The 288,358-nt window shown below is 44.9% G+C and overlaps 1 protein-coding gene across 1 annotated transcript; it reads right to left on the minus strand.

The window, feature by feature from the left end:
* Positions 1-42,427: 42,427 nt before the first annotated feature.
* Positions 42,428-169,162, minus strand: LOC141133483 (NXPE family member 3-like). Its single transcript, XM_073622876.1, has 6 exons — positions 169,032-169,162; positions 85,328-85,882; positions 62,933-63,153; positions 58,417-58,487; positions 49,170-49,385; positions 42,428-44,527 (listed from the first exon to the last, which is right to left on the minus strand). Exons 1-6 carry the CDS (start codon positions 169,092-169,094, stop codon positions 43,995-43,997), a joined length of 1,659 nt encoding a protein of 552 aa, XP_073478977.1. The 5' UTR covers positions 169,095-169,162; the 3' UTR covers positions 42,428-43,994.
* Between the last annotated feature and the right edge of the window lie 119,196 nt (positions 169,163-288,358).

The raw sequence follows: 288,358 nt of genomic DNA on the forward strand, positions 1-288,358 counted from the left end.
TTGAACTTCATTTTTCTTGGCTCGTCGTATGTCTTGTATGTCACCACGTTCTTGACGTTCGAAATTTACGACAACATTTGTGCGACCGTGTGTATGCAAGACAAGTTTGAGCCAACATCCGTCGGAAAAAAATCCATGGTTTTGTTGTCGGAATATCCGATCGTGTGTACGTGGCATAAGAGCTTTGGAGAGGGGTACGTAAACACTACAGATATATGTGCTTAGCTCAAATTTCATAAATGGGGTTTACAACCACTTTAAGGAAAATACTATAAAATCACCATAAGTCCTTGGGACTCGGCTGATCACAGATCGGAATAAAGGGCCGATCCTGGCCATTTATTACGCGATCAGCTGTCAGCCAATGATAGCTGATCACATGATGTACACAGAAGTAGGTAATTGGCTTTTTTCCCCTCACGCTGACAGTGTGAGGAGAAAAAAATAAGCCGATTACAGGCTTGTGTAAACGGGACATCGAGCCACTGCCGCCTCATCAGTGCCCACTAGTGCCACCTCCCAGTGCCTATCAATACTGCTAAGCAGTGCCCACCAGTGCCACCTATTAGTGCCCATCAGTGCCTCATCATTAGTGCCATCCAGAAGTACTGCCTATCAGTGCACCCTACCGGGCCTATCAGTGCCCATCAGTGCTGCCCACCGGTGCTGCCTGTCAGTGCCCTTCAGTGCCGCCTATCAGTGCCCATCAGTGCCCATCAGTGCTACCTATTGGTGCCACCTATCAGTGCCACCTCATCAGTGCCTCCTGATCAGTGCCCACCAGTGCCACCTCATCAGTGCCCATCAGTGCCAACTTATCAGTGCCTATCAGTGCACCCTATCAGTGCCCATCAGTGCCAACTTATCAGTGCCTATCAATGCACCCGATCAGTGCCCATCAGTGCCAACTTATCAGTGCCTATCAATGCACCCTATTAGTGCCCATCAGTGCCTCATCATTAGTGCCATCCAGAAGTACTGCCTATCAGTGCACCCTACCGGTGCCTATCAGTGCCCATCAGTGCCGCCCATCGGTGCTGCCTGTCAGTGCCCTTCAGTGCCGCCTATCAGTGCCCATCAGTGCTACCTATTGGTGCCACCTATCAGTGCCACCTCATCAGTGCCTCCTGATCAGTGCCCACCAGTGCCACCTCATCAGCGCCCATCAGTGCCAACTTATCAGTGCACCCTATCAGTGCCCATCAGTGCCAACTTATCAGTGCCTATCAATGCACCCTATCAGTGCCCATCAGTGCAGCCTCATCAGCGCACCTCAATGAAGGAGAAAAATTACCCGTTTGCAAAATTTTATAACAAACTATGAAAACTTTTTTTTTTTCAACATTTTCTGTCTTTTTTTGTTTGGTTAGCAAAAAATAAAAAACCCAATAGTGATTAAATACCACCAAAAGAAAGCTCTATTTGTGTAAAAAAATGATACAAATGTCATATGGGTACAGTGTTGCATGTCCATTCAAAGTGTGACAAAATGTGTCATTCAAAATGTGACAGCGCTGAAAGCTGAAAATTGGCCTGGGCAAGAAGAGGGTAAAAGTGCCCTGTAAACAAGTGTTTAATTCATTTTTAGTATTCAAAACAAACTCCCCCATACATCCATGTCTCTTTGCTTTATTTTGTTGGAAAATCACTTTGAAAAACAACCCCCTAGCATTTCTAGCCGTGGCCATCTTGAGTAAGGGCAAATGATTAATGTAGCCTTTACTTCCTAGAATCAATCTGCCCTTAGCTCAAGCATGCATGCAGGAGAATGTGCTTAGCTCCCCTCCCCTCTCCTCCTGAAGATTCCTGGGTTACTTACAGTGGAACTTCAGTCATTTGTTTTCATCTTTCCATCTATTAAATTGTCTGCCCTTGTTGTTTTAACGTTGGATAGTAAAACAATTTTTTCCTGCCAGTAAATACCTTATACAGTCCACTTCCTGTTTCTTGTCTGGTCATTAGTCTAGGCCAGTGATGGCGAACCTTGGCACCCCAGATGTTTTTGAACTACATTTCCCATGATGCTCCTGCACTCTGGAGTGTAGTTGAGAATCATTGGAAATGTAGTTCCAAAACATCTGGGGTGCCAAGGTTAGTAATCACTGGCCTAGGTTTATGACATCATGCACAGCTCTCTCTCGCTCTCTTGAGAGTTTGCCAGGAAGGGGGGGGGAGTCATAAGAGGGCCAATGAGAGCTGCAGAGCTGGATATGTGCCTCTGGTGTGTCTGTGTAAATCCAGAAAGTGAACAGGCAGCAGCTTCAGCTGCCCACAGTTAAAATGGATGAAGCCAGACTCAGTGGAGGGAGATTTCTGCAGCATATTTGGCAAGTACAGAATCACAGTATATATAAAATAATATGCAAAGTGGTTGGAGCTTCAGAATGGTAAAGATGTTTTTATTACAAATTATGTGAGCAGACTGAAGTTCCTCTTTAAAAAGTAACCCAGTTGTTGACCATCCTGAAGACTCCTGGAATGTATGACATCATTGGCCTAGGAAAGAAACCAGGAAGTAGCTGAATAAATGCAACGTTTAAGTTTAAAACAAGTAAATATAATATACTTTCCTATCTGTTTAGCAACTTGAGGATTAAAAATAATCAGCGTTGATTGGGAGAATAAAGTTTCACTTTAATAGTCGTAATGGATTTAAATCCACTTTGTGTGCACCAAATTCCCTCGCAAAATCAGATCTTACCTTATAAAAGTGGCATCATCACTGTGCTGTACATAGCCTGTGCAAAGCTGTGGGAGGGACCTAGAAGGCCCCACCCACTATAGGCTGCCTGCAGAAAAACTACAGGAGGGGGCGGAGACAAGACCAGTCACTGTGCACAAGGAGAGAGAGCAGCAGGGACAGGTCTTTATTACAGAGTGGATTACTGCACAGATCTGGAAGAAATACACAAAGCACACCAAGATTCAATAACCATACACATGATGAATGTATTTGGACGGTATTTAATTATCCCGGAGTTCATACATAAAGTTGCAGTATACGAAAAAAAAAAAAAACATGAATTTTTCTTTTTAAAAGTTGGGTCAACTAGGACATATAATTACACAGCAATATATGTACAACACCAAAATAGAGCAGGATTGAGATCTCTGTTCATAGTATCTTACAATCATAAGTGGTAAGTAAAGCGTAAAAGCCAAAGATGAAGCCTAGTAATACTAGAAATACATTATAGTCTGAGCACAGCCTGCAGAGGATACCAGTCACTCGTATTTATACCTATAAAGTAATTCTGTAAATGCAAGGACTTCTGTGTACCAAGATTGCTGACACTGGAGCTTCTGCACCTAGTATTAGGAATGTTACTCTTTAGCAAACTTGAAATAGTCTTTCCTATTGGATGCAATAGTGTTGTGTTGCCATCTAGTGGTCATTTGTGATATTGCAGCTTTTTAAGAAAATCCTGCGTTCTGCTGTGGGGCTATTAGTGCGTGACAAACAGCATTCTTCTTATATCTGAAGGCATTGACACATCCTCGCTTCCAGCACAAAACCTAAAAACAAGTAGCTTAGTCTCTGCTTATTGGTAAGTTGGTAAAGTCATGCAAATCATTTATTTTTGGTGCATAGATACACTGCATCCGGAAAGTATTCCCAACGCTTCACTTTTTCCACATTTTGTTATGTTACAGACTTATTCCAAAATGGATTAAATTCAATATTTAGTTCTACAGACAATACCCCATAATGACAACAAAAAAGAAGTTTGTTTGAAATCTTTGCAAATTTATTAAAAACAAAAAATGAACAAAAAAAATCACATGCACATACTGTAAGTATTCACAGCCTTTGCCGTGACACTCAAAATTGAGCTCAGGTGCATCCTTTTTCCACTGATCATCCTTGAGATGTTTCTACAACTTGATTGGAGTCCACCTGTTGTAAATTCAGTTGATTGGACATGATTTGGAAAGGCGCACACCTGTCTATTTAAGGTCCCGCAGGTAACAGTGCATGTCAGAGCACAAACCAAGACATGAAGTCCAAGGATTTGTCTGTAGACCTCTGAGACGGGTTTGTATGGAGGCACAGATCTGGGGAAGAAGAAAAATGTCTGCAGCATTGAAGGTCCCAATGAGCACAGTGACCTCCATCATCCGTAAATATAAGAGGTATGGACCTACCAGGACTCTTCCTAGAGCAGACTTCCTGGCCAAACTGAGTGATCAGGGGAGAAGAGTCTTCGTCAGGGAGGTGACCAAGAACCCGATGGTTGCTCTGACAGAGCTCCAGTGTTTCTCTTTGGAGAGAGGAGAACCTTCCAGAAGAACAACCGTCTCTGCAGCACTCCACCAATCAGGCCTGTATCAGTGGCGGCCCGTCCATTAGGGGCGCTGGGAGACGCCCCCTCTCTCCTCGCCACACCCCTATATGCAATGGATAGATTCATGCATAGCACAAATCTATCCATTGCCGCCACAGCCGCCCCCTATTCAGGCGTCCAGCCACTTTCAGGTCACCGGTCGCATGAATTAGAGCGGCCAGGGTTTTTTTTTAAGCACCCGATTAGAGCCAGAGGCTGTAATAGGCTTCAAAATAGAGTGATCAGTGAAAAATGTAGCGCTAAAAATATAAAACAGCAAACATTGAACAATATATCAAGTATTGTGTGTAAATAATAAAAGCTTTGTGATAAAAATCAATCTCAAATATAATGAATATAAAACAGAACATGTATATAATAAGTAGAAACACGGGTGAGAAAGTCCCAAAGGTGAAACAATCCTATGGTAAACATATATGGAGTCCACCACGAAAAGTTGTTGCTCAGAAGTAGGGTACAAAGGCCTCAGCAGGCATGTAGAGCATCAAGGATAGTGTGTCCTCCACCCAAGATAAGGGGTATACACTCTTACTGGAAATAGTGGACTTGAATGTCAGCGACAATGAGTCAATCAAGCGAGGATAGCCCGATCAGCAGATTTCCAAAACGATCCAGGGAATCCAAAGAGCTCCAAGAACGAATCCAGGGAACCGTGCAGGTAACCGTGAGGCTGAAACTCAGATGTTAAGCAGCCAGACTGGAAAGCCAAAAACTCGCATCCGAAGGGATCTGATTACAAGATCACAATCAAAATAGAGTGGGATCGAGTCGCAGAGAGTGCGCTCCGATCCCAGGTGTGTTACTATTATTATTATTATTGTGTATTATTATTATTATTGTGTTACTATGTTATTATCTTATTCATTTACTGTTGCAACACTGATCCTCCTACCAATTGGGTAGCGGGTCTGATACCCATCACCCGATTGGCTAAAAGGACAGGCGCTCCTTTTGAACGCCTGGGAGGAGGGGAGGAGATGGCGGAAGCAAGGAGGAGAAGAGCCGATGGATGGATGCCCGGTCCCCGCCGCTGCTCCTTGGAATGCACGATCCCTGCTGATGCTACTCAGATGCCTTGATGGGGTATGTCAGTGGACCGACCGGCAGACAGCGACAGGGGGGGTTTGGTTGTTTGCCGCCCCCCCCAAACAAAACCCACCAGCCTCCACTGACCTGTATGGTAGAGTGGCCAGAGGGAAGCCACTCCTCAGTAAAAGGCACATGACAGCCCACCTGGAGTTTGCCTAAAGGCACCTGAAGGACTCTCAGACCATGAGAAACAAAATTCTCTGGTCTGATGAAACAAAGATTGAACTCTTTGACCTGAATAGCAAGCGTCATATCTGAAGGAAACCAGACACCACTCATCACCTGGTCAATACCATCCCTACAGTGAAGCATGGTGGTGGCAGCATTATGCTGTGGGGATGTTTTTCAGCGGCAGGAACTGGGAGACGAGACAGGATTGAGGGAAAGATGAATGCAGCAATGTACAGAGACATCCTTGATGAAAACCTCTCCAGAGCGCTCTGGACTGGGGCGAAGGTTCATCTTCCAACAGAACAACCAGCCTAAGCACACAGCCAAGATAACAAATCTGTGAATGTCCTTAAGTGGCCCAGCCAGAACCCAGACTTGAACCGACTGAACATCTCTGGAGAGATCTGAAAATGACTGTGCATCGAAGCTTTCCATCCAACCTGATGGAGCTTGAAAGGTCCTGCAAAGAAGAATGGGAGAAACTGCCCAAAAATAGGTGTGCCAAGCTTGTAGCATCATACTCAAAAAGACTTGAGGCTGTAATTGGTGCCAAAGGTGCTTCAACAAAGTATTGCGCAAAGGCTGTAAATTTTTTTTTTTTTTTTTTTAAATTTGCAAAGATTTCAAACAAACTTTTTTTCACGTTGTCATTATGGGGTATTGTTTTTAGATTTTTGAGGAAAATAATTTATTTATTCCATTTTGGAATATTGCAGCCATTTGCTAAAATCATTTAAGTTCATTTTTTTCCTCATTAATGTACACACAGCACCCCATATTGACAAAAAAACACAGAATTGTTGACATTTTTGCAGATTTATTAAAAAAAAAAAACTGAAATATCACATGGTCCTAAGTATTCAGACCCTTTGCTCAGTATTTAGTAGAAGCCCCCTTTTGATCTAATACAGCCATGAGTCTTTTGGGAAAAGATGCAACAAGTTTTTCACACCTTGATTTGGGGATCCTCTGCCATTCCTCCTTGCAGATCCTCTCCAGTTCTGTCAGGTTGGATGGTAAACGTTTGTGGACAGCCATTTTTAGGTCTCTCCAGAGATGCTCAATTGGGTTTAAGTCAGGGCTCTGGCTCGGCCATTCAAGAACAGTCACAGAGTTGTTGTGAAGCCACTTCTTCGTTATTTTAGCTGTGTGCTTAGGGTCATTGTCTTGTTGGAAGGTAAACCTTTGGCCCAGTCTGAGGTCCTGAGCACTCTGGAGAAGGTTTTCGTCCAGGATATCCCTGTACTTGGCCGCATTCATCTTTCCCTCGATTGCAACCAGTCGTCCTGTCCCTGCAGCTGAAAAACACCCCCACAGCATGATGCTGCCACCACCATGCTTCACTGTTGGGACTGTATTGGACAGGTGATGAGCAGTGCCTGGTTTTCTCCACACATACTGCTTAGAATTAAGGCCAAAAAGTTCTCTCTTGGTCTCATCAGACCAGGGAATCTTATTTCTCACCATCTTGGAGTCCTTCAGGTGTTTTTTTAGCAAACTCCATGCTGGCTTTCATGTGTCTTGCACTGAGGAGAGGCTTCCGTCGGGCCACTCTACCATAAAGAACTGACTGGTGGAGGGCTGCAGTGATGGTTGACTTTCTACAACTTTCTCCCATCTCCTGACTGCATCTTTGGAGCTCAGCCACAGTGATCTTTGGGTTCTTCTTTACCTCTCTCACCAAGGCTCTTCTCCCCCTATAGCTCAGTTTGGCTGGACGGCCAGCTCTAGGAAGGGTTCTGGTCATCCCAAATGTCTTCCATTTAAGGATTATGGAGGCCACTGTGCTCTTAGGAACCTTAAGTGCAGCAGAAATTTTTTGTAACCTTGGCCAGATCTGTGCCCTGACACAATTTTGTCTCTGAGCTCTTCAGGCAGTTCCTTTGACCTCATGATTCTCATTTGCTCTGACATGCACTCTGAGCTGTAAGGTCTTATATAGACAGGTGTGTGGCTTTCCTAATCAACTCCAATCAGTATAATCAAACACAGCTGGACACAAATGAAGGTGTAGAACCATCTCAAGGATGATCAGAAGAAATGGACAGCACCTGAGTTAAATATATGAGTGTCACAGCAAAGGGTCTGAATTCTTAGGACCATGTGATATTTCAGTTTTTCTTTTTTAATAAATCTGCAAAAATGTCAACAATTCTGTGTTTTTCTGTCAATATGGGGTGCTGTGTGTACATTAATGAGGAAATAAATGAACTTAAATGATTTTAGCAAATGGCTGCAATATAACAAAGAGTGAAACATTTAAGGGGGTCTGAATACTTTCCGTCCCCACTGTATATATACAATATATCGTTCCCAATTTCAAAATATGTATAATTGATTAGCTATTGTTGATAAAACTATTTATATCTCAGTCAAAATTTAACCCCTGTGGTTGGTGAGATTTTAATTCATATATCCAACAAGTTTCTCGCCTGGATATTTGGCGTTCTATATTGTCCCCCCTCCAATGTGGTATACCCACTTATATACCTATAACCTTTACTTGGGTAGGATCTTTACAATGTTTTAAAGCAAAATGTCTAGATAAATTGTGTTTTGGAAAGCCGTTTTTAATATTAGCCAGATGTTCCCCTATCCTAACATGTAGGGCTCCTTTCGTTCTACCTACATATTGTTTCTCACAACTACATTCCAATAAATATACTACATTTTTAGTGTTACATGATATAAATTTTTCTATTGGATATGTTTTACCTGTGACTGTGGAAGAAAAAGTGGTAGTTCTAATACAGTTGGGGCCCACACATCTGCATACTGGGCATTTCCGACAGGGGAAAAAAACTTTCAAATTGCTAAAAAAAAAGAAGGTTTTAATGGTGGTTCCACTACATTTAGGGCTATATAATTTCTAAGGCCAGGTGCTTTTCTAAAAATGACTTTGGGATCTTCAGGGAGAGCTGTACCCAGAGTTTCATAATTTTTTAACACCTTCCAATGTTTATTGAGCAATTTATTTATAATCCCGTATTGACTAGAGTATGTCATGTGGAAGGATCATTCCAAATCCCCCCCTATCTTTGGGGACTAACATTCCCTCTCTTTCCATTGAAGCTATTTGTCGAATCGTGACAGCCAGGGTTTCTGGTGGGTAACCATTTTTTTTTTATAAATCTTTAATTGTTTCTGACTGTTTCAGAAATTCATCCTTATCAGAACAATTCCGCCTAATTCTCAAAAATTGACTCCTGGGAATCCCAGAAAGCCACTTGGGATGATGGCAACTGGATAATGGAATGTAACCATTCCTCTCCATTTTTTTTTTAATTCTTTGTTCTGAACCCATTACCCTGTCTCATAATAACTAAATCCAGAAAACTGACTTCTGTATGGCTATACTCATAATTCCATCTAATACCTATATGGTTAACATTAAGTTCCTCCATAAAAACAATCAAAGTATCTTCTGTGCCCTTCCGGATGAATAATGCGCCATCAATATAGCAACACCAAAAAAATTACGAGCAGAGCGTGGAACTGATGTGTATTCCGATATGCCTGTATACTATATGTAACCAAGTGTAGCGCTAAAAAATGAGAAAGAGAATATTGCTATACCACATATAATAGCAAAATGAATTGTGAAAAGATAGTGTTTTGTATACTTTGTGAACATTCATACATATAGAACACTTATGTTATAAAGCCTTAGGGTCACCAAAAGTGATAACAGGATGTAAAAATGGCAATAAAGTCCAAAACTGAATGTGCAGGTACGATGAACATAAATTTTGCAATGGTGATAAATTCCAAAACATATACTCGTGAGAGATTTCTGTATGTAATCCAACATGTGCTGACAGACACTTGTGCGAAACCGCCACCTAGGATGACTGGAGGCTTACCAGAAAGTTGGGACCCACCTAGCATACGCTATATGGGTCAAACAGGCTTGGATTGCTCACTGGCAATGAAGGTAGGGAACCAAGGGCTGGTGAATGGTGAAGTTGTAACGTTGCTATCCCAAAGAGGTCTTCTTCATATGGAAGCTCGGACACCAACGGACATTACCCACATGTAATGAAGAAGGGGCTCATAGCGTAATTCCGTAAACCATAAAAAATGTATTAAAAGGAAAAACACTTACATTTCAGAATAAAAAGCTCTTGCAAGTAAAATGGCGGCAGTGGAGTCCTCCCGACGCGTTTTGTCATACAAGACTTCGTCTGGGGTACTTGCCCACTGCAGCCAGACTCCTTTATATAGGGACAAGGACCCCTCTGATGAGAATCCAGCTCCCAGGCTTGTTTGCATTGGCACTTCCGGGGTCATCCAAAATGGCGGACCCGAGTGCTTTCCAAGCCTCTCTTTCATGTAATTCAATTCCCATAGGTCTAATGGTGTCATGTGTTTCAAGAGAAGACGTGGTGCTGAGTGCCTTCCAAGCCTCTCTTTCACATGATTCCATTCCCATAGGTCTAATGGTGTCATGTGCTTCAGGAGGAGACATGATGCTGAATGCCTTCCAAACCTCTCTTTCAAATAATTCCATTCCCATAGGTCTAATGGTGTCATGTGCTTCAGGAGGAGACATGATGCAGAGTCCATTCCCATAGGTCTAATGGTGTCATGTGCTTCAGGAGGAGACATGATGCTGAGTGCCTTCCAAGCCTCTCTTTCAAATGATTCCATTCCCATAGGTCTAATGGTGTCATGTGCTTCAGGAGGAGACATGATGCTGAGTGCCTTCCAAGCCTCTCTTTCAAATGATTCCATTCCCATAGGTCTAATGGTGTCATGTGCTTCAGGAGGAGACATGATGCAGAGTCCCGGCGTCCAGAACCTCCCACTTCCACTTGTTACTACCCCTTATGACCTCTTAGTGGGTGTATGGAGGGGGAGGCCGTGACTCTGCGTCACCACATCAGTGACATCCCCCCTAACGTATATTACGATAAAAAACCACGCTCGCGCATGCGCGCGGCGTAGTTCAGCGCAGTGACATCAATGAAGGGCGAGGCCGCAACTGTGCGTCTCAACCTCAATCACATCCCCCATAGTCTAATAGAGACCGCGCATGCACGCGGCATGGTCCAGCGCGGTGACGTCATCAAAAAACGACGCATGCGTACATCACCTCCGGTCTCCGTTCGATCACACCAGGAAGTGACCTGCAGAGAGGGGAAAAGGGCCGGAAATGATGTTGTAATCCCCAGACCGGCCTTCAAAGTGTACGCAATGAGTGTGCATTAATGGGTGACCTAAACATGATCAGGACTTCATTCAAAGATGATAGATGAGTCCATGAAAACGAAAAAAATGAAAAAAATATGAAGAAGATGGATTCTCAGCAGGAGAGAGAAGAGATGGACAATTAATTATTCCATCTCTTGACTCACTCTATGTCCCCATATAGCTCATATTGTATTACTTCAAAAACGACAATACTTTAATAATAACTACCCAATTGTCAAAATAAAGTAAATATAATCATAATAATAATAAAATAATGTGTAACAGATGGAAAGGCACATGCATGTAAAAAGTATCAGACATAATAAACACCCTAGGAATTAGTACTCCTAAACGGAAGTTGATGTTTCTTATCTCATGATAAATCTGTCAAGACTCGTTTATAAAGGCATTAACATCTACTTCCACGTTCATTCCTTGAGGAAAAAAGGTCTGTAGTTCATACGCCCAGAACATTTCAAGGCGAGAGACCCCTCTGATTTTGCCCCCCCCCTCCACGGCGGGACGTATTTGTCTATAATGACAAATTGTGAACCAGTGGGGTTACTATTATGATATTGCTTGTAATGTCTGGGTACCGTATGCTTAGAGTCCCTGCCTTTGATTAGAGCAATATGTTCCCCTACCCTTGTTGTAAACGTTCTGGTGGTACGACCAATGTATTGTCTACGACAAGGGCATGTGATAAGATATACTATGTATTTGGTACTACACGTGCAAAAAGATTTCACTGTATATCTTTTCCCCGTGACTGTGGATGTGAATTCTGTGACTTTACGTCCTTCCAGGTTATTGTGCAAACATACCACACATTTTCTACACGGGTAAAAGCCTGTCATGTTATGGAAAAAAGAAGGCCGGGATGGTGGATTTATAACATTGGGGGCTATCTGACCCTGTAGAGATGGTGCTCCCCTAAATATAATCTTGGCCTCTTCTGGCAATGACCCGCCCAGAATGTTATCATGTCTCAAGACATCCCAGTGTTTTTTTACAATGCTTTTAATTTGTTTGTGCTGGGTTGAGAAAGATGTTATCATTGCCCATTTAAACTTTTCATCCGGTTCTTTTTTTGGCTTTACCTCGAGTAAAGTTTTCCTTTCAATATTCATGGCTCTCTGGATCTCAAAATCCAGGTTGACGTTGTCATACCCTTTGTCTATAAATTTTTGTTTAAGGACACCTGCTTGTGTGATAAATAATTCCGTGTCCGTGCAGTTCCTACGGAGCCTGAGAAATTGGCTGCGAGGAACAGCACTTAACCAGGATCTATGATGGCAACTGGTGGTGGGAATAAAACCATTATGGTCAGTGGGCTTAAAGTAGGTGTTAAATTTAAATTTTCTGTCTACTATTTCTATCTCCAAGTCCAGGAAATGTATCTTGGTCCTGCTGGCCTCATATGAAAGGGAGATGCCCCTGTCATTAGAATTCAGACACTCGAAAAATTGTTCGAGTGTCTCAAAAGAGCCATTCCACAGGAGGAGGATGTCGTCTATGTACCTAGCCCACAGAACCAACGAAGTGGTCCCGTGGGCATAGACGACATCCTCCTCCCACTTGGCCATAAACAAGTTTGCAAGGCTAGGTGCGAACTTGGCACCCATTGCCACTCCCCGTTGTTGCAGGTAGTAGTTCTGGTTAAACCAGAAGTAGTTATGTCTGGTTGCGAAGTCCAACAATTCGATTATATAATCACATTGAAAAGTTGCAAGGGACTGTTCACGATGGAGAAAATGTTTGACTGCATCTATACCCTTCTCATGGGCTATACACGTGTACAAGGATGCCACGTCAGCAGTGGCCATAATGAATCCTTCCTGTATATTGACCTCCTCTAGGAGTCTAATAGTGGAACCGGTGTCTTTAAGGTAGGAGGGTGTACGTTTCACTAGCGGTTGAAGGTAAAAGTCGATGTACTTCCCAATTCTTGCCGTAATGGAATTGATACCACTGACAATAGGTCTACCGGGTGGACATGTAGGGTTTTTATGTATTTTGGGTAAATAGTATATGGTAGGGATCCTGGGAGCTGTGGGGACCAGAAATGCCCTTTCTTTTTCATTCAAAATCTTTAAATCATAACCCTTGGTAATAAGCTGTTGAAGTTGTTTTTTGTATGCATTGGTGGGGTTATTGGGGAGTGTTTGATAAGTACCAGGTTCATTCAAAATTCTAAACATCTCCTCCTCATATTGGCTCTTATCCAGAACCACTATGCCCCCTCCTTTGTCCGCGGGACGGACAACCAAATTTTTTTGTGCGCATAATGATTCCAATCCCTCTTTCGACAATGGAGAGTTTCGAATACGCTTAACAGGCAGTTTGGATAAATCACTGAGAACGAGATCCCTGAACATTTTTACTGCCGGTGCGGTGGGTACAGGAGGGGAGAAAAGAGAAGGATTCAATAGTCCTGAATGTACCGTTCCAGATGTGGCAGCCGGAAAATCTGTACGTACAGGGTTAGAAATCAAGTACCTTTGAATGTTGATTTTTCGTATGTACTTATGCACATCGATAAATGTGTGAAATTTATCTATTTTTTTCATTGGGGCGAATTTGAGGCCTTTGTCAAGTACAGATAATTCAGCTTTCGTTAGGATGTGAGAACTTAGATTAAAGACACCCTGGCCACTCAGGTTCTCTTTCTCTTTTCTCCTTTGTAATTTCCTCCCCCCTCTGCAGCCTCTCTTTGGTCTGGACCTCGTTTCCTTGCACGTCGGTCCTCGTGAAAACCCTGATTGTTGTAATGATTAGTGGTATGTGTATATACAGGGTGATCCAAGTTCTCCCTCCTACGTTCAGGGCTGTACTCATCTCTCAAGGGTGTATAACGATTGTATGTGGGGACTGGAGAGGGGTAGCGATAATGTAAGTTATCCCTGTGATAAAAATCAGAGCGTGTCTCTTGTCTCCTTGCTGGAGACTGATAGGACTGATTGTTATAATTATAGTTTTGGGGGTGTGTATTGCTTCTAGGGTTGCCCCTACCCCGCATATTGCCCCTTTGGTTACCTCTCCCTCTCTGGGGGTTTCTAGGGGTCTGTGGATTGTCATAATATACCCTCTGTTGGGAAAGATGAGGAACGTCATCATGTCTATCTCTCCCTCTGAGGGTATTGCGGCCACGAGGGGCGCTTGTTTTAGGGTTGGGTTGTGATATAGTGGTTATCACTGATGTAGCACCTATTGGTATGTTACCATTTGATGGGGCACCCATTGGTATGTTACCTTCGGCTGTATTTGTAACGCCCTCCATAGGTGAACTGGTACTCAGAAGTTTTTGCCACCCAAATACAGCGTTTGCTCTATAATCACCCACATCCCTGGAGTATTTCCTCTGCTTTTTATGTTTTTGGTCCTTCTTCTCTTTCCTTCTCCAGATGGCTCTGGAGATTGGAGGACAGGGTATTATACTCCTTAGTGTTCTTATGGGCAGACAGTTTATCCTTTAACTCTTTGATTTCTCTATCAAGACCGAGAAGTTTATTGTTTTTCTTGGAAATAAGTAAATTTAAAAAACTGATACCTGTGTCATTAAAATAATTAAACCACGACTCCAGGTCCGTTTCTCCCTGTTGTGGTTGTACTTCCCAGCGGAGGCTTCTGGGAACCATTTTCTCTATGATGTATTGTTGTAGGAAGGCTAGATCCCACCGTAAATGAAGTTCGGTGGTCATAACATTCTTTAATCTAAGAAATAACCCCCCAATTTCAGTATCACTCCCTGAGGCAACGAACACTCCTTCAGTATTAACTCTATGGGAGGCACGATAATCAAATATATCCATAATTAGGATTTTGTGAGCAGCAGCAATAGTGTAACTTCTAAACAATGTGCATAAAAAACCTATAAACCATGCGCTTACTCCAAAAAAGTCATAGATGTAAGCAGCTAACACAACAAATAGAAAATTTGTAATAAATCATATGTAACCAAGTGTAGCGCTAAAAAATGAGAAAGAGAATTTTGCTATACCACATATAATAGCAAAATGAATTGTGAAAAGATAGTGTTTTGTATACTTTGTGAACATTCATACATATAGAACACTTATGTTATAAAGCCTTAGGGTCACCAAAAGTGATAACAGGATGTAAAAATGGCAATAAAGTCCAAAACTGAATGTGCAGGTATGATGAACATAAATTTTGCAATGGTGATAAATTCCAAAACATATACTCGTGAGAGATTTCTGTATGTAATCCAACATGTGCTGACAGACACTTGTGCGAAACCGCCACCTAGGATGACTGGAGGCTTACCAGAAAGTTGGGACCCACCTAGCATACGCTATATGGGTCAAACAGGCTTGGATTGCTCACTGGCAATGAAGGTAGGGAACCAAGGGCTGGTGAATGGTGAAGTTGTAATGTTGCTATCCCAAAGAGGTCTTCTTCATATGGAAGCTCAGATACCAACGGACATTACCCACATGTAATGAAGAAGGGGCTCATAGCGTAATTCCGTAAACCATAAAAAATTTATTAAAAGGAAAAACACTTACATTTCAGAATAAAAAGCGCTTGCAAGTAAAATGGCGGCAGTGGAGTCCTCCCGACGCATTTTGTCATACAAGACTTCGTCTGGGGTACTTGCCCACTGCAGCCAGACTCCTTTATATAGGGACAAGGACCCCTCTGATGAGAATCCAGCTCCCAGGCTTGTTTGCATTGGCACTTCCGGGGTCATCCAAAATGGCGGACCCGAGTGCTTTCCAAGCCTCTCTTTCACATGATTCCATTCCCATAGGTCTAATGGTGTCATGTGCTTCAGGAGGAGACATGATGCTGAATGCCTTCCAAACCTCTCTTTCAAATAATTCAATTTGAAAGAGAGGAGGTCAATATACAGGAAGGATTCATTATGGCCACTGCTGACGTGGCATCCTTGTACACGTGTATAGCCCATGAGAAGGGTATAGATGCAGTCAAACATTTTCTCCATCGTGAACAGTCCCTTGCAACTTTTTAATGTGATTATATAATCGAATTGTTGGACTTCGCAACCAGACATAACTACTTCTGGTTTAACCAGAACTACTACCTGCAACAACGGGGAGTGGCAATGGGTGCCAAGTTTGCACCTAGCCTTGCGAACTTGTTTATGGCCAAGTGGGAGGAGGATGTCGTCTATGCCCACGGGACCACTTCGTTGGTTCTGTGGGCTAGGTACATAGACGACATCCTCCTCCTGTGGAATGGCTCTTTTGAGACACTCGAACAATTTTTCGAGTGTCTGAATTCTAATGACAGGGGCATCTCCCTTTCATATGAGGCCAGCAGGACCAAGATACATTTCCTGGACTTGGAGATAGAAATAGTAGACAGAAAATTTAAATTTAACACCTACTTTAAGCCCACTGACCGTAATGGTTTTATTCCCACCACCAGTTGCCATCATAGATCCTGGTTAAGTGCTGTTCCTCGCAGCCAATTTCTCAGGCTCCGTAGGAACTGCACGGACACGGAATTATTTATCACACAAGCAGGTGTCCTTAAACAAAAATTTATAGACAAAGGGTATGACAACGCCAACCTGGATTTTGAGATCCAGAGAGCCATGAATATTGAAAGGAAAACTTTACTCGAGGTAAAGCCAAAAAAAGAACCGGATGAAAAGTTTAAATGGGCAATGATAACATCTTTCTCAACCCAGCACAAACAAATTAAAAGCATTGTAAAAAAACACTGGGATGTCTTGAGACATGATAACATTCTGGGCGGGTCATTGCCAGAAGAGGCCAAGATTATATTTAGGAGAGCACCATCTCTACAGGGTCAGATAGCCCCCAATGTTATAAATCCACCATCCCGTCCTTCTTTTTTCCATAACATGACAGGCTTTTACCCGTGTAGAAAATGTGTGGTATGTTTGCACAATAACCTGGAAGGACGTAAAGTCACAGAATTCACATCCACAGTCACGGGGAAAAGATATACAGTGAAATCTTTTTGCACGTGTAGTACCAAATACATAGTATATCTTATCACATGCCCTTGTCGTAGACAATACATTGGTCGTACCACCAGAACGTTTACAACAAGGGTAGGGGAACATATTGCTCTAATCAAAGGCAGGGACTCTAAGCATACGGTACCCAGACATTACAAGCAATATCATAATAGTAACCCCACTGGTTCACAATTTGTCATTATAGACAAATACGTCCCGCCGTGGAGGGGGGGGGGGCCAAAATCAGAGGGGTCTCTCGCCTTGAAATGTTCTGGGCGTATGAACTACAGACCTTTTTTCCTCAAGGCATGAACGTGGAAGTAGATGTTAATGCCTTTATAAACGAGTCTTGACAGATTTATCATGAGATAAGAAACATCAACTTCCGTTTAGGAGTACTAATACCTAGGGTGTATATTATGTCTGATACTTTTTACATGCATGTGCCTTTCCATCTGATACACATTATTTTATTATTATTATGATTATATTTACTTTATTTTGACAATTGGGTAGTTATTATTAAAGTATTGTCGTTTTTGAAGTAATACAATATGAGCTATATGGGGACATAGCGTGAGTCAAGAGATGGAATAATTAATTGTCCATCTCTTCTCTCTCCTGCTGAGAATCCATCTTCTTCATATTTTTTTCATTTTTTTCGTTTTCATGGACTCATCTATCATCTTTGAATGAAGTCCTGATCGTGTTTAGGTCACCCATTAATGCACACTCATTGCGTACACTTTGAAGGCCGGTCTGGGGATTACAACATCATTTCCGGCCCTTTTCCCCTCTCTGCAGGTCACTTCCTGGTGTGATCGAACGGAGACCGGAGGTGATGTATGCATGCGTCGTTTTTTGATGACGTCACCGCGCTGGACCACGCCGCGCGCATGCACGAGCGCGGTCTCTATTAGACTATGGGGGATGTGATTGAGGTTGAGACGCACAGTTGCGGCCTTGCCCTTCATTGATGTCACCGCGCTGAACTACGCCGCGCGCATGCGCGAGCTTGGTTTTTTATCGTAATATACGTTAGGGGGGATGTCACTGATGTGGTGACGCAGAGTCACGACCTCCCCCTCCATACACCCACTAAGAGGTCATAAGGGGTAGTAACAAGTGGAAGTGGGAGGTTCTGGACGCCGGGACTCTGCATCATGTCTCCTCCTGAAGCACATGACACCATTAGACCTATGGGAATGGAATCATTTGAAAGAGAGGCTTGGAAGGCACTCAGCATCATGTCTCCTCCTGAAGCACATGACACCATTAGACCTATGGGAATGGAATCATTTGAAAGAGAGGCTTGGAAGGCACTCAGTATCATGTCTCCTCCTGAAGCACATGACACCATTAGACCTATGGGAATGGACTCTGCATCATGTCTCCTCCTGAAGCACATGACACCATTAGACCTATGGGAATGGAATTATTTGAAAGAGAGGTTTGGAAGGCATTCAGCATCATGTCTCCTCCTGAAGCACATGACACCATTAGACCTATGGGAATGGAATCATGTGAAAGAGAGGCTTGGAAGGCACTCAGCACCACGTCTACTCTTGAAACACATGACACCATTAGACCTATGGGAATTGAATTACATGAAAGAGAGGCTTGGAAAGCACTCGGGTCCACCATTTTGGATGACCCCGGAAGTGCCAATGCAAACAAGCCTGGGAGCTGGATTCTCATCAGAGGGGTCCTTGTCCCTATATAAAGGAGTCTGGCTGCAGTGGGCAAGTACCCCAGACGAAGTCTTGTATGACGAAACGCGTCGGGAGGACTCCACTGCCACCATTTTACTTGCAAGCGCTTTTTATTCTGAAATGTAAGTGTTTTTCCTTTTAATAAATTTTTTATGGTTTACGGAATTACGCTATGAGCCCCTTCTTCATTACATGTGGGTAATGTCCGTTGGTGTCCGAGCTTCCATATGAAGAAGACCTCTTTGGGATAGCAACGTTACAACTTCACCATTCACCAGCCCTTGGTTCCCTACCTTCATTGCCAGTGAGCAATCCAAGCCTGTTTGACCCATATAGCGTATGCTAGGTGGGTCCCAACTTTCTGGTAAGCCTCCAGTCATCCTAGGTGGCGGTTTCGCACAAGTGTCTGTCAGCACATGTTGGATTACATACAGAAATCTCTCACGAGTATATGTTTTGGAATTTATCACCATTGCAAAATTTATGTTCATCGTACCTGCACATTCAGTTTTGGACTTTATTGCCATTTTTACATCCTGTTATCACTTTTGGTGACCCTAAGGCTTTATAACATAAGTGTTCTATATGTATGAATGTTCACAAAGTATACAAAACACTATCTTTTCACAATTCATTTTGCTATTATATGTGGTATAGCAATATTTTCTTTCTCATTTTTTAGCACTACACTTGGTTACATATGATTTATTACAAATTTTCTATTTGTTGTGTTAGCTGCTTACATCTATGACTTTTTTGGAGTAAGCGCATGGTTTATAGGTTTTTTATGCCTGTATACTAATCCTTGTTGTAGTTTTAATAACATTCTTGTGCTTTTAACTGTATGTTGCGCAATGAGGTGTGTTTCCTCTTCTTTCTGACATATGGCTCAACTGGATCTGAGGCCTGTGGGAGATCGATAGACACAATATTGGCATTCCCTGTAACAGGTGGAAAAGCTGAGCTGGATATACCTGTAGTGAGGGGTAACAACTCACTGATGCACATATCGGTCTTGAAAGGTCGTGATATCTGGTAAGGGGATATCTTTAATTACTTTGAGGTTTTTTTGTGTTTTGGATCTTCTTTTTCACTTCAATTATTAAAAGTTTTCAATTATTACTACGTTTTGTGGATCACATGAATGGACTTTTATTGTTTACAAATATTTGTTTATTTGTATGTATGTATATATATATATATATATACATATATATATATATATATATATATATATATATATATATATATATATATATATATATACACACATACATAGGTGGGGAGAGCAGCACAACTGTTGTCAAACAGTGCAAAGCAATGAGGATTGCTGCACATAAAATTAATTGAACAAAATGTTCATACATTTCAAAATTATTCCATAATTACCGTTTAGGGCTTACAAGCTCACGCCCTTCTTCTCTTCTTCTTCAGATCTGAACACATCTAAATCACTGAACATACGCAGATGAATTTGAATTTAAATGCTTCAAAGCACATTTGGAATTAATTATACAATTAATCACTAATTATAGCAACTTCCATCAAACTTTCATTTATTTTCAATACTGAAGAAATGGTTAACAGAACAGGTGCCTCCCTGACATTTCATCAGATGTTTCCGATTAACAGCCTATTAGAAAGATATATACAAATGCATCACAACCTGATATCTATAAGGAATCCCATAAGATCGGTATAATACATGTACTGCACAATTAATCATTAAAAAAAATCTCAATCTCAATTCAGCCCTGCTCACGATCTTAATCCAGCATTTCCTCGATTCAGTGCAGAAAGTTCTCTGCTCACAGCTGACAGCTGTCAAAAAACAAAAAAAAACAGGCAGCCTGCCAAGTTTATCACAATGTCAGAACTATTGGGGTTTAAATGGATTAATTTAGAAGGCCAAAATCATATTATTTTACATATGTGTTTGTGGATATGAGAGGAGCCATTTTGTTCCTATATAGTGTTTCTTAAGAGGTTATATTGAGTTCATACTGGTGGACAGAGATTTTTCTTAAGAGACTTGAAGGCCCCATGCACATTATTCCAGATCGTAAAATAAGTGCCTGAGACACTTAAAGATAAGGGTCATGGGCTAATGTGTATTGTCATAAGGCTAATGTTTGTGTTAAGAAGAATGTGACTCAGGTTTCAAGATAAACAGAAAAACGTATATATTTTTTTTTCTTTTCATGACTGTCTAAAGGATAGAGGCTCATTTAGAACTATATTATGAACCATACGGAAATAGAAAGTGGACTTGGGACTTTAGATGAAGCATGTCATTGTGGATAATATATATAAATAACTCAGTGTATGAATAGATCTAATTGATTTTAATTTGATAACATTTACCCTTGAGGGTGGTCCATGATTGTTTAAAGAGCATAATTAATAAAATACAAATATAATCATAGAGGGTTCACAACATTAGTTATAATAATAATGATAAATTTATTGCAATTTGTTACAATCGATGAACATGATTAATACACTGACTGCTAAAAAATATATAGAATAATATAATTAAAAAATAATTACATATTGAACATACATGAATCACATAAAAAATGACAAACAAAGGATAATGATATTATTGAACTTCATGATTAATATAGGCTGAGCTGGGCATCCTTTGACAACCCAACGCGTTTCATGGCTTCTTGCCAATCATCAGGGTTAGGATGCACATGTACACTGAAAATCGTGTAAATAAAATGACCATTAATGTTTATAATCTTCTAATAAGAAGGAAATGCCAAAGACAACCACGAGGTGAAAATACTTACAGAGTCGACCGTAAGTTCAAGTCCAATTCCAGCAATGGGCTTATAGGGTGGTCTGGAATGAACTGTTTCACCCGGGGTTGAGGCAGGGTAACACCCGCCCATCCAAAAAATTGGGGAAAGGGCCAAGGAAAGCAGCAGCCAAGGACAGACCCAGACAGTCACGCCACCTAACTGATGCATGTGTGTGCATATTTTAAGCCAAAATCTGTGAAGAAATAATAATAATACAATATTATGAACCAGAAATTGTGCATTGCAAATAATTATATTAGCAATAATTCTCAATATATTAGTAAATTATATTTGAGTAATTATATGCATAATTAATTGAACAATGTTACCTATTTTTTTTGGTTCATATTTTTCTTTTATATTTTTTTATATTAATCATAATATATTGTTTGGATATATTCATAAAAATATATTGGTATATCTTTATCTTAACATAAGCTGAGCGTGCTTATAATATATATATATATATTTTTTTTAAATGGATAAGAATCCTGTTGTGCTTTTTAAGGATAGTTTTCCCGCACAGTATTTATTATTGAGTAATTTTTAACGAGGATATTTGTAAGATACAAAATCAATCTATATGACACCATCTATGCATGTGGAACTTATTCACAGAGACATGTGATCATACGAAAAGTTACATTTATTGGTTGACAAAAAACAAATATTTACATGAAATTAAAATACCGATTGCGTTACATGAACGTCTTGAAAATCAATAAAAACATTTGCAAAATGGGCGCGCAGTCCCTTTGACATAATATCATCATGATAAGTTCTCGGTAGAATCAATAACCTTGTGAAAATGACAATTAAACAGAACATCTGTATTTCACACGTCCAACCGTTACTATATTGCAGGTAAGTAAGTGGTTAACAATGTGAAATAAATTAGACGTTTGTTTTGTCAATAAGAGTGGCAACTATGCAAAAAGAAAAAGAAAATAAAAAATTAAGTCTTTAGAGAAAAATCTACAAAGGAGGTTGTTTATTCTCACGATTATCAATTGTATAACATTCAATAGCTCAATATTTTAGAGAACATACAATATAAAATCACCATGGCATAATTACCCATTCCAAAATGGCTATTATTCCTAATGGCTGATTACCAGAGTTAAGATGGCTGCCGTAGCTTTCAAGAATGGAAACTCTTAAAGAGGATTTACTTCTTGCGACCTCCGAGTTCCAAGGATCAGGGTTCAGGAATCTTCATGAATGTCAAAATATGTATTCATGCATGGTGCATGTATATCTCAGTATCTGAGAGTGTCAGTCTGTCTGGGAGTGTGTGTATCTCCCAGTGTCCCCCCTCAGGGTGTGTCCCTGAGTGTGTTCATCAGGGTGGGTCCCTGTGCTTTCTCCTTCATGGTATCTTACTTGCTTCTAAATACCATCTCAGACAATGAGATCATAAAAATTATAATAAGCTCTGCCCAAAAGGTATGGCATCTTTTCTATTGGTTAAGCAAAACCTAATCATTTACCTCCCAGGGAGTTCCGTGAGTTTTAGGTAATATCACCTTCAACCACTAGGTGTGTCTGAGAGCAGAAAATGTGTTCTGAACTATCATTTAGATGAAATGTTCAATTTTCATAATATGTATAATGGTGAGAAGAATATATACCTTTAAATATTCTGGTAATCAGTGTACTATAAAATACACTCAGTATAATTTTGATTAATCACTATTACATAAACTGGTTATATAGATGTATATCTATAAATGTATATCTATAAAAACTGGTCTATCTATGAAAGACACATGTTGTTATATATATTAATCAATATCACATAAAATGATTATCTATATGGATAAATGTATAATTCTGGTATATCCAATGAATATTTGTTTATCTAAACATAGGCTACAGTCTTATATAGTTATAATCATAATTATATGTTTTTCATAATACTAAGTTGTTTCTTAAAACACTTCTACTTATAAAATCACACTTTCATATATATTTTCTTTATAACCAAGTTCTTAGATCATCAGTAGGGATGAGCTTCGTGTTCGAGTCGAACCCATGTTCGACTCGAACATCGGCTGTTCGATCGTTCGCCGAATTGCGAACGTTATGGGCCGTTCGCGCTAAATTCGTGTGGCGCGTCACGGCCCATAATTCACTGCGGCATCGCAGTGCATTGCTGGCTGATGATTGGCCAAGCATGCACTATGACCCGCATGCTTGGCCAATCACAGCGCCGTCAGTAGAGAGAGCTGTAATTGGCCAAAGCCAGGGTGGCTTTGGCCAATTATGGCTCAGGGGATTTAGTACACACCCCACACTATATAAGGCCGCCTGCACGGCGGCCCTGTGTAGTGTGTGTTCCGGTGTGCTGAGAGATAGAGAGAGAGAGAGAGACAGTGTCATTTGATTTGAGTTAGATAGATTAGGCAGAACAGTCAGTCAGTTAGCTGCACTTACAGTGTATTGTGTATATATATGCATCCCAGGTGTTGCATATATATATATACACTGTATTCAGTTTAGCTAGATCCGTTCCTGTTATCTTCTATCTAGACTATTTACATTTAATGCAGTGCGTCCTGCTCACAGTGTTCAGCTAGATCCGTTCCTGTTATCTTCTAGACTATTTACATTTAGTGCAGTGCGTCCTGCTCACAGTGTTCAGCTAGATCCGTTCCTGTTATCTTCTAGACTATTTACATTTAGTGCAGTGCGTCCTGCTCACAGTGTTCAGCTAGATCCGTTCCTGTTAAATTCCTACTGACAGGCAGGCTTGTCTGGTTACAGTATATAAAGCTACCTGAAGAAAATTACAGGTGTTCTATTTGATCCTATTAGTACCACGGTCAGGCAGCTAGACTATTTACATTTAGTACAGTGCGTCCTGCTCACAGTGTTCAGCTAGATCCGTTCCTGTTATCTTCCTACTGACAGGCAGGCTTGTCTGGTTACAGTATATAAAGCTACTTGAAGAAAATTACAGGTGTTCTATTTGATCCTATTAGTACCACGGTCAGGCAGCTAGACTATTTACATTTAGTACAGTGCGTCCTGCTCACAGTGTTCAGCTAGATCCGTTCCTGTTATCTTCCTACTGACAGGCAGGCTTGTCTGGTTACAGTATATAAAGCTACCTGAAGAAAATTACAGGTGTTCTATTTGATCCTATTAGTACCACGGTCAGGCAGCTAGACTATTTACATTTAGTACAGTGCGTCCTGCTCACAGTGTTCAGCTAGATCCGTTCCTGTTATCTTCCTACTGACAGGCAGGCTTGTCTGGTTACAGTATATAAAGCTACTTGAAGAAAATTACAGGTGTTCTATTTGATCCTATTAGTACCACGGTCAGGCAGCTAGACTATTTACATTTAGTACAGTGCGTCCTGCTCACAGTGTTCAGCTAGATCCGTTCCTGTTATCTTCCTACTGACAGGCAGGCTTGTCTGGTTACAGTATATAAAGCTACCTGAAGAAAATTACAGGTGTTCTATTTGATCCTATTAGTACCACGGTCAGGCAGCTAGACTATTTACATTTAGTACAGTGCGTCCTGCTCACAGTGTTCAGCTAGATCCGTTCCTGTTATCTTCCTACTGACAGGCAGGCTTGTCTGGTTACAGTATATAAAGCTACTTGAAGAAAATTACAGGTGTTCTATCCCAGCTTAGTGCAGCTACAGGCCATTAGTATGTCTGGAAGGCCAAGAAGGAGAGGCAGACAGTCACAAGCCAATAAGAGAGGGCAAGCAGGCTCTGTGTCTAGTGCTGGTCGTGGAGACGGTGCATCCTCATCAGCACGTGGCCATGGGACACGCTTGGCCTTTTTTTCGGCAGCTGGCCGTGTTGAGCCGCAACATGCGGAAGACTTGGTCGAGTGGATGACCAAGCCGTCCTCATCCTCCTCATCCTCTCTCACCCATGCCCAGGGTGCTTTGTCTGGCAAAGCAGCGGCCTCTTCCCTCAGCTCAATGTCATCAGTGACTCCTTCCCTAGCTCCACCATGTCCTCATGAGGATTCCCTCGAACTGTTTGACCACAGTGTTGGGTACATGCTCCAGGAGGATGCCCAGCGTTTGGAAGGCTCTGATGACGATACTGAGCTCGATGAAGGCAGTAACATGAGCACGGACAGAGGGGGTGCCCAAGAAGGACAGCAATCTGGCAGTCATGCTCCCCCTGCTGCAGCATACTGCCAGGTTTGCTCCAGTGATGAGGAGGGAGGGGATGATGAGGTCACTGACTCAACGTGGGTGCCTGATAGGAGAGAGGAGGAGGAGGAGGAGGAGGAGGAGGAGGCGGCGGCACATCACCAACGAGGCAGGATGCCCTCCAGGGGCCAGCCTAAGGGCAGCACATTGACTGCATCACACCCCAAAGCTCCACATGTGCAGGGCACTGCAGTCTCTGCGCGTTATTCAAAAAGTTCTTTGGTGTGGGCCTTTTTTGAGACGAGTGCATCAGATCGCACCGCTGCTATTTGCAACATATGTCTCAAGCGTATCTCGCGTGGCCAAAACATCTCCCGCTTGGGTACCACATGCTTGACCAGACATATGTTGACCTGCCATGCAGTTCGTTGGCAAGCGTATCTAAAAGACCCACACCAAAGAACAAAGAGGATCTCTCCTTGCTCCTCATCAGCTGAGATTTCCAACCCCACTAGACCTTCAGTCCTCTCTGAGACCTGCAGTGAGAGGAATGAAGGTGTAGAATTAGGTGTGTCACAGCCAAGTACTTGTGGGCAATCTGCTTTTGGTACACCGACGTCAGATTGTACCAGGCAAATTTCCCTGCCCCAGCTGCTGCACCGCCGAAAGAAGTTTGCTCCCAGCCATCCACATGCCCAGCGGTTGAATGCTAGCTTGGCAAAATTGCTAGCACTTCAACTGCTGCCTTTTCAGTTGGTAGACTCTGCCCCCTTCCGTGAGTTTGTGGAATGTGCGGTTCCTCAGTGGCAGGTACCCAAACGCCACTTTTTCTCACGGAAGGCGATTCCGGCTCTCTACCGGCATGTGGAAGGCAATGTCCATGCCTCGCTGGACAGGGCGGTCAGCGGTAAGGTGCATATTACCGCTGACTCATGGTCCAGCAGGCATGGACAGGGACGTTACCTAAGTTTCACGGCGCATTGGGTGACTCTGCTGGCAGCTGGGAAGGATGCAGGACAAGGTGCAGTAGTGTTGGAGGTTGTTCCGCCACCACGCCTCCAAAATGCTGATTGTGACACACCTCTCTCCTCCACCCCCTCCTCTTCTTCTTCCTCCATGGCCTCTTCCTCGGAACCAGCGGTGCTCCGTAGGCGTTCAAGGGCCTACGCAAGTACGCAGGCCAAAAGATGCCATGCGGTGCTTGAGCTGGTGTGCTTGGGGGACAGGAGCCACACTGGGGCAGAGGTTTTGTCAGCTCTGCAGGGGCAGGTTCAGAGGTTGACGCCACGCCAACTTAAGGCAGAAATGGTGGTTTGCGACAATGGCACCAACCTCCTCTCTGCCCTCCGACAGGGACAAATGACCCATGTGCCCTGTTTGGCTCACGTCCTTAACTTGGTGGTGCAGCGGTTCTTGGGCAGGTACCCGGGCTTACAGGATGTCCTGAGGCAGGCCAGGAAAGTCTGTGTGCATTTCCGCCGGTCATATAATGCCAGTGCTCGGCTGACGGACCTCCAAAAGGAGTTTAACCTGCCCAAGAACCGCCTAATCTGTGACATGCCCACCAGGTGGAACTCAACGTTGGCCATGCTGCAGCGGCTGCACACGCAGCAGAGGGCCATCAATGAGTACCTGTGCGACTATGGCACCAGGACAGGGTCAGGGGAGCTTGGTTTTTTTTCCCCACGCCAGTGGGCCATGATCAGGGATGCATGCACTGTCCTGTCACCATTCGAGGAGGCCACGAGGATGGTGAGCAGTGACAGTGCATGCATCAGTGACACTGTCCCACTTGTCCACCTGTTGGAGCACACGCTGCGTGGAATAATGGACAGGGCACTTGAGGCAGAACAGAGGCAGGAAGAGGAGGACTTCCTTAGCTCTCAAGGCCCCCTTTATCCAGACAGTGTTCCTGCGTGCCCGCCGATCACACAGGAAGAGGACGAGGAGGAAGAGGAGGAGGAGGAAGATTGTGTCAGTATGGAGGTGGAGCCTGGCACTCAGCATCAGCAGCAGTCTTTAAGGGATCAGTCCCAAGAAACACATGGACTTGTACGTGGCTGGGAGGAGGTGGCTGCGGACCATGTCGTTCTTAGTGACCCAGAGGACTCCGGACCGAATGCCTCAGCAAACCTACGCTGCATGGCCTCCCTGATCCTGCAAAGCCTGCGTAAGGATCCTCGTATTCGTGGTATCAAGGAGAAGGACCAATACTGGCTGGCAACCCTCCTTGATCCACGTTACAAGGGTAAGGTTGCGGACCTTATCTTGCCATCGCAGAGGGAGCAGAGGATGAAACATCTTCGGGAGGCCTTGCAGAAAGGTCTGTGCAACGCGTTCCCAGAGACTGGGAGGTTACAAACTCCTGTTTCTGGACAACGTGTTGCTGAGGCTTCGGTCAGTCAAAGAAGGAGCGGTGGAGAAGGTGGCCGTCTGACCGATGCGTTCAGACAATTTTTTGGTCCGCAGCCCCAAGGTATGATCGGTTCCAGCAACCATCGCCAGCGTCTGTTTTACATGGTGCAGGAATACCTAGGGGCAAGATCAGACTTGGACACCTTTCCCACCGAAAATCCTCTGGGTTACTGGGTCTTGAGGATGGATCACTGGCCAGAGCTTGCACAGTATGCAATTGAGCTACTGGCCTGTCCTGCATCCAGCGTTCTTTCGGAACGCACATTCAGTGCTGCTGGAGGCGTGGTAACCGATCACAGGGTGCGTCTGTCCACCGACTCGGTCGATCGGCTGACCTTCATAAAAATGAATGAGTCTTGGATCACCACCAGCTACCAAGCACCTGATGCTGATGTAACCGAATAATTTTTTTTGAAATCTCAGATCCCTTCAAAGACTGCCTATGCTGATGCTGAGTGACTATCCCTGAGTAATTATCCTCTTCCTCCTCAATCATCACGCTGATAGCTTGTAAGAACATTTTTGGTTCTGGGCGCCACCACCAGTGCCTAAGGCACAATTTTTCAGCCCCTGTTTAACAGGGGCGTGTAATTACAATTTTTGATGTAATACTTTGCAGCAGGGCTTGTTCCTGCATTCCAACTAGAGTGTCTGTGAGGGGTTGCAGTGTTGTGGCACCAGCACCAGTGCCTAAGGCCCAATTTTTCTGCCCCTGTCTAACAGGGGCGTGTAATTACAATTTTTGATGCAATACTTTGCAGCAGGGCTCGTTCCTGCGTTCCAACTAGAGTGTTTGTGAGGGGTTGCAGTGTTGTGGCACCAGCACCAGTGCCTAAGGCCCAATTTTTCTGCCCCTGTCTAACAGGGGCGTGTAATTACAATTTTTGATGCAATACTTTGCAGCAGGGCTCGTTCCTGCGTTCCAACTAGAGTGTCTGTGAGGGGTTGCAGTGTTGTGGCACCAGCACCAGTGCCTAAGGCCCAATTTTTCTGCCCCTGTCTAACAGGGGCGTGTAATTACAATTTTTGATGCAATACTTTGCAGCAGGGCTCGTTCCTGCGTTCCAACTAGAGTGTCTGTGAGGGGTTGCAGTGTTGTGGCACCAGCACCAGTGCCTAAGGCCCAATTTTTCTGCCCCTGTCTAACAGGGGCGTGTAATTACAATTTTTGAAGCAATACTTTGCAGCAGGGCTCGTTCCTGCGTTCCAACTAGAGTGTCTGTGAGGGGTTGCAGTGTTGTGGCACCAGCACCAGTGCCTAAGGCCTAATTTTTCAGCTCCTGTTCAACAGGGGCATGTAATTACAATTCTTGATCTAATATTTCACAGCAGGGCCCTGTGAGGGCTTACAGTGTTGTGGCCACAGCAACACCTAAGGCCCAAATTTCTGCTGAGTATATAGGGCAGGACCCTACTTTCAAACATCTAACTTACAAACGACTCCTACTTGCAAACGGAAGGAGACAACAGGAAGTGAGATGAAATCTACCCCTAGGAAGGGAAATTCTTTCCTGTAAGAGTTAATATGGGAAAACAATTTCTCCTTTCCACTGATGCTTTCCAATCCTTGTTCCACAAAAAAACCCAAATTTTCAAAAAACATTTTTCATTGGGACAAAAAAGTGAGGTGAAATCTTCTGAAGAGGAGGAAAGACAGCAAAACAAATGTCACAGGGGTGATAACCCTTCCCTATGTTTTCCAAAAAGCTTAGAAAAGATTTTTTGGCTGGAGCTAAACACGTTAAAAATGTTCAAAATTACAAACAGATTCTACTTAACAACAAACCTACAGTCCCTGTCTTGTTTGCACCGCCTGTATACTGCTGTTCAGAGTATATAGGGCCTGGTGGCCCCACACCTTTCCTTATTTTAATTTGGGTGCGGGGTTCCCCTTAATATCCATACAAGACCCAAAGGACCTGGTAATGGACTGGGGGGTACCCATGCCGTTTGTCTCACTGATTTTCATCCATATTGCCATGACCCGACATGACATTAAACCCGCAAGCAGTTTTAAATGAGATTTTTTCCTTTAAAAATGACATTTGGTGCAGGGACTGTTCTAAACATGGGAAACACGCGTCACTTTACAGGCATACTATAGACACCCCCCAGGTACGATATTTAAAGGAATATTTCACTTTTTTTTTTTTACTTTAAGCATCATTAAAATCACTGCTCCCGAAAAAACGGCCGTTTTTAAAAGTTTTTTTTGCATTGATACATGTCCCCTGGGGTAGGACCCGGGTCCCCAAACCCTTTTTAGGACAATACCATGCAAATTAGCCTTTAAAATGAGCACTTTTGATTTCGAACGTTCGAGTCCCATAGACGTCAATGGGGTTCTAACGTTCGTGCGAACTTTCGGTCCGTTCGCGGGTTCTGGTGCGAACCGAACCGGGGGGTGTTCGGCTCATCCCTAATCATCAGATACTACAACTATAATTATCTTTTGTGACCTACAGATGTCATAGATAATTCAACTGTCTTATAATAACATGTAGGTATTTTAAAATATTTCTGACTTGCATAACCATTCACATCTTTCTAACACCATGTGTTAGGATGGACTTAGTTTCAATGGATGTTTAGATAGTTTAGCTGTGTACACAATTCCTAAAATCTACACAATGAGTTGTGTTCGCCCAGGTGTTAGCTATTTAAACAGTTCCTCACTCAAACACAATAGGTTTTGTTGGATGTGATAACAGTCTGTATAGCCTTTTTCCTATGGCTATGTTTGTCATGTTTATTTACAAACCACAGACAGGTACACATCTTCTTTGTTTTGTGAAATGAGACCTTATTGTCTCAGCGAGTCTCTCTCATACAAGGCTTGTATAACCTGAAAAGATGGTTGATGCATTAAGCTTTGTAAAGCGTATGAGTTCACCTATTTTGCATTAAATGGTTCCAAGAGGGGAACAGTTCAACTATTGCAAAATCACCGTTCATCTACTTTTTGAGACCTAAGCAACTCTCACATTTCTACCAGTAAATATAAAATGTATTTCTTTATGAATCCACAACAATCCTTAGAGTGAACTTTTGTGTTAAATAATTATTGCATTTTGAGAAACCAATGACCTAATTCTCAAGGTATTTAGAACAAGTTAATTGTGTGGGTTAGATTCACTTAGAGGCCTTATATTTCATGTAGAGACAAAAGTCTGGAGAAGTATGACATATGTTTGACAATTCATTGTACTTTATAGCTTTTCTTTAAGACTAATGCCGCGTACACACGGTCAGACTCTTCGTCTACAAAAGTCCGACGGACGCCGACGGACAAAATACGGATGACAATTCGATCGTGTGTGGGCTTCCCCGGACTTTCAGCGGACTTTTCCAGCCGCAAATCTGACGGACTTTAGATTTGAAACATGCTTCAAATCTTTACGTCGTAACTACGCCGGACCCAGAAATCTGCTCGTCTGTGTGCTAGTCCGACGGACAAAAACCCACGCTAGGGCAGCTATTGGCTACTGGCTATCAACTTCCTTATTTTAGTCCGGTGTACGTCATCACGTACGAATCCGTCGGACTTTTGTGTGCTCGTATGTAGGCAAGTCAGTTTGTTAGAAAGTCTGCCGCAAGTCCGCCAAAAGTCCGCCAAAAGTCCGTCGAAAGTCTGTCGGACAGGCTGTCGACTTTTGTAGCCGAAAAGTCCGACCGTGTGTACGCGGCATAAGTCAAAGGTTAGGGGCTTCCTGATGACGCATGATTGTATGCGAAATATGTAGAGGCTTCTGGGTAAACGCTGACGTCACTTCCTGACCTAACCCGCACCAGATCGAGGCTTTGACTGCACGCCGATCCTGGGAGACGGAACGGCAGTAGTTAGCCCCAAAAATACACTGCTAGAAAGACTTAGTGCCGGTCTAAAGGCACTGGATTAGTGAGTGCACATTTTATATATTTACCTTATTGATTTAATACATTTTAATACATGTTGCGCAATGATGGATGTCTACTTTTTATGCAATAAAAAGTAGATGCTTGCCCCCGCGGGCGCGCGGCAGCTGTTATCCTGCTGGATGTCTTATGACGCCCAGTGAGGATAATTGAACCACCGCCCAGTCGTCAATCTGCTATAGGTCGGGCGGGAAGTGGTTAAACATAAAATTCATTAGAGAATTATCTTTACTATAAATAAGTCTGGATTAAATTATCAAGCTATGTGCACAGTATAACATTTTGTCCGTGCATTTTTAAAGTGTAAGCTTGAAGGTCTATTTGTTTGAGAAGAAATCACATGTGTTGAATCAACACCTAGTTTGTTTTCATAGTCTGTAATGCCACAAAAAGCTATTTACTAAGCCGTGATGAAGTGTTGAGACATGGTATTTTTGTAACAAGAGCTTGTGGTAAAATTTCTCATTATTTGTATCACCCATATAATTGATATTTGAAGTTATATTCTTTGTATCATCACCAATTATATTTGATATTATTTTGCACTGAATTTTAGTTAATAAATATATTTATTTTAGCACATCACTGTATTCATTTTTGTCTTCAAACTAGCATGGATAAATTAATTTGAATTATTTGGTTGATTTGTGGAAAAACATGAAAATCTCATTAATCATAGATTTTTGCATATTTCCATAAATATAATACTGTTAATATTTCAGTATAAACATCTGACAACAACATTGTTAGCACTGGGAGATAACTATAAACAAATTATCATTTAGTTCTTTAAGATCAGGGGTAGGCAACCCCCGGCACTGGTGCCACAAGTGGCACACAAAGCCTCTTTTGCTGGCACTCGACTCCCTCCCCATCAGCAGAGCAGCACAGGGAAGTCTAAGTGAGACACTAATGCATTCCAGTTTCAGAATTCCCCATCCCGCACCTCCACTGAAGGGGAGGAACTGTGCCCTCACACATTGTAAAAGATGGGAAACATTGTTTGGTTCTCTAACTTTGCTGTAGCTGCGATCGTCAACTTTTGTGATGGGGAAGAGATTGGGCGCAGTTCTGCTAGGGGGTCGGTCCCTGTTTCCAGGAGGAGGAGGACTGTCTTGGCCACTGATAAAGCCAATCACAGTCCTGATAGCCCCGCCCACCATCTGAAGAAAGATGACTTGCTTGGTTGCCACTACCAATCTCAGAAAGAAGGGATTTCCCTGTGATTGAGAAAACCACAATCAGGTGACAGTATTTGTAGGATTTATTGTTGAGCTTCTGGGAACTTTGTTGAAATTATTCCTGAACCTTTGCCTTACTTAGTACTGAACCCCTGCACTCTCTTTAAGCCAAAGCCAATATTCAGCGCAATGAAAATCACACCCAACCACTTTTTTTCAGCTGCAGGGGCCCAAATTATGATTCTGAGCACAGGCCCACTGCTTTCAGAAAATACCCCCTGACCTGGGCTGGATGCGAGAGGTGGATCAGCAGGATGAGTGTGCCAGGACAGGTAGATGTGTCTCATCTCTGCTTCCTTTCACCACTCTGCATATCACGCATATCATAGATGAGAAGAGGGTACAGCGGTGGGGAAAATGAGCAGGGGGGGTTCAGAAGTGGAACAGAAGAGCAGGAGGGTACAGCGGTAGGTCAGATGTGCAAGGAGGTACAGTGGTGGAAGAGATGAGAAGGGGGTTCAGCAGTGGGACAGAAGAGCAGGGGGGTTCAGTGTTGGGCCAGATGAGCAGGGGGGTACAGTGTTGGGGCAGATGAGCAGGGGGGGGGGTACAGTGTTGGGCCAGATGAGCAGAGGGGTACAGTGTTGGGCCAGAAGAGCAGGGGGGTTCAGTATTGGGCCAGATGAGCAGGGGGGTTCAGTGTTGGGCCAGATGAGCAGGGGGTTCAGTGTTGATCCAAATGAGCAGGAGGTTCAGTGTTGGGCCAGATGAGCAGGGGGGTAGAACAGTGCAGCAGATGTGAAAGGAGGTGTATTGGTGGGGCAGATAAGCAGGGGGTTGCAGTGGTGGGGCAGGAGAGCAGAGGGAACAGTGGTGAGGCAGAAGAGCAGGGGGGTACAGAGCTGAGACAGATGTGCAGGAGGTAGGTTGATGGGGCAGATGAGAAATCAGGTTACAGTGGTACAGCAGATGGGTTCAGTGTTAGGACAGATGATAAGGTGATTCAGTAGTGAGACAGAAGAGCATGGGGATACGGCGGCGGAGCAGATATGCAGGGAGGTACAGTGGTGGGGCAGTTGAGAAAAGGGGTACATTTATGGGGCAGATGAGCAGGGGGTTTACAATGGTGGGACAGAAGAGCACGGGGGTACAGTGGTGGGACAGATGTGCAGGTGGTACAGTGGTGGGAGGGATGAGAAGGGGGTTCAGCAGTGGGACAGAAAAGCAGGGGGGTACACTGATGGGGCAAATGAGCAAGGGGTTACAGATGAGCGGGGGGTTCAGTGTTGGACCAGATGAGAAGGGGGTTACAGTGGTGGGAAAGATGAGCAGGGGGGTTTCAGTGTTGGAGCAGAGGAGAAAGGAGGTAGATTGGTGGGACAGATGAACAGGGGGTACAGAGGTGGGACAGATGAGCAGGGGGTACAGAGGTGGGACAGATGTGCAGGAGGTACAGTTGTGGGGCAGATGAAAAAGGGGGTTACAGTGGTGGGGCAGATGAGCAGATAAGTTCAGTGTTAGGACAGATGAGAAGATGGTTCAGTGATAGAGCAGATGTGCATGGAACTACAGTGGTGGGGCAGATGAGAAAGGGGGAACATTGGTGGTGCAGATGTACAGGGGGCTGATCGGATGTGGAAGAGATGAGACAATAGCTGAAAGAAAGAAAGGAATTGTTTTGATTCTTTCTGACTCATGTATGAGGTGAGCAGGTATAACGGCTGGTGAAGGTGTGCACATTAGCTGCTGAAGACACGATTTGCACAGTGGTGGATGATATATGAATTGAGAAGTCACAATAATTCAATGCAGAAAAGTTTCAGCACATGAACTTTAATTGAACACATTATTATATAGATTTATTTATTTATTTGAATACAATTTGATATCACTGGATTTTTCGCTGGAAGTGTACAGCAGCTGTGGAGTACTAATTAGTATACTTTATATTTAGCACATAACGCTTTAGGTAGGTGGCTCTAATTGTCTTTTATACACTGTATAGGTGATCATCTAGTTTTCCTTTTGCGAGTAATGGTTTATTATTGTGAATTGTGCATCTATCACCCTGGAACTTAACTATGAGACCGTTGTTTGCAAGACTTTTCACTGATAGAAGGCTGCCTTCTAGTTCTGGAACATGCAGCACTTTCTTTACAAGGATACTCTGCTTGCCTCCTTGTGGTGTAATGCAGTTCAGGAAGCCTTGACCTTTACCTTGGGAAGTAATGCTATTCCTGTGTGCTAGGAAAACTTTGTCTTTTGCACTGTAATCAGTGTTTGTGAAGAAGGTCCCATCGCTAGTAATTTGGCTTGTCACACTTGAGTCTATGCACCAGCTGTTCGGCTAGCCACTCTGTGTCACTTTAAAGGTGCCATTCCATGATGTGTCTGCAGTTTCATTTGTGGCTGCTTTGACTCTTTCTTTTGTGGATAGCTCTAGCTTGCGCTGCTCGGTTTTCCAGATATAACAGTCCTTTTTTATGTAACCAGTCTTTTTACAACAAAAACAGGCTCTGCTTTCTTTGTTGTGCTTTATACCTCTATACATCTTGAAAGCTTTGTCATTATGGTGCGTATTTTCTTTCCTTCTTGTCAGGAACCTTAAATCAGACTGACACAGAGGTATAATTAAATCACACTTGTTTATTACTAATAATAAAAAGGTAAACAGAGTAAGCGCGGTCAAAACAAGCCAGAGTTCAGTAACTGGATTGGGTAGTCAGCCAAGCCAATGTCACAGAGCCAGAGGTAAATGTAGTAGTACAGCAAGCAGGATCAAGAGCCAGAAGGGACGTCAGCCGAGCAAGATTTCAACAGGAAAGCAGGAGAAAGTCTCTGTGATGTTGACAAAGGAGAAGGCAGAGATCAAGTGAGCTGGACGGCTTTAAGTAGGCAGGACTGAGGAGCAGAATCAACAATAGCTGGGTAACTGTGGAGAGATATGGGAGCTGGCAATTAGCTGACAGCTAAGCAGCCAGCTCAGAGAAGGAAGGGCTGAGCCCAGCCCTGACAGTACCCCCTCAACGACCCCTCCCCCTCGGAGGACCACCAGGCTTGAGGGGAAAACATCTATGGAAATCACGGAGGAGGACAGGAGCATGTACGTCCGAGGATGAGACCCAAGAGCGTTCCTCTGGACTGTATCCTTTCCAATGCACCAGTTACTGTATGTGCCTACGGGAGTCAACAATGGACTGTACTTCATACTCCTCATGGTTCTCAACCTGTACAGGGTGAGGATGTGGCACCGAGGTGGTAAAATGGTTGCAGACCAAAGGTTTTAATAAGGAGACATGAAATACATTCGAAATACGCATATTAGAAAGAAGGTCTAATGCGTAAGCCACTGGGTTAATCCTGTGAAGGGCCCAATAAACCGAGGTGCGAACTTCAGTGAGGAAACACGAAGTAGGAGGTTGCGAGATGACAGCCAGACCCTGTCCCCAACCTGGTAGGAAGGCGCAGGCAGGCATCTGCGGTCAGCATGGAGTCTGTACCTATCACTAGCATGACGCAAACCTCCTGGACTTGTGCCCAAGTGGAACGAAGACCACGGAGATGCTCCTCTAACACAGGAATACTCTGCGGAACAAACGAGTCAGCCAACATGGAAGGTTGGAAACCATAATTCGCTATAAACGGGGACAATCAGGAAGCAGAATTCATAGTTACATAGTTACATAGTAGGTGAGGTTGAAAAAGGACACAAGTCCATCAAGTCCAACCTATGTGTGTGATTATATGTCAGTATTACATTGTATATCCCTGTATGTTGTGGTCATTCAGGTGCTTATCTAATAGTTTCTTGAAACTATCGATGCTCCCCTCTGAGACCACAGCCTGTGGAAGGGAATTCCACATCCTTACCACTCTTACAGTAAAAAACCCTCTACGTATTTTAAGGTTAAACCTCTTTTCTTCTAATTTTAATGAGTGGCCTCGAGTCTTGTTAAACTCTCTTCTGCCAAAAAATTTTTATTCCTATTGTGGGGTCACCAGTACGGTATTTGTATGTTGAAATTATATCCCCTCTCAAGCGTCTCTTCTCCAGAGAGAATAAGTTCAGTGCTCACAACCTTTCCTCATAACTAATATCCTCCAGACCCTTTATTAGCTTTGTTGCCCTTCTTTGTACTCGCTTCAATTCCAGTACACCCTTCCTGAGGACTGGTGCCCAGAACTGGACAGCATACTCTAGGTGCGGCCGGACCAAAGTCTTGTAGAGCGGGAGAATTATCGTTTTATCTCTGGAGTTGATCCCCATTTTAATGCATGCCAATATTCTGTTTGCTTTGTTAGCAGCAGCTTGGCATTGCATGCCATTGCTGAGCCTATCATCTACTAGGACCCCCAGGTCCCTTTCCATCCTAGATTCCCCCAGAGGTTCTCCCCCCCAGTGTATAGATTGCATTCAAATTTTTTCCACCCAAATGCATTATTTTACATTTTTCTACATTGAACCTTATTTGCCATGTAGTTGCCCACCCCATTAATTTGTTCAGATCTTTTTGCAAGGTTTCCACATCCTGCGGAGAAGTTATTGCCCTGCTTAGCTTAGTATCGTCTGCAAATACAGAGATTGAATTGTCCTCCAGGTCATTTATGAACAAATTAAACAGTATTGGTCCCAGCACAGAACCCTGGGGGACCCCACTACCCACCCCTGACCATTCCGAGTACTCCCCATTTATCACCACCCTCTGAACTCGCCCTTGTAGCCAGTTTTCAATCCATGTACTCACCCTATGGTCCATGCCAACGGACCTTATTTTGTACAGTAAACGTTTATGGGGAACTGTGTCAAATGCTTTTGCAAAATCCAGATACACCACATCTACGGGCCTTCCTTTATCTAGCTGGCAACTCACCTCCTCATAGAAGGTTAGTAGATTGGTTTGGCAAATATGATTCTTCATGAATCCATGCTGATTACTGCTAATGATACCGTTCTCATTACTAAAATCTTGTATATAGTCCCTTATCATCCCCTCCAAGAGTTTACATACTATTGATGTTAGGCTAACTGGTCTGTAATTCCCAGGGATGTATTTTGGGCACTTTTTAAATATTGGTGCTACATTGGTTTTTCTCCAATCAGCTGGTACCATTCCAGTCAGTAGACTGTCTGTAAAAATTAGGAACAACGGTCTGGCAATCACTTGACTGAGTTCCCTAAGCACCCTAAGGGTACAAGCCATCTGGTCCTGGTGAATTATTAATGTTAAGTTTCTCAAGTCTAATTTTAATTCTGTACTCTGTTAGCCATGGAGGTGCATCCTGTGATGTGTCATGAGGATAAATACTGCAGTTTTGGTTACTGAAGCCCCCCGATTCCCTCGTGAAGACTGAGGAGAAGAATAAATTCAATACCTTTGCCGTCTCCTTTGTAACCAGAAGGCCTTCCTCATTCTTTATGAAGCCAATATGGTCTGTCCTCCCTTTTTTACTGTTTACATACTTAAAGAATTTCTTGGGATGTTTTTTGCTCTCCTCCGCTAAGTGTCTTTTTTTGATGTTCTATCTTAGTCACCCTTATTGCACCCTTACATTTCTTGTTGCATTCTTTATAGAGTCTGAATGCTGATGATGATCCCTCAACCTTGTATTTTTTGAAGGCCTTCTCCTTTGCTTTTATATGCATTTTTACATTGGAGTTAAGCCATCCACTTTTTGTTTTGTTGTTGACTTTTGTTTGCTCTTTTAAATTTATTACCCAATGGGATGCATTGGCTAATGCCCTTATTTAATATGCTCTTAAAGCAAACCCATCTCTCCTCCGTGTTCTTTGTTCCTAAGATTTTATCCCAATTTATGCCTTCTAGCAAGATTCGTAGTTTAGGGAAGTTGGCTCTTTTGAAATTCAGTGTCTTTGTATTCCCTTTATGTTTCCTATTTGTGTGATTTACACTGAAACGAATTGACCTGTGATCGATGTTACCTAGATTGCCCCGTAATTCGACATCTGTAATCAGGTCTGTATTGTTGGTAATCAATAGATCCAGTAATGCTTTATTTCTAGTTGGTGCGTCTAACATCTGACCCATAAAATTGTCCTGCAAGACATTAAGGAACTGGCGAGCCTTAGATGAATGCGCGGTTCCCTCTGCCCAGTCTATGTCTGGATAATTAAAATCCCCCATTATGATAACACTTCCCATCCTTGCTGCTAATCCAAATTTTGATAGGAGATCTGTCTCCACTTCCTCCCTCAGGTTAGGGGGCGTCTAGCATACTCCCAATGTTATTTTCCCCTTTGCTTCATCCCTTTGGAGCTCTACCCAAAGGGATTCCACCTCCCCTCTAGCTCCCTTAGTGATGTCATCTCTCACATTCACTTGTACATTATTCTTGATATATAGGCATACCCCTCCTCCTTTTTTACCCTCTCTATCCTTGCGATAAAGGGTATACCCTTGAATGTTTGCCAGCCCATCATGAGAGCTGTTGAACCAGGTCTCTGAAATTCCCACAAAATCCAAATCCTCCTCGTACAACAGTATCTCTAGTTCACCCGTCTTGTCCACCAGGCTCCTGGCATTGGTGAACATGCCATGTAGTTTAGACCAGTCGAATATTATCCTCATATTGGGTGTTCCGAGATTGCAACTAGGACTTGCTACTATACTTACCTTGGGTTTTTGTGCCTCTAATGCCCCCAATACTGCCCTCTGGAATATGTTCCGCGCTGACTATCTCTACCTCTTGACCCTCCCCCCATCATCTAGTTTAAAAACCCCTCTAACTTTTTGGCCATCTTCATTTCCAGCTGATCTGCACCCTCCTCATTTAGGTGCAGTCTGTCCCTTCTATAGTACCGGTTATTGACTGAGAAGTCAGCCCAGTCCTCCAGGAACCTAAACCCCTCCTTACTACACCAGCTCTTCAGCCACTTGTTTACTTCCCTAAGCTCCCTCTGCCTTTCTGGTGTGGTTCCATGTACTGGTAGTATTTCTGAGATTATTACCTTGGAGGTCCACCAGATCTGTGATGTGCCGAACCCGAGCACCCGGTAGACAACATACTGTTCGGCGCTTCAGGTCTTTGTTACAGATTGCCCTCTCTGTCCTTCTAAGAATTGAGTCCCCTGCCACCAGAATCTGTTTTTCCTTTCCCTTCGCTCCCCCCCCCCCCCCACTCTCACTGGAAGAGTTCTTCCCCTGGCAGCTAGGTAAGTCCCTCAGCTCCAGCAGTGCTGGTTCCTGACTGGTTTCACCAATGTCACTCAATGGAGCGTACTTATTGGGATGCTCCAGCCCTGGCACTACCCCCTCTACCCTTCCTGACTGTCACCCATCTACTCTTTGCTAGTGCCTGCACCTCTTTGTCTCCACCCGCTTCTGTGCTGGCCCCTGCCAGCACCTGCCATGTACATTCCTGGCTCTCCTTTAGTATGGAGGGACTTCTCAGTGCTGACAGTTGCTTCCCCAGATTCAGAACCTGGGCTTCCAGGGAAACAATGCACTTACATTTTGCACAGCAGTATTCACCCTTGATCGGATGATCAAGGAACGCATACATGCCGCAAGATTTACAAAGAGTCACTTCTCCACACCCGCCGGGCATCGTATCTATTAAATTTAATGAGGATTAGGGATTATATCTTGTCCAAATTACCTAACAACTAGCTTCCTGACGCTAATACTCAAGACAATACACAGGTACTCGCAGACCTACGCGCACTCGCAGACCACTCACAGACCTACGCGCACTCGCAGACCACTCACAGACATACGTGCACTCGCAGACCTACGTGCACTCGCAAAACAGAAGTATACAGTACACAATACACAAATACTAATGATCCACACACACTACTCAGAAAACACTCAGTTACTCACATTACACAGGTACTATGACCCCTGTTATAACCTCCTGTTTTAAACTCGGGTTTTAACTTACCACTTAGACTAGTTCCACTCGGACAGAGTTCCAGCAGACTCACAAATGAGCAGGCTCAATATGAGTTCTACACAAGGTTATATAGGCCTCAGGCACCTGTGAGCAATTAACCACTCCCCTTAATTAGTAGGCTGAAGGAAGCAAAGAAAAAAAAACCTAGCTGTTTAAAAAGTGTCAGAAAAAGGTGTTAAAAAGCTACAAGGAAAAGCCCCAAAAAGAACCTAAAAATGCAACCCAGCAATCAAAAAGCAAGACTTGTTCATGCTCCACTCAAGGTACCCACTCTGGTTCTAATTTACCACTTAGACTATTTCCACTTGGACAGAGTTCCAGCAGACTCACAAATGAGCAGGTACTGTTGTGAGCAAACTCTGCCCATGGTAATAGGTCTGACCAATTGCTATGATGGTCAGAAATATAGCTACGTAGGAATTGCTCCAAGGACTGATTGGCTCATTCTGCAGCCCCATTAGACTGTAGGCGATATGCAGAGGAGAAAGCAAGCTGAATTCCCAACTGTGCACAAAAGACAAGCCAAAACTGGGAGACAAACTGACTACCACTGTTCAAGATAATCACCTTGGGTAGCCTATGTAAGCGAAAGATCTCCCGAGCAAAAATGGAAGCCAGTTCCTTAGAAGTGGGCAACTTGTGGAATACAATGACACATCTTTGAGAACCAGTCAACCACCATAAGAATAACAGTGTTGCCTTGGGAGTTGGCACTCCACAATGAAATCCATAGACAAGTGGGTCCAGGGCCTCTCTCCATTGGGTATGGGCTGTAGGAGGCCCACTGGAAGGTGTCGTGGAGTCTTACTCTGAGCACACACGGAACAGGCAGCTACGAAGGCAGTTACATCAGCCCGTAGACTAGGCCACCAGAATTGTTGGGAAATGGCCCAAATGAGTTGATTCTTCCCAGGGTGGCCAGCTGCCTTGGGAGTGATGGGTGGGACTGCAAAGCTCGGAGGCAAACGTACAGGAGGCTTCCGCAAGTGCTCCTTAAAAGAGAGTCTCCCCCTGAGTCTGGAGTCAATGAGGATGGCAAACGTGATCAACTTCTCCAGCTCAGTGGGTATATCTCGGGCTGCTATCTCATCCTTGATGGAATCCGAGAGACCATGAGAAAAGGCAGCCACGAGGGCCTTATTGTTCCAAGAAACCTCTGCTGCCAGAGTACGGAATTCAATGGCGTAGTCGGCAACAGTTCTGGTACTCTGTTTGATGGACACGAGGCACTTAGCAGCAGAAGCGGAGCATGCAGGAACGTCAAATACCCTTTTAAAGGTGGCCACAAACACAGGGTAACTCAAGACAACAGGTTTTTGCGTCTCCTATAGAGGGTTTGCCCAGGCCAAGGCTCTCTCTGAAAGCAAAGATATCAAGAAACCTACTTTGCTTCTGTCAGTGGGAAACGCCTGGGGCAGCAGCTCAAAGTATATCTCAACCTGGTTGAGAAACCCTCTGCATTGAACTGGATTGCCCTAAAATCGCTGGGGAAGCGGAGCGGAACCAGTCATACCTCTTATAGGGGTACCTCTTATTCGCCTACTGTCAGGAACCATGAATCAGACCGAGACAGAAGTATAGTTAAATCACACTTGTTTAATAATAATAATAAAAAGGTAAACAGAGTAAGCGTGGTCAAAACAAGCCAGAGTTCAGTAACTGGATTGGGTAGTCAGCCAAGCCAATGTCAGAGAGACAGAGGTAAACATAGTAGTACAGCAAGCAGGATCAGGAGCCAGAAGGGACGTCAGCCGAGCAAGTCTTCAACAGGAACGCAGGAGAAAGTCTCTGTGATGTTGACAAAGGCGAAGGCAGAGATTAAGTGAGCTGGACGGCTTTAAGTAGGCAGGACTGACGAGCAGAATCAACAACAGCTGGGTAACTGTGGAGAGAGATGGGAGCTGGCAATTAGCCAACAGCTGAGCTGCCAGCTCAGAAAAGGAAGGACTGAGCCCAGCCCTGACACTTCTGTCATATTCATCAATTAATTTGCCTTTGACATAATCTAGGGTTAGTTCTTGCTCGGGTATGGTTTCTAAGCATTAATAAGAGCAGTATATGTCTCTGGAAGGCTGCAGAGGAGCAGGGAAACAATATGGTCATCTTTTATGTCCTCTCGGACGGCATGTAGCTGCTCTATGATCTCTAGCTTAGCATTCACGTGGTTACACATTTGCTGGCCTTCTTCTAGTCTCATCTTATACAATTTTCTTAGTAGAAACAGCTAAATGTTGAGGTTTGAATGCTCATGCAGTTTTTGTAATGAAGTCCACATACCTTTAGCTGTTTTCTCTGTTCTTATGTGTATAAGCTGGTCATCTTCCACTGGTAAGCTTATAATTGCTTTTGCCTGCCTATCTTACCTATCCCAGTCCTCCTTCTCTCCATCTGTGGGTCTGTCTGTATTTAGCAATTGCCACAAGTCATCCTTGTTCAAAAGCATTTCTAGCTTAAACTTCCACAGCTGGTAATTGGCATTATTCAGCTTTGCAATTGCAAACTTCACATCTGAATTGCTTGCTTTCTTCCAGTAGCTTGTATACAGAACTCACTGAGTTGCAGAGTTCTCTTTCCAGTGCCTGGGTGCTGCTGGGTGCCTACTGGGTACGCTGGGCCCATAACCTATTGTGCAGAGTATTGATATAAGTGCTGGAAGCTTCTTGGATACAGCAATACGGCTTTACTTTTAAATATCAAAACATGTCTCTAAATACATTACCATAGATACACACTACAGTGCCACCTGCTGGATAGATAGGTATAATGCATACACTATATATAGTTCACATTACTTTACATTACATGTTGTTGTTCTTCGAACATGTTCTACTTTATGAAGAATCTATGCAGAATGCAGGTTTGGTTATGGCAATGCCAGTTGGACAGAACATGAAATTCTGGTGGGGATATCTCACCACAAAAGTCTCCAAAAGCTACTTGTAAGCCAGTCTGTAATTTAACTTGCCAGCAACCATGCAAAAGTGAAATACAAACTAAAAGTGAAATACAAACTAAATACAAACTAAACCAATACATGGAAACTGCCTGAATGCCAGGATTTATATAAAATTCTTCAGTTTTCAACTAAAGTTTAACAGATATCCAAACAAGGAATAGAGAACATGAGGACATAATCTTATCAATCACGTAGGGCATATATAGGACAACATAAGGTCCACCACATTCCTGATGACCGGCGGACCTGGGTGGATGTTGTCGGGGAGGTAGTGACAAGACGTCATGTCCCAGGCATCTATAATAGTGACATCCATTCCTTTAAAGGCAGCCCGCAGTAGAATGTCTAGCTGAAGAGACAACCAGTCACTGCCAAAAACTGACTTATAACCCGTGTTGGCCGATTTAATGAGCACTGTTGTCTTGGGGCTACGGAAAAGCAGAGATGAAATGGCTTGACGAACTCTTTCCAGCCTCTCCAAATAAACTCTGATGGGGTAAGTGGTAAAGTGAGCCCACAGGGTCAATACAATAACAGTATGAGGTCCGCCACTGATCCCAGCCAAGTGGGCTGCCTCGTAGTGCAGGTCAGCCATCATGGTCTTTGTGGTCCTCAAGGGAAGTCCATGAGCTCGCCATCGTAAAGCCAATTCAGCGTTAGCATCTACTGCAAGTAGTGGACCCGATTGGTAGTTGATGTGCAAATCGATCGTCTTGAGACCTAGGTGAAAGACAAAAATATGATAATTTAAGAATCCTAGAGCCTTATTTCAGTTTAAACATATTATTCCTAATTTCAACCATTACCTTCTATGACACCTGCCTGTTCAACCCCCTGAGGACCACCATACCGTAACCTATGACTACCCGTAACATGACTATGACATGACCATGACTATGCCATACCAAAACTCAAGGGAGTTCAGCACAATATCTGAAACGCTTTGCAAAGTCAAGAGCAATTTATTGAATTATTACACATAATCATGTACACCCTAACCAAAAAAAGGATATTTTAATTTTTAAATCCCACACAGTATAATAGATGTAACTACTAACTACACTGTGTCAGTTGTCCCCAACTGATTGTTGAACAGGGAAAAGACTCGGGGCTAAATAGTGCTGTATCCATAAAATCACAAATTAATGACATGCAGGGGTCAGGAGGGGGTATTAAACAGGAAACAGGGGCCAAGAGTTCATAAGGCAGAAAATGCAGGGGTCTGAAGTGGTTATTACTCAGATTACAGGGGTCAGGAGTGGTTATTGCACAGAGTACAGGACTCAGCAGTACATAACACAGAAAGTGCAGCACTCAACAATACGGAACACAGACTTAGGAGTGTATAATGCACAGATTTCAGGAGTGTGTAAGGCTGAATGCAGGTGTCATGAATGGGTATCTGCAGAAAGTGCAGGGGTAAGGAAGGGGTATCACACAGGGAACAGGGGCCAAGAGTGCATAATGCAGAAGATGAGGGAGCCAGGACTGGTTACTGCTCAGAGTACAGGGGTCAGGAGTGGTAATCCCACACAGTACAAGAGTCATGGGTATATAACACACAGTGGACAAGGATCAGAAATAATTAATGCATAGATTACAGGGCTCAGGGGTGATTATTACACAGAGCACAGGGGTAAGGAGTGCAAAACACATAGAATGCAGGGGCCAAGAGTGGTTATCATACAGAGTACAGCGGTTAGGAGTACTTTACACCAAAAGGGCCAGTAGAACATAACACAGAGTGTAGGAAGGCTCAAAGGGGTTGTAAACTGCTGGTTGTTTTTTTTTTTTTTTTGGACCTGCAAAGTAAAGGCATCATGTTAAAATCAGAATATAGGGGATGGCGCTCTGTAAAAAAACAAAAGAGTGTAGAAGTGAGTGTTTTAAAGTGACAAGTGCTTTGGTGCGTGGTACAATCCTACATAAAAAGGTAAAATATCAAATATAAAAAATAAATAAAATAAAAAATGTGATTTGACCAAAACTTAATAAATATAAAGTGATAAATCCTTATTGGAATTGCAAACAATTATATTCATAACACATTAATATTATATATATTGAGCAACCTCAATCCTTGTATTATCTAAATTATAAGGCATGTGTTAGCAAAATCCACTAAAAATGCAAAGTGACAAGTGTCAAATCTAAAAAAGTTGAGTTGTCAGACCCCAGTGCAACACACACACTGCAATTATGTGCAAAAACCGTTGGAAATTAAAACCAATCTATAAAAACAAGTGTATCAAAAAAATGTGTATCAGAAAATATGTATCAGAAAAATTAAAAAAAATTCTAGCCTAGAACGTGCTGGTGGCAGGAGGTTGTGTTGTATGTTTGCAGCTGACTGTCATCCACCCAGAATTGAAAACGGAAAAGTTGTTGTTTTCCCTAGTCTAAATTGCTAAGTGGATGCCTGGCCCGAGCCGCGATGACATCACTCCCACGCATGCACAGGGGAGCCGTCATTCATGGCACAGGATTCTGAAGGAATGGCATGGGTGGCCGTTCCTTCAGAGCGCATGCACCGATGACGTCATTGGCTGCATATATACTGTAGTAAATATCTCCTAAACGGTGCACATTTAGGAGATATTTACAGTACCTAATAGGTAAGCCTTATTATAGGCTTACCTATACGTATAAACTATGCATGGGACTTGCAAGTGCTATACACTGTATGTGCTCCAATTTGGGAGACTCTCAAAATTATAGAGTTACGGTATAGGCAAGTCCCATGATCGTTGTGACATATATACTGTATATAGACCATATACAGCAGTGGTGGCCCGTCCATTAGGGGCGCACGGGCGCCACCCCCCCTATCCATGCGTCCAGCCCCCTGATTTACATGCAGGGCGCTGGATGCATTGATTCTAATGATGGGGGGTTTAAAGTACGTGATTAGAGCCAGAGGCTCTAATAAGCTTCAAAAAAAGGGTGGGCTCGGGGGGGCACCACATCCAGTTGTGTGACAATAGTAAATGAATATTCGCTATTCACTATTGTAACACTGATTCTCCTCCTGGCCAATCAGGAAGCGGGTCATGAGACTTGTCACCCAATTGACTGACAGGAGATCAGATTGGCCACCAGGAGGAGGAGGGAGGAGACGCTGGGGAACCAAGACAGCAGCCGCCCGCAGCCCGGAGAGAGAAGAGGCCGTGGCCCAGAGCGCTGCCCGTGAGATGGGGTAAATGCGGGGCCCTGACTGACCGACAGAGGGGGGGTGCCGCCCATGACCCCCGCAGCCTGACTGGCCGACCGGGGGGCTTCTGTGCCATCCATGACCCGACCGGGGGGGTGTCAGCTGGTGGATTGTGGATTGTTTGCCGCCCCCCCCAAAAAAAAACACCAGCCGCCACTGATATACAGTATGTGCATAATAACTATCTATTCATGTGCAAGTATCCATTTAGTCCCTAGGAGTCCAAACCACCTAAATCCATATTGAGTTATCCTCATTACCAAAAGCAATGCTAATAAAAGAGAGATTACAATTCTAGGGAATTAACTTTACAAGACCTCCCCAACCCTAATAAAATATATACCCTGAATCTTTCCCTTCTTGAAAATATATGTCAAAAGTCTAAAATCTAAAATGAAGTAATAATGTGGGCAAGAGGGTAGATCCAGTGCTGATCCTGACCTCCCCGGGAACCCTAAGCAAAATTCTGCTAAGGGGCCCTCTACCTGACCCGTGATGCTGTGAGCTATGCAAACCATTTGCCATTGCCACACAGTCACACCTGACATGTATATAATATACGTCTGTGTATATATCGTTACATATCTGACTGCGGATCCCCCACTTACATCAGGGTCCCCATAGATCCCCCACTTACATTAGGGCCCCAGAGAGCCCCTCCTTACATCAGGGTCCCCAGAGAGCCCCTCCTTACATCAGGGTCCCCAGAGAGCCTCCCCTTACATCAGGGTCCTCAGAGAGCCCCCCTTACATCAGGGTCCCCAGAGAGCCTCCCCCTACATTAGGGTACCCAGAGAGCCTCCCCTTACATCAGGGTCCCCAGAGAGTCTCCCTCACTGTGCCCGTCAATGCAGTCTCACTGTGCCCATCCATGCAGCCTCACTGTGCCCATCCATGCAGCCTCACTGTGCTCATCATTGCCACCCTACCGTGCCAATCATTGCCGCCTCACCATGCCCATCATTGCAGCCTTACTATGCCCATCATTGCCGCCTCACCATGCCCATCATTGCAGCCCTACTATGCCCATCATTGCCACCTCACCATGCCCATCATTGCAGCCTTACTGTGCCCCTCATTGCCACCTCACCGTGCCAATCAATGTAGCCTCACTGTGCCAATCATTGCCGCCTCACCGTGCCAATCAATGTAGCCTTACTGTGCCCATCATTGCCGCCTTACCGTGCCAATCATTTCTGCCTCACTGTGCCAATCAATGTAGCCTTACTGTGCCCATCATTGCTGTCTTACCGTGCCAATCATTGCCGCTTCACCAGTTAGTGCCAGTGGATTACGTACAGGCACAGCGCGCATCCCACGCTGTGTCACGGAGCTCAGTGTGAAAGGTTCAGTCGCACTGTGACAAAAGTCCCGCCCTCCTCCTAGACCAGCTTGTGTATTAGACAGAACACTGCATCTATCACACGAGCTGGTCTAGGAGGAGGGCACGACCTTTGTCACAGCGCGACTTCACACTGAGCTCCATGACACAGCGGGACTCTGCTTTGAGCTATGCTGTAGCCACAGCATAGCTCAAAGCGGCCCCAGGGCAGGCAGCCTACCGGAAAATGTCCTGGTATCCTGGTAGGCCAGTCTGGCCCTGAGCAGAGCTGATCCGCCCTTGGGGCCCCCCCCCACAGCGGCGGGGTCCTACGCAGCTTATGTAGTGAGCGTATAGGGCAGATCGGCTCTGGGTAGATCAAAAGGACCCCAAGGAAAAGGGGAGCAACATACAGTATATCAACAAGGAGGTGAAAAATATACTTATTAGAAAAGAAAATTGTGAAAAAACTATGACAATAAAAATGAGCATGTCTGTTTGAGAGGTAGGTACGGGTATTCTTATTTATGGGCAACCAATACGAGGGGAGTTATCATTCATTATAGTGTGTTATATTCCACTCAAAATTCACCCCCTTGGTGATGAGGGTGTCTAATTAAAATATCCAATAGACCTCCCTCCTACTCAAGAGTGAACAACCTCACCCCCATTGGACAAGACAGTCTGCTTCAAAATTTCCAACTATCCCTTTGTCATTTACAAAAAAAAACACATCTATGGCCTGATATAAACCACCCCGATGAAAACTAAGAAATTATCACGTTTGTAAAAGGGTAAAATGAAAATGTAAAAAAATAAATAAATCATACTTGGTATGAAGTTTACCAGGTACTCGAACCACTGGCGTAGAGTTGAATCTCCAAACATGTAGATGTCTTTCCCTTTAAGGCACTCTAATGCCTCATTTGGCTTTGGAAAATGTCTTGACTTGCATATCAGGGACGTCCAGATGTCATTGTAGTAAAACCCAGAATATTGTGGAGATTCCTGGCCAGGTCTACATCCTGGGAGTGTAGAGGTGAGGTCTGTAAGAGGGTGATGGGTGAGAGATCATACTGTTTGGTGGTTGTCCATAAGCTGGGCTTTTAAAGTGGTTTACTCTTTTTTTTGATAACACAAATAAATAACTGAAAATGCATAAAAATATTAATTCTATTAGCAACATCCAGGAACTTCTCCTGGACCAACACAACCATTTGAGCTACTTGGCCTTTTTAAAGAAATTCCCTAGCTAAATTAAATGTATGTTGCTAAATCAATGTATATCATAAGCCCTTGCCATTTTTAAATAAAATACAACTATTCATTAAAAAACAGTTAAAAGTGTCTCGGAGTCTCAGTGCTGCTCATCTCTTGCATCTTCTTTGCTATCTCTTCCTATCTATAAGCTCTAAACATGTGCAATTTGTTTAATTCCGAATTAGTTTTTAACCAAATTTTGACAAATTCGTTAATTCCGAACTTCCCGAATTTCTGAATTTTTTAATTTCTGAAACTTCGAATTTCTGAAATTTAGAATCTCTGAAATTTAGAATTTCTGAATTTCAAATGTCCAAATTTTCGAATTTCCGGAAATTCGGAAATTCAGAAATTGGAATTTTCATAAATTGGAAATTTCGGAAATTGGAAATTTCGGAAATTGGAACATTTTGGAAATTGGAACATTTTGGAAATTGGAACATTTTGGAAATTCGAATTTTCGGCAATCCGGAAGTTCAGAAGTTCGGAAATTCAAAATTTCGGAAATTTGAAAATTCTAAAATTTGGAAATTTGAAAATCCAAAAATAAGACTGAAAATCAGAAAATTCAAAAGAATGAAAATCAGAAAATTAGAAAACCCGAAAATCTGAAATAATAACTAACTAATAATAACTATTAAATTATAGGTATTGGGATTTCCTTTCAAATTTGGCTGTTAGTGAACGTACCGAGTATGAATTTATCCGAAGTTACGAATTATCTGAAATAACGAATGCCGTATCTAAAAGAATGGAATGTAATGATCTAATAATAATAAATAACATTAGAAAAGCTACAATTTTTGGGGAAATTGTGAAAAGTGTTCTTGCCTCTACAACTGGAGTGGGCGGAGTAACTGGGTGGAGCGGCTTGAGTAACTGTGAAAAGTGTTAAAAAGCTTAATATTTTAAAAAGTATAAATAGTAGTAAAAAAGTTGAAGTCCCATCATTAGCTGAAAGAGCTGAACATTTTTTTCAAAAGTTTTTTTTTTTAAAAATGAATTATTTTTTTTCAAAAATGTTTTTTTTTTTTTAAATGAATTTTTTTTTTCAAAAATTTTTTTTTTTTTCAAAAATATTTTTTTTTTTTCAAAAATAAATTTTTTTTTTCAAAAATGATTTTTTTTTTTTAATTATTTTTTTTTTTCAAAAATGATTTTTTTTTTTTCAAAAATGATTTTTTTTTTTTTTCAAAAATGATTTTTTTTTCATGGGGCGGTCATAATGTTTTGGCTCATCATGGGGTTGTCAGCTTTTGTCACCTCCCACTCTAGTTTTTAACATTTCACCATTCATTCCTATGGGACCAATTTCGCCGCAAAAACGACAATATTTCGTGAACCATTCAGCGAAACGTTCCATAAAATAATTTTTTTTTTCATGGGGCGGTCATAATGTTTTGGCTGATTATGGGGTGGTCATAATGTTTTGGCTGATTATGGGGTGGTCATAATGTTTTGGCTGATCATGGGGTTGTCAGCTTTTGTCACCTCCCACTCTAGTTTTGAACATTTCGCCATTCATTCCTATGGGACCAATTTCACCGCAAAAACGACGATATTTCGTGAACCATTCGGCAAAACGTTCCACAAAGTAATAGCACACCAATTAAATGACATTGAACATTTCGCCATTCATTCCTATGGGACCAATTTCGCCGCAAAAATGACGATATTTCGTGGACCATCCGGCGAAACGTTCCACAAAGTAATAGCACACCAATCGGGAACAATCTTGCACGTTTCGATATATTACTTGTCTCTGTAGTGTAAAAACTGTGGGAGGAGTCTACAAGCATTATCAAGTCTAGCAGATGAAGGTATGACCACATGCATTTGGGGGGTCTCAGCATCTTGTGTTTACAACCACTGTTTCCTAGCAACGCTCATGTCCTGTTTATGCTTCACAAATACTGCTCAATACACAATACACAGGACCATGATAGCAGTAGTAACTGTGCAGTAATTCAAACGGCCGTATTTTAAAAACTATAAATCCTACAGCGAAGATCTTTATATTGTGAGAATCACAAGACCCAGACCTAGATTTTGATACATAGTATGTCTCTGAAATATTAAAATTGAAGGCACGGTCACAGTTTAGAAATTGCCCTTCAAATTTGAAGGGGATAGAGTGTAGTTATAATGAATGTCAATGGACAACGTGAGTTGCAAACAAATGGTCATATTGTGAAAACTATCAGGACTATGGCTTAGCCGTGGACATGTTTAGTGGCAGCAGGGATAGCTGAACGCTTTGATATAAGATTTGTGTAGGTGGGCTTGAAAATGAGGGAATGGCGGCAGTTTAGAAATCATGTTCTGATTTTTCAGCTTTTGTCACCTCCCACTTTAGTTTCCCCATTCATTCCTATGGGACCAATTTCGCCGCAAAAATGACGATATTTCGTGAACCAATATGGCAAAACGTTCCACAAAGTAATAGCACACCATTCAGGAACAATCCGCACGTTTCGGTATATTACTTGTCTATGTAGTGTAAAAACTGTGGGAGGAGTTAGGGTGGTAAATTTGGCTATAATAATAACTAGAAAATGCATTTCCTGGGGAAAATGCGTGGGAATGCTGAATAGCTAAATTGCTAAAACGGGCGCCATCAAAACTGCCCCATCATACTGCCATCAAAATTGCCCCATCAGAATTGCCCCATCAAAATTGTCCCCATTAAAACTGCCCCATCATATTGCCACCATAAAAACTGCCCCATCAGAATTTCTCCATCAAAATTGTCCCATCATATTGCCACCATCAGAATTGCCCCATCAAAACTGCCCCATCATATTGCCACCATCAAAACTGCCCCATTAGAATTGCCCCATCATATTACCACCATCAAAACTGCCCCATCATATTGCCACCATCAAAACTGCCCCCATCATATTGCCATCAAAACTGCCCCATCAAAATTGTCCCCATCAAAATTGTCCCCATCATACTGCCACCATCAAAACTGCCCCATCAGAATTGCCCCATCATATTACCACCATCAAAACTGCCCCATCATATTGCCACCATCAAAACTGCCCCCATCATATTGCCATCAAAACTGCCCCATTAGAATTGCCCCATCAAAATTGTCCCCATCAAAATTGTCCCCATCAAAACTGCCCCATCATATTGCCACCATCAAAACTGCCCCATCAGAATTGCCCCATCAAAACTGCCCCATCATATTGCCACCATCAAAACTGCCCCATCAGAATTGCCCTATCAAAACTGCCCCATCATATTGCCACCATCAAAACTGCCCCATCATAATTGCCCCATCAAAACTGCCCCATCAGAATTGCCCTATCAAAACTGCCCCATCATATTCCTCTATTATAAATCAGTACATGGTGTGTCTGTCCCCTCCCCCGGGCTCTGTAATCAGAGCTGAGATGCTTCAGCCACCTCCCCCCTTGTGTATAACAGAAGCTTTGGTAACCATGGCAACAAAACAAACACAGTACACTCTGATTAATGGCTAAAATTTCCTGAAATGATCTCTAAAGAAAAAGCTTTTTCTCAAAAACTGTAAAAGATATCAAACTGAAAAGATATAGCCAGATAGCTGAATATTTTGTGAACATTTTAAAGTTTGTTTGGGTTCTGTAGGTGAAAGTATGAAGGAGCTGAAACTTTTGGGAGCGGAAGAAGATTTTAAGGATCTGAAGCATGCTCCCATTGACTTCAATGTTAAAAAAAAGTGTTAAAAAGCTTAATATTTTAAAAAGTATAAATGGTAGAAAAAAAGTTGAAAAAGAGCACACATCAGCTAAAAGAGACGGACATTTTAATAGTTGAATGGTTTTAATAGCTGAAAGTATGCAGAAGTTACGCAGAACCAAAAAACGTACGGAATAAAATTAAAATTAAAAAAATTAAAAATAAATAAAATCGAATAACAATAGTGGGACTGCTAAAGCAGTCCCACTAATAATATATATGTGATATAACAGTAAGTGGTCTTGCTATGCAAGAACACTTAAATAATAATAATAAAACCTTTTAATTATTATTTATTATTAATTTGTTCCATTCCATTTGTTTAGATGCGGCATTCGTTATTTCGGATAATTTGTAACTTCAGATAAATTTGTATTCATTACGTTCACAAACAGCCAAATTTTAAAGGAAATTCCAATACCTATAATTTAATAGTTAGTTATTATTAGTTATTTATTATTTCAAATTTTACTGATTTTCTGTTTGTTTCAGATTTTCGAATTTTCGGAATTTTGAATTTTTGAATTTTGAAATTTGAAAATTCGAATATTCGGAAATTCGAGAATTTGAAAATTTGAAAATCCGAAATTAGGAAATTTGAAAATCCAAATTTTCAGATTTCCAAATTTCCGAATTTCCAAATTCTGAATTTTCGAATTTCCGAAAAAGCAAAAAACAAATGAAACGAAAACTAAAACGAACATTTTTTTTGTCAGTGCACATGTCTAATATGCACTATAGTGATGGCTACATGGCTTTTCTCAGTGTGGTTCTCCCTAGGGTGACCACAGGGGACCATATCTAAGTAATTCTCAATGCTAGATATAGAGGGTGCATTATAATATTTTATTTGGTGACATCTAATTGCTGTGTGACCAGAGTGGTGTACTATATCATTTACTCTGTTGCCAGCCTGTAAATTTTAGTCCGTGCCATCTGGTCCTGCTCGCAGGCTGGGGGAGATGGGCTTTTCTCCCCTAAACATCTGTGCATGTTTAGATTTTTGGGCTTCTTGTACCTAACAAATACGTAGTGAGGACGTTGTGTGTTTTTTTTCCCAGCAGTATAGACTATATGTATATATTATTTAGTTTTGTTTTATATTGTTTCTTGAGTTTTTTTGTGGTGTTTATTATATTTATTTATTTTGTGGATTATTTTTGATGGATTAATGGAGGAACTACAAATTATGCCAGAGTCCTGAAATAGCGACTCTCGTAAAATGTGCTGACACTTCACTATCCTTTCTTTGGGAGGCACTGTACTGGCCTTTTTACCCCAGTTTTATCATTTTTGTTATAGAATAAAGACATGTTTGTGATTTTATATAATTATATATGAAAGCACTGTAGAAATCCCATGCTTTCTACAGTTCTTTCCTATCTGAGTAATTTGTGATGAACCAGCCACTATAGTCTCCATCGGAAGCCCGTGTGCAGGGTGACAACACAGGAGCATAATTGGTAGACAGGGACAGGGCATGGTCACCCTTTATAAATGCTTGATGGCAGGATCACCAGTTATTGTTTAAATGAAAATTACACTTGAAATTATGTTAAAGTTAAAGTTTAGCTAAAAGAATATTTTTCTACAGTTTTAGTTACATTGCTTACCTGCAATGAAGTATGTCCCATGATGTGCAGGCTGATGGATTCTGTAGAAAATTTGTCAATGCAGGGTTGCCCTGTCCTCTTCTTGCTCCTGGACTGGAGTAGAGGACAGGAGGGGGTGCGTGTCCCTGTTGGATCATCTTTAGAAACCCAAAAGCTAGTAACCCCCACAGTGCCAGAATTTCAGCAGGAAGAGGACAGGGCAGCCCTGTGGTGAAGATTTCTACAGAATCCAGCAGCCTGAACACCATGGGGCATACTTCATTACAGGTGCGCAATATAACTAAAGCTGTAGAGAACAAACAATGTTTTTAATGAATTTTCAACTTCTTTAAATCTCAGATACATTTTTTAGCAATTGGGTTTACATACAAGTACTTTAAAAGGCCAATCAATTCTAGTCATAATGGTGGGGCTGTGGTTAGAATTACTGGTGGCTTCTAAGGCAGGCAATAGATGGTGCAATATTTTTTTCCTGCAAACAGGTAGTGTTGATGGGGAAATCTTGTGTTCTCCTGGTGCAGGAAGCCATTCCTGCTGGAAGAACACAATGATTATTGTTAGCGGCTGCAGCCGCTGGCAATAAACACATGCCAAAAATCTGACATGCTGGTTGTACCCAATTCGATTAGTGGATCGACTTGAGTACATTATGCCTGCTCATAGATGGTTCAAATCTCGGTCGGTTCCTGCTGAACAGACTGACATGCAATCCAACTATGACCGTTTTAAGATTACAGACAAACCCCACCAGTGTCAACGTTTCCCCTAGTGGCTCAATTATTTGCCCATCAAGAGGACTTTAATGAAGATGGAAGAGATTGACACTATAGTGAGGGAAAAAAGTATCTGATCCCCTGTTGATTTTGTACGTTCGCCCATTGACAAAGAAATAATCAGTCTATAATATTAATGATAGGTTTATTTTAACAGTGAGAAACAGAACAACAACAAAGAAATCCAGAAAAATGCATTTCAAAATTATAGTTATACAGTTATAAATTGATTTGCATTGTAATTAATGGAATAAGTATTTGATCCACTATCAATCGGCAAGATTTCTGGCTCCCAGGTGTTTTCTATACAGGTAACAAGCTGAGATTAGGAGCACTCTCTTAAAGGAAATGCTCTAATCTCAGCTTGTTACTTGTAAAAAAGACACCTGTCCATAGAAGCAATCAATTAATTAGATTCCAATCTCTCCACCATGGCCTAGACAAAAGAGCTGTCCAAGGATGTTGGGGACAAGATTGTAGACCTACATAAGGCTGGAATGGGCTACAAGACCATCGTCAAGCAGCTTGGCGAGAGGGTGACAACAGTTGGTGCAATTATTCGCAAATGGAAGAAACACAAAATAACTGTCAATCTCCCTCAGTCTGAGGCTCCATGCAAGATCTCACCTTGTGGCGTCTTAGTGATAATGAGAGTGGTGAGGAATTAGCCCAGAACTACACGGGAGAATCTTGTCAATGATCTCAAGGTAGCTCGGACCCATTAGTCCCCAAGAAAACAATTGGTAACATCACCCGTTAACGTAACCGGGTGACCCCGCCCCCTCTGACAACATGGGAAAAGCCATAGGGAGGTCTCCGTGAACTCCCCGTGCGTCAGAGGAGGACGGGGTCACCGGGTGGCCCCGCCCTCCATTATATAAGAAGTGTCAGAAGAACCGAAGCGTCATACGGCGGAAGACTCCCACTGAGGCGGATCGTGTGGACGGAGCGGAGAAGAAGCCGGAGGAAGATGCGGGACAAAAAGAGTGGAGGAAGAAGAAGATGGAGAAGAGGAAGATGGAGGAAGAAGAACACCAAAGAAAGACCAGAAGAAAGAAGATCGAAGAAGAAGCAGAAAGAAGAAGAAATTAATAAAGGACTTGTCAAAAAACGTCTCTTGTGTTTTTTAACCTTTTTGACACTGTTTTGTGAAATGGTAGGGGTACATTTATACCCCATTACCAATTCACACGGGGGGGCGGGATCTGGGGGTCACCTTGTTAAAGGGGGCTTCCAGATTCCGATAAGCCCCCTGCCTGCAGACCCCCACAACCACCAGGCAAGGGTTGTGGGGATGAGGCCCTTCTCCCCATTAACATGGGGACAAGGTGCTTTGGGGGGCTACCCCAAAGCACCCTCCCAATGTTGAGGGCATGTGGCCAGGTACAGTTCAGGAGGGGGGGAGCTCTCTCGTCCCCCCTCTTTTCCTGCGGCCTGCCAGGTTGCGAGCTCGGATAAGGGTCTAGTATGGATTTTTGGGGGGACCCCACTCCATTTTTTAAAAAACTTTTTGGCGCGGGGTTCCCCTTAAAATCCATACCAGACCTGAAGGGCCTGGTATGGGTTTTGAGGGGAACCCCCACAACATTTTTTTTTTAATTTTGGCGCGGGGTTCCCGTTAATATCCATACCAGACCTGAAGGGCCTGGTATGGAATTTAGGGGGACCCCCACACATTTTTTTTAATATGTTGGTTCGGGGTTCCCCTGTGGGGGAATCCCATGCCATTTTTATCAATGAACTTCTATGTGTATTGCCTGACCGACAATTCATTATAGCCAGCGCTAGCAATAGTAGTTTTACAGTAGTTAGTAGTGATAGTAGCGATAGTAGTTTTACATGACTTTTTTTCCTTTAGAAATGTCATTTTGCTGTCAGACTGTTCTAAACACAGGAAACATGCGCCCCTTTACAAGCATATGACACCCCCCCAGGTACGAAATTTAAAGGAATATTACACTTTTATTGTTTCACTTTAAGCATTATTAAAATCACTGCTCCCGAAAAAACGTCAGTTTTTAAAACTTCTTTTTGCATTGATACATGTCCCCTGGGGCAGGACCCAGGTCCCCAAAACACTTTTTATGACAATAACTTGCATATAAGCCTTTAAATGAGCACTTTTGATTATTCATGTTCATGTCCCATAGACTTTAACGGTGTTTGGATGCGAACTGAACCTGGTGGCCAACTACAAGAAACGTCTGACCTCTGTACTTGGTGTTAAAATCCTTGTTGGCAATCACAAAGTCATGTTTTGCGAAAGGGTAAAATACTTATTTTACTCATTAAAACGCAAATAAATTTATAACTTTTTTGAAATGCGTTTTTCTGGATTTTTTTGTTATTCTGTCTCTCACTGTTAAAATAAACCTACTATTACAATTATAGACTGATCATTTGTCAGTGGGCAAATGTACAAAAAATCAGCAGCGGATCAAATACTTTTTTCCCTCACTGTATAACTTGACTTTATAATAGCGGTGAAGGTTGAATGAGGGAATATCTTGCAGATAGAAGCCTCAGTAGATACAAAAAAAAACAAAACAGTGCAAGTGTTGAATGTTCCCATTCTGGAACCTTGGGCATTAATATGGAGTTTTACTTTTATTACTTAGCTCTTTTGCATTAATGTCTGATACATTGTGTTAGCCTATGCTAACAAGAAAAAGTCTTTAAATCAAATACAATGGAAGGATTACCTATAAAAGAATTAGTTGTCATGGCGTTGATTGGAGGAACTGAACCCGATATTGTCTTGTCAGTCACAGAGCTGTGGAGAGCAAACATTTTGTTAGAAACCTTAGTTGTGCCAACAAGCAAACTGAAAGTATCTGAATACAATTACTGGCATCATCAGGGAAACTGTTTTCTGTTTGGTTTAAAATATGATAGCTAACTGAAAACCTAAAGTGACACTAAACAACATCCTTATTCCCCAAAAATGATCCATACACATCCACCACTTAATGGTCCTGTAATCAATTTTTTATGAAATAGTTTCTTTTTTGTGTTTTTCTGCCTTCTTGTAACATCCTCCACAAGCTTTCGAACCTACCATTTTCCCCACCACTTTCATTTGTTTGGAACAAGCAGTGCACATTAGTTGCGGTCTTGTATACTCCTCTATGGTCCATACACATCCCATAGTCCATAGTACTTCTTGGGAGTGAGCAAGAGAGAGTGGCTACATTATTACATACAGTGGGATCATTGAGAACAAACATAGCCAACTTCTAATACAACTTTTTTCAACCTTTTAAAATATGGAGAAACCCTTGAACTTTTCGTTCTTAGGGAGCCACCTGCTAATAATTGCTACATCTAAGGCTTCATGTACACGGAACATTTTTACAAACTCTCCTGAACGATTTAACTTGACAGATAGTAACCCACGTTTAAGCATCTGTTTTGCCGCGTTTACATGCCGCATTTGCGTTTAGAAGTGTTTTTAAAAAAATATATAAAATTATTTTTTTTTTTTGTTTCAAAAATTAAAAAACGCCTGTAAACAAAAAGACACTTAGAATCGTTTGGCGCTTGAAATGCCTCTAAACTCATCTTCTGAACCCATTTTTTTGCGTTCCATAAAAAGCTTCTAAACTCAACTGCCTAGAAACGACTGTAAACGACCCTGTGTACATGTACTGATAAGATAACATAGAGGAGAGTTCAGGAGCAGTTGAAAAAAATGCCCAACTGCTCCTAAACGTCCGTTTACCAGCAGCAGTGCACATGAGGCCTTAAGCTCATGGTACATTAGCGTGATGGTCACAGGGCAGAATGCTCCTTACATTTTTGGCCATTGGGAAGAATCCCTATTATGGGTAGCTAAAAAGATTATTGTTGTCAGTGGTTACTTATCTGAGAGTCAGAAAGTGCTCATTGCTCAAGAAACTCCTATCTTCTCAATGATTTGTAGCTTTCAGAGGGTTCACTCAGGTGTGAGATATGCATACTTCCATTGGTTCAATACCCGTCCCTGCTGGCCACTGGATTCTGCAGAGGGGGTGGTATGCTTGGCTTTGGCACAATTCACTGAATGGCTGGTATTTAATAAATAAAAATCATTCTCTGATTGGATAAGATGGAGATCATGACATCACTGCCCCACCGCTCCACTATATGCAACCAGAAATTGCCTTGTATTCATAAAAATACAAGGCATTCTGTGAAGGGTGGCAGAGACAAGTGTGCAACCTGACTCTGATTACAAGGAAAGCTGCTCAGCACTGGACCGGGAAGACTGCTGCTATCACTGAAGTAGCAGAGATTACTACAATGATTTGCAGCTTCCACAGGGATCACTCAGGTATGAGATATAAATACTTACATGATTCCAAGTTGGACCAGTGTACCTTTGCTATACAAATTACATCTAAATGTAACCCTTAAGTCCGCAGAATCTGGTGTCAAGCAGAGAGGCATGCACATTTAAATGAATGCCAAGGATGTGATGCTTCACACTCTTTAAAGGACATCCAATGTAAGGTGCTTTTAAAGTGTTACTAGACCCGGGGCCCTGTATTCACTATATCTGGTCTCCCACAGTACACAGAACATGGAAATACAAATATTTTTGTAAATATAAACTGATTACTAACTTTTCTCATCAGCAGTATGTAGCAGACTTCTGTCAGTGTCTGGTTAAAGCTTGTAGGAGGATTTTTCATTCTACTCTGACTGTCCTATGAGGCTACATGACCCCTGACCCCCTGTCTGGGCAGTGCTGATTGGCCCTGTGCCGATCAAATGCACCCTCCCAGGAAAAAAAATTCTCTAGCAATACACACCAAACCGAGCATGTGCAGAGTGACTCCAAAGGCTCTGTCATATCAGGAGATAGATTGGGGACAGTGGGAGAAGAAGAGGATCAGAGAAGATAGGATCAAACAGCCCTATTGCACAATGCGGAGGATTAACCCCTTAGGTTCCACAGTGAGTATATCAAGCATGCTTTGCTGCATATACAGTACAGACTGATTTCACGGTTGTGGGTTTAGTAACACTTTAAGTCTGCAGAATCCAATGGCAGGCTGAGAGGAGCATGCACATCTAAATGGATGCCAGGAATGTGATCTTTCACACCCTTGAAAGGAGATCCAATGTAGGGTGATTTTAAGTCTGCAGAATCCAGTAGCAAGCAGAGAGGAGCATGCACGTTTTTTTTTTTTTAATTTAATAACTTTTTATTGCTATTTCAAAATAGAAAAACAATACAGCATATTCTATATCAAAACACCCAAATAGTATCAAAACAGTGTGAGTTCACATCTCTCTATAACTCATGTATCTATATCCCAATTCAAATGTAGTTAAACACTCTTAAAAGGAGATCCAATGTAGGGTGCTTTTAAGTCTGCAGAATCCAGTAGCAAGCATAGGGGATCATGCACATCTAAAAAGATGCCAAGGATGTGATCTTTCACACTCTTGAAAGGAGATCCAATGTAGGCTGCTGTTAAGCTGGCCATAAACTAGTATAATATCTTTTGATTTTTTTCTATTTTAAGAATGTTATATTATGTTATATATATGTTTTTTAATCATTATGGAAGTCAAACTGATGTTTGTTTTCGAAGAGAAAATTCAGAGTAGGGTGGACTTTTTTTTCTGAGACGAGCACATTTCTAACCTTAAATGTGATTTTAATGAGGAAAATTACAATAATTCCAAAAATCAAATGTTAAAGCAAACAAAAAGTTTTTTTGAACAATATGTGTCAAGTCAGAGAATCTACTGAATATTTACGCAATCAATGTTTATATGAACGATCATTTGGAAATTTACTGCTTACTTACTGTTTATGGCTACCTTAACAGGAGTTGCCAGCCCCTCCCACCGAACCGTTTGCTTTTGGGTTTTATAGTGCTTTAAACATTACCAATTGAGGCAAGGTGTGCAGCTGGAGCATGTCTACACTAGAAATGAGCCGAACACCCTCGTTTCGATTCACACCAGAACTCCCGAACAGGGAAAAAGTTTTGCCCTGAACCGCAAACTTTATTGAAGTCTATGGGACCCGAACATGAAAAATCAAAAGTCCCCATCTTGAAGGCTTATAAATAAGTAATTGGCCATAAAAAGGGCCCGGGTACTGCCCTGGGGGACACGTATCAATGCAAACATTATTTTTAAAAACAATTGTTTTTTAATGGAGCAGTGGATTTAATGATGATTGAAGTGAAACAAAACAAGTGAAAAATTACTTTAAATATAGTGCCTGGGGTGCCCTTAGTCTGTCTACAAAGTGGCACATCTGTAGCATGTATAGAACATGCTGCAGCAAAAATGACATTTCTCAAGCAAAAAATGAGTCAAATCACATTTGTCGGCCGCCAATATATAAAAAAGAAAAAACTGGCGTGGGGTCCCCCCAAGATCCATACCAAACCTTTATCTGAGCACGCAGCCTGGCAGGCCAGGAAAGGTGAGGGACGAGCAAGCGCCCCCCCTCCTGAACCATACCAGGCCACATGCCCTCAACATTGGGGGTTGGTGCTTTGGGGCAGGGGGGTTCTGCCCCCCCACCCCAAAGCACCTTGTCCCCATGAACATGGGGACAAGGGCCTCTTCCTGACAACCCTGGGAGGTGGTTGTGGGAAAAGGGCTTATCAGAATTTGGAATCCCCCTTTAACATGGGAGGCCCCCAGATCTCAAACCCGTCCTATGTGAATGAGCATGGGGTACACAGCTGGACATGGAAAAAAAAGCTCCGCCCGTGACGAAGGCTGACCACCGAATGCCTCCTCCGCCGGGTCTCAGTTCTTAAATATGTAGGGTCGGGGTCACCAGGGGACATCACCAGTGGCCCACCCCTTACCTATTTAAGAACTTTCACCCAGCAAGGAAACATTTGTCGCAGGCGAAGCTTTTTTTTTTTTCCGGGTCCAGCAGTGGACATCATGATTGACGATGGATCTACATCCGGGGGACATTATTTTTTTATTTTTTTAAAAACGAACAGGTCGAAGTTCAGGCCAAAATTTTGCTCAGCCCGAACCGTTTGCCCAGCAGTAGTCTACACTGTAGTGTAAATAATGTCTAGAAGGGGGAAGGGGCAAGTATCAAGACATAGTAGGTTATAAAGATTATGAAGACTACCATAGACTGATCAGTCCATTTAGCTGACCCTTTCACAGCCAGCCAAGACAAATACTACATCAGCATTTTCTTACATGAAGCACCCTCTAATGTTTATAGACTGATTTACTCACCCACTTAACAAAGAGTCCTCCAGGCCGTTGGTCACTTTGCGGTATCCACCCATGGAGTGATAAATCAAGGAATCACAGGGGAGTTTCTGTGGCTTAACACACTGCCATATCTCACCGGTATAAGGGTCTTTGTACTCACAAATTTTTGGGCCTGCCACCTCCAAGTTACATTCCACCACTTCGCTGCTCCCATTAAAGTGAAAATAGCCACTGAAATATACCTATGAAGAAGAAGTGTAGACAAAAAAATGACAGACATTACAAAAAAATAGACAAAAAAATAGATAAGTTATCTTGTCACTACCTCCGACAGCATCCATCCAGGCCTCTCAGTCATCCGGAATGAGGACAGGCCCTACGTTGTCCTACATAAGCTGATCAGTCATAACATTATGATCTCTGACATGTAAAGTGAATAACATTTATTATCTTGTGACAGTGGCATCTGGAAGTCGGTGGCATATATTAGGCAGCAAGTGAAGATGTTGTCCGTAAAGGCGATGTATTGAAAGCTGAAAAAAATGGGCAAGCCTTAAGGATTTGAGTGACTTTGTTGAAGGGCAGATTGCAATGATTAGACAACTGGGTCTGAGCAACTCCAAAACTGCAGCTCTTGTGGGATGTTCCTGGTCTGCAGCGGTCAGGCCGTACCAAAAGTGGTCCATGGAAGAAAAACCAGTGAACTGGTGAGAGGGTCATGGGAGGTGAAGGCTCATTCATACATGTGGGGAGGGAAGGCAGGCCTGCGTAGTCTGATCCAATAGAAGAGCTACTGCAGCTCAATTTGCTGACAAAGTTAATGCTGATTCCAATAGAAAGGTGTCAGAACACACACAGTGCATCACAGTTTGTTGTGTATGGGGCTGCGTAGCTGTAGACCAGTCAGGGTGCCCAGGCTGACCTGTGCCCACAGCCAAAAGTGCCTACAATGGCAGGTGAGCACCAGAACTGGACCACAGAACTGGAAGAAGGTGGCCTGGTCTGATGAATCATGTCTTCTTTTACATCATGTGGACGGCCGGGTGGGTGTGCGTCTCTGACCTGGGGAAAAGATGGCACCAGGATGCACTATGGGAAGAAGGCAAGCTGGTGATGGCAGTGTGATGCTTTGTCTAGTGGAGTCCGTGCCTCAAAGGGTCAGGGCTGTTTTGGTGTCAAAAGAGGAACCTACTCAAAAATAGATGGGAAGTCTTAATGTTATGGAACGTGGTCCTAATTTTATGGCTATTAATACTATTGGAGATCAGGGAAGATTATGTGCTAAAGTCCCTTTCAAAGAAACGGATAGAAATAGACATTAGCCAATGGCTGCCACCATCCCGCATTGGCTAAAAAATATTCCTACAGGACAGTTAAAGGTGTTGTAAAGGTAAGTGTTTTTTCATCTTAATGCATCCAATGCATTAAGGTGAAAAAACACCTGGCAGTGACCAGCCCCCAGCCCCCCCTTGTTTTACTTACCTGAACATTCAAACTTGTCCCACAGGGACGCGCCATCTCTCGGCTAGGGGGTTCTTGGCTGTTGATTGGATAGATTGATAGAAGTGCAGCCATTGGCTCCCACTGCTGTCAATCAAATCCAATGACGCGGCCGCCAGAGGGCGGGTGGAGTCCTGCATTCGGCGTCTATGGACGCCGAATGCTGGACTCGGGAGCGCGCCCTCAAGGTAACCCCCCGGGAGAGCGCTTCTCCCAGGGGGTTATCTAATGTGGGGAGGAGCTGAGAGAGCTGCCAAGGGACCCCAGAAGAGCAGATTCGGGGCCACTCTGTGCAAAATGAGCTGCACAGTGGAGGTAAGTATGACATGTTTGTTATTTAAAAGAAAACAAAAAGGAACCTGTAGTATCACTTTAAAAAGTGTGAGAAGAAATTGTACTAAAGAATGGGTTTTTCAAGTACAAGCAAAATGTATTTAAAATAGATTTGTAGAAAACGGATATAGTATAAGGAGGAAGCATTAGATAAAGAGATTGCAAGAATACATGGACGATAGAAAGAAAGGATCCACAGGAATAATAATCGTTGTAAAAAGATATTGATGGGAAGCTTGAAGAAGAGAAAACAGACAGAAACTACATCTATGTATGATTTTCATTTTCAATAAAGAATATAGCGTCTACAAAATAGGGGATAGATTTATAGCATTTTTATTATTCATTTTTTTAAATTAGTAATGGCGGCGATCTGCGATTTTTATCGTGACTGCGACATTATGGCGGACCACATTTGACACCATTTTGGGACCATTTTCATTTATACAGCGACCAGTGCTATAAAAATGCACTGATTACTGTGTAAATGACAATGGCAGGGAAGGGGTTAAACACTAGGGGGCGATCAAGGGGTTAAGTGTGTCCTAGGGATTGATTCTAACTGTGGGGGGGATGGGCTTCCACTGACATGACAGCGATCACTGCTCTCGATGACAGGGAACAGTAGATCCCTGTCATGTCACTAGGCAGAACGGGGAAATGCCTTGTTTGCCCCGTTCTACCTCTTCGCACCTCAATCGCGGGCTGCCGGCGAGCATCGAGTTCCCGGGACCCGCGGGCACGCTCCCGCGGTGTGCAGCACGCGTGCCCCATACGCAGAAAATTTGAAGGGACATACAGGTACGCCCATTTGCCTGCCTGTGCCATTCATCTGTGTGCGGTGTTCGGCAAGCGGTTAAAAAATATGATTTAAATCAAGGTTTGTTACAGAACCTTAGTGAACAAACAGCATCATGAAGGTTAAGGAACACACCAGACAGGTCGGGGATAAAGTTGTGGAGAAGTTTAAAGCAGGGTTAGGTTATAAAAAAATATCCCAAGCTTTGAACATCTCATGGAGCACTGTTCAATCCATCCTCCGAAAATGGAAAGAGTATGGCACAACTGCAAACCTACCAAGACATGGCCGTCCACCTAAGCTGACAGGCCGGACAAGGAGAACATTAATCAGAGAAGCAGCCAAGAGGCCCATAGTAACTCTGGAGGAGCTGTAGAGATCCACAGCTCAGGTGGGAGAATCTGTCCACAGGACAACTATTAGTCATGAACTCCACAACTCTGGCCTTTATGGAAGAGTGGTAAGAAGAAAGCCATTGTTGAGAAAAAGCCATAAGAAGTCCTGTTTGCAGTTTACAAGAAGCCATGTGGGGGACACAGCAAACATGTGGAAGAAGGTGCTCTGGTCAGATGAGACCAAAATTGAACTTTTTGGCCTAAAAACAAAATGATACACGTGGCGGAAAACTAACACTACACATCACCCTGAACACACCATCCTCACCGTGAAACATGTTGGTGGCAGCATCATGTTTCAGAGATACTTTTTTCAGCAGGGACAGGGAAGCTGGTCAGAAGCTGTGGAGTGCACGACTAATAGTTTTCCTGTGGACAGATTCTCCCACCTGAGCTGTGGATCTCTGCAGCTTCTCCAGAGATACCATGGGCCTCTTGGCTGCTTCTCTGATTAATGCTCTCCTTGCCCGGCTTGTCAGTTTAGGTGGACGGCCATGTCTTTGTAGGTTTGCAGTTGTGCCGAACTCTTTCCATTTTCAGACCATGGATTGAACAGTGCTCCATAAGATGTTCAAAGCTTGGGATATTGTTTTTATAACCTAACCCTGCTTTAAACTTCTCCACAACTTTATCCCTGACCTGTCTGGTGTGTTCCTTGGCCTTCGTGATGCTGTTTGTTCACTAAGGTTCTCTAACAAACCTCTGAGGGATTCACAGAACAGCTGTATTTATACTAAGAATAAATTACACACAGGTGGACTCCATATACCAATTAGGTGACTTCTGAAGGCAATTGGTTCCACTAGAATTTAGTTAGAGGTATCTGAGTAAAGGGGGCTGAATACAAATGCACACCACACTTTTCACATATTTATTTGTAAAAAATGTTGAAAACCATTTATAATTTTCCTTCCACTTCACAATTATGTGCCACTTTGTGTTGGTCTATCACATAAAATCCCAATAAAATACATTTACATTTTTGGGTGTAACATAACAAAATGTGGAAAATTTAAAGGGGTATGAATACATTTTCGAGGTACTGTATGAAGAGGATGGTGGCCAGACACTGACAGCAAGGAAATTAGAGCTTGGTAAATAGTTCTTAGGGTAAACTTTCTACCAGAGAAAGTGATGATACCGTCCACATGCCAATGCCTCACGTTCTCAGCTGGGGAAAGAACTTGAAAGGCAAAAGTGACAGAATATTTCTTTTCCTGGTGAATTTGTGATTAAACTGCACCTAAAGCAACAGTGGAAACATCACAAAAGACAAACGTGAAAAATGGGCAAGTGTTGGTGCAGATGCTAAACAGTGTTTCAAGGCACTTACAGCCTCTGAGCAGGCTTATGTCCATTGCCATTCTGCATCCTTTTTGAGTAAGGCAAACAAAAGTGTAATTTCAGCATAGTCAGCTACAAACTTTAAACGATAGTTTTGAATCTTAGAAATTAAGCAAGCTCTGCTTTATTCCTTAGCTCTGGTAATTCAAGTATAGCATCAATGTTGGATTGTAAGGGTTGTAAACCCAGTGATGAGAGTCTCCAGCCTACAATGTCAACCTCTGTTTTGCGCAAAGTAAAAAAAAATTTTTTTCTTCATTTAGGGTTAGGTTGTACTTCATTAGTCTGTTAAAAACGTGAGTAAGGATTGAATGGTGTTCATCCAAAGAAGGTGCATAGGTAAGGATATTATCCTAGCAATTAGTTACTCCAGATATTACTGCAAAAACAGTGACCATTATATTTTTGGAAACAGCTCGGAGCCAAGCACAGTCCAATAGGCATACGCTTAAAGCAGAAAAGTCTCAGATGTGTAATGAAAGCCTTTAGGTTCCATGGGTTTTGACCCATGGCATTGGGAAATGAAATCCTCTGTGGTAGGTAGTGGGTAACAGTCTATGAGTGGTGTATGGCTGATGTAAAGTCTTACCACCTACTGCTACCACCCCTTTTCTTGGCCCCAGCAATACCATTTGAAAGAAACACGCGACACTCTCTGGATTTTAAATGGCCATAGCGGCCCCTTTATTAACAACCATAACAATTTTTCTATAAAACATATTCAATTTTATAACCCAACATTTTTACCCAACTTAACTGACTGACTATGTTTCAGGTTGATGAAGGAAGGTATCTCTATCGCATAGGCTGTACCACCACCACCTCAGCATCCTGGCCCCTAGCCGCAGTTCCACCAGCTCAGGGACATACTTTGACCATTTTTTCACCCGATGCAGCACGATGACTGATAGCCCTATATTTCCATGGTAGGGAAGGTACCCTTACCGGGATGGGCCCAACCCGTTCCACACCACATACTGTATTCCTTGCACCATTCCGACCTTCAAGAACCCAGGACCCCTGCCACAGATGCCCACCAGTGAAGCCTCATGCGTGGATGGCCTGCCACAGCCTCAAGGCCCACTGAAGCCCCTCCTGGAGGCCCAGGAACCACATGTCTATGTCCACCGCTGACAGGTGTACCCCGTCACCCCTCAAATACAGCCCATTGTTTCCCTCCAACTCCTCATGGCGAACAACCAGCCCACAAATTTGGCCACTGCTTTATTGACCTTGATTCTGGCCTTGTTAATCTGATCTACTGACTGGGCCCCCCTCCAAGCTGCCCTGCCAATGATATCTGACCAGACTAGGACATTGTCCAAAAAGGCCGGCCGCAAGCGGAGAAAATTCCACTTGACGTCGCGAATAAGCTCTCTGGAAACCCTAATACTTAGGTTGTTTCCGCTGGCATGCAGTAGCAGCACATCGGAAGGCTTGTCCATACTGGTGTACTGCTGAATTTCCAGTAACACCCGGGACCACAGCATACCAGGGATCCCTATCCAGCGAACCACTGCCTTTGAAGGACTAACCAATCCACCCACTCACTCCAAAAAAGGCCAAGACAAAAGCAGCCCTGAACAATTGAACCTCAAAGGGTGTAAAACAGACACTGAGGAGAACTCCTGCCAACACTCCCAGCATACCCAATGACACAGGACACCGGGAATCCGACCTACCCCTACCCTTCCTGTAACACCTCAGAGACATACGCACTGTAAAAGCTTTCGTAACATCCTCCATACCCGCCATTTTAAACAAAAAAGCCAGGCCTGCCATCTTCCGGTTAACCGAATCGACAGACACACCCTCCTCGCAGTTCTTACCCAGAAAACACAGCAGCACATGTAACCTATTCTCGTCATTAAAACGACCCCCAACGTTACTTACCAGGTCATGCTACTCTCGCCAAACCCGCTCATAGGCCTGCCACGTGGAATCAGCTACTGACTTCCAAATCAGTCCAGTTATGGTGGCAAAACAAGGTCCCACAAACGACTGGGGCACGGGATTCCAGGCTGCTCTGCCCCTGGGGCCAACCGACGGAATCTGTCCCACTGTAGGCGAGAAAGCGCATCAGCCACCTCATTCTCAACCCCTGGGACATGAACAGCAAACACCAAAACATTCAATTGCAAACACAACACCAAATGACGCAGGAAGCAAACCACAGGCAAAGAGGAAGCCGACAATGAGTTAATGGCATGCACCACACCCAAATTGTCACAGTGAAAGCGGACCCGCCGATTCCTAAATTCCGACCTGGCCAGCACTATTGGAAACAATTCCAAAAGTGCCAGGTTATGAATGAGATCAGACTCCTTCAACCCCTCAGGCCATGAGCCTGCGCTCCCCGTCCGTGAAAGTAAGCCTCATAACCCACTGACCCTGACGCATCTGTGTATAGATCCAATTCCGCGGCCGGGGCCGCTGGCCCCATCCAGAAGGACCTACCTTTGTACTGTTCCAAAAACATATCCCACACCCACAAGTCCTCCTGGTGCTCCCGTTGAAAATTATGTGGTGCCTTGACCCCAGCAGTGGCAGCCACCAGTCGTCGGCAAAACACCCGCCCATGGGCATAATTCCACACGCAAAATTGAGTTTACCCAACAAGGACTGCAACTCCTGCAACTGCACCTTGGAACGATGAACAACCCCCACTGAACCCCGAAGGTCCTTGAGTTTATCACTCGGCAACCAACATTCCATCAGGTTGGTATCAATGATGATCCCTAAGAACTTCAACTCCGTAGTAGGACCCTCCATCTTACCTTGCGCCAATGTAACCCCAAAAACTTGAAAAACATGTCTTGTATTCCTCTTCACCATATCCACTTAACATTATCCCACTTTCCCACAATTCTCTTTGGTTTCTAATATCTTTTAATTTTCCCCTTGCACCCTTTTATCCTTATTGTTTTGTATTATGTAACCCTCCACATCAGTCCTCACACCTCCACCACTTACTATTCCCTTATCATCTAATCTAATGTGTCACTTGTTCACTTGTTTTATATTGGCAACCTAGTATACCCAACCACTTTATAATTTTCATCTTTATTATCCCCGCTATCTCTGCAGCTCCCCTGAGTCGCCGTGGGAGATCAGCCCATGGTGGTGGAGCCCTGCGCTTGGGGTCTGTTGGGACATGGGTAAGAAGACTTGTCCCTTTCCCCCTGTAATCTCCTTTACATTTCTTTAATTATGATGCTGCAATATTAGTGTTATTGTTTACGTCTTTTTGGCAAACTTCATTGTACTTTTTCCTATTTTGTTAGGTTCAGACTGTTTAGTCAGAATAAACCATCCTCAGACTCCCTCCTGATGAAGCGGTTATGTCCGCGAAACTAGTTGAGGAATATGATTTCTGAGATTAATTGTCTTATTGTATAATAATGACCCTATTGGTGCTATATATTTAATTCTATCATGCTGTATTGTATTACCAATGATTTGTTTTTTGCATCAATAAAATCTACTATATATTTTTATATCACTGGTATATTCTCTATATTATTACCAATATTCACTGTACCGCAATAGTCCAACATGCCCCCATTTCCTTTGGTCGCCTGACTGGGGATCAGGCTCCCAATTTTGCTAGTTATTGAAAAACATGTTGTTACGTGGCCAACAATATGAGACAGGACCGATCCTTGGGAGGGCCCAACACCAAGAAATCGTCCAAATAGTGTAAAATAGATCCAAGGCCTGACAAGTCCTTGATGACCCATTCGAGAAAAGAACTGAACATCTCAAAATATGAACAGGAAATGGTTGCCAAACACTGGTCAACAAAATAATCCCCTTCCCAAGGGCAGCCCAACAGGTGAACACTGTCCGGGTGGACCGGCAATACGTGAAAAGCTGATTCAATATCAGTTTTTGCCATCAGCTCCCCCCGACCAAACTTTTGTACCCACCGAACCTCTTCATCAAATAATGCATATGAGACAGTACACAGGGAGGGATCTATCGCATCATTCATCTACCCCACTCTCTTGTGGGAAAGGTGGTGGATAAGGCAAAACTGATTCGGCTCCCTCTTGGGGACTACCCCAATGGTACAACCACCAGGGCCCACCATCCTTCCCAACGCCACCTCCTTCCGTAGTTTCTGAGAAACCACATCAGGGAGAGCATAAGCTGACTTCAAGTTAGCCGAAACAGGAGGGAAATTGGCCAACGAACTCGGAATCTGAAAGTCCTCCCTAAAACCCATCCACAAAGTTCTTGCAGCCGCCCTATGCGGATACCTACTTAGGTATGGTGCCATTTTTTCCACCCTCACTGGTGTCTAACCTCTTTCCAGCATCGGCCGTCCTCTTTCCTTTTTTGAAGCACTTGGCCAAGGAATGGGAACCTCCGCACCCAGAGCACTCCTGTCGGAAACAGCAGGACCCCCCAAATCTGCAGACGCCCTAATTAAACTGCCAGCAGAACCCCTTGCGCTTTGTGGCCAATGGTGAAGAGGTATTAGCACCCCCCGGCCCCACCGGGAAAGGCGATCCTAGCCTGTGTCATGAACTTCATCCACAAGCCAATGTCTTTGTGATCCTGCCGATGTTGGGGATTCCTCCCAGCCCCTGCCAAGGTAGGAGGAGGAGTAGGTCTCTTTGCCCTGGGGGCTGGAGGGTCCAAAATTGGGCTTCCTGTGTGGCGGCTCACTCTAGGGGTAGAATCTGGGCAGAAGCGCGCAGGAGGCCGGGACCTCCTCGCACGTGGAGAAGTAAGGGCAGGAGTGAAAGGGCCCTGACCCGCCCATGTAGCACAGCAGCAAGCTGTGAATTAAGCCACTGAGGGCCATTTGCCAGGGCTGCTGAGCGCAGCTGCCCAGAAGTTTTTCAATGTCCTCCATCATAAGCAGCTAAAAAGAGGGGGGCTGCACCTGCTGCCTTCTTCTGTCCTGCCAGTCCCCTTACTGACCTATGCGTATGCCCCCCCTTGACCAACCCAGTCTGCAGGCCGAACCCCTGCCCTTCCACTGACCAATCCGTAAGACCCTCTTATTTTAAGCTAACTACCAATAACCCCAGTCCAGACTGCCCAGCACCCCCAGTCATGTGGGCCCTCCTTCTAATTTACCTTTTTGCTCCGGGCCTATTCTGTATTATTGTTTTATTCACCAGGAAAATGTTCAAGAAAGGTTCCTCAAAAATGGAATTTTAAATGGACGCCAGGCAGTGATGATATAAAAATTACAAAATTTATTATGCGGTACAATAACATACAACATGAAAAACATGAAAAACCAATGATAAAAACATATATGTGGGAGACAGGTGTGGAAACCAGCTGAAGGGAGAAGGAGGCCCGCAGACTATTGTCCGACACGTTTAAGGTAAATAAAGCAATAATACAGAATAGGCCCGGAGCAAAAAGGCAACTTAGGAGGAGGGCCCACATGACTGGGGGTGCTGGGCAGTCTGGACTGGGGTTATTGGTAGTTAGCTTAAAATAAGAGGGTCTTATGGATTGGTCAGTGGAAGCGCAGGGGTTCAGCCTGCAGACTGGGTTGGTCAAGGGAGGTGCACGCATAATCAACCTTTCTTGAACATTTGCATTCGGGATGGGACGTACAGGCAGTCTTGTAGATGAGGCAAATCCCCTTTCATATTTACCAGGCAAAGGGCAACACATACAATATATTACCAAAAGTATTGGACTTTACACGCACACGAACTTTAATGGCATCCCAGTCTTAGACCCTATACACACTATTAGATTTTCTGCAGATTTGTGTCTTCAGATTTACCAAAACCATATAATATGGGGTCAAACCTTAAGAGTTTCAATTTGTATGCAATCAGGCGGGCCCTTGTACTACATGGTTTTGGTAAATCTGAAGACAAAAATCTGCAGAAAATCTAATGGTGTGTATGGGGCCTTAGTCTGTAGGGTTCAATGTTGAGTTGGCCCACCTTTTGCAGCTATACTAGTTTCAACTGTTCTATGAAGGCTGTCCACAAGGTTTAGGAGTGTGTCAATGGGAGTGTTTGACCATTCTTCCAGAAGCGCATTTGTGAGATCAGGCACTGATGTTGGACGAGAAGGCCTGGCTCTCAGTCGATCATTTTTTTTATGCTCTGCCTCACCTGCCTTCCCTGACTGCACATCCCTGCTTCATACCCCCAATGTGTTTAACTGACCTGACTGTAGACTGTGTGGCCATTACTTGCATTAAACCCCTTGAGTAACTTCAGACTAGACAAAGTTTCAAAAACCTAAGTGGAAATGTTCAGCATACATAACAAAGTGAACATTCTCTCCCTAACATCCCTAATCCCTAACTCAGGCTTGATGGCTGTCCCAGCAGACCTGCATAGGTTAAAGTCCATTATGGCAGAGCTCCAGATCTGGTGTCTTTGGGGTATTTGTAGACCTCGGTGGTCCAGTACTCTGTAGAAGGCTCTTTATCCATAGGTGCTCCAGCTTCAGCAGTAGGCTGTGAGGATGGACTCTGTTAATGGCAACATTGTATTATGCACACCCCCTCGCTCTCTTCCTCTCTCCTTTGACCAGAACCCTGTCCCCTTTTCATATAGAACAGGATCAGTGGGTCAGACCCAAGAAAGCCCACCAAAAAAATGCCCATGATCATTACTATTTTTTATCATTCAGCTCCCATTGAATTGGGTTCAGTTATGTCAGCTGAACTTTAGTCATGTTCTGTGAACCTGCCATAAATCACACCCTGGTGAATTCAGCTTATCTCTACACTGCAGTATGAGAACTCACAGGAAAATGAGCAGAAAAGATCAGCTTTAAACCTTGACGATGAAGTAACGCAAATATGTGGCCTTCGGCTTTAAGGGGTTGTGCCCGAATGGTGCCTGGCTTTCTTGTAATAACAACCGATGCAGCTAAGCAGATGTCCCCCCACCCTCCTGCCGCTTTCCGTGGCTCACCCCGGCCTCTCCCGTCCCACTGGGAGGCCCGAGCCACCAGCCGGGCACATTGGCCAGCTGGCCGGAGGCCCAAACAATGCTAGAATCGGCTTTGATCGGGTCTCAGACCTAGTAACCCAGAAACTAAGCGATGTCTTGGCATCACTTCCGGTTTACTGAAGACTGAAAGGCGCCAGATTTTAAAAAGAATTGCAGCATTCAAAACAGCCAAACTTGGCGTTTTGAATGCTTTTAAGTGCAATGGAGGGATCTGGGGTCTTATAGACCCCAGATCTCTCCATAAAGAGTACCTGTCACACGGAATGTTTACATTCCTTCTGACAGCAATAAAAGTGATCAAAAATAAAAATTTTAAATGGGACAGTGTAATAATAAAAACACACAATAAAATAAGTAAAAAAAAGTCAAAGTGCTCCATTCCTTCGTGCTTGCGCGCAGAAGAGAACGCATACGTAAGTTACGCCCGTAAATGTAAACAGTGTTCAAACCACGCATGTGAGGTATCGCCGCGATCGTTACAGCGAGAGCAATAATTCTCGTGCAAGCCCTACTCTGTAACGCTAAACAAGTAACCTGTAGAAATGTTTAAAGCGTCACCTATGGGGATTTTTAAGTATCATAGTTTGTCGCCATTTCACGAGTGTGCGCAGTTTTAAAGCTTGATATGTTAGGTATCTATTTACTCGGCGTAACAACTAGGGATGGGCCGAATGGACCCCTGTTCGGTTCGGACCAGAAGGTCCGAACCCTGCGAAAGTTCGGACGCGAATAACGAACCCCATTAAAGTCAATGGGACCCGAACGTCAAATATCAAAAGTGCCCATTTTGAAGGCTTAAATGCAAGTAATTAGGCAAACAATGGTTATAGGGGTCCGGGTCCTGCCCTGAGGGACATGGATCAATAAAAAAAAAAAGTTTGTGAAAAATGTCATTTTTAAATGAGCAATGATTTTTTGATTTTTAAAGTGAAAGCCTAAAAATGAAAAATTCCTTCCAATATAGTGCCTGGGGGGTCCCCTAAGTCTAACTGTAAAGTGGCAGATCTGTACCATGTCTAGAATCTGCTGCAGCAATAATTTCATTTATAAAGCCAAAAAAAAAAAGACATTTTTCCTGCAAGCTGCCTTTATTTTGCTTAACAACAGCTGGGGAGCCAGTGTGTATGATGAGGCCAATGTAGTGCACTGGGAACAAGATTAGAGATTTTTTGGATACATTTTGGTGTCACTTTGACTTTGGATAGAAGTAATGGGTGCGTTAAAATTGGTCTTTGGGTGTCGGTGGCGCCTTCCCACCGTAACCCTATAGAGATAATCTTGGTGAAAGCAAGAATTTGCCTTGCTGTAAAAAAATTGCAATGATATGCACCTGTCAAACAGGTGCAGAAAAATTAGTCTTTGGGTGTCGGTGGTGCCTTCCCACCGTAACACTATAGAGGTACTCTTGATGTAAGCAAGAATTTGCCTTGCTGTAAAAAATTGCAATGATATGCACCTGTCAGACAGGTACAGAAAAATTGGTCTTTGGGTGTTAATTGTGCCCATGAAACCTTACTAAAAACATTTTTTCAGATGAAATGATTGAACACCCTCAAAGCTAGGCAGCCTCAAAGTCCTGCACAGATTCCACATCGCAAAAAGACTTAATCAGTGACATCGGCATCAGGGGCTTCATAGCTGGTAATCCAGGACTGATTCACTTTTATAAAAGTCAAACGATCCACAGAGTCTGTGGACAGACGCATTCTATGATCAGTAACGAAACCTCCTGCAGCACTGAATGCCCATTCTGAAAGTACACTGGATGCAGGGCAGCCCAACAACTCAATAGCATACTGGGCAAGTTCTGGCCAGTAGTATATTCTCAAGACCCAGTAAGACAGTGGATCGTCAGCTGGAAAGCTCTCTGTCTCTGTTTTGGCCCCCGAGGTAATCGTCCACCATGTGATGCAGACGCTACCGATGGGATGTGGAAGCTGACAGCCCTGGGCGGCGAGGACTAAAAAAATTCCGAAATGCCTCACTTAGGTGGATGCCTTCTCCAACGCTCCTTTCTTGACCAACGGAAGACTAAAAACGACGTTTTCCACCACATTGTTAACTACTAGAGTCAGGAAAAACGCTCAGTAAAATCCTCTTTAATGTGTCCTCAAGAGATTTTATCCTCTGCAATCTGTGGGGACGGGATGAGTTCAGAGACCTTCCCCTTATAACAGTGGTCAAGGAGGGTTGCCAACCAGTAATCATCCTTCTCCTTCATGCCACGTATTCTTGGATCCTTTCGCAGGCTTTGAAGCATGAGGTTGCCCATGCTCCTCATATTTGCAGAGGCTTGAGAAGGAGACTCCTTGGGGTCACTCAGGATGACAGCATCTGGAACTTCCTCCTCCCAGCCACGTACTACTCCCATGAGTCCTGGGGTTGGAAAGCCATCGCTTACAGATTGATGCATGTCTTCCTCTTCTTCAAAGCCTATGAAAGTGCCAGAATCCTCCTCCCCTCTCTCCTCCTGTGTGTTCTGTGACATAGGAATGATGGTGTCTTCATAAAGTGGGTCTTGAGAGGAAAGGAAGTCCTCCTCTTCCTCCTGCTGCTCTGCCTCCAGTGCTCTGTCCATAATACCACGCAGAGTCTGCTCCAGCAGGAACACAACAGGAATTGTGTCACTGATGCATGCACTGACACTGCTCACCATCCTTGTGGCCTCCTCAAATGGTGACAATACAGTGCATGCATCCTTAATGATCAGCCATTGGCGTGGGAAGAAAAAGCCGAGGCGGCCTGAGCCTGTCGTCGTGCCGTACTGACACAAGTACTCTTTGACGGCCCTCTGCTGCATGTATAGCCACTGCAGCATTCCCAAAGTTGAGTTCCACCTGGTGGGCATGTCACAAATCAGGCGGGTTTACGGGCAGGTGGAATTCCCGCTGAATTTCAGCCAACCGAGCATTGGCTGTGCATGACCACCTGAAATGGCTACAAACTCTTCTGGCCTGCTTTAGTACATCTTGCAACCCTGTGTACGTACTTAGGAAACGCTGCACCACCAAATTGAGGACACGTGCCAGGCATGGCACATGTGTCAACTTTCCCTGTCTAAGGGTGGACAGGAGATTTGAGCCATTATCGGACACCACCATTCCTGGCTCCAGCTGGCGTGGTGTGAACCACCTCTGGGCCTGTCCTTGCAGAGCTGCAAGAATCTCTGCTCCTGTGTGGGTCCTGTTACACCAGCTGAAACATTGCATGGCATCTTTTAGCCTGGCTCTGGGAAAAGCCCTTTGAACGCTTAGGGGGTACCTGATGTTCATAGGACAAGTCTGCAGAGGAGGGCACGGAGGTGGCGGAGGAGGAGGAGGGGGTAGAACTCACAGGTCTGGCATCATCACCACCAGCTGTATGGAGACGTGGGGGCACAACAAGCTGCAGCACTGAGTCCTGTCCTGCATCCTTTCGAGTTGCAAGCAGCGTTACCCAGTGTGCTGTGAATGAAATATATCGTCCCTGCCCATGCTTGCTGGACCAAATGTCAGCAGTAAGGTGGATTTTACGGCTGACTGGCTTGCCCAGAACATTCCCTTCCACATGATGGTAGAGAGGTGGAACGGCCTTACATGAAAAATAGTATCGACTGGGCGCCTGCCATTGCGGTACAGCACATTGTGCGAATTCACGGAAGGGGGCAGAATCCACCAGGCTGAAAGGCAGAAGTTGGAGAGCCAACAGCTTTGTCAAGCTTGCATTCAGTCGCTGGGCATGTGGGTGGCAGGGACTTTTTTTTTTTCCGCTGCAGAAGATGGGGCAGAGAAATTTGCCGGCTACAGTCTACAACTGGTGGTGTACTGCTGGTAGATGATCTGCTAGGACCTTGCACTCCCTGTGCTATACCATCATCCCTGTGAGTGGAGGCTGCTAAAAGGTAATGCCTCGGTATCACAGGGGCAGACTGAAGTGGGTAAGGAGGAGGGACAGATTTGTGCCCCTTTTGTTTTGGCTTTTAGGTGCTCTTGCCAACGGGCTGAGTGGTTGGACGTTAAATGCCTTGTTAGGCATGTAATACCCAAATGGTTGGTGTTTTTGCCACGTTTGATGTGCCTGTGACACAGTTTGCATATAGCAACAGTGCGATCTGCTGCAGATGTGCTGAAAAAGGCCCAGACAGCTGAGCTGTGGGGAGTGGGCTGGGAGATAACAGCTGCAGAATGTGATGGAATAGGGTGGCTGCTTTCTGCTTTTTTGATGCCGACCTCCTTGGGTTTGTGCCGCCTCACCTTCAGTTTCCTCCTCTGCTCTATCTGGCACCCAAGTTGCATCAGTGACCTCATCATCATCATCTCCATCTTTATCATTACCACTGGAGACAGCTTGGCAATACGCTGCGGCTTAGGGAACATGAATGCCAATTTGTCTACCAGTGTTCCTCCCTCCCTCTAGGCTCATGTTCCTGTTATCCTCAACCTCAGAACCAGCATCTGAATCCAGTAATGGCTGGGCATCATCAAGGAGCAAGTGGCTGACGCTGTGGTCAAATAACTCAGCTGACTCCTCAATGGCTTATGTTAGGGCTATGGCAGGAATAGATGTGGACAAGGAGGCAGGTTTATACACTCTGGCAACTGCAGGGGGCTGCACACTTGTCTCTGCTTGTGTGACAGAGGATGAGGAGGATGAGGAAGGTTTAGTAAGCCAGTCCACCACCTCCTCTGCATGCTGTGGCTGGACAGCACGGGCAAACTCACTAAAGAGAGGAAATGATGCCCTGCCTGAGGACTGACCACCACGCCCACCTTTGCCTGTGGACACATTTGTTGTTGGCCCCCTAACAGTGCCAAGGGAACGTCTGCCTCTCCTTGTTGTTCTCCCAGACATTATTGGGAGGGAGGGGGCGGTGCTTATAAGCAAGTGTAAAGGAGAAGTTGAAATCTGTACGTAGATGCACTTTAATCAATGTAAAGAGGCGTTTGGCCCTTTAATTTGAGTACTCACACTACACAGACACACTCTTCGGATACAATATAATATACTGCAATATAATGCGCCAAACGTACAGTGGCGTACTGAACTGTATGGAGTTAAACTGGCAGTAACGCATGCAAAACTATATGGCGTTAAACTTGTAGTAACGCACACAGAACTATATGGCGTTAAATTGGCAGTAATGCACACAAAACGATATGGCATTAAACTGGCAGTAACGCACGCAAAACTATAGGGCGTTAAATTGGCAGTATCGCACGCAATACGATATGCCATTAAACTGGCAGTAACGCAATCAAATAGACGGTGTTCAACTGTCACTACACTGAAGCTATATGAACTGCTACTACTCTAGCTATATACTAATGTCAAGATTACTGACACGGTCTCACTACACTACACTGAAACTATCTGAGCTGTCCCTACTCTAGCTGCACACTATGAAAAGCTGAATGATGGTCCTCCTCACTACACTCACACTATCCCTAGACTGACACTAAACTAATATTCTCCACTGACAATTAAAGCAAAATAGCACAGTATAGCACACTAACTAATAGCACTGAACAGAGCCCTGTTCTATCTCTCTCCACGCCAAAATCACACTGAAAATGGCTGCCATTGAAAGAATACTATTATACTATGGGGCGGGAACGAGCCATAATTTTATAAAGTCATGATAACAGTGTCCAATCATGACTCTGACAGTGCTCTGTGCCCTGATTGGCTGAAGCTTTCACTGCTTCAGCCAATCACGGCTTGCAATGCACTGTTCAGTGCCGCAATGCCTTGTGGTCAGTTCGGGGGGGCCGAACAAATGGTCGAATGACCCGTTTGTTTGGCTATTAGCTGAACGTCCGAACAACGAAAGTTCGGCCCGAACTTATGCTCGGGCCGAACCGTTCGCCCCTCCCTAGTGACATCATCTTTCACATTATACAAAAAAAATAGGGCTAACTTTACTGTTTTGTTTTTCTTTAATTCATGAATATGTATTTCTTCCTAAAATATTGCATTTGAAAGATCGCTGCGTAAACACAGTGTGGCATAAAATATTTCAATGGTCACCATTTTATTCTCTAGGGTCTCTGCTAAAAAAATTGTATATATATATATATATATATATATATATATATATATATATATTTATTTATATATATATAGGGTATTGATGGGACAGACGCCATGTTTTAGGGTCCTTTTCGTTCCACCTGCTGGCCCTCCTGGCCGACAGGTATGTGTTAAGAGTACTACCGCGTGGTCCTCCAACCGTGAGGACCAAGTTGCTGCAGCGTGTGGGTGGGCCCAGAAATTTGTCTGTGGCCTACCACAGCAGGGAGGGAATGGTCCTGTGCTGTCTGTCCTGCGGGAAGAAGCTGGACAACTGAGAAGATCCCAGGGGAGGACCCGTCATGGAAAGATCATGCAGAGTGCTGGTCTGGAGAGGGGCCTGGTGACTCAGTTGGAGGACGCATCCTAAAGTTAACCTACCGCATAGTACTGCCGGGTCGGCTTAAAGGTTCTAGTGCTGTGTTTGCTGTCCATCGTAAACCATTGCATCCTGTGGCAGAGGATCATACGTGTTTTGATGCCATTCAAGTCTGTGGCAGAGACTTTTGTTCGTGCTGTGTGCCGGTTGCTAGGTTAGTGAGAGAAACCTATCCGGGCGGGCAAAGATTCAACTCTAAAAGGAGAGTACATTTATCTACAAGATTCCAATTCCTAATATTACATCAAGAAAAGGTATTTGAACTTCCCTGCAACTTGCCTTCTACCTCTTTCCTGCTACTTCCTTCAGTTACTCTTTATTAAAGCATTGGAAAAGATACTCAAGTGTCTACACTGTCTGGTGTTAAACTCAACGGGATCCTAGACCCGGTTCCGGTGAAATTGAGGTAACAAAGGTGACGGTAACAACCCGCTTTAAACCAGCAACTCCACCGTGAGTTAGTGCTACATATACATATATATATATATATATATATATATATATATATATATATATATATATACACATACACACACACACACACGTGTAGCACTTACCTAGGGAGGAGCTGCTGATAATTGTTTTGGGCCTGCACTCTGCCTCTCAACCCCAGAAATGGACTCGACCCCCTTGGCACAACTGTATAGTAATGTTAGTGTAAGACCCAATGGTAAAGAGAAACACAGTAATAACACCCTGTACTGTATTAAAAAGAAAAAAACGCGCTAGATCTAAATTAACATTAATGATTAAAAAAGCAAGTGAATAAAATGACAAGTGAAAAATAAAAAGTTCAAAGAGCAGCAGCTTATTGCGGGATACGCAAAAAACAGAATAAAAAAAGAGAGAAGCTGCGCTGTGTGAAGGTTCAATCCAACAATAGCTTGTAGATAGCAAGATATGGATGAGTGACAGTTCAGACAATTCCAAATAAACACCCAAGTGAAACAGATACACAAATAAGTGCCACCACCTTATAAAAAACCTGCTTACCAGATGGCAAGCAAAACCCAGCAAACGGCTATAGCCCAACCAAGGCCTTTACTTGTATGGAAAGTACGTCTGGACAGGTGTAAATGAGGAATTGGTCTCCAAACGCCTTAATGCCGTGGAACTCCGATGGGTCTCAGTAACTAAACTGTGGACACATTCTCACTGGAACCTCAGAAGCTCCTGTCCCGGACTGTACTGTATATTTACCGTCACCTTGGTACTCGTCACTTCACCAGCTGTAGCAATAGATAGAGTCTCACACAAATTGTAAGTTAACCATTTAAGCAGTTTACTGAAAGACTTGTCTAACACAATAGACACAGTGGTAATTCAGATATAAAGGATGAAAGCAAACAACAATCAATGTGTACATAAATCCCAGAACTCAATGGTCACCTGAGGAGTATATGCAGACAGGCAAGAAGTGGGACTACTGTCCAACATGATAAAGCACTTATATTGAGCGCCTTCCCACTCCAACCTCAGAGCATACACACAGACCAAATTGTGGTGAAGTATTAAGTACAATGCAGCAGTGCAATACAATACATTCATCTATATCATGTACTCAAGGGCTCCCCCTAGGTTGCAATACACTGTTAACTGTGCAAACTGAAGTTGTGCTGCTTTATAGAAAATGGCAAAGTCTCTTGTCCTCTTCTTTCTTCAGCTAGCTCCAGGTATTAGACTGCAGTATTTGTAAATCCAGGTAAGAAACAAGTAGATATCAAATTACAGTGGAACCTCGGATTACGAGCATAATCCGTTCCAGGAGTATGTTCGCAATCCAAAGTACTCGCGTATCAAAGCGAGTTTTCCCATTGAAGTCAATGGAAACGAAAATAATTAGTTCCGCATTGACTTCAATGGGATGCAATGCCGCATGCGGCCAGAGGCGGGGGGCCCCGGAGAGCCTCGGAAATGGCCAAAAAGGTCCGAGGACTCTTCGGCGGACCTTGGCAAATCTCGGGTAAGAAGTCTTTCCGAGGTTTGCCGAGGTCAGCCGTGCTGTACTCGGGCCTTTCCGTGCATTTCCGAACGTGACGTTCGCTCTGCTCGGCTCCGGCGCCCCCCACCTCAGGCCGAAAGCGGTACTGCACACAGCTTTGGCCTGAATCGTGCTTGTTTTGCGAAGCAACACTCGCAAACCGAGTTATAATTTTTAAAAATACAGTGCTCGTATTGCGAAACACTCAATATCCGCGTTACTCGCAATCCGAGGTTCCATTGTATAGTAGAAATGGCATGTTGGCAACCAAGTGCGTGCACATGTAAGACTACTATAGAACGTCTTCCTCCTCATGGGGGATGGAACTCAGCATTAACTTTGCAGTACAGGGAAGGCAAACCCTGAAGTTCCACTATACACAGTCTATGGATAAATAAGATCACTTCTGTGGGACTACAGATCCCACTATCAGCCTGGAACTAATTAAAACAGTCACAGTGCACTATATCAATCTAGGCAGGTGCCCGCTCACCACATCAGTCCCAGATGCTTGTTAGACTCCTTTCCTGGTATCTCAGTCCCGATTCAAGCTTGGGTCGTCACACCGCACCGCTCCTTCGGATAGCCAGCGACTGTAAAAGCAGATGGCTTCAGATGCTCTGGCGTCCGGAGAGAGAGAAAACATGCCACGCCTGTCCCTGTTATTTGCTTACCCAGCAGGCTGTTCTGTGGCTTGGCCTTGTGGGTAAGTGAATTGGGCATTGTGGGTAAGTAGTTCCCAGAGAGAGTTAAACACATGAGTCACTTGAACATTGAACTACATTTCCCTTAATGCTTTGCAGCGCTGTTTCTCAAGAATTGTAAGAAAAGTCCTAACAGCATTAACATCAAATGGACACTAGAGGAAGCCAAACTCTTACTTAAAGAAGATCACATTACTTAGCATGATAACTGGGTCACAACCCCTGCGCTACATATATATATATATATATATATATATTAGGGGTGCGCATCTTCACTGGTCTCACGATTCAATTCGATTACGATTATCTGGTCAACGATTTGATTCGATTCGATTCCGCGATGCATCACGATGCATCACGATTGCCGACGAGCTCCCATTTCCACTTGGGCCGCCTAGGCGGCCCTTCCACCCTGCAATCTTCTGGGACACATCACAGTTCCCAAAAGATTGCCCGGCTATGCAGGACAGCGCAGTGAGACATGCGCACCCGGCTGTGAAGCTGCAAGCTGTCACAGCTGGATGCCCACAGTAGTACTGCCAGCGCTGTGGACAGGCGGGGGAGAGAATGGAGGGTTTGGGTGGCCACATCGCTGGATTGTGGGACAGGTGAGTGTCTATTTATTAAAAGTCCAATTTCGCCGGTATATGATCATGTGACTCCCGGCCCGTCCCGCCCCTCTCCGCTCTCCTCTTCGCTCTCCTCTTCCGTCTCCTGAGTCCTGACGTCAGAGAGGATTTCTCAGTCCCGCCCGCCTCTCTTCTGATACAATAACTATAGTCAGCGGGCAGGACTGAGAATTCCTCACTGACGTCAGGACTCAGGAGACACGTGAGAGGAGAGCGGAGAGGAGAGAGGAGAGCGGAGAGGGGCAGGACGAGTCGGGAGTCACATGATCGTATACCGGTGTCTTGCCGAGAAAGTTCCCTCGGCGAATAAGTTCCCCCCCTGTACTGCGCAGGCGCAGCGCCTGTGCAGTACCAACTACTAGCAGCCGCCGGAGATAGCCGAACGACAAAATCTACAATCAGCTGTACACGGCGCCTGCGCCCTGGGTCCAGGTTCCTTCCCCACCATCCAAGTGGACCTAGAGGGGGAATCTAAAAGAGCCGAGCAAAGCGAGGCCGTGCCCGAAGTGTGGTGAGCGAAGCGAGCCCTCGAGGGGCCCTCTTACAGGCGCCGTGTACAGCTGATTTTCCCCTATTTATCTTCGGCTATTTCCGCCGGATCCTACTGTGCAGGCGCCGAGCGGAACTTTCTCGGCAGAACACCGGCGAAATTTGGTATGAAGTGACATAGTTTTTTAAAAGCACATACAGCGGGGGCACAGCATTCATTGTAATACATTTATTAAAAGAAAGTAATTGTGGGGGGTTAGTGATGGCTGCATTTAATGGGCACAGATGGCTGTGTTTGGGCACAGGTGGCTGCGTTTGGGCACAAGTGGCTGCGTTTGGGCACAGGTGGCTGAGTTTGGGCACAGGTGGCTGAGTTTGGCGGGCACAAGTGGCTGAGTTTGGGCACAGGTGGCTGAGTTTGACGGGCACAAGTGGCTGCGTTTGGGCACAGGTGGCTACGTTTGGGCACAAGTGGCTGCGTTTAGGTCCAATTTGGACATATTCACTTAGGGGTGTACTCACTTTTGTTGCCAGCGGTTTAGACATTAATGGCTGTGTGTTGAGTTATTTTGAGAGGACAGCAAATTTACACTGTTTTACAAGCTGTACACTCACTACTTTACATTGTATCAAAGTGTAATTTCTTCAGTGTTGTCACATGAAAAGATGTAATAAACTATTTACAAAAATGTGAGGGGTATACTCAATTTTGTGAGATACTGTATATATATAAAATGTTTGGTGGTTCTAAATAATTTTATAGCAAAAAATACTGATTTTAACGTGTAAGCAACAAGTGTCAGAAAAAGGCTTAGGCATGAAGGGGTTGCAAATATTTAGAATCACCAGTTTAATAAATTACCTTTCCAGGGTCACTTTCTCTTTTCTTCCTCAGAACATCTACAGCCTCACTGGAGTGGATGAGTCGGATATGGACCCGGGCTTCCCCTGGCCAAGGGAGTAAGAAGGTGGCCAGGTAGCTTCCATTGCCAAAGTCCTTTACATGTCCGGTGACTCCAGCCTTTAATGCTTTAGAGTGCAGCTTAGCCTGGAAAAAGTCTCCGCCATACTCCTTTCGTTTGCCATTGTGATCACGGGCTGTGATGACCACCTCCAAAGTCTCTCCAACCCTGTAAGTTTCCCGTGGATTCCACAGTTGGTAGTCACAATTCTTGGCACTGGTAGACAATGAAAAATTCTGCAAAGACACTGGAGGTTCCGGCCAACTAATATATTTTAAAAGCTCTGTCAGTTTTGGTTCCGTGGGAGGAACTGAAGTGGGAGGAACTGAAGTGGGAAGAATTGAAGTGGAAGGAACTGAAGTGGGTGGGATAATCTTAGCGGGAAGTCTGAATATCTTGAGGGTAAGAAGTGTGCGTTTATCCAAAATATCCATAGATAGAAATCTATAGGAGAACTAAAATAAAAATGGACTTTAAAAACTTAGACAAGGCAATTGTGTGAAAGAGACAGTAAAAAGTCAACATTTAACAAAGAAACTCAAAATTGTTTCTGTTGTACCAATTAAGCAGAGATATGAATATTGTTGAACTTGGAGGCAATATCAATAAGGTGGGACTTTTGCATTTAAAGGAAACCTGTGGTTTGTCAATGCAGGCCAAATCAACAACAACAAATACTCACATTTCCTTCACTTCCCGACCTCTTAGCCCAGCAATGGGAACAAATAAAATACTGTATCCAGTACTTTGAGTAATGGAGGCACGTATGACTGACCCCACTTCCTTTCATATGCTAGGGCTGGTGCTTGGTGATTGACCCAGCACTGTTACATATGTGTAGTAAGGCCTCAATTACATGGGTGAAGGGGTAGTAAAGGTACATGGTTGAGCTGAGGATTTACCGCCCCTGCCCGTCTGCCAATCTGCACATTAATATGCCAGTGGCCGCGGTCAGCAAATGGTTACTGCAGCTAACACTATTTTATTACATTGTATCTAAAGCCATATTTTTGGATGGAAAAGCACAGGGTTAGCACCCAGCAGCTTTTGTTGTTAAAAAAATGAAAACCTTTTCTGTACTTTGGACTGATAGGGCTGAATTACCATTTAATGTGCGTTGCAGTCCATTTATTTGAATGGGCTGCCAATGTGCCACAACAGACCGAAAACCGGAGGTACTAGAAATGATAAAAGGAGCCTAATTGCTCTACCTGTTGGCTGGACATGAGAATACATTATAATCTTACATCATATGTTTTATATTTCCAATTTAAGTCCAGCCAAAAAATGTATTTTATTTTTGAATAGAGTGGAGAAGAATTGGAACTCTGTTTTGGTTTTAAAGGAAATAAATGATCGTGCTTACGGATCTGTCTCGGTATGCTGCCTCCCCTAATATAGTCCCCCACAGGGGTCTATAACCACAGATTGTATGAATAAAACAAGGGGTGGTGGCGCTTCCTAGTTTGGGTAAGGGTGCCAGATGTGAGAAAAAGAAAATTGATTTATAATATTAGTACTTAGTGACCTATGAATACGTGACTGGTAAGCAGGCTACTATTCACTTAACAAAGTGATCCTGCCAGAAACATGACTCATCTTAAAATTAGTGAGTGTCTTCTATTGGTAAATATGTTTTAATGTGCAAATCTCCAAATATATACTGAATAACTAGCTCCAAAGTGTCCGTGCTATATATTAGTTCTGGTATATACCAAAATAGGACCTATACCCTTAATTATAAAAAAGGAAATATATATATACATTGAGCATATGTGCAGAAAAATAATAATATAAACAAACATATAATTGTACATAAAAGCTTAGTAGTGGTCCATAATTAAATAAATAAATTAAATGTAGAACCCCCCACGGGGTTAAAATCCCAAATTAGTAAGTGCAATTATTCCAACAAATCTTGATGCGCGTAGCTAATAGTTCATCAGGTAGAATGAATCTCCATTCATAACCATTGACGTAAACACAGTGACTGTGAATGTTCAAAAAATTCAAAAAATTCCGTGACTGTAGGTGTTCAGACAATTCCACTTGTGACTTCGTGCTCCCCCTCAAGTGTCCCCACTCACCAGATCCCCTCACCCCCACAGGGGCACTGCGCTTATCTTTAGGCCCACCAAGGTTGCTCCACCGAACTCATCCAATGGTCTGGGGTAATTCACCTTCCTGCAGGTATTATCTCTATGGTTGGCTCCTCACAGAGGGAAAGAAGAGATATAGGCTCCCATAGTGTAGTAAAAACGCTGAGTTTTATTTAAGACACAACAACTTGATCCAAAGCAATAGCAGTTTTTAAAATAAAATATATAAAATAAAATATAAAAAATTCTGTATATATTAAAAAATCCTGGATAGCCTAAGCGTAGCTCACAAATTGCACATAGTGCCACTATGGTTTGATGGGCAATCAGTGCAGAGTGTATCGGCTAAACGGCAAAAAACGCTAAGGAAAGGTTTGTGGAATCAGCAAAGGCTCGCTGCGTTCCACCTGCGTTCCAGCTGCCTCTACCAGGAAGTGACGTAGCGTGCGTGGCGCCGTCGTACGCGTTTCGTCATAGACGTCCTCAGACGTCCCATCGCTGAGGACGTCTATGACGAAACGCGTACGACGGTGCCACGCACGCTACGTCACTTCCTGGTAGAGGCAGCTGGAACGCAGGTGGAACGCAGCGAGCCTTTGCTGATTCCACAAACCTTTCCTTAGCGTTTTTTGCCGTTTAGCCGATACACTCTGCACTGATTGCCCATCAAACCATAGTGGCACTATGTGCAATTTGTGAGCTACGCTTAGGCTATCCAGGATTTTTTAATATATACAGAATTTTTTATATTTTATTTTATATATTTTATTTTAAAAACTGCTATTGCTTTGGATCAAGTTGTTGTGTCTTAAATAAAACTCAGCGTTTTTACTACACTATGGGAGCCTATATCTCTTCTTTCCCTCTGTGAGGAGCCAACCATAGAGATAATACCTGCAGGAAGGTGAATTACCCCAGACCATTGGATGAGTTCGGTGGAGCAACCTTGGTGGGCCTAAAGATAAGCGCAGTGCCCCTGTGGGGGCGAGGGGATCTGGTGAGTGGGGACACTTGAGGGGGAGCACGAAGTCACAAGTGGAATTGTCTGAACACCTACAGTCACGGAATTTTTTGAATTTTTTGAACATTCACAGTCACTGTGTTTACGTCAATGGTTATGAATGGAGATTCATTCTACCTGATGAACTATTAGCTACACGCATCAAGATTTGTTGGAATAATTGCACTTACTAATTTGGGATTTTAACCCCGTGGGGGGTTCTACATTTAATTTATTTATTTATTTAATTATGGACCACTACTAAGCTTTTATGTACAATTATATGTTTGTTTATATTATTATTTTTCTGCACATATGCTCAATGTATATATATATTTCCTTTTTTATAATTAAGGGTATAGGTCCTATTTTGGTATATACCAGAACTAATATATAGCACAGACACTTTGGAGCTAGTTATTCAGTATATATTTGGAGATTTGCACATTAAAACATATTTACCAATAGAAGACACTCACTAATTTTAAGATGAGTCATGTTTCTAGCAGGATCACTTTGTTAAGTGAATAGTACCCTGCTTACCAGTCACGTATTCATAGGTCACTAAGTACTAATATTATAAATCAATTTTCTTTTTCTCACATCTGGCACCCTTACCCAAACTAGGAAGCGCCACCACCCCTTGTTTTATTCATACAATCTGTTTTGGTTTTAACCTTTGTCCAGGGTGGGCAGGGGAGTGCCTTGCCATCCTGGACTACAGGACTGTGTATTTCTATTGATGCACAAAGTATAAGGAGACACAACTCTAGTGTCTGCATACAAGGGTGTCTCCATAGGACGCTGCCAAAGAAAGGAGACACCCTGAAACTGGAAACCTTGGGCAGTGATTTTGGCCCCAGCAAAATCTGGAACATCACTGAGAAAATCAAGCACATGGGACTTGTGGGACTATATGCCTCCAATAGTAAATACACATCAGGTAATGTCATACATTTTTATTGTATACAAATTTTAAAAACATAAATTATACATATAATTGTATAAAAACAACCCATTAGTAACACATGAGGTCAAAATGACAACAACAACCTACCGTATTTATCGGCGTATAACACGCACCCCAATTTAGGAGGGAATTTTAAGGAAAAAAAACTTTTAGGAGGGAAGTTGAAGGGAAAAAAACTTACATTTAAATGCCCATCATTGCAGCCTTGTCAGTGCAGCCTTCCCTAGTGCAGCCTTGTCAGTGCAGCCATGTCAGTGCATCCATGTCAGTGCATCCATGTCAGTGCAGCCTTGTCAGTGCAGCCTTGTCAGTGCAGCCATGTCAGTGCAGCCATGTCAGTGCAGCCTTGTCAGTGCAGCCTTGTCAGTGCAGCCATGTCAGTGCAGCCTTCCCCAGTGCAGCCTTGCCCAGTGCAGCCTTCTCCAGTGCAGCCTTGCCCAGTGCAGCCTTCCCCAGTGCAGCCTTCGATCCCCTGTCTTCAAAACCGCCAACTGCGACTTGAAAATGGCACCGCCGGCGCCGAAATACACAGAGCCGGTCCTCGGCTCTTTCCGGCGGCTCTCGTTCACTTTCGGCTCCACTCGTAGTTCCGAGCGGAGCTATCCGAACCTAGCCGAGTAGGTTCGGATAGCTCCGCTCGGGACTACGAGTGGAGCCGAAAGTGAACGAGAGCCGCCGGAAAGAGCCGAGGACCGGCTCTGTGTATTTCGGCGCTGGCGGCGCCATTTTCAAATCGCGGTCGGCGATTTTGAAGTTGTGCAGCTCGGGATCGGCGTATAACACGCACCTGCGACTTTCCCCTGATTTTAAGGGGAAAAAAGTGCGTGTTATATGCCGATAAATATTTCCACTACATCCCACTTGATCCACATTTTGCGGGAATCCCTGCTTCTTCAGGGCCACACAGACCCCACTCATGTCCACATGTGATAACAATACAATGTTTAAAACTGAAAATAAACAAGACATCAAATAATTATCAAAGACCAAAAACAATATATGTGTGTATATATATATATATATATATATATATATATATATATATATATATATATATATATATATTTATTTACAGACCCCCTTGAATTTTTCATTTTTTGTTATATTGCAGCCATTTGCTAAAATCATTTAAGTTCATTTTTTTTCCTCATTAATGTACACACAGCACCCCATATTGACAGAAAAACACAGAATTGTTGACATTTTTGCAGACTTATTAAAAAAGAAAAACTGAAATATCACATGGTCCTAAGTATTCAGACCCTTTGCTGTGACACTCATATATGTAACTCAGGTGCTGTCCATTTCTTCTGATCATCCTTGAGATGATTCTACACCTTCATTTGAGTCCAGCTGTGTTTGATTATACTGATTGGACTTGATTAGGAAAGCTACACACCTGTCTATATAAGACCTTACAGCTCACAGTGCATGTCAGGGCAAATGAGAATCATGAGGTCAAAGGAACTGCCTGAAGAGCTCAGAGACAGAATTGTGGCAAGGCACAGATCTGGCCAAGGTTACAAAAAAATTTCTGCTGCACTTAAGGTTCCTAAGAGCACAATGGCCTCCATAATTCTTAAATGGAAGACGTTTGGGACGACCAGAACCCTTCCTAGAGCTGGCTGTCCGGCCAAACTGAGCTATCGGGGGAGAAGAGCCTTGGTGAGAGAGGTAAAGAAGAACCCAAAGATTACTGTGGCTGAGCTCCAGAGATGCAGTCAGGAGATGGGAGAAAGTTGTAGAAAGTCAACCATCACTGCAGCCCTCCACCAGTTGGGGATGTTATATATATTTATATTTATATTACAAAAGGTATCTACCCTACAAGGAAAAAAGGAAAAGAAATATGCACAAACCCCTAGACCAAAAACGAAAAAACAACTGACCTTGCGTAGGTGGGTGGCATTTTTGCCTGATACTCTGGAACCTCTACAGGTTATTTAGTCCTTGATTAGGTTCTTAATGGGCTGATTTGAGCCCTTGAGAAAGTCACGTGATTTATGACGCAATGCTTGGGGAGGAGTGGGGTGATATCACTTCCGGGGCGCGGCGGAGACGGAAGTTCTGAATTTATCGATGCTTTTACTGCAGATGTAGTTACTACTGTTCAATAAATCATTGTTTTTATGGAATTGCTGCACTATATTTCCTTTGTCTGGTATGGTCCGTGAATGGAGGAGAGGAGGAGGAGGATTATAACAGAACACTGGGAGAGTTTTTAACCATCCCTAATTACTGCCCCACATATCTCATCCCTGGCTTTGTGCTCTGAGGAGAGGGGATTGTGATCTGCCATTAAGGATTTGTATACCAAAGCGCTGTCAGACCCGCTGTGGTCTTTGCTTAAGGTGAGCTGCCACGGCACACTCCTGGTGGATTTTGGATGGTGGAAGCAAGTGTGACTACAACGTTTTATTTTCACCTGATATTCTCACATTCTTCTATCAAATATCGCACTATTGTTTTTTGCACATGCACTTTAATGTTTTCTGATTTTTTGGCATGTTATTTCATACAGTTCATACATGTTATTTAATACAGTTTATGGACACTGCTTTATACTCATCAAGTGTATTATTTTATATATTAATATACACTATATTACCAAAAGTATTAGGACGCCCGCCTTTACACACACATGAACCTTAATGCCATCTCAGTTTTAGTCTATAGGGTTCAATATTGAGTTGGCCCACCCTTGGCAACTATAACAGTAGGGATGAGCCGAACACCCCCCGGTTCGGTTCGCACCAGAACCTGCGAACGGACCGAAAGTTCGCACGAACGTTAGAACCCCATTGACGTCTATGGGACTCGAACGTTCGAAATCAAAAGTGCTCATTTTAAAGGCTAATTTGCATGGTATTGTCCTAAAAAGGGTTTGGGGACCCGGGTCCTACCCCAGGGGACATGTATCAATGCAAAAAAAACTTTTAAAAACGGCCGTTTTTTCGGGAGCAGTGATTTTAATGATGCTTAAAGTAAAAAAAAAAAAAGTGAAATATTCATTTAAATATCGTACCTGAGGGGTGTCTATAGTATGCCTGTAAAGTGACGTGTGTTTCCCGTGTTTAGAACAGTCCCTGCACCAAATGTCATTTTTAAAGGAAAAAATCTCATTTAAAACTGCTTGCGGGTTTAATGTAATGTCGGGTCCTGGCAATATGGATGAAAATCAGTGAGACAAACGGCATGGGTACCCCCCAGTCCATTACCAGGCCCTTTGGGTCTTGTATGGATATTAAGGGGAACCCCGCACCCAAATTAAAATAAGGAAAGGTGTGGGGCCACCAGGCCCTATATACTCTGAACAGCAGTATACAGGCTGTAGGTTTGTTGTTAAGTAGAATCTCTTTGTAATTTTGAACGGGTACATTTTTAACGTGTTTAGCTCCAGCCAAAAAATCTTTTTTAAGCTTTTTGGAAAACATAGGGAAGGGTTATCACCCCTGTGACATTTGTTTTGCTGTCTTTCCTCCTCTTCAGAAGATTTCACCTCACTTTTTGTCCCAATGGATTGGAAAGCATCAGTGGAAAGGAGAAATGTTTTTCCCATATTAACTCTTACAGGAGAGAATTTCCCTTCCTAGGGGTAGATTTCACTTCCTGTTGTCTCCTTCCGTTTGCAAGTAGAAGTCGTTTGTAAGTTAGTTGTTTGAAAGTAGGGTCCTGCCCTATATACTCAGCAGAAATTTGGGCCTTAGGTGTTGCTGTGGCCACAACACTGTAAGCCCTCACAGGGCTCTGCTGTGAAATATTAGATCAAGAATTGTAATTACATGCCCCTGTTGAACAGGAGCTGAAAAATTAGGCCTTAGGCACTGGTGCTGGTGCCACAACACTGCAACCCCTCACAGACACTCTAGTTGGAATGCAGGAACGAGCCCTGCTGCAAAGTATTGCATCAAAAATTGTAATTACACGCCCCTGTTAAACAAGGGCTGAAAAATTGGGCCTTAGGCACTGGTGCTGGTGCCACAACACTGCAACCCCTCACAGACACTCTAGTTGGAATGCAGGAACGAGCCCTGCTGCAAAGTATTACATCAAAAATCGTAATTACACGCCCCTGTTAAACAGGGGCTGAAAAATTGTGCCTTAGGCACTGGTGGTGGCACCCAGAACCAAAAATGTTCTTACAAGCTATCAGTGTGATGATTGAGGAGGAAGAGGATAATTACTCAGGGATAGTCACTCAGCATCAGCATAGGCAGTCTTTGAAGGGATCTGAGATTTCAAAAAAAATTATTCGGTTACATCAGCATCAGGTGCTTGGTAGCTGGTGGTGATCCAAGACTCATTCATTTTTATGAAGGTCAGTCGATCGACCGAGTCAGTGGACAGACGCACTCTGTGATCGGTTACCACACCTCCAGCAGCACTGAATGTGCGTTCCGAAAGAACGCTGGATGCAGGACAGGCCAGTAGCTCAATTGCATACTGTGCAAGCTCTGGCCAGTGATCCATCCTCAAGACCCAGTAACCCAGAGGATTTTCGGTGGGAAAGGTGTCCAAGTCTGATCTTGCCCCTAGGTATTCCTGCACCATGTAAAACAGACGCTGGCGATGGTTGCTGGAACCAATCATACCTTGGGGCTGCGGACCAAAAAATTGTCTGAACGCATCGGTCAGACGGCCACCTTCTCCACCGCTCCTTTTTTGAAAGACCGAAGCCTCAGCAACACGTTGTCCAGAAACAGGAGTTTGTAACCTCCCAGTCTCTGGGAACGCGTTGCACAGACCTTTCTGCAAGGCCTCCCGAAGATGTTTCATCCTCTGCTCCCTCTGCGATGGCAAGATAAGGTCCGCAACCTTACCCTTGTAACGTGGATCAAGGAGGGTTGCCAGCCAGTATTGGCCCTTCTCCTTGATACCACGAATACGAGGATCCTTACGCAGGCTTTGCAGGATCAGGGAGGCCATGCAGCGTAGGTTTGCTGAGGCATTCGGTCCGGAGTCCTCTGGGTCACTAAGGACGACATGGTCCGCAGCCACCTCCTCCCAGCCACGTACAAGTCCATGTGTTTCTTGGGACTGATCCCTTAAAGACTGCTGCTGATGCTGAGTGCCAGGCTCCACCTCCATACTGACACAATCTTCCTCCTCCTCCTCCTCCTCTTCCTCCTCTTCCTGTGTGATCGGCGGGCACGCAGGAACACTGTCTGGATAAAGGGGGCCTTGAGAGCTAAGGAAGTCCTCCTCTTCCTGCCTCTGTTCTGCCTCAAGTGCCCTGTCCATTATTCCACGCAGCGTGTGCTCCAACAGGTGGACAAGGGGGACAGTGTCACTGATGCATGCACTGTCACTGCTCACCATCCTCGTGGCCTCCTCAAATGGTGACAGGACAGTGCATGCATCCCTGATCATGGCCCACTGGCGTGGGGAAAAAAAACCAAGCTCCCCTGACCCTGTCCTGGTGCCATAGTCGCACAGGTACTCATTGATGGCCCTCTGCTGCGTGTGCAGCCGCTGCAGCATGGCCAACGTTGAGTTACACCTGGTGGGCATGTCACAGATTAGGCAGTTCTTGGGCAGGTTAAACTCCTTTTGGAGGTCCGTCAGCCGAGCACTGGCATTATATGACCGGCGGAAATGCACACAGACTTTCCTGGCCTGCCTCAGGACATCCTGTAAGCCCGGGTACCTGCCCAAGAACCGCTGCACCACCAAGTTAAGGACGTGAGCCAAACAGGGCACATGGGTCATTTGTCCCTGTCGGAGGGCAGAGAGGAGGTTGGTGCCATTGTCGCAAACCACCATTCCTGCCTTAAGTTGGCGTGGCGTCAACCACCTCTGAACCTGCCCCTGCAGAGCTGACAGAACCTCTGCCCCAGTGTGGCTCCTGTCCCCCAAGCACACCAGCTCAAGCACCGCATGGCATCTTTTGGCCTGCGTACTTGCGTAGCCCCTTGAACGACTACGGAGCACCGCTGGTTCCGAGGAAGAGGCCATGGAGGAAGAAGAAGAGGAGGGGGTGGAGGAGAGAGGTGTGTCACAATCATTAGCATTTTGGAGGCGTGGTGGCGGAACAACCTCCAACACTACTGCACCTTGTCCTGCATCCTTCCCAGCTGCCAGCAGAGTCACCCAATGCGCCGTGAAACTTAGGTAACGTCCCTGTCCATGCCTGCTGGACCATGAGTCAGCGGTAATATGTACCTTAAAGGCTGACCGCCCTGTCCAGCGAGGCATGGACATTGCCTTCCACATGCTGGTAGAGAGCCGGAATTGCCTTCCGTGAGAAAAAGTGGCGTTTGGGTACCTGCCACTGAGGAACCGCACATTCCACAAACTCACGGAAGGGGGCAGAGTCTACCAACTGAAAAGGCAGCAGTTGAAGTGCTAGCAATTTTGCCAAGCTAGCATTCAACCGTTGGGCATGTGGATGGCTGGGAGCAAACTTCTTTCGGCGGTGCAGCAGCTGGGGCAGGGAAATTTGCCTGGTACAATCTGACGTCGGTGTACCAAAATCAGATTGCCCACAAGTACGTGGCTGTGACACACCTAATTCTACACCTTCATTCCTCTCAGTGCAGGTCTCAGAGAGGACTGAAGGTCTAGTGGGGTTGGAAATCTCAGCTGATGAGGAGCAAGCAGAGGTCCTCTTTGTTCTTTGGTGTGGGTCTTTTAGATACACTTGCCAACGAACTGCATGGCAGGTCAACATATGTCTGGTCAAGCATGTGGTACCCAAGCGGGAGATGTTTTGGCCACGCGAGATACGCTTGAGACATATGTTGCAAATAGCAGCGGTGCGATCTGATGCACTCGTCTCAAAAAAGGCCCACACCAAAGAACTTTTTGAATAACGCGCAGAGACTGCAGCGCCCTGCACATGTGGAGCTTTGGGGTGTGATGCAGTCAATGTGCTGCCCTTAGGCTGGCCCCTGGAGGGCATCCTGCCTCGTTGGTGATGTGCCGCCTCCTCCTCCTCCTCCTCCTCCTCCTCTCTCCTATCAGGCACCCACGCTGAGTCAGTGACCTCATCATCCCCTCCCTCCTCATCACTGGAGCAAACCTGGCAGTATGCTGCAGCAGGGGGAGCATGACTGCCAGATTGCTGTCCTTCTTGGGCACCCCCTCTGTCCGTGCTCGTGTTACTGCCTTCATCGAGCTCAGTATCATCATCAGAGCCTTCCAAACGCTGGGCATCCTCCTGGAGCATGTACCCAACACTGTGGTCAAACAGTTCGAGGGACTCCTCAGGAGGACATGGTGGGGCTAGGGAAGGAGTCACTGATGACATTGAGCCAAGGGAAGAGGCCGCTGCTTTGCCAGACAAAGTACCCTGGGCATGGGTGAGAGAGGATGAGGAGGATGAGGACGGCTTGGTCATCCACTCGACCAAGTCTTCCGCATGTTGCGGCTCAACATGGCCAGCTGCCGAAAAAAAGGCCAAGCGTGTCCCATGTCCACGTGCTGATGAGGATGCACCGTCTCCACGACCAGCACTAGACACAGAGCCTGCTTGCCCTCTCTTATTGGCTTGTGACTGTCTGCCTCTCCTTCTTGGCCTTCCAGACATACTAATGGCCTGTAGCTGCACTAAGCTGGGATATATATATATATATATATATATATATATATATATATATATGTACTGATACTGCAGCTAGCAAAATCAACTGCCTGCCTGTAGTATGAGAACACCACCAACCTTCTACAGGTAGCTTTAGCTGAACACTGTGAGGTGGACGCACCCCACTAACTTGTAGGTTTAGCTGAACACTGTGAGCAGGGCGCACCCCACTAACTTGTAGGTTTAGCAGAACACTGTGAGCAGGACGCACTGCACTAACTGTAAATAGTCTAGCTGCCTGACTGTGGTACTAATAGGATCAAAAGAACACCAGCAATTTTCTTTAAAATACTGTAACAAGACAAGCCTGCCTGTCAGTAAGAAGATAACAGGAACGGATCTAGCTGAACACTGTGAGCAGGACGCACCCCACTAGCTTGTAGGTTTAGCTGAACACTGTGAGGTGGACGCACCCCACTAACTTGTAGGTTTAGCTGAACACTGTGAGCAGGACGCACCCCACTAACTTGTAGGTTTAGCAGAACACTGTGAGCAGGACGCACTGCACTAACTGTAAATAGTCTAGCTGCCTGACTGTGGTACTAATAGGATCAAAAGAACACCAGCAATTTTCTTCAGGTAGCTGTATTTACTGTAACAAGACAAGCCTGCCTGTCAGTAAGAAGATAACAGGAACGGATCTAGCTGAACACTGTGAGCAGGACGCACCCCACTAGCTTGTAGGTTTAGCTGAACACTGTGAGGTGGACGCACCCCACTAACTTGTAGGTTTAGCTGAACACTGTGAGCAGGACGCACCCCACTAACTTGTAGGTTTAGCAGAACACTGTGAGCAGGACGCACTGCACTAACTGTAAATAGTCTAGCTGCCTGACTGTGGTACTAATAGGATCAAAAGAACACCAGCAATTTTCTTCAGGTAGCTGTATTTACTGTAACAAGACAAGCCTGCCTGTCAGTAAGAAGATAACAGAAACGGATCTAGCTGAACACTGTGAGCAGGACGCACCCCACTAGCTTGTAGGTTTAGCTGAACACTGTGAGGTGGACGCACCCCACTAACTTGTAGGTTTAGCTGAACACTGTGAGAAGGACGCACCCCACTAACTTGTAGGTTTAGCAGAACACTGTGAGCAGGACGCACTGCACTAACTGTAAATAGTCTAGCTGCCTGACTGTGGTACTAATAGGATCAAAAGAACACCAGCAATTTTCTTCAGGTAGCTGTATTTACTGTAACAAGACAAGCCTGCCTGTTAGTAAGAAGATAACAGAAACGGATCTAGCTGAACACTGTGAGCAGGACGCACCCCACTAGCTTGTAGGTTTAGCTGAACACTGTGAGGTGGACGCACCCCACTAACTTGTAGGTTTAGCTGAACACTGTGAGCAGGACGCACCCCACTTACTTGTAGGTTTAGCAGAACACTGTGGGCAGGACGCACTGCACTAACTGTAAATAGTCTAGCTGCCTGACTGTGGTACTAATAGGATCAAAAGAACACCAGTAATTTTCTTTAAAATACTGTAACAAGACAAGCCTGCCTGTCAGTAAGAAGATAACAGGAACGGATCTAGCTGAACACTGTGAGCAGGACGCACTGCACTAAATGTAAATAGTCTAGCTGCCTGACTGTGGTACTAATAGGATCAAAAGAACACCAGTAATTTTCTTCAAAATACTGTAACAAGACAAGCCTGCCTGTCAGTAAGAAGATAACAGGAACGGATCTAGCTGAACACTGTGAGCAGGACGCACTGCACTAAATGTAAATAGTCTAGAAGATAACAGGAATGGATCTAGCTAAACTGAATACAGTGTATATATATATATATATATGCAACACCTGGGATGCATATATATATACACAATACACTTTAAGTGCAGCTAACTGACTGACTGTCCTGCCTAATCTAGCTAACTCAAATGAAATGACACTGTCTCTCTCTCTCTCTCTAAGCACACCGGAACACACTGCACAGGGCCGCCGTGAAGGCGGCCTTATATAGTGTGGGGCGTGTACTAAATCCCCTGAGCCATAATTGGCCAAAGCCTCCTTGGCTTTGGCCAATTATGGCTCTCTGTTAAGGCGGCGCTGTGATTGGCCAAGCATGCGGGTCATAGTGCATGCTTGGCCAATCATCAGCAAGCAATGCACTGCAATGCCGCAGTGAATTATGGGCCGTGACGCGCCACACGAATTTGGCGCGAACGGCCCATATCGTTCACAATTCGGCGAACGATCGAACAGCCGATGTTCGAGTCGAACATGGGTTTGACTCGAACACGAAGCTCATCCCTATATAACAGCTTCAACTCCAGGTCTTAGTCCGTAGGGTACAAATATATGGTTGGCCAACCCTTTGCAGCTAAAGGCCTGGCTCGCAGTTTCCGCTCTAATTTATCCCAAAGGTGTTCTATTGGGTTGAGGTCAGGACTCTGTGCAAGCCAGTCAAGTGCCTCCACCCCAAACTAGCTCATCCATGTCTTTATGGACCTTGCTTTGTGCATTGGTGGAACAGGAAGGGACCATCCTCAAATGGTTCCCACAAAATTGGGAGCATGAAATTGTCCAAAATGTCTTGGTATGCTGACGCCTTAAGAGTTCCCTTCACTGGAACTAAGGGGCCAAACCCAACCCCTGAAAAACAATCCCACATCATAATCCCCCCTCCACCAAATGATTTGGACCAGTGCACAAAGCAAGATCCATAAAGACATGGATGAGCATGTTAGAGGTGTCCTGACCTCAACCCAATCTAATTCATCCCAAAGGTGTTCTATCAGGTTGAGGTCAGGACTCTGTGCAGGCCAGTCAAGTTCCTCCACCCCAAACTCGCTCATCCATGTCTTTATGGACCAATTTCATGCTCCCAATTTTGTGGGAACAGTTTGGGGATGGCCCCTTCCTATTCCAACATGACTGCGCACCAGTGCACAAAGCAAGGTCCATAAAGACATGGATGTGCGAGTTTGGGGTGAAGGAACTTGACTTGCTTGCACAGAGTCCTAACCTAAACCCGATAGAACACCTTTGGGATGAATTAGAGTGGAGACTGTGAGCCAGGCCTTCTCGTCCAACATCATTGCCTGACCTCACAAATGCGCTTCTGGAAGAATAGTCAAACATTTCCATAGACACACTTCTAAACCTTGTGGACAGCCTTCCCAGAAGAGTTGAAGCTGTTATAGCTGCAAAGGGTGGGCCAACTCAATATTGAACCCTATAGACTAAGACTGGGATGGCATTAAAGTTCATGTGTCTGTAAAGGCAGGTGGTGTCCCAATACTTTTGGTACTATAGTGTATGTGTGCTCATTTATATTAACCTTTCGCAGCTCTATCGATTTGGAATCACTGTCCAGAGGCTTCACATGATTTGTTATATATGTTTTCAAATCCTTTGCTGTGTTCACTTATTTTGTAGCACTATAATTAGCACTTAGAAGGTAGTGCCACATTTATATCTTTTTATCTTTTGGTGGTATTTGATCATCACTGGGTTATTTTTTGCTAAAAAAAAAAGTTTTCTTCATTTCTGTTATAAAATTTTGTAAATAAGTAAGTTTACTCCTTCACTGATGGGCACTGATGAGGTGGCACTGATGAGGAATCATTGACAGGCATTACTGATGGGCATCCCAGGTGGGCACTGATTTGCATCCCAGGTGGGATTCACTCACTATTCTCTACCCTCTCCAAAATAAAACAAAAAGGTTTTCGGTTTTAGATGTATTTTAAGAGAACCTTTCACTAAACTTTTTAAGTCTCTTTTATTTCCTCCCTCTTACATAGTTGGTTAATTTTTTTATATTACCTTTTATCTTTCATGTCTTTATCTTTCACAGATGTGCAACAATTAAGAAAAGCCTGGAGCAACAGCATGCAATGTTGTATGCAAAGGGCGAACATAACAGTGGTAGCAGTGAAAGGGTTAATGATAAGGAGTTATTGTGGAGCCGAGGGGGAGGGAGGATCAAGGGAGGGGCTATTTAAAAAGAAGTTCCCGCTCTGGGAGGGTTAACAGAAGATTAGGAAAGTTGATTAGGAAAGTTGTTTGGAAGCATCATGTCTGAGCTGGAGGTTCTGATGGCCCAGTTGCGGGATGAAGCGGCGGTGCGGGGAGCGGAGTGGCTGCAGGAGACCATCGCAGCCGCACTACAGGGCTCAACACTGCAGGCAAGTGGGGGAGAGAGAAGCGGTACCAGAGCGCGCCGCTCTCGTCCGCCTGAGCGGTTTTCCCCGGACCGCGTGACGTCACAGCGGCACTCGGGTAGTCTGTCTGCGAGACTCCTGGGGGGCCCACCAGCCAAACGAGCGGCAGGAGGCGAGCGGGTCAGCGGGAGTGCGGCCCCGGCGGGACAAGAGAGGAGCCAGGCTGGGGAATCGTCCAGAGTGAGGCCTACCCTCAGGAGACATGCGGAGAGCGCGAGCCCCGCCCCCAGGATGACGGCGGGGAGCTCCACCGTCGTTGCCACGGTACCGCCTGGAAGGGTCCCTGGGCCTGCTAGTTCCTCGGCAGGGGACAGACTGCATGATGAGTGAAGAGGGACTGGCCGACTACATGCAAGAGCGGAGGCTGGCAGGACTGCGGTAGCCCACACCGGTCCTGGAAAGGCTGTCCGAAAGTCCACGGGAGGATTCGCTGCGCGGAGGAAGGGAAGGATAGCGAACAATGCGGCAGCCGCGGTCCACATCCCGGGCGGGCCTCCATCAGATGCAAGTGAGGAGTCGGGTCGGAGAGTGAGAGATGAGGAGCCCGGATCGGAGGAGGATGCGGCCCCCCTGCCCAGGAGGATGGGGCCAGAAGAGAGAAGACGGTCGGCTGATGGGGCGACACCTATGCAGCCAGGTGAGTTAACACATGTTATTGAAAATGCTAGCTTGTATAATGCAGCGAGTGTAGGAATTAGGGCTGGGGGGTCAGAAAACACCATGGTAGGAATGGGTACAGGGCTGGGGGCTCCGGGTTTCTTGGAGTTCTTAACAGGGATTAAGGAGCTGGTGCAGAGGTTGGAGGCTGCAGAGAGGCCGGTGGAGGGCCCGAGAGCCGCATGGGTACAGCAGACAGGGAAAGGCCTGGAAAGTACAGGGGGGACCCCGGCGCCAGAGGTTTCAGCTGTGGTTGCGTTGCCGACTCCAGGGGCCACGGGGAGCGGAGTTACGCAGGGGAAGGAAAAGGCAGCGCCATCAGGGGAGGCGGCGGCGAGGAAGGACATCATTAGGCTGGCGGACTCAGCTCGCTGCGAAGTGTATGTGTGTTACGAAGGGCCGTTAGGAGCTCACCTAAAACAAGAGGTTCGGGAGAAATTATGGAAGGGTGAGTATGTGGAAATTTTTTCGTTACTGCCCTTGGAAAAGTTCAACCTTGATAGAGTCAAGCCGGACGATTCCAAAAAAGAAGATGAGGAGAAGCGGAGGTATAGGCTGATACCCAGGACATTTACGAATTGGTTGCAAGCATTTGCAATTATGGCGAGTGTTATAGGGGAGAAGCAACCGGAGCACTGTTCGGCGCTTTTCTGCTATCAGGACGCGATAGGGGAAGCGTATAGAGTATATGGAGGCACAGCATGGTTGCGGTACGACGAACAGTTTAGGCAGCGGAGAGCGGTTCGCCCGGAGCTACGTTGGGACCATAAAGACATCAGGCTGTGGATGCGTTTGATGACGACAGCGAGGACGCCGAACCAGTTTTTTCAGGGGGAGCCGGTGGACCGTCGACCGAGGGACATTCGGCTGGAAACAAAAAAGGGGTTTGTTGGCAGTATAACTCAGGGTCCTGTAAGTTCGGAGGAACATGTAAGTATAAGCACGAGTGCTCGGGCTGTGGGGGAACGCATCCATCCTCCAGATGTTTTAGGCAAGGGAAAGGTCGACATGGTGAGGTTGGGAATAAAAGGGAAGACTCCGGTGATAGTGGAAAGGATGCGGCCGTTTCTCGGTAAGTACCCGGACAGGAAAGCGGCATTGCTTTTAGAAGAGGGATTTACGGTGGGTTTTCGGATTCCATGCACTCTATCGGCGACTCCCCCAGTGCCCAAAAATTTAAAGTCAGCCCTGCAGCATCCGGAAGTGGTTTCGGAGAAACTACAGAAGGAAGTGGCATTGGGTAGAATGAGCGGCCCTTTTTCAGTAGCACCAATAGCCGATTTGGTGGTGTCCCCGCTGGGCGTTGTGCTCAAAAAAGAGCCCAACAAATTCAGGCTCATTCACCACTTATCCTTCCCGAAAGGGGGATCAGTGAATGATGCAATAGATCAAGAAGCATGCTCAGTGACTTATATGTAATTTGATGCTGCGGTGAGGTGGGTGCGATACTATGGAAAAGGGGCCTTGATGGCAAAGGCGGACGTGGAATCTGCTTTTCGACTGCTGCCAGTTCACCCGGATAGTTTCCGGTTGCTCGGGTGCCATTGGAATGGGGGATTTTATGTTGATCAATGCTTACCAATGGGTTGTTCAGTATCGTGTGCGTTATTTGAACAATTCAGCTCCTTCGTGGAATGGGTGGTAAGGGATGTATCCAGGGTGAATTCGATAATTCACTACTTGGATGATTTCTTATGCATAGGCCCGGCCTCTTCTAGAGTCTGCGCGGTGTTGCTGGCTTCATTGCAGCATATAGCAGGAAGATTTGGCATTCCATTGGCAGATGAAAAGACGGAGGGACCCTGTGCGGTCATCACGTTTTTAGGCATTGTGCTAGATTCTGAGGCGATGGAATGTAGATTACCTGCGGAAAAATTGGAGGATTTGAAAACAGAAGTAGCAGGTTTGATAGGAATGAAAAAGGTACAGCTGCGAAAGTTGCAATCGGTGTTGGGCAAGCTGAATTTTGCTTGTCGCATTCTACCGATGGGGAGAGTGTTTAGTCGCCGGCTGGCGGCTAGCACGAGTGGGGTAAAATCGCCCAAACATTTTGTGCGTTTATTAAAAACGCATAGGGAGGACCTAAGGGTATGGCATACCTTTCTGGAATCCTTTAACGGCAGGGCAATGTGGATGTCGGGACCAGTCAGCAATTTTGACTTAGAACTGTTTACCGATGCCGCAGGATCCACCGGTTTTGGGGCGTTTTTTCAAGGAAAATGGAGCACGGGTCCATGGCCACAATCTTGGGTAAAGGAGGGCTTCACGAAGAACTTGATTTTGCTGGAACTGTTTCCAGTAGTTCTGGCAGTGGAACTATGGGGTGCATCGTTCAGGGATCTGAAGGTGCGCTTTCATGGTGACAATCTGGGGGTGGTGCAAGTGATAAATAGGGTCACGGCGTCATCTCCGCCGGTGATTAGGCTGCTGCAACACTTAGTGTTAAGATGTTTACAACTGAATGTTTTCATTCATGCTGTTCACTTACCGGGGGTGGAAAATGTAATTGCTGATGTGCTGTCTCGCTTCCAGTGGGACAGGTTCCGAGAGTTGGCGCCGGAAGCGGAGCAACAGGGGGTACCTTGTCCAGACTGGCTGTGGGAGATTGCGCTGACGTCGTCGCGGGATGGATTAAGCGGTCGGTAAGTGGGAATACTTGGGCAGCATACACTAAGGTATGGCAGGAGTGGATGTCGTTTGTACAAGTTTTGGGGGAGGAGCCTATTGGGCAAGGAGTACGTTCTTTATTGCTGTACTATGTGGCACGAAAATTGGACGAGGGTGTCTCAGTGTCAGGGATGAATACACAGTTGACAGGTTTGGCTTTCCTCTTCAAGTTACAAGGGCAGCCCGACGTTACCAAGGATTTTTGGGTGAGACAAGCGTTAAAGGGTTATCGGAGGGCGGTGGTCAAGCGTGATTCTAGGAGACCGGTAACTTTTGAAATTTTGAGGGGTATTGTTGATCAACTGGAGTTGGATTGTTCTTCTGCATACGAAGTTACTTTGTTTAAGGTAGCTTTTGTGTTAGCATTTTTTGAGGCATTCAGGATAGGAGAACTGGTTAGTCCTTCCAAAAAAGTGCAAGGGGGAATTGGGTTACAGGAGGTACAATTGGAAGAGAAGGGGGTATCGATATTATTGAGGAAGTCTAAGACGGATCAAGGGGGTAGGGGCAGGATGGTGCGAGTTTATCCCATTCATGGTTCCCCACAGTGCCCAGTGGGCGCAGTCAGGGAATTCTTGAAGGTTAGGCCAGATTTTCAGGGCCCTTTGTTCGTGCATTTAAATGGAAATATGTTATCACGTTTTCAGTTTGTTGCTGTTTTTAAAAAATGTTTGCATGGTTTGGGGCTGGAGGAGAAGGATTTTTCATCACACTCATTTAGGATAGGAGCAGCGACAGAAGCGGCCAGATTGGGGATGGATGTGGAGGTAATAAAAAGGATTGGGCGGTGGGAATCTAACAGATTCCAATCTTATGTACGGCCGGAACTGGTAATACAACTGTAAGTTACAGGGGTGTTTCTTTTGGTGGATATGGGGTATGTATTAGAGGTAGCTGTTATGGCCAGGAATATAGTTTGGCATAGTCAATGTTGAGAATAGTGTTTGTTTTCTTCTAATTTCAGGTGCAGTGCCAAGAATGGTCTGGATTATGGGCCATTCTTATGTATGTTGGGGGGCTCGGAGGGGAGACACTCGGCCTGAGGGAAGGCAGTTAAGTTTTGATAGACGGGAAGTGTATATCAAGTGGTTGGGTATACCAGGGATGTTGTGGGGTAGATTGGTTCAGGAGGTACAGCGTTATGCGAACAGGGAGGGACCTCCGGACGTTCTGGTGATACATGTTGGCGGGAATGACTTGGGCATTCGCTCGATGATAGACATCACGCGAGACATAAAAGTTGACGTTTGGAGATTAATGAAGGAATTTCCCCAGATGATCATTGTCTGGTCGGACATGGTTGCCAGGATGTCTTGGAGAATGGCCAGGTCAGTGGAGGGTGTGAATAGGGCAAGGAGGAAGATCAACAGGGAAGTTAGTAAATTTATGGTCAATAATGGGGGGTTGGCAATTCGGCATAGTGAACTGGAATTCAAGACATGGAGGTATTTAAGACGGGATGGGGTACATCTCAATGAGGTGGGTACAGATTTGTGGGCTTTAGGCTTGCAAGATGGCATACAGCGAGCTATTCGGGTGTGGAGGGGCACCCAAGAGTAAGGTGTTACTATTGGGATGCTGTGACGGGCGTTGGTCTGGGCAAGGGAAGAAAGATGGCTAAAAAAGTAAGAGTGGGGATCCAACGTTGATTTGGGTCCGGAGGTTTTTTGGTTCCCGGTTAACGGAGGTTAGCCGGGAAGTGATAATGGGGCACTGCGGCCGGCAGTCTCTGAGCCAGCTTGTCGGCTTGAGGCCTATGGGAGATTTTTTGGATTAGGGCTGCAGTGCTATATTTGTTATGGCCATCAAATTGTTTTTTGCTAAGCGATTGCTCAGACCAACGCTCTTTTGAATTAACAGGTTGTATAACAAATGTTTTTTGGTTATTGTTTTTTCTGATGACAGAATTTTATAATTTTATAGTAAAATAGATATGTTTAAAATAAAGTAGGCTGCTACGGCCTTTTTTATTACTCCAAGAAAGCTGGTGTGGTCTTATTTATTTGGAGTAGAAGTATAAGGGTTTTTGAGTTTGGTTAATAGACATCTGTTATCCAATAGTCATGTCTGTATCACATGATGGTCATCTTATGGCCCCGTTACATTTGGGAAACTCTTGACATTTGAATCATTTATTGACAAGAGATTTAATGCTTTGTTAAAGCCCAATTTCACAAATTTTAACTTCCACCGAGTGGAGAAGAATGAAAAGGGCTGCCCTGAGCACATAGGAGAAAGGGCACATGACAGGGTGGGCTGGAAGACAGGAGAAGGGTTAAGAATGGGCGGAGAATGGTTTAAGGATATGATGTAGGGAGCAGGGACGAAGTGGTTTATATCTTTACGTGGGGACACATTTGAATGTTTGCTGCTGCTCATACCTTCTTTTTATATTTTTTGTGAGGACTGTGGTTTGCTCATTACTTTCGATTTTTTTTTACTATGCTCCTTGTGTTGCTTCTTCCGCTCCCACCCCAGCCCTGCTGTACAATAAATTTGTGCCTCTTCACCCTGGGGGCTTCACTATTTTTTGTTGCCTTGTTCTTGCCTTGCAGGTTATGTGTAAATGCTGGATTGCCGATGCTGGAAGTTTCATTGCTCCTACTCCTGTCCTGAGAAGCTGTTTTAAAACTCCAGCTAAATTGATTAATTCTTGGGAGGATTCATTGTATCTGTTGGAGAGTGACACCTATACTTCCATGGAATAATGATAGGATGCTCGCCTTTAATTGTCATCTGGTAAGCAGATTTGACACACGTGGGTGTTGTGTTCTTCTCTCTTCACATACTGGAAGCGGTGAAAGGCTCTTCTTACTATATTACTGTCTTTCGGCTATGGCTCGATCGGCAAGTGGTTAATTTGTGGGAGGTTTTTTTATACCTGCCTGGAGTTCAGATTTAAGAATGTGATATATACACACAGAATGTTAAATTATTAATGAGGAAGACAATCTAGGCATAACAATGTCAGGATTATCCATAATGACTGACATGTCATGCAACAGATTAGTAGGTTATATAGATTTGTGTGTTGTTTGGGCACCAATTAGAGATAAAAAGTCATATATCATTTATTTCTGGTCTCCATAGACTTTAGGAGATTTCGGTGTATAAGGCATATGCAACAAATATAGATCTTAAAGCAGACCTAGTATAATTTATCAATATTGCATGCATGCCAAGTAATTTATTACAGGTACTTGATATAGTGCTGTCAATTTACAAAGCGCTTGACATTCACAGGTATATTGTACATTCACATCAGTTCCTGTCCTTCAAGGAGGCTACAATCTAAAGTCCCTCTAACTCGCATTTATACATACATATACCAGGGCAGGGGCGGCCCGTCCATTAAGGGCACATGGGCGCCACCACCCCTGTCCATCGCGGCCTCCCCTATCCAGGTGTCCGACCCCTTTAAGGACACCGGCGCATGAATTCCAATGCGGAGGGGCTGTTTTTTTTTTGAATCACTGATTAAAGCCAGAGCCTCTAATAGGCTTCAATATAGGGTGGGCTTGGATCGCAGACAGTGTGCTCCGATATTTGCTGTTGTAACACTGATCCCTCTCCCGGCCAATCAAGAAGCTGGTTTTGACACCGGTCACCCGATTGGCTGAAAGGACAGATGATCCTACTGGATGTCTAGTAGGAGGAAGGACACAGGAGCGCTGCCCGCCTGCCCACCCACCTGCCTGCATGCAACCGATGGGGTGAATGAATGAATGACTTGTATAGCTCTGCAAATGCGAACTGAATTGCCTCAAGGTGCTTGGTCCCTCCTGTGGGTCCAGCTTGTTAGAAGAGGTAGGTCTTGAGTTTTTTCCTGAAGGCCTGATGGTTTTCTTCCATACGGATGTTGGCAGGGCCAGATTAAGAGCAACATGGGCCTGGTGCTAAGGATTTTGGTGGGCCTTTTTATGGAAATAAATAAAATTTTTTGTTAAATTTAAATTAAAGAGAGAGAGGGGTGTGAGAGAGTGGTTGAGAGAGAGAGGGGGGGGGTGATAGCGAGATGGGGGGTTGAAAGAGAGGGGATGAGAGGGAGGGGGAAAGAGAGAGAAAGGGGGTGAATGAGAGAGAGAGAGAAAGGGGGTGAGAGAGAGGGGATGAGAGAGAGGGGACGAGAGAGAGAGAGAGGGGACGAGAGAGAGGGGACGAGAGAGGGGACGAGAGAGAGAGAGGGGACGAGAGAGGGGACGAGAGAGAGGGGACAAGAGAGAGGGGACGAGAGAGAGAGAGAGGGGACTAGAGAGAGGGGACAAGAGAGAGAGAGTGGGGGTGAGAGAGAGGGGACGAGAGAGAGGGGACGAGAGAGAGAGAGTGGGGGAGAGAGAGGGGGTGAGAGAGAGGGGACGAGAGAGAGGGGACGAGAGAGAAGGGACGAGAGAGAGAGAGTGTGGGGGGGGGGGACGAGAGAGAGGGGACGAGAGAGAGAGAGAGAGTGGGGGTGAGAGAGAGGGGGTGAGAGAGAGGAGACGAGAGAGAGGGGACGAGAGAGAGAGAGGGGACGAGAGAGAGGGGACGAGAGAGGGGACGAGAAAGAGAGAGGGGACGAGAGAGAGGGGACGAGAGAGAGGGGACGAGAGAGAGGGGACGAGAGAGGGGACGAGAGAGAGGGGACGAGAGAGAGGGGACGAGAGAGAGGGGACGAGAGAAAGAGAGAGGGGACGAGAGAGAGGGGACAAGAGAGAGAGAGTGGGGGTGAGAGAGAGGGGACGAGAGAGAGGGGACGAGAGAGAGGGGACGAGAGAGTGGGGGTGAGAGAGAGGGGACGAGAGAGAGGGGACGAGAGAGAGGGGACGAGAGAGAGGGGACGAGAGAGAGAGAGAGGGGACGAGAGAGAGGGGACGAGAGAGAGGGGATGAGAGAGAGAGAGTGGGGGTGAGAGAGAGGGGACGAGAGAGAGGGGACGAGAGAGAGGGGACGAGAGAGAGAGAGAGGGGACAAGAGAGAGGGGACGAGAGAGAGGGGACGAGAGAGAGAGAGAGTGGGGGTGAGAGAGAGGGGACGAGAGTGAGGGGACGAGAGAGAGGGGGCGAGAGAGAGTGGGGGTGAGAGAGAGGGGACGAGAGAGAGGGGACGAGAGAGAGGGGGGAGAGAGAGGGGACGAGAGAGAGGGGGCGAGAGAGAGGGGACGAGACAGAAGGGGCGAGAGAGAGGGGACGAGAGAGAGGGGGCGAGAGAGAGGGGGCGAAAGAGAGGGGGCGAAAGAGAGGGGAAGAGAGAGAGAGGGGGCGAAAGAGAGGGGAAGAGAGAGAGAGGGGGCGAGAGAGAGGGGGTGAGAGAGAGGGGACGAGAGAGAGGGGGCGAGAGAGAGGGGACGAGAGAGAAGGGGCGAAAGAGAGGGGACGAGAGAGAGGGGGCGAAAAAGAGGGGACGAGAGAGAGGGGGGCGAAAGAGAGGGGGCGAAAGAGAGGGGGCGAAAGAGAGAGGAAGAGAGAGAGGGGGCGAGAGAGAGGGGGCGAGAGAGAGGGGACGAGAGAGAGGGGGTGAGAGAGAGGGGAATAGAGAGAGAGGGGAATAGTGAGAGGGGAATAGAGAGAGGGTGAAAGAGAGAGAGGGTGGTAGGGGGTGAGAGAGAGAACAGGGTGAAAGAGAGGGGGTGAGAGAGAGGGGACGAGAGAGGGGACGAGAGAGGAGACGAGAGAGAGGGGAATAGAGAGAGGGTGAAAGAGAGAGAGGGTGGTAGGGGGTGAAGGGGGTGAGAGAGAGAACAGGGTGAAAGAGAGGGGGTGAGGGGGTGAAAGAGAGAGGGGGATGGGAGTGAGGGGGTGAGTCTGTGGGAGGCACAGCATAGTACATAACACGGGGGGGGGGGGGGAATAGCACAGTACATTACATGGTTGGCACAACACATTACATGGTGGATACATGGATACAGCACATTTAATGGCGGGCACAGCACAGTACATTACATGGTGGGCACAGCACATTACACGGTTGGCACTGCCCAATACAGCACATTACAAGGTGGGCACAGTTCATTATATGGTGGGCACAGCACATGACATGGTTGGTACTGCACAACACAGCACATTGCATGGTGGGCACAACACAGCACATGCACACGGTGGGCACAGGACCTTATATGATGGGCACAGCACATGACATGGCGGGCACAGCTGAGCACATTACATGGTGGGCACTGCACAGCACATTATATGGTGGGCACAGCATATTATATGGTGGGTACTGCACATGGCATAGTGGGCACTGCACAGCACATGACAAGGTGGGCACTGCATGACACCACATGACATGGTGGGCACTGCACGACACAGCACATTAAATGGTGGACACCGCACATGACATAGTGAGCCTTGCACACCACATTCCATTGGGCACATTGGTGGGCACTGCGCGACACAGCACATTACATTGTGAGCACAGCCCATTAAATGGTGGACACAGCACATGACATGGTGAGCCCTGCACAGCACATTCCATTGTGGGTACTGCACGGCACATGCCATGGTGGACAATGTACAGCACATTACATGGTGAGTACAGCACATTAGATGGTAGGCACTGCATGGTGCAGCACATGACATGGTGGGTACAACACAGCACATGACATGGTGGGCACTGCACAGCAATTTACATGGTGGGCACTGCACATGACTTGGTGAGCACTGCATGGCACAGCACATTACATGGTGGGTAAAGCGCATTACATGGTGGGCACTACATGGCACAGCACATGACGTGGTGGGCACAGCGCATTACATGGTGGGCACTGAATGGCACAGCACATGACATGGTGGGCACAACACATTACATGGTGGGCACTGCATGGCATAGCACATTTCATGGTGGGAAATGCAAATGCACATTACATGTTAGGAACTGCACATGACATGGTGGGCACTGCTGAACAGCACAGCACATTACACAGTGGGCAAAACACACTACATGCTGGGCACAACACATGGCAGGGTGGGCACAGCACATGACATGGTGGGAACTGCACTTGACATGGTGGGCACTGCATGGCACAGCGCATTACATGGTGGACACTGCAAATTACATAGCGGGCATTGCAAGGCACAGCACATGACATGGTGGGCACTGCACATTACATGGCGGGCACTGAATGACACAGCCCATGACATGGTGGGCATTGCACATGACATGGTGGGCACTGCACATTACATGGTGGGATCACTGCATGGCACAGCACATGACATGGTGGACACTGCAAATTACATAGCAGGCATTGCAAGGCACAGCACATGACATGGTGGGCACTGCACATTACATGGCGGGCACTGAATGGCACAGCCCATGACATGGTGGGCATTGCACATGATATGATGGGCACTGGATGGCACATCACATGACATGGTGGGCACTGCACATTACATGGCGGGCACAGTGCATGACATGGCGGGCACTGCATGGCACATCACATGACATGGTGGGCACTGCACATTACATGCTGGGCACTGCAAGGGACAGCACATAACATGGTGGGCACTGCACATTACATGGTGGGCACTGTAAGGCACAGCACATGACATGGTGGGCACTTCACATTACATGGTGGGCACTGCAAGGCACAGCACGACACAGGGGGCACTGCACATCACATGAAGGGCAATGCAATGCACAGCACATGACATGGTCGGCACAGCACATTACATAGTGAGCACTGCAATGCACAGCAAATTACATACTGGACACAGCACATTACATGGGGGGCACTGCAATGCACAGCACATGACATAGTGGGCACAGCAGCACATTACATAGTGGGCACTGCAAGGCACAGCACATGACATAGTGGGCACTGCACATTGCATGGGGCACTGCAAGGCACAGCACATGACATAGTGGTCACAGCAGCACATTACATAGTGGGCACTGCAATGCACAGCACATGACATAGTGGGCACAGCAGCACATTACATAGTGGGCACTGCAATGCACAGCACATGACATAGTGGGCACAGCAGCACATTACATAGTGGGCACTGCAATGCACAGCACATGACATAGTGGGCATTGCACATTACATGGGGGCACTACAAGGCACAGCACATGACATAGTGGGCACAGCAGCACATTACATAATGGGCACTGCAAGGCACAGCACATGACATAGTGGGCACTGGGCACAAGAGAGCACATTACATGGGGGAAGCAGGCAGTCTGTCCCCTAGCACAATAATTACACAACACCTCCCTAACAAATGTACTAACCTTATCTCAACAGCATGGGAGATGTCCTTCCTCCCGGGCTCCTGCTGGTTAGGACAACATCTGCGCCCCTCCCCAATACAGCTCCCAGACACTGAGGAGGATCTGTGTGAGTGTAACAGATCCTGTGATAAGAGTCAGGCATTGACAGAGACAGGACTCGGCTGCACTGACTAACACTTGTCTCCTCCATGTGTGCACAGAGGGCTCCTCTTCCTTCAGGAAGGCACCCAGATATTGATAAGCCACTGGCATGGGCCTATATTGAGGGAGAGGCCTGGAGCTGTAGCTCCACCAGCCCCTATGTTAATCCGGCCCTGGATGTTGGTCGGTAGAGTGTTCCATAGCCGTGGTCCTTGGACTGCGAATCTTCGTTCTCCCTTTGATTAGTAGCGGAATTTGGGAACGTGGTAAGTGCCGGGATAGGGCGGGGTGCCGCCAACCAAAAGACAGACCAATGGGGGGTGGTTGTTTGCCACCCCCCTCCCAAAAAAAAAAACCCTGGCCGCCAATTTACCTACCAGCATGTCTTTGGAGTGTGGGAGGAAACCCATGCAGGCACAGGGAAAACATGCAATTAGTGCCATTGTTGGGATTTGAATCGACAACCCTCGTGCTACTAGGTGGAAGTGCTAACCACTTAGCCACAGTGCTACTCCCCAATGCAAGGTTCATGTGTAACACTTCCAGGTATTTATTACATCTCACAAAGTACATAACACCCCTCTTACAAATTCATCTGCTTTTCTCTCCAGAATGACGGAGCCATCCTTGTTCAGGGATCATCCACGATCAGCATCTGTTGAAATGCCACCTGAGCATTGACACAATTATATACATTTTCACGCTTATGCAGGTTTTGGCGGCGTTTACAAATGCCTGACAAACATCAGCCCCTACTGCGGAGTCTAAGCTTCTGACTTGTTACAACGATCAAATCACTAAAGTGGTTGTAAGGGCTGAAAGTTTTTTATCTTCATGCATTCTATGCATGAAGATAAAAAACCTTCTGTGTGCTGCTACAGCCCCCCTAATACGTCCCTGAGCCCCCTCTCGATCCAGCAATGTTGCACGAGTGCCTCAGCTTTCCCAGGACTCGCTCTCCTCATTGACTCCCACTGCTGTCAATCACAGCCAGTGAGCCGATGAAGAGAGAGCGGGGAGTGGGGCTGAGCCGCGGCTCCGCTTGTCTTTTGGATGCATAGAGAGTGGCCAGACGGAAGCCTCTCCTCAGTAAAAGGCACATGACAGCCCGCCTGGAGTTTGCCAAAAGGCACCTGAAGGACTCTCAGACCATGAGAAACAAAATTCTCTGGTCTGATGAAACAAAGATTGAACACTTTGGCTTGAATAACAAGCGTCATGTCTGGAGGAAACCAGGCACCGCTCATCACCTGGCAAATACCATCCCTACAGTGAAGCATGGTGGTGGCAGCATCATGCTGTGGGGATGTTTTTCAGTGGCAGGAACTGGAGGGAAAGATGAATGCAGCAATTTACAGAGACATCCTTGATGAAAACTTGCTCCAGAGCGCCCTGGACCTCAGACTGGGGAGAAGGTTCATCTTCCACAAGGACCCTAAGCACACAGCTAATATAACAAAGGAGTGGCTACGGGACAACTCTGTGAATGTCCTTGAGTGGCCCAGCCAGAGCCCAGACTTGAACCCGATAGAACATCTCTGGAGACATCTGAAAATGTCTGTGCACCGACGTTCCCCATCCAACCTGATGGATCTTGAGAGGTCCTGCAAAGAAGAATGGGAGAAACTGCCCACAAATAGGTGTGCCAAGCTTGTAGCATCATACTCAAAAAGACTTGAGGCTGTAATTGGTGCCAAAGGTGCTTCAAAAAAGTATTGAGCAAAGGCTGTGAATACTTATGGGATTGTTTTGTTTTTATTTTTTTTTAATTGTTAAATTGGCAATGATTTGAAACAAACTTCTTTCACGTTGTCATTATGGGGTATTGTTTGTAGAGTTTTGAGTAAAATAATGCATTTAATCCATTTTGGAATAAGGCTGTAACATAACAAAACGTGGAAAAAGTGAAGCGCTGTGAATACTTACCGGATGCACTGTATATATAGATATAGATATACACAGTATATCTATATCTATATAGATATAGATATAGATATATCTATATACAGTATATCTATAGCAATATACAGTATATGCTTATCTATATAACATTTCTCCAGAGCAAATAAAGACAAGTAATTAGTTGCAGCTATTGTCTCGCAAACAATTATTTTGCACACTTTTTTCTACTTTAAGAGTTTGTTAGATTTCCTTTTTTTTGAATAGTGCTGCTGTGGATAATTATAGAATAAAATATAAATTTTGCAAGAAGTTGTTAAAAAATAGCAAAAAAAAAGGGGGAGGGGGCACTGCCCCGGGGAACATGTACCAGAGCAAAAAGGAACCATTGACAAGAGGAAGCTGTCATATACAGAAGTGGTAGAAATACTGCATTTATGTGTGACGCTCGGCTCCTACCGATAAAAAACACTAAAATATTATGATGTTACATGTTTTATTATTTTTTTATTATTATAATTTTTTTTTGTTCATTATATACTTTATCTTTGCATTGAAACATTGTTTCTAGCACACCCCATTATATGGAGATTTAATACAAAAAAAATGATTGGTTAAACTTCAAGCATCAAGAAGTTCTGAAGCCTGCTAGCAACTTTTTCAAAGTGGGAATCAGCACTCCCATTAGGATCTGTGTTCAACATTTACAAACTGGAGCTGAATGGAACTTTAAAAGCATCAGCAAAGCTTGCTGAAAGCTCTGCAAATGGTTTGTAAAAGCTTGCTGTTCACACCGCTCATATGCAAGCTATAGCCTGTGTGAAACAGGTGTAATTTACTATATGTTGCTTAATTCATGTAGCGGGTGTCTCACTCTATAACCCGTAATCCCGCCAAGCTGGCCGTAACAATGTACACAGGCTTTCCAGCTTGAGTTTCACACTGGGGCAGTACGGGCGCCGGCGGTAAAATATTTTTAGAGCCGCTTTACCGTTGTTTTAGCGCCGGTATTCGGCCAAGAAAGGATTTAAATCACCGCAAAGCGCTGTTGCAGCAGCGCTTTGCCAGTGGTATAGCCACGCTGCCCCATTAATTTCAATGGGCAGGAGTGGTGAAGTAGCGGTATACACACTGCTCCATCACCGCTCCAAAGATGCTGCTAGCAGGACTTTTTTTAGTGTCCTGCCAGCGCACCGCTCCAGTGTGAAAGCCCTCGGGCTTTCACACTGGAGTGTGAGGGGCGGCTCTTTCAGAGCACTTTGCAGGCACTATTATTAGCGCTTTAGAGCATGCAAAGTGCCCCAGTGTGAAAGGGGTCTTAGGGAGAGCTGCCTGCTAGCAGTAGTAAAGGTGATTTTTTCACCCCCTCCCCTCCTTCCTGTTTTCACTGACTGAGTAATGTAATGTGAGCTGACACACAGAGCTCTACATTCAGTAGGCTCTCTTGTGCCCCTATTGGCCAGAAGATCAAGACCAATTAAAGGCACAGTTACAACAGCCAATGGTAGAGATTGTACTGAACTGCAGGGAGAGCAGCAATGGATTCTGGGACATGCAGTTCCCACATAAAACGACCCCATAGACTGGTATACAGGGAGAAATACAGATCCCAGCAGGCTTTGCTGACAGGAAAGTAAAAGACTCCATTTTGTGTCTTGAGGTAAATTTCAGTCAGCGACGAGGGAGGGAAGAGATCAAACCTGAGGGTGAGATGCTGTCACTCAGATGATCTCCCTGTGCGATTGAGGCCTCCACCGCAAGTTGGGACATTCAGCATGTGAGGGGACTGGTCGGGTTGCCATGAAAGCCTGCCTGTTCCAGGACGTTCGTTTGGGCCTTGATCGCAGGATTGGATGAGAGGGCATTTCTGCCCATCTGCAGGGAACAGAGACACTGCACTGCAGAAAGAGTTATTTGAACACTGTATGCAGACATCATTGCTGGTAGTTATCCTGCTGACACTACAGGGATAAAGGATAAGGCTATCCATTTCTGGGACACTGTATACAGACACCATTGTCCTCTCACCTTGTTGAGCAAAATCCTGTCTGTTTTACTTGATAATCTGGGCCAGTTATGTTGTTTGCCCTGATATCTAGGAGGTTTAAGTGCACCAACGAAAGTGGCTAGCTGAAGACACCAAATCTTAACTTTTCTTCAAACAGAACTGAAGCTGTTAGGGCCATACGTATCCGCACACACATGTTCAGGGCTCTGCATGTGTATTGGGTGTGTGGGACAGTTAATCTATAAAGTTAAGCCATTACTTGCTGACTTGAATAGGTGTGCAAAGTTGGGCCTGTGGTGTCAGGGGACAGTAGAGAGAGGCCTGACACAAAGGGAGTCATTCCTCTGCTCTCCTCCTGCCTGGACTCGTAGAGCCAATCTGAGTAAAGCTAACCAATCCTATGTAATGTGTCATATTGTGCTTTATTTACCATTAAAGTGTGCGTCTGCTCTTGGGGACATTCTTAGGTTTGGAATCCCCTGAAAGCAGCTTGAACATAGGATTGGGAGCTATATTGCTCTTACATCTCAGTTATTGATCTCTAGTTGATTACTTGATTATATATTGTTAGTGTCTGTTATTCTTCCACTGAAATATTGCAGTAAAGACAAGTTCTGTGTTTTTTTTATAACATGTGTGTTGGTCATTGCACTTACACTATTGCCAGGTGTGCCAGAGGGGGCTGAGACTGTTATTAGGGTTGAGAGGCAGAGTAACAGACTGAACAAACTTAAAGTGATTGTAAAGGATCGTTTTTTTTTTTTTAAATAACAAACATGTCATACTTACCTCCACTGTGCAACTCGTTTAGCACAGAGTGGCCCTGAACATCCTCTTCTGGGGTCCCCGGCAGCTCTCACGGCTCCTCCCCGCATCAGATGACCCCCTAGCAGAAGCGCTCTCCCGAGGGGGTTACCTTGCGGGCGCGCTCCTGAGTCCAGCATTTGCGTCCATAGACACGAATGCCGGACTCGGCCCCGCCCCCTGTTGTTTGATAGCAGCGGGAGCCAATGGCTGCGCTGTTATCAATCTATCCAATTAAGAGCGGGGACACCGTGGAGAGAGAGACAGAGCATCCTCGCCGAAGAGATGAAGGGGCTCAGGTAAGTAAAACGGGAGGGCTGGGGGGCCGGTGACTGCCAGGTGTTTTTTCACCTTAATGCATAGGTGAAAAAACACAAGGGTTTACTATCCCTTTAAGCAGCTCCTAGGGGGGGGGGGTAACGCTACATTTGGATGAATGTGAATATTGCCATCAGTTAGGCAAGGAACTAATTAGTGTACAATTACTGGAATATATTTGTGTGGCTCATTCTCTTGTTGATCAAATCTGCTCTAGGCTGACTTTGCTTGTTGTCAATAGTAGTGATTATTTTATTCTTGTATTTGGTGTGGCTATTAGAAGATGATAAAACCTTTTTTTAATGAACATTATTCAGTATATTCACAAGGGGCTCTGCTGGATTGTATTAAAGAATATGTAAACCTAACATTTCATATTCCTAATATGTACCATGTACTTGTATGAAAAAGTACCCTGTTCTCTTTGTATTGCTTCCTTCGTGTGAAATCCCTGGGGTTCCTGCCAGTCCCCCTGCTTTCCTATTAGAAACTGACCACACTAGACACAAGAGCACGTGATCAGGCTTGTGCTGACAAGCCCCCCCACCCCACACAGCCATTCACTGGGAAGATCAGTGTGCTTGCTGTTTCTCCTCCCTCAACTCCTGCCGCAGCTGAGAACAGAGGAAGATTTGTTTTGTTTCAGCAAGATTTTTTATGTTACTAATTTCGTTTTGATGATTCGTTTCGGAATTTGTTTAGTTTCAATTAGTTTAGTTTAATTTCATTTAGTTTATTCCTTTTGTTAACGATCGTAACGTTTCGAATTTAGATCGGTCGAAAAAATGATCGACTGATTGGAATTCTGTGTGAAGAATAGCTGGTTGTTAAGGAACGTCCAAAGAGTGAACCCTAATGGGGTGTACACACGGTCGGACTTTTCGTCTACAAAAGTCCGACAGCCTGTCCGACAGACTTGCGGCGGACTTGCGGCGGACTTGCGGCGGACTTGCGGCAGACTTTCTAACGAACGGACTTGCCTACACACGACCACACAAAAGTCCGACGGAATCGTACGTGATGACTAGGGATGAGCCGAACACCCCCCTGTTCGGTTCGCACCAGAACATGCGAACAGGAAAAAAGTTCGTTCGAAAATGCGGACACCGTTAAAGTCTATGGGACACGAACATGAATAATCAAAAGTGCTAATTTTAAAGGCTTATATGCAAGTTATTGTCATAAAAAGTGTTTGGGGACCTGGGTCCTGCCCCAGGGGACATGGATCAATGCAAAAAAAAGTTTTAAAAACGGCAGTTTTTTCAGGAGCAGTGATTTTAATAATGCTTAAAGTCAAACAATAAAAGTGTAATATCCCTTTAAATTTCGTACCTGGGGGGTGTCTATAGTATGCCTGTAAAGGGGCGCATGTTTCCTGTGTTTAGAACAGTCTGACAGCAAAATTACATTTTGAAGGAAAAAATTCATTTAAAACTACCCGCGGCTATTGCATTGCCGACAATACACATAGAAGTGCATTGATAAAAACGGCATGGGAATTCCCCAAAGGGGAACCCCGAACCAAAATTTAAAAAAAAATATGACGTGGGAGTCCTCCTAAATTCCATACCAGGCCCTTCAGGTCTGGTATGGATATTAAGGGGAACCCCGGCCAAAATTAAAAAAAAAAAATGACGTGGGGTTCCCCCTAAATTCCATACCAGACCCTTCAGGTCTGGTATGGATTTTAAGGGGAACCCCGCGCCAAAAAAAAAAAAAAAACGGCGTGGGGTCCCCCCAAAAATCCATACCAGACCCTTATCCGAGCACGCAACCTGGCAGGCCGCAGGAAAAGAGGGGGGGACGAGAGTGCGGCCCCCCCTCCCTCCTGAACCGTACCAGGCCACATGCCCTCAACATTGGGAGGGTGCTTTGGGGTAGCCCCCCAAAACACCTTGTCCCCATGTTGATGAGGACAAGGGCCTCATCCCCACAACCCTGGCCGGTGGTTGTGGGGGTCTGCGGGCGGGGGGCTTATCGGAATCTGGAAGCCCCCTTTAACAAGGTGACCCCCAGATCCCGGCCCCCCCCTGTGTGAAATGGTAAGGGGGTACATAAGTACCCCTACCATTTCACGAAAAAAGTGTCAAAAATGTTAAAAATGACAAGAGACAGTTTTTGACAATTCCTTTATTTAAATGCTTCTTCTTTCTTCTATCTTCCTTCATCTTCTGGTTCTTCTGGTTCTTCTGGCTCTTCTGGTTCTTCCTCCGGCGTTCTCGTCCAGCATCTCCTCCGCGGCGTCTTCTATCTTCTTCTCCTCGGGCCGCTCCGCACCCATGGCATAGGGGGGAGGCTCCCGCTCTTCTCTTCTTCTTTTCTTCTCTTCTGTTCTTCTTCATTTTCTTCTCCGGGCCGCTCCGCAATCCATGCTGGCATGGAGGGAGGCTCCCGCTGTGTGACGGCGCTCCTCGTCTGACAGTTCTTAAATAACCGGGTGGGCGGGGCCACCCGGTGAACCCCGCCCCCCTCTGACGCACGGTGACTTGACGGGACTTCCCTGTGACGTCACGGGGAATGCCACAGGGAAGTCCCGTCAAGTCACCGTGCGTCAGAGGGGGGCGGGGTCACCGGGTGGCCCCGCCCTCCGTTATTTAAGAACTGTCAGACGAGGAGCGCCGTCACACAGCGGGAGCCTCCCTCCATGCCAGCATGGATTGCGGAGCGGCCCGGAGAAGAAAATGAAGAAGAACAGAAGAGAAGAAAAGAAGAAGAGAAGAGCGGGAGCCTCCCCCCTATGCCATGGGTGCGGAGCGGCCCGAGGAGAAGAAGATAGAAGACGCCGCGGAGGAGATGCTGGACGAGAACGCCGGAGGAAGAACCAGAAGAGCCAGAAGAACCAGAAGAACCAGAAGATGAAGGAAGATAGAAGAAAGAAGAAGCATTTAAATAAAGGAATTGTCAAAAACTGTCTCTTGTCATTTTTAACATTTTTGACACTTTCTTCGTGAAATGGTAGGGGTACTTATGTACCCCCTTACCATTTCACACAGGGGGGGGGGGGCCGGGATCTGGGGGTCACCTTGTTAAAGGGGGCTTCCAGATTCCGATAAGACCCCCACAACCACCGGCCAGGGTTGTGGGGATGAGGCCCTTGTCCTCATCAACATGGGGACAAGGTGTTTTGGGGGGCTACCCCAAAGCACCCTCCCAATGTTGAGGGCATGTGGCCTGGTACGGTTCAGGAGGGAGGGGGGGCCGCACTCTCGTCCCCCCCTCTTTTCCTGCGGCCTGCCAGGTTGCGTGCTCGGATAAGGATCTGGTATGGATTTTTGGGGGGACCCCACGCCGTTTTTTTTTTTTTTTTGGCGCGGGGTTCCCCTTAAAATCCATACCAGACCTGAAGGGTCTGGTATGGAATTTAGGGGGAACCCCACGTCATTTTTTTTTTTTAATTTTGGCTGGGGTTCCCCTTAATATTCATACCAGACCTGAAGGGCCTGGTATGGAATTTAGGGGGACTCCCACGTCATTTTTTTTTTTAAATTTTGGTTCGGGGTTCCCCTTTGGGGAATTCCCATGCCGTTTTTATCAATGAACTTCTATGTGTATTGTCGGCAATGCAATAGCCGCGGGTAGTTTTAAATGAGTTTTTTCCTTCAAAATGTCATTTTGCTGTCAGACTGTTCTAAACACAGGAAACATGCGCCCCTTTACAGACACACTATAGACACCCTCCAGGTACGAAATTTAAAGGGATATTACACTTTTATTGATTGACTTTAAGCATTATTAAAATCACTGCTCCTGAAAAAACGGCCGTTTTTAAAACTTTTTTTTGCATTGATCCATGTCCCCTGGGGCAGGACCCAGGTCCCCAAACACTTTTTATGACAATAACTTGCATATTAGCCTTTAAAATTAGCACTTTTGATTTCTCCCATAGACTTTTAAAGGGTGTTCCGCGGCATTCGAATTTGCCGCGAACACCCCAAATTGTTCGCTGTTCGGTGAACTTGCGAACAGCCAATGTTCGAGTCGAACATGAGTTCGACTCGAACTCGAAGCTCATCCCTAGTGATGACATACACCGGACAAAAATAAGGAAGTTCATAGCCAGTAGCCAATAGCTGCCCTAGCGTGGGTTTTTGTCCGTCGGACTAGCACACAGACGAGCGGATTTCGGGGTCCGTCGTAGTTACGACGTAAAGATTTGAAGCATGTTTCAAATCTAAAGTCCGTCGGATTTGAGGCTGAAAAAGTCCGCTGAAAGTCCGGAGAAGCCCACACACGATCGAATTACCAGCCAGCTTTAGTCCGTCGGCGTCCGTTGGACTTTTGTAGACGAAAAGTCTGACCGTGTGTATGCCCCATAAGACCCCTTTCACACTGAAGTGCTGCCAAAACAGCCACTAAAGTGCCGGTCGTTTTTGTTATTTTTTTGTTATTGTAATTATTAATCTCCTGAATTTTTTGGTACTGCAATTATTAATCTTTTTAGATATGGACCATGTAAGGAATTTAGCCATATTATAAAATGGTATAGTATTTAGGTAATACAGATGAGATCCACAGATCCGACCTACCAGTGGGATGTTTGTTAGTGGAAAAAGATTTCATCTGTTTCTGTGATATTGATCATTCCTGCGCAAAATAGGTATCAGTTTTAACTTAGTTTATTCATTTTCAGTCGCTAGTCCAGTAATGTTTTTTAAATTACAGTGTCCATTTTAATTTTGATAAGCATTTGGAAACATGGAGTTATGGGATACGATTACTAAGTTTCCATATGCCTTAGAATGATATTATCTGCAATACAGTGGGGATGGAAAGTATTCAGACCCCCTTATATTTTTCACTCTTTGTTATTTTGCAGCCATTTGCTAAAATCATTTAAAGTGGTGTTCCGGCTGAAATTATACTTTTTAAATAAAAATACCCCTATAATACACAAGCTTAATGTATTCTAGTAAAGTTAGTCTGTAAACTAAGGCCTGTTTTGTTAGTTTATAGCAGTAGTTTGTTATTTTATAAACTTACAGCAGGCCGTGGCCATCTTAAGTGTGGGCATCTGAAGCCAGACTGTATTTCTTCCTGGATCTCATCCTTGCAGATCTCGCACATGCTCAGTGCAGCACAAGCAGTGTAATAGGTTTGAGGTCAGGTTTCCATAGCAACGGCAGTGTCAGAGGAAGTTTCCGCCACTTCCCAGAAGGCAATGCAAACAGGAAATGATGCGATGGGCCACGGCCAGGGAGGAGGAAGTGAAAAATGAATACAGCAGATATACAGTAGGTGCTGAGAAAAAAAATAAAAAGATATCCAATTCGTTTACAGTGCACAGTTTAGTGAGGGATGCTAAAGAGTTGTAAAAGTGGGCGGAACTCCACTTTAAGTTCATTTTTTTCCTCATTAATGTACACACAGCACCCCATATTGACAGAAAAACACAGAATTGTTGACATTTTTGCAGATTTATTAAAAAAGAAAAACTGAAATATCACATGGTCCTAAGTATTCAGACCCTTTGCTCAGTATTTAGTAGAAGCACCCTTTTGATCTAATACAGCCATGAGTCTTTTTGGGAAAGATGCAACAAGTTTTTCACACCTGGATTTGGGGATCCTCTGCCATTCCTCCTTGCAGATCCTCTCCAGTTCTGTCAGGTTGGATGGTAAACGTTGGTGGACAGCCATTTTTAGGTCTCTCCAGAGATGCTCAACTGGGTTTAAGTCAGGGCTCTGGCTGGGCCATTCAAGAACAGTCACGGAGTTGTTGTGAAGCCACTCCTTCGTTATTTTAGCTGTGTGCTTAGGGTCATTGTCTTGTTGGAATGTAAACGGCTTGTTGGAAGGGAATGTAAGGTTTTCGTCCAGGATATCCCTGTACTTGGCCGCATTCATCTTTCCCTCGATTGCAACCAGTCGTCCTGTCCCTGCAGCTGAAAAACACCCCCACAGCATGATGCTGCCACCACCATGCTTCACTGTTGTTACTGTATTGGACAGGTGATGAGCAGTGCCTGTTTTTCTCCACACATACCGCTTAGAAGGCCAAAAAGTTTTGTCTCATCAGACCAGAGAATCTTATTTCTCACCATCTTGGAGTCCTTCAGGTGTTTTTTACCAAACTCCATGTGGGCTTTCATGTGTCTTGCACTGAGGAGAGGCTTCCGTCGGGCCACTCTGCCATAAAGCCCCAACTGGTGGAGGGCTGCAGTGATGGTTGACTTTCTACAACTTTCTCCCATCTCCCGACTGCATCTCTGGAACTCAGCCACAGTGATCTTTGGGTTCTTCTTTACCTCTCTCACCAAAGCTCTTCTCCCCCGATAGCTCAGTTTGGCCAGACGGCCAACTCCAGGAAGGGTTCTGGTCGTCCCAAACGTCTTCCATTTAAGGATTATGGAGGCCACTGTGCTCTTAGGAACTTTAAGGGCAGCAGAAATTTTTTCATTTTTTTGTAACCTTGGCCAGATCTGTGCCTTGCCACAATTCTGTCTCTGAGCTCTTCAGGCAGTTCCTGTGACCTCATGATTCTCATTTGCTCTGACATGCACTGTGAGCTGTAAGGTCTTATATAGACAGGTCTGTGGCTTTCCTAATCAAGTCCAATCAGTATAATAAAACACAGCTGGACTCAAATGAAGGTGTAGAACCATCTCAAGGATGGTTAGAAGAAATGGACAGCACCTGAGTTAAATATATGAGTGTCACAGCAAAGGGTCTGAATACTTAGGACCATGTGATAATTCAGTTTTTCTTTTTTAATAAATCTGCTAAAATGTCAACAATTCTGTATTTTTCTGTCAATATGGGGTGCTGTGTGTACATTAATGAGGAAAAAAAATTAACTTAAATGATTTTACCAAATGGCTGCAATATAACAATGAAAAATTTAAGGGGGTCTGAATACTTTCCGTCCCCACTGTACATGATAGGTAAGGAGAATCAGCCTGCATTTGTGTTATATCTGTTTATAATGTTGTTCTTATTGATTATAATTAGCCTAGAAATTGGGGCATTGCGAGCGCGGGGACACGAGGTGAGCATATGCGCAGTCTACACGCTTATGCCCGTAACTGGCGTGGATGGTATAAGAGGAGTGGTTGCCGAGCCGTACAGCCAATCCCATGATTAAATCGGTGTGACGAAACATGTTGGAGTGTGGCTATACGGCAATCATTAGAGCTAGCGTGTGACGTGTGATGCGTTAAGCCGAACCAGTAAGCGGAGATCCAGGTCTGAGGAGCGAGTGGGGGTGAGATAACATCTGCACACCTCGGGTCCGCCATGACCGCAATACACCATTTTTTGGGCACCTATTGGAGTGTCTTGCTGTGTCATTTCTGGCTTGCTTTTAAAGGAAATTAATGTGAGTGTAATGGTTAAAGTTAGTGTTTATTAAACTGGTTTTACGTTATCACACTATCAGTGCACTCTTTATTATTTAAATGTGGAGAGATCCGGTACATACACGGCTAGATTTTGGAGAGTCTTTTAAAGCCTTTCTGTGACATTTACACATCTTTTTTCCAAGCACGAGACTGTAAGTCATATCAAGTTGGTGAGTGTGTTATCTGATGGGAGAGGAATCACTGGCACACTGGTGTGGTGGATGAATACAAAAATTACTACACTAAATCAACTTTACTGGATCAAGTTTATGGACTTTTTGCTATTAGATTTTTTTTTTCACATCTGTCACAGGGTGAGTTAATTACACTAATCATTTTTGTTTATTTTTTCACGTCTGTTTAGATAGACATTTATTATATCACCTGAGCATTGTGATTTAAGAGCCGCTTATTTTTTGCTGATAATGATTTTGTTAGACTTTTAAAAATACTATTCACAGACTCAATTGACTATTTGGTCTTTTTCTGCTGTCATTTTTCAATGTTTCTATCTATGGAGAAGCAATGTTGTCACCCTAGGCTGCTCTTCTGATTTGGAAAACAAACATTTCTCCCCCTCCTAAAAGGTATTTATAATTGTAGCGGGTGCTCTGCATCTGCTCGCCGCTCCATGCCAAGCTGCATTCTTTATGTAGAACCATGGAGTTTAGTCAGGGAGCTCCTCACAAACTTACTTGCCAAGAGTAGTTATCTTGGTCAATTGATAGGGATCTATTGATTTCTCTCTGAACTTGGCCTTGTTGCACTTTTCTCTTCTACCACTAGGTGGCCGGGAACTTGATGGTACTAGATATGAGGAGGGCAACCCAAGATCAGGTTATGGGTATGTGGGTGTCCCAGCCAATGGGCAGGGATTTTCTTGAATCCCTTGGCCTGCTGGGAGAACCTATATATTCGGGAGAGGTCAGGTGATTTGTGTTCTGTGCCACCCAGACTGCCATCTGGGTGGACATGTGTTGTCTGCCCTGGGCTGCTAGGCTGGAGTTTGGGCCTATCCCGGGGGCATCTAGCTGCCAGGCTGTGTGAGAGCCTATCCAGAAGTAAGAGGGCAGCGCAGGGTTGGGACAGCGGCTTGCAGTCCAACCAAAAGTGACGGTTCTGTCGGCCAGAGAACCTGTCAGTGGTCGGAGGTACAAGGGAAGCTGTTGCCACAAAGGGACCAATCGCCTTTACCAGGGACCACCATGAGTAACTGAAGCAAGTACCGGAATCATATTCTCACCGAACGGGTATGGTGGAGAATCGGGAAGCGGTGATCAAGTCAGGGACCCAACCAGAGGAGGAGACGCTTGCAGAGCAGCTTTGTGTGTCAAGCTAGGGACCGAGCCGGTCAGCAGGGGTGAAGTTTGAGAAGTATCTGGAGTGCCAAGCTAGGGACCCAGCAGAGAAGCGGGGATGACGCTTGAGGGGATACCACCACCAACCTTGGAGGAGCTTAAAGTGGATGTAAACCCAATGTCATCCTTTCTAAACTACTGCCATAGGGGTTATCTATAAGGATATACATGCCTCCTGCATGCATCTTTACCTGTCAAATGTCTCCGTTCTGTCTGTTATTAGACCCGAAAAAAAGGAGATTCTGTGGGTGGGTCCGTTTTCTGGAGCTCGGTGGGTGGAGTCGTGATGTCAGTAGACTCCCCGCCCACCTCTACACTCCTTGTCAATATGCATTTTCTCCTGTTTATTTCTAACACTGAACTTCTGATGAACTTCTGCTATGATCTCTAACATCCATGTCAGGAATGGTGTCATGTCCGGTTTCTCCTGCTGGTGGCACTATTACATTCAGCACCAAAAGGGTGTAATTCCAGTGACCACCAGCGGGTGTCTCCCTGCCTGGACTGCAGACTTGTCATCAAGCACACCTGTCATGGTTTTGCTGGACTATATAAACCCGCCCTGAACTAAGCCTCAGTGCTTCAGAATTCCTCTGCTAGCCCTTGTCCCTGCCAGTACCTGCTCTTGTTCCAGCCTGTTCCAGCCTGTTCCAGCCTGTTCCAGCCTGTTCCAGCCTGTTCCAGCCTGTTCCAGCCTGTTCCAGCCTGTTCCAGCCTGTTCCAGCCTGTTCCTGAACCCCGTTTGTGTATCCTGACTTTGAGTCCTGTTTCCTGTTCCCTGCTCCTTGTTCTGCTTTATTATTCCTGGTTTCTGTTCCCTTGTCGCCTTGGCCCATGCCTTAGTTTTTATTTCATGTTTGTTTCCTTGCTTGTGTATTATATTAGATAGATAGTTTGATTTCACGTGTGTCTTTATCATTAATAATAAACATACTTTTTTTTTTAATTCAGTTTCTCGTTTGTCCCTGATTCCTTGGTGCAGCCCAGCGATCTGATCACCTGCATTGGATGTTGTGTATAACATCCCCTGACAATCCAGTGAAAAGACAGGAAAGTAACCACAGGACTTCAGCATGCCAAATCATGCTGAGGTGTGGAACAGCCAATCCTTGCAGAGCTGCTGAAGAAAGGAGTGGGGGAGGGAATTAAAAAATAATGCATGTGATGCATGTGTCTTAGGCTGTCACTCACAGCAACGGGGAGTATTTGACAAAGTTTTTCTCAGTTTGTCAAGATTTTTCTCACTGAACAATAAAAGAGGATTGCTCAGAGATGGATTAACTCTGTGTGGCAAGACTGGGCTCAAATGATAGGAAATCTTATACTCTACAGCAGGGGTCTTCAAACTATGGCCCTCCAGTTGTTCAGGAACTACAATTCCCATCATGCCTAGTCATGTCTGTGAATGTCAGTGTTTTACAATGCCTCATGGGATGTGTAGTTCCGCAGCAGCTGGAGGGCCGTAGTTTGAGGATCCCTGCTCTACAGTATGATATAAAAAAAATAAATTAAAAAATTGTTAAAGGAGACAGCAATACTGCACGTGCAGAAGTGACACCTTGCTGGGGCCTTTCCCTGTATGGCTGTTCTCCTATTGAAGTCTGAGTCTGCCAATTGAGTTTGCAACTATCTAAGGGTGTTCTGGCCCTAACCCTCTTTCCCACAAAATATATAAAAGGACTGTCAAAAGAAATAAAACCTCTTTTACATCCAAGAAGTGTCTGGGGCCAATGACTTTGACCATCTTTGCACCCATTATGCCTCACAACCCACCACATATTGAAGGATGTCAGCGGTCTGTGGCCTCAAAGACTCTCATTAGGCTGGAAGAGGTAAGAGATTCTGCTACATTTACTTAATAATCTGGGCCAGTTGTGTTGTTTGGCCTTGCTATTCAGGAGTTTAAGTGCACCAACGGGAGTGGCTAGCTGAAGACCCAAGGCCTACTCCTTCTTCAAAGGAACTGAAGTTAATGGTGCCATACGGGCATTCAGACACATGTCCAGGGCTCTGGGTGTGCGGGATAGTCTACCTTGTGAACTGATTTATTGAATGTTGATTTGGGTACAGTGTTGGTAGTTGGGCCTGTGGTGTCAGGGGATAGGAGAGAGAGGTCTGACATAAGAGAGGGTCATTCCTCTGATCTCCTCTGTCCTGGACTCATATACACACGACCGTTCTTTCCAGTAGAAAAAGTCAGACGGAATAATTTCACCGGATATTCCGATCGTTTGTGAGCTTCATCAGACTTTTTCTTTCGAAAATTCTGACGGACCTAGAAATAGAACAGTTTTAAATCTTTAAAACCATTTGTCTGTATACTATTCCGACAGACCAAAAATGACGCAAGGGCAGCTATTGGCTACTGGCTATTTAACTTCCTTTTTCTAGTCCCGTCGTACGTCACCATGTTCTAAACGATCGGACTTTGGTGCGATCGTGTGTACGCAAGTCCGTTTCAGCGGAACTCAATCGGAACTCCGTCAGAAAAAACGCAGAGGTAACTAACCTGATTTAAAGTTGTTATCGTTGAAGTGTTTGCCTCTGCTCTTGGGGTTTTTCTCAGGTTTGGAATCCCCTGAAAGGAGCCTGAATTTAGGATTGAGCTATGTGGCTCTTAACCGCTTCAGCCCCGGAAGATTTTACCCCCTTGATGACCAGAGCACTTTTTGCGATTCGGCACTGCGTCCCTTTAACTAACAATTACGCGGTCGTGCTACGTTGGCTCTCAAACAAAATTGACATCTTTTTTTCCACCACAAATAGAGCTTTTTTTCGGTGGTATTTGATCATCTCTGAAGTTTTTATTTTTTGTGCTATAAACAAAATAAGAGCGACAATTTTGAAAAAAAACGCATTATTTTTTACATTTGGCTATAATAAATATCCCCCAAAAATACATAAAAAAAAAAAAAAATGTTCCCTCAGTTTAGGCCGATCGTATTCTTCTACATATTTTTGGTTTAAAAAAAATCGCAATAAGCGTTTATTGATTGGTTTGCGCAAAAGTTATAGCGTTTACAAAATAGGGGATAGTATTATGGCATTTTTATTAATTTTTTTTTTTTTACTAGTAATGGCGGCGATCATCGATTTTTATTGTGACTGCGACATTATGGCAGACACATCGGACATTTTTGACACATTTTTGGGACCATTATCATTTATACAGCGATCAGTGCGAATAAAAATGCACTGATTCCTGTGTAAATGACACTGGCAGTGAAGGGGTTAACCACTAGGGGGTGGGGAGGGGTTAAATCAGTACTAGGGATGTGTTCTAACTGTAGGGGGGATGGGCTAGCTGTGTCACTACACTGATCACTGCTCCCGATGACAGGGAGCAGTGATCAGTGACACTTGTCACTAGGCAGAACGGGGAGATGCTGTTTACATCAGCATCTCCCCATTCGTCCTCTCCGTGAGGCGATCGCGGGTAGATCGAGTCCGCGGGACCCACGAGCCGACTCACGGAGCTCCCGGCCGGCGCGCGCCCCGCTGTCGGCGCGCACGCAATGGCACGGCGGGAAATTCAAATGGACGTACCTGTAAGTCCATTTGCCCAGCCGTGCCATTCTGCCGACGTACATCGGCGTGCGCCGGTCGGGAAGGGGTTAATCTCTCCAATTGCATTACTTAAATCTACTGTATATATTGTTACTGTCTGTCACTCTTCTCCACAGAAATATTGCAGTAAAGACAATTTCTGTGTTTTATCATAATGTGTGTGTTTCTCATTGGTCGTTGAACTTACACTATTGCCAGAGGGGGCTGAGACTGTTCTTAGGGTTGAGCGGCAGAGTATGGAACCAAACATACTTAAGGGGCTCCTCCGGGGGTAGCGCTACATAATGTTTTTTTATATGTTTTGCCTTTCATTTACTGAATGGGTTGTTTTACAAGGTGAGAGTTCACATATATAGTACTTTACTTTGTATTCTATGGCTGTCACCACCAGTAAATTATATATTCTTACAGAATGTTACATCAATAATGAGCAAGTCAATCCAGGCAAAATAATGTCAGCAGTACCCATAATGAATGACATGTCATCTAACAGATTAGTAGGTTATAGAGATTTGTGTTCTTCAGACGTCAGAAGCAAGGAGTCATAAAAAATGTATATCTTTATTATCTGGTCTCCATAGAGTATTGGTGCCATACGTGGCATACCTGTAAATTAGATAAACATCTACAAATCTATTGGGCTGTGCAGCACTAGAATAGCACAACTCAAACATGATTTCTTCATATTAAAATGATGTATATGTATATTAAAATGTAATTATGTATATTAAAATGTAGTCCAGCGATGTCGGCATCGCAGCTGATGTTTCCACCAGCTGTCGGGTGCTGCCGCCTCCATTGCAAGTGAGGGAACCTGGCAGATGTAGCCTTTAGGCTTCACGCCGGGAACCCTACTGCGCATGCGTGAGGCTCTGCTCCTCCCTCCTACTGGCCCGGCGACAGGGGGAGGAGGAGGGAGCCCAAGCTGTGACGTCTATACCCGCGGCTGAGGCTCCTGGAAGTGGGGAAAGCATACCTGTGAAGGACAGGTATGCTGCCCCCCCCCCTGAAAGGTGCCAAATGTAGCACCGGAGGGGGGGAGGAGTACAATGAGCGGAAGTTCCACTTTTGGGTGGAACTCCGCTTTAAAGTGGTATTAAGTCCAAAAGCAAACATTTGTTCTTTTGCAGCCTACCAATTCTTAGATGTGGTGGCTGTATTCGTTTTCTTTTTCTAGGCTTTCTTTCCTTTATTTTCACTTGATGATCCTGTCAGTAAGTCTGTTGTTTTTTAAAAGCACCAGCTCTCCTGCAGATGTAGCAGTTACAGGGATGAGATAATCCATTCAAGAAAGACAGGTGTGCTTTCAATGATCAGCTTTTATTTATTCCTGCAAAATCTTTACCTCAAAAGGAAAAACGTTGCTGTAACTGCATATAAAGTGTTAGCTGGAGTTTGGCTTCAATTTGTTAAAGTGGTAGTAAACTGCAGTTAAATAAAAAAAAAAAAAACAAGCTAGGATCAGGTAGGAAGTTACAAGTTGGGGCTGGGAAGGGAAGGAAGGTTGGCTGTTTGTGTACAGATTTGTGCTTGTGTGGCTGCCATATATAGAGGTGTGTGTGTGTGTGGGGGGGGCTGACATACCTGTATATACAGGTGTGTGTGTGTGGGGGGGGGGGGGCACTGACATATATACAGTTGCGTGGGGGGCGCTGACATACCTGAACATACAGGTGTGTGTGTGTGGGGGGCGCTGACATATATACAGTTGTGTGGGGTGGCGCTGACATATATACAGGTGTGTAGGGGGGTGCTGACATATATACAGGTGTGTGTGGGGGGGCACTGACATATATACAGTTGTGTGGGGTGGCGCTGACATATATACAGGTGTGTAGGGGGGTGCTGACATATATACAGGTGTGTGTGGGGGGCACTGACATATATACAGTTGTGTGGGGTGGCGCTGACATATATACAGGTGTGTAGGGGGGTGCTGACATATATACAGGTGTGTGTGGGGGGGCACTGACATATATACAGTTGTGTGGGGGGGCGCTGACATATATACAGTTGTGTGGGGGGGTGGCTGACATATATACAGGTGTGTGGGGGGGGGGGGGCGCTGACATACCTGTATATACAGGTGTGTGTGGGGGGGCACTGACATATAAACAGTTGTGTGGGGGGGGCGCTGACATACCTGTACATACAGGTGTGTGTGGGGGGGCGCTGACATATATACAGTTGTGTGGGGCGATGCTGACATATATACAGGTGTGTGTGTGTGGGGGGGGGTTGCTGACATATATACAGGTGTGTGTGTGTGTGTGTGTGTGTGTGTGTGTGTGTGTGTGTGTGTTGGGGGGCTGACATATATACAGGTGTGTGTGTTGGGGGGCTGACATATATACAGGTGTGTGTGTGGGGGGGCGCTGACATATATACAGGTGTGTGTGTGTGTGTGTGTGTGTGTGTGTGTGTGTGTGTGTTGGGGGGCTGACATATATACAGGTGTGTGGGGGGGCGCTGACATATATGTGTGTGTGTGGGGGGGCGCTGACATATATACAGGTGTGTGTGTGGGGGGCTGACATATATACAGGTGTGTGTGTGTGTGGGGGGGGGGGGGCTGACATATATACAGATGTGTCTGACATATATACAGGTGTGTGTGGGGGGGCACTGACATATATACAGGTGTGTCTGACATATATACAGGTGTGTGTGTGGGGGGCGCTGACATATATACAGGTGTGTGTGGGGGTGCTGACATATATACAGGTGTGTGTGTGTAGGGGGGTGCTGACATATATACAGGTGTGTAGAGGGGTGGCTGACATACAGTATCTCACAAAAGTGAGTACACCCCTCATATTTTTGTAAATATTTTTTTACATCTTTTCATGTGACAACACTGAGGCTCGGTTCACACTGGGGCGACTTGGGATCCGACTTGTACGCCCTCAAGTCGCCCCAAGTCGCCCCAGAAATAGTTTCAATGGGAGTGAACGCTAGCGTCTTAATAGACGCTACTGAAGTCGCTCCGACTTCAGAGCGTACTCCCTGTACTACTTTAATCCGACTTGGTAGGCGACCTGTACCATAGAAATCAATGGAAGTCGCCTCCAAGTCGGATCTCTCTGTAAAGTCAAGCGACTTTGCAGGGAAAACCCCTCCCTCCCCCCCTCCCTCCCAGAGAGCTGATTGGCCACAGGCGAAGTCGCCTGTCATGGAGGCGACTTCAAGTCGCCTTGTAATTTGCTGAAGTCGCGCTGAAGGGCGCTGACATACCTGTATATACAGGTGTGTGTGGGGGGGGGCACTGACATATATACAGTTGCGTGGGGGGCGCTGACATACCTGAACATACAGGTGTGTGTGTGTGGGGGGCGCTGACATATATACAGTTGTGTGGGGTGGCGCTGACATATATACAGGTGTGTAGGGGGGTGCTGACATATATACAGGTGTGTGTGGGGGGGCACTGACATATATACAGTTGTGTGGGGTGGCGCTGACATATATACAGGTGTGTAGGGGGGTGCTGACATATATACAGGTGTGTGTGGGGGGCACTGACATATATACAGGTGTGTAGGGGGGTGCTGACATATATACAGGTGTGTGTGGGGGGGCACTGACATATATACAGTTGTGTGGGGTGGCGCTGACATATATACAGGTGTGTAGGGGGGTGCTGACATATATACAGGTGTGTGTGGGGGGGCACTGACATATATACAGTTGTGTGGGGGGGCGCTGACATATATACAGTTGTGTGGGGGGGTGGCTGACATATATACAGGTGTGTGTGGGGGGGGGGGGGGCGCTGACATACCTGTATATACAGGTGTGTGTGGGGGGGCACTGACATATAAACAGTTGTGTGGGGGGGCGCTGACATACCTGTACATACAGGTGTGTGTGGGGGGGCGCTGACATATATACAGTTGTGTGGGGCGATGCTGACATATATACAGGTGTGTGTGGGGGGGGGTTGCTGACATATATACAGGTGTGTGTGTGTGTGTGTGTGTGTGTTGGGGGGCTGACATATATACAGGTGTGTGTGTTGGGGGGCTGACATATATACAGGTGTGTGTGTGGGGGGGCGCTGACATATATACAGGTGTGTGTGTGTGTGTGTGTGTGTGTGTGTTGGGGGGCTGACATATATACAGGTGTGTGTGGGGGGGCGCTGACATATATACAGGTGTGTGGGGGGGCGCTGACATATATACAGGTGTGTGGGGGGGCGCTGACATATATACAGGTGTGTGTGTGTGGGGGGGCGCTGACATATATACAGGTGTGTGTGTGGGGGGCTGACATATATACAGGTGTGTGTGTGTGTGTGTGGGGGGGGGGGGGGGGGGCTGACATATATACAGATGTGTCTGACATATATACAGGTGTGTGTGGGGGGGCACTGACATATATACAGGTGTGTCTGACATATATACAGGTGTGTGTGTGGGGGGCGCTGACATATATACAGGTGTGTGTGGGGGTGCTGACATATATACAGGTGTGTGTGTGTAGGGGGGTGCTGACATATATACAGGTGTGTAGAGGGGTGGCTGACATACAGTATCTCACAAAAGTGAGTACACCCCTCATATTTTTGTAAATATTTTTTTACATCTTTTCATGTGACAACACTGAGGCTCGGTTCACACTGGGGCGACTTGGGATCCGACTTGTACGCCCTCAAGTCGCCCCAAGTCGCCCCAGAAATAGTTTCAATGGGAGTGAACGCTAGCGTCTTAATAGACGCTACTGAAGTCGCTCCGACTTCAGAGCGTACTCCCTGTACTACTTTAATTCGACTTGGTAGGCGACCTGTACCATAGAAATCAATGGAAGTCGCCTCCAAGTCGGATCTCTCTGTAAAGTCAAGCGACTTTGCAGGGAAAACCCCTCCCTCCCCCCCTCCCTCCCAGAGAGCTGATTGGCCACAGGCGAAGTCGCCTGTCATGGAGGCGACTTCAAGTCGCCTTGTAATTTGCTGAAGTCGCGCTGAAGTCGCGCTGAAGTCACGTTGAAGTCGCGGTACAAAGTCGCGCTGAAGTCGTGTTGCCCCAGTGTGAACCGACCCTTAAGAAATGACACTTTGCTACAATGTAAAGTAGTGAGTGTACAGCTTGTATAACAGTGTAAATTTGCTGTCCCCTCAAAAAAACTCAACACACAACCATTAATGTCTAAACCACTGGAAACAAAAGTGAGTACACCCCTAAGTGAAAATGTCCAAATGGGCCCAATTAGACATTTTCCCTCCCCGGTGTCATGTGACTCGTTAGTGTTACAAGGTCTCAGGTGTGAATGGGGAGCAGGTGTGTTAAATTTGGTGTTATTGCTCTCACTCACTCATACTGGTCACTGGAAGTTCAACATGGCATCTCATGGCAAAGAACTCTCTGAGAATCTGAAAAAAGAATTGTTGCTCTGCATAAAGATGGCCTAGGCTATAAGAAGATTGCCAAGACCCTGAAACTGAGCTGCAGCATGGTGGCCAAGACCATACAATGGTTTAACAGGACAGGTTCCACTCAGCACAGGCCTCGCCATGGTCGAACAAAGAAGTTGAGTGCACGTGCTCAGCGTCATATCCAGAGGTTGTCTTTGGGAAATAGACGTATGAGTGCTGCCAGCATTGCTGCAGAGGTTGAAGGGGTGGGGGGTCAGCCTGTCAGTGCTCAGACCATACACCACACACTGCATCGAATTGGTCTGCATGGCTGTCGTCCCAGAAGGAAGCCTCTTCTAAAGATGATGCACAAGAAAGCCTGCAAACTGTTTGCTGAAGACAAGCAGACTAAGGACATGGATTACTGGAACCATGTCCATTTTTTAAAACAGCTTACCTGTAAAATCCTTTTCTTGGGAATACATTACGGGACACAGAGCCTTTGATAATTACTTAGTGGGTTAGGTAGTCACCATCAGGTGATTAGACACTGGCAACCCTAATTACAAGACGACGATTTTACAGGTAAGCTGTTTTAAAATATCCTATTTTTGTGTGGCCATCATTATTTTCCAGCTCTGCCTTAACCCTCCTGTGCATGGAGTTCACCAGAGCTTCACAGGTTGCCACTGGAGTCCTCTTCCACTGACGACATCACGGAGCTGGTGGATGTTAGAGACCTTGCGCTCCTCCACGGGACACAGAGCCTTTGATAATTACTTAGTGGGATGTCCCAGAGCAATGCCCAAATTGAGGGGAGGAAGACACAGATCACAAAACACAGACTGCCAACGGACAAGAGGACTTATACTGCTGCCTGCAGCACACTGCGTCCAAAGGCGGCATCCTCATGCCCTCTCACATCCACTTGTTAGAATCTAGTGAATGTATGGACCGAAAGACCAAGTTGCAGCCTTGCAGATCTGAGCCATGGAGGCCTGGTGATGCACTGCCCATGAAGCACTAACTGCCCTAGTCGAGTGTGCTTTAACCGGAAAAGGAGGAATTTTCTTCTTTACACCATAAGCCTGAACAATAACCTGTCAAATCTATCTAGAGATAGTGGATTTTGATGCTGCCTGGCCCTTCTTGGGGCCTTCTGGCAAAATAAATAGACAATCAGTCTTTCGTATCTGAGCCGTTGCCTGCAGATAGATTTTGACTGCTCTTACAACATCTAGAGAGTGTAACAACTCCTTCGCGGACTGTAGATCTGGAAAAAAGCATGGTAGGACCACATCCTGATTCAGATGGAATCCTGAAACCACTTTAGGCAAAAAAGTCGGGTGAGGACGCAACACCACCCTGTCTTTGTGAATAATCAAATATGGCTCTTTACAAGAAAGAGCTGCTAATTCTGCTACCCTCCTAGCTGAGGATATTGCTATCAGAAAAAACAATATCTTTGTCAAAAGAACTAAAGAAGCATGGTGCAATGGTTCAAAAGGTTGTTTCTGTAAAACAAACAAAACCAACTTTAAATCTCATGGGCACACTGGAGGCTCAACTGGGGGATTCAAGCGCAGTGCCCCCTGAACAAAGGCCCGGATCGGGGAATGAGAGGCAAGCGGCCTTTGAAAGAATACCGACAAGGCCGAGATCTGGCCCTTGATAGTGCTCATGGTCAGCTTCATTTCTACGCCTAATTGTAGAAAAGCAAGAATCCTCCTAATGGCATACTTTCTAGGATGCCACCCCCTGGATGCATATGCCTTCCAGATTCTGCAGTAGATGAGCCTGGAGGCCGGCTTCCTAGCATTAACCAGAGTGGATAGGACTGGCCCCGAAAGTCCATGGCTCTTCAGAATGTGGGTCTCAACAGCCAAACTGTCAAATTCAGACTTCGTAAGGCAGGATGGAATATTGGACCCTGTGAGAGTAGATCTGGGCGTAGCGGAAGAACCCAAGGTCTTCCTTCTCCATCTTTACGATCTCCGCATACCAAGATCGTCTGGGCCAAACCGGGGGGCCACCGGAATTATCAGCTTCCCTTCCCTTCTGACCCTCCGAAGGAATCGTGGGAGAAGCGGAACTGGAGGGAACGCATAGATCAGAGAGTACTGATCCCATGGAATCGTTAAGGCATCTGACCCTTGTGCTAGTGGATCCTTTGCTCTTGACACAAAGCTGTCCAGTTTTCTGTTGAATCTGGAAGCCAACAGGTCCACATCTGGGGTACCCCATTTTCGACATATGGCCTGAAATATGTTGGGGTGTAGAGACATTCTCCTGGACACAGCTGCTGGCGGCTTAGGAAATCCACCTGCCAACTTTCTACCCCTGGATTAAAGACCGCAGACAGGCAAGGAACATGCCTTTCTGCCCAAGAAAAAATGTGATTCACCTCTTTTTGGGCCGTCCCTCCGGCAGAAGACAATGATTATCGCTAGCGGTTGATCGATCAGCTTGGTACTTTCAGTTTGCCCATTAATAATTCAAACCGGCCAAGATTTGAACCGTGTATGGCCGGCCTTAGGCACAGTCAATGGATGTATGTTCCTTCCCCCAGGATAGCCCCTATAGTCCATAGGTTGACCTGTTCTGGTTCCCTCTAAGCAAACTTATGAGCGTTACCTTCAGCATCCACTTTACCTCTTTGTAGCACACAGTGAACACCAGGTGCATCAATCTTCGCTGCTTGAACAGAGCCCTCTCAGATGCTAAGCATCTCTCTTTATTATCCCAGCAAACAAAGAATATCTAGTCAAGCAGCAAACAATAAATAATGTCCACTCGAGTTCAGATAAATAAAACTCAGTCTTTACTTCAAAAATGTGGCAATTAGCATTAGGTTAAATAAAAAAATAACATTTATTATTTTCTCCAACAAAGTGGAAAACATTCCGTTCCAAATGCAAGGAAGATCTGTCCATTTTCAAATGTAATACCTCCCATTTAGGTAAGCGTGACTTATGATGCAGCATAATTTGTGCCCAAAGTGACAAGAGATACTCAACCACACACAGTATGGGTCCCACACCAGATTCTCTGAGCCAGACATTCTCAACCAGGGTTTTGTGAACCCCTAAGGTTCCTCTAGAAGTTGTTAGGGGTTCCTTGAGCTGTAGCTAATCGATATCCCATTTGATAATGCCTGCAGTGGTCCAGAGCCAGCAGGATGACACCAATCATCCTTTAGGCTGGGTTCACACCATTGCAAACCTGCATCCAATTCGCAATAGCAGGAGATTTTGACCGGCTCTCTATGGAGCCAGTTCACATATCTCTACAGCGGCTCTGGTGTGATTTGCACAAAAATGCTGTGCATCTTTTGGTCTGTTTCAGGTCCAAATTCAGCCCAAAATTTGGTCTGAAATTGGACCTGAAATGGTGAACCATGATGCACCGAACCCCTGCTGTGAGCCGAATGCGGCTAATATGTGAAAACAGCCTTAAACTGACTTTAATGGTGGCATTGTGACCACCGTTGTAAGGTGGCATTCTTACCACTGACCACCAATTTGAGGGGCATATTCCCAATGACAATCAATGCATTAATCTTAACAGGGGTTTCCTAGAACCTGAACATTTTATCAAGGTTTTCTCTGGGATAACAAAAAATGAGAAAAGTTGCTCCTAGGCTACCTAGCTCCACCCACCCGTCATTATAGAAGCTTTAATGAGGGGCATAGTCTTAAGGGGTCTAAAGTCCTGTACCAAGGTCAGTATCTTCCTCTGTAATGATGTGTGTTACTGGGGCTGAACTACAGATTGTGGGGCCCTATAACAACATTTTGATTAGGACACGCAGTGACCTGTCATTTATTCTAACATAAAGTATGCCTTTATAAGGAACAGGTAGCAGGAGGGCTATCAGCATAGTCAGTATTACAAGGGACCATTGCTATGGATAGAAGTTTTCAGGAAAGAGGAGCACCAGTGCAGAGAATGAACTCTTATCCTTCACTTTCGAGATACCAGCTCTGTCCTCAGTAGCTCACCAATCTATTAAAACAGGGTTTCTCAACCCGTGTTCCATGGAACCCTAGGGTTCCTCCAGTGGTTGCTAGGGGTTCCTCAAGCAATGAACAATTTCTGCCTCTCAGATAAGTTCCCACTGACACCATTGATCTTTTTTGCTATCTTTAAGGGGATAATTCTTCCCAAACACCACAATTGTAAGAAGCATTCTTCTCATTGACCATCGCACTAATGTATCATGAGTTGTGGATATAATAATATTTAGCACGGGTTCCCTGAGAGCAGAACATTATTTCAAGGGTTCCTCTGTGCTGAAAAGTTTGGGAAACACTGTATTATAACATATCAGATTTCAGGGCTCAATGCATATTCTATGTCCTCCTACCCCTACCCCTATGTCCTCCTACCCCTACCAAACAAGTGGTGAAAGAGGTGGTGTATTATTCAAAATAATGAATAATAAAAATAATAACAATATTAATGACTAGGGATGCACCAATACCAGTTTTTTAAGACCGAGTACGAGTACTGATAATGATTTTATCAAGTACTTGCCGATACCAATTACCAATACCTATTTTTAGTGTCATGTGACAGTTTTTTTAGGGCTTGTGCAATTTTCTAATTTCATACGCTATAATTTGCATTGGAATCACCTGAACCACTGAACGAAATTGCACTGGACCGGGCTTTGAAATCGCACTGCAAACCGGCCCGCACATATGTGAACCGAATCTTAAGTTATCAGTTTGAGTATCGGAGCATTTGCATGAGTGCAAGTACTCGTGCAAATGCTTAGTATCGGCACCAATGCCGACACCGGTATCCATATTGGTGCAACGCTAATAATGACAAACACAATATTTTATATGATACAGTATATTTTTTAGTACTCCTATCACACAACTACTCCATAACCCTGATACAAACAGCGTTAATCTTTTTTTTTTTGCAAAACTAAAAAAAAAAAAAAAAAACTGTAATAAGTTTGACCCTGTACAAATCATTAGTAAGACCTAATCTGGAATATGCAGTTCAGTTTTGGGCACCAGTTCTCAAAAAGGATATTGGGGAACTGGAGAAAGTGCCGAGAAGGGCAACCAAACTGATAAGAGGCATGGAGGAGCTCAGCTTTGAGGAAAGATTAGAGGAACTGAATTTATTCTCTCTTGAGAAGAGGAGATTAAGGGGGATATGATCAACATATACAAATACATGAGGGGTTCATATAGTGAACTTGGTGTTGAGTTATTTACTTTAAGGTCATCACAGATGACAAGGGGGAACTCTTAATGTCTAAAGGAAAAAAGTTTTTATCTCCAAATACGGAAAGGTTTCTTTACAGTAAGAGCTGTGAACATGTGGAATAGACTCCCTCAAGAGCTGGTTCTGGCCAGCTCAGTAGATTGCTTTCAAAAAGCCCTGGATTCTTTCCTATGTGTACATAATATAACTGGATACTAACATTTATAGGTAAAGCTGATCCAGGGAATATCCGATTGCCTTTCGGGGGATCAGGATGGAATTTTTTCTCCTGCTGTAGCAAATTGGATCATGCTTTGCTGCGTTTTTTTTGTCTTCCTCTGGATAAACTATGGGTAACGAATTGTGTATATGGGACTCTTTGTACATCTTGCGGCATGTATGCGTTCCTTGATCATCCGATCGAGGGCGAATACTGCTGTGCAAAATGTAAGCACATTGTTTCACTGGAAGACCAGGTTCTGAATCTGAGGAAGCAACTGTCAGCACTGAGAAGTCCCTCCATACTAAAGGAGGGCCAGGAACGTACATGGCAGGTGCCGGCAGGGGCCAGCACAGAAGCGGGTGGAGACAAAGAGGTGCAGGCACTAGCAAAGAGTAGATGGGTGACAGTCAGGAAGGGTAGAGGGGGAAGTGCTAGGGAGGCCGTTCCAGGGCTGGAGCATCCCAATAAGTATGCTCCATTGAGTGACATTGGTGAAACCAGTCAGGGACCAGCACTGCTGGAGCTGAGGGACTCTCCTAGTTGCCAGGGGAAGAACTCCTCCAGTGAGAGTGGGGGGAAGTGAAGGGAAAGGAAAGACAGATTCTGGTGGTAGGGGACTCAATTCTTAGAAGGACAGAGAGGGCAATTTGTAACAAAGACCTGAAGCGCCAAACAGTATGTTTTCTACCGGGCGCTCGGGTTCGGCACATCACGGATCTGGTGGACAGATTACTGGGAGGGGCTGGGGAAGACCCAGCTGTCATGGTGCACGTTGGCACCAATGACAAAGTCAGAGGCAGATGGAGTGTCCTAAAGAACGATTTTAGGGACTTAGGAGTAGGGATGAGCTTCGAGTTCGAGTCGAAATCATGTTCGACTCGAACATCGGCTGTTCGCCAGTTCGCCGAACAGCGAACAAATTCGAATGCAGCGGAACACCCTTTAAAAGTCTATGGGAGAAATCAAAAGTGCTAATTTTAAAGGCTTATATGCATGGTATTGTCATAAAAAGTGTTTGGGGACCCGGGTCCTGCCCCAGGGGACATGTATCAATGCAAAAAAAAGTTTTAAAAATGTCCGTTTTTTCGGGAGCAGTGATTTTAATAATGCTTAAAGTCAAACAATAAAAGTGTAATATCCCTTCAAATTTCGTACCTGGGGGGTGTCTATAGTATGCCTGTAAAGGGGCGCATGTTTCCCGTGTTTAGAACAGGCTGACAGCAAAATGACATTTCAAAGGAAAAAAAGTCATTTAAACTACTCGCGGCTATACTGAATTGCCAGCCCGACAATACACATAAAAGTTCATTGATAAAAACGGCATGGGAATTCCCCACAGGGGAACCCTGAACCAAAATTTAAAAAAAAAATGACGTGGGTGTCCCCCTAAATTCCATACCAGGCCCTTCAGGTCTGGTATGGATATTAAGGGGAACCCCGGCCAAATTAAAAATAAAAAATTGGCGTGGGGTCCCCCTCAAAATCTATAGCAGACCCTTCAGGTCTGGTATGGATTTTAAGGGGAACCCCGTGCCAAAATTTAAGAAAAAAATGGCTTGGGGTACCCCCAGAAATCCATACCAGACCCTTATCCGAGCATGCAACCTGTCAGGCCGCAGGAAAAGAGGGGGGGACGAGAGAGCGCCCCCCTCCCCCCTGAACTGTACCAGGCCACATGTCCTCAACATTGGGAGGGTGCTTTGGGGGTAGCCCCCCAAAACACCTTGTCCCCATGTTGATGGGGACAAGGCCCTCATCCCCACAACCCTTGCCTGGTGGTTGTGGGAGTTTGCAGGCAGGGGGCTTATCGGAATCTGGAAGCCCCCTTTAACAAGGGGACCCCCAGATCCTGGCCCTCCCCCTGTGTGAAATGGTAAGGGGGTACAAAAGTACCCCTACCATTTCACAAAAAAATTTCAAAAATGTTAAAAATGACAAGAGACAGTTTTTGACCATTCCTTTATTTAAATGCTTCTTCTTCTATTTTCTATCTTCTTTCATCTATCTTCTTTCTTCTATCCTTTATCTTCCTTCAGTTTCTTCCTCCATCTTCTTGTTCTTCTGGTTCTTGTTCTTCTGGTTCTTCTTGTTCTTCTGGTTCTTCATCCGGTCTTCTCGTCCGGCATCTTCCTCAGCGGCGCCGTCTTCACTTCATCTTCTTTCCTCGGGCCGCTCCGCATCCACGATTGGATGGGAGGCTCCCGCTGTGTGACGCTTCTCCTCTTCTAACAGTTCTTAAATAACGGAGGGCGGGTGACCCCGCCCCCGTCTGACGCAGGGCGGGTGACCCCGCACCCCTCTGACGCACGGGGACTTCCCTGTGGCATTCCGTCACACAGCAGGAGCCTCCCATCCAATCGTGGATGCGGAGCGGCCCGAGGAAAGAAGATGAAGTGAAGATGGTGCCGCTGAGGAAGATGCCGGACGAGAAGACTGGATGAAGAACCAGAAGAACAAGAAGAACCGGAAGAACAAGAACCAGAAGAAGAAGAAGATGGAGGAAGAAACCGAAGGAAGATAGAAGAAAGAAGATAGAAAATAGAAGAAAGCAGAAGCATTTAAATAAAGGAATTGTCAAAAACTGTCTCTTGTCCTTTTTAACATTTTTGACATTTTTTTTGTGAAATGGTAGGGGTACTTTTGTACCCCCTTACCATTTCACACAGGGGGAGGGCTGGGATCTGGGGGTCCCCTTGTTAAAGGGGGCTTCCAGATTCCGATAAGCCCCCTGCCCGCAGACCCCCACAACCACCGGGCCAGGGTTGTGGGGATGAGGCCCTTGTCCTCATCAACATGGGGACAAGGTGCTTTGGGGGGCTACCCCCAAAGCACCCTCCCAATGTTGAGGGCATGTGGCCTGGTACGGTTCAGGGGGGAGGGGGGCGCTCTCTCGTCCCCCCGTCTTTTCCTGCGGCCTGACAGGTTGCATGTTCGGATAAGGGTCTGGTATGGATTTTTGGGGGTACCCCACGCCATTTTTTAAAAAAATTTTGGCGCGGGGTTCCCCTTAAAATCCATACCAGACCTGAAGGGTCTGCTATAAATTTTGAGGGGGCCCCCGCGCCAATTTTTTTTTTTTTCATTTTGGCCGGGATTCCCCTTAATATCCATACCAGACCTGAAGGGCCTGGTATGGAATTTAGGGGGACCCCCTACGTCATTTTTTTTTTAAATTTTGGTTCGGGGTTCCCCTGTGGGGAATTCCCATGCCGTTTTTATCAATGAACTTTTATGTGTATTGTCGGGCCGGCAATTCAGTATAGCCGCGAGTAGTTTTAAATTACTTTTTTCCTTTGAAATGTCATTTTGCTGTCAGACTGTTCTAAACACGGGAAACATGCGCCCCTTTACAGGCATACTATAGACACCCCCCAGGTACGAAATTTAAAGGAATATTACACTTTTATTGTTTGACTTTAAGCATTATTAAAATCACTGCTCCTGAAAAAACGGCTGTTTTAAAAACTTTTTTTTGCATTGATTCATGTCCCCTGGGGCAGGACCCGGGTCCCCAAACACTTTTTAGGACAATACCATGCAAATTAGCCTTTAAAATTAGCACTTTTGATTTAGAACGTTCGAGTCCCATAGACTTCAATGGGGTTCTAAAGTTCGTGCGAAGTTTTGGTCTGTTCGCAAGTTCTGGTGCGAACCGAACCGGGGGGTGTTCGGCTCTTCCTTACTTAGGAGCTAAATTGAGGAAAAGGACCTCCAAGGTAGTATTCTCAAGAAAGTAATCTCCTTCTTTACCCGGAATGGTTTCTTCCCTTGCAAAAGGTGCTTTGCATGTTTGAGAACTAGGCGCCCCAATGAGAAGAAGTCCCACTTTACGTCGACTAGTACAAGGGAGACATATGAAATAAAAGAATTTATCTGTTGTAACACGGAAGGAGCGGTATACGTCCTAGAATGCAGTTGCGGCCTACAGTATATAGGCCGCACAAAAAGACCCCTTCGAGTTAGGATCAAAGAACACGTGAAGAATATTTTGAATGGGTATGACAAACAGTGTTTCTAAACACTTCCTGCTGTGTCACAACAAAGACCCCACACAATTAAAATTTTGGGGAATTGAACCATATGTCAGACACTGGCGGGGGGGACATGAGGTTAGGACCCTCAGCCAGCTCGAATCTAAGTGGATTTTCACCCTAGATGCTTTTGCACCCAGAGGTTTAAACATCGAATTTGATTTGAACTGCTTTTTAAGCGATTTTTAATAGGAGTGTACATTACCAGCTCTCTTTTTTCTCTCACCAGTATTTTAAGAATATGTTTTGGCCCTCCCTCTCCCTCTTCTTATGCCCTTGGATACTGTTATTATTAGTACATGTTGTGATTTATCATTATAGATTTATTCGCTACCCCCCCCGCCCCCCCCCCCCCACTTCCATTACCTCCTTATGTCTCCCCCCTTCTTTTCCCCCTCCCTTCCCCCCTCTCCCTTTCCCCTCTCCCCCCACCACCTCTTCCCCCCCCCCCCCGGTTTGCCTTCCCTCCTTTTCCTTATTATTGCACTGTAGTTGAGATTGTAGGTATTCCATGTGATATTTATACAAGTATACATGATATGAAATAGCCCATTCCATCATCCCTCCGCAGCTATTTTAATTTGAATTTTACTGGATATTCCAGCTATTTGCACCTTAACCCCGCATATATTTTAATCATATTTTATTAAATAATTTAATTTTAGCCTTTTTATTACCTTTCAATATATTTTACGAATTAAAATTTCCATGTATGCACTTTTAGTGGTAGCCTCCGACCATTTGGCATTTTTTAGCTTCCAATACAGCGGGATCTCTCTCTTTTTTAATATATGCCCACCTATGCGTCCGTCTCTGGCCAATTAGCCCCTCTGTATATCATTAAGCCATATTTATGAGCAACGCAATATATCGTTACATAGACATACAGCCAATTCGGTATCTATTTGCCTTGGTATGAGTATAAAGTCTTCTCTAACCTATAAAATGGCCGAGCCCATCAGACACCTAGTTATTAGCTTTGTTAAGATCAGGTAGTCGTTTCTAACCTACAAAATGGCCACGCCCATGTGAGACCCATGTGTCGTTTCTAACCTACAAAATGGCCGCGCCAATGTGAGACCCAGTAATGGCCGGCGTGGCTATGAATAAATGGCCGCCCATTAATCACTATGGGAGAGACTATTTAAGACCACAATAAGCCTATTTTGCTCATCCCCTGAAGAAGTCACGTGATCGCTGATGACACGCGTGGGGACGGAATAGGCTACATCTACTTAAAGATTTTTAATAAAGCATTACCTGGTTAAGACATACTTCACTATCAAGTACCTTTGTCCTGCATATTCCTGTACATACATACCTGAGATGTGGAGGCTGAGCTAGGATCCGCGCTGGTCCAGGACCCCTGATAGGAACATAGCCACTTGTAATCAGCTGCCATTAGGATAACCTAACACCGGCAAGCGTGGATATAGGGACGCGATGGAGGCTCAGGACCTGGCGTTTTAGCTACAATTCATGCGGTTGACCTAGCCCTGCTAGGTAAGGGGCCACTGCTTACATTAGTGTTTTATACACGAAGAGGACACTGAGTGAATTGCATCCCAGACACCCCACTGTTGTTTTGTTGAATACACCAGAACTTGCTTTTGCACCTTCAATGACTTTTACACTGGCACTTTAAGTTTGCTGCACTTACTGGCATGTCATTGGTCATTTGTTTCGCAGGCCAGCACAATATATTTTATATCACTATTATTGGGACATTTATTTATATTATTTATTATCCATATTGCGTTGGATTGATGTGTTTTATTTGCGATATCTAGATCACCTTTAAGCACTGGCACTTTGTACGTTTTGCACCATTTATAAGGATATGTTTTTGATGGTTATTTCTGATTTATTCTATGTATTTTTATTTAGAATTATTCACATGAAGTAGTGTTTATGTCCCTTTGTGCGCCTACACATGATTATCTAGATTTATATGTTTTTAGTGTCAACACTTATTTATGCGATTTTACATGCGATTTTTTTGTCATTTAGTATATACCAACTGAAAAGGATTTTTTATGCACTTTCTTTCACATACACATGATGCTGATTATTAAGACTTGAATGTTTTTAGTGTCAACACTTATTTATGCGATTTATGCAATTTATTATGCGATTTTATGTCATTTTTTGACCACAGACAGAGATTTACAGCTTTCTTATGGTTAGCGCAGCACCTCCCCCCCATACCTCAGAGGGAGATTAGGGAAGTAAACAAGTGGCTGAAGAGCTGGTGTAGTAAGGAGGGGTTTGGGTTCCTGGAGGACTGGGCCGACTTCTCAGTCGATAACCGGTACTATAGAAGGGACGGACTGCACCTAAATGAGGAGGGTGCAGATCAGCTGGGAATGAAGATGGCCAAAAAGTTAGAGGGGTTTTTAAACTAGGTGATGGGGGGGGGTCCAGAGGTAGAGATAGTCAGCACGGAACATATTCCAGAGGGCAGTATTGGGGGCATTAGTGGTAGGTTGACCAAAGCACAAAAACCCAAGCTAAGTATAGTAGCAAGTCCTAGTTGCAATCTCGGAACACCCAATACGAGAACAATATGCGACCGGTCTAAACTATGTGGCATGTTCACCAATGCCAGGAGCCTGGCGGACAAGATGGGTGTACTAGAGATACTGTTGTACGAGAAGGATTTGGATTTTGTGGGAATTTCAGAGACCTGGTTCAACAGCTCTCATGATTGGCTGGCAAACATTCAAGGGTATACCCTTTACCGCAAGGATAGAGAGGGTAAAAAAGGGGGAGGTGTATGCCTATATATCAAGAATAATGTACAAGTGAATGTGAGAGATGACATCACTAAAGGGAGCTAGGGAGGAGGTGGAATCCTTATGGGTAGAGCTCCAAAGGGATGAAGCTAAGGGGAAAATAATACTGGGAGTATGCTATAGGCCCCCTAACCTGAGGGAGGAAGTGAAGACAGGTCTCCTATCACAATTTGGATTAGCACAAAGATGGGAAGTGTTATCATAATGGGGGATTTTAATTATCCAGACATAGACTGGGCGGAGGGAACCGCGCATTCATTTACGGCTCGCCAGTTCCTTAATGTCTTGCAGGACAATTTTATGGGTCAGATGGTAGACGCACCAACTAGAAATAAAGCGTTACTGGATCTACTGATTACCAACAATACAGACCTGATCACAGATGTGGAAATACGGGGCAATTTGGGTAACAGCGATCACAGATCAATTAGTTTCAGTATAAATCACACAAATAGGAAACATAAAGGGAATACAAAGACACTGAATTTCAAAAGAGCCAACTTCCCTAAACTACAAACCTTGCTAAAAGGCATACATTAGGATAAAATATTAAGAACAAAGAACACGGAGGAGAGATGGGTTTGCCTTAAGAGCATATTAAATAAGGGCATTAGCCAATGCATCCCATTGGGTAATAAATTTAAAAGAGCGAACAAAAGTCCTGGATGGCTTAACTCCAACGTAAAAATGCATATAAAAGCGAAGGAGAAGGCCTTCAAAAAATACAAGGTTGAGGGATCAGCATTCAGACTTTATAAAGAATGCAACAAGAAATGTAAGGGTGCAATTAGAACATGAAAGACACATAGCGGAGGAGAGCAAAAAAAATCCCAAGAAATTCTTTGAGTATGTAAACAGTAAAAAAGGGAGGACAGACCATATTGGCCCCATAAAGAATGAGGAAGGACATCTGGTTACAAAGGATGGGGAGATGGCGAAGGTATTGAATTTATTCTTCTCCTCATTCTTCACGAGGGAATCAAGGGGCTTCAGTAACCAAAATTGCAGTGTTTATCTTCATGACACATCACAGGAAGCACCTCCATGGTTAACAGAGGACAGAATTAAAATTAGACTTGAGAAACTTAAAGCGGAGGTTCACACAAAAATTGAACCTCGCTTTTCGGAACCCTCCCCCCCTCCGGTGTCACATTTGGCACCTTTCAGGGGGGAGGGGTGTGCAGATACCTGTCTAAGACAGGTATTTGCACCCACTTCCGGAATAGACTCCCACGGTTGTGTCTATGCCTCTTCCCGTCCCCACCGCGCAATCTGCTGGGACACACACAGGTCCCAGAGACAGCGGGGACCAGTTAGGAAGCGCAGCGCGACTCGCGCATGCGCAGTAGGGAACCGGGAAGTGAAGCCACAGTGCTTCACTTCCTGATTCCCTTACAGAGAATGGCAGTGGCAGCACCCGAGGACCGAGGGAAGATTCGGTCTCGGGTGCCGACATGAGTGAGTGTCCTTATTTTAAAAGTCAGCAGCTGCAGTATTTGTAGCTGCTGACTTTTAAAAAAAAAAAATTTCACGGGACTCCCTCTTTAACATTAATAAATCACCGGGACCAGATGGCTTGCATCCGAGGGTACTTAGGGAACTCAGTCAAGTGATTGCCAGACCGTTGTTCCTAATTTTTACAGACAGTCTACTGACTGGAATGGTACCAGCTGATTGGAGAAAAGCCAATGTAGCACCAATATTTAAAAAGGGCCCAAAATACATCCCTGGGAATTACAGACCAGATAGCGTAACATCAATAGTATGTAAACTCTTGGAGGGGATGATAAGGGACTATATACAAGATTTTAGTAATGAGAACGGTATCATTAGCAGTAATCAGCATGGATTCATGAAGAATCGTTCTTGCCAAACCAATCTATTAACCTTCTATGAGGAGGTGAGTTGCCATCTAGATAAAGGAAGGCCCGTAGACGTGGTGTATCTGGATTTTGCAAAAGCATTTGACACAGTTCCCCATAAACGTTTACTGTACAAAGTAAGGTCTGTTGGCATGGACCATAGGGTGAGTACATGGATTGAAAACTGGCTACAAGGGCGAGTTCAGAGGGTGGTGATAAATGGAGAGTACTCGGAATGGTCAGGGGTGGGTAGTGGGGTTCGACAGGGTTCTGTGCTGGGACCAATCCTATTTAATTTGTTCATAAACAACCTGGAGGATGGGATAAACAGTTCAATCTCTGTATTTGCAGACGATACTAAGCTAAGCAGGGCAATAACTTCTCCGCAGGATGTGGAAACCTTGCAAAAAGATCTGAACAAATTAATGGGGTGGGCGACTACATGGCAAATGAGGTTCAATGTAGAAAAATGTAAAATAATGCATTTGGGTGGCAAAAATATGAATGCAATCTAAACACTGGGGGGAGAACCTCTGGGGGAATCTAGGATGGAAAAGGACCTAGATGATAGGCTCAGCAATGGCTTGCAATGCCAAGCTGCTGCTAACAAAGCAAACAGAATATTGGCATGTATTAAAAAGGGGATCAACTCCAGAGATAAAACGATAATTCTCCCACTCTACAAGACTCTGGTCCGGCCGCACCTGGAGTATGCTGTCGTGTTCTGGGCACCAGTCCTCAGGAAGGAAGGACTGGAAATGGAATGAGTACAAAGAAGGGCAACAAAGCTAATAAAGGGTCTGGAGGATCTTAGTTATGAGGAAAGGTTGCGAGCACTGAACTTATTCTCTCTGGAGAAGAGACGCTTGAGAGGGAATATGATTTCAATATACAAATACCGTACTGGGGACCCCACAATAGGAATAAAACTTTTTTGCAGTAGAGAGTTTAAGAAGACTCGTGGCCACTCATTAAAATTAGAAGAAAAGAGGTTTAACCTTAAACTACGTAGAGTGTTATTTACTGTAAGAGCGGCAAGGATGTGGAATTCCCTTCCACAGGCGGTGGTCTCAGCGGGGAGCATCGATAGCTTCAAGAAACTATTAGATATGCAACTGAATGACCACATATATGCAACATATAGGGATATACAATGTAATACTGACATATAATCACACACATAGGTTGGACTTGATGGACTTGTGTCTTTTTTCAACCTCACCTACTATATAACTATGTAACTATGATTGTATGGTTGTGGTTTTTTTTTTTTTTTGTACTGGTTGAACTAGATGGACTTGTGTCTTTTTTCAGCCTGACTAACTATGTAACGAAGTGCTGCGCTACCAAAAAATTTTTACTGTGTATATCTTACAAGGTCAACAAAGTAATAAATTAATAAAATACAAAAGTGTGCAAACACTAAATCTCGCGTATCTTGCAAATCCAGCAGAATTGAATGACACATAAATGCCTTAAAAGTAAATATTATACAATGTGCAAATCCACAAAAGGGAAAAAACAAAAAGGAAAGTAATTGCTATAGTGCTTATTACTAAAATAAATACAAATCTATTCAAATGGTGCAGTATAATATTCAGGGTGATTACCTGTCCTTTTTGTAAATAATGGTAGTGTATCTCTACACCATTGGCTGTGAATGTCAATAGAAATGTGTAATCTTCCCTTTCTTCCACCATGTTGTCACCTCTGTGCTCACTAGCCTCTCACCTTGGTACAGCTTAGGGTAAGCATGTAATGACATTTCAAATCTGGTGATGCTTTAGCATCCGCTTGCTTCTAGGGGTCCTCTGTTTATTCTCCCAGTCAAATGCTCTCTATGGTGGATCAGGGTTTTATGGTGCTCCTGGGGGTCCTCTCACCATGTCATCCACAGTTAGATACAGTACCTTGAAAAAGTATTCATACCCCTTTGTAACAACCAAAAATGTAAAAGTACTTTTTGGGATTTTATGTGATAGACCAACACAAAGTGGCACATATTTGTGAAGTAGAAGGAAAATTATAAATGGTTTTTAAATGTTTTTAAAAATAAATATCTGAAAAGTGCGGTGTACGTTTGTATTCAGTCCCCTTTACTCTGACACCGCTAACTAAATTCTAGTGGAACCAATTGCCTTCAGAAGTCACCTAATTAATAAATAGAGTCCACCTGTGTGTAATTTAATCTCAGTATAAATACAGCTGTTCTGTGAAGCCCTCAGAGGTTTTTTAGAGAACCTTAGTGAACAAACAGCATCATGAAGGCCAAGGAACACACCAGACAGGTCAGTGATAAAGTTGTGGAGAAGTTAAAAGCAGGGTTAGGTTTTGCCAAAAATATCCCAAGCTTTGAACATCTCATGGAGCACTGTTCAATCCATCATCTGAAAATCGAAAGAGTATGGCACAACTGCAAACCTACCAAGACATGGCTGTCCACCTAAACTGACAGGCCGGGCAAGGAGAGCATTCATCAGAGAAGCAGCCAAGAGGCCCATGGTAACTCTGGAGGAGCTGCAGAGATCCTCAGCTCAGGTGGGAGAATCTGTCCACAGGACAACTATTGGTCGTGCTCTCCACAAATCTGGCCTTTATGGATGAGTGGCAAGAAGAAAGCCATTGTTGAAAGAAAGCCATTTTGCAGTTTGCGAGAAGTCATGTGGGGGACACAGCAAACATGTGGAAGAAGGTGCTCTGGTCAGATGAGACCAAAATTGAACTTTTTGGGCTAAAAACAAAACGCTATGTGTGGCAGAAAACTAACACTGCACATCACCCTGCACACACCATCCCCACCGTGAAACATGACGGTGGCAGCATCATGTTGTGGGGATGCTTTTCTTCAGCAGGGACAGGGAAGCTGGTCAGAGTTGATGGGAAGATGGATGGAACCTAATACAGGACAATCTTAGAAGAAAACCTGTTAGAGTCTGTAAAAGACTTGAGGCTGGGGCGGAGGTTCACCTTCCAGCAGGACAACGACCCTAAACATACAGCCAGAGCTACAATGGAATGGTTTAGATCAAAGCATATTCATGTGTTAGAATGGCCCAGTCAAAGTCCAGACCTAAATCCAATTGAGAATCTGTGGCAAGACTTGAAAATTGTTGTTCACAGACACTCTCCATCCAATCTGACAAAGATTGAGCTATTTTGCAAAAAAAGAATGTGCAAAAATGTATGTCATTCTCTAGATGTACAAAGCTGGTAGAGACATACTCAAAAAAGACTTGCAGCTGTAATTGCAGTGAAAGGTGGTTCTATAAAGTATTGACTCAGGGGGGCTGAATACAAATGCATGCCACACTTTTCACATATTTATTTGTAAAAAAAATTGAAAACCATGTAACATGACAAAATGTGGAAAATTTCAAGGGGTATGAATATTATTTAAAGGCATTGTATATATGAAAGAACCCCTGAAGAAGTCACGTAGGGATGACATAACACGTAGGGCGTGAGCGGAGGCATACCAGAAGTGATGCCAGCATGGATATGAGTTCGGCACTCGTGGATTTTCGTGCATTTTTGTGTTTTAAAATGTGAGTAATAGCTGTTTGGTTTAAATAAACTTTGCAAATGATATCACACTATGGGAGTGTCTGTCACACACATATATATATATATATATATATATATATATATATATATATATATATATATATATATATATATATATATATATATATATATTAGAGGCGAGCGGATGCCAAGGTGAGAGGCTAGTGAGCACAGTTGCAATAGACACTTTATGTTTATAGTAAACCATGATCACCCATTTTATACTGCACCATTTGAATAGATTTGTATTTATTTTAGTAATAAGCACTATAGGAATTACTTTCCTTTTTTTTTTTTTCCTTTTGTAGATTTGCACATTGTATAATAATCACTTTAAGGCATTTATGTGTCTAAATTCTGCTGGAGTTACGCCAGGCCGAGTGTTTGCACACTATTGTATGTTAATAATTAATTACTTTGTTGACCTTGTAAGATGCACACAGTAACAGCACAGTTTTTTTGATAGCGCAGCACTTATTTACTTGACTATTGTATACCAGATGTATCTAGTTTCCCTTTAATATCACACCCTTTAAACCTGCTACGTACCCCCATCCCTATTTACCCCAAATAATTGAGACCACACCCATCTGTAGTAAAATATTGGCCGTAGCAGCCAATTATCTTTATTAATAATAACCAATAAAATTAATTTCAATATCAACTTAACGTAACTGTATAAAAACACCTGACATATCAGTTAAATACTCCCGTTGGTCTTTGCAGGGAAAAACCCACCAATCTTAAACTCGATCCAATCAGGCACTGCGGTACCTTAACTAAAATAGGCCTCCAGCTGACATGCTAGCTCGGAGACAACAAACCAATTGACCGCAGTGCACCCAATAACCAATTCCAGCTAAAACCTCCGTTAGCTGGAATACCACCAACGGGCCTCATACTACTGATGGGTCCCAAACTTTACCATAACTCGGGTTTAATCCTTCACCCGCAAAGACCAACATCACGCCACTGCCACGACATTCCAACATTTGAAATTGTACCAACAAAATCCATATAGACCATACTTACCAATTTTAGGGAGGGAGGGTGGGAAGCTCTCTCTTCCAGACCAACTGAGCTGGGAAGGGACCTTGCCCCCTGTTCAGTTAATTTTTGCTCCACCCCTTCCTAATAACCTACCAATCCCAATTGTTCTAACATAAACATCCCTCAAACTATGTTCCACTGTTAACTCTGTCATGCCCGCCCTTTGCTTATTATTTTTATTTCTTTGCTCCGGGCTTTCTTGACTATTGTATACCAGATGTATCTAGTTTTTAATCCTTCACCCGCAAAGACCAACATCACGCCACAGCACACACCAGGGTAAAGCCTTACCCTTGTGTGCCCTGCCAAACCCTCAATGTTCGCTTTATCCCATCCTGTATTCCCAAAGCCCACATCGTTCAGGTGTACCCCATCTCTCCGCAAGTAACGCCATGTATCCACCTCTAACACCATGTGCCTGATAGCCAACCCACCATTCCTGACCACGAAACCACTGACTTCCTTGTTAACCATCTTACGGGCCCCGTTAACCTTGTCCACCGACCTCGCCAACCTCCATGTAGTACGTGCCACTATGTCCGACCACACAATCAACATGTGTGGAAAAGCCATCCTAAGTTGCCAAAATCAAACTTGATGTCTCGCACCAAATCTAACATTGACCTGAGCCCCAGATCATTGCTGCCAACATGTAACACCCACCCGTCAAGAGGCCTATCCATACGTGCAAATCTACACACCTACGACACCGTTCTACCCCATAGCATACCAGGCCCCCCAACCACCGGAGACAGGCTTCCTGTCTGGAAAAACCCCAACTGTCTCCCATCCCTTCTGGCATCACCTCTCCTCGCCCCCCAACACATATAGGGGTGGCCCACTGTCCAGACCAGGCACTGCATTTGACCTGAAAGAAAAGAAAAAACAAAAAAAAAAAAACAAACCCCCCAATAAATCAGATAGACACCCCAACACATATAATCTTTTCAATGTACTCGTAGCCACCCTTATCCTAAAGGAATGGGATGAAAACTTTTTTTTTTTTTTTTTTTTTGATCCCCCAAACCAAGTGCTTTAAACATTTATTGAAAATTTCAATGAATTGAAAAATGCGATAACGACAACCCATCCTGATGTACCAAAAGGGGGGACCACCCCACCCCCCCGGGCGTATGGCAAGAAACCCCCCGCACCAATTGTACTGGGCACAAGGGAGAACCTGGCAGTGAAAAAAAAAAAAAAAAACCTGCACCGTTATTCCCTTGCCCCGCTGATTCGTTTTAGATTTTGTAACCAATATGGACAATCTGTCCTCCCCACAACTGACATCCATTACACCCAATCCCCCATTTTTCTTTTTAGAGGGGCTGACTAATTCGCTAATTCGAAACGCCCCGAAAAACGCCAAGGCGAATGCCACCTTAAACAAAACTACCTCATAACCTGACGAACAAGTAACGTCTAACTGCGCCACTGTCCTACCTAATAGCTCGAACGAAACCGGGCGCCTAGCGTCCCTCCCCAACTTAGAACGCCAGTAAACCTTCAATGCCTGCCCAACCCAAAATTCCTTAGTAAAGTCAGATAAACCTTGAAGTTTTAACCAAAACGCCAGGCCTGCCAACTTCTTTTTCAACCCAGACACCGACACCCCCTCCTCCAGATTCCGGGAAACAAAATACAAAAAACCAACAACCAGAAATCTTGTTCCTCATGGCCTTCCACCACCTGTTGCAGCATTGATACCCAATCCTGCCATACACTGTTGTAAGCTGACCACGTCGCCTCGCTCACTGACTGTCTAATCCATACCGCTACTCTTCCAAGGCCATCCTCCACAGCCGCTCGGGACAAGGGACCCCGTTCTGCTCCGCCCCTGGTACCAACTCCCGCAATCTGTCGCACTGAAAGCGAGATAGTGCATCAGCAATGACATTTTCCACACCAGAGAGGTGCACAGCATAGATGCACACATTCCGCTGCCAGACAGCGCAATACAAGGTGTCTGAGCAACCTTACCACCGGCGGTGATGCAGCTGAAACCTTGTTAATTACCTGTACCACCCCCAGGTTGTCCCCGTGAAATCTAACTTTCAAATTCCTGAAAGATTCCCCCCACAACTCCACTGCTAATACCACAGGGAACCGTTCAAACAGTAACATGTTCTTTACTAAACCTGCCTCCTTCCACGACTGAGGCCAAGGCCCTGCACTCCACTTACCTTGGAAGAAGGCTCCAAAAAAAAAAACGCAGAAACCACCGCATCTGTGTACAGCTCCCGATCCAAATTGCTAACTGGCCCTGACATCCACAACGCACTGCCATTAAAATTAGCCAGGAGCGTGTGCCGTACCTACAGGTCTTCTCTATGAGCCTTCACCAAGCGCACATAGTGCTTGGGGGACGTAACCCCTGCCGTACTTGCCGACAGCCGCCTGCAAAATACCCTTGCCATGGGCAAAATGCGACACGCCAAATGTAACTTACCTAATAAGGATTGCAGGGTGCGCAGCCATACTTTGCGAAATCCCATTATTCCCTGAATCTCTGCTTGCAAAGCCGTCAGCTTATCTTCCGGCAGCCTGCACTCCATGTCTAACATGATGCCTAAGAAACTCAACACCGTCCGTGGACCTTCAGTCTTCTCTGGGGCCAATGGAATACCAAACTTATCTGCAACATGTTCCAGCGTAGCCAACAGGACCGCACAAAACTTCTGACTTGGGAGGGCCCACGCAAAGGAAATCGTCCAAATAGTGAATGATTGAATTTATTCCCGCGACGTCACTCACCACCTACTCTAGGAAGGAACTAAACTGTTCACACAACGCGCAGGATATAGAACACCCCATAGGTAGCCAGCAATCTACGTAGTGTTCCTACTGCCAACAACAAACGAAAAACTCTCCGGGTGAACCGGTAGCAAACGAAAAGCCGACGCTATGTCAGCTATCGCCCTAAGTGCCCTCCGCCCATACACCCGAACTACCGCTGCATCAAACGACGTATATGAGACCACGCAGACCTCTGGGTCGATGGCATCATTCCCCGAACCCCCTTTAGGGTAGGAAAAATTCTGAATAAGCCTAAATTTGTTAGGCTCTTTCTTCGGCACAACGCCTAGCGGTGCCATTACCAAATCCGATATTGGCAACGAAGGAAGGCCTAACAAAATTTTCTTCCCCAGTTTCTCCTAAACCATGTCAGCATGTTGTAAGGCTGACCGCAAATTGCATGACAGCGGGGGAGTATCCATTAAACGTGAAGGGATTCTAAAACCCTCCGCAAATCCCCGACCAAGTAACCGCGCTGCCTCCCTGTCTGGGTATCTATCTAGGAAAGGTTGCATCTTTGCCACTTTCACCGGCGTTCTCCCCTTTTTCCCCCAGGGTCGCCGGTACGGCCCTTTCCTTGTTTAAAAACCCCGGGACACCGTGTGTCCCCCTCCACAACCTGAACCTTCGTGCTTGTACTTGCACGACCCCCCAAATCTACAGGAACCCTTATTAAACTGCCACCCCTTGAAACAACAGAGCCGTCGGCCTAGCCGAGGTCATAAGGCGCATCCATAAGCTGATGTCCTTATGATCCCACTTCAAGGACAGGAGTATAGCCCTCTGCTGCCTAAAAACTGCTCGTCATACCGCAGCCAAGCTGTTCCCCTGTAACTCTGAATGCCACACCTATAGCGTCCAAATAGCCCAAACAATGACGAGCATTGCTCTGGGTTCTTTTCCCCAATAACACTTGCCAATACTGCAACGGCCTGCAGCCAATTCGCAAAAGTCCTGGGGATAAGCCTCTACCTCCTTTTCTCCTTGTCCTCCTTCTTGTTATCCTCCGGCTTAACCCTATCTAAGTTACATTTTACCAGCGGTAGGAGCGCCAAAATCTCCACGTATTCCCCTTTCCTAATTTTTCTCGAACTTCAGGTTTTAGGTGCGCTCCGATGGGCCCCTCAAAACCCACCTAAACCTCACATTTTTCTGCATCTGCCAGTCTCACCAAATCTTGTTTTTTCGCCCCTTCCCCTGTCCCCCCCCCCCCCCCGGCGGCTTAGGCACCACCTCCTGCACTGCCACCCCAGCGACCTCCGTCGCGGGCGCCGCTTGTTCCGTAGCAGGCACGGGGGGAGTCCCCGAGCCCGTTGACCACCCGACCCTTGCCCCCCGACCCCAGGATCCACCCACCGCCGCAGGAAACTGAATCCCAATTGTCCCCAGCTCAAATTTTTTACTAAATCCTTCAAACCTGCTCAGAATTCCTGCAACCCCAATTCCGCCGTAGCGCGGCCAACCGCCCACGCGGCCGAGTGGGAGGCACAGTCGCATCCGACTGCCCCGCTGCTCCCTGACCCCCACTGTTAATCTCGCCCCCCTCCCCCACAAGATTACCAACAACACGTGAAGGAATAAACATGGACTTCCCGAGATGCCTGGGAAGGGTCCCACCAGCCGAAAGTCCCGTCTCCACTGCAGCATGACGTCCCTGCTGCCCATCGTCATCCGACTGCGACAGCTCTCCTTCTGACCGGTCTTCTCCTATCTCCGCTTCAGTGGCCGACAGTCCTCCAGCAGACACCTCCCTGTCCGCCGGGGATCCGCGGTCCTACAGAGCTCCTCCTCCGAGCGCCGGATTCACCCACTGATTTGTGGGTCGCTTTTTTATGGGCCCAATGACATCTATCCCACAGTGCCGCAACAGGCCACTGCCCGCTTTTGTCCTCTCTCCCTCCCCTCTTACGTGCCCCCCAGCCCCAGCTTTGGGGTGCCTGGGTGCCGTTGCTGCCATTCTCCCATGCTGAAGCCCCGCCCCTGCTGTGGAAACGCCAGGGGCCTGTCTCCCTGCTCCATCTTCGCTAGGCCCAGCATCCGCCTTGGAACTGCTGGCGCTACTCCTGGATGCTCCACGGACTGATGGCCTCTGCCCCCCCTTCTCCCCACCTCATGTGCCGCCGCGCGCTTCGCGGGAGGCCCAGAAACCGGCCTCCCTGCCCGAACCTGCTGTCTCTGCTCTCTGGGAGGGAGGGGGATAGAGGGATCTGGCTGGGAGCGAACCCCCCCTTTCCTGCGCCACCGCGCGCTTCGCGGGCGGCCCAGAAACCGGCCGACCCGCACGGAGCTTCTGACTCTGCACCCTGGGAGGGAGGAGTAGAGGGGGATCCGGGGAGAAACGAGCCTGGCGGCCTGGACCACCGCGCTCGGACCGACTCACCCACCGCTGAAATGGCCGCTGAGGCACTGTCACCCAGCGCCGCATCCAGGCTGCTCTCAAGCCATCCAGGTCCCCTGGACGCAGTCCCGGCCTTCAATCTTGCAAACAGGGATTCACAGCGGCCATGCTGCAAGCTCTCTCTTCCAGACCAACTGAGCTGGGAAGGGACCTTGCCCCCTGTTCAGTTAATTTTTGCTCCACCCCTTCCTAATAACCTACCAATCCCAATTGTTCTAACATAAACATCCCTCAAACTATGTTCCACTGTTAACTCTGTCATGCCCGCCCTTTGCTTATTATTTTTATTTCTTTGCTCCGGGCTTTCTTTACTTTTGCTTTTGGTCACATCTATCTCAATACAGGCGGTCCCCGGGTTACAAACAAGATAGGGACTGTAGGTTTGTTCTTAAGTTGAATCTGTTTGTAAGTCGGAACGGGTCCATTTTTTAAGAGTAGCTCCAGCCAAAAAATTTATTTTTAAGCTTTTTGGATAGCATAGGGAAGGTTTATCACCCCTGTAACATTTGTTTTGCTGTCTGTGCCCCTGTTCAGAAGATTTCACCTCACTTTCTGTCCCAATGACTTTGAAAAATTTGGGCTGTTAGGGAAACATGGACTGCTGATAAAGCATCAGTGGAGGCACCTTTTTCCCATATTAACTCTTACAGGAGAGAATTTCCCTTCCTATGGATAGATTTTCTCTCACTTCCTGTTGTTTCTCTCCGTTTGTAAGTCAGATGTTTGTAAGTAGGGGACCGCCTGTATCTACGGATGAGCTATAGAGTGCTGGAAGCAGCCTGGAACATCTTTCACTTACACTGAATTTACTCTCTCTTGAGAAGAGGAGATTAAAGGGGGATATGATCAACATATACAAATACATAAGGGGTCCATATAGTGAACTTGGTGTTGCGTTATTTACTTTAAGGTCATCACAGAGGTCAAGGGGGGCACTCTTTCCGTCTTAAGGAAAAGAGCTTTCATCTCCAAATACGGAAAGGTTTCTTTACAGTAATGCCGCGTACACACAATCGGAATTTCGGCCCGCAAAAGACCGATGAGATCTTTCTGTCGGAAAATGCGACCGTGTGTATGCTCGAAAAATTAAGAACTTTTGAAGAACTGGGACTTTTGCTGGCCAGCAAAAAATTGAGAGCATGTTCTTAATTTTTCGGTCAGAAAAAGTTCCTATCCAAAAATGCGATAGTCTGTGGCACGTCTGTGGCAATTCCGACATGCAAAATTCCTACGCATGCTTGGAAACAATTCGACGCATGCTCGGAAGCATTGAACTTCATTTTCTCGGCTCGTCGTAGTGTTGTATGTCACCGCGTTCTTGACGGTCGTAATTTCAGCGAACTTTTGCGTGACCGTGTGTATGCAAGGCAAACTTGAGCTGAATTCCGTCGGAAAAGCCGTCATATCTGTTTCCGACGAGAAGTCCGACCGTGTGTACGGATAAGAGCTGTGAACATGTGGAATAGACTCCCTCCAGAGGTGGTTCTGGCCAGCTCAGTAGATTGCTTTCCAAAAGTCCTGGATTCTTTCCTAGGTCTACATAATATAACTGGATACTAACATTTACAGGTAAAGTTGATCCGGGGAATTTCCGATTGCCTCTCGGGGGATCAGGAAGGAATTTTTTTACCCTGCTGGAGCAAATTGGATCATGCTTTGCTGGGGTTTTTCGCTTTCCTCTGGATTAGCTGTGGGTATAGGATTGGGTATATGGGATTGTATGATTTTTATTTATTTATTTATTTTTGTTATTGGTTGAACTAGATGGACTTGTGTCTTTTATCAACCTGACTAACTATGTACACATTGCTTTTTACAACCTGGGAAGTCTGTGTTGGGCTTACGGGGTTAACTTCAGTGCTGGCCAGGATGACCAGAAGCTTGGAGGGAATAAATCTTCACTCCTAATGCTGGCCATGCATGTACAGTATAGATTTTTGAATGAGAATATTCTCATGGAAATTCTTTGTACATTTCATTTTGTACATTACATTTCATTTCATAAACACATTTTGTTGTTTGAAAATTTCACATGGTTTTACGAATCAATTTTTAAATGAATATAAAAGGAAAACCACATACACTGTCCGAAAATTTGTTTGATCGAGAAAAGTTTTCTGATCTGCTCCTTCAAATTTTCCTATTACTGTGGTTGAAAATGAATGTCGATCTGACCCCGCTAACAATTAGAAAATAAAAGGAAAGTTCTTAAAATGAAAATTTTCTAACAAAACTCTACACTATATTGTCAAAAGTATTGGGACGCCTGCCTTTACACGCACATGAACTTTATTAGTATCCCAGTCTTAGTCCGTAGGGTTCAATATTGTGTTGGCCCACCCTTTGTAGCTAAAACAGCTTCAACTCATCTGGGAAGGCTGTCCACAAAGTTGGGAGCATGAAATTGTCCAAAATGTCTTGGTATGCTGACACCCTAAGAGTTCCCTTCACTGGAACTAAGGAGCCAAGCCTGACCCCTGAAAAACAACCCCTCACCATAATCCCCCCTCCACCAAATGATTTGGACCAGTGCACAAAGCAAGGTCCATAAAGACATGGATGACGAGTTTGGAGTGGAGGAAATGATATCATACATCCAAGAGTCTTTCTGGGCATTTTTTTTCTTTCATCTGGAGGAGGGGAGGAGGGTTTTTCTCAGCTAAGCACACCCTCCTGTCTGCATGCCCAAGCTAAGGGCAGATGGATCCCAGGAAGTAAACACTACATGAATCATCTGGTGCTGGAAATGCTAGGGGGTTGATTTTGCAACAAAATAGCATGTAGACGTAGATGAATGGGGGAGTTTGCTTTGGATTGTGCTACCAAAACCACAAGCCGCGTGCGGGGGGGTGGGAGTCTGGGAGTCATGCTACCAGAGATGCAAACCCCGCTAGTGGGGGGGAGGGTCGGTGGGCACAGTGGATGCATTTGATGGGCTTAGTGGCTGCATATACTGGGCAAAAATGGCTGCACTTGATGGGCAAGTGGCTGCATATGATGGGCACAGTGGCTGCATTTGATGGGCACAAGTGGCTGCATTTGATGGGCACAGTGGCTGCATATGATGGGCACAAGTGGCTGCATATGATGGGCACAGTGGCTGTGTTTGATGGGTACAATGGCTGCATATGATGGGCACAAGTGGCTGCATATGATGGGCACAGTGGCTGCATTTGATGGGCACAAGTGGCTGCATTTGATGGGCACAGTGGCTGCATATGATGGGCACAAGTGGCTGCATATGATGGGCACAGTGGCTGCGTTTGATGGGCACAATGACTGCATATACTGGGCACAAGTGGCTGCATATGATGGGCACAGTGGCTTCATATAATGGGCACACGTGGCTGCATATGATGGGCACAGTGGCTTCATATAATGGGCACACGTGGCTGCATATGATGGGCACACGTGGCTGCATATGATGGGCACAAGTGGCTGCATATGATGGGCACAGTGGCTGCGTTTGATGGGCACAATGACTGCATATACTGGGCACAAGTGGCTGCATATGATGGGCACAGTGGCTTCATATAATGGGCACACGTGGCTGCATATGATGGGCACAGTGGCTTCATAAAATGGGCACACGTGGCTGCATATGATGGGCACACGTGGCTGCATATGATGGGCACAAGTGGCTGCATTTGATGGGTACAGTGGCTGCGTTTGATGGGCACAATGGCTGCATATGATGGGCACAAGTGGCTGCGTTTGATGGGCACAGTGGCTGCGTTTGATGGGCACAGTGGGGCTGCAATTAATGGGGGGGTTTCAGTATTTTTCAGTTTGTTTGCTCCGCCCGAAAAATTTTTGAACACCAGCCGCCACTGGCGCTTGCAGGAGGGTAAAAATAAGTCCTGGAAGCAGCATCTCAGGGGCGGTGCGGGAGCACTGTATACACCGCTCCCAAAACACCCTGCCCATTGAAATGAATGGGCAGCGCTGCCGAAGCGCCTGCAAAGCGCTTCGGCAATGCCACAACAGGGCTCTTTTAACCCTTTCTTTGGTCGCTAGGGGGGGTTAAAAGCGCCCTGCTAGTGGCCCAAAAGCACTGCTATAATAGTGGAAAAGCGCTGCTAAAACTAGTGGCGCTTTACCACTAATGCCAGGTGCTAGGCAGTGTGAAAGTATCATATGTCTCATGGACGCATAGAGCGGGGCTCAGGAGCGAGTATGCACCTCCATAGCAAGGGGCTTGCTATTGGGGGCACTGATGAAGGGGGCCAGAAGCACCTGCTCTGTGCAAAACCATTACACAGAGCAGGTAAGAAAGACGTGTTTATTTTTATTAAACAAACCTTTAAATATCATTTTAATTCATCTCAAGATTCCCCCTAATGGGGCCTTTTCCACCCCTTGGCCTTTCTACAGTCACTAAGAAATTAACGTTTTTTAAAGCCTAAACTTTTAGCTTTTGGATGGAGTATGGAAGTAAAGTTTTTATTGCTGTGTCCTTGCTGGGTAGATTCCCCCCCTCATTTGTCTTGGTGAACATTGTTGCTGGGACTGAAAGAGATCGGAAAATGTAGAGATTTCACAGGAACATGTGACGGAAAATCTTGCAATGGGAACACCAGTTCTGATAACAACTGAATTTCATCTTTCATCTTGACAGAAAATTCCATTCCTGGAGAGGAGTCCCTGCGAATACACAAGCAAAACTAAGTATCGGAACTTGGCTCCAATCACTTGCAGGCAGAGGCACGGCTAGTGTGGGCACCAGTGTCACCTACCCCGCAGCTTGTGCAAGGTGTTTGGTGTCCCACACAGCGCGATCTCTGCTCTGCAGTCTGCCATCTCTCACCATTCATCACCCACCAGCCGCGTCTTACACTATAGTGTTGCCTGGGCCCGCCCCCTCCTCCTCGACTGTGATCTATTCCTGTATACATACAGGAGGAAACCGGGAGGAGAGACGTCACTGAGCATGCTCTGCGCTGATCTGAGGTCTGTGATTATTACGCTATTAACAACTTGCCGACCGCTGCACGCCGATATACGTCGGCACAATGGCAGCGGTGGGCAAATGGGAGTACTTGTACGTCCCCTTTAATTGGCGTAAATCGTGACCGTGCCCGCGGGTCCCACAGACTCGATGTCCGCCGGTGTCCCGCGATCGTGTCACGGAGAGGCAGAACGGGGAGATGCAATGTAAACAAGGCATTTCCCTGTTCTGCCTAGTGACATGATGGGGATCTACTGCTCCCTGTCATCAGGGGGCAGTGATCACTGTCATGTTAGTGGTATCCCCCCTATCACCCCCCACAGTTAGAATCACTCCCTAGGACACACTTAACCCCTTGATCGCCCCCTAGTGTTTAACCCCTTCCCTGCCAGTGTCATTTACACAGTAATCAGTGCATTTTTATAGCACTGATTGCTGTATAAATGACAATGGTCCCAAAATAGTGTCAAGGGTGTTCAATCTGTCTGTCATAATGTCGCAGTCACGATAAAAATTGCAGATCGCCGCCATTACTCATAAAAAAAAAATAACAATCAAAATGCCATAAATCTATCCTCAATTTTGTAGACGCTATAATTTTTGCGCAAACCAATCAATATACGCTTATTGCGATTTTTTTTTTACCAAAAATATGTAGAAGAATACATGTCGGCATAAACTGAGGAAAAAAAATTGTTTTTTTATAAATTTTTGGGGGATATTTATTATAGCAAAAAGTAAAAAAATATTGCTTTTTTTCCAAAATTGTCTCTCTTTTTTTGTTTATTGTGCAAAGAATAAAAAACGCAGAGGTGATCAAATACCACCAAAAGAAAGCTCTATTTGTGGTGAAAAAAGGATTATTATTATTAAACAGGATTTATATAGCGCCAACAGTTTGCGCAGCGCTTTACAACATGAGGGCAGACAGTACACTTACAATACAAATCAATACAGGAGGAACCAGAGGGCCCTGCTCGTTAGAGTTTACAATCTGGGATGTCAATTTTGTTTGGGTGCATCGTCGCACGACTGCGCAATTGTGTGCCATGGTCACATGGAACAGTATGCTTAAAAGAGGGCATACTCTGAGTATGAAATATGCAGTATAAGGAGTATGGGTGGGAGGGAACCAGAAAAACGCTAGCCGACGAGTGTGTAGGGAAGGAGGGGGGATTATAAGCCCTAGACTCCTACAAACTCAGGTAAGCCAATGGCTAGCCTTTTCTGCGTCCTACCCCAACTAAGGCAACCTGAGGTGTGCCATGGTCGCGTGTAACAGTATACTTAAAAGAGGGCAAAAATACAAGAACTAGGTGTAGCAAAGTGAAGTTTAATGGAAAACATGTGCAGTCAAGCAGAGTAGCAAAAGCTTGTTTAACTTCCTCATGAGGATCAAGAATATATCGATTGTAACAGGATGATTTCCAACATCCCATGTTTTTAATAACATGGGACGGGACCCCTTGCTTGGATGTTGAGGAAGCCGCCCCATCCTAAAGGAATGACCCAAAAACAGTTTCAGATTTAATCCCAAACTAACGAGCAAAATTCTAACATGTGAGATGAACTGTCTGGAAGCCAGAGGTTACGTAGGGAAAGGGAGTGTCATGGTTATGCAATAGAGCTTGTCTGTCAGCTTACCTGTCTCCATGTGTTCATCTCTAGAGACCAGCTGACCCTCACCTGACTGCTTTTGTAAATTCTCCTCTAGCATGGCTCCACCCCAGCTCCTATCAGGGAACCCTATATTAACCTGTGCACTGCAAGCCAGCAGTGCTGATCAACCATTGTGTGTTAGCTTTCGTGTGTACTTGCTGTGTTTCCTACGTCTGATTCCAGTTACCGACTGTTCTTAACCATTCCTGTCTGCTCGTGACCCTGACCTTTGGCGTGTCCCCGACCATCCCTGTTTGCCTGTGACCCTGAACCTTGGCGTGAACTCTGTTGTCCTTGTCTGCTTGTGGCCCCGACCTTGGCTTGTCCCTTACTTTCCTTGTTGTTCCAGCCTGCTGCCTCCTTCCTCTTCTCCTGTAGTCTACCGTGAGCGTGAGCTGTGAGACCCTGGGGGCCGCGACCTGGAGCCAGACTGCAGCGCAGTCCATCCTCACCACTAGAGGCTCTGGTGAACACCTGCTGGCTCTTAGACTCCGCGCCCTGGGGAATCTATGCTCTAGCTCCCAGTGGGATCTGTGTCAGTGATCCAGTAGACCTGCTTCCTGAACCTCGCAGGATTCAATCCGCAGTAGTCAGTCCTAGGGTCCACTACCTAGCGGTGCACTTCTGACTCCTACAGAGTGCATCTGTCACCTAGCCTCAAGGTGACCTGACAGAGAGTAATGGGCTATCAAGAGGAGCCGCTGCGAACATGGAGAAGAGCTGGTCCAAGACATCAACTGGACACCAGATAGTGTTAGTTTTGTAATAACTGATAATGAAACCCTGACCCATCTGCTGTTTTTTGTTGTTGGGTAGTTGAAGAGAAAAGTGATCAGGACATCTGGTGAGACTACCCGTAAGGAGCACCGGTGCATTGTGACTGTCTTGGGATACCTCAGAGGAAACCGAAGTAACCGAAGTAACTAGGAAGACAGCAGCCTTGAGGACAAGGCTGGGACCTGAGCCAAACAGGGAAAGAGACAACAAATCTGATAGCCCATGGAACATCTGGCCGATGATTGGCAGACGTGTCAAACGTGACTGACCCTGATCTTTCTGTATACCTTTCAAAATGGCTTTAATGGGATGAGCCGCAAAAAAGGATGGTCTATCAAGATCCTGAAGTGACATAAAGTGCTGAATACCTGAGAAGTACAACTTGATGTTATTGAATGAAAGGGACAACTCGCCATGACAATAGGCAGCAAAAGCCAACATGTGTTTGACATCCCCGACCAAATTGCAGGGATAGCGGGTTATGGAACTACAAAAACACCTCCAAGGTATCTTGTAAGCCTTGAGAGTATTTGTTGACAATGAAGAATTTACCATGTTGGCAGCCTGAACCCTGAGTGCGGCTAATCCATTGTCAGTGTGGAAAAAGGAGGAACCGGCTTGCCCACACCTGTTTCCGGATGCTGTAGGAAGAGATGCCGGAAATCAAAACGGGATAAGGCGTCAGCAGCCACATTATAGACACCACTGATAAATTGCATGAGGCCTAAAATGAAAATTGTGCATGAGGCCCAACTATGTCAACCTGCGTATGAAGGACATTATAATGAGCGACCTTTATTGATAATTTCGGCTGTAGCTGAATTATCGGCAAATAAAATAACTGTGTGGCCAGACCAAGTGGGACCCCAAGTGACAGCTATTGGATAAATCTCAAACAGAGCAGAAGTCTGAGCAAAATGTTGAAAACCTCAGGGGGGCCATAGAGCGGCCAACCACTGACATCCACAAATTGCTGCAAAACCCACTGAGGCTGCGGCATCTGAAAAAATTCTGCGGGACACGGCAGTAGGAAGATGGATAAACATCCGAGTGTGTAGGGAAGGAGGGGGGATTTTAAGCCCCAGACTCCTCCTACAAACTCAGGCTAGCCAATGGCCAGCCTTCTAAAATATAAAACCCGAACAGTAACATTTTGACTTCACATACAGTACTCTTTATTGATAATAGAAAAAAAAACACATTAATTGTATCATACCTCTTTTTAACACCATACTGCCATATGCCCAGCAGACAGAAATTGCTTCTTTGTTGTTTTAGGGCAAGAACATGCAAAATACACTAGATTACCAAAAATATTGGGACACCTGCCTTTACACACACATTAACTTTAATGGCATCCCAGTCTTAGTCTGTAGGGTTCAATATTTAGTTGGCCCACCCTTTGCAGCTAATAACAGCTTCACCTCTTCTGGAAAGGCTGTCCACAAGGTTTAGGAGTGTGTCTATGGGAATGTTTGACCATTCTTCCAGAAGCACATTTGTGAGGTCAGGCACTGATGTTGGACGAGAAGGCATGGCTCGCAGTCTCCGATCTAATTCATCCCAAAGGTGTTCTATCGGGTTGAGGTCAGGACTCTGTGCAGGCCAGTCAAGTTCCTCCACCCCAAACTCGCTCATCTATGTCTTTATGAACCTTGCTTTGTACACTGGTCCAAATCATTTGGTGGAGGGGGGGTTATGGTGTGGGGTTGTTTTTCAGAGGTTGGACTTGGCCCCTTAGTTCCAGTGAAAGGAACTCAGCATGCCAACACATTTTGGACAATTTCATGCCCTCAACCCAGGCCCAACTTCATGCCTAAAATGTCTAGAATGATTGCAGAAGATGACTTTGGCTGGCTTGACTTATCGGACATGCTCTCAAATTTTGAAAATTGGTAGAAATTATGTGATGACAAGCGGGAAAACTTTTCGGAATCCTGAAACGAGCATTGCAATGTGACCAATGTGACCCTTTTACATATAGGGGTTTACTGGTTGGTTTAAAGCCCTTCCCTACTAATGACCACTGATAATTTGTTTTAAAGAAAAATTGTCTCTTTGCCCCCCTTATCCCTCAAATGCATTCGCTATTAAGAACCCTTCTAAAAGTCCCCAATTGGGTAATCTTACTCACCCCGACAAGGCAGACAAGACTGCAGAAGATGAATGAGCATTTTCTCCAAGTCACCATCCTCATGGTTAATGTCACCTGCTGTTCTCTCTTAGACTATGCTGTGTACTGACACACCTGAGCTCCACCTGTGTACTGCATCTCACTCCCAGCTCTTGTTAAAAATGTAGCAACCTCCCACTGAGCATTTAAAGGGAATATACTGTACAGTATGTTCTGTTGAAGGGTTTTTCTTTTAGATAAAAATGTGAGATTGGCTTAATATAATCAATATTATAAATAAAGGCTTACTGAGTACTCCCAAGTTCTCTTACATCCCCTCCTTCTTGAAGTCCCCTTTCATTTTTTTTATGCATACATGCCATTTTCAACTGTCATCTAGCCATTAACATGATGTCTTATATCTTCTTGCTCTTCTGGTCTTCTCCGGTGGTAGGCAGGTCCAGAGTTTACTCTGGACTGAATTGTAATATTGATCCATGCAGAATTCTCCTGCAAGCCCAGGACAGCCCCCTATCTGTGTGAGCTGGGATGCATTTTTCACTCTTTGTGGACTGAGGTTCTATGGCCCACAGGCCTATTTGATTTACAAGTGAGTACTTGCTCATTAGATAAATGTTGTTGTTCTCTTCTTTTTTTCTTTCATTTTCTTCTTGGATGTAGAAAGTCATATATGATTGCTATGATTATTATATTATATTTGTAGTGACACACTGACACTTGGGGGTCTAGAACAATGACACACTGACACTTGGGGGTCCCAGATCAATGACACACTGACACTTGGGCAGAGGCGGCTCTCTAATATGGCAAATTAGGTGGTCGCCTAAGGCCTCGCAACTCATAGGGGCCCCACGGGCTCCTAATTTGCCTAATTGAAGAGCCGGCTCTGTAGAAGAGCTCCCTGCTCTATCACACTGGCTGCTATGTTTTGCATGCCCTGTCCTTGGCCAGCTCCTCCGGGTTCCTCTCTCCTTCTTAATGCAGCGCCGCCCAGCTCAGTGTCCTCTCCAGCCAGAGTCCCACCCCCCCAAGTCGGCTGCAGCCATTCCTTTCTGCAGTGCTCTGCACACTTCCCCCACGCTAAGGAAGTTTAAGGACACATGTGCAGCAGCCCTATGAGAGCCAGAGGACACTGCAGGCTCTCACTACTTGTCCCCCCCCCATCATACACAGATCTCTCTTGCCTTGTAGATATGCTGATCGCCCTGTCTGTGCTGCTGCTGGAGGGAGCCCAGCCAGGCAACCATGGATGAGTGCCCTGCAGCTTGGATATGGTAAGTGAGATGACCCTATATCCCCTCAAACCATCCCATACCCCACCCCATAGGGCCCCCCCATCATCTCCCCTGGGGACAGGGTCCCCCATCATCTCCCCTGGGGACAGGGCCCCCATCATCTCCCCTGGGGACAGGGCCCTCCATCATCTCTCCCAGGGACAGGGACCCCCCATCATCTCCCCTGGGGACAGGGGGCCCCCCATCATCACCCCTGGGGACAGGGACCCCATCTTCCTTGAGGACAGGGCCCCATCATCTCCCCTGGGGACAAGGCCCCCACCATCTTCTCTGGGGATGGGAACCCCTTATTCTCTGGGGACAGGGCCCCCACCATCTTCTCTGGGGACGGGAACCCCATCTCCCCTGTGGTTAGGGACCCCTTCTCACTTGGGGACAGGGCCCCCACCATCTCACTTGAGGACAGGGACCCTCTTCTCACTTGAGGACAGGGACCCTCTTCTCACTTGAGGACAGGGACCCCCTTCTCACTTGAGAACAGGGACCCCCTTCTCACTCTGGGACAGGGACCCCCCATCTTTTCTCCTGGCAACAGAGACCCCTTCTTCCCTGGGGACAGGGCCCCCACCATCTTCCCTGGGGCCAGGAACCCCTTCTCCCTTGTGGACAGGCACCCCCTTCTCACTTGGGGACAGGGGCCCCTTCTCACTTAGGGACAGGGACCCCTTCTCACTCTGGGACAGGGCCCCATCATCTCCCCTGGGGACAGGGACCCCCTTCTCACTTGGGGATAGGGCCCCCATCATCTCCCCTGGGGACAGGGCCCACATCATCTCCCCTGGGGATGGGGACCTCATCTCCCCTGGGGATGGGGACCTCATCTCCCTTGGGGACCTCATCTCCCCTGCGGATGGGGACCTCATCTCCCTTGGGGCAACTCCCTTGGGGACAGGGCCCCCCGTCATCTCCCCTGGCAACTGGGACCCCTTATTCTCTGGGGACAGGGCCCCCACCATCTTCTCTGGGGACGGGAACCCCATCTCCCCTGCGTTCAGGGACCCCCTCTCACTTGGGGACAGGGCCCCCACCCTCTTTCCTGGGGATGGGACACCCTTTTCACTTGAGGACAGGGACCCCCTTTTCACTTGACGACAGGGACCCCCTTTTCACTTGATGACAGGGACCCCCTTTTCACTTGATGACAGGGACCCCTTCTCACTTGAGGACAGGGACCCCCTTCTCACTTGAGGGCAGGGACCCCCTTCTCACTTGAGGACAGGGACCCCCTTCTCACTTGAGGACAGGGACCCCCTTCTCAATTGAGGACAGGGACCCCCTTCTCACTCTGGAACAGGGGCCCCCATCATCTCCCCTGGGGATGGGAACCCCATCTCACTTGAGGACAGGGACCCTCTTCTCACTTAAAGACAGGGACCCCCTTCTCACTTGGGGACAGGGCCCCCACTATCTTTCCTGGGGATGGGAACCCCATCTCACTTGAGGACAGGCAACCTCTTCTCACTTGAGGACAGGGACCCCCTTCTCACTTGAGGACAGGGACCCCCTTCTCACTCTGGGACAGGGACCCCTTCTTCCCTGGGGACAGGGCCCCCACCATCTTCCCTGGGGCTGGGAACCCCATCTCCCTTGTGGACATGCACCCCCTTCTCACTTGGGGACAGGGATCCCCTTCTCACTTGGGGACAGGGACCCCTTCTCACTCTGGGACAGGGCCCCATCATCTCCCTTGGGGACAGGGCCCCTGTCATCTCTCTTGGGGACAGGGCCCCCGTCATCTCCCTTGGGGACAGGGCTCCCGTCATCTCCCTTGGGGACAGGGCCCCCATCATCTCCCTTGGGGACAGGGCCCCCGTCATCTCCCCTGGGGATAGGGCCCCCGTCAACTCCCCTGGGGACAAGGCCCCCATCATCTCCCCTGGCAACTGGGACCCCTTATTCTCTGGGGACAGGGCCCCCACCATCTTCTCTGGGGACGGGAACCCCATCTCCCCTGCGTTCAGGGACCCCCTCTCACTTGGGGACAGGGCCCCCACCCTCTTTCCTGGGGATGGGACACCCTTTTCACTTGAGGACAGGGACCCCCTTTCACTTGACGACAGGGACCCCCTTTTCACTTGATGACAGGGACCCCCTTTTCACTTGATGACAGGGACCCCTTCTCACTTGAGGACAGGGACCCCCTTCTCACTTGAGGGCAGGGACCCCCTTCTCACTTGAGGACAGGGACCCCCTTCTCACTTGAGGACAGGGACCCCCTTCTCAATTGAGGACAGGGACCCCCTTCTCACTCTGGAACAGGGGCCCCCATCATCTCCCCTGGGGATGGGAACCCCATCTCACTTGAGGACAGGGACCCTCTTCTCACTTAAAGACAGGGACCCCCTTCTCACTTGGGGACAGGGCCCCCACCATCTTTCCTGGGGATGGGAACCCCATCTCACTTGAGGACAGGCAACCTCTTCTCACTTGAGGACAGGGACCCCCTTCTCACTTGAGGACAGGGACCCCCTTCTCACTCTGGGACAGGGACCCCTTCTTCCCTGGGGACAGGGCCCCCACCATCTTCCCTGGGGCTGGGAACCCCATCTCCCTTGTGGACATGCACCCCCTTCTCACTTGGGGACAGGGATCCCCTTCTCACTTGGGGACAGGGACCCCTTCTCACTCTGGGACAGGGCCCCATCATCTCCCTTGGGGACAGGGCCCCTGTCATCTCCCTTGGGGACAGGGCCCCCGTCATCTCCCTTGGGGACAGGGCTCCCGTCATCTCCCTTGGGGACAGGGCCCCCATCATCTCCCTTGGGGACAGGGCCCCCATCATCTCCCTTGGGGACAGGGCCCCCGTCATCTCCCCTGGGGATAGGGCCCCCGTCAACTCCCCTGGGGACAAGGCCCCCATCATCTCCCCTGGCAACTGGGACCCCTTATTCTCTGGGGACAGGGCCCCCACCATCTTCTCTGGGGACGGGAACCCCATCTCCCCTGCGTTCAGAGACCCCCTCTCACTTGGGGACAGGGCCCCCACCCTCTTTCCTGGGGACGGGACACCCTTCTCACTTGAGGACAGGGACCCCCTTTTCACTTGAGGACAGGGACCCTCTTTTCACTTGAGGGCAGGGACCCCCTTTTCACTTGAGGGCAGGGACCCCCCTTTCACTTGAGGGCAGGGACCCCCTTCTCACTTGAGGGCAGGGACCCCCTTCTCACTTGAGGACAGGGACCCCTTCTCACTTGAGGACAGGGAACCCTTCTCACTTGGGGCCAGGGACCCCTTCTCACTCTGAGACAGGGCCCCATCATCTCCCTTAGGGACAGGGACCCCCTTCTCACTTGGGGAAAAGGCCCCCATCATCTCCCTTAGGGACAGGGCCCCCATCATCTCCCTTGGGGACAGGGCCCCCATCATCTCCCTTGGGGACAGTGCCCCCATCATCTCCCCCGGGGGAAGGGGCCCCATCATCTCCCCTGGGGACAGGGCCCCCATCATCTCTCCTGGCTACAGGGACCCCTTCTTCCCTGGGGTCAGGGCCCCCACCATCTTCCCTGGGGATGGGGACACCTCCTCATATGGGGACAGGGACCCCCTTCTCACTTGGAGACAAGGTCCCCATCATCTCCCCTGGGCACAGGGCCCCTATCATCTCCCCTGGCAATGCCAACAGGGACCCCTTCTTCTCTGGGGACAGGGACCCCTTCTCACTTGAAGACAGGGCCCCCATCATCTCCCCTGGTAACAGGGACCCCTTCTTCTCTGGAGGCAGGGCCCCCACCATCTTCCCTGGGAATGGGAAACCCAATCCCCCCCTGTGGAGAGGGACTGCTTTTTACTTGGGGACAGGGCCCCCATCATCTCCCATGGCAACTGGGACCCCTTCTTCTCTGGGGACAGGGCCCCCACCATCTTCCCTGAGGACAGGAACCCCATCTTCCCTGCGGTCAGGGACCCCTTCTCACTTGGGGACAGGGCCCCCACCATCTTTCCTAGGGACAGGAACCCCTTCTCACTCGAGGACAGGGACCCCCTTCTCACTTGGGGACAGAGTCCCCCATCATCTGCCCTGGCGACAGGGACCCCTTGTTCTCTGGGGACAGGGCCCCATCATCTCCCTTGGGGACAGGGCCCCCATCATCTCACCTGGGGACAGCGCCCCTATCTCCCTTGAGGACAGTGCCCCCATCATCTCTCCTGGCTACAGGGACTCCTTCTTCCCTGGGGACAGGGCCCCCACCATCTTCCCTGGGGATGGGAACCTCGTCTTTCCTGGGGAAGGGACACCTTCTCATGTGGGGACAGCGACCCCCTTCTCACTTGGAGACAAGGCCCCCATCATCTCCCCTGGAAACAGGGACCCCTTCTTCTCTGGAGGCAGGGCCCCCACCATCTTCCCTGGGAATGGGAAACCCCATATCCCCTGCGGACAGGGACCCCTTCTTACTTGGGGACAGGGACCCCATCTCACCTGGGGACAGTGACCCAATCGCACTGAGAAAGAGTGCCATGACACCAGCACTGAGATAGAGAACACTGACACCAGCACTGAGAGCATCCCAGCACTGACACCAGCGTTGAGATAGAGGTCACTGACTCCAGCATCAAGACAGAGTGCACTAAGAAAGAGTGCCATGACACTCTGAGGACAGAGGACACGGAGATAGAGCACCCTGACACCAGCGTGAGATAGAGGACACTGATACCAGCTCCAAGACACACTGTACTGAGATAGAGTTCCCCAACACCAGCACTGAGAGCACACGGATGCCAGTGCTGAGAAGGTACACTGATGCCAGCGTTGAGATAGAGAAAACTGACACCAGCACTTTAAGGTTCTTGATACATGCAGTTTATACAGTTAGTTTGTATCGCTTGAATTTTTTTTTCCATTACCTGCGTGAGTGGGGCCTCATGTCTAAGTTTTGTCTAAGGCCTCACAAAGCCTAGAGCTGCCTCTGCACTTGGGGGTCCCAAAACAATGACACACTGACACTTGGGGGTCCCAGAACAATGACACACTGATGCTTGGGGGTCCCAGAACAACGACACACCGACACTTGGGGTCCCAGAACAATGACACACTGGCACTTGGGTCCCAGAACAATGACACACTGACACCTAGGGGTTCCAGAACAATGACACACTGACACTTGGGGGTCCAGAACAATGACACACTGACACTTGGGGGTCCCAGAACAATGACACACTGATACTTGGGGGGTCCAGAACAATGACACACTGACACTTGGGGATCCCAGAATAATGACACACTGACACTTGAGGGTCCAGAACAATGACACACTCACACTTGAGGGTCTAGAACAATGACACACTGACACTTGGGGGTCCCAGAACAATGACACACTGACACTTGGGGTCCAGAACAATGACACACTGACACTTGGGGGTCTAGAACAATGACACACTGACACTTGAGGGTCTAGAACAATGACACACTGACACTTGGGGGTCCTGAACAACGACACACTGACACTTGGGGGTCCCAGAACAATGACACACTGATGCTTGGGGGTCCCAGAACAACGACACACTGATGCTTGGGGGTCCCAGAACAACGACACACCGACACTTGGGGTCCCAGAACAATAACACACTGACACTTGGGGTCCCAGAACAATGACACACTGGCACTTGGGTCCCAGAACAATGCCACACTGACACCTAGGGGTTCCAGAACAATGACACACTGACACTTGGGGGTCCAGAACAATGACACACTGACACTTGGGGGTCCCAGAACAATGACACACTGATACTTGGGGATCCCAGAACAATAGCACACTGACACTTCGGGATCCAAGAACAATGGCACACTGACACTTTGAGGGTCCAGAACAATGACATGCTGACACTTGAGGGTCTAGAACAATGACGCACTCACACTTGGGGGGTCCCAGAACAATGACAAACTGACACTTGGGGGTCCCAGAACAATGACACACTGACACTTGGGGTTCAGAACAATGACACACTGACACTTGGGGGTCTAAAACAATGACACACTGACACTTGAGGGTCTAGAACAATGACACACTGACACTTGGGGGTCCTGAACAACGACACACTGACACTTGGGGGTCCCAGAACAATGACACACTGACGCTTGGGGGTCCCAAAACAATGACACACTGATGCTTGGGGGTCCCAGAACAACGACACACCGACACTTGGGGTCCCAGAACAATAACACACTGACACTTGGGGTCCCAGAACAATGATGCACTGGCACTTGGGTCCCAGAACAATGCCACGCTGACACCTAGGGGTTCCAGAACAATGACACACTGACACTTGGGGGTCCAGAACAATGACACACTGATATTTGGGGATCCCAGAACAATGGCACACTGACACTTGGGGGTCCCAGAACAATGACACACTGATATTTGGGGATCCCAGAACAATGGCACACTGACACTTCGGTATCCCAGAACAATGGCACACTGACACTTTGAGGGTCCAGAACAATGACATGCTGACACTTGAGGGTCTAGAACAATGATGCACTCACACTTGGGGGTCCCAAAACAATGACAAACTGACACTTGGGGGTCCCAGAACAATGACACACTGACATTTGAGGGTCCAGGACAATGACATACGCACACTTGAGGGTCTAGAACAATGACACACTGACACTTGGGGGTCCCAGAACAATGACACACTGACACTTGGGGTCCCAGAACAATGACACACTGATACTTGGGGGTCCAGAACAATGACACACTGACACTTGAGGGTCTAGAGCAATGACACACTGACACTTGAGGGTCCAGAACAATGACAAACTGACACTTGGGGGTCCCAGAACAATGACACACTGACACTTGGGGGTCCCAGAACAATGACACACTGATACTTGGGGATCCCAGAACAATAGCACACTGACACTTCGGGATCCAAGAACAATGGCACACTGACACTTTGAGGGTCCAGAACAATGACATGCTGACACTTGAGGGTCTAGAACAATGACGCACTCACACTTGGGGGTCCCAGAACAATGACAAACTGACACTTGGGGGTCCCAGAACAATGACACACTGACACTTGGGGTTCAGAACAATGACACACTGACACTTGGGGGTCTAAAACAATGACACACTGACACTTGAGGGTCTAGAACAATGACACACTGACACTTGGGGGTCCTGAACAACGACACACTGACACTTGGGGGTCCCAGAACAATGACACACTGACGCTTGGGGGTCCCAAAACAATGACACACTGATGCTTGGGGGTCCCAGAACAACGACACACCGACACTTGGGGTCCCAGAACAATAACACACTGACACTTGGGGTCCCAGAACAATGATGCACTGGCACTTGGGTCCCAGAACAATGCCACGCTGACACCTAGGGGTTCCAGAACAATGACACACTGACACTTGGGGATCCAGAACAATGACACACTGATATTTGGGGATCCCAGAACAATGGCACACTGACACTTGGGGGTCCCAGAACAATGACACACTGATATTTGGGGATCCCAGAACAATGGCACACTGACACTTCGGGATCCCAGAACAATGGCACACTGACACTTTGAGGGTCCAGAACAATGACATGCTGACACTTGAGGGTCTAGAACAATGATGCACTCACACTTGGGGGTCCCAAAACAATGACAAACTGACACTTGGGGGTCCCAGAACAATGACACACTGACATTTGAGGGTCCAGGACAATGACATACGCACACTTGAGGGTCTAGAACAATGACACACTGACACTTGGGGGTCCCAGAACAATGACACACTGACACTTGGGGTCCCAGAACAATGACACACTGATACTTGGGGGTCCAGAACAATGACACACTGACACTTGAGGGTCTAGAGCAATGACACACTGACACTTGAGGGTCCAGAACAATGACACACTGACACTTGGGGTCCAGAACAACGACACACTGTACTGAGATAGAGTTCCCCAACACCAGCACTTAGAGCACACGGATGCCAGTGCTGAGAAGGTACACTGATGCCAGCGTTGAGATAGAGAAAACTGACACCAGCACTTTAAGGTTCTTAATACATGCAGTTTATACAGTTAGTTTGTATCGCTTGAATTTTTTTTTCCATTACCTGCGTGAGTGGGGCCTCATGTCTAAGTTTTGTCTAAGGCCTCACAAAGCCTAGAGCTGCCTCTGCACTTGGGGGTCCCAAAACAATGACACACTGACACTTGGGGGTCCCAGAACAATGACACACTAATGCTTGGGGGTCCCAGAACAACGACACACCGACACTTGGGGTCCCAGAACAATGACACACTGGCACCTAGGGGTTCCAAAACAATGACACACCGACACTTGGGGTCCCAGAACAATGCCACACTGACACCTAGGGGTTCCAAAACAATGACACACTGACACTTGGGGGTCCAGAACAATGCCACACTGACACCTAGGGGTTCCAAAACAATGACACACTGACACTTGGGGGTCCCAGAACAATGACACACTGATGCTTGGGGGTCCCAGAACAACGACACACCGACACTTGGGGTCCCAGAACAATGACACACTGGCACTTGGGTCCCAGAACAATGCCACACTGACACCTAGGGGTTCCAAAACAATGACACGCTGACACTTGGGGGTCCAGAACAATGACACACTGACACTTGGGGGTCCCAGAACAATGACACACTGATACTTGGGGATCCCAGAACAATAGCACACTGACACTTAGGGATCCAAGAACAATGACATGCTGACACTTGAGGGTCTAGAACAATGACGCACTCACACTTGGGGGTCCCAGAACAATGACAAACTGACACTTGGGGGTCCCAGAACAATGACACACTGACACTTGGGGTTCAGAACAATGACACACTGACACTTGGGGGTCTAAAACAATGACACACTGACACTTGAGGGTCTAGAACAACGACACACTGACACTTGGGGGTCCCAGAACAATGACACACTGACGCTTGGGGGTCCCAGAACAATGACACACTGATGCTTGGGGGTTCCAGAACAACGACACACCGACACTTGGGGTCCCAGAACAATAACACACTGACACTTGGGGTCCCAGAACAATGATGCACTGGCACTTGGGTCCCAGAACAATGCCACGCTGACACCTAGGGGTTCCAGAACAATGACACACTGACACTTGGGGGTCCAGAACAATGACACACTGACACTTGGGGGTCCCAGAACAATGACACACTGATATTTGGGGATCCCAGAACAATGGCACACTGACACTTCGGGATCCCAGAAAATTTGGCACACTGACACTTTGAGGGTCCAGAACAATGACATGCTGACACTTGAGGGTCTAGAACAATGATGCACTCACACTTGGGGGTCCCAGAACAATGACAAACTGACACTTCGGGGTCCCAGAACAATGACACACTGACACTTGAGGGTCCAGGACAATGACATACGCACACTTGAGGGTCTAGAACAATGACACACTGACACTTGGGGGTCCCAGAACAATGACACACTGACACTTGGGGTCCCAGAACAATGACACACTGATACTTGGGGGTCCAGAACAATGACACACTGACACTTGAGGGTCTAGAGCAATGACACACTGACACTTGAGGGTCCAGAACAATGACAAACTGACACTTGGGGGTCCCAGAACAATGACACACTGACACTTGGGGTCCAGAACAATGACACACTGTACTGAGATAGAGTTCCCCAACACCAGCACTGAGAGCACACGGATGCCAGTGCTGAGAAGGTACACTGATGCCAGCGTTGAGATAGAGAAAACTGACACCAGCACTTTAAGGTTCTTAATACATGCAGTTTATACAGTTAGTTTGTATCGCTTGAATTTTTTTTTCCATTACCTGCGTGAGTGGGGCCTCATGTCTGTTTTGTCTAAGGCCTCACAAAGCCTAGAGCTGCCTCTGCACTTGGGGGTCCCAAAACAATGACACACTGATGCTTGGGGGTCCCAGAACAACGACACACCGACACTTGGGGTCCCAGAACAATGACACACTGGCACCTAGGGGTTCCAAAACAATGACACACCGACACTTGGGGTCCCAGAACAATGCCACACTGACACCTAGGGGTTCCAAAACAATGACACACTGACACTTGGGGGTCCAGAACAATGCCACACTGACACCTAGGGGTTCCAAAACAATGACACACTGACACTTGGGGTCCCAGAACAATGACACACTGGCACTTGGGTCCCAGAACAATGCCACACTGACACCTAGGGGTTCCAAAACAATGACACACCGACACTTGGGGTCCCAGAACAATGACACACTGGCACTTGGGTCCCAGAACAATGACACACTGACACCTAGGGGTTCCAGAACAATGACACACTGACACTTGGGGGTCCCAGAACAATGACACACTGACACTTGGGGGTCCCAGAACAATGACACACTGATACTTGGGGGTTCCAGAACAATGACACACTGACACTTGGGGATCCCAGAATAATGACACACTGATACTTGAGGGTCCAGAACAATGACACACTCACACTTGAGGGTCTAGAACAATGACACACTGACACTTGGGGGTCCCAGAACAATGACACACTGACACTTGGGGTCCAGAACAATGACACACTGACACTTGGGGGTCTAGAACAATGACACACTGACACTTGAGGGTCTAGAACAATGACACACTGACACTTGGGGGTCCTGAACAACGACACACTGACACTTGGGGGTCCCAGAACAATGACACACTGATGCTTGGGGGTCCCAGAACAACGACACACCGACACTTGGGGTCCCAGAACAATAACACACTGACACTTGGGGTCCCAGAACAATGACGCACTGGCACTTGGGTCCCAGAACAATGCCACACTGACACCTAGGGGTTCCAGAACAATGACACACTGACACTTGGGGGTCCAGAACAATGACACACTGACACTTGGGGGTCCCAGAACAATGACACACTGATACTTGGGGATCCCAGAACAATAGCACACTGACACTTCGGGATCCAAGAACAATGGCACACTGACACTTTGAGGGTCCAGAACAATGACATGCTGACACTTGAGGGTCTAGAACAATGACGCACTCACACTTGGGGGTCCCAGAACAATGACAAACTGACACTTGGGGGTCCCAGAACAATGACACACTGACACTTGGGGTTCAGAACAATGACACACTGACACTTGGGGGTCTAAAACAATGACACACTGACACTTGAGGGTCTAGAACAATGACACACTGACACTTGGGGGTCCTGAACAATGACACACTGACACTTGGGGGTCCCAGAACAATGACACACTGACGCTTGGGGGTCCCAGAACAACGACACACTGATGCTTGGGGGTCCCAGAACAACGACACACCGACCCTTTGGGTCCCAGAACAATAACACACTGACACTTGGGGTCACAGAACAATGATGCACTGGCACTTGGGTCCCAGAACAATGCCACGCTGACACCTAGGGGTTCCAGAACAATGACACACTGACACTTGGGGGTCCAGAACAATGACACACTGACACTTGGGGGTCCAGAACAATGACACACTGATATTTGGGGATCCCAGAACAATGGCACACTGACACTTCGGGATCCCAGAACAATGGCACACTGACACTTTGAGGGTCCAGAACAATGACATGCTGACACTTGAGGGTCTAGAACAATGACGCACTCACACTTGGGGGTCCCAGAACAATGACAAACTGACACTTGGGGGTCCCAGAACAATGACACACTGGCACTTGAGGGTCCAGAACAATGACATACGCACACTTGAGGGTCTAGAACAATGACACACTGACACTTGGGGGTCCCAGAACAATGACACACTGACACTTGGGGTCCTAGAACAATGACACACTGATACTTGGGGGTCGAGAACAATGACACACTGACACTTGAGGGTCTAGAGCAATGACACACTGACACTTGAGGGTCCAGAACAATGACAAACTGACACTTGGGGGTCCCAGAACAATGACACACTGACACTTGGGGTCCAGAACAACGACACACTGACACTTGGGGGTCTAAAACAATGACACACTGACACTTGAGGGTCTAGAACAATGACACACTGACACTTGGGGGTCCTGAACAACGACACACTGACACTTGGGGGTCCCAGAACAATAACACACTGACGCTTGGGGGTCCCAGAACAACGACACACTGACGCTTGGGGGTCCCAGAACAACGACACACCGACACTTGGGGTCCCAGAACAATAACACACTGACACTTGGGGTCCCAGAACAATGAGGCACTGGCACTTGGGTCCCAGAACAATGCCACGCTGACACCTAGGGGTTCCAGAACAATGACACACCAACACTTGGGGGTCCAGAACAATGACACACTGACACTTCGGGATCCAAGAACAATGGCACACTGACACTTTGAGGGTCCAGAACAATGACATGCTGACACTTGAGGGTCTAGAACAATGACACACTCACACTTGGGGGTCCCAGAACAATGACAAACTGACACTTGGGGGTCCCAGAACAATGACACACTGACAGTTGAGGGTCCAGAATAGGGATGAGCTTCGAGTTCGAGTCGAACTCATGTTCGACTCGAACATTAGCTGTTCGCAAGTTCGCCGAACACCGAACAATTTGGGGTGTTCGCGGCAAATTCGAATGCCGCGGAACACCCTTTAAAAGTCTATGGGAGAAATCAAAAGTGCTAATTTTAAAGGCTTATATGCAAGTTATTGTCATAAAAAGTGTTTGGGGACCCGGGTCCTGCCCCAGGGGACATGTATCAATGCAAAAAAAAGTTTTAAAAACGGACGTTTTTTCAGGAGCAGTGATTTTAATAATGCTTAAAGTCAAACAATAAAAGTGTAATATCCCTTTAAATTTCGTACCTGGGGGGTGTCTATAGTATGCCTGTAAAGGGGCGCATGTTTCCCGTGTTTAGAACAGTCTGACAGCAAAATGACATTTGGAAGGAAAAAACACATTTAAAACTACCCGCGGCTATTGCATTGCCGACAATACACATAGAAGTTCATTGATAAAAAACGGCATGGGAATTCCCCCCAGGGAAACCCCGAACCAAAATTAAAAAAAAAAAAAATGACGTGGGGGGTCCCCCTAAATTCCATACCAGGCCCTTCAGGTCTGGTATGGATATTAAGGGGAACCCCGGCCAAAATTAAAAAAAAAAAATGACGTGGGGTTCCCCCTAAATTCCATACCAGACCCTTCAGGTCTGGTATGGATTTTAAGGGGAACCCCGCGCCAAAAAAAAAAAAAAAAAACGGCGTGGGGTTCCCCCAAAAATCCATACCAGACCCTTATCCGAGCACGCAACCTGGCAGGCCGCAGGAAAAGAGGGGGGGACGAGAGTGCGGCCCCCCCCCCTCCTGAACCGTACCAGGCCACATGCCCTCAACATTGGGAGGGTGCTTTGGGGTAGCCCCCCAAAACACCTTGTCCCCATGTTGATGAGGACAAGGGCCTCATCCCCACAACCGTGGCCGGTGGTTGTGGGGGTCTGCGGGCGGGGGGCTTATCGGAATCTGGAAGCCCCCTTTAACAAGGGGACCCCCAGATCCCGGCCCCCCCCCTGTGTGAAATGGTAAGGGGGTACTTACCCCTACCATTTCACTAAAAAACTGTCAAAATAGTTAAAAATGACAAGAGACAGTTTTTGACAATTCCTTTATTTAAATGCTTCTTCTATCTTCCTTCATCTTCTTCTGGTTCTTCTGGCTCTTCTGGTTCTTCCTCCGGCGTTCTCGTCCAGCATCTTCTCCGCGGCGTCTTCTATCTTCTTCTCCTCGGGCCGCTCCGCACCCATGGCATGAGGGGAGGCTCCCGCTCTTCTCTTCATCTTCTTCTTCATCCTCTTCTCTTCTTCATCTTCTTCATCTTCATCTTCTCTTCTTTTCTTCTGCGGGCCGCTCCGCATACATGCATGGAGGGAGGCTCCCGCTGTGTGACGGCGTCTCCTCGTCTGACGGTTCTTAAATAACGGGGGGCGGGGCCACCCGGTGACCCCGCCCCCCTCTGACGCACGGGACATGACGGGACTTCCCTGTGGCATTCCCCGTGACGTCACAGGGAAGTCCCGTCAAGTCACCGTGCGTCAGAGGGGGGCGGGGTCACCGGGTGGCCCCGCCCCCCGTTATTTAAGAACCGTCAGACGAGGAGACGCCGTCACACAGCGGGAGCCTCCCTCCATGCATGGATGCGGAGCGGCCCGCAGAAGAAAAGAAGAGAAGATGAAGATGAAGAAGATGAAGAAGAGAAGAGGATGAAGAAGAAGATGAAGAGAAGAGCGGGAGCCTCCCCTCATGCCATGGGTGCGGAGCGGCCCGAGGAGAAGAAGATAGAAGACGCCGCGGAGAAGATGCTGGACGAGAACGCCGGAGGAAGAACCAGAAGAGTCAGAAGAACCAGAAGAAGAAGAAGATGAAGGAAGATAGAAGAAGCATTTAAATAAAGGAATTGTCAAAAACTGTCTCTTGTCATTTTTAACTATTTTGACAGTTTTTTAGTGAAATGGTAGGGGTAAGTACCCCCTTACCATTTCACACAGGGGGGGGGCCGGGATCTGGGGGTCCCCTTGTTAAAGGGGGCTTCCAGATTCCGATAAGCCCCCCGCCCGCAGACCCCCACAACCACCGGCCACGGTTGTGGGGATGAGGCCCTTGTCCTCATCAACATGGGGACAAGGTGTTTTGGGGGGCTACCCCAAAGCACCCTCCCAATGTTGAGGGCATGTGGCCTGGTACGGTTCAGGAGGGGGGGGGGGCCGCACTCTCGTCCCCCCCCTCTTTTCCTGCGGCCTGCCAGGTTGCGTGCTCGGATAAGGGTCTGATATGGATTTTTGGGGGAACCCCACGCCGTTTTTTTTTTTTTTTTGGCGCGGGGTTCCCCTTAAAATCCATACCAGACCTGAAGGGTCTGGTATGGAATTTAGGGGGAACCCCACGTCATTTTTTTTTTAAATTTTGGCCGGGGTTCCCCTTAATATCCATACCAGACCTGAAGGGCCTGGTATGGAATTTAGGGGGACCCCCCCACGTCATTTTTTTTTTTTTTTAATTTTGGTTCGGGGTTTCCCTGGGGGGAATTCCCATGCCGTTTTTATCAATGAACTTCTATGTGTATTGTCGGCAATGCAAAAGCCGCGGGTAGTTTTAAATGTGTTTTTTCCTTCCAAATGTCATTTTGCTGTCAGACTGTTCTAAACACAGGAAACATGCGCCCCTTTACAGGCATACTATAGACACCCCCCAGGTACGAAATTTAAAGGGATATTACACTTTTATTGTTTGACTTTAAGCATTATTAAAATCACTGCTCCTGAAAAAACGGCCGTTTTTAAAACTTTTTTTTGCATTGATCCATGTCCCCTGGGGCAGGACCCAGGTCCCCAAACACTTTTTATGACAATAACTTGCATATAAGCCTTTAAAATTAGCACTTTTGATTATTCATGTTCGTGTCCCATAGACTTTAATGGTGTTCGCGTGTTCGAGCGAACTTTTTTCCTGTTCGCATGTTCTGGTGCGAACCGAACAGGGGGGTGTTCGGCTCATCCCTAGTCCAGAACAATGACATACTCACACTTGAGGGTCTAGAACAATGACACACTGACACTTGGGGGTCCCAGAACAATGACACACTGACACTTGGGGTCCCAGAACAATGACACACTGATACTTGGGGGTCCAGAACAATGACACACTGACACTTGAGGGTCTAGAGCGATGACACACTGACACTTGGGGGTCCAGAACAATGACACACTGACACTTGGGGGTCCAGAACAATGACATACTGACACTTGAGGGTTTAGAACAATGACGCACTCACACTTGGGGGTCCCAGAACAATGACTAACTGACACTTTGGGGTTCCAGATGAATGGCACACTGACACTTGGGGATCCCAGAACAATGGCACACTGACACTTGAGGGCCCAGAACAATGACATACTGACACTTGAGGGTCTAAAACAATGACACACTCACACTTGGGGGTCCCAGAACAATGACAAACTGACACTTTGGGGTTCCAGATCAATGAATCAGTGACACTTGGGGGTTCCAGAACAATGACACACTGACACTTTAGGATCCCAGAACAATGACACATTGACACTTGATGGTCCAGAACAATGACACACTCACACTTGAGGGTCTAGAACAATGACACACTGACACTTGGGGGTCACAGAACAATGACACACTGACACTTGGAGTCCCAGAACAATGACACACTCACACTTGAGGGTCTATAACAATGACACACTGACTCTTAGGGGTCCTGAACAACGACACACTGACACTTGGGGGTCCTGAACAACGACACACTGACACTTGGGGGTCCAGAACAATGACACACTGATACTTGGGGGTCAGAGTCAGGATACTGGAGGAGACGTAACCCCAACTATGGCGACCTGAGGTGTGCCATGGTCACGCGTGAGAGTAAGCTTAAAGGAGGGCATACCCTGAGTATGAAATATGGAAAAAATGGGGAATGGGCGGGAGGGAACCCGGAAATGCTAGCCGACGAGAACATAGGGGAGGAGGGGGGATTATATGGCCCCGACTCCTCCTACAAATACAGGCTAGACAATAGCCAGCCTTCTAACTTGTAGTCAGAGTCAGGATACTGGAGGAGACGTAATCCCAACTATGGCGACCTGAGGTGTGCCATGGTCGCCTGTGAGAGTAAGCTTAAAAGAGGGCAAAAGAGATACCAACTAGGTACAGTAAGTGAAATTTAATGAAAAACATGACATAATTAATCCAACAAAGTAGCAAAAGCACATTTGACCTCCATATGGGGATCAGGAATGTATCGACTATAGCAAGATGATTGCCAGCATCCCATGTATTTGATGACATGGCATAGGACCCCCTGCTTGGATTCCGCAGATGCTGCCCCAATCCTGAAAGAATGGCCCATGAACTGTTTCGGGTTCAACCCCAAGTTCGCAATCAGAATCCTAATATGTGAGATAAACTGACTTGAAGTAAGAGCCTGTATAGGGAAGGGAAGCAATGGGCTATCGAGAGGGTCTACTGAAAACATGGCGGCAAGCTGATCCAAGATGTCCACTGGACACCAGACAGCATTGGTTCTGTAATAATTGATCACAAAACCCTGACCTGTCTGCCAGTTCTTGTTGATGGGGAGTTGAAGTGCATGATGATCAGGAGACCAGGTAAGACTACCCTTGAGGAGTACTGGTGCGTTAAGACCAGCTCGGGATAACTCCCCAGGCCTGAGAAAACCAATGTAACTAAGGAAGACCGCTGCTTTGAGGACCAAACTGGGACCCAACCCAAAGGGTGAAAGGGACAACAAATCTGCTAGAATACAAAACATCTGACCGGAGATAGACAAGCGGGTCACCTCTGGCTTCCCCTGCATTTTCTGGATACCTTTAAGCATAGCTTTATTAGGATGAGCTGCAAAAAAAGACGGTCTGTCAGGATGGAGAACTGAAAAAAAGTGCTGAATGCCTGAAAGGTATAGCTTAATGGTGTTAAATGACAGTGACAACTTGTCATGACAATAGGCCATAAAAGTAATCATGTGCTTAACATCCCCCACCCATTTGCAGGGATAGAGGGACGTGAAGCCACAGAAACACCTCCACGCTGTCTGGTACACCCTGAGCATGTTCCTTCACAGTGACGCATTCACCAGGATGGATGCCTGCACCCTGAGTGCGTCTAATCCAAGGTCAGCAGGGCAAACGGTGGAACCGGTCTGCCCATCCGATCCACTTCTGGATGCTGTTGGAAGAAATGCCGGAAATCAGCATGAGATAACGCATCAGTAGCCACATTATAGACCCCACTTATGAACACCCCTTGGAAACGAAAATTATATCTGAGGCCCAACCATGTCAACCTGTGCATGAACGACATTATCAGAAGGGACCCGGATCTACCCTTATTGATAATCTCAGCAGTGGCCAAGTTATCGGTGAAGAAAACCACTGTGTCCAGACCAACATTTTAAAAAATGCTGATGTCTGGGCAAACCTGGGAATGTCCGCCACCTCCGGAGGCCAAGGGCCTGCTAGCCACTGACACCCAAAAACAGCTGAAAAACCTACTGAGGCGGCATCCGAGAAAACTCTAGGAGAAAATGTCGTAGGTGGATGTATGAACATGGAGATCCCATTCCACTCACACAAGAACTGATCCCGCATCAGCATATCCGCCCGACCATCGGCCTGCAATTGCATTGCCAAAAGCCTGGACACAAATTACCTACCCTGAGGAATAATCCTCATAGCAAAGTTGAACATGCCTAATAGAGACTGCAAGTCTTTCTTAGAGCACACGAGGGACCTGACCAAACTGTGTACGATACCCCAGATCCTGACCAGCTTGTCCTGAGGCAGACTGGTGATCATGCGGACAGTATCTAAGGTGATACCTAAAAAGGTAATCACAGAGGAAGGCCCATCAATCTTATGGGCAACTAGGGATGAGCCGAACACCCCCCCCGGTTCGGTTCGCACCAGAACCTGCGAACGGACCGAAAATTCGCACGAACGTTAGTACCCCATTGACGTCTATGGGACTCGAACGTTCAAAATCAAAAGTGCTCATTTTAAAGGCTAATTTTCATGGTATTGTCCTAAAAAGGGTTTGGGGATCCGGGTCCTGCCCCAGGGGACATGTATCAATGTAAAAAAAAGTTGTAAAAACAGCCGTTTTTTCGGGAGCAGTGATTTTAATGATGCTTAAAGTAAAAAAAAAAAAAAAAAAGTGAAATATTCCTTTAAATATCCCAGCTGGGGGGTGTCTATAGTATGCCTGTAAAGTGGCGCGTTTTTCCTGTGCTTAGAACAGTCCCTGCACAAAATGTCTTTTTTAAAGGAAAAAAAGTCATTTAAAACTGCTTGCGGCTTTAATGTAATGTCGGGTCCTGGCAATATGGATGAAAATCAGTGAGACAAACGGCATGGGTACCCCCCAGTCCATTACCAGGCCCTTTGGGTCTTGTATGGATATTAAGGGGAACCCCGCACCCAAATTAAAAAAAGGAAAGGTGTGAACTCTGAACAGCAGTATACAGGCGGTGCAAACAAGACAGGGACTGTAGGTTTGTTGTTAAGTAGAATCTGTTTGTAATTTTGAACGGGTACATTATTAACGTGTTTAGCTCCAGCCAAAAAAGCTTTTTTAAGCTTTTTGGAAAACATAGGGAAGGGTTATCACCCCTGTGACATTTGTTTTGCTGTCTGTGCTCCTCTTCAGAAGATTGAACCTCACTTTTTGTCCCAATGACAAATTGTTTTTGAAAATTTGTTTTTTTTGTGAAACAAGGATTGGTGATAAAGCATCAGTGGAAAGGAGAAATGTTTTTCCCATATTAACTCTTACAGGAGAGAATTTCCCTTCCTAGGGGTAGATTTCATCTCACTTCCTGTTGTCTCCTTGTAGGAGTAGGAGTCGTTTGTAAGTTGGATGTTTGAAAGTAGGGGCTTGCCCTATATACTCAGCAGAAATTTGGGCCTTAGGTGTTGTTGTGGCCACAACACGGTAAGCCCTCACAGGGCCCTGCTGTGAAATATTAGATCAAGAATTGTAATTACATGCCCCTGTTGAACAGGGGCAGAAAAATTGGGCCTTTGGTGGTGGTTGCGGTGCTGGTGCCACAACACTGTAAGTCCTCACTTGCTCTTGGTGGGCGCAGAAACAGGCCCTGCTGTGAAATATAAGATCAAGAATTGTAATTACATGCCCCTGTTGAACAGGGGCTGAAAAATTGGGCCTTTGGGGGTGGTGGTGGTGCTGGTGCCACAACACTGTAAGTCCTCACTCGCTCCTGGTGGGCGCAGAAACTGGCCCTGCTGTGAAATATTAGATCAAGAATTGTAATTACATGCCCCTGTTGAACAGGGGCTGGAAAATTGGGCCTTAGGCACTGGTGCTGGTGCCACAACACTGCAACCCCTCACAGATACTCTAGTTGGAACGCAGGAACAAGCCCTGCTGCAAAGTATTGCATCAAAAATTGTAATTACATGCCCCTGTTAAACAGGGGCTGAAAAATTAGGCCTTAGGCACTGGTGCTGGTGCCACAACACTGCAACCCCTCACAGATACTCTAGTTGGAACGCAGGAACGAGCCCTGCTGCAAAGTATTGCATCAAAAATTGTAATTACACGCCCCTGTTAAACAGGGGCTGAAAAATTGGGCCTTAGGCACTGGTGGCGGCACCCAGAACCAAAAATGTTCTTACAAGCTATCAGCATGATCATTGAGGAGGAAGAGGATAATTACTCAGGATAGTCACTCAGCATCAGCATAGGCAGTCTTTGAAGGGATCTGAGATTTCAAAAAAAAATATTCGGTTACATCAGCATCAGGTGCTTGGTAGCTGGTGGTGATCCAAGACTGATTCATTTTTATGAAGGTCAGTCGATCGACCGAGTCGGTGGATCGGTTACAAAGCCTCCAGCAGCACTGAATGTGCGTTCCAAAAGAACGCTGCATACAGGACAGGCCAGTAGCTCAATTGCATACTGTGCAAGCTCTGGCCAGTGATCCATCCCCAAGACCCAGTAACCCAGAGGATTTTTGGTGGGAAAGGTGTCCAAGTCAGATCTTGCTCCTAGGTATTCCTGCAGCATGTAAAACAGACGCTGGAGATGGTTGCTGGAACCGATCATACCTGGGGCTGCGGACTAAAAAATTGTCTGAACGCATCGGTCAGACGGCCACCTTCTCCACCGCTCCTTCTTTGACTGACCGAAGCCTCAGCAACACGTTGTCCAGAAACAGGAGTTTGTAACCTCCCAGTCTCTGGGAACGCGTTGCACAGACCTTTCTGCAAGGCCTCCCGAAGATGTTTCATCCTCTGCTCCCTCTGCGACTGCAAGATCAGGTCCGCCACCTTACCCTTGTAACGTGGATCAAGGAGGGTTGCCAGCCAGTATTGGTCCTTCTCCTTGATACCACGAATACGAGGATCCTTCCGCAGGCTTTGCAGGATCAGGGAGGCCACGCAGCGTAGGTTTGCTGAGGCATTCGGTCCGGAGTCCTCTGGGTCACTAAGGACGACATGGTCCGCAGCCACCTGCTCCCAGCCACGTACAAGTCCATGTGTTTCTTGGGACTGATCCCTTAAAGACTGCTGTTGATGCTGAGTGCCAGGCTCCGCCTCCATACTGACACAATCCTCCTCCTCCTCTTCCTGTGTGATCGGCGGGCACGCATGAACACTGTCTGGATAAAGGGGGCCTTGAGAGCTAAGGAAGTCCTCCTCTTCTTGCCTCTGTTCTGCCTCATGTGCCCTGTCCATTATTCCACGCAGTGTGTGCTCCAACAGGTGGACAAGGGGGACAGTGTCACTGATGCATGCACTGTCACTGCTCACATCCTCATGGCCTCCTCAAATGGTGACAGGACAGTGCATGCATCCCTAATCATGGCCCACTGGTGTGGGGAAAAAAAACCAAGCTCCCCTGACCCTGTCCTGGTGCCATAGTCACACAGGTACTCATTGATGGCCCTCTGCTGCGTGTGCAGCCGCTGCAGCATGGCCAACGTTGAGTTCTACCTGGTGGGCATGTCACAGATTAGGCGGTTCTTGGGCAGGTTAAACTCCTTTTGGAGGTCCGCCAGCCGAGCACTGGCATTATATGACCGGCAGAAATGCACACAGACTTTCCTGGCCTGCCTCAGGACATCCTGTAAGCCCAGGTACCTGCCCAAGAACCGCTGCACCACCAAGGATGTGAGTCAAACAGGGCACATGGGTCATTTGTCCCTGTCGGAGGGCAGAGAGGAGGTTGGTGCCATTGTCGCAAACCACCATTTCTGCCTTAAGTTGGCCTGGCGTCAACCACCTCTGAACCTGCCACTGCAGAGCTGACAGAAACTCTGCCCCAGTGTGGCTCCTGTCCCCCAAGCACACCAGCTCAAGCACCGCATGGCATCTTTTGGCCTGAGTACTTGCGTAGCCCTTTGAACGCCTACGGAGCACCGCTGGTTCCGAGGACAAAGCACAGGAAGAGGCCATGTAGTAAGAAGAAGAGGAGGGGTTTAGGAGAGAGGTGTGTCACAATCATTAGTAGTGGCATTTTGGAAGCGTGGTGGCGGAACAACCTCCAACACTACTGCACCTTGTCCTGCATCCTTCCCAGCTGCCAGCAGAGTCACCCAATGCGCGGTGAAACTTAGGTAACATCCCTGTCCATGCCTGCTGGACCATGAGTCAGCGGTAATATGCACCTTACAGCTGACCGCCCTGTCCAGCGAGGCATGGACATTGCCTTCCACATGCCGGTAGAGAGCCGGAATCGTCTTCCGTGAGAAAAAGTGGCGTTTGGGTACCTGCCACTGACGAACCACACATTCCACAAACTCACGGAAGGGAGCAGAGTCTACCAACTGAAAAGGCAGCAGTTGAAGTGCTAGCAATTTTGCCAAGATAGCATTCAACCGCTGGGCATGTGGATGGCTGGGAGCGAACTTCTTTTTGCGGTGCAGCAGCTGGGGCAGGAAAATTTGCCTGGTACAATCTGACGTCGGTGTACCGAAAGCAGATTGCCCACAAGTACTTGGCTGTGACACACCTAATTCAGCACCTTCATTCCTCTCAGTGCAGGTCTCAGAGAGGACTGAAGGTATAGTGGGGTTGGAGATCTCAGCTGATGAGGAGCAAGGAGAGGTCCTCTTTGTTCTTTGGTGTGGGTCTTTTAGATACACTTGCCAACGAACTGCATGGCAGGTCAACATATGTCTGGTCAAGCATGTGGTGCCCAAGCGGAAGATGTTTTGGCCACGCGAGATACGCTTGAGACATATGTTGCAAATAGCAGCAGTGCGATCTGATGCACTCGTCGCAAAAAAGGCCCACACCAAAGAACTTTTTGAATACCGCGCAGAGACTGCAGCGCCCTGCACATGCGGAGCTTTGGGGTGTGATGCAGTCAGTGTGCTGCCCTTAGGCTGGCCCCTGGAGGGCATCCTGCCTCATTGGTGATGTGCCTCCTCCTCCTCTCTCCTATCAGTGACCTCATCATCCCCTCCCTCCTCATCACTGGAGCAAACCTGGCAGTATGCTGCAGCAGGGGGAGCATGACTGCCAGATTGCTGTCCTTCTTGGGCACCCCCTCTGTCCGTGCTCATGGTACTGCCTTCACTTAGCTCAGTATCATCATCAGAGCCTTCCAAACGCTATGCATCCTCCTGGAGCATGTACCCAACACTGTGGTCAAACAGTTCGAGGGACTCCTCAGGAGGACATATATATATGTACACCAACTTGTAGCTTTAGCTGAACACTGTGAGGAGGACGCACTACCCTAACTTGTAGCTTTAGCTGAACACTGTGCAGAGGTCACACTAAACTAACTTGTAGCTTTAGCTGAACACTGTGAGGAGGACGCACTACACTAACTTGTAGCTTTAGCTGAACACTGTGCAGAGGTCTCACTACACTAACTTGTAGTTTTAGCTGAACACTGTGAGGAGGACGCACTACACTAACTTGTAGCTTTAGCTGAACACTGTGCAGAGGTCACACTACACTAACTTGTAGTTTTAGCTGAACACTGTGAGGAAGATGCACTACCCTAACTTGTAGCTTTAGCTGAACACTGTGCAGAGGCCACACTAAACTAACTTGTAGCTTTAGCTGAACACTGTGAGGAGGACACACTACCCTAACTTGTAGCTTTAGCTGAACACTGTGCACTACACTAACTTGTAGTTTTAGCTGAACACTGTGCAGAGGTCACACTAAACTAACTTGTAGCTTTAACTGAGCACTGTGAGGAGGAAGCACTACACTAACTGTAAATAGTCTAGCTGCCTGACTGTGGTACTAATAGGATCAAAAGAACACCAGCAATTTTCTTCAGGTAGCTGTAAATACTGTAACAAGACAAGCCTGCCTGTCAGTAGGAAGATAACAGGAACGGATCTAGCTAAACTGAATACAGTGTATATATATATATATATATATATATATATATATATATATACATATACATACACACACAACACCTGGGATGCATATATATATACACAATACACTGTAAGTGCAGCTAACTCACTGACTGTCCTGCCTAATCTAGCTAACTCAAATGAAATGACACTGTCTCTCTCTCTCTAAGCACGTCGGAACACACTACACAGGGCCGCCGTGCATGCGGCCTTATATAGTGTGGGGCATGTTCTAAACCCCCTGAGCCATAATTGGCCAAAGCCACCCTGGCTTTGGCCAATTACAGCTCTCTCTACTGACGGCGCTGTGATTGGCCAAGCATGCGGGTCATAGTGCATGCTTGGCCAATCATCAGCCAGCAATGCACTGCGATGCTGCAGTGAATTATGGGCTGTGACGCGCCACACAAATTTAGCGCGAACGGCCCATATCGTTCGCAATTCGACGAACGAATGAACAGCCGATGTTCGAGTCAAACACGAAGCTCATCCCTATGGGCAACTAAGGGGATGTTCAGATCCATGAACAATTCAGTGAGTGCTGCAAGGTCTTTGGGTGGCTGTGCTGGGCTTTCTAATATCAAGAAGTCATCCAAGTAATGAATGACCTTGCCACACCCCATCTGAGAGGACAAAACCCAATTGAAGAGACAAGTTCTGCTCTTGGAGCCAAACGTTAACTTGGTAGGAAAGTAATAACGCTCCTGTCATTTGAACCCATGCCATTGCCAGAGAGACGGTTTGATGGGGAGCAGTTTGAACCGAAATGTCAGCTTTAGACAACCATGTGCCCTGACCCGTCTGTAAAATATGCTGGATGGCTAAGTCTACAGATGAATATTGCAATGAAAATTCCTCTGAAGGAATAAGACAATTTAAACTAGGTATGGGTGATGAATGAGGAGCCAACAGATCATAGATTAAACAAAATTTATTAGAAAATTTACCTCTTACCACACTAATGGGGCTAACCCTCCACATGGTAAACGGTGAAGACACAAAAGGCCCAATGACGAACCCCTTGGCTAACTTATTCTGCAATAAATCATCTACTACCCGGGTGTTGGCGGCAACAGATAACAAATTGGCACATTCAAATGACTGCAAAGGTAGGGTGATAAGGCCTGTATAAAACCCCTCAGAAAAGCCTTCAACCAAAAACTGCCTCAGAGCCGGGTATGGGTCGTGAATCAACCAGAAATCTAACTTGGGAATATTAACTCGGCTCAGTCATGAGGAGCTGGACGCCTTGATGGGACAGGCAGACTTGGGCTGTGCCCTGAAACAATTGGCACAAATATGGAGGAGTCTGCACTGGTTGTAATTGCAGATTGTGTAGTTATTATTGTTACACAGCTGAGCCTTGCCTAACAAATGAATGGGTCTGCCCAGTTTATCAAACTGCCCAGAAGGCCCTGTGGAAGAACCACTGTACCCTGGCCTGTTGGATCCTGAAGCAACCGAATGATCCAGGTTAGGACACCAGTTGGCAGTGTGGGCAGTTGACTGACAGTTGGCACAAGTTGGAGACTTTTGACTAGCAAAATGCCTACAAAACAGCTCAGTGTCAATGGTGCTCCAACATGTGACCAACTGAAATTGTGCCCAAGTGGCAGCAACTTTAGCCGATAAAGATTGGTGATAATCGTTGAAGGTGGAACCACCATATTTGTGGGCCAGATCTACCACCTTGTGGAGATAAAGGTCCAGCTCCTCTCATCTACTGGGACTGACTGCACAAATAACATCCCTGTAAATACTGAAAGAAAGGACAAATTCGGCAATGCTCAGCTTGCGGTTAAGCCTAGGATCACAGGTTTTGAGGACCACCAAGACTTCCCCGCAAGCACAAGTTCTCCACAAAGTCCTGTGACGCTATGAGCAGGGATGCCAAATTGACATCTTTCCCCTTCAAAATGTCCTTTTTAAGATTAGCAGGAATAAAATGGGCAGGAGAAACAGATGGAAATACAGTTAATGGAGAAAGAACAGCCAGAGGTAGTGGCACACTGGTGTTATCTACGGAGGACCTGGATGGCCCAGGATCTGCGGAAGCCACTGCAACTACCACGCTGGCTGGACGGGCCTCCATCATAGTTACATAGTTGCATAGTAGGTGAGGTTGAAAAAAGACACAAGTCCATCAAGTCCAACCTATGTGTGTGTGATTATGTGTCAGTATTGCATCACATCCATCCTGTCCTGTAACTGATGGACAGAAGTGGAGAGTATGTTTAACACTGTGTGGATCTGAGTTAGCGAAGTAATTAAAAACACATGCTCCGCACTGGTAGATGGCTGTGGCTGAGATGGGTTTGAAAAGAGAAGTCTGAACAACTCAGCTTTCCTGGCCGTGGCCGTGAATTGAATGCCTCTGCATTGGAGCTCAGCAATAAGTTTAGGAATAGTCCAGCTCCTCAGGGATGGAGTGCTTCCGTGCTCTGAGCCCCTGGCTGGAGTAGGAGGGATGAAGGCAAATTTGTCGCTCTTTGACATATGTGACATTTTCCAATCTGTGGAAAAACCAACTGGATATAGTCAGCCCAACCACCAATCATGCCCTAAGCCTCAAATATACTAAAGGTGAATGGTGCTGAAAGAAAAAAAACAGCGCTTAAGTAAAACTAATGACCGTGACCCCCTACGTGAGTGTGGCGTCAGCCCGAGTAACCTGTTGCGCAGAGACAGGCAATTAAAAACGAACACTCAGGGCTTGGCACCTACAAACCGTGGTAGGCAGGAATAGGAATACAAAGTATGACGTATGATGTACAGGCAAGAAGATTGCAAATGTTACAATCATTAAAAACAAAACCTCAGCCCACACAGATCTGTAGACATGTAGATCCTGGTATATATTGCCCTTAGCTATGACCCCTGAACGAAAAGACATACAGAACACACCTTGCAGTTCCCGATTGAAAAGTGTAGAATCCACCCGTAACAACACCATGACGTATGTACTGAATTAAATGATGGAAAATACAAGCTGAAAAAAGCAACCTAACAATGACATGCTGACCAAAAGGAAAACCATCTTACCAGAGTGAACGTGAGCTCTCTGGTGGGAGAACGAAAGGTACCCTGTGGTGAAAAGCAACCGTGAACGATTGTTTTTTTTTTTTGTTTTTTTAAAAAGAAAAAACGGGGGGTAGGATGATCCAGGCTGAGCGTCCCCTGATCCATCTGTGACATGTGACATGGTGCCAAATGTACAGGATAGTGGCAGCCCAAGTGGGCTAACGTGGCCACCACGCTGTGGATCTAACAGACTCAGCAGCCTGCCTGAGCAATGCTAGTGAGATGCCCTGAACTGAGGATCCTGGTGCAAGTGAGGCTGGCAACTGACCCAGAGCAACCCCATGACATACCAAACCACTGGATTGTAAGAAAAGCAATGAAGGAGTTTCATAAAATGCTGACAGGACTATGGTGACTGGATAAACAGTAATCAACACTGAGCATGCTTGACCAGGCTGTGACATGTGACATGCACTAACTGTGCGTGATAGTGGCAGCCCGTGAGGCTGCATGAGGCCCCTAGCTGTAGAACTAAAAGCCTCAGCAGGCAGGCTCTGGTGCAGCAGAACCTGACACAGCCACCCATACCAATCCTAGTGACACAGCGATCATGACCCCCTGAGAAAGCGCTCGTGAACCCCTGCTCCTGCCATCCTGGCCCTAAACCTACCTTGACCAGACACTGCCTCCTTTGCAGAAATACCTGCAGTGGTACTTGTGCTGACAGCTGAGCCACCAAGCCATGCCACCACCTGAGGCTGGAGATGAGTGGAGTGTCCCCACCGAAAAGCACCCGCAGTCCGATACCCAGAAATGTTGTTACCTGTATGGTCCGGGATAAAGCATTGATTATGCTTGTGCTACCCTAGCTGACAACCCGCCTGACTGCATACAGACCCAGAGAAACGCTTGATGGAAGGCAGATCGTACACGCTGCCTGAGAGAGACACTGCACTGAGCCTGAACCAGAACCGGAAGTGAGACGATGACGACTGCTATCCTAACCCGGAAATGCTAGCCAAAGAGAACGTAGGGGAGGAGGGGGGATTATATGGCCCCGACTCCTCCTACAAATACAGGCTAGCCAATGGCCAGCCTTCTAACATGTACATGCATATCCAAAATTTGATTAATTGGAGTACTGTTGTATCAATAAACTTTGTTAATTTTATATACACAAGTACTCCTTTTTCTTCCTACTTTAGGATTAGGGGCGGCATCCATTAAAGTCTGATTATTTTGTTCTTTTCTTTTTTGTATATATACATGAATGTGGTGCCACAATTACAGGTTATGTCTCTAAAATTTATCTCAACATAGAGGTATCGCCAGCACAGTGGCGGCTGATGTTTTTTTTTTTTTTTTTAGAGAGGATGGCAAACAACCCCGCCGTCGGACAGTTGGTTATCCAGCCCCACAGTTACCCCATCTAGGGGATTTTTTTGGTCAAAGCTAATCACATGGTACAGATGGGCTGTGATTGGCCCTGTCTATACCATTTGAGCAAATTGACCAATTACAGCAAGCAACACAATTGTACACATTGGATGACATGAAAGGAAGCCATCCATTATGTGCAACTGTAATGTGACCTACTGTGATTCGTCATGGTGGTCACATGGTGACGGCAGCGAGCCGGTACTCTGTTCAGTCATCAGCACATCCTGAAAGGACATCATATGACGTCCACTCAAGATAACAAAGCCACCTATAGACAAATGACGGCTGGGTGGAAAGTGGTTAAAGCATGTGTTGTTTTTTTAACCACGTCCCACAAAATCACGTACCTGTATGTATATTATTTTGCTGAAGTGGTTGTATAAGGATTGCCACCTCATCTCTTTAAAACCAAACACATATTAGTTACACAGGTTCTGTGGCTGATTAAGGTGGTAATTAAACTCACTTAGTGCCTTATCTGCATTCAATTATCCCAAAAACCTGTATAATTGATGTGTGTTCTGGATTAAAAGGATGAGTTGGCAAACCTAGGCTGTACGGTGGTGCCAGTACCGTTTTTTAGAGCTGACGGTCGGCTTTCTTGTAATAATAACCGCTGCGGCTAAGCTCCTTCCGCCGCTCCTCCCAGGTCTCTCATTCCACCTGGAGACCCGAGCCACCAGCCACCCAGATTCGGCTTCAATCGGGTCTCTGATGTAGTAACCCAGAAGCGACGTCACAACCTCACTTCTGGTTTACTCGGCAGCCAACTGCGCCAATTAAAAAAAAAATGTCAGTATTCAAAACACCAATCTTGGCGTTTTGAATACTTTCTTAGACCCCTCATCCCTCCATTAAGAGTACCTGTCACTGCCTAATACTGTCACAAGGTATGTTTACATTCCTTGTGACAGCAATAAAAGTTTTTTTTTTTTTTTAAGGGACAGTGTAAAAAAATAAATAAATAAATAAGAAAAAAAATACAAATTTTTTTAAGCACCCCATCCCTCCGTGCTCACGTGCCACAAAAACACATACATAAGTCTTAGCGCAAGAGCAATAATTCTTGCATAAGAACTCCTCTGTAACTCTAAACAGGTAACCGTTAACATTTTAAAAAATTGTTGCCTATGGAGATTTTTAAGTACCGTAGTGTGTCGCAATTTTAAAGCATGACATGTTGGTATCTGTTTACTCGGCGTGACATCATCTTTCACATTATACAAAAAAATTGTGCTAACTTTACAGTTTAGTTTTTTTTTTGAATTCATTGTATTTTTAAAAAAAAAAATAATGTTAGCAAAACCACTGTGCAAATACAATGGGACATAAAATATTGTAACAACCGACATTTTATTCTTGAAGACAATGAAAAAAGAAGAACAACCCACTAGGTCAGACTTTAAATTTGTTTCGACACATAATGACTTTCTTTTAATGAGATCCACTTACTCCAGGTGCAGGGCATAGCAATGGGGACTACTCCCCTTCTATGCTAATTTGTACCAGTGGCGAATGGGTGTGAGCGTTATCTTTTTTAATGCGATGAAGCTATGATTTTGTGGAACAGGTATATTGATGACATCCTCATATTCTGATCTGGTACAATTGATCTATAACATTCCTAAATGCCAATTCTCATTCCTAAACTTTTTCATTTTAAAAAATGCTAATAATACACTTTGTACATCTCAAAAAAAGAATCCTTCGGTAGTCAACACAATTCTTCATCTGCTTAGTTTTTATCCTAAACGATTAGTAACAGGATCCCTTCCTGAGTGCGATAAATCCTCAACTTATGCGAAACCTCGACGCGTCACTTCCGGTGAGGCTACGTCGTTAACAGCTGTTTGCGCGGCTTTACCGCGCATGCACAGATGGTGATTTTTACTAATGTATGTTGTCAGATGTCCCCCAGTGTCAGTTTTGTTGTAATACCCTCCTGCGAGCGTATTCGCACATACAGACGTTGGTGGAAGACCATTGGCTGAGGAAACCTTCCCGTGCACACAGCAGATCTGTTTGCTCTTTTAGGGATGATCGTTTATGCCTCACCAAGAGACTTGCTACCTCATGGCGATTGCATTAACGCTCCTAGCAAACGGATCTGCGTACATGGGAACAATAGCATAACCATACAAAAATCATGGCCCACTGAGCCATGATAGAGTACGGCTCACGTTATGGTAGCAGTGGGAATGTGCACTTGATCGAGTTCAGAGCCATGTAAGTAGTGTTCAAATTGTGAGACACTTTGAGTCTCACAAGATGCTGGCCCCATGGCTCTGCACACGACCATCTGCACAGGTCACTACTGGAATTCTATTTGAATATATACATGTGTGTGTGTGATTGGTTCTTTTGAAAGAATACACGTGTCTGAATCTGGTTGATTCTGAAGCCACCACCTTCCTTTGTTATTCATATTTACAGTATAAATAAAAGCAGCTGATCATCCTAGGGAGGATTTTGTTAAGTTCAACGTGATACCAGCATCTGTCTGTGTTACTTGGAGATAAACAAGCGCGCTTTCCCGGCATTATACAAGAGAGCTATGATTGTGCTTATTAGCGCATGGAATTATTTGCTTATAGGAGAAGCTTTATTTAATCTGATGGCGGGCCAGGAATTTCGGAGCCAACAGAACTTTCTTATCCAGTGGACCTCGAGGGGGAATTAGGATCTAGAACCAGATCAGCAAAGACCGGCCTATGGTAAGACAACCATACTTCAATTTTTTTGAACATTTTTGCTGTTCTGTGTTCGGGATCTTGATTTCTCTGTCCGCTGTATAGGGCAAGTTCTGCTTGGCAAAAGAACCTTTTGTTTTTTGTCTCTTTCTGTATAATGGCGGGACTTTAATTGTAGGTTATATTTTTGTCATTGTAAGTAGGTCTATTAATTGGGAGGGCACCTATATTTAAATCCTTTATAGGCCCCATTTAATATATACCTAAAGTGAATGCTGTGTATGACTGAGCAGGCTGATAAGAAACTGTATGCTGTGTGTATGACTGAGCAGGCTGATAAGTAACTGTATGTTGTGTAATAAGTTTGTGATGTATATGAGAAATAGAAATGTATGAATTGTGATTATTACCTATGTATGGGACCAACACGTAGATTGCATCAGCTGAGTATATTGTTTAACTGATGCACGGCACATGTCCCCATAAATGTAATAATATTTTCACCTACAAATGGTTTAGTGAACTTTGATGTCATTTAAAAAGGTTTGGTTTGAAGTTGTTTTAAAAAAAAAAATGGCTGCCGCATATTCAAGTGGCTGAGGGGGGAAGGGTGGCCATGTGTTTCTGGGACATCACTTACAATAGGAGCTGTTTGTTGAAAGGACTACGCCCTGTGGGTGGTCTCAGGTTTTTGGACAATAGCATGGGGGAGCTCTATTGTTTTGAGATGAAAAGATCATGCATGCAACTATCGCTGTTTGTATTTCTCAATGTCTTGTTCCTGTGGAAGCTGATACCAGAGTTAAGTATGTAACTTTGGTGTTTTTGGATGTGTTGTTTGGTTGGCTAGCCTGTGTTTTAGTCCTCATATTGGCCCTAACTGTTGTAGCCTAAAGTGTTTGTCTATGGTTAAGTGATCATTTGGTGTCTCAATTGCGTAGTCAGTTTTGGTTTTCTGGTGAAGAAATCTCTGTTTGTACGGGTTTTGGCGGGATCCGGATTTCATCCACCATTTTGTCGTGGCTTGATTTTCGTTTGTTGCAACTGCCATTTCGTGTCTGTTGTGTTTTGGTTTTGGGTGGAATTGCTCTGCTTTTGGGCCAGTTTTCAGAGTTTAGTGAGGTTGAGTCATCTTTTTGCAAGAGTTTTAGTGGTCTGACTGCCCAGGGGATATGGGAGTGGAGGGGGATTCCCTCCCATTTGCAATATCCACCCTTTCCCGGACAAAAGTTTTTCTAAAGATTTTGAAGTTTCCTATATGATGTTATAAAGTCTGGAGGGGGTAGCCATAGCTATTTTTTTGTGTAATAGACATAATATGAAGTTCAGGGGAGCCAGGCTCCCCCACCCCCTCCCCCTTCCGGTCCATTGCTATGTAAATAAAACCAGTTATATGGGTTTTTAGAGATCAACAGAGAACAGGAAGTTCTTTGCAGGATGTGATGTATGCAACAAGAAGTTCTTTGCAGTATGTGAATCAACAGGAAGTTTTTTTGCAGGATGTGTTGTTTCAACAGGAAGTTGGTGGGAGGGGCTTGGGGTTTTTGAAACAAGCATGTGGACAAAGGGACTTGGATTTGTAAGGACGATGGAAATCGCTTTGGTTTTAAATGTATTTCTAGTTGTTTTGCAAAGTTGTATACTATAATACAGTTTTGGGTAGAGAGTAAGCGGAAGGCATCCACGTTATTGTTGTAACATCTACTGTAGGTACAGATAGAAGCCATAATATTGTTTTGAATAGTGGAGGATTTCATGGTTCTTTGTAGTTTGTCTGATGATCACGTTTAGAGGGCTGTATATCGTGAGATCGGTCGGGCCGTGTATAATGATAAAAGGAATAATCAGCGCTCACAAAAAATAACCAGAAAAATTTGCAAGCTGAACACCAAAAGGAGCAAATCACAACACCTATATACAAATGTGGAAAAATATGGAACGGTACAGCGCAATAAAATAAAGTCCATAGACTTAGCAATAAAGGATGTAATATAGCGATGAAAGGTAAAGCCACCACGTCAAAAGGATCTTCAGCTGATTCTTTGCATTCAAAGTGACAAATCCTCCATCGTCAAAAGTATGCACTCTTACCAGCTCTGGTGGAGCACTGAGTGAACAGATGGTCAAACACGCTTGTTACCACACATGGGGTAAGAACGATGGAACAATCCAGCAGCGTAGTAGACGGGATACATTCAGATGAATGAAGATGTATGCAAAAAAATGGAAAAATGGACACGATCTAAGTGCACACTTGCAAGATTGTTTATTGTAATAAAAAATGGTAGCTTGTTACAGGTAAGAAAGCCGAATAAATGGCATAAAACATGAACCCGAAAATCAGATAAAAACAACGTAAATAAGCCGCCGATGGACACACAGATGGACTGCAGGTGACGTCAGCAAAGGATAGCTCCTCCCCCCGTATGGTATCTTGTACAGACAATGCGCTACCTTCTCCAATGGGGACACAGGCTAGACCCAGCACAATAAAATAATATAACAATATTTCAATTTAATAATGGTAAAACCCATTGATACATCTCTGATAACATTCAGAAAATGAAAAATGGAAAATTAGAGGGATAATCCCTATAAAACACCATAATTAAGAATGCATAAGATACATTAAAATAGATGCAATAAAAAGGAGACGTATACCCACAACCATCTGTGATATGCTGAACTAATATATAAAAAATAAATGTACAATACTGCTAATAAAAAAGCCTATTTATCTGAAATGAAGCAGTTGAGGTCAAAGTCAATGTTTAACCCTCCTGGCACCAGAGCCTGGGTTTCGTGTATCCAGGATTGAAGTTGACGAATAAAATTACCCCCTCTCCAGTGTTTGTTGACCCTTTCCAAACCCCAAAACTTGAGACAACGAGGGTCTCTGTTATGGAAGTTTCTAAAGTGCTTAGAGACGTTGTGGGTCCTTAAACCTTTTTTAATGTTGTTAACGTGCTCGGCGATGCGGATGCTTAAAGGTCTAGAATTTCTCCCTATATATTGCAATCCGCAATAGCACTCGAGTGCGTACACAACGCCAGTGGTATTACAAGTGATAAGATATTTAATGGGGTAAGTCCTTCCAGTAGTAGGGGCAGTAAATGTTTTATGTCTCTTGATGTTATGTTTACACTGTCTACACGGGGGGCATTTACCGCATGCATAAAACCCTTTAGGAAGGAGAATATCCTGTTCTCCTTAATAACTGGAGGGTCCACCACACTAGGGGCTAAAACATTTCTCAAAGTGGGAGCTCTTTTATAAATGAACCTCGGACGCGGCGGTAATGCTGAACTCAAAATGCGATCTTTCCGTAAAATGTCCCAGTGCTTCATGATAATTTTTTTCAAATTTTTTATATTGTATGTTATGGTCAAGGATGATTTTATATTCATTATCCTGCTTGATTTTTTTATTATTAGAATCAGCCACCATAACTTGATCGGTCCAAGTTCCCAATATTTTGGATTTCGCTGGTGATCACTTCTATTTTATACCCTTTCTGGAGAAATCTTTCAGCTGATATATTTGACTGTGCATAATAATCTATATCGCGGGTGCAGTTGCGCCTTAAGCGTATAAACTGACCTCTTGGTATGTTAAATAGCCAAGACTGATGATGGCAACTGTCTAACGGTATATAACCATTTCTATCAGTTGGCTTAAAAAAAATCTTTGTTTTAAAACACTGGCCTTCTTTAAAAATTTCTAGATCTAGGAACGTCATGCAGTGAGCATCGGCATTCCAAGTTAGCCTAATATTTTTGGTGTTCTCATTGAGTTTGGACATGAACATCTGCAGGCTGACCATGTCACCCTCCCAGATAATTATCAGGTTGTCTATGTACCTTTAGTAGCACTTCAGTTGTATGGGCCTATTATTAAAAATGGTTTCCTCCCATAGTGCAATAAAAATATTTGCTACACTTGGTGCAAAACAAGCACCCATAGCAACCCCAAGAATTTGTAAGAAGAATTTATGGTTGTACCAAAAATAATTGTTGGCCAAACAAAATTCTAATGCATCCAAAAGAAAATGCTTATGTAAAACATGGAGGTCAGATCCATAGAGGGCCCACTTGACAGACTTAATTGCATCCTGATGACTGATTATGATATATAATGAGCCAACATCTGCCGAGACCAAAAGATTATTGTCACTGGCAGGAGTTGATTCGATAATCTGAATATCATGCTTGGTATCCTTCAAGTAAGCGTTAGTAGTGGATACCAGCGGTTTAAGAAATTAGTCAATGTATTGACCAAGTCGTGCAGTTACTGAGTCAATACCATTGACTATGGGTCTTCCTGGCGGGTTCTGGGCATTGTAACGACTTTAGGTAAAAAATATATAATGGGTCTCCTGCATGCACTAGGGTCCAAATATAAAGATTCCTTCTTATTAAGTACTCCGCTATTTTTACCCTGCTGTATAAGAACCTGCAGTTCTTTCTTGTATTCAAATACTGGGTCGTTAGCACTTGGTAAGTGGATCGATCAGCCAATAATCTGTCCATTTCTTCTTTGTAGAAGGCTTTACTCATGACAATGAACCCCCGCCCTTATCTGCAGGACGAACTACTACACTCTTATTCTTTTATAAGGTTGCAATGCATGATTTAAGGTAATGGGGATCTCTTACCTTTTTAACTTCCATAGCTTCCAAATCACTAGAGACCATATTTTATAAAACTTCTATATGCCTATGATCATTCTTGGGTGGGTTATAAACAGACTTGTTAGCTAGGTTGGAATGAACAACTACAGAGACTTCATGAACAGGTGCTGGGAAAGATTCCCCTGGTTTAGACAGGAAATACCGTTTGATGTTCAAAGTTCGAACAAATTTTTGTAGACAAATATAGGTTTGGAACTTATTAAAGTTCCGAACTGGAGCAAATTTTAGTCCTTTATCAAGGACTTTTAGTTCATCCACAGATGGGGTCTAATGTTGTAAATGCCAGTTCCTATTACAGTCTTTGTCTTTTGAATTCTTCTCCTGGCTCTTCTTCCTCTCTTCTTCTTTTGCCCCACTGCTTGCTGCCTGTAGGTGTCTGTCCCCATGGGTCTTGCCAATGTGACTGGCGCGGCCCTAAAAAATCTTCACCCTGTGTAATATCCTCATGAAATAATGGTGTAAATCGATTCTGAACCGGTATACTTACTCGGTCAGAATATTGTTTATTACCCCTAAAATGTTCATTCCCCCTACCATACTGACCTTGACCATTATAGTAAGAATTATCTCCTTGGGGGGACCATTAGGATTACGGCCTCTAGGCTTGGTGGTACCCCTATGTTCCTGCCAATACCCCTGTTCCTAGGGAGGTAGATGCATATATGGGCCTTGTATAATAGTCAAATTCCGGTGCGCGATTGTATTAGCATAAACGTGAGGAGTAATATTCTAGCAGCCGTGTATAATAATTGGAAATCCGGGGGACAGTTATAGTGTTAAAGGCGCAAACAATAACTGCTCCGAAAGTAAAGCGCAGGGTTCTCTGGACGTAGATGGACTGGGCTGTCCATGCAGGGGTGGGAACCAGGCACCCCAGTCAGACAGCTGCATAGTACATGAAATCTGGGTATGGGGCTAAGGCCATTAGACCCCTTGAATATTGCCGTATATGGTGAGAGGTTACAGTAAGGTGTATTCCTTTGGAAGATGCTTTTGATGTCTGGAGGTACGAGACTCCAGAATAAAAATACCTTGGAAGTAACTCAGCTGTGGCTTCAGAAATCTGTAATGATGAGTGGGTTGATGGATATGTAGTACACGTTTGTTTGGTTAAAATTCTCATGCCTGTTTTTGAACTTTGTATGACTGGTCCATGCAAGGTTTGGAGCTGCTCTTGTGTTTTTCCCATTGTATTTTTTTTATTATTGCTAAAAGAGTGAAGGCAGCATTCCGTCTGGTTGTTTTTTTTTTATTTTTGTTTTGGAAACTGTGAAATATCTCTCTCACATTTGTATCTAAATGTTTGTCTCATGTTTTAGTCTTCTAATTGTTTGTATGTAGCAATATGTTAGAACCCAATGTGGCGGTCCTCCTATGTGTTGCGGCAGTTGTATTTTTGTAGGAACGTGAAACTTATGCCGTGTACACAATGAGCAGAATTTCCGACAGAAAAAGTCCGACGGGAGCTTTTCATTGTATATTCCGATCATGTGTATGCCCCATCAGACTTTTTACGTCAAAAATTCTGACGGACCTAGAAAGAGAACATGTTCTAAATTTTTCCGACAGAACCAATTCCTATCAGGAAAACTGCTCGTCTGTATGCTGTTCCGATGTACCAAAAACGACGCATGCTCTAAAGCATTTACGAGACGGAAGCTATTGGCTACTGGCTATTGAACTTCCTTTTTCTAGTCCCGTCATAAGTGTTGTACGTCACCACGTTCTTGACGGTCGGACTTTGGTGTGACCATGTGTATGCAAGACAGTGTGAGCGGAATTCTGTCGGAGAAAACTTCAGAGTTTATTCCGACGGAAAAACCGCTCATGTGTACACGGCATAAGGGTTACAGAGGGTTTCGTTGTTGTCGGTTTTGGGGAATGTCAGTGATGATTTACCAATGTACAGGAATATTGTATTGGTTGTCTTTCTTTGCAGGTTGAAGATGAAGGATAGAGTAATAACTTTTATTTCATAAACATCTTTTTCAGGCCCAGTGAGTTTCTGAAGGTGTATGTAGATAGCTATACACATGCATAAATACACACGACTAAAAGAGGGTAAAAGTATAATAGGCTGTTTCATTGTTTCATTGTTTTTTTTTTCTGCACCATTTTAAACCCTGCGTCACTTCCTCCAGTTTGTAAAGATGAAGAAAATAGGGGAATAATGGTAAGAATGACCATTTTCAAACCAACAGTACTAACTTTTCTAATTCTAACCAAGTTTGTGACCTAGTAGGACGACATGTTCTACAACTGTCTTTCTTTGATGGAATTTGAATCAGCAACCAGCAGTCCGGTGAAGGAGGCTCCCAGATGGTAAACCACACACGGGTTCAGTGACCACAGTTGGTGAAAAGTGTCTGGGTTATCCCCATAAGAGGTTTGTTTGGAGGTCTACCAAAAACAGGGTTGTACTTTTCTCAGCAGCTGTCAACATTCTCAGCTGATGGGATAGGTGCAGGCACTGTAAATTGAACTTCAAAAGGTCCACCACAGGGTTCATGAGTCCCTCCTGGATCCTGACACAATAACCGGTTTACATTCTTTCCAACCAGGTGACTGGGTCGTTAGCTTGAATGACGAGACAACTGGATCCACTCCAGTCAATGCATGAAGCTGCTCAACCACACCAAAGAATAAGGAGTATCTTTGTTTATTTATATTTTTTAGTTTAGTATATTTTAGCAAGGGTAACAATGAAAAGCATCCCAACTTATTGTTTTAAGTGTATTCTCCAACTAGCGAACAGGACCAATTGCTGGGTCTACTCTGAATCTCCACCGAGCTTTAGTACCCCAGCGATGACAGCGGTACATGCTATATATGATGTTCAGATTGGTATGAGGAATTTAAAAAAAAACAAGTAAAAAACTCCAGACACTTGTCAATGGAACTTAACGATACATTTCTAGAGGGTAAAATTAGTTATAGTTTTAACAAAGCAATGGTTCTTGCCAGTTTGGGTATTGGGACAACTTTAGTTTGGTACTTATGCGGGTCTACACTAGGGATGGGCGAATGGTTCGGCCTGAGCATAAGTTCGAGCCGAACTTTTGTTGTTTGGATGTTCTGCGAACACCGAACAATATGCGGTGTTCGGGGCAAATTCGAAAGCCGCCAGAACACTGTTAAAGTCTATGGGACACTAAGTTATTGTCATAAAAAGTGTTTGGGGACCTGGGTCCTGCCCCAGGGGACATGTATCAATGCAAATTTTTTTTTAAAAACGGCTGTTTTTTCAGGAGCAGTGGTTTTTTAATGCTTAATGTGAAACAATAAAAATGAAATATTCCTTTAAATATCGTGCCAGGGGGGTGTCTATAGTATGCCTGTAAAGTGGCACATTTTTCCCATGTTTAGAACAGTACCACAGCAAAATGACATTTCTAAAGGAAAAATTGTCATTTAAAACTGATCACGGATGTAATGAATTGTCGGGTCTCGGCAATATAGATAAAACTCATTAAAAAAAGAGCATGGGATCCCCCCCAGTCCATTACCAGGCCCTTTGGGTCTGGTATGAATATTAAGGGGAACCCCGAACCAAATTTAAAAAAAAAATTGTGTGCGGGTCCCCCTAAAATCCATACCAGGCCCTTCGGGTCTGATATGGAAATTAAGGGGAACCCTGTGCCAATTTTTTTTTTAAAATGGCGTAGGGGGGGCGTGGCTAGGAGCGGCATGGAATAGGACGCTGAGACGCTGAGCTCCGCCGGACATTTATCCTTTCCTGCATATCCTGCCGGTATTATTGCTTCCAGATGCCCCAAAACATCACCCTACATAAGGCAATCGTTGGCACCATGTCTCCGCCCAAAAAAACGGCCATCACGACAACTAAGCTCGATCAGTATCGCCGCCAGGAGCGGGACTCCCCAGACCAAGATGGCGGCGCCACGAGGAAAGAGGAGACGGCGGCAAATACAGACACCGCTAAGGTACTAGAAGCGATTACTGCTTGTCAGGAAGCTATTGCTGCGTGTCAATCCACCCTCACAGCCAGAATAGAGGAGGTTAAAGTGGATATTTCACTCGTGAGGCAGGACTTCCAGAAGCTTAGGGAGAGGGTCACTGAAACTGAAACTAGAATCAGCATGATGGAGGACTCCCTCCCCCCTCTTCAACATTCTAGCGAGGCCATGCAGGCACAGGTGAACCAGCTCCTACAAAAGCAAGATGACCTGGAAAATAGAATTCGGAGGTGCAACCTCAGATTCATAGGCCTCCCAGAGGGGGTGGAGGGAAGGGACCCCCCGGAGTTCCTGGAAACTTTATTATGTGACACATATGGCAGAGCAGCATTCTCCTCTACATTTATAGTAGAACGCGCACACCGCATGTCGGACAGACCCCCTCCGGTGGGTGCACCGCCTCGCACCTTTATCGCCAAATTCCTTAATTACAGGGACAGGGATGCCATACTACGCCTCAGCCGTGAAAAAGGCAATATCCCCTTCGGTAATAAAATGATAGCCGTCTTCCCAGATTTTTCTGCGGAGGTACAAAGAAAGCGCAAAACCTTCATGGAAGCGAAGAGACGCCTACGCATAAAGAATATCAAATATGCAATACTTTTCCCAGCCCGCCTGCGAGTGGAAGGAGAAGACAGAGCACACTTCTTTGAGGATCTGGAGGCGGCCATTGCGTGACTGGAGCGGAGCGATGCATAGAGATAAGTGTTTCAACCTTTTAATGCCAAGCTCAAACTCCCACATTCTTCTTTTTATTAATTTTTTTTGTTACGGTTTTTGTTTATCCTTTATTGGCGGATGACGCACACTAATGCCCCGTACACACGATCGGACATTGATCGGACATTCCGACAACAAAATCCTAGGATTTTTTCCGACGGATGTTGGCTCCAACTTGTTTTGCGTACACACGGGTGCACAAAGTTGTTGGAATTTCCGATCGCCAAGAACGCGGTGACATCAACCACGTACGACGAGACTAGAAAAGGCCAGTTCAGAACCAAGCTCGGCACCCTTTGGGCTCCTTTTGCTAATCTCGTGTTAGTAAAAGTTTGGTGAGAGACGATTTGCACTTTTTCAGACTCGTGGTTTTCAGATCGTTTTCTGCCGTTCAGTTTGTGCTTGTGGGTTTGTATCTGCTCTTCAGTGCGTGCAAGCAAGTTCTGCGTGACTTAGTCATTGTGTTCTTGTGCGTTCGTTACTGTTTTTCAGGTCGCTCTTCACAGGCCTTGCTGTTCTTCAGTGCGTTCTGTTACTTCGCTCTGAGCAGCCGATCGTTTTCTAGCCATGTTGCGTATACGTACTCCTCGTAGAGTTCGTGCTGTGCGGGGGCTTGGTGTTGGGGTCCTGACTTTGACACAAGTCCAGTCCATGAACAGGGTGGGGAGGAGTTCATGGACCAAGAATTGGTTGCTTCAGCATGACCAGTTCTCTCATATGCCTTTGCTCCGTGAGATCCGTGAGAATAATCCTGATGATTTCAGGAACTTTCTCAGGATGACGGACCCCGTGTTTCACCGTTTGTTGGCTTTGCTGACCCCTTATATTAGCAGGCAGGATACTTGCATGAGGCAAGCTATCACTCCGGAGCAGAGGCTCGTCGCTACCCTGCGACAGGGAGAATTCTGCAGGACTTGAAGTTCTCGACAGGCATCTTCCCCCAGGCTCTGGGGATCATTATCCCAGAGACCTGTTCTGCCATCATCCAGGTCCTGCAGAAGGAGTATATGAAGGTAAGATTTTTATCCTTTAATATCACATTTTATTGTATTTAATGTTTGCTAATATCTTGTATTTCTTTCCTCATTCCCTAATTACCATGATTGTAATATGCTGTGAATGTCCCCTTTGTCCTCATGCATGCTGGATTTTTATGTAATTAATTTTTTAGGTCGTTCATACAGATTGTCCTTCACTAACCTCCCCAGCATGCTCTACGGGCCTTATATTCACCGCATGTAGTCACTTAAAACAATGTATTTTATCAGCTTCATAGTAGTGCTTTACCCCAAACACCCCCTAAAATGTTTGAAAATTTTATTTTACCTTTAAATTCAGGCAGAGTGGCAGAGGCTTTTTTTTGGTGGTGTCCCCAAATCATTTTTAGTAACCCTCCCTCCCCCCAACTGCTAAGTCAGCTGATACCAATTCTCTATCTATCCTCAATCATCTATCTGCTGACTTTGCCAAACCCATGCACACTATACCCATCTCTTTTGTGGTCAGATTTATGGATGAATTCCCCAAAGCATGTAGTGCAAGGGCCTGCCTGTATACTTTCAAATGGTACTGTTTGAATTTTTAAGATCCTATTATTATCTTGAGTCAGGTAATAGCAGAATGTTCAAATGTGCTCAAATGTGTACAGTGTGTATTTATATCTTTGTATTATGACACTTCTTACCTGTCCAGTGGGCTGCCAATAGTGTAACTAAGGAGGGGCTGTTCCAAGTAATACCCTGTATTTAGGCATTCATCTCTCAATGAAGTGAAGAGGGTTACCTGTCCAAGATTTCCACACCCCCCATAATGTTAGAAATGGCCCATGAGTTTGGTGTTGTTAAATTCCCCTTAATAAATGCTATCTGGAGGTTGCCCCAGAATGTTTGTGCCTAATCTGCTTGCCATGTTTCTGAGCAAAAATATTAATTGTTTTATTTTTTCCTCAACAGTTTCCTTTCACGCCACAGGAATGGCAGACTGTGGCCTCCCACTTTGCCGAGCGGTGGGACTTTCCTAACTGCGGAGGGGCAATTGATGGGAAACATGTCCACATCATCCCACCACCCAACTCGGGGTCGTACTATTTCAACTATAAGGGGTTCAATAGTATTGTGATGTTGGCGGTGGTGTCGGCTAATTACGACTTCTTGTATGTGAACGTGGGGAAGAATGGCCGGATGTCTGATGGTGGAGTCATCACCCAGACGGAGTTCTACAGGCATCTCCAGAATGGCAGCTTGGACTTGCCAGCTCCAGAGGACAATGTGGAAGGACTCCCATTCATGTTCCTTGCTGATGAAGCATTTGCGCTGGGGGACCACCTTATGCGGCCATTCCTGATGAGGACCCTCACCCCGGAACAGAGGGTTTTTAATTACCGGCTGGCCAGAGCCCGAAGAGTGGTGGAGAACACATTTGGAATCCTGGCCAGCCGGTTCCGCCTATTTCTGACACCTATCCATATGGCGGAGTATAAACTTAATCATATAATCATGGCGTGCTGTATTCTCCATAACGTTGTACGGAAACATTCGGCCAACTATGCTGGCTCAGTTGAGCCTGAGGCCGGAGTGATACCTCAAACAACAATGACGGCGCTTGAAAGTGGCCGTCCTGGCTTGCCCTCCCTGAGTGCCCGTGATGTCCGGTTATGATACCTGGAGTTCTTTGTGGGTAGGGGGGCCATCAATATGTCTTCAAATTTGTGAAGCCTTTTTCAAATAAAAAAGCAAAAAAACGAAATTCTTTGTGGACATTTACTGCTTGTGTTTGTTTTAGCTGACCCTGACAGAAATGTGTTGAGTCCAGAAAATGGCGTGATTGTGTAACCTTATACAAAGCACTGTTGGGTGTTATTTACTAAAGGCAAAGACACTTTTCACTACAAGTGCACTTGCAACTGGACTAAAACTGCACTTGTAGTGCAACGAGGATTTGCCCTTAGGAAATAACCCCCATTTTCATAGAAATCACCAATTACATCACCAACAAAGTGTTTTATTAGCGTTGACACAATAATCCACACATTCTTGATTAACAATCTCTTTAATACCTGCACAATCACATGTGCATTTCGAAAAGGTTTTTCTAACAAACCCACAGGTTTGTTGTTTATAAATTTTTGGGGTAGCATTATAAACCAGATGAAGGTCCATTTATTTAAGATAAAACAGGCATGTGTAAAACCAACAAGAAAGACACAAATCTTGAACTTACAAAGTTCACATTTGGTAGAACTTGAAGGCAATATCAGACATGAGTATTTAAGAACTGTGTTTGATATTGCGTTCAGATGGGGTGAAGTCACCCCAGACAAAGGCAAATTTGGAAGATGCACACAAATTTACCAATGTCAACATGTGCTACCTGCCATCACGGGGGATCAAGGGACATATTTTGGGGGAGAAACCCCTTCCTCTCAGATACTTTATTATAGAGGAAGGGGTTGCAACCCCAAAACGCATCCATTGATCTCCCGTGATGGCAGATAGCACATGTTGGCACACTGTGTGCATCCTACAAATTAGGCTTTTCTACAAATCTTGCAAACATTTTGATAATTGGAGCACACCAAAAAACCAAGGTATTGGGAGGGGTTTTAAACTCGCCCCAAAACATCAATGATGTTCTTATTTTTTTGGATAACATCATTGATGTTTTTCTTTAGGTTTTCCAATTGTAAATTACACCCCATGATCTCCCCGATCAGGATCTGGGCACTTTCTGATGTGAAAGGATCTGGATCCCCAACATCACGATCACCTAAAAAGAGATAAACAAAAGAAAAACAGGTATCAAAAATATGCCAGCGTACATCTCTTACCTGACCCTGTGGTTGCAGACACTCACCTGTTGTGGTGACTAGTTCCACCACGTCGTCTTCATCCTCCTGCACTTCTTGGTTTGGGGGAATTTCCCCTTCTTCCAGAGGTGGGGGGTCTCTGGTCTCCTCGGATGAGGGGTGTCCTCCGAGTCTTTTTTCCCCTATGTAAAACACAAATGCTATACTTAGCACACAGTGATTTGATGGCAGAACTATAACTAGGAAACATTGCTTGGAAGTGGGGAACAATTGTCTCTTTTGGCCGAGTGCAAAAATGTAGCGTTTTCAGTGTCCTTTGTCAAGCTGCAAAACTTTACCTGTTTGGTACAAGCTTCACAGATGGAGTCACCCCTATAGTATACACTGGAGCACCTGTGTGGCCCCCTAATAAAAATGGTGTTCTTGTGTCCCACACTAGTGCTCCAGTGTCCAGATGTGAACGCAGCTGCTGAGTGTCCTCTCCTTACACAGAATCTAGTTTGCATTTCATTCTAGTAACCAAGCCATCTACACAACAAAATTAGTTTATGACAAGTAGGGCATAAAAAATGTGTCCAAATGCATATGGCCTAAACAATGGTGTTTTAGAGGCCGAAAGAAAAATGTTTGATACGAACGAATAATGGGCCCATGAACATGAAAGTTGCCATTTAAAAATGTACACTTGTAAGAAAAGCACATGGAGCAGCACGAACGTAAGAAACCTAAAGCATAGGAACACAGGACAACTACTTACTTTTTTGCAGCACTCTCCGGATCTTTCTGTACTGCTCAGGTTCTCGTAATTTGAGGTCCGACAACCGCTTCCTGAGCTGATCTTTCGATCGTCGTACCCCGAATTTCCGGTGCAGACTTTTCACCACTTTCGCAATTATCTTGGCCTTTCTGACATTGGGGTTGGGGTAAGGTCCATACTTCCCGTCATAGTCGGCCTTCTTCAGGATGTCCACCATCTCCAACATCTCCCCAAAGGACATATTTGAGGCCTTAAATCTCCTTCTGGACGTTTCCAGCTCCGGGCTTTCCTCCTCCTCCTCCTCCTCGTTCCTGTAATTAGCACACACCTGCTGTGTATCCGCCATGTGCTCTTCCCCCACTGCGCAGAACGAAAAGGGGCGGGAAATAGACTCGAAAGAACGTCAGGGGCGGGCGGAGTTACACGCATGCGCAGTGTGTATAAAGCGTAACACGCATGCGTATTACGTACGATCTGTGAGCGGAGGAAGGAGCATCGAAAGCGCCGATTGTGATAACGAAGGTAAGATCTAAACTTGGGCCTATACTGCTTTGAAATAGAAGCCTAGATTTTAACAAGATTAGGAGAGTTTGGCCTGACATTAGGGTTTGTCTTGTGTTGTGTCTTGCAGAGAAAATGGATGGCTTCAATGACCACAACTTCCTCCCCCTGTTCATAGACAAGTACAGGGAGCTGCCCTCTCTGTGGCAGGTGAGACATCCTCATTACAATAATAAACAAAAGGCAGCGCTGGAGAAACTGCTGGAGTTGCTGGAGTTGGTGAAGCCGGTGGTCCCCACAGCAACCATCTCCTATTTAAAAACCAAAATTGGTGGCCTGAGGAGCACTTATCTTAGGGAGCGCAAGAAGGTCACAGATTCCCAGAGGTCCGGAGCTGCAGCAGATGACGTTTATGTCCCCAGGCTGTGGTACTATGAGAGACTGCGATTTCTGTCAGACCACACTGAAGTCAGGGAATCACTCTCCACTCTTCCTTCCACTCTTCCTTCCACTCTTCCTTCCACCCCAGCTGAGGCTTCTGATGCCAACCTGGGCCTTCCAGCCAGGAAAAAGTGGAGGAGCCCAGCTGGAGCCAGGTATAGCATTCTTCTACAGATTTCTGGTCAATAAATAAATGATGTTTACTAGATGTTATTATTGATCACTAATTGCTGATTGAAAACAGTTTTTGACATATCAATAGACAGTAGTGGGCAAAAATAATTGGGACAAGAATGAAAAATGCTGGGCTCGGAATGATAGTCTGTTATATTTGTGAATATTCAATTTGCAACAGTCAGAAGGTGAAAATTGTATGTGATTGATGAATAAAAAACTAAAACTATGTCCCTTTTTCATACACAGGAAGACCTCAGCCAGAAGGAGGCTGTGGAATGTGGCAGTCAGGAGGAGGCGGGGATTAGTGGCAGCCAGGAGGAGGCGGGGCTAAGTGTCAGCCAAGAGAAGCCTGGGTCAAGTCGCAGCCTGACTGAATCGCAGGTTCCTCCCCTCCGCCTTCCTTACAAAAGAGCGAGGAAGACGACTCCCATGCAGGATTCAGCGCTCAGGCTCATTCAGGAGGCTTCTGCGTCCCTCCGAGCCTTACCCACTCCTGAAGAGGCCTTTGCCTGCATGGCTGCCACAAAACTGCAGGGCATGCAGGAGGGTCAACGCAAACTATGTGAGGACCTGCTTTATAAAGTCCTAAGTAAGGGGGTGAGTGGGGAACTAACACCCAAGACCGACGTGATTGAGTTGGACCATCCTCCTCCTCCTCCTCCTCCTCCTCCTGCTGCCACAACTCCACCACCACAGCCACAGCATGGAAGGAAGCGTGGAAAGAAGGCCAGAGAGTGATGACCTGGGTTCAGTCTGGTCTGACAAAAGCTGCAGTCTCTTGGATGACCACAGCCTGGGGACATAGATGTCATCTGCTGCTTTCCGGATCTCTGGGACTTCTGGACCAGACTGCCCTCCCTTAGATAAGGACTCCTCAGGCCACCAATTTTGCATGCAAATTATTGATGTCTGCCCTGGGGGTCCCAGGCTTCGCCAATTTCTGCAGTTTCTCCAGCGTTGCCTCCCTCTTTGTTTAGTTGTGACCCCTTGATAAAAGTTTTTTATTTTGGAAATTCTACTCTCCTGTGTGTGTTTTCATCCAAAAAGGACAGTTTGTTGGTGACGATTCAGGTACATTTCTAACATAAAATGTGCAATTAATAACAAGGGACAACAACACCAAACAATCTCCTACAGATTAAATACAACAACATATTAATGGTGTTGTGGTAACTTGACACAAAAAACACACACAAAAATTTTCACGAGTACAAATAAAAATCCCAAAAATAAAAAATACGCCTTGAAAAAAAATACAAACCCTAAAAAAATTAATCGGCCTTAAAAACCAAAAAAAAAAAAATGATGTCAGATGTGACAAATCAAAATATATTGAGGGAATCCAGAAAAATAGTAAAGAAATTAGTTTGTGAGAAGTGTGTGTGAATATGGGCAGCAAAACTACTTAATTATTGTCCCATTATAAAGAAGAAGAAGAAGAGAGTGCGCTGTATTAAACCATTTTTAACATTGCAGCGTGACGAAAGTGCTGTATCCATTGCGAACGCTCATTTTACCAGACCGAGCTGTTCCGTGTCGGAATTTCTTCTGAGCATGCGTGGCACTTTGTGCGTTGGAACAGGCCACACACAGTCGGAATTGATGCAATCGGATTTTGTTGTCGGAAAATTTTATCTCCTGCTCTCAAACTTTGTGTGTCGGAAAATCCGATGGAAAATGTTCGATGGAGCCCACACACGGTCGGAATTTCCGACAACACGCTCCGATCGGACATTTTCCATTGGAAAATCCGACCGTGTGTACGGGGCATTACTCTTGTCAGCGCGACGGGGAAATTGACTGCATATAGACATTGCTCTCTGTTATGCTTGCCCCTGAGCGGTAAAAACTTGGTGCACACGACTTATAAATATAAGATGTCGGTAAGACCTTCCGTGTGTGTGTGACGCTTGGATGGATGTCGGTGCGACCTGGGACAGTTAAGCCTACATGCGATCCCCCTCTTTGTGGAGACATAACTGGGAAGAAAGTATGTAGGGTGCTATGACCCACATAAAGTACGTCTGGAGGGAAAACCTGATACTACACATTTTTCAGCTATACTTTTCCGGCGGAGGGAAGTAATTGGCTAATGGGCTCACTAGAGAACGTGGGCCCAGTTCTACACTATGCTTTGTTATGCAGCGAAGTTTCGCCCTACTATATAAGATATCCAACCTAAGATGGATTACAGCATTTGAAGACATACAATGTGCTCTTGTTGCCGTCGTGGAGATGAGGTTTACTCTCTCTGGGATGGCAACACTAGTAATTTTTCTTATTTTCTTAAGTTCTTCAAACTTTTTTTTTTTTCAGGTTGGACAATGTTTATGCCATGTTGGCAGTTACAGGGAAAAGCCCGCACCAGTTGGGGAATGTGCTGGGCACGGAGGGGGGATGTAATATATATTATATTGTAAGACGAAATCCCTATATTTGCTTCAGTATGCTAATTTTACTTCGGTACCAGGATGATAGAGATGCAATGATACGCCTAATTGTACACTTGACCATTTTGATTCTCAGGAAATATTTGGTGGTTGGTAGGAGTCATGGAGTTTTACAATCCAAATACCTCACCTCATGGCTGCTTTGACATTTCTCATGTGGAATGTACGTGGAGTGAGAGACCCAGTTAAAAGGTCGGCGGTATTTCCTTTACTTAAGCAGCAACGAGCAGACGTGATGGTTTTGGTAGAGACGCATGCAGAGGGCTTAGTTCAAAGAGCACTCAAACTCCCCTGGTTGGGGTGGGCATACCATTCTGTGCACACCACACACTCTAGAGGAGTTTCAATTTTTATCGCCAAACACACTCAGTTTGAACTCCATGGCTTCATATCAGATCCACAAGGTCGTTATGTTTTTTTAAAAGTGAAACTGCATGGTGAAATGATCTTATTAATGGCATTCTATGTTCCTCCACCATTTCAGTCCTCCAGTTTAATAGAGGGGTTTAATTTTATGGCTTTACACCCTAATGTGCCAGCAATGTGGTTGGGTGATTTCAACAATGTCTTAGACCCTACATTAGATAGAATGACTAGCTCCTCCTCATCTAACGCCCCCCCCCCCCCCATCAAACTAGATTTGCAAGACTGTTGCTAGACTTTAATTTGGTTTATACCTGGAGATGCAGGAACCCCTCGCTTCGGGCATATTCATGTTTCTCTACGTCCCACCAATCTATGTCTCGCATCGATTTAATATTAATCTCCAAAACACTCCTCCCAAGATTAATTGATGCAGGTTTTTCTCCTAGATCATTATCTGACCATTGTCCATATTGGGTCAAACTCTCCCTACATCATAATAGACCACCAATCTCTTGGAGACTAAACCCTTTCTGGCTGACCCTTTTTCCGGCAGAGGATGACCTCTCCTTACACTGGACACAATTTTTTGAGACTAATGAGGGCTCTGCATCCCCTCAGATAGTTTGGGAAACATTCAAGAAGCACGCCCGTATGATACTCACAACACATATTAACAAACTAAAGCGTTCCTCTGAGGCAGCTATTACTGCTGCCACTGAGAATCTGCTTTCAGCAGAAAAGGCATTTACAGAAGACCCCACTCCAGAGAAGGCAAATAATCTCAAACTGTGTTCTAGGGCCACAGATCAACTCCTATACGAAAAATCCAAAAGAAAACTTTTTTTTCAAAAACAAAGGTTATTTGAGCAAGGGGAAAGAGCAGGTAAACTATTAGCCTACCTTGTGCATAGCGAAGACAGACCCCCAGTTGTGATTTCGCTTTACTCCCCTGACGGTACCCTGGTGACGGAACCAGCCCAAGTTACAACAATGTTTAGAGACTTTTTTACTACACTATATACCTCCAAGGCCCCAACTGATAATACTTTAATGGAAGCATTTTTAGACGACATTTCTATTCCCCGCCTAACGGAAGCCCAAATAGAGACCCTAGAAGCCCCATTGACAGCAGAAGAAATCACCAAAGCCATTGCGGAATTTCCCAAAGCTAAGGCCCCTGGATCCGATGGACTACCAGTGGAGTTCTACTCTTCCAATTTGGAAATATTTATTCCTAGACTACTAAAACTGTACAACTCCATTTTCACAGACTCTGAACTGCCAGCTTCTATGCGAGAGGCTACTATAGTACTAATTCCCAAACCTGGTAAGGATCCACACCTTCCGGAGTCCTACCGCCCCATCTCTTTACTGCAGGTGGATGTAAAAATAATAGCAAAAATCCTAGCCATGCGCCTAAATACAGTCATCTTATCTCTAATACATGAAGACCAGGCTGGTTTTATGCCAGGGCGAAACACATCTTTTAATCTCCGTAGATTGTTTATCAATTTGCAAGCAACACATGACAATCCAGGGTCCAGAATAGTTGTAGCCTTGGATACAGCCAAGGCGTTCAACTCTGTAGAATGGAGATACCTCTGGACCTGCTTGGATAGATTTGGTCTTGGTCCCAGATTTATAAAATGGGTCCAACTCCTCTATCAAAGTCCAGTAGCAAGAATAGAGGCAAATGGTTGGCCATCCAATCAATTTCCCCTATCTAGGGGTACGTGACAGGGGTGCCCTCTGTCGCCTTTGCTGTATGCCTTGGCGGCAGAACCCTTGGCGATTGCTATACTGGCACACCCGGGCATAGTGGGACTCCGGAGGGGTGAGGTAGTGGAAAAAATCAGCACATATGCGGACGATACTCTGCTATATCTGGACGACTCAGAGGAATCCTTGCCAATAGCTCTAGACCTTATAAAACGCTTTGGAGTATTCTCTGGTCTAAAGATCAATTGGGATAAATCCCAAATACTTTGATTAGATACCTTCCCACTAAACAGAGACAGGGCCACACTAGCTTTGCAGAGAGTAGACAAAATAAAATACCTAGGAGTACAAACGACTCGGGATTCATCAGAATACATAGCACTTAATATAACACCACTGATCAAAATGATTAAGCAGAAAACCCAGATATGGGCGCGCCTTCCACTCGGTGTGACGGGCCGCATTAATGGTCCTACTATCAAAAATTTTATATATGATTTGGCACTCACCTGTATACCTGATACTTAGACACTTTAAATTAATGGAAACTCTACTCAAGCCATTTGTCTGGGGTAATACTAGGCACAAACTCCCTTGGCATAAGTTAAAAAACCCCACCGACCTCGCTGGACTGGCACTCCCTGACTTCAATATGTACTATCTTGCATCCCAACTCTCGCAAATTTTTCACCTTGACAAAACAGACCAGAAAAGATTTCTATTTCTTATATGCCCAAAATGGATACAACAGACTCTAGACACATTATTAGCAATGGTGGGGGGGAAGGATGGGGAGGGTTTGGGGACAGACCGCAGGTCTTTACTATATCAATATAAGAAAATCTGGGACATAGCCTCCAAAAAACTGCACATTGAATCCCCAAACATGTATACTCCCTTATGGCATAACGAGTCCCTCTCTGAGTTTAGACGCATGCAGGACACCGAAGTGTGGAGCTCTAGAGGAATAATATACTTACTACACATAACAAACAATGGGAGATTGAAAACATTTGAAACTCTAAAATCTGAATTTGCATTACCTAACTTTATGTTTTTTAGGTATATTCAACTAAGACATGCTTTTCGTACACAATACCCCGCAGATGATCTCACCTTAAAAGATAACCCATTAATGGCTGCTATAAAATTCCCAGACCCCAAAAAAATGATCTCCCAATTCTATACCATGTTAACAATTCCACAGGCCACTGTTCAGGCCTACGCTTTAAAATCTAGATGGGAGGATGAAATGGGTCCCATTGAGGATGATGAGTGGAGCGATGCACTAGATACATGTAAATTAGTATCCCCTAAAATTTCAGACCGGCTCACCCAGATTTTCATTACACACAAAACCTACCTCACGCCACTTAGGATCTCAAGATACAAAAGCAACCAATCTGCTACCTGCCCAATGTGTAACCAAGCCATAGGTACCTTCTTCCACTTAATTTGGCATTGCCCTAAGATCCAACAGTTTTGGACCCAGGTAATAAAATTCTTGCATGATACCATGTGTTCGCCCATTACGCTACAACCAAAACCTTGTATATTAGGAATTTTTCCTGATCCGGAATTTAATAAATTTACCAAAATATTTTTACATGAATCTCTCTTCTCGGCTCGTAAGGTAATAGCCAGAGTATGGAGGAGACCCACACCACCAGAATTTTCACAATGGGTGTTAGAAATAAATAATTCTTTACCGTATAAAAAAATAATATACTCTCATAGAGGATGCCCCACTAAATATGAAAAAATATGGGAGAGGTGGCTCAAATCCCCGGATACTTGTATCAATAGGATCTAAATCACCTTGGTTTACGGGTCCTGCACTTGCAGTATTCCTGTCCTAGATTGGGGTCCCTCTCCCACACCATATTACCAAATGTGTTTATACTGGGACAATAGAGTGAAATACAACATAGCAGAATTTAAATGGTACCAATGTGAATGTCTTACATGAAAATATGCTAAAATAGGGGATAGTTTTATGTTTTATATTCAGTTCTATATGTTGAATGTGATATATGTCCAGACTTTTACTGTATGTACTCTCCTTTATTTGTTCAATAAACAGAATTTTATAAGGAAAAAAAAATGGTGTAGGGCTCCCCCCCAAAATCCATACCAGACCGTTCAGGTATGGATTTTAAGGGGAACCCTGAGCCAGAATTTTAAAAAATGGCGTAGCGGTCCCCCCACAAAATCCATACCAGACTGAGCCCCTTAAAAACAAATAGAAAATTGAGGCAAGGAGGAAAGTGACACATTTATTTACACTTGCTTTGAGGAAAGTCAAAGCAAGTATAAATGAACCCTAACTGGATTTTCATCAACTGAAAAAAACACATTTGTTTCGCAAGGCTTTCCTGTCATGCTGCAGTACACACCACCTGAGCAAACAGATGAGCTTCTTTATATAACCACTTGCTTACTGGGCACTTAAACCCCCCTCCTGCCCAGACCAATTTTCAGCGGTCAATTGCGCAGTCATACAACACTGTACCCAAATGAAATTTTTATCATTTTTTTTACCACAAATAGAGCTTTCTTTTGGTGGTATTTGATCACAGCTGGGATTTTTATTTTTGTGCTAAACAAACAAAAAAAGATGGAAAATTTTGAAAAAAAAAAAAAAAATCATGTTTCTTGGTTTGTTATAAAATTTTGCAAACAGGTAATTTTTCTCCTTCATTGATATGCGCTGATGAGGCGGCACTGGTGGGCACTGATAGGCTGCACTGATGGGCACTGATAGGTACCACTGATGGGGGGGCACTGATGGGCGGCACTGATGGGGGGCACTGATGGGCAGTGATGGGCGGCACTGATGGGCACTTATGGGCACTGGTAGGTGACACTGATGGGCACTGATAGGTGGCACTGATGTGCAGCCCTGTTGTTGTGGCACTGATGTGGGTGCTGATAGGTGGCACTGTGGGCGCTGATGGGTGGCACTGATGGATGGCACTATGGGCACTGATGGGTGACGCTGGTGGGCACTGATAGGTGGCACTGCTCCCTTTTGCTAGGTGTCACTGGCAGGGGGCAGATGATCGCCGTGAGAGGGACTGATGTCCCTCTCACGGCCGCCGGTGATCGGCTTTTTTTTTCCTCCTCATGCTGTCAGCTGTCAGGCTGACAGCTGATCATGTGGTAAGGGGTCGGGACCCCTTACTCTGATCTGTGATCAGGCGAGACTCACTGATCACCGAGCGCGCCACGCGCACCCTGCAGGGGGTGCGCAGACCGCTCGTGCACGGGACGACGTCAATAGACGTCGTCCCGGCAATGTAGGTCTGCACTGTTGCCGTCATTTGGCAATAGCGTGGATCTGAAGTGGATAAGCACTATAATACTGCATTAGTTATGATATGTCCTCACCCATTTCAATGAAAACATTTTATGGGTTCTGTACCCAGTATTCCAAAGGCACCATGGTCCTGACCTATTTGGCCTACACTCCCTTGACTTTTTACTAGAGTCTTATAACTTTTCCCGGGGCCCTTAACCCCTGTGAACAGTCTTATCAGGAACTCTGCAAAACTGCAAGTTCAGTTCTGAAAAGGTCCTCAGCACCAGTATACCTCTCTAGCATTTTCACAAGCTGTTCTGCCCTTTTAGGGTTTATGTGGCTTACCCACTGCCTTAGAGTGACAGGTATTGTTCACAGGTAGTGGTCCATAACAACATGAGTCATGTTGACTAAGGTTATCAGCTGCAATTGCTTCATGCATCCTAAGTTTGCTATACACTATTGGAGTTTTAAACGAATGTTCATACAAACATTTTAGAATTTAGAAGTCAATTTAGAATTTATGAGTAGAATGCATACTTCAGTAGGAAAATAAAAAACATTTTAATTGTGATCCTCTCTGAATCGTGAGAAGGTCTGTCTGATGTGACCATCTTTACACAAAGGTGTTTACCGTCCAGACTAAAGTCCTTCCCTTCTAATGACCACTTTTTTTTTTTTTTTTTAATGGTACAATACAATGCAGACAGAATACAGAGGTTGGGGAATGGCAGTACAAAGGCTATCCTGTCATAATATACAGGTGCATCTCAAAAAATTTGAATATCATCAAAAAGTTAATTTATTTCAGTAATTCGGTTGAAAAAGTGAAACTCATATTTTATATAAATTTATTACACACAGAGTGATATATTTCAAATATTTCTTTCATTCAATTTTGATGATTATGTCTTACAGCTAGTGAAAACCCAAAATTCAGTATCTCAAAAAATCTGAATATTACATAAGACCAATAAAAAAAGGATTTTTAGTACAGAAATGTTGGCTTACCGAAAAGTATGTCCATATACAGTATAGTATGCACTCAATACTTGGTCATGGCTCCTTTTGCATGAATTACTGCATCAATGTGGCATGGCATGGAGGCGATCAGCCTGTGGCACTACTGAGGTGTTATAGAAGCCCAGGTTGCTCTGATAGTAGCCTTCAGCTCTTCTGTATTGGGTCTGGTGTCTCTTATCTTCCTCTTGACAATACCCCACAGATTATCTATAGGGTTTAGGTCAGGCGAGTTTGCTGGCCAATCAAGCACAGTGATACCATGATCATTAAACCAGGTATTGGTACTTTTGCCAGTGTGGGCAGGTGCCAAGTCCTGCTTAAAAATGACATCGGCATCTCCATAAAGCTGGTCAGAAGAGGGAAGCATGAAGCGCTCTAGAATTTGCTGGTAGAGGGCCGTGCTGACTTTGGACTTGATAAAACACAGTGGACCAACACCAGCAGATGACATGGCTCCCCAAATCATCACCGACTGTGGAAACTTCACACTGGACCTCATAAAACTTGGAATATGTGCCTCTCCACTCTTCCTCCAGACTCTGGGACCTTGATTTCCTAATGAAATGCAAAATTTACTTCCAAAAGGGGACTTTGGATCACTGAGCAACAGTCTAGTCCTTTTTCTCCTTAGCCCAGGCAAGACGCTTCTGACGTTGTCTCTGGCTCAGGAGTGTCTTGACACAAGGAATGCGACAGTAGTAGCCCATCTCCTGGATACGTCTGTGTGTGGTGGCTCTTGAAGCACTGACACCAGCCGTAGTTTACTAATTGTAAATCTCCCCCAAATTCTTGAATGGCCTTTACTTCATCCTCTCAAGCCTGTGGTTACCCCTGCTTGTGCACCTTTTTCTACTATGCTTTTTCCAGCCAAATAACTTTCCAGTAATATGCTTGGATACAGCACTCTGTGAACAGCCAGCTTCTTTAACCACTTGCCGACCAGCCACAGTATATATACTGCGGCAGGTCAGCTCTATTGCGCAAAACGATGTACCTGTATGCTGCTTCGTGTAATAGATACAGGGCATGCGCGTGCTTGCGGAGAGGCGTGGGTGCCGATGCGTGTGGCTGGCGGCCGCAACGTCCACCGGCCACCCACAATCGCTCCTCACAGAGGCTGAACAGGATCTGCCTTGAAAAAAAAGGCAGATCCCTGTCCTGACAGGAGAGTAGAGCGAGATCTGCTGTTCCTAGTGATCAGGAACAGTGATCTCTCTCTAATTCCTGTGAGCCCATCCCCCTGACAGTTAGAAAGCACCCCCCTAGGAGACACCTAAACCTTTGATCACCACCAACTCCATTTATACAGTGATCAGTGCATTATTATAGCACTGATTACTGTATTGGTGTCACTGGTCACCAAAAAGTGTCACTTGGGGTCAGATTTGTCTGCCGTAATGTCGCAGTCTCGCTATAACTTTTGCGCAAACCAATCAATATACACTTATTGGAATTTTTTTTTACCGAAAATATGTAGTAGAATACATATTGGCTTAAACTGATGAAAAAATTAGTTTTTCTACTATTTTTTATTGGATATGTATTATAGCAAAAAGTAAAAAATATTGTTTTTTTTTTTTTTTTTTTTAAAAAAGAGGTGATCATATACCACCAAGAGAAAGCTCTATTTGTGGGAAAAAAAGGACATCAATTTTATTTGGGTACAGCGTCGCGCGTCCGCACAATTGTCGGTTAAAGTAACGCAGTGCCACATCGCAAAAAATGGCCTGGTCATTAAGAGGGTAAATCCTTCTGGGGCTGAAGTGGTTAACAATGACCTTTTGTAACTTACCGGTACCCTTCTTGTGGAGGGTGTTAATGACTGTCTTCTGGACAACTGTCAAGTCAGCAGTCTTTCCCATGATTGTGTAACCTACTGAACCAGACTGAGAGACCATTTAAAGGCTCAGGAAACCTTTAAGCTGCGTACACACGAGCTGACTTTTCGGCAACAAAAGTCCGACGGCCATTTCGGTTTGTATGCTGCATTACAGGCATTTTGAGTTAATTAGCTGATTAGAGTAAGACACCATAAGTTTACAATAGTAAACTTTTTCACAATATTCAAATTTCTGAGATACTGAATTTTGGGTTTTTACTTGCTGTAAGCCATAATCATTAAAATTAAAAGAAAGAAATGCTTGAAATATATCACTCTGTGTCTAATGAATCTATATGTAGTGCTAGGAGGCACTGGCCAATGAAATATCTCCCACCCTGCACAGCCAGGCACACAGAATTTTCCACCACATGCTGGAGTCAAGAATCAGTCCTTGCAGCTTTGTTTTTGTATTTAATTAGGGGTATTGAACTGGGATAGGGTTTAGGGTATTATGGGATGCCCACTTGATCAGAACACTAGAACTCTTCAGGGACACAACTATATACAGTCTGTATATACAATCAGGTCCATAAATATTGGGACATGACACAATTCTAATCTTTTTGGCTCTATACACCACCACAATGGATTTGAAATGAAACAAACAAGATGTGCTTTAACTGCATGCTTTCAGCTTTAATTTGAGGATATTTACATCCAAATCAGGTGAAGGGTGTAGGAATTACAACAGTTTGTATATGTGCCTCCTTTAAGGGACCAAAAGTAATGGGACAGATTAACAATCATCCATCAAACTTTCACTTTTTAATATTTGGTTGCAAATCCTTTGCAGTCAATTACAGCCTGAAGTCTGGAACGCATAGACATCACCAGATGCTGGTTTTCATCCCTGGTGATGCTCTGCCAGGCCTCTACTGCAACTGTCTTCAGTTCCTGCTTGTTCTTGGGGCATTTTCCCTTCAGTTTTGTCTTCAGCAAGTGAAATACATGCTCAGTCAGATTCAGGTCAGGTGATTGACTTGGCCATTGCATAACATTTCACTTTTTTCCTTTAAAAAACTCTTTGGTTGCTTTCGCAGTATTCTTCGGGTCATTGTCCATCTGCACTGTGAAGCGCCGTCCAATGAGTTCTGAAGCACTTTGCTGAATATGAGCAGATAATATTGCCCGAAACACTTCAGAATTCATCCTGCTGCTTTTGTCAGCAGTCATATTATCAATAAATACAAGAGAACCAGTTCCATTGGCAGACATACATGCCCATGCCATGACACTAGCACCACCATGCTTCACTGATGAGGTGGTATGCTTTGGATCATGAGCAGTTCCTTTCCTTCTCCATACTTTTCTCTTCCCATAACTCTGGTACAAGTTGATCTTGGTCTCATCTGACCATAGGATGTTGTTCCAGAACTGTGAAGGCTTTTTTAGATGTTGTTTGGCAAACTCTAATCTGGCCTTCCTGTTTTTGAGGCTCACTAATGGTTTACATCTTGTGGTGAACCCTCTGTATTCACTCTTCTATTGATTGTTGACTTTGACACACATACACCTACCTCCTGGAGAGTGTTCTTGATCTGGCCAACTGTTGTGAACAGTGTTTTCTTCACCAGGGAAAGAATTCTTTGGTCATCCACCACAGTTGTTTTCTGTGGTCTTCCAGGTCTTTTGGTGTTGCTGAGCTCACCGATACGTTCTTTCTTTTTAAGTATGTTCCAAACAGTTGATTTGGCCACACCTAATGTTTTTGCTATCTCTCTGATGGGTTTGTTTTGTTTTTTCAGCCTAATGATGGCTTGCTTCACTGATAGTGACAGCTCTTTGGATCTCATGTTGAGAGTTGACAGCAACAGATTCCAAATGCAAATAGCACACTTGAAATGAACTCTGGACCTTTTATCTGCTCCTTGTAAATGGGATAATAAGGGAATAACACATACCTGGCCATGGAACAGGTGAGCAGCCAATTGTCCCATTACCTTTGGTCCCTTAAAAAGTGGGAGGCACATATACAAATTGTTGTAATTCCTACACCGTTCACCTGATTTGCGTTTAAATACCCTCAAATTAAAGCTGAAAGTCTAGAGTTAAAGAACATCTGGTTTGTTTCATTTCAAATCCATTGTGGTGGTGTATAGAGCCAAAAAGATTATAATTGTGTTGATGTCCCAATATTTATGGACCTGACTGTACACTTCTCCTCTACCTCCAGCACAAACTTGCTTGTAGAACAACAATTCCCAGGACCAGCTGGCACTGTGTGGATGGATGACAACAGCACAATCAGACCATACCAAATGCCCTTTACAGGCAGGGACCACAGGCCCCTTTGGTAGTGTAGCAAAAAGTCCTAGTGTCCAGCTGTCCTCCTACTGTGGCTTCTGATCCAAGCACCACCTCTTCAGGCACTGCCAGCCCACCTGGCTGAAGCTGCCCCTTTCACTAGCCATCCTGGCTAAAATTCCACATTCCTCCCAGACTGACTCTGCATCCATCCCAGACCGCTTGCACCCAGTCCCTTCAGGCATGTCTCTCAGTCCTCTTACTGTAATTCTCACCAGCCCACCTGGCTTTCTTCCATTATTGAGATTTGCCTGGCAGTGTTCTCCTGCTGTCCTCCACTTGCTTCTGTGCCTTTGGTCAGGACGCCTCTGTGTGTCGGGAAGAATGTCCCTTCTGCAGAGTATTTGAGGGGGCCTGCCTCCTGCCAACCCATCTGTTGGGGATTGGTCAGGGCCCTCAGAATACTCCAGGCAGCTCCTCCTCTCCTTCACTCCCATCCTTCTAGAATCTTTTCCAAGTTTTTTCCAAAGCTCAGAGATGCTGCCTGTGAATTATCCAGCGATTATTATGCGCGCGATCGGGAGCGGGCAGCACGGTCATGTTGGTGGCGGCGTGTTCCCAGGAACACTGCTCATCACTGACAAGGGTAAACAGCCAATGGCTGGTGGCTGTTTACCAAGTGGTCGGCTGTGATCCATTCACAGCCGATCACTAAATGTAAACAAAGACTGGTTACTAGCTGTTACCGGTTCTTCTCTCCTCACACACAGTTTCCAGTGTGAGGAGAGAAGAGCCAGGAGCAGTGAGTGACCGATCTATTCGTGTATTATAGTGTACTGCACCAACACCACAAAGACAACCTGTCACATCGCCCCCCCCCCATTACAGCTGTCACCCAACAGTCACATCAGTCACCACATCAGTGCTTATAAAAGTGCACCTGTCACCCATCAGTGCCCACAAAGTGCACCTGTCACTCATCAGTGCCCACAAAGTGCACCTGTCACCCATCAGTGCCCACAAAATGCACCTGTCACCGTCAGAGACTGCTGTCAGCGGTGCACCTGTCACCCATTAGTGACCATCACCAGTGAACGTCATCAGTGACTGCCATCAGTGACCGTCATCAGTGACCCATCCGTTACCCTCATCTGTCACCTATCGGTCCCATAAAGTGCACCAGTCACCATCAGAGACTGCCGTCAGTGACTGTCACCTATCACCCACCAGTGACCGTCACACGTCCCCTGTCACCCACCATTGACCATCGCACGTCACCTGCTACCCACCAGTGACCATCGCACATCACCTGTCACCCATCAGTGACCGTCACCTGTCACCCATCACCTGTCGCCTATTAGTGGCCGTCACCTGTCACCCATCATCACCTGTCGCCCATCAGTGACCGTCATTTGTCACCCGTCGCACAGCCCATCAGAAAAAATGTCCAAAAGATTCTATACAAGTGAGGAGGTGTTCCAGATCCTCTCCATGACTGATGAGAGCAGCGGGGAGTTCTCATCAGATTCAAATGCCAATTCCGATTGTGAATCAAATTCAGCATTTGAACCGATCGAAAGTAGTGGATCGGCAAACGAATCAGAGGAAGAATGGATCCCTGCTAAAAGAGCATGGCGCTCTGGAAACCAGGCAGCCACCAGCAATATATCCCAGGATCAAATTCCCAGGCCCAGTACCAGCACTGCTGCCAGCGATAGACCCCCAAAACCAAAGGCCCAGTACCAGAGCTGCCGCCAGGGAAAGGCCACAAGAAATGCCCAGTACCAGCACTGCCGCAGCATCACGCCCAAATGCCAGCACAGGAACTGCAACTACCAGCACTAGAGTGCCACATCCCCCAAGAGCCAGGGCCGCTACATATCTCCCAGATGGTCTTGCCAATCCAACATGGCTGCCTTCCAATTCAGGATCACAAGAATTCCCCCTTTCACCGCACAGTCAGGTGTGCAGGCCAATACCCAACATTTTTCTGAAATAGATTGTTTTCATTTATTTTTGGCCAAGACTTTGCTGCAACTCATCATGGACCAGACCAATTTATATGCCCAGCAGCATATTGCCAACAACCCCCCAATCTTCAAACGCCCGTCCATTTGAGTGGAAGGATTTGACTCTGGAGGAGTTCAAAGTGTTCATGGGCCTCACCATAAACATGGGGCTTACAAAAAAAAAATGAAGGACATGCCTATTGGTCCACCCACCCCATCCACCACATGCCCATTTATTCTTCCATAATGTCCATGTCCCGATACAAGATGATAATGTGCTTTTTTCATTTCAGTGACAACACCCAGTGCCCTCCCCGCAATCATCCAAATTATGATAAATTTGCCCACTCATTAATTTCTTTTCCCAACGATTTGAAGAACTCTATGTCCCCGATAAGCATATATGTGTAGATGAGTCCCTGGTACCCTTTTCAGGCCGGCTAGAAATAAAACAATACATTTCTAGCAAAAGGGCCAAATACGGAGTGAAATTTTATAAGCTTTGCGAGAGAGTCACGGGATATCTGTATGCGTTCCGCATATACGAAGGAAGAGATTCCCAGCTCCAGCCCCCTGAGTGCCCAGCCTACTTGGGCACAACTGGTAAAATTGTATGGGACCTGGCATACCCACTGCTGTAGAAAGGTTACCACATATACATGGATAACTTCTACACCAGCCTGCCCATTTTCAATCACCTATACCTTGCATAAACTCTGGCCTGTGGAACCTCCAGAAAGAATAGGAAGGGCTTCCCACAAGCCATAGTAAATGAGAAATTGCGAAATGGAGAAAGAGCAACTTTGAGATGCAACGAAGTGCTGGCCTTGAGGTGGAAGGATACCAGGAATGTGTACATGATGTCCACCATCCATGACGACACTACAGTTGAAGTTCAGAGAAGACGAGGTCCCATTGTAAAGCCAAAATGTGTACAACATTACAATCTGTACATGGAGGGGGTGGATTTCAATGACCAAATGCTTCAGCCCTATTTAGCAATAAGGAGGTCCCGTTTCTGGTACAAGAAAGTAGCACTCTATTTAATTAATTTGGCCATTTATAATGCCTACATAGTTTACACCAAATCCACCAAAAGCCCTGCCCACTTCCTAAAATTCATAGAAGAAGTTGACAGACCCCTCATCTACCATCAAAGACCCCCCCAGAAAACCTTTGCTCTGATGCTGTTAGCCGACTTTGTGAACGCCACTTCCTGGACCACATTCCACCATCTGAAGCAGGCCGAAGACACCAAAAAAGATGTCGAGTATGCAGCAATAAAGGATTTCAAAGAGATACCAGCTACCATTGTCCCCAGTGTCCCTCCGAACCCGGCCTTTTCATTGGTAAATGCTTCAGACTATATCACTCATCCCTAAAATATTAGCCCAAATTCTTAACAATTTCCTCATTTTCATCATCTGTGCTGAACATTTCCCATGCTTCCTCAAATAACCATGCCACTGCCTTCTACGTGAACTGACCCTGGCCTGTTTTTTGACTATGCCTCTCGTTTAGACTGATTATTGTACATGTGAACTGACCCTGGCCTGTTTTACCAACTACGCTTCTGCCTACTGCTTGGACTGCTTACATGTGAACTGACCATGGCCTGTTTTACCAACTACGCTTCTGCCCACCTCTTGGACTGCTTGCACGTCATCTGACTCTGGCCTGTTTTATGGACTATGCTTTTGCCTACTGCTTGGACTTATCTGTTGTCCTGCTACTGTAGGACACAGGGGTCTCACATGTGAGGGGCTCCAGAAATGTTTTTCCGGATGGAGAAAACTATTTTGTTTTGTTGTCTCCGGGTTTCGTAATTTCCGGATTAGGGTCTGGAGTCCAGAGGCTTCATAGACATTTGGGTGGGTTGAAGCCTCTACCCCTGTGCCCCTGTGCACAGGTCTTACCTGATTGCGGCCCTCAGCCTGCTGCTGACTTACTGCCGCCATCCTCCTGCCTGCAGCATATACTGACCACACCTCTGCCTGCTACCTGGACTATGGAAATAATTAGCTGTAGCAAGAGGCAGTATGTTTACAAAGGGCTGGAGAGCAGTAGAGTAATGAGTGCATGGAGGTAACGGTGTACCAGGACCAATATTATGGCTGTGCTGGCTGTCTCTGCCTGGACAATTTCTATGGACAAATGCTTTGGCTGTGCTGACGATATCCTTGTGCTGAATATAGACAATATTCCTGCCTGCTGCCTGGATAATTACTATTGTTGCTAAGCACATCCCTGCCTGCTGCCTACTGCCTGCTGCCTGCACCAATTCTCTCCTCTGGGGACACTACTAAAACCACAGGTAATACTTTTTTTTTACCCTTTCCTCAATAGAATTTATTTTGGAGTGTAATTTTTGGTATATAAATGCTATGTGTTAGAAATATAAGGGCCTTCAAAAATAGTAAGTTGTCAGGAAATTAGATGTGTAATTTATGCTTGTAGAACGCCTGAAGGTGCTACTTCACTGGTGGGCCTCTGTATGTGGTCAGGCTGTGTAAAAGAGTCTGACACATGTGGTATCGCCATACTCAGGAGGAGTAGCAGAATATATTTTGGGGTGTCATTTTTGCTGGGTACATGCTATGTGTTGAAAATATCTTAAAAATGGACAACTTTGTGGAAAAAAAAATGTGTTTTCATTTTTTTTCCACATTTTCCAAAAACTTCTGGAAAAAAATGAACCGTTCAAAAGACTCATTATGCCTCATAGATTATACATTGGGGTGTCTGCTTTCCAAAATGAAGTAATTTTGTGGGTGTTTCCATTGTCCTGGATCTCCAGGGCCTTTAAAACTGTAATAGGTGGTTGAGAAATGAGATGTGTAATTTATGCTTGTAGAACGCCTGAAGGTGCTACTTCCCTGGCAGGCCTCTGTATGTGGACAGGCTGTGTAAAAGTCTCACACATGTGGTAGCGCCATACTCAGGAGGAGTAGCAGAATGTATTTTGGGGTGTCATTTTTGCTATGTACATGCTATGTGTTGGAAATATCTTAAAAATTGACAACTTTGTATAGAAAAAATGTGTTTTCATTTTTTTTCCCACATTTTCCTAAAACTTCTGGAAAAAAATGAACAGTTCAAAAGACTCATTATGCCTCATAGATTATACGTTGGGGTGTCTGCTTTCCAAAATGGGGTAATTTTGTGGGTATTTGTACTTTCCTGGCTTGTTAGTGTCTCAAGAAATGAGGTCTTCAGTACATCAGGTGTGATCAATTTTCAATGATTTGCACCATAGCTTGTAGACTCTATAACTTTCACAAAAACCAAATAATATACACTAATTAGGGTTATTTTTACCAAAGATATGTAGTCATATAAATTTTTGCCAAAATTTATGAAGAAATATTTCTAATTTGCAAAATTTTATGACAGAAACAAAGAAAAAGGCATTTTTTCACCAAATTTTCAGTCTTTTTTTTATTTATAGCAAAAAAAATAAAAAACCCACTAGTGATTAAATACCACCAAAAGAAAGCTCTATTTGTGTGAAAAAAAGGACGCAAATTTCATTTGGGTACAGTGTTGCATGACTGAGTAATTGTCATTCAAAGTGTGAGAGCGCTGAAAGCTGAAAATTGGTCTGGGCAGGAAGGGGGTGAAAGTGCCCTGTAGACAAGTGGTTAAAGGGGTTGTAAACATTTTTTTTTTTTTTTTTTAAACAAACATGGTATACTTACCTCCTCTGTGCAAGGATTTTGCACAGAGTGGCCCCAATCCTCCTCTTTTGGGGTCCCTCAGCGGCGCTCCTGGCTCCTCCCCGCATTGAGTGCCCCCTTGGAGAGCTGCATTCCATTGGCACAGACAGCAGGACTCAGCCCCGACCCATGTGTCACTGGATTTGATTGACAGCAGTGGGAGCCAATGGCTCCTGATACTATCAATCTATCCAATGACGACCCGAGACATCGGCTGGAGCTGCTGGGCTCATTCTCCTCACTGGCATTATCGGGTTCAGGTAAGTAAAAGGGGGGCTCTGGGGGGCTTCTGCACTACATAAGGTTTTTCACCTTAATGCATAGAATGCATTAAGGTAAAAAACCTCAAGGTTTTACAACCCCTTTAACCACTTGCCGATCAGCTGCCGTCATTATACGGGGGCAGGTCGACTCGTTCCCGCGAATTGCCGTTCTGGTACCTCGGCACCTTTAAGAGCCATAGCAGGTGTGTGCACCCGCTGCATGGCAGGGAAACCCGATGTGAGTGGCCGGCTGACGCGATATCTGGGCACGAGAGCCAGAACGGGGATCTGTGTATGTAAACACACAAATCCCCAGTCTGACAGGGGAGGAGAGACAGATCTGCTGTTCCTAGTATTTAGGAACAGTGATCTGGCTCTTCCTCCAGTCAGTCCCATCCCCCCTACAGTTAGAAACACACATGAGGGAACACATTTAACTCCTTCATCGCCCCCTAGTGTTAACCCCTTCCCTGCCAGTGACATTTACACAGTAATCAGTGCATTTTTATAGCTCTGGTCGCTGTAGTGTCAATGATCCCAAAAAAGTGTCAAAAATGTCTGATCTGACTGCCGCAATTTCTCAGTCCCCCTAAAAATCACAGATTGCCGCCATTACTAGTTAAAAAAAAATAATAAAAATGCCATAAATCTATCCCCTATTTTGTAGACGCTATAACTTTTGCACAAACCAATCAATATACGCTTGTTGCGTTTTTTTTTTAAACAAAAATATGTAGAAGAATACATATTGACCTAAACTGATAAAGAATTTTTTTTTAATTTGGGATATTTATTATAGCAAAAAGTAAAAAATATAATTTTTTTTTTCAAAATTGTCACTCTTAAAAAACACAGAGGTGATCAAATACCACCAAAAGAAAGCTCCATTTGTGGGAAAAAATGTATCTGGGTACAGCGTCGATGCAGTGCCGTATCGGAAGAAATGGCCTGGTCATTAAGGAGAGAAAATCTTCCAGGGCTGAAGTGGTTAAAGTGGTTGTAAACCCTCACATACAGTATACCCAGTGAAGTGAACAGCCTCAGATGATACACAGAGATGAAACAAATCTCCCTACATAAGTTTTACTTGTATATCTGCTGTCTTCCCCTTTCTACACCCTTTCAGAAGTGCAGATCGTGTTAAAAATCCTGCTTCCTGTTTCAGCAGCACATAGGGGTGGGTGGAGAGACTGCACTTACACTGTGTGAGAGCTGATTGGAGGAAAGGGTCACCCCCCCCCCCCACATAGGCAGAGGAACGAAGGAACATGCAGAGCTGTAGTCTGAATAGACAAACTCTCTGCTTAACTACCTCTAAGCTCCCTCCCCGACACAAATTTTCAGCTGCTGTTATCTCATGTGTCGGAGAACTTGTCAGAAGTGACTCATGCTGATAACAGAGGAACGGAGCACCAGAGAGAAACGACACTTATGCCGCGTACACACGGTCAGAATTTCCGATAACAAATGTTCGATGTGAGCTTGTTGTGTAGGCTCCATCGGACATTTGCTGTCAGAATTTCTGACAACAAATGTTGGAGAGCTGGTTCTCAAATTTTCCGACAACAAATTCCGAGCGTGTGTACCCAATTCCGACGCACAAAATTCCACGCATGCTCGGAATCAAGCAGAAGAGTCACACTGGCTATTGAACTTCATTTTTCTTGGCTCGTCCTACGTGTTTTACGTCACCGCGTTCTTGATGTTCAGAATTTCCGATAACATTTGTGCGACCGTGTGTATGCAAGACAAGTTTGAGCCAACATCCGTCGGAAAAAAATCCACGGTTTTGTTGTAGGAATGTCAGATCGTGTGTACGTGGCATAAGAGCTTTGGAGAGGGATACGTAAACACTACAGATATATGTGCTTAGTTCAAATTTCATAAATGGGGTTTACAACCACTTTAAGGAAAATGCTATACAATCAGTATAAGTCCTTGGGACTCGACTGATCACAGATCGGAGTAAAGGGACGATCCTGGCCATTTATTACGTGATCAGCTGTCAGCCAATGAAAGCTAATCACATGATGTAAACAGAAGCCGGTAATTGGCTTTTTTTTTTTTCAAAATTTTCTGTCTTTTTTTGTTTGGTTAGCAAAAAATAAAAACCCCAAAAGTGATTAAATACCACCAAAAGAAAGCTCTATTTGTGTAAAAAAATGATAAAAACGTCACATGGCTACAGCGTTGCATGACCGCACAATTGTCATTCAAAATGTGACAGCGCTGAAAGATGAAAATTGGCCTGGGTAAGAAGGGGGTAAAAGTGCCCTGTAAACAAGTGGGTAATTCATTTTTAATATTCAAAACAAACTCCCCCATACATCCATGTCTCTTCGCTATATTTTGTTGGAAAATCACTTTGAAAAACAATCCCCTAGCATTTCTAGCCGTGGCCATCTTGAGTAAGGGCAAATGATTAATGTAGCCTTTACTTTCTAGAATCAATCTGCCCTTAGCTCAAGCATGCATCCGGGAGAATGTGCTTAGCTCCCCTCCCCTCCTGAAGATTCCTGGGTTACTTACAGTGGAACTTCAGTCATTTTTTTCATCTTTCCATCTATTAATTCTTCTGCCCTTGTTGTTTTAATGTTGGATAGTAAAACAATTTTTTCCTGCCAGTAAATACCTTATACAGCCCACTTCCTGTTTCTTGTCTGGTCATTAGCCTAGGCCAGTGATGGCGAACCTTGGCACCCCAGATGTTTTTGTTTATCATTTCGTTTTATTGAGAATGAAAGTATAAACATACAAAGCAACAGAAATGAATTGCTTGACAAGTAAGTTACAATAGTAGGTAAGTATTTAAAGCAATAGGTGAAATTACAGTGATTTCCGAGTAATTATCGTCAGTATACCGTTACTCATGCAATATAGTCTGATAAACTAAATTAAAAGTTAACTGAGTTTTTTCATTCCGTATGTTAGTTATGGGGCAAACATGTGAACCCATGCTATAACCTAAGGAGAGGTAATTATCGCTCCTTTGTAACTAAACAACATACATTGTAACAATCTTCAATGTAAACTTGGTTTGTCATCTTATGTAAACATCACTTTCATCTTAATATGAAAGATTATAAAAATAAAAAGGAGAAGAGGAAAGAAAAAAAAAACAAAAAAACAAAGAGGAGAGAAAGAGAAGGGAGAGAGGAGGGTAAGAGGTGCAAAAGGAAAAGAAAGAGAAAAGAATGGGAGGTAGAAGAGGCAAGAAGAGGAGGGGGGGGGAGCTGAGGGAAAAATTAAATTTATTTCACTTGATATCTACCTGACACAGTAGGGATCTAGAGCTGGATCCTCTAGGTATAAAAAAATCATGAGTAGTCAAACAGGGTTTTGTGTCATGACTGCATTGAAGTCCTGCGAGTATTTAAAGGTGAACCAAGGTTGCCAAGTTTTATGAAACCTTTCAATGTGGCCCCTGTCCTGTGCTAGCGTGTCCTCTATTTCGCAAATATCCCCCACTCTATGCAGCCATTCTGCTGTAGAAGGAACTCTCACTGAATTCCAATATAGCGGGATCAAAGATTTGGCCGCATTTAGAAGGTGCTTAGTCAGTGAGTGCTTGTACCATTTAAATGAGAAATTTGTTACGTGTAAAAGGCAACAAGCTGCCGTAAGATTTATTCTGGTTTCAGTAATTTTTTTAATCAGATTCCTTATTGTAGACCAGAAATTTGCGATGGGAGGACAGTGCCACCATATATGGGCCAATGTACCTAACTCACCCTGACATCTCCAACAAGATTCTGACTTCTGAGGATTCCATTTATGCAATTTGTCTGGTGTGTTGTACCAATGCATGAGCAGTTTGTAACTTGTCTCTTGTGATTTAGCATTTATAGAACCTTTATGAGCAAAAATACATGCATACCTCCATTGTTTACCCGAGATATCCTCTCCCAGTTCCTCCGACCACCTCCTCCTGTGACCATCATCATCAGTGCTCTTGGGGTGTTGCAGCCATGCATATGCGAATTAGATGGCTTTGTTCAAAGGAGTCCTACTATGGCAAACCGATTCCAGGTCCGTGAGAGGTCTAAGGAAATCCCCCCTATGTCTATGTCTGGTTAGGTAGTTTCTTAACTGGAAATAGGACCATTGCCTTAGATGGGGTAGGTTATTTTTGGTCTTTAATACAGTCCAGTCTTTAAATCTGCCATCAGTAAAACAGTCCCCTGCAAGTAAGGGGGGTGTGTCCTGAGTTATGGGTTGGAACAGTTTGTTCCATAGTCCTGGGACAAAATCTGGGTTGTCTTTTAGTGGGGTCAGTGGGCTTACATCTGTAGTAATAAGGTGGCGATTGGCAAGTAAGTGTAAAATCTCCAGTGTGATGCCAGTTAGAGGGTGTTTGCGAACATTAGGTGGACAGCTAGTCCAGGGGATCCACGTGGAGTATTGTAACGCTAGGGAGTTTAACTCTCCCTCCAGAGGGACCCAATCCTTCATGTGGCCATGGCAGTGCCAATCTATCACTCTGGCTAAGTGTGAAGCGTAATAATAATGCTTAAAGTTAGGTAGGTTAATCCCCCTAAATCCTTAGGTCTTATCAGCCAGGGTAACCTAATTCTAGGCTTCTTTTGGTTCCAAAGGAATCGCAAAATTATAGAGTTTAATGAGCGAAAAAAGGCGTGAGGGATTCTAACTGGCAGGGTGCGCATTAGGTATAGAAACCTGGGTAGTATAATCATTTTAATAATAGTAGCCCGTCCAAACCAAGATAGAAAGTCCAGGTGCCAGTCCTTAAGGTTCTTTTCACAACTTTTCAGGAGTGGAGGAAAATTTTTTTCAAACGTGTTCTGGAGTCGGGGGGTAAGCCAGACTCCCAGATATTTAAGTGCATTGGGGACCCATCTAAACTGAGAATTGGAAGTGGTTAGACGGAGCAGGTTGTCCGGTAGAGTAATGCTAAGAGCTTCCGATTTTGAATAATTTATTTTTAAATTAGAAATGTACCCGTACATATTAAATTCTTTCATTAAGTTAGGTAAGGAAACAGTAGGGTTCGTAAGAAAAAATAAAAGGTCATCCGCGTAAGCTGCCAGCTTAAACTCCCTGTCCCCAATCCGAAATCCGGATATTGCGGAATTTTGCTTAATCGTTCTTATGAAGGGTTCCAAAGTTAGTATGAACAGCAGGGGTGACAACGGGCACCCCTGTCTAGTTCCATTCGCTATGTGTACAGGCTTAGAAAGTATACCATTGATTTTTAATTGCGCCTTTGGGTTTTGGTATAATGCTGATATCCAGGAGAGCATGTGCGGGCCCAGACCCACATGGTGGCACACTGCCTTCATGAAATCCCACGCCACTCTATCGAAGGCCTTCTCCGCGTCTGTGGACAGGAGAAGGCCCTCGATATCCCGTGTTTTTGCTGCATGTATAAGAAGGAGCGCTTTAGTGACATTATCTTTAGCGTCCCTTCCAGATCCGGAAGTAGTGGACTCAATCTCGTAGCGAGAATCTTAGCGAACAATTTAACATCCAGGTTTAGCAGGGAAATGGGTCTATAACTAGGACATTCCAACGGATCTTTTCCTGCCTTCGGTATCACTGTGATGTGGGCCGAAAGAAAATCTGGGGTCACCTCTCTAGGAGAGGACAGGGAGTTCAAGGCAGCCGCAAGGGGGTTCGTAAGAATGTTCAAAAAGGTTTTATAATAAATGGCGGAATAACCGTCCGGCCCCGGACTCTTGCCATTTTTTAAGCATTTAATGGCTTGGTTGATTTCTAGTGGTGTGATTGGGTCCTCTAGCAGGGCCGAGTCCGACTCCTGAAGAGCTGGGAGTCCGCTCTTGAGTATGTAGTCTTTTATGATTTGGTTTCTGTTGTCAGTCATATTATGTTGTCTGTGTTGTGGTGGTAGATTATAGAGTTTTGTGTAGTATTTCTGAAAATGATCGGCTATCGCTTCTGATGTTACGTCGATTTTACCATATGCTCCTCTGATGCCAGAGATGTTATTAGAAGTTGTGTGTTCCCTTATCGCTCTTGCTAAAAGTTTGCCCGTTTTATTTCCCGCATCATAGTATACTTTCCGTCTAAAGAATAGAGTTCTTTTAGCTCTAGAATCCAATATTTGTTGGAGATTCTTCCTAGCTTCTAATAATTGTGTGGCTGTGACTGTAGATAATGACTGTTTATGCAAAGTCTCTAGGGTATTAATTTGTGTGATCAGGTTTTTAATAGTAAGTTCTTTTTCTCTTTTACATTTGGATCCCATTTTGATCAACTCTCCTCTAATCGTACATTTGTGGGCCTCCCAGATCATGAGAGGGTCCGCGTCCGGAGTGTTGTTTAATTTGAAAAACTCAGTCAATGTAGTAGTGAGAGTAGGGAGGAGCGACGGGTCTGTCAGGAGCGATGCATTTAGTCTCCATGTCGGTTGTTTTTGTGGTGGATTTAATAAATCCAACGATAGGGAAATAGGTGCGTGGTCAGAGATCGTTTGGTTTCCTATATGTGCTCCCTTTACTAATTGGAGGTCTCTCTGTGAAATGAACAGGTAGTCTAATCTCGCATATCTAGCATGTGGGATAGAAAAAAAGGTGAAATCTCTATCCTCAGGATGGAGAAAGCGCCATGTATCTACTAACCGGAGAGATTGGAGCAGTGCCTTTAGTTTTTTGAGTATTCTGTAAGTGATGCATGTTTTCCCATTGGACGTGTCTGCTAGGGGGTTAAGCGGGACATTAAAATCCCCTCCTAGGATCAAACAGCCTGAAGCAAATCCCTTTAACTCCCTTACCATTCGTTGGCAAAATGTGATATGAGCCTTATTCAGGAAGTACACGTTTGCCAAGGTTACTGGAGTGTTTCCTAAAGATCCCTTTAGAAAAATGAACCTATCTTCAGGGTCAGAAAGTTGGTCAGTCAGTTCAAAAGGTGTATTTTTGCCTATTAATATTGATACTCCCTTGGACCTGGAATCGTTATTAGTAGCATGGAACGCCCTTGTAAAGTAGGAATTCGTAAGTTTAGGGACATGATGTGTCCTAAAGTGAGATTCCTGCAAATAAACAATTTGCGGCCTACCTTTTTGGAGTTCCCTCAGAAGGGAAGTGCGTTTCTCCGGAACATTCAGTCCTCTTACGTTGTGTGAGATTACCAGAGGGTTTTTCCCCAACGATGAGTAGGTCATGTCGAAAGGTCAGGAGGAGGTGGTCCCGAGAATAATCTGCAGGAGGCAACTACAAAAGCCTGGTTAAACACTTTGCTAATATCAAAGACTCTCAATCTTAATCCTAATTGGAGCGGATCTGGGGGGAGTAGGGTAAAAGGTTGAGCGAGAGAAATAGAGAGGGAGAGAGAGAGAGGTAGAGGAAACAAAAGAGAGAGCTCAATAAAGAAAAGAAAAAGATAAACGATAAGTAAATAAAAAGGGAGAGTAGATTAAGGGAGCAAATCAAATACGGGGGGGTCCCTCACCAGGGAGTGTTCTCACCGCCCCAGATGGGGAGCCCACTGGGTATAATAGTGAGCCCTGAGACCTGTAGTCAGGCTACTGGGTCACTTTGTGGGGGAAGAGGGAGTCGTCAACGACCAAGTGGGGACACACCAACTAAGTAGGTAGATGTGTAAAATTGAGTTTGAGAGAGAACTCTATTGAGTCACACACAGCCTTAATAAAATGAACTTAATAAAAACTAAAAGAAAAACTGAACCACTGTATACCCAACCCAAGTAGTAATCTAAAATTCAGGTAGAGGTGGTAGAAGGTCTTATAAAGCGAGGACTGAGTCCAGACATAAATTTCCAAACTAAGACTAAAGCCCCCCATGAACAGACAGAGAGAAATTGAGTGGGGCACTAAAGGTATTATCGTCCTTCTCAGAAGATCAATGCTTCCGCCTTGTGAGAACAGCTGGCCCTCAGTTATAACTTAAGGTGAACATATAGAACAAGAACAACTGAATAACTTTGGGGCCGCTCATCAGTGCAGTGGGCCTCAAGATTTAAGGGTGGAGGAGGAAGTCGAAAGTCCTCAAGGCTGATCCATACGAGAGTTATCAAGTGCAAGATTTCTGCAAAGCACACGTGAACTAAGTAACTGTAAAAAACATTAGTGTGCACTAACAACAAATTGAGGTATGGGTGTCACATCATTCATCCTCCTGGATTCTGGCATCTTCTGCGGATCTTCTCGGGGTTCCCAGTTTGGGGTTTCCAGGTCTGCTGTATTTGGATTTCTTGGACAACCTCTTGTCAGGTGTGGAGAAAGGTGAACTCGGTGGACTTCTTTCAATTGGTGTCCGTAGAAAATCAGCGTACCATTCTGGTAGGTCAATCTGATCCAAATCTAGAGCGCGGCAAAATTCAGGGAGGTCTGCGGGGGTGCGCAGATTGTGTTGGTGACCGTTGTATGAGACCATCAGAGCAAAAGGGAATCGCCATGAGTATCTGAGATCTTTTTCCCGTATTTTCTCCAGCAGAGGGCGCAAGGCGCGTCTATTTTGCAGTGTAATCTGAGATAAGTCTTGAAATAGCATGATCGTTGCTCCATTAAAGACAATTCTCTCATTTCTCCTTGCTTTTCGCATTATTTCATCTTTTAGCACAAAATTTTGTAGGCAGCAAATAATATCCCTTGGTGGGGCTGTGTCTGGGCCTTTCGGTCTAAGGGCTCTATGAGCTCTAACAAAGTCAATCTCCATGTCCTCAGGTCTATCTAATAAACTGTTGAACACCCTCTGGAGCGCTGGGGCTATTTGATCATGTTCCACCGATTCAGGGATCCCCCTCACCCTGATATTGCACCTTCTGCCTCTGTTATCGAGGTCTTCAATTTGTCTGTTCATGTTTATTAGGTGCTGGGATTGCGTCAGTGAGGCCTTTTCAAGCCTGCCTATGGCCTTGTCCCTGTGTCTTCCCGTGGCCTCCGCCGCCGACATTTTCTCATTAATGACCAGCATGCTAGTCTTTAGGTCTGTGATGGCAGCTGAAAAAGTGGCTTTGATGTCTGCGGCTATCATAGACATATCGGCGTATGTTAAGGGGTGATCTGGCCGAGACTTACCCCTGCCTGAGTCCTCCGGAGCCGACTGGGAGTCTTCACTGTACTCCTCCTCGTTGTGAGCCGGCGCCATCTTGGATCTCATTTTGCTGCCGCTGGTAAGCTGTTTAGCTTTAAAGATATCCGCAATGGTAGAAGCCGAATGGGGCACCGATCCACGTCTCGGGCGAGATTTAGGTGTGGAATATAGCTTCTTACCCGGCATCTGGTGGCTCGGGTATTAGGTTGCGAGCGGCTGTGTGTGCTGAGGAGCTCTGTTAGTGTGCGGCCATCCTCGTCGCGCGTCAAGCCACGCCCCCCCCAGATGTTTTTGAACTACATTTCCCATGATGCTCCTGCACTCTGGAGTGTAGTTGAGAATCATGGGAAATGTAGTTCCAAAACATCTAGGGTGCCAAGGTTAGTCATCACTGGCCTAGGCTTATGACATCATGCACAGCTCTCTCTCTCTCACTCTCCTGAGAGTTTGCCAGGAAGGGAGGGGGATGAGTAATAAGAGGGCCAATGAGAGCCGCAGAGCTGAAGGTGTGCCTCTGTGTGTCTGTGTAAATCCACGAAGTGAATAGGCAGCATCTTCAGCTGCCCACAGTTGAAATGGATGCAGCCAGACTCACTGGAGGCAGATTTCTGCAGCATATTTGGCAAGTACAGAATCACAGTATATATAAAATAATATGCAAAGTGGTTGGAGGGAAGCTTCAGAATGGCAAAGATGTTTTTATTACAAATTATGTGAGCAGACTGAAGTTCCTCTTTAAAAAGTAACCCAGGTGTTGACCATCCTGAAGACTCCTGGAATGTATGACATCATTGGCCTAGGAAAGAAACCAGGAAGTAGCTAAATAAATGCAACAAAAAAAGTTTAAAACAAGTAAATATAATATACTTTCCTATATATTTACTAATGCTAGCAACATGAGGATTAAAAATAATCAGTGTTGATTGGGAGAATAAAGTTCCACCTTAATGGTTGCAATGGATTTAAATCCACTTTGTGCGCTCCACATTCCCTCGCAAACTCAGATCTTCCCTTATAAAAGTGGCATCATCACTGTGCTGTACATAGCCTGTGCAAAGCTGTGGGAGGGACCTAGAAGGCCCCGCCCACTACAGGCTGCCTGCAGAAAAAACTACATGAGGGGGGCGGAGACAAGACCAGTCACTGTGCACAAGGAGAGAGAGCAGCAGGGACAGGTCTTTATTACAGAGTGGATTACTGCACAGATCTGGAAGAAATACACAAAGCACGCCAAGATTCAATAACCATACACATGATGAATGTATTTGGACGGTATTTAATTATCCCGGAGTTTATACATAAAGGTACAGTATACAAAAAAAACATGAATTTTTCTTTTTAAAAGTTGGGTCAACTAGGACATATAATTACACAGCAATATATGTACAACAACACCAAAATAGAGCAGGATTAAGATCTCTGTTCATAGTATCTTACAATCATAAGTGGTAAGTAAAGCGTAAAAGCCAAAGATGAAGCCTAGTAATACTAGAAATACATTATAGTCTGAGCACAGCCTGCAGAGGATACCAGTCACTCGTATTTATACCTATAATGTAATTCTGTAAATGCAAGGACTTCTGTATACCAAGATTGCTGACACTGGAGCTTCTGCACCTACTATTAGGAATGTTACTCTAGCACACTTGAAATATTTTTTCCTATTGGATGCAATAGAGTTGTGTTGCCATCTAGTGGTCATTTGTGATATTGCAGCCTTTTAAGAAACTCCTGCATTTTGCTGTGGGGCTATTAGTGCGTGACAAACAGCATTCTTCTTATATCCGAAGGCATTGACAAATCCTCGCTTCCAGCACAAAACCTAAAAACAAGTAGCTTAGTCTCTGCTTATTGGTAAGTTGGTAAAGTCATGCAAATCATTTATTTTTGTCCCTTTTAGCCCTCCGCTGGTGCATAGATACACTGCATCCGGAAAGTATTCCCAACACTTCACTTTTTCCACATTTTGTTATGTTACAGACTTATTCCAAAATGGATGAAATTCAATATTTTGTTCTACAGACAATACCCCATAATGACAACGAGAAAGAAGTTTGTTTGAAATCTTTGCAAATTTATTAAAAACAAAAAATGAACAAAAAAAATCACATGTACATACTGTAAGTATTCACAGCCTTTGTCATGACACTCAAAATCGAGGTCAGGTGCATCCTGTTTCCACTGATCATCCTTGAGATGTCCACATGTTGTAAATTCAGTTGATTGGACATGATTTGGAAAGGCGCACACCTGTCTATTTAAGGTCCCGCAGGTAACAGTGCATGTCAGAGCACAAACCAAGACATGAAGTCCAAGGATTTGTCTGTAGACCTCTGAGACGGGATTGTATGGAGGCACAGATCTGGGGAAGGGTACAGAAAAATGTCTACAGCATTGAAGGTCCCAATGAGCACAGTGACCTCCATCATCCGTAAATATAAGAGGTATGGACCTACCAGGACTCTTCCTAGAGCAGACTTCCTGGCCAAACTGAGTGATCAGGGGAGAAGAGTCTTCGTCAGGGAGGTGACCAAGAACCCGATGGTTGCTCTGACAGAGCTCCAGTGTTTCTCTGTGGAGAGAGGAGAACCTTCCAGAAGAACAACCATCTCTGCAGCACTCCACCAATCAGGCCTGTATCAGTGGCAGCCCGTCCATTAGGGGTGGCGGGCGATGCCCCCTCTCTCCTCACCACACCCCTATATGCAATGGATAGTTTCATGCATAGCACAAATCTATCCATTGCTGCCGCGGCCGCCCCCTATTCAGGCGTCCAGCCACTTTCAGGTCACCGGTCGCATGAATTAGAGCGGCCAGGGTCTTTTTTAAGCACCTGATTAGAGCCAGAGGCTCTAATAGGCTTCAAAATAGAGTGATCAGTGAAAAATGTAGCGCTAAAAATATAAAACAGCAAACATTGAACAATATATCAAGTATTGTGTGTAAATAATAAAAACTTTGTGATAAAAATCAATCTCAAATATAATAAATATAAAACAGAATATTTATATAATAAGTAGAAACACAGGTGAGAAAGTCCCAAAGGTGAAACAATCCTATGGTAAACATATATGGAGTCCACCACGAAAAGTTGTTGCTCAGAAGTGGGGTACAAAGGCCTCGGCAGGCATGTATAGCATCAGGGATAGTGTGTCCTCCACCCAAGATAAGGGGTATACACTCTTACTGGAAATAGTGGACTCGAATGTCAGCGACAATGAGTCAATCAAGCGAGGATAGCCCGATCAGCAGATTTCCAAAACGATCCAGGGAATCCAAAGAGCTCCAAGAACGAATCCAGGGAACCGTGCAGGTAACTGTGAGGCTGAAACTCAGATGTTAAGCAGCCAGACTGGAAAGCCAAAAACTCTCATCCGAAGGGATCTGATTACAAGATCACAATCAAAATATAGTGGGATCGAGTCGCAGAGAGTGCACTCCGATCCCACCCAGGTGTGTTACTATTATTATTATTGTGTATTATTATTATTATTGTGTTACTATATTATTATCTTATTCATTTACTGTTGCAACACTGATCCTCCTACCAATTGGGTAGCGGGTGTGATACCCATCACCCAATTGGCTAAAAGGACAGGCGCTCCTTTTGGATGCCTGGGAGGAGGGGAGGAGATGGCGGAAGCAAGGAGGAGAAGAGCCGATGGATGGATGCCCGGTCCCCGCCGCTGCTCCTTGGAATGCACGATCCCTACCGACCGGCAGACAGTGGAGGGGGGGTTTGGTTGTTTGCTGCCACCCCAAACCAAAACCCACCAGCCGCCATTGACCTGTTTGGTAGAGTGGCCAGAGGGAAGCCACTCCTCAGTAAAGGGCACATGACAGCCCACCTGGAGTTTGCCTAAAGGCACCTGAAGGACTCTCAGACCATGAGAAACAAAATTCTCTGGTCTGATGAAACAAAGATTGAACTCTTTGGCCTGAATAGCAAGCATCATATCTGAAGGAAACCAGGCACCACTCATCATCTGGCCAATACCATCCCTACAGTGAAGCATGGTGGTGGCAGCATCATGCTGTGGGGATGTTTTTCAGCGGCAGGAACTGGGAGACTAGACAGGATTGAGGGAAAGATGAATGCAGCAATGTACAGAGACCATAGGCGTGCGCACAGGGTGTGGTGGGTGTGCCTAGGCACACCCTAATCTCCCCATGCGCATTAGTGTTATCGTTCTGTGTAGCAACAGGAACATGGGAAAGATCTCCCTCTTACCGGCTCTGCCATAAGAGAAGTGTTTATTCTTTTCTCTTTCACTGTGCCAGCAGATAGATCAATGTTCCGGGGTCATATATATATGTAGATACATACACATGCATGTGTGTTTGAGCTTAAGGGTGCACACCCTAATGCATTAGGCTGCGCACACCTATGACAGAGACATCCTTGATGAAAACCTCTCCAGAGCGCTCTGGACTGGGGTGAAGGTTCATCTTCCAACAGAACAACCAGCCTAAGCACACAGCCAAGATAACAAAGGAGTGGCTATGGGACAACTCTGTGAATGTCCTTAAGTGGCCCAGCCAGAATCCAGACTTGAACCGATTGAACATCTCTGGAGAGATCTGAAAATGGCTGTGCATCGAAGCTTCCCATCCAAGCTTGTAGCATCATACTCAAAAAGACTTGAGGCTGTAATTGGTGCCAAAGGTGCTTCAACAAAGTATTGCGCAAAGGCTGTAAATTTTTTATTTTTTTTTTAAATTTGCAAAGATTTCAAACAAACTTTTTTTCACGTTGTCATTATGGGGTATTGTTTTTAGATTTTTGAGGAAAATAATTTATTTATTCCATTTTGGAATGTTGCAGCCATTTGCTAAAATAATTTAAGTTCATTTTTTTCCTCATTAATGTACACACACAGCACCCCATATTGACAGAAAAACACAGAATTGTTGATATTTTTGCAGATTTATTAAAAAAGAAAAACTGAAATATCACATGGTCCTAAGTATTCAGACCCTTTGCTCAGTATTTAGTAGAAGCACCCTTTTGATCTAATACAGCCATGAGTCTTTTGGGAAAAGATGCAACAAGTTTTTCACACCTGGATTTGGGGATCCTCTGCCATTCCTCCTTGCAGATCCTCTCCAGTTCTGTCAGGTTGGATGGTAAACGTTGGTGGACAGCCATTTTTAGGTCTCTCCAGAGATGCTCAATTGGGTTTAAGTCGGGGCTCTGGCTGGGCCATTCAAGGACAGTCACAGAGTTGTTGTGAAGCCACTTCTTCGTTATTTTAGCTGTGTGCTTAGGGTCATTGTCTTGTTGGAAGGTAAACCTTTGGCCCAGTCTGAGGTCCTGAGCACTCTGGAGAAGGTTTTCGTCCAGGATATCCCTGTACTTGGCCGCATTCATCTTTCCCTCGATTGCAACCAGTCGTCCTGTCCCTGCAGCTAAAAAACACCCCCACAGCATGATGCTGCCACCACCATGCTTCACTGTTTGGACTGTATTGGACAGGTGATGAGCAGTGCCTGGTTTTCTCCACACATACCGCTTAGAATTAAGGCCAAAAAGTTCTCTCTTGGTCTCATCAGACCAGAGAATCTTATTTCTCACCACCTTGGAGTCCTTCAGGTGTTTTTTTAGCAAACTCCATGCGGGCTTTCATGTGTCTTGCACTGAGGAGAGGCTTTTGTCGGGCCACTCTACCATAAAGCCCTGACTGGTGGAGGGCTGCAGTGATGGTTGACTTTCTGCAACTTTCTCCCATCTCCCGACTGCATCTTTGGAGCTCGGCCACAGTGATCTTTGGGTTCTTCTTTACCTCTCTCACCAAGGCTCTTCTCCCCCTATAGCTCAGTTTGACTGGACGGCCAGCTCTAGGAAGGGTTCTGGTCATCCCAAACGTCTTCCATTTAAGGATTATGGAGGCCACTGTGCTCTTAGGAACCTTAAGTGCAGCAGAATTTTTTTGTAACCTTGGCCAGATCTGTGCCTTGCCACAATTTTGTCTCTGAGCTCTTCAGGCAGTTCCTTTGACCTCATGATTCTCATTTGCTCTGACATGCACTCTGAGCTGTAAGGTCTTATATAGACAGGTCTGTGGCTTTCCTAATCAAGGTCAATCAGTATAATCAAACACAGCTGGACACAAATGAAGGTGTAGAACCATCTCAAGGATGATCAGAAGAAATGGACAACACCTGAGTTAAATATATGAGTGTCACAGCAAAGGGTCTGAATACTTAGGACCATGTGATATTTCAGTTTTTCTTTTTTAATAAATCTGCAAAAAATTTTGTAGACGTTATACCTTTTGCGCAAACCAATCAATAAACGCTTATTGTGATTTTTTTTAACAAGAATATGTAGAAGAATACATATTGACCTAAACTGATAAAGATTTTTTTTTAAATTTGGGATATTTATTATAGCAAAAAAGTAAAAAATATTGTTTTTTTTTTCAAAATTGTCACTCTTAAAAACCGCAGAGGTGATCAAATACCACCAAAAGAAAGCTCTATTTGTGGGAAAAAAATGTATTTGGGTACAGTGGCGCATGACCGCGCAATTGTCAGTTAAAGCGATGCAGTGCCGTATTGCAAAAAATGGCCTGGTCATTAAGGGAGAAAATCTTCCGGGGCTGAAGTGGTTAAAGTGCTTGTAAACCCTCACATATACCCAGTGAAGTGAACAGCCTCAGATGATACACAGAGATGAAACAAATCTCCCTACATAAGTTTTACTTGTATATCTGCTGTCTTCCCCTTTCTACACCCTTTCAGAAGTGCAGATCATGTTAAAAATCTTTCTTCCTGTTTCGGCAGCACATAGGGGTGGGTGGAGAGACTGCACTTACTCTGTGTGAGAGCTGATTGGAGGAATGGGTCTCATGTGTCGGAGAACTTGTCAGAAGTGACTCATGCTGATAACAGAGGAATGGAGCACCAGAGAGAAACGACACTTATGTCGCGTACACACGGTCGGAATTTCCGACAACAAATGTTCGATGTGAGCTTGTTGTGTAGGCTCCATCGGACATTTGATGTCGGAATTTCCGACAACAAGAGTTTGAGAGCTGGTTCTCAAATTTTCCCACAACAAAACTTGTTGTCGGAAATTCCGAGCGCGTCTATCCAATTCCGACGCACAAAATTCCACACATGCTAGGAATCAAGCAGACTGGCTATTGAACTTCATTTTTCTTGGCTCGTCGTACGTCTTGCATGTCACCGCGTTCTTGACGTTCGGAATTTTCGACAACATTTGTGCGGCCGTGTGTAGGCAAGACAAGTTTGAGCCAACATCCGTCGGAAAAAATCCATGGTTTTGTTGTCGGAATTTCCGATCGTGTGTATGCAGCATAAGAGCTTTGGAGAGGGATACGTAAACACTACAGATATATGTGCTTAGTTCAAATTTCATAAATGGGGTTTACAACCACTTTAAGGAAAATACTATACAATCACCATAAGTCCTTGGGACTCGGCTGATCACAGATCGGAATAAAGGGCCGATCCTGGCCATTTATTACGTGATCAGCTGTCAGCCAATGATAGCTGATCACATGATGTACACAGAAGTAGGTAATTGGCTTTTTTCCCCTCACACTGACAGTGTGAGGAGAAAAAAATAAGCCGATTACAGGCTTGTGTAAACGGGACATCGAGCCACTGCCGCCTCATCAGTGCCCACTAGTGCCACCTCCCAGTGCCTATCAATACTGCTAAGCAGTGCCCACCAGTGCCACCTATTAGTGCCCATCAGTGCCTCATCATTAGTGCCATCCATAAGTACTGCCTATCAGTGCACCCTACCGGTGCCTATCAGTGCCCATCAGTGCCGCCCATCGGTGCTGCCTGTCAGTGCCCTTCAGTGCCGCCTATCAGTGCCCATCAGTGCTACCTATTGGTGCCACCTATCAGTGCCGCCTCATCAGTGCCTCCTGATCAGTGCCCACCAGTGCCACCTCATCAGTGCCCATCAGTGCCAACTTATCAGTGCCTATCAGTGCACCCATCAGTGCCCATCAGTGCCAACTTATCAGTGCCTATCAGTGTACCCTATCAGTGCCCATCAGTGCAGCCTCATCAGCACACATCAATGAAGGAGAAAAATTACCTGTTTGCAAAATTTTATAACAAACTATGAAAACTTTTTTTTTTTCAAAATTTTCTGTCTTTTTTTGTTTGGTTAGCAAAAAATAAAAAACCCAATAGTGATTAAATACCACCAAAAGAAAGCTCTATTAGTGTAAAAAAATGATACAAATGTCATATGGGTACAGTGTTGCATGTCCATTCAAAGTGTGACAAAATGTGTCATTCAAAATGTGACAGCGCTGAAAGCTGAAAATTGGCCTGGGCAAGAAGGGGGTAAAAGTGCCCTGTAAACAAGTGTTTAATTCATTTTTAATATTCAAAACAAACACCCCCATACATCCATGTCTCTTTGCTTTATTTTGTTGGAAAATCACTTTGAAAAACAATCCCCTAGCATTTCTAGCCGTGGCCATCTTGAGTAAGGGCAAATGATTAATGTAGCCTTTACTTCCTAGAATCAATCTGCCCTTAGCTCAAGCATGCATGCGGGAGAATGTGCTTAGCTCCCCTCCCTTCCTGAAGATTCCTGGGTTACTTACAGTGGAACTTCAGTCATTTGTTTTCATCTTTCCATCTATTAAATTGTCTGCCCTTGTTGTTTTAACGTTGGATAGTAAAACAATTTTTTCCTGCCAGTAAATACCTTATACAGCCCACTTCCTGTTTCTTGTCTGGTCATTAGTCTAGGCCAGTGATGGCGAACCTTGGCACCCCAGATGTTTTTGAACTACATTTCCCATGATGCTCCTGCACTCTGGAGTGTAGTTAAGAATCATTGGAAATGTAGTTCCAAAACATCTAGGGTGCCAAGGTTAGCCATCACTGGCCTAGGCTTATGACATCATGCACAGCTCTCTCTCGCTCTCTTGAGAGTTTGCCAGGAAGGGGGGGGGGGGGAGTCATAAGAGGGCCAATGAGAGTTGCAGAGCTGGATATGTGCCTCTGGTGTGTCTGTGTAAATCCAGAAAGTGAACAGGCAGCAGCTTCAGCTGCCCACAGTTAAAATGGATGCAGCCAGACTCAGTGGAGGGAGATTTCTGCAGCATATTTGGCAAGTACAGAATCACAGTATATATAAAATAATATGCAAAGTGGTTGGAGCTTCAGAATGGTAAAGATGTTTTTATTACAAATTATGTGAGCAGCCTGAAGTTCCTCTTTAAAAAGTAACCCAGTTGTTGACCATCCTGAAGACTCCTGGAATGTATGACATCATTGGCCTAGGAAAGAAACCAGGAAGTAGCTGAATAAATGCAACGTTTAAGTTTAAAACAAGTAAATATAATATACTTTCCTATCTGTTTAGCAACTTGAGGATTAAAAATAATCAGCGTTGATTGGGAGAATAAAGTTTCACTTTAATAGTCGCAATGGATTTAAATCCACTTTGTGTGCACCAAATTCTCTCGCAAACTCAGATCTTACCTTATAAAAGTGGCATCATCACTGTGCTGTACATAGCCTGTGCAAAGCTGTGGGAGGGACCTAGAAGGCCCCACCCACTATAGGCTGCCTGCAGAAAAACTACATGAGGGGGGCGGAGACAAGACCAGTCACTGTGCACAAGGAGAGAGAGCAGCAGGGACAGGTCTTTATTACAGAGTGAATTACTGCACAGATCTAGAAGAAATACACAAAGCACACCAAGATTCAATAACCATACACATGATGAATGTATTTGGACGGTATTTAATTATCCCGGAGTTTATACATAAAGGTACAGTATACAAAAAAAACATGAATTTTTCTTTTTAAAAGTTGGGTTAACTAGGACATATAATTACACAGCAATATATGTACAACAACACCAAAATAGAGCAGGATTAAGATCTCTGTTCATAGTATCTTACAATCATAAGTGGTAAGTAAAGAGTAAAAGCCAAAGATGAAGCCTAGTAATACTAGAAATACATTATAGTCTGAGCACAGCCTGCAGAGGATACCAGTCACTCGTATTTATACCTATAAAATAATTCTGTAAATGCAAGGACTTCTGTATACCAAGATTGCTAACACTGGAGCTTCTGCACCTAGTATTAGGAATGTTACTCTAGCAAACTTGAAATATTTTTTCCTATTGAATGCAATAGAGTTGTGTTGCCTTCTAGTGGTCATTTGTGATACTGCAGCTTTTTAAGAAACTCCTGCATTTTGCTGTGGGGCTATTAGTGCGTGACAAACAGCATTCTTCTTATATCCGAAGGCATTGACAAATCCTCGCTTCCAGCACAAAACCTAAAAACAAGTAGCTTAGTCTCTGCTTATTGGTAAGTTGGTAAAGTCATGCAAATCATTTATTTTTGTCCCTTTTAGCCCTCCGCTGGTGCATAGATACACTGCATCCGGAAAGTATTCCCAACGCTTCACTTTTTCCACATTTTGTTATGTTACAGACTTATTCCAAAATGGATGAAATTCAATATTTTGTTCTACAGACAATACCCCATAATGACAACGAGAAAGAAGTTTGTTTGAAATCTTTGCAAATTTATTAAAAACAAAAAAAAAAATGAACAAAAAAAATCACATGTACATACTGTAAGTATTCACAGCCTTTGTCATGACACTCAAAATCGAGGTCAGGTGCATCCTGTTACCACTGATCATCCTTGAGATGTCCACATGTTGTAAATTCAGTTGATTGGACATGATTTGGAAAGGCGCACACCTGTCTATTTAAGGTCCCGCAGGTAACAGTGCATGTCAGAGCACTAACCAAAACATAAAGTCCAAGGATTTGTCTGTAGACCTCTGAGACGGGATTGTATGGAGGCACAGATCTGGGGAAGGGTACAGAAAAATGTCTACAGCATTGAAGGTCCCAATGAGCACAGTGACCTCCATCATCCGTAAATATAAGAGGTATGGACCTACCAGGACTCTTCCTAGAGCAGACATCCTGGCCAAACTGAGTGATCAGGGGAGAAGAGTCTTCGTCAGGGAGGTGACCAAGAACCCGATGGTTGCTCTGACAGAGCTCCAGTGTTTCTCTTTGGAGAGAGGAGAACCTTCCAGAAGAACAACCATCTCTGCAGCACTCCACCAGTCAGGCCTGTATCAGTGGCGGCCCGTCCATTAGGGGCGCTGGGCGACGCCCCCTCTCTCCTCACCACCCCCCTATATGCAATGGATAGATTCATGCATAGCACGAATCTATCCATTGCCACTGCAACTGCCCCCTATTCAGGCGTCCAGCCACTTTCAGGTCACCGGTCGCATGAATTAGAGCGGCCAGGGTTTTTTTTAAGCACCTGATTAAAGCCAGAGGCTCTAATAGGCTTCAAAATAGAGTGATCAGTGAAAAATGTAGTGCTAAAAATATAAAACAATAAACATTGAACAATATATCAAGTATTGTGTGTAAATAATAAAAACTTTGTGATAAAAATCAATCTCAAATATAATAAATATAAAACAGAATATGTATATAATAAGTAGAAACACGGGTGAGAAAGTCCCAAAGGTGTAACAATCCTATGGGAAACATATATAGAGTCCACCACGAAAAGTTGTTGCTCGGACGTGGGGTACAAAGGCCTCAGCAGGCATGTAGAGCATCAGGGATAGTGTGTCCTCCACCCAAGATAAGGGGTATACACTCTTACTGGAAATAGTGGACTCGAATGTCAGCAACAACGAGTCAATCAAGCGAGGATAGCCCGATCAGCAGATTTCCAAAACGATCCAGGGAATCGAAAGAGCTCCAAGAATGAATCCTGGGAACCGTGCAGGTAACTGTGAGGCTGAAACTCAGATGTTAAGCAGCCAGACTGGAAAGCCAAAAACTCTCATCCGAAGGGATCTGATTACAAGATCACAATCAAAATAGAGTGGGATCGAGTCGCAGAGAGTGCGCTCCGATCCCACCCAGGTGTGATACTATTATTATTATTATTGTGTATTATTATTTTATTGCTTTTATATTACTATATTATTATCTTATTCATTTGCTGTTGCAACACTGATCCTCCTACCAGCCAATTGGGTAGTGGGTCTGATACCCATCACCCGATTGGCTGAAAGGACAGGCACTCCTTTTGGACGTCTGGGAGGAGTGGAGGAGATGGCGGAAGCAAGGAGGAGAAGAGCCGATGGATGGATGCCCGGTCCCTGCCGCTGCTCCTTGGAATGCACGATCCCCGCCGCTGCTACTCAGATGCCTTGATGGGGTAAGTGTTGGTGGACCGACCGGCAGACAGTGGCGGGGGAGTTTAGTTGTTTGCCGCCCCCCAAACAAAAACCCACCATCCTCCACTGACCTGTATGGTAGAGTGGCCAGAGGGAAGCCACTCCTTAGTAAAAGGCACATGACAGCCCACCTGGAGTTTGCCTAAAGGCACCTGAAGGACTCTCAGACCATGAGAAACTAAATTCTCTGGTCTGATGAAGCAAAGATTGAACTCTTTGGCCTAAATAGCAAGCGTCATATCTGAAGGAAACCAGGCACCGCTCATCATCTGGCAAAAACCATCCCTACAGTGAAGCAAGGTGGAGGCAGCATTATGCTGTGGGGATGTTTTTCAGCAGCAGGAACTGGGAGACTAGTCAGAACTGAGGGAAAGATGAATGCAGCAATGTACAGAGACATCATTGATGAAAACCTCTCCAGAGCGCTCTGGACTGGGGCGAAGGTTCGTCTTCCAACAGAACAACCAGCCTAAGCACACAGCCAAGATAACAAAGGATTGGCTACAAGACAACTCTGTGAATGTCCTTAAGTGGCCCAGCCAGAGCCCAGACTTGAACCGATCGAACATCTCTAGAGAGATCTGAAAATGCCTGTGCATCGACGCTTCCCCTCCAACCTGATGGAGCTTGAAAGGTCCTGCAAAGAAGAATGGGAGAATCTGCCCAAAAATAGGTGTGCCAAGCTTGTAGCATCATACTCAAAAAGACTTGAGACTGTAATTTGTGCCAAAGGTGCTTCAACAAAGTATTGCGCAAAGGCTGTAAATGTTTGTTTTTTTTAAATTTGCAAAGATTTCAAACAAACTTTTTTTCACATTGTCATTATGGGGTATTGTTTTTAGATTTTTGAGGAAAATAATTTATTTCATTTTGGAAAAAGACTGTAACATTTCAAAATGTGGAAAAAGTGAAGCGCTGTGAATACTTTCCGGATTGCACTGTATAGCCGTCATTTTAATAAGCCAATATAACCAACTTGCTTACAGCTGTTTCTGTTTTCTTTGCCCTCATCAGTACAAGATTACTGGCTCTATAGTGTGGGGCTTGTGAGTCCAGGGGAACAGTACACACCTCAAAGTGGTTGTAAAGGCTTTCTTTTCATTAAGGTAAAAAACCTTTTAGAGAGAGACACTCTGGGGATCTGAAAGGAAAGAAACACACAGATCACCTGTGCCCACCTCTTTTCTCTGGGCCCATTCACAGAAGCCTTTGTATTATGTGAATGTGTGCATATGCCAAGGCTTCTGTGAATGAGCAGGAGGAGGGGAGGGGCAGGCTTAGCAGCTGCAGTGACTCTCCTGTTCAAGATATAGAGCTCAGAAGGATCAGCATCGGTCTCCTGGAACTAGAGCAATAGTTGTCTTATGGGAGTACTATAAACCTGTCCGATATAAATATCAGAGCTAAACCCAGGAGGTGTCATGCATCTCACTGGACTTACTCATAATGTGCCTTAATTTTTTAAAAAGGAGCTGAATAACTGGAATTCAGCTTTGGAATTGCAGTGAGGTGGTACAAAAGGACCAAAAAGCCCACCACCAAAGTACTGTGAGATACAGCACTGTCTTCTTATAACAGCAGAGATTTATATGTCTTCACTTTCCAGCACAAAACCCAAAAACAAGGAGCTCAGTCTCTGCTTATGGCTAAGTCAGCAGAATTATGCAAATCATTACTTCTTGCCATATTTAGCCATCAGTACATCCAGAACCTTTGGTGTATAGCTGAAAAAAGAGAGACCTTCACCATATCAGATGTAGAGTGTGGTGGTCCCATCCCTAGTGCAATGGATCAAGAGAAAATATACCCCCTAGATGGGACTTTACTAGACCATCAACACTGAGATAAAAAAAATATCTTTAATATAGCAACATAAAAAGGTGTGTGCAATCTACACCTTGTATAAATACATCAAATCAACAAAACATCAATACAAAAATACAAAAATGCAAATCATATGTACTCTCCAGAGGGTGATATACCCTAGCACCCAACGCTTTTCCAGTACTCTGATACCTTCATCAGGGGTTGAGAGTTGAGTACATTTACATATGATTTACTCCCATTGGAATGATTCCATATTCAAGAAGCACAGGAGGCAAATGCACCGGAAAGAATGTTAAGTGGATGCCAGACCACGGTGGTGACAAATTTTAAGTGTACTGTATTTCCCACATCAGTGAATGTTGATTGAAGAGTATAAGGGACAGTCTGTTGCTGGAGTTTTAAGTATGAGCTGCACAACGTGCAGATGAGTATCCTGCGTCCCTGGTTCAATGAGTCCTGTGAGTGACAGAGTCCAATGCGTAGCGTACCTCCTCCTTGTCGGTGCCCGACAAGTTCTACACTGAAGCTAAATAACCCCTAATATTAAAATATATACACACACACACATCTATATATATATATATATATATATATATATATATATATATATATATATATATATATATATATATATATAGTGGGGACAGAAAGTATTCAGACCCCCTTAAATTTTTCACTCTTTGTTATATTACAGCCATTTGCTAAAATCATTTAAGTTCATTTTTTTTCCTCATTAATGTACACACAGCACCCCATATTGACAGAAAAACACAGGGTTGTTGACATTTTTGTAGATTTATTAACAAAGAAAAACTGAAATATCACATGGTCCTAAGTATTCAGACCCTTTGCTCAGTATTTAGTAGAAGCACCCTTTTGATCTAATACAGCCATGAGTCTTTTTGGGAAAGATGCAACAAGTTTTTCACACCTGGATTTGGGGATCCTCTGCCATTTCTCCTTGCAGATCCTCTCCAGTTCTGTCAGGTTGGATGGTAAACTCAGGTCTCTCCAGAGATGCTCAATTGGGTTTAAGTCAGGGCTCTGGCTGGGCCATTCAAGAACAGTCACGGAGTTGTTGTGAAGCCACTACTTCGTTATTTTAGCTGTGTGCTTAGGGTCATTGTCTTGTTGGAAGGTAAACCTTTGGCCCAGTCTGAGGTCCTGAGCACTCTGGAGAAGGTTTTCGTCCAGGATATCCCTGTACTTGGCCGCATTCATCTTTCCCTCAATTGCAACCAGTCGTCCTGTCCCTGCAGCTGAAAAACACCCCCACAGCATGATGCTGCCACCACCATGCTTCATTGTTGGGACTGTATTGGACAGGTGATGAGCAGTGCCTGGTTTTCTCCACATATACCGCTTAGAATTAAGGCCAAAAAGTTCTATCATGGCCTCAACAGACCAAAGAATCTTATTTCTCACCATCTTGGAGTCCTTCAGGTGTTTTTTAGCAAACTCCATGCAGGCTTTCATGTGTCTTGCACTGAGGAGAGGCTTCCGTCGGACCACTCTGCCATAAAGCCCCAACTGGTGGAGGGCTGCAGTGATGGTTGACTTTCTACAACTTTCTCCCAACTCCTGACTGCATCTCTGGAGCTCAGCCACAGTGATCTTTGGGTTCTTCTTTACCTCTCTCACCAAGGCTCTTCTCCCCCGATAGCTCAGTTTGGCCAGACAGCCAGCTCTAGGAAGGGTTCTGGTCATCCCAAACGTCTTCCGTTTATGGATTATGGAGGCCACTGTGCTATTAGAAACCTTAAGTGCAGCAGAATTTTTTTGTAACCTTGGCCAGATCTGTGCTTTGCTACAATTCTGTCTCTGAGCTCTTCAGGCAGTTCCTTTGACCTCATGATTCTCATTTGCTCTGACATGCATTGTGAGCTGTAAGGTCTTATATAGACAGGTGTGTGGCTTTCCTAATCAAGTCTAATCAGTATAATCAAACACAGCTGGACTCAAATGAAGGTGTAGAACCATCTCAAGGATGATCAGAAGAAATGGACAGCACCTGAGTTAAATATATGAGTGTCACAGCAAAGGGTCTGAATACTTAGGACCATGTGATATTTCAGTTTTTCTTTTTTAATAAATCTGCAAAAATCTCAACAATTCTGTGTTTTTCTGTCAATATGGGGTGCTGTGTGTACATTAATGAGGAAAAAAATGATTTTAAGAAAAACTTAAATGATTTTAGCAAATGGCTGCAATATAACAAAGAGTGAAAAATTTAAGGGGGTCTGAATACTTTCTGTCCCCACTGTATATATATATATATATGTATATATATATATATATATATATATATATAAGATTCCTAATTTCAAAATATGTATAATTGATTAGCTATTGTTGATAAAACTATTTATAGTCCAGTCAAAATTTAACCCCTGTGGTTGGTGAGATTTTAATTCATATATCCAACGAGTTTCTCGCCTGGATATTTGGCATCCTGTATTGTTCCCCCTTCAATGTGGTATACCCACTTATATACCTATAACCTTTACTTGGGTAGGATCTTTACAATGTTTTAAAGCAAAATGTCTAGATAAATTATGTTTTGGAAAGCCTTTTTTAATATTAGCCAGATGTTCCCCTATCCTAACACATAGGGCTCCTTTTGTTCTACCTACATATTGTTTCCCACAACTACATTCCAATAAATTTACTACATTTTTAGTGTTACATGATATAAACTTTTCTATTGGATATGTTTTACCTGTGACTGTGGAAGAAAATGTGGTAGTTCTAATACAGTTGGGGCCCACACATCTGCATACTGGGCATTTTCAACAGGGGAAAAAACCTTTCAAATTGCTAAAAAAAAGAAGGTCTTAATGGTGGTTCTACTACATTTGGGGCTATATAATTTCTAAGGCCCGGTGCTTTTCTAAAAATGACTTTGGGATGTTCAGGGAGAGCTGTACCCAGAGTTTCATAGTTTTTTAACACCTTCCAATGTTTATTGAGCAATTTATTTATAATCCCGTATTGATTAGAGTATGTCGTGTGGAAGGACCACTCAAAATCCCCCCCTATCTTTGGGGACTAACATTCCCTCTCTTTCCATTGAAGCTATTTGTAGAATCGTGACATCCAGGGTTTCTGGTGGGTAACCATTTTCTATAAATCTTTAATTGTTTCTGATTGTTTCAGAAACTCATCCTTGTCAGAACAATTCTGCCGAATTCTCAAAAATTGACTCCTGGGAATCCCAGAAAGCCACTTGGGATGATGGCAACTGGATAATAGAATGTAACCATTCCTCTCCATTTTTTTTTTATTCTTTGTACTGAACCCATTACACTGTTTAATAATAACTAAATCCAGAATTGACTTCTGTATGGCTATACTCATAATTCCATCTAATACCTATATGGTTAACATTAAGTTCCTCCATAAAAACAATCAAAGTATCTTCTGTGCCCTTCCGGATGAATAATGCGTCATCAATATAGCGACACCAAAAAAATCAGGTGCAGAGTGTGGAACTGATGTGTATTCCGATATGCCTTTATACTAATCCTTGTTGTAGTTGGAATTTTAATAACATTCTTGTGCTTTTAACTGTATGTTGAGCAATGAAGTGTGTTTCCTCTTCTTTCTGACACATGGCTCAATTGGATCTGAGGCCTGTGGGAGATCGATAGACACAATACTGGAATTCCCTATAACAGGCGGAAAAGCTGAGCTGGATATACCTGTAGTGAAGGGTAACAACTCACTGATGCACATATCCGTCTTGAAAGGTCATGATATCTGGTAAGGGGATATCTTTACTTTAATTACTTCAAGGTTTTTTGTGTTTCGGATCTTCTTTTTCACTTCAATTATTAAAAGTTTTCAATTATTACTACATTTTGTGGATCACATGAATGGACTTTTATTGTTTATAAATATTTGTTTATTTGTATGTATGTGTGTATGTATATATATATATATATATATATATATATATATATATATATATATACACATACATAGGTGGGGAGAGCAGCACAACTGTAGTCAAACTGTGCAAAGCAATGAGGATTGCTGCACATAAAATTAATTGAACAAAATGTCCATACATGTCAAAAGTATTCCATAATTACAGTTTAGGGCTTACAAGCTCACGCCCTTCTTCAGATCTGAACACATCTAAATCACTGAACGCACGCAGATGAATTTAAATGCTTCAAAGCACATTTGGAATTGATTATACAATTAATCACTAATTATAGTAACTTCCATCAAACTTTCATTTATTTTCAATACTGAAGAAATGGTTAACAGAACAGGTGCCTCCCCGACATTTCATCAGATGTTTCCGATTACCAGCCTATTAGAAAGATATATACAAATGCATCACAACCTGATATCTATAAGGAATCCCATAAGATCGGTATAATACATGTACTGCACAATTAATCATTAAAAAAATCTCAATCTCAATTCAGCCCCGCTCACGATCTTAGTCCAGCATTTCCTCGATTCAGTGCAGAAAGTTCTCTGCTCACAGCTGACAGCTGTCAAAAAACAAAACAAAACAGGCAGCCTGCCAAGTTTATCACAATGTCAGAACTATTGGGGTTTAAATGGATTAATTTAGAAGGCCAAAATCATATTATTTTACATATGTGTTTGTGGACATGAGAGGAGCCGTTTTGTTCCTATATATTGTTTCTTAAGAGGTTATATTGAGTTCATACTGGTGGACAGAGATTTTTCTTAAGAGACTTGAAGGCCCCATGCACATTATCCCAGATCGTAAAATAAGTGCCTGAGACACTTAAAGATAAGGGTCATGGGCTAATGTGTATTGTCATAAGGCTAATGTTTGTGTTAAGAAGAATGTGACTCAGGTTTCAAGATGAACAGAAAAATGTATATATTTTTTTTTCTTTTCATGACTGTCTAAAGGATATAGGCTCATTTAGAACTATATTATGAACCATACGGAAATAGAAAGTGGACTTGGGACTTTAGATGTAGCATGTCATTGTGGATAATATATATAAATAACTCAGTGTATGAATAGATCTAATTGATCTTAATTTGATAACATTTACCCTTGAGGGTGGTCCATGATTGTTTAAAGAGCATAATCAATAAAATACAAATATAATCATAGAGGGTTCACAACATTAGTTATAATAATAATAATGATAAATTTAATGCAAACAATCGATGAACATGATTAATACACTGACTGCTAAAAAATATATAGACCAAATTTCCACCAGTAGTAAATATGCGCTTGCTCCAAATAGTCAGAATATCAATGAGCTGCTAACACAGCAACCAGAATAATTGCCAAACAAATCCACATAAACAAAAACGTGTAGCGCTAAATGGAAAAAGGCACCTTAAAATGAGTTAGAAAGCCTTATATATAATATGGTTAGAACACGAGTGCTTAATTCACATTAAGGAAACACACATAAATAAGCTAATTTACAGGACAGGTAGGTGAGTTACAAAACTGAATGGGTCACCACTCCGAAGTAATGTGGGAAACACCTTCACCAGCATATGTCATAAAGTCTTAGAAATAATGGTGTGCAGTTAATCATTAAAGTCCCGCATAACTATGTTGAGTAATGTATGAATCGACCAGCTTCAAATATCACAACACAGTGTCTTCACAAACGTGCAATACACTCAGATGGTACAGATGGAGGCTTACCGGAGGGTTTGAACCCACAACAGTGTATACTGTGAGGGTCAAACCGGCTTTTATTGCTCCCTGGCAATAGTGAGGAGACCTCGGCAGCCTGAAGAGATCAAGGGGAGTTTTCTGAAAGCGTATTTTCTCCCAATACAACGATTCTCCTCGCGTATGGCTCATAAAGGATACAAAAAGGACCACATAGTATAATACCGTAGAAACCGTATTTATTAAAATTGAAGAAATACACTTACATGATGTAGATGATAAAAAAGCGCTTGTACATAAAAGGGGCAGCAGTGGAGTCCTCCCGACGCGTTTCGTCTGAATAGACTTCGTCCTGGGGTGCCCTCCACTGCAGCCCGACTCACTAATATAGGCATTGTGGTCCTCTTGATGTGACTCCAGCCCGTTCAATTTCGTGAATTGGCACTTCTGGGTTGCCCAAAATGGCGGACCCGCGTGCGTTCCAGGCCTCCGTTTGGTGGATGTGTTGTGCGTTCCACCTCCCAAAGTTACGGCCAAATGTTCCCCATAAATCCAATGTTGAATATTGTTAGTGCATTAGTATGTTATATTAAAATTGATTCTGAGAGATTAGAATCAAACATCTGCTAATATCTGAAATCCTTAAGCATTAGTTCGTCTCACACTGTGTGAAGACGAGTCCTAGCAAGTCTCGCGATATGACGCTGTAACGTCACGGCGCGAGAACGGAAATCCTAGTATGGATCATGCAGCTTGCGTTCCAACAATGGTTAGCTGGAAGCTCGCGATGTAGCGGCAGATTGAAAATGGCTTTAATGTGGGATGGCTTGCATTCCAGTCTCAAAATAGAAACCGGAAGGATGCATATCGCCCCGTGTCCTGCACCTGGTGGGGCAACTTAGCACAATTGGGAATAAATCCACATAATTGTAAATGAGAAAAAAAACTGGTGCTCATATGATGGTTGGTTGCTCATGGGCGCATCCTTTATTATGAAATTTGAATGTAAAATTTTGAAGAAGTGACAAATGCATGTAAGGCCACGCCCACCAGTGTGCCTCAATGGTTATACAAAATCATAATCTACCTATATCTATTCACATGTACGTATACTTTATACATCCCGCACCAACGCTTATGCAGGCGACCTAGTTGGGCCGGGCCATGTATAGATTTTGCATGAGTAAGAGAATGCACAAAATGCATATATGTAGACCCATATGTCATAGTAAATGAAAATAATTCAATGAGCTGGATTCACATGAGTCCCATGATTTACATCTGTGGCAATTACAATTCAAATCAACCATAGGGCACAAATCAAAAATCAGACTTTCCCATATGTCAGCAAATCTTAAATTGTAGGACATACATGCACTATACACCCTATGATTCATCCAGGAAAGCATTGACGTCTACCTCTACGTTGAGCCCTAGGGGGGCAAAGGTCTGTAGCTCATGTGCCCAAAACATTTCGAGGCGGGATACGCCCCTTGATTTGGCACCCCCTCTCCAGGATGGTGTGTATTTGTCAATAATGACAAAATGCGATCCCTCAGGATTCCCACCATGGAATTCCTTGTAGTGTCTCGGGACCGTGTGCTTGGGGTCTCTGCTTTTAATTAGGGCGATGTGTTCCCCCACCCTAATCGAAAATGTCCTAGTAGTGCGGCTCCTTTTCAGTGTGATTATCTTGTTGAATTACTGGAGTTTGCGGCAAAACACAATTATTTTTGGTTTAACCATAACTTTTATCTTCAACAACGTGGAGTGGCCATGGGGGCGAAGTTCGCCCCCAGTCTCGCGAACCTATTCATGGCCAAGTGGGAGGAGGATGTCGTCTATGTCCATGAAGCCAGTTCTCTGGTTTTGTGGACTAGGTACATAGACGACATCCTCCTCCTATGGAATGGCACCATGGAGACACTCAATGAGTTTTTCGTGAGTTTGAATGCTAATGATAGAGGTATATCCTTGTCATATGAAGCCAGTGTAACTAAAATTCATTTTTTAGATCTACAGATAGAAATTGTGAATAAGGAATTTAGATTTAGCACTTATTTTAAGCCCACAGACCGCAATGGGTTCATTCCTGTAGACAGCTGTCATCATGTCTCATGGCTAAACGCGGTCCTTCGGAGTCAATTTTTGAGACTCCGACGGAATTGCACTGATACGGAGGTATTTCTCAAGCAGGCCAAGATTTTAAAGTCCAGGTTTGAGGACAAGGGTTACGACATCGATGGCCTAGATCAAGAAATCCAAAGAGCTATCAACATAGATAGGAAATCCCTACTGGAAGTCAAACCTAAGAGAGAACCCGACGGGAAATTCAGGTGGGCCATGTTGACTACTTTTTCAACACAGCATAGACAAATTAAAAACATCATGAGGAAACATTGGTGTGTTCTAAAGCAAGATAGTATTCTGGGCCCACTCATCCCAGAAGAAGCCAATGTCATCTTTAGGGGTGTACCGTCGTTAAAAGGACGGATAGCTCCAAACATTATAAATCCCCCTACCCGCCCCTCCTTTTTTCATGACTGGACTGGTTTTTTCCCCTGTAGGAAATGCACGGTATGCCAGCATAATGCTGTTAAAACACGTAAAGTGACTGAGTTTGCTTCCACGGTGACGGGAAAGAGATACACTATAAGACCATTCTGCACATGCAGCACGAGGTATGTAGTGTATCTCATCACCTGCCCCTGCCTGAAACAATATATAGGCCGCACTACTAGGACATTTTCGATTAGGGTGGGGGAACACATCGCCCTAATTAAAAGCAGAGACCCCAAGCACACGGTCCCGAGACACTACAAGGAATTCCATGGTGGGAATCCTGAGGGATCGCATTTTGTCATTATTGACAAATACACACCATCCTGGAGAGGGGGTGCCAAAACAAGGGGCGTATCCCGCCTCGAAATGTTTTGGGCACATGAGCTACAGACCTTTGCCCCCCTAGGGCTCAACGTAGAGGTAGACGTCAATGCTTTCCTGGATGAATCATAGGGTGTATAGTGCATGTATGTCCTACAATTTAAGATTTGCTGACATATGGGAAAGTCTTATTTTTGATTTGTGCCCTATGGTTGATTTGAATTGTAATTGCCACAGATGTAAATCATGGGACTCATGTGAATCCAGCTCATTGAATTATTTTCATTTACTATGACATATGGGTCTACATATATGCATTTTGTGCATTCTCTTACTCATGCAAAATCTATACATGGCCCGGCCCAACTAGGTCGCCTGCATAAGCGTTGGTGCGGGATGTATAAAGTATACGTACATGTGAATAGATATAGGTAGATTATGATTTTGTATAACCATTGAGGCACACTGGTGGGCGTGGCCTTACATGCATTTGTCACTTCTTCAAAATTTTACATTCAAATTTCATAATAAAGGATGCGCCCATGAGCAACCAACCATCATATGAGCACCAGTTTTTTTTTTCTCATTTACAATTATGTGGATTTATTCCCAATTGTGCTAAGTTGCCCCACCAGGTGCAGGACACGGGGCGATATGCATCCTTCCGGTTTCTATTTTGAGACTGTAATGCAAGCCATCCCACATTAAAGCCATTTTCAATCTGCCGCTACATCGCGAGCTTCCGGCTAACCATTGTTGGAACGCAAGCTGCGTGATCCATACTAGGATTTCCGTTCTCGCGCCGTGACGTTACAGCGTCATATCGCGAGACTTCCTAGGACTCGTCTTCACACAGTGTGAGACGAACTAATGCTTAAGGATTTCAGATATTAGCAGATGTTTGATTCTAATCTCTCAGAATCAATTTTAATATAACATACTAATGCACTAACAATATTCAACATTGGATTTATGGGGAACATTTGGCCGTAACTTTGGGAGGTGGAACGCACAACACATCCACCAAACGGAGGCCTGGAACGCACGCGGGTCCGCCAATTTGGGCAACCCGGAAGTGCCAATTCACGAAATTGAACGGGCTGGAGTCACATCAAGAGGACCACAATGCCTATATTAGTGAGTCGGGCTACAGTGGAGGGCACCCCAGGACGAAGTCTATTCAGACGAAACGCGTCGGGAGGACTCCACTGCTGCCCCTTTTATGTACAAGCGCTTTTTTATCATCTACATCATGTAAGTGTATTTCTTCAATTTTAATAAATACGGTTTCTACGGTATTATACTGTGTGGTCCTTTTTGTACCCTTTATGAGCCATACGCGAGGAGAACCGTTGTATTTGGAGAAAATACGCTTTCAGAAAACTCCCCTTGATCTCTTCAGGCTGCCGAGGTCTCCTCACTATTGCCAGGGAGCAATAAAAGCCGGTTTGACCCTCACAGTATACACTGTTGTGGGTTCAAACCCTCCGGTAAGCTTCCATCTGTACCATCTGAGTGTATTGCACGTTTGTGAAGACACTGTGGTGTGATATTTGAAGCTGGTCGATTCATACATTACTCAACATAGTTATGCGGGACTTTAATGATTAACTGCACACCATTATTTCTAAGACTTTATGACATATGCTGGTGAAGGTGTTTCCCACATTACTTCGGAGTGGTGACCCATTCAGTTTTGTAACTCACCTACCTGTCCTGTAAATTAGCTTATTTATGTGTGTTTCCTTAATGTGAATTAAGCACTCGTGTTCTAACCATATTATATATAAGGCTTTCTAACTCATTTTAAGGTGCCTTTTTCCATTTAGCGCTACACGTTTTTGTTTATGTGTAAAAAATATATAGAACAATAAAATTAAAAAATAATTACATATTGAACATACATGAATCACATAAAAAATTACAAACAAAGGATAATGATATTATTGAACTTCATGATTAATATAGGCTGAGCTGGGCATCCTTTGACAACCCAACGCGTTTCATGGCTTCTTGCCAATCATCAGGGTTAGGATGCACATTTACACTGAAAATCGTGTAAATAAAATGACCATTAATGTATAGAATCTTCTAATAAGAAGGAAATGCCAAAGACAACCACGGGGTGAAAATACTTACAGAGTCGACCGTAAGTTAAAGTCCAATTCCAGCAATGGGCTTATAGGGTGGTCTGGAATGAACTGTTTCACCTGGGGTTGAGGCAGGGTAACACCCGCCCATCCAAAAAATTGGGGAAAGGGCCAAGGTAAGCAGCAGTCAAGGACAGACCCAGACAGTCACGCCACCTAACTGATGCATGTCGTGTGTGCATATTTTAAGCCAAAATCTGTGAAGAAATAATAATAATACAATATTATGAACCAGAAATTGTGCATTGCAAATAATTATATTAGCAATAATTCTCAATATATTAGTAAATTATATTTGAGTAATTATATGCATAATTAATTGAACAATGTTACCTATTTTTTTGGTTCATATTTTTCTTTTATATTTTTTTATATTAATCATGATATATTGTTTGGATATATTCATAAAAATATATTGGTATATCTTTATCTTAACATAAGCAGAGCATGCTTATAATATATATATATATTTTTTTTAAATGGATAAGAATCCTGTTGTACTTTTTAAGGACAGTTTTCCCGCACAGTATTTATTATTGAGTAATTTTTAATGAGGATATTTTTAAGATACAAAATCAATCTATATGACACCATCTATGCATATGAAACTTGTTCACGGAGACATGTGATCATACGAAATAGTTACATTTATTGGTTGAGAAAAAACAAATATTTACATGAAATTAAAATACCGATTGCGTTATATGAAGGTCTTGAAAATCAATAAAAACACTTGCAAAATGGGCGCGCAGTCCCTTTGACACAATATTATCATGATAACTTCTCAGTAGAATCAATAACCTTGTGAAAATGACAAACAGAACGTCTGTATTTCACACGTCCAACCGTTACTATATTGCAGGTAAGTAAGTGGTTCACAATGTGAAATAAATTAGACGTTTATTTTGTCAATAAGAGTGGCAACTATGCAAAAAGAAAAATAAAATAAAAAATTAAGTCCTTAGAGAAAAATTTACAAAGGCGGTTGTTGATTCGGGAGAACGATTTTCAATTGTATAACATTCAATAACTCAATATTTTAGAGAACATACAAGATAAAATCAACATGGCATAATTACCCATTCCAAAATGGCTACTATTCCTAATGGCTGGTTACCAGAGTTAAGATGGCTGCCGTAGCTTTCAAAAATGGATACTCTTAAAGAGGATTTACTTCTTGCGACCTCCGAGTTCCAAGGATCAGGGTACAGGAATCTTCATGAATGTCAAAATATGTATTCATGCATGGTGCATGTATATCTCAGTATCTGAGAGTGTCAGTCTGTCTGGGAGTGTGTGTATCTCCCAGTGTCCCCCCTCAGGGTGTGTCCCTGAGTGTGTTCGTCAGGGTGGGTCCCTGTGCTTTCTCCTTCATGGTATCTTACTTGCTTCTAAATACCATCTCAGACAATGAGATCATAAAAATTATAATAAGCTCTGCCCAAAAGGTATGGCTTCTTTTCTATTGGTTAAGCAAAACCTAATCATTTACCTCCCAGGGAGTTCCACGAGTTTTAGGTAATATCAACCTTCATCCACTAGGCGTGTCTGAGAGCAGAAAATGTGTTCTGAACTATCTTTTAAATGAAATGTTCAATTTTCATAATATGTATAATGGTGAGAAGAATATATACCTTTAAATATTCTGGTAATCGGTCTACTATAAAATACACTCAGTATAATTTTGATTAATCACTATTACATAAAATGGTTATATAGATGTATATCTATAAATGTATATCTATAAAAACTGGTCTATCTATGAAAGACACACATTGTTATATATATATTAATCAATATCACATAAAATGATTATCTATATGGATACATGTATAATTCTGGTATATCCAATGAATATTTGTTTATCTAAACATAGGCTACAGTCTTATATAGTTATAATCATAATTATATGTTTTTCATAATACTGATTAGTTTCTTATGTAGCGCCCTACTCTCGTAGGAGCAATAGGCAATACAATATCACATCCAGATTGTAAGAAGCTTCTATTAGCAAACTTCCATCTTGCAATAATTCTCCTAGTGCAATGCATCTTTCCTTCTTCCAGTTGGCCACCACTTCCTGACTTGGTAGTACTTCTGATTCTAACTCCCTGATTCCTCCAGGGTATTAGTTCCTCTAGGGTCCAGCTCCATTCTCCTGAACCCGCACACTAACCCCTATAAAGTCTCTTCAGAAGTGCTGTTTCCCCCTGGGTTACACTCACTTGTGTTTCTGAGTGATGATCCATGTCGTACATAGAAAATCCTCACCCAGCTCTTGCATGTCAGTATTGGCAACGATTAAGAAGAAAGTGCTTCAGTTTCTCCTCCATCTGCATAACTTGCTTTCCCTCTCCTCACGCAGGGAGAACACCAGCGCGTAGTCACATCAGTGACTACATCCTTACTCCTGGATACCTTCTCTTCCCATCCCGAACCACACCAGGTACATGTCCCTCTCCCCCGAAGGGGAGAGCACCCACGGAAACCTCTTGGATCCTACATCCTCCACCAGACAGATCAACCAATTCCCCCCAGGAAGCATGTGACCAGGCCTTTTATACAAGTCCCACCCCTGTCCCAACAAATTAATGATTGGTCCAGAGGCGTCTTCCAGAAGCTAACTGTCACTCTCACTTGTATTTCTCTTATCTTCTAGGCCAAACCCCAGAAAACAAAGGAAACTGTCCAAGCAGAGTGCAGGGGGTCACACCCTCCTCTACTCTAATAAACCTCCCCAGGTCAATCAAACCCCACCAGATTACACTGCAGAGTGAGATTCTGGCAATTTTGGCCTATTATAACACCTAACTCTCTATTGTAGCCCTCACCCAAACAGGTGGGCGCTACATATACCCCCCTAAAATCATAACTGTCCCCAGTGGTAGGAAAACCTTTTCCCCAACCTGGAAACAGTCGTCCTAACTAACTTTTTTTTTTCCTCTGAAGTGTTGTGTGCAAAGCATATACATAAAAAAAATTAAAACAAATCACATTTTCAATCATAATCACATTTCCTATCTTATGAGTCCCTATCACTACAGGTATTAACACACAGACAGCCGTCTTGAAGTACCTGTAAAGGAAAACATGAAAATACATCCTAGCCTTTACCCTATCTTGCAGATTCATAATTTTTTTTTCTTGGCATGTCTAATACCACCAGGACTGCTGTTCCCTAAAAAGAAGTCAAAAGGACTCCTGCAAAACAGAGCCTGTATGGTCACGCCAGGTATACACTTTTCAAGTCCAAAAACACAAACACTTTCTGGATGACTCCAACAGGGAGTTCATGAAACGTTTAAGTATAACAAAACTACAAGTGACATAACAGGGACAGCAGCAGAGATAGTGTCCTTACTGACCAAGTAGGCACTGTAGCTGTTACCCTGTCTTTTTGGGAAAATCCACCCTAGCCCAGCTACTCACTTGTAGTCATTGGGTGGACAAATTCAGAATATTTCTTTGTGGGATCAGACAGTCTCTTCCGGGAATCCCCTGTCCCCTTCACTGAAATTGAAAAACTATGGGTGTGCTGACCAGCTTTAAGGACTAGGACCCTGTCCTTATAGATAGCCCTCCCCAGCTTCCATTATCTGAAGATGTCCTGAAAACGGATCCATACTTTGCTGTCTGGGTTGCGCTGCAGTTTGGGCACATGCAGATAGTCCCACACTAGCTCTCTTTCCCACTCCTCTCTGGAATCTTCAATAACAGTCATGATGGACTCTGGAACATAGGGATAATCATACCCCCATTCTTGCAGCACTCTCCTCTGTACATCCCTCTGGAACCTAGATAAACGGGATAGTTCCTTCGGTTTTCCCCTCCCAGGCAGAACACATGCATTCGGGGCTTTGATAGCCCTCTGCTGGAAGGAGGAAGAGGCAGAAGAGGGAGTCCTTTGATTTTTAGAATAAAGTCTGATGGGGGGTATAGAAGGCTTGACGAAAATGGCTGTGTCCCTTGTAACTCCTGTGGAAACCTCTAAGGATGTGGAGCTTTCCAGGAACACTTCCTCTTCACTAGAACTGCCTTCTTCTGGGGATGACCACTCAAACAGGCGTTCAACTGACCCATACCTGTCCAGCATCTCTGGTGACCCCCAGTCTATGGCCCAGCCCTCATCTCCCCTGTCCATCTCACCCGAGATATCACCATCTCCTTCACATGGCTCCCTCTAGACTGGTTCAATAAGGGGCTTATTCTCAATGGTTGGCATTTCCAGGGAACATCTTGGGGCCTGCTCAACTTCTTCAGCAACCCTTGGAGCCCCGACCAAACCACAGGCCTCCCCATCAGGTCCTACCTGAACCTCTGTCACATCCGATTCCTTGGGAAAAGGCTGGAACTCCTTTGCTGCTACTGCGAACACAGACGACTCTCGGCCCTCTCCGGCCACTCCGGTCATTTGTATTTGAGGCTTACAAAGTCCGGTTGTGGGACTGGCATGGTAGTACCGGACCTCCTGTTGCACAGGTCCCAGGCGTGTAAGCTGTGCTCCGCAGGGTCCGCAGTGGCCCCGGCACGGACTCCTACTGTGGGTTTCTGACATGCAGGGCATAGCATGCAGAGCTGCTCCACACCCTCTACTACTCCGAGCGCCAGTCCTCCGGTGAGCTCCAGGCGGATGCCGGTGTCCACGAGGACTTGGTCCTACTGATCAGTCTGCTGCATGGCTGGCGTACTCTGAATACGCGTGGCCATCTTCCTCCGCCTTGTATATAGCGCGTGGCACACTGAATGCTGACACCCTCTCCTCTAGGGCGTGGATCCACCCCTCAACTTGTTGACTCAGCGTGCGAGGAACTGTAACTCTACATTTGACGGCCGCACCACAGCAACACCTGGTGGCAGGCTCTTGGAACTGCAGGTTACAGCAGCGAACTGATTTTTACACAATAGAAATGTTCTTTGGGAAACCCCAAACTGTAAAAGAGATAACCTCTCCTCCATCACATTCCCGACTGTGCAGCAGGCAAATTTGTAGCAACAGTTGCGATGCTGGCGCTGTACCCACGCCCCACATCTCTGCATATGGCATGGTGCCTCCGGCAATGGTCCCCTGGGACTATCCGGGATTCAGTCACTGTACTGCTAGGACTGTCTGCGAGGTTGTTAGGGGCAACGGGCTCACAGGATAGTAAAATCTCTGTGGGACCTCCATGTAGCGCCCTACTCCCGTAGGAGCGGCTGAAAGTTCGTTCTACCCTGGAGCTTATTCCATTACCCCTTTTCCCCAACCAAATAGAACACGCAGACAGTCATTGAAAGTGAACTATGTACAACTTTATTGCGGTTTCCATATGAAATGCTGCACTGTACTGGAAAGTCACTCTGAATAACTTCCAGTAAAATTGAGTGATAGGCAATACAATATCACATCCAGATTGTAAGAAGCTCCTATTAGTAAACTTCCACCTTGCAATAATTCTCCTAGTGCAATGCATCTTTCCTTCTTCCAGTTGGCCACCACTTCCTGACTTGGCAGTACTTCTGATTCTAACTCCCTGAATGATACTCTAAATAACATTCAAGAGGTGACTTTCGGATTCCTCCAGGGTATTAGTTCCTCTAGGGTCCAGCTTCATTCTCCTGAACCCGCACACTAACCCCTATAAAGTCTCTTCAGAAGTGCTGTTTCCCCCTTTGTTACACTCACTTGTGTTTCTGAGTGATGATCCATGTCGTACATAGAAAATCCTCGCCCAGCTCTTGGATGTCAGTATTGGCAGCGATTAAGAAGAAAGTGCTTCAGTTTCTCCTCCATCCGCATAACTTGCTTTCCTTCTCCTCACGCAGGGAGAACACCAGTGCTGTATCAGTGACTACATCCTTACTCCTGGATACCTTCTCTTCCCATTCCGAACCACACCAGGCACATGTGCCTCTCCCCCGAAGGGGAGAGCACCCACGGAAACCTCTTGGATTCTACATCCTCCACCAGACAGATCAACCAAATCCCCCCAGGAAGCATGTGACCAGGCCTTTTATACAAGTTCCGCCCCTGTCCCAGCAAATTAATGATTGGTCCAGAGGCGTCTTCCAGAAGCTACCTGTCACTCTCACTTGTATTTCTCGTATCTTCTAGGCCAAACCCCAGAAAACAAAGGAAACTGTCCAAGCAGAGTGCAGGGGGTCACACCCTCCTCTACTCTAATAAACCTCCCTAGGTCAATCAAACCCCACCAGATTACACTGCAGAGTGAGATTCTGGCAATTTTGGCCTATTATAACACCTAACTCTCTATTGCAGCCCTCACCCAAACAGGTGGGTGCTACACTTAAAACACTTCTACTTATAAAATCACACTTTCGTATATATTTTCTTTATAACCAAGTTCTTAGATCATCAGATACTATAATTATAATTATCTTTTGTGACCTACAGATGTCATTGATAATTCAACTGTCTTATAATAACATGTAGGTATTTTAAAATATTTCTGACTTGCATAACCATTCACATCTTTCTAACACCATGTGTTAGGATGGACTTAGTTTCAATGGATGTTTAGATAGTTTAGCTGTGTCCACAATTCCTAAAATCGACACAATGAGTTGTGTTCGCCCAGGTGTTAGCTATTTAAACAGTTCCTCACTCGAACACAATAGGTTTTGTTGGACACAAGTGTATTCTATGTGATAACAGTCTGTATAACCTTTTTTCCTATGGCTGTGTTTGTCGTGTTTATTTACAAACCACAGACAGGTACACATCTTCTTTGTTTTGTGAAATGAGACCTTATTGTCCCAGCGAGTCTCTCTCATACAAGGCTTGTATAACCTGAAAAGATGGTTGATGCATTAAGCTTTGTAAAGCGTATGAGTTCACCTATTTTGCATTAAATGGTTCCAAGAGGAGAACAGTTCAACTATTGCAAAATCACCGTTCATCTACTTTTTGAGGCCTAAGCAACTCTCACATTTCTACCAGTAAATATAAAATGTATTTCTTCATGAATCCACAACAATCCTTAGAGTGAACTTTAGTGTTAAATAATTATTGCATTTTGAGAAACCAATGACCTAATTCTCAAAGTATTTAGAACACAAGTTGTGTGGGTTAGATTCACTTAGAGGCCTTATATTTCATGTAGAGACGAAAGTCTGGAGAAATATGACATATGTTTGAAGGTTCACTTTACTTTATAGCTTTTCTTTAAGACTAAGTCAAAGGTTAGGGGCTTCCTGATGACGCATGATTGTATGCGAAACGTGTAGAGGCTTCTGGGTAAACTCTGACGTCACTTCCTGACCTAACCCGCACCGGATCGAGGCTTTGACTGCACGCCGATCCTGGGAGACGGAACGGCGGTAGTTAGCCCCAAAAATACACTGCTGGAAAGACTTAGTGCCGGTCTAAAGGCACTGGATTTGTGAGTGCACATTTTATATATTTACCTTATTGATTTAATAAATTTTAATACATGTTGCGCAATGATGGATGTCTGCTTTTTATGGGATACCAAGACCAATGAGGAGGTATAAGGAGTAACTATTGGCAACCAATTTGGAAAACCCCAGATATATCTGTAAGAGTGGAGTGGTTAACCCAACAAAAACCAAAGGCAAAAATGTTTTCGGTTTCTGGTGAGTGTCCATTTCAGAAGGTGGTGGTGTTTCACAAATTGGTGAAAAGTTTCCTAATCACGGATGTGAATTTGTGCACGAGGGATTAAAACAACCAGCTTGTGAAGAGAATTATTGGGACTATTGTTAACACGTTTCACTTTTTAATATTTTACACTATATACAGTATCTCATAAAAGTGAGTACACCCCTCACATTTTTATAAATATTTTATTATATCTTTTCATGTGACAATACTAAAGGAATGACACGTTGCTACAATGTAAATTAGTGAGTGTACAGCTTGTATAACAGTGTATATTTGCTGTCCCTTCAAAATAACTCAACACACAGCCATTAATGTCTAAACAACTGGCAACAAAAGTGAGTACAGGCCTAAGTGAAAATGTCCAAATTGGGCACAATTAGACATTTTCCCTTATGTGACTCATTAGTGTTACAAAGTCTCAAGTGTGAATGGGAAGCAGGTGTGTTAAATTTGGTGTTATCGCTCTCACTCTCTCATACTGGTCACTGGAAGTTCAACAAGACACCTCATGGCAAAGAACTATCTGAGGATAAAAAAAAGCGATTTGTTGCTCTACATAAAGATGGCCTAGGCTAAAATAAGATTGCCAAGACCCTGAAACTGAGCTGCAGCACAGTGACCAAGACCATACAGTGGTTTAACAGGACAGGTTCCACTTACAACAGGCCACCCCATAGTCGACCAAAGAAGTTGAGTGCATGTGCTCAGCATCATATCCAGAGGTTGTCTTTGAGAAATTGGTCTGCATGGCTGTTGTCCCAGAAGGAAGCCTCTTCTAAAGATGATGCAGAAGAAAGCCTGCAAACAGTTTGCTGAAGACAAGCAGACTAAGGAAATGGATTACTGGAACCATGTCCTGTGGTTATTTGGTTCAGATGGTGTCAAGCGTGTGTGGCGGCAACCAGGTAAGGAGTACAAAGACAAGTGTGTCTTGCCAAGTTGCCAGCAGTCAAGCATGGTGGAGGGAGTGTCATGGTCTGGGGCTGCATGAGTGCTTCTAACACTGGGGAGCTACAGTTCATTGAGGGAACCATGAATGCCAACATGTTCTGTGACATACTGAAGCAGTGCACAATCCCCTACTTTCGGAGACTGGGCCGCAGGGCAGTATTCCAACATGATAACGACCCTAAACACACCTCCAAGATGACCACTGTCTTTCTAAAGAACCTGAGGGTAAAGGTGATGGACAGGCCAAGCATGTCTCCAGACCTAAACCCTATTGAGCATCTGTGGGGCATCCTCAAATGGAAGATGGAGGAGCGCAAGGTCTCTAACCAGCTCCATGATGTTGTCATGGAGGAGTAGAAGAGGACTTCAGTGGCAACCTGTGAAGCTCTGGTGAACTCCATGCCCAAGAGGTTTAAGGCAGTGCTGGAAAATAATGGTGGCCACACAAAATCTTGACACTTTGCGCCCAATTTGGACATTTCCACTTAGGGGTGTACTCACTTTTGTTGCCAGCAGTTTAGACATAATTAGCTGCGTGTTGAGTTATTTTGAGGGGACAGCAAACGTACACTGTTATAAAAGCTCTACGCTCACTACTTTACATTGTAGCAAAGTGTCATTTCTTCAGTGTTGTCACATGAAAAGCTATAATAAAATATTTACAAAAATGTGAAGGGTGTATTCACTTTTGTGAGATACTGTGTATATATATATATATATATATATATATATATATATATGGTGTTGATCGTTGTGTTTATTAATAATTGTTTATGAATCACAGTTAAAAATTGTTCACATTTTTGTGGTAAGATTTATAATCACTTCAGGATCAGCGCAGCTACACTTTTTACATAATATTATTTACCCCCCCCCCAATATTGGTAGGGGATTTATAACTGCAGCGGATCTGATATTTTTAATATAATATCTTTCATAAAAGTCACGCACTATATATTTATTTTTTGCGCCGGTGACACACCTTTTTCCTAAGTCAAAGGTTATCTGCAATATATGTTGACATTTTCATATAATATAGAGTGTAATACAACATTGCCCCCTAGTGGTGTTCATGGTAAGGTCCAAAATGGCTTCCTAAATTGTGTTGTCATGGTTACTTGATAATAACACGTCATTTGACATCATTAATTACATAGTAGTGACACACACTTTTTGGGTAGGATAAAAGTGTATACACATAGCCGAGAGGGGATCTTGAAAGCGGACATCTAAAGAAGGATAGAAGGAGAGAGAGCAGGAGAATGAGGAGAGAACAGAGAAATGTAGGAATGGTGGAGGTGTCTTTTGGGGATGCTTAGCTGATATCTCTCTCCAGTAAAGTATTAATTTTCTATTTTATCTTTTGGTATTAAATTATTTAGCATAAACATGGCTAAACCATTTAACCTTCGTGACGTAGCATTGGAATTGTGTTATTTCTATCTGCAGCATGACATAATTATATTCCAATTATAACAGAAATACACATCTTTGTATATCTCTACAAAAGCTAATTCCAAAGTCTGTATCAATGGTTTTGTTATGATATATGTTTAAACATAAAATTCATTAGAGAATTATCTTTACCGTAAATAAGTCTTGATTAAATTATCAAGCTCTGTGCACAGTATAACATTTTGTCCGTGCATTTTTAAAGTGTAAGCTTGAAGGTCTATTTGTTTGAGAAGAAATCACATGTGTTGAATCAACACCTAGTTTTTTTACATAGTTTGTAAAGCCACGAAAAGCTATTTACTAAGCCGTGATGAAGTGTTGAGACATGGTATTTTTGTAACAAGAGCTTGTGGTAAAATTTCTCATTATTTGTATCACCCATATAATTGATATTTGAAGTTATATTCTTTGTATCATCACCGATTATATTTGATATTATTTTGCACTGAATTTTTAGTTAATAAATATATATATTTTAGCACATCACTGTATTCATTTTTGTCTTCAAACTAGCATGGATAAATTTGAATTATTTGGTTGATTTGTGGAAAGACATGAAAATCTCCTTAACCATAGATTTTTGCATATTTCCATAAATATAATACTGTTAATATTTCAGTATAAACATCTGACAACATTGTCAGCACTGGGAGATAACTATAAACAAATTATCAATTAGTTCTTTAAGATCAGGGGTAGGCAACCCCCCGGCGCTGGTGCCGCAAGCGGCACACGAAGCCTCTTTTGCCAGCACTCGACTCCCTCCCCATCAGCAGAGCAGCACAGGGAAGTGTAGGTGAGACACTAATGTATTCCAATTTCAGAATTCCCCATTCCACACCTCCACTGAGGGGGAGAAACTGTGCCCTCACACATTGTAAAAGATGGGAAACATGGTTTGGTTCTCTAACTTTGCTGTAGCTGCGATCGTCAGCTTTTGTGATGGGGAAGAGATTGGGTGCAGTTCTGCTAGGGGGGGCGGTCCCTGTTTCCAGGAGGAGGAGGAGGACTGTCTTGGCCACTGCTAAAGCCAATCACAGTCCTGATAGACCCGCCCACCCTCTGAAGAAAGATGACTCACTTGGTTGCCACTACCAATCTCAGAAAGAAGGGATTTCTGTGATTGAGAAAACCACAATCAGGTGACAGTTTGTGGAATTATTGTTCAGCTTCTGGGAACTTTGTTGAAATTATTCCTGAACCTTTGCCTTACTTAGTACCGAACCCCTGCACTCTCTTTAAGCCAAAGCCAGTATTCAGTGCAATGAAAATCACACCCAACCACTTTTTCTCAGCTGCAGGGGCCCAAATTATGATCCTGCACACAGGCCCACTGCTTTCAGAAAATGCCCCCTGACCTGGGCTGCATGCGAGAGGTGGATCAGCAGGATGAGTGTGCCAGGACAGGTAGATGTGTCTCATCTGTGCTTCCTTTCACCACTCTGTATATCACGCATATCATAAATGAGAAGAGGGTACAGCGGTGGGGAAAATGAGCAGGAGGGGTTCAGAGGTGGAACAGAAGAGCAGGAGGGTACAGTAGTGGGGCAGATGTATAGGGAGGTACAGTGGTGGAAGAGATGAGAAGGGGGTTCAGCAGTGGGACAGAAGAGCAGGGGGGTTCAGTGTTGGGCCAGATGAGCAGGGGGTACAGTGTTGGGGCAGATGAGCAGGGGGGGTACATTGTTGGGCCAGATGAGCAGGGGGGTACAGTGTTGGGCCAGATGAGCAGGGGGGTTCAGTATTGGGCCAGATGAGCAGGGGGTTCAGTGTTGGGCCAGATGAGCAGGGGGGTACAGTGTTGGGGCAGATGAGCAGGGGGGGTACAGTGTTGGGCCAGATGAGCAGGGGGGTTCAGTATTGGGCCAGATGAGCAGGGGGTTCCGTGTTGGGCCAGATGAGCAGGAGGGTTCAGTGTTGGTACAAATGAGCAGGGGGTTCAGTGTTGGGCCAGATGAGCAGGGGGGTAGAACAGTGAGGCAGGTGTGAAAGGAGGTGTATTGGTGGGGCAGATAAGCAGGGGGTTACAGTGGTGGGGCAGGAGAGCAGGGGGGTACAGAGGTGAGACAGATGTGCAGGAGGTACATTGGTGGAGAAGATGAGAAAGCAGGTTACAGTGGTGCAGCAAATGGGTTCAGTGTTAGGTCAGATGATAAGGTGATTCAGTAGTGAGACAGAAGAGCATGGGGATATGGCGGCAGAGCAGATGTGCAGGGAGGTACTGTAGTGGGGCAGTTGAGAAAAGGGGTACATTGATGGGGCAGATGAGCAGGGGGGTTACAGTGGTGGGAGGGATGAGAAGGGGGTTCAGCAGTGGGACAGAAAAGCAGAGGGATACACTGATGGGACAAATGAGCAAGGGGTTACAGTGTTGGACCAGATGAGAAGGGGGTTACAGTGGTGGGAAAGATGAGCAGGGGGGTTTCAGTGTTGGAGCAGAGGAGAAAGGAGGTACATTGATGGGACAGATGAACAGGGGGTACAGAGGTGGGACAGATGAGCAGGGGGTACAGTCGTGGAGCAGATGAAAAAGGAGGTTACAGTGGTGGGGCAGATGAGCAGATAAGTTCAGTGTTAGGACAGGTGAGAAGATGGTTCAGTGATAGAGCAGATGTGCATGGAACTACAGTAGTGGGGCAGATGAGAAAGGGGGAACATTGGTGGTGCAGATGTACAGGAGGTTACAGTGGTGGGACAGATGAGCATGGGGTACAGAGATGGGGCAGGTGTACAGTGGTGTGGCAGATGTGCAGGGGGTTACAGTAGTGGGGCAGATGTGCAGGGGGTTACAGTGGTGGGGCAGATGAGCAAGGGGGTACAGTGGTGAAACAGATTTGCAGGGGGAACAGTGATCTGAGGTGTGAAAGTGCATGAATTGGGGCTCATCTGAGGTTTGAAGTTGCAGGAATTGTGGCTCATCTGAGGCGTGAGAGTGCAGCATGTTAATTTCTCACTACTAAAGTAGTTTACAGAATTTTCTTTATAAAAAATCCTTTTCGTGATTGAGAGTGTGAAGTTAACATTTTTTTGTTATAAAATCGGCACGCTCAATTTCTTTGAAGACATTTTTCGGCACACTGTACTCAAAAGGTTGCCTACCCCTGATGTATCCTCTAATTATTGTTGCATGAATGTGGAGCCATATCCTATCAGGAATACTGAGTAATAACACTGGTGTGGAGGAAGGAGAAAAGCAGTGGGGCAGTACATATGAGAGATCTTTCTTGCGATCCCCCTGGGAGGCTACTGATTGGAAAGTGGACACAGAGTAGCTGGTCGGATGTGGAAGAGATGAGACCACAGCTGAAAGAAAGGAATTGTTTTGGGTCTTTCTGACTCATGTATGAGGTGAGCAGGTATGACGGCTGGTGAAGGTGTGCACATTTGCTGCTGAAGACACGATTTGCACAGTGGTGGATGATATATGAATTGAGAAGTCACAATAATTCAACGCAGAAAAGTTTCAGCATATGAACTTTAACCAGTTACCAACCGGTCCATAGCCGAATGACGGCTGCAGGGCGGTTGGATAACTCTGGGAGGACGTACTATGACGTCCTCCCAGAATTCCCCTCTCGCGCGCCCCCTGGGGCGCGCACCCGAACACATCCGTGACCACCGGGTCCAGGGGACCCGGCGCATCACGGATCCCGGTAAATGGCCGCTGATCGCGGCCGTTTACCATGTGATCGAGCTGTCAAATGACGGCGCGATCACATGTAAACAGACCGGCGTCATCTGATGACGCCGGTTCCTCTCCTCCCCTCCTGTGTACCGATCGGTACACAGTGAGCGGGGAGGGGGATGGATGGATGTCTGCAGCGCTGTGGGCTGTATGTGTAGTGCCCACAGCACTGCACAGAGACATCCAGCCATCCATCCATGCTCAGCCATCCCTCACTACTAATGCTGTGCAATACTCTGCAATACCCCCACAATACTCTGCAATACCCCCACAATACTCTGCAATGCTGTGCAATACTCTGCAATACCCCCACAATACTCTGCAATACCCCCACAATACTCTGCAATACCCCCACAATACTCTGCAATGCTGTGCAATACTCTGCAATGCCCCCACAATACTCTGCAATGCTGTGCAATACTCTGCAATGCTGTGCAATACTCTGCAATACCCCCACAATACTCTGCAATGCTGTGCAATACTCTGCAATGCCCCCACAATACTCTGCAATGCTGTGCAATACTCTGCAATGCCCCCACAATACTCTGCAATGCTGTGCAATACTCTGCAATGCTGTGCAATACTCTGCAATGCCCCCACAATACTCTGCAATGCTGTGCAATACTCTGCAATGCCCCCACAATACTCTGCCATGCCCCCACCATACTCTGCCATGCCCCCGCCATACTCTGCCATGCCCCGCCATACTCTGCCATGCCCCCGCCATACCCCGCCATACTCCGCAATACCCCGCCATACTCCGCCATACCCCGCCATACTCCGCAATACCCCGCCATACCGCGCCATACTCCGCCATACTCCGCCATACTCCGCCATACCCCGCCATACCCCGCCATACTCCGCCATACTCCGCAATACCCCGCCATACCCTGCCATGCTGAGCCATGCTCAGCTGTACTCGCCCTCTGTATGTGGCCAGGCTGTGGAAGTCTCACACATGGGGTATCGCCGTACTCAGGAGGAGCAGGAGAATCTATTTTGGGGTGTCATTTTTGGCATGTACATGTTATGTGGTAGAAATATTGTATAAATGGACAACTTTGTGTTAAAAAAAAAAAAAAGCGTTTTAACCACTTCCCGCCCGCCGGCCGTCATACAACGTCCTTGACTTTGTGCGGAGATATCTGAATGATGGTTGCAGCTACAGGCATCATTCAGATATCAGCTTTTTCAGCCGGCGATTCCCTACACCATGAGAATGGTCATAGCAGCTGTTCCACTGCTTGATCGTTCTTACGGGAGGCGAGAGGGGACGTCCCCCCTTCCCGCCGCCTTGCGGTGCTTCTACCGACTCACCGCTACGATCGAAGCCAAGATCTTTTTTTTTTTTTTTAATTTCAGGCACAGCCTAGAGGTGAGATGTGGGGTCTTATTGACCCCATATCTCACTGTAAAGAGGACCTGTCATGCCATATTCCTATTACAAGGATGTTTATATTCCTTGTAATAGGAATAAAAGTGGTCAAATTTTTTTTTTTTTTTGGAAAAAAGCATCAAACTAAAATAAATAAAGTAAAATGAACAATAAAAAAAAAAAAAAATTTTAAAGCGCCCCTGTCCCTGTGTGCTCGCATGCAGAAGCGAACGCATACGTAAGTCCTGCCCACATATGAAAACGGTGTTCAAACCACACATGTGAGGTATCGCTGTGATCGGTAGAGCGAGAGCAATAATTTTGGCCTTAGACCTCCTCTGTAACTCAAAACATGTAACCAGTAAAAAATTTAAAGCGTCACCTATGGGGATTTTTGAGTAGCAAAGTTTGGCGCCATTCCACAAGCGCGTGCAATTTTGAAGGGTGACATGTTGGGTATCTATTTACTCGGCGTAACTTCATCTTTCACATTATGCAAAAACATTGGGCTAACTTTACTGTTTTGGTTTTTGTGAAGCACAAAACAGTTTTTTTTCCAAAAAAAAGCTTTAAAAAAATTGCTGCGCAAATACCATGCGAGATAAAAAGTTGCAACGACCGCCATTGTATTCTCTAGGGTCTTTGCTAAAAAAACATATATATATGATGTTTTGGGGTTCTAAGTAATTTTCTAGCTAATAAATGATGATTTTTACATGTAGGAGAGAAATGTCAGAATTGGCCTGGGTGCTCCAGAACGCCTGAAGGTGCTCCCCTGCATGTTGGGCCTCTGTATGTGGCCACGCTGTGTAAAAGTCTCACACATGTGGTATCACCATACTCGGGAGTAATAGCAGAATGTGTTTTGTGGTGTAATTTGTGGTATGCATATGCGGTCTGTGAGAAATACCCTGCTAATATGACAATTTTGTGGAAAAAAAAAAAAGTAAAAAAAAAACCTTGATTTTGCAAAGAATTGTGGGAAAAAATGACAACTTCAAAAAACTCACCATGCATCTTTCTAAATACCTTGGAATGTCTTCTTTCCAAAAAGGGGTCATTTGGGGTGTATTTGTACTTTTCTGGCATGTTAGGGTCTCAAGAAATGAGATAGGCCGTCAGTACTTCAGGTGTGATCAATTTTCAGATATTCGCACCATAGCTTTTGGACTCTATAACTTTCAAAAAGACCAAATAATATCCACCGATTTGGGTTATTTTTACCAAAGATATGTAGCGGTATAAATTGTGGCCAAAATATATGAAGAAAAATTACTAATTTGCAAAATATTATAACAGAAATGAAGAAAAATTTATTTTTTTACAGATTTTTCGGTCTTTTTTCTTTTACGGCGCAAAAAATAAAGAACCCAGCAGTGATTAAATACCACCAAAAGAAAGCTCTATTTGTGTGAAAAAAAGGACAAAAATTTCATAAAGATACAGTGTTGCATGACTGAGTAATTGTCATTCAAAATGTGAGAGCACCAAAAGCTGAAAATTGGTCTGGTTAGGAAGGGGGTTTAAGTGCCCAGTTGTCAAGTGGTTAATTGAACACATTATTATATAGATTTATTTATTTATTTGAATACAATTTGATATCACTGGATTTTTCACTGGAAGTGTACAGCAGCTGTGGAGTACTAATTAGTATACTTTATTTTTAGCACATAACACTTTAGGTAGGTGGCGCTAATTGTCTTTTATACACTGTATAGGTGATCATCTAGTTTTCCTTTTGCGAGTAATGGCTTATTATTGTGAATTGTGCATCCATCACCCTGGAACTTAACTGTGAGACCGTTGTTTGCAAGACTTTTCACTGATAGAAGGCTTCCTTCTAGTTCTGGAACATGCAGCACTTTCTTTACAAGGATACTCTGCTTGCCTCCTTGTGGTGTAATGCAGTTCAGGAAGCCCTGGCCTTTACCTTGGGAAGTAATGCTTTTCCCGTTTGCTAGGAAAACTTTGTCTTTTGCACTGTAATCAGTGTTTGTGAAGAAGGTCTCATCGCTAGTAATTTGGCTTGTCGCACTTGAGTCTATGCACCAGCCGTTCGGCTTGCCGCTCTGTGTCACTTTAAAGGTGCCATTCCATGATGTGTCTGCAGTTTCATTTGTGGCTGCTTTGACTCTTTCTTTTGTGGATAGCTCTAGCTTGCACTGCTCGGTTTTCCAGAAAGAACAGTCCTTTTTTATGTGACCAGCCTTTTTACAGCGAAAACAGGCTCTGCTTTCTTTGTTGTGTTTTATACCTCTATACATCTTAAAAGCTTTGTCATTATGGTGCATATTTTCTTTTTTTTTTTTTTTCAAATATAAATTTTATTGTTTTCCAAGAAAAAAGAAACAAAGGAGGAGAACAAAGAATAAAAACAAAAAGGGAAAACGACAGACAATACATTACAATGCCAGCCTTAACAAGTGACGAGCACAGGAAAGTACATGTAACAATATAAACCACAATATCAGTGTTAGCTAAAATCGTGGTGGTACATTCGTCTTCCACATTTTCCATCTACAGAATAAAAAGGTGTGCTGGACCAGAGATCTCACCACTTCTTTGTGATTGTACGTCTGGTTGAAAAGCTCACCACCGACTATTGGGTTGTGGCTACGCAGAGTGGAGGAGATCAGGAAATTGGAGGACCTAGTACTGACGGCTCAAAATAAACAAGAACAACATCCCAAAGCATGGAGGCTCTGGAGGTTGTTTATATACTCCAATGAAGGTAAGGCGCTGCTTGCCACATGAATACCACAACCCCACAGATCTGAAGACATTGTGCCCTCTCACCCGGGCCAAATACCCCTCCCCCTTTTTTTCCCCTAATCCTACCCCTCTTCCTAAATCCCCCCCCCTCTAACTCTCTCTCCCCCCCGCCTTTTTTCTTCTTTTCCCAGCTTTTCTGGAACACCCTAGTCCCTTTTTCTCTAGTTTTCATGCTTCAACTCTTCTTTTCTCTTTTCTCATCTCTATCTCTTTTTTGGTTTTATGAGTTATTTACACAGTCATTGTGACTGTACGAGCGCCGAGCGGGTGAGCTGCTGGGCAGCTCGGCGGCTCACCCGCCGCCCACTCACACGCCGACTCGCCGGGCCCTACTCGGCTGCGGGCCCCATAGCGCCCGCGTTGGTCGCTATGGAGGTAGTTCCGCCACTGGGTGTGATATTAATACCCATCGCTTCCGATTTATCAAAATTGATTTTTAGGTTGGATAAGGTTCCATATCTATCAAATTCCCTGAGGAGGTTTGGTAATGATACTACTGGGTTGGTTAAAGAAAACATCAGGTCATCAGCATAGGCTGAGATCTTGTATTGGATGTCTCCTACTGTCACGCCAGAAATATCGGGATTAGATCATATAGTGCATAAGAAGGGTTCCAGGGCTAACGCAAATAGGAAGGGTGAAAGCGGGCATCCCTGTCTGGTACCGTTTGATATAGGGAATGAGTCTGATAGTATTCCGTTGGCTTTGACTTGGGCAGTGGAGTTGGAATATAGGCTAAGGATCCACTGCAGCATCCTGTGCCCCAGGCCAGTCTTTTTGAGAACTGTGGACATAAAAACCCAATTAACTCGGTCGAACGCCTTCTCAGCGTTTGTACTAAGGAAGACGCACGGGGTTTTAGTAGTCGAGACTACATGGATGAGGTTAAGCACCTTGATGGTGTTTTCCCTCGCCTCTCGGGCAGGGACTAACCCCACCTGATCCAGGTGTATCAAGTCCGGCATGTATTGGGTTATTCTATTGGCCAAAATCTTTGTAAAGAGCTTAAGATCTACATTCAGCAGGGATATGGGTCTATAGCTTCCACATGCCGCTGCGTCTTTACCTTCTTTCGGTATGAGGGAGACATGTGCCCTCAAAGTGTCTCTGGGTAGAGAGGCCCCTCTCCCAGACTGTTAAACATCTTCACCATGTGAGGGGCCAGGAGCGGCAGGAGGGTTTGGCAATATTGCAAAGTAAACCAGTCTGGGCCCGGGGCTTTACCAGGTTTCATCCCTCCTACCGCTCGCTGCAGCTCCTCCACGGTAACGGGGTTATCCAA

Source organism: Aquarana catesbeiana, linkage group LG03 (assembly GCF_042186555.1).
Source record: "Aquarana catesbeiana isolate 2022-GZ linkage group LG03, ASM4218655v1, whole genome shotgun sequence".
Taxonomy (NCBI): domain Eukaryota; kingdom Metazoa; phylum Chordata; class Amphibia; order Anura; family Ranidae; genus Aquarana; species Aquarana catesbeiana.

Excerpts from the sequence above, each read along its gene's own strand:
- LOC141133483 (XM_073622876.1), bottom strand. The coding sequence starts at position 169,094 with ATGAGGATGGTGACTTGGAGAAAATGCTCATTCATCTTCTGCAGTCTT. Across the intron at positions 63,154-85,327 it reads GAGAAAGTGACCCTGGAAAG|GTATATTTCAGTGGCTATTT; the intron begins GTAATTTATTAA and ends TCTTCTTCATAG. Across the intron at positions 49,386-58,416 it reads GACAACTAATTCTTTTATAG|ACCTCACCTCTACACTCCCA; the intron begins GTAATCCTTCCA and ends ACCCTCTTACAG.